General features: G+C 38.5%; 1 protein-coding gene, 1 long non-coding RNA gene and 1 pseudogene across 3 annotated transcripts; 2 read left to right on the top strand and 1 right to left on the bottom strand.

Annotated features, from left to right (window-relative positions):
* Nucleotides 1-1,803: 1,803 nt before the first annotated feature.
* FAR2 (fatty acyl-CoA reductase 2) lies at nt 1,804-194,115 on the bottom strand. 2 transcript variants are annotated; one of them, XM_037990227.2, is made up of 12 exons: nt 193,974-194,115; nt 69,129-69,355; nt 38,328-38,503; nt 34,562-34,741; nt 24,052-24,229; nt 22,695-22,739; nt 20,784-20,902; nt 19,968-20,035; nt 14,221-14,392; nt 9,325-9,454; nt 4,670-4,797; nt 1,804-3,756 (listed from the first exon to the last, which is right to left on the bottom strand). In XM_037990227.2, the coding sequence occupies exons 2-12, from the start codon at nt 69,315-69,317 to the stop codon at nt 3,594-3,596; spliced, it is 1,548 nt and encodes a 515-aa protein (XP_037846155.1). In that variant the 5' UTR covers nt 69,318-69,355; nt 193,974-194,115; the 3' UTR covers nt 1,804-3,593. The 2 variants fall into 2 exon arrangements, with proteins under 2 accessions (XP_037846155.1, XP_037846154.1); XM_037990226.2 differs by lacking the exon at nt 193,974-194,115 and adding an exon at nt 193,783-193,952.
* On the top strand, nt 31,317-35,589 carry LOC140712752 (uncharacterized). The gene is made up of 3 exons (XR_012094476.1): nt 31,317-32,021; nt 32,278-32,386; nt 34,596-35,589. It is a non-coding gene; the product is annotated as an uncharacterized lncRNA (long non-coding RNA).
* LOC140712751 (uncharacterized) lies at nt 164,152-171,369 on the top strand (annotated as a pseudogene).
* Nucleotides 194,116-243,793: the final 49,678 nt, after the last annotated feature.

Genomic DNA, 243,793 nt, shown 5'->3' with positions numbered 1-243,793 from the left:
AATACTTAGTGTTGCAAGCACAAACGTTTGGACTCAATAAATGACAAACTATGAAGCATTTTTTTTGTCTTTTTAATACTAGGAGAAAATGTACCCCCAAATAAGCCTCAGTTCCCATATTTAAACTTCTTTTCTCATAGAAAAGCTATAGGAATTTTAAAATATCACGTTTACATTTGCTTTTCTTCCAGATGGAGCTAAATTTCTATATGATACAGGGTTTATTTTATATTTCTCATATTAAAGATGAAAAAGTGAAAATCGAGTAGTTGACTCGATTTTACATGTATAAATATGTGAACAGTTGAATACAAACAAGATTACAAGCAGTGAAACATTTAAATAGTTTTGGCAACTCCAAATAATATTTTGTGTTTCCCAAAAGGAATTAGGTTAACTTTTCCAAATATAACTCGTTTTATACTATTTTAATAAGGAAAAACTATTAAGGATGAGAAGGCGTGAGATAAAGTATACATTAGTGAAAGCTATATACTAAAGCAGACCTTCAACAATAGCTCATAACTAATAAATACTTTGTATTTTGTTTTCAAACAGTTATGTAAATCAATTTGGTGACTTCTTATACTGTACTGACATTTACTTTCTTTAAGGTGTTTTTCTGGAATTGACTCAAATTGCCATATCACATCTGCTATTCCTTTTGCAGTTCCAGGTTGGAATCCATATTTCAAATAAAGTAGGGACACATCTAAAATATTTGTGTATCAGAAAAGGTGTTTCTGGCTATTTAAACTCAAGTTAAGCATCCTTTGCCACAGTAGTATCTTCACTTTGCAGGGCACTACTGTCTCTCAAACCAGTTCCATTTGAAAACCAGCAATTAGTAGTCTTAGTTAACTAAAAAAATGTTTTAAGTGATCTAGGCAGTGAGCATTTTTCCACACCTTTATGTGGGATTATGAGAATTGTTACTTCTTACTATAGGCGATTGCTTATGTTCCCAGACATTATTAGAACAGCAGTTCTAGAAGAGTAGCCATGTGGAAATTTATAAGTGATTTTTGTAAGCTTTGAAAATTATTGATGTTTTTGGAAACTAGACCGATCTACTTGAATTGTTTATGTTTATTGTAATATAACATGCTATTTGGGCATTATTAGACCAGTCTCTACCTTGAGATACTAAGTTAATTAAATGAGGTGTTAAGTGGAAGTAATGATGTTAGTTGAAAATTGCAAGAAGTGTTTCTGTGAATTGTGTGCCCATTTGCCTCAACCTTTTCTAGTATTAGTTGCCTCAGGCAGTGACTCTTCAACTCTGTAATACTTGATACTGTATCAGGTATCTTGTGGGTAGAGAATATAGGGATTGCCAGAATTTCTTTTGAAACATAGGTACCTTTTCTTTGTACTTTCCATCCTCTTTTTCCCCTACATAGAAGGTTCTTTCCCATTGCTTTGTTTATATTAGGCATTCAAGTAATTGCGAATTGGTCTTGATGTGAAATAGTTATATGCTAGAGATTGCCCTTCATACAGGTACCTGTTTTTACTGCCTAATCATCACAAAAGAACTTTGTGTCATTTATCTGATGCCACAAATAGAAGAATACTCATGTCAAAATAACCCTATTAATGGTGTTAGAAAAAGTGAAGCATTATGTACCTATAGGTTAATTTATATTCATCTGATAGTTATTCCTGTGATGTGATTTGTGGAAAGAGTTCTTTGGAAGTTATTTCCTTTTTCTTGGAGTTAGGGGGTGGGGTACAGGGGGTGTAAAGGAGGGAGAAGTGCTGCGGTAGTCAGCAGTTAAAGACAACACTAGAAGAGGGGAAGAATTTTAATTCAAATTTTTATTTAATCAAAAGTCAAAATGTGAATACTTGATTAGTGGAGTTATTGAATTGGTGAAACATACAATCAAAAGTGAATTCTTAGAACTATTATTATGTCTTAATCCAGTCCCACTGAGCTATATCTTGATTTCGTATTTTTACCATATCTATAGCTTGTATCTTAATTGATACAACGCAAAAGTACCATATAGACATCTCAAACTAAAGATCACCAGGTGCTTAGTGTCAGAGCTGGGTGGTCTGCTATGGAAAGTCTTTCCCAGAATTTCGATGAGATTGGGGAAGATACTGCCCAGAAGAGTTCCTCCCAAATGCTCTTTATACAGAGCTCAGGAGAATCTGGAATAATACTGGGCTAGATACTGCCTGAAGCCTTGTACACTTAAACTACTTCAATGTGCCTTTCTGAATATTACTCAATTATTCCAGGAAGTGAGTGTAAATATCACTGCCATTCTTTGTTAACATTTTATGCCTATGTCATTTTCAGCTAGTTATGTGGTGACTAATTTTAGTTGTTTAGGCCCCAAATAGTGTATTTGAGTAATATTCCATGTTTTTAACATGAAGAAATGCTGCAATCCAACATACTCATCTCAAATATGAGGAAAGTTGGCGTAACAGTTACATTATTACTATAGGAATTGGAGAATATATATAGTTTTCACTAGTTTGCATTATACACAAAATATTTTTAAGAAAACAAAACCTATTTCCTAAACTTGAGTCCCTTAGTGAAGTCTATTCACTTTTCTGCTGTATGTTGTACAGTTAACGTGCAATTGGAATGATCACGATACTAGTAAATCCTCTAGTGATCGCATAAGTGCCATCTTCCCCACTTTATACCAGAAGTTACAGTTTAAAAGTCCATTTGAAGTTTTGTTTAGCTCAGTGGCAAAGATCAAATGGGACCATCCCTCTCCCTGTTAACCACTCTAATTGAGTCCTGAGTGGGAAAAGATTTTAAATATAAAGGGTTTGGCAACTTTTCGAAGGAGACTTTTGAAAAAAGGTTACAAGAAATTGAGGATCAAAAAGATTTAGAAGTAATAGCTGTCAAATTCAAATTTGAGAATATCAATTTTGACTTAAAAGCATAATACATGAGTCCCCAATGCAAATATGCTTAATCCCTCACTTGATACATACTTATTTACACTTCTTTTTCCTTTTAAAGAAGTGAATATAGTTAAGAAAAATGTTAAATGTAAACCTACTTTTCTGATTCCCCCACCTACCAAGACTCCAAAGTATAACATGGAAAGAGACATTTTCAGTGGGGAATTACTTCTCTTACTTCATTTTTGAGGATATTGAGATCATTCTCCTTCTACTCATCTTGATTTAAAATTTTTCTTTTGGGTACCCAGAATGGTTCCAAGGTTAGTACTGCTTGAATTCTTTTCAACTTCTGCCATGCATCTTTCCATATTTACTGAGTTTAAATGAATCCTCTCAGGGAGAAAAGAAAAGCTAAATATAGAAAAGTGGGAGTACTTTCACGTTTAATATGCAAGGGCATAAAATAGAATGTTAGGAAACAATTTGAATTTTTTTCCCTAAAATGTAGGTGACTATGGGCTAGTTTACAACTTTCCTTCTCTCACTGAAATAAAAATATACAGTTAAGGAATAGGGATGAATACATAAAAGGCGACATTGACAGTTTGGGCATATTCCTTGTTACTTTCTAATCTTGAGAATCACAGTTTGCTGTTTTAGAGGTATCTGAGAGGTTCCAGATAAAAAGCTATGGTGAAATGTTCTTAAACTTTGAGCGTGCTGGATGCCCTAAAGTAGGAGAGGAATTTATAACAGAAGCTTACAATGAAGAACCAGACATTCCGAGCCATCTGAGATCTTGCAATGAGAAGACGCCAGACGATTAGGAAGAGGGCAGTATTAAAGAGGTAGTGGATATTTCGGAGCCTAGGGAAGAGACAGACATAACCAAAGTTAAAACTACCAGATACCCAACCACATTATCTGAAGATAAATGTGTGTTTTCTTGGATATGACTGGCAAGTATTAATGTAGTACTCACAGAGTAGTTGGCATAACTTGGCCTTTTGGTTTTTGCATCTTTCATTTCCGCAGCATTCTTGCTGAAGAGTCAGATTTCTACCATATTTCCCTAACTCATTTCTCTTATACCTCTCTCCATTTGAAACTATTTACAAGCATGACTAGCATAATCTTGTAAATATACTTTGGTCATGTTACTGCATCATAAATCTTCACTGGTTCTTGTTCATTAGAAGGTAAATTCTAAAGTTCTTGGCTTGCTATTCAAGGTTCCTCCTTCCTGTTTTGCAAGCTACTTTTCTATCCTTATCATCTCTGCACTGCAGATCCTCTGCTTCTACCAGGATTATACCAGAGTGCTAGAATTTTGTCCCTCAGGGATTATGACTGAAATAAATTTAAGGAAGCTGAAAAAAATTCAGAAGGGACTTTTTTCTAGGTTAAATAGCATAACCAGGTCTCCTGTCTGTTGGGTATTTATATCCCATTATGACAGAGTGTGGTAGAAGAAACAAATTCGGGTTCAAATCTGTCTCTTAGACTTACTGTGCATTACCATGGGCAAGTTATTTGCTGTGTTTAAATCTAAACATCTGTTTCATAAAAATGGAATAACAAAAGTAATACTTGCCTCATAGAGGTGTGGTGAAATCTAAATGAAACTGTTACAGGGTAGAGTATAGAGTGCAGGACCTGTAATGTAGTAAATGCTCAAGAAATGTTCATTCTTCTCCTTCTCTGCACAAATGTTATGTCTGGTATAAAATCGGATGCACAGTAGGTGCTCAATAAATATTAACTGACTGATTATACTTACCTTTTTAAGTGTTGCTTTGCTTCTGGGATCCCAGCCATATCCTCTTTCAATAAGTATTTTTTAACTCCCAAAACATAATTTTCAATGTATTCCAACCAGTTCAACTGGCGCACATCAAAGTTGAATACCTGAGAGGCAAGAGAGATTATAGATTGCCAGAATTGCAGTGCTGGGCAGTCACTTTGTCCAGTTGAGGTTTCTTCTACATAGATGAGTGACCTTCAATTTGGGAGACAGGTTGAACCTCTCCAAAGGAGAGATTATTTGAGTCATTATTTCAAAGGTGCTGACAATATGGATTACTATTTACATAGGAATATTTAAACATGGATCAAACACAAACACTTCACATTTCTTGTGAGGGAGATTTAAAGGAAATAGTATTACATAGTCTGGCGAAAGCTTATGGTTGGTTTGGTATATATTTCAGCTAACCGTGGAGTAATTATTTTTAAAAGTGATGGAATAATATGTTAGTGACCAAAACATAAACGATGCAACTTTCCCTTTCCTCTTAAATTCTGGCGTTACCCGCTATCCTACCATCCTTTCCTAGAACATTACCACTTCATTATGCAGATTACACTTTGGTAAGCAAAGCCTTAAGGAATAAGTTACCATAATTTATATTTAAGAAGAGAGTTGTAGTGAAAGTAAAAAGGAGTGATCACAACATGGGGGAAGAGTAGGGAAGAAGGAGAAGGAAGAGATCTGTTTAGGGAGAGAAATTTTGCCACGTAGAAGATAGATATAGAGAGTGACAATAAAGAAAAAGGATTAAAAATTTTAAGGTATCTTTGAGGAAGAGAAAAGACAGACCCTTGCATGACCAAAAATGTATTCTTTTTTTTTGGTTTGTTATGAAAAAGCTGGAGTAAAGATTTGAATTGCATTCCATAGATTTTATTTTTTGTGTACTTTCTTTGAAAATGACGCTAAGCTGACACAGGATCATGAGGTGGCCCAGATTTATATGGTTTACAAATGGAGATAGGATGAGTTCGGAAGAGAAACCCGATAGGTCATTCTTGAGCCATCCAGGGATCTTTTCAAAATCTCCATATAAAGGGCTTAACTGGAGAAAGAAAGGGAGGAAGTGATCTTCAAGTATGTTAGAAAAAATAGTTTTGATTGAATATAAAGAATTTAGAGCACTAAAACCTGTTAGTAGAAAGACTGTCAAGAAGATTCTGGTATCATCTCTGGAAATATTTCAAGTATTAGGTATTCTTGGAGAGTTTGGTATGACCCTGTTATCAAATAACAGATTGCATCAGTGAGTGGATTTGGTTCAATAGAGTTTTATTTGGTGTATTTGGAGAGAATGGCCTGGAAAATGGACTTGTGCTAGCCATTTAAAAAGTCTAATATTTATAAATCTTAGCAAGTGGAGGGTTTGTTTAAGGTGCCTTTGTCCTTCCAACTGGGTACTCTTCTCTCTCTCTGGACATACAGCACTCTCAGACCACTTTTTGTATTAATCCCTGGAAATTAAAAAAAAAAAAAAAAGCCTATCTTTAGTGGAGAGTTTCTCGTTACTCTTAACTTACTGAACTTCTGGTGAGGCCTCACTAGGAAGGATTTTAATAGCTAAAAAGTCTTAATCCAAATAAATGATGTTCCTAGAACAACAAGAATGATGTTCCTTTGAATGGCACAAAGTAGACATTCAATAAATACTTGCTGAATACATTAATGAATTATAGAATTTTGGTCAAATTAATTTAAATATTAATTTTGAAAGCCAAAATTGTTTCTTTTTTGTTATACTTTCTTCTATTTAGTCTGTATATAAAGTTTACCTGAGGATGACCAAAGTAAACTCTTAGTTTGATTAGGGCTTAGATGGTACCAAATAAAAGGCACACATTATCAAAACCAAAAAGCCAGTCACCACTAAAGATCAAGTTAGTTAACTTTAGAACGGCTTCACCATTTTCTGAGAATCTCTTGGGTTTAATTCATAAATTGCATGTTTCTTCCAGAGTCTATATTTAGCTCTGTTTCTCTTTAGGAAATATTACACTTCTTAAGAATGTAATTGAATGTGACATCTTAAAGATTTAGTAGTTCTCTAGGGCTCCTTGATTCTTTCTCCTTTATGTGCAAATTAAATGTTATATATTAATCACAAAAACCATCTTAGAACTCGGAGGGAAGTAACTAAATATTATTAACCCTATTTAACATTCTGAGCATTCAGTAAACATTTAATAATGAGCCCTTTGCTGATTCATTGTCCATATTGCTTTTGGTTTATCCTGTCAACTTGCATGGAGAAACATGACAAGAAGTAACTTTTTAAAAGTCATAAATGGGCTGGGCATGGTGGCTCATGCCTGTAATCCCAGCACTTTGGGAGGTCGAGGCAGGCAGATCACCTGAGGTCAGGAGTTCAAGACTGGCCTGACCAATATCTTGAAACCCCGTCTGTACTAAAAATACAAAAATCAGCTGGGCGTGGTGGCGGGCCCCTGTAGTCCCAGCTACTTGGGAGGTTGAGACAGGAGATGCGCTTGAACCCGGGCAGCAGAGGTTGCAGTGAGCCGAGATCTCGCCACTGCACTCCAACCTGGGCAACAGAGCAAGACACTGTCTCAAAAAAAAAAAAAAAAGTCATAAATGTACTTACTTTGATAACTTTTTTTTATTTCTCTTCATTCTTCCTTTTGAACAATGAGTCCCATGAAACTATATTTTCCTTTTCACTTTGCTACCAGAAAGCTCAAGAACAAATTCACTGCTTAAATTAACTACAGCAACTTAATAGGATCTTGTAGATTATGTATGGACATCCTCTTTTTAAATTTTTAGCTGTGACTTCATATTCTGATTCATATTTCCTTGGTTTTGTGTTTTTTAATTTCTATTTTGTTCTTTCATTATGTGTATTTTTTGCAAGATACCTCAAACCTTTGTGAGATTTAGAGTATTAACAAAGAGAGCAGATGAGATTAGTGAGTTCCAGAGTGCTTCAAAGACTTATCCAAAAGATGAATTGCTTTTTGAAAGAAATTCCATTATCACTTTGATTGGATATGGTTTTTATAGCATCATTAATATTGCTTAGTCATTCATATAAGCAGAGACTTTTATTTTTATACTGTTTAACATTTCTAAGTTTGATTTCAGAGTGGCCCTGTTCAGAAACTTGATTCCATATGGCAATTCAAACAATTTTGAGCCACACCAGAATTTGGCAATTACATTTAGTACTATTACTTTTGCTAAGATATTTTTGAGAGCATATGTTAAATCCACTGAAGCTTTGATTCTTTTTCACAAAATTTTGAAAGGCTAAAATAGTAAAATGTCAGAAATGAAACTAGGCTCATTACCTTTTGAGTTATTTAGGCAGGAAAATTCCATGGAGAAAATACATAAGGATAAGCCTACACAGAGTTTAAAGCTAAATTTTAAAAGAACTTACAATAGCTTGAATTTATTTGTTTTTGATTTATAAACTGGCTTAATCATCATTCATTTCAAACACTAGTGCTAGAAGAATTTTGTCTATGTGTGGTGTGTAAACATTTCTGAATAATTATTTCACATCACTTTGAGAGGTAGCAATGATTTCAGATAAAATATCCCTCTAAATCTTGCCTTTTTTGGCCTAATATAGTATTTATTTTATTTGACACAGATAATGCTTAGGAAATAATTCCAGGGCTTGGATTTGAATCATGCTCAATAAGTTTGATAGGTAGAAGTGAAACCCTTAGCTGGCAAGCAAGGTCAGTTAGCCATCTGATATTTACTCCCCAGTGTGACTTGGTCTCTTCTACATGCTGTCAGGTACAAAATAAAAGATACATTTTAGAAAATTGTTTCTTAGTGGGAAATGTCAATCAATATGGAGTGAAAGCCTTAAAACTGAGTTAAAAACTTTACCAATTGCATACAGAGATGTTCAGGGGATATATGACTGAGAAAAAGGCTAGGAACATGCATAATGTACAAAAGATTTCTATGTGTGTGAATTTCAGAATATGCAAAGATTTTAGGACTTATCCTTTGTGACTGCCAAGAAATTAAATAAGTGGTGCTAATGCTAACGAATTAAGCTGAAGGCCTGTCTTGAGAAATAAAAGTCTGAACTGTTGTAGAGAAATCCTATAGGGAGGAAGATCAATGATGCAGCACTGCTGGAGGGAGGGCTGAGATGAGGCAGAGTGCATAGGTGTAGGGATTCGCTTTAACAAGGAACGGAAGGAACTGGGAGAGGCAGAACAACTTTGATTGGACAAGAATAGTGGATGATAGAGCTTATCAGCAATCAAATCACTATTTTTCATTGAAGTCATATGCCGTGGCAGATAAGGGAAGAACACAGTCACCCAGAGGTATTGAGGGTTTGTTGAAATGATAACTACCAACGAGTGACAAAACGATTGAAGTGCAGTAGATAAAACATGTCGGCAGATCAGCAGTTAAAGATTTAACCAAAGTCCAAGAACCTACGTTTCTTTCTTACATTAAACTTGTTTCCTATGGTGGTGTTGATAGCATTGACCGATTTTCTTAAACAAAGCAAAACAAAATCTGTGTCTATAACCAAAACGTCTTATTCATTCATCAGCTTTCCAAGTCAAATAATTCTAAATTCCAAGTGAGTAGCATTTTCCTGTTGCTTAAGTCGGTGCTATACTTACTCTCTGGTCTTCAGGACTCAGCTCAGACATCAGCATTTCTGTATTGTATGTGCTCCATTCCCAACTCCGGTTGATGAAATACTCCAACATGGAAGCAGTTCTTAAAATCTGATTCATGACCTTTGTCATCCTGAGATAACCATCAGATAGGAGTAAATATCAGCGCACCACAGATAGCTGCTTCCCTGTCAGTCTACAGGGATGTATGAGAAATTATTTTTAAGAAAATACAAAAATTATCCCTGTCTTTTTCTCCCATTCCTTATTAAAATTCTTATTCTTTTTTCTCCTTCCACATTAACTCGCTGTTCATTCAACAGAAAAAGAAAAGGGCTGAATCTAAAGGAGCTTGTTCTGTTAGGCATTTAATACTACCACACTCCTTTTCTAACGCCTATTTCTCAAGAATAGGAAACTTATTTTTAAAGTGAGCCAACTATTCAGCTTGAATGACATACTGTTTGTTTTTTTGAATTCTGATGTAGACAATTAGAAAACCTTCTCATCTTTCTTTTTGAGGCAGGGTCTTACTCTGTCACCCAGGCTGGAGTGCAGTGGGGCCCAGCTAATTTTTTATGTATTTTGTAGATAGGGTTTTGCCATGTTGCCCAGGTTGGTCTTGAACTCCTGAACTCAAGGGAACCAACTGCCCTGGCCTCCCAAAGTGTTGGGATTACAGGCATGAGCCACGGCGCCTGGCTTTATTTCTCATCTTTATTGTACGTTCTTGTATTTATAAAAATTGATAGAATCTGAGGTCTTAGTATATAAGTTTTGGGCAGAAGTGTTTGACTATATCAGTGTTTGGTGAATCAAAAGCAGTTGTCAATCATAGTGGAGATTTAAAAAGAAAAAAAAAAAACTTCTTGTTGATAACCTATTCTGTGTTAGGCATGGTCCCGATACTTTTACTAAGTATTCTCTCTGCTAATTTTGATACCATCTTTGTTAGGTAAGTCTGCAGTTTTACAAATGAGCTAACATGAGCTTAAGATAAAGTGTCAACGTCAAATTCCAACCCAGTTTTAACTGACCTCAAAAAACCTGAGCTGTGTAATCTCACTACCTCGTGTCCCATTACACAAGATGAACCACACTATCCAATCTTGTGGTCAGGACTTGGACCAGATCTTCTTTGTGCACCTCCCAACTTTATAACAATTTTCAAAAAACTGTCATATACAATCTTACTTGATCCTAACAATATGGCTGTGAGATAGTCAGGATTTATATTATATATCTCCATTTTACAGAGAGATTATGCTCAAGGTCCCATAGCTAATGCCCCACCTAGGTCTTTTAGCTACAAATCACTTTTGGCCTGTAAAGCGCTTGATTTTTAGTTAACCCAGTCTTGCTAGTAGTGATTACTATAGTTGGCTCAGTAATTATGATGCTGTTGTGGGGATTTGCTTTTAATTTTGGTCAAAGTTAATGCCCATGTACTAATGACTCATGAGATATTTCTCTTACTGTATCATAGGAGATTTCTTAGGCATGAGATAGACATCATTGTGCCTGATATAAGCACCATAATAGGGTTCCACTTTACTATCACTATCTAAATCTTTAGCCATTCTCCAACTCTGATGCAATTGATGTGATTTCAATACACTTATTTTAATTTTTAAAAATAATGGTTGGTCATGATATCATTGGATGTACAGAACTATATCAACCTAATGATATATTTTAGAAAAAATACTTGTATTACTCTCAGATAGAGAAGGTCTTTATTGTTTGTATGAGACAGGGTCTCGCTTTGTTGCCCAGGCTGGAGTGCAGTGGCTCAGTCATGACTCACTTTAGCCTCGACCTCCTGGGTTCAAGCAATCTTCTGCCTCAGACTCCTGAGTAGCTGGGACTATAGGCACGCGCCACCATGCCTGGACAACGTTTTTAAATTTTATTCTTGTAGTGATGGGGTCTCGCTATGTTGCCTAGTCTGGTCTTGAAGTCCTGGGCTTAAGTGATCCTCCTTCCTCAACCTCCCAAATTGCTGGGGTTACAGGTGTGAGCCACCACACCCAGCCAAGAAGGTCTCCTTAATACACAAAATGCAAAAGCTATAAAGGAAAACAATGATTCATTTTACCACATAAAAATTTAAAATATCTTTTAGGGATTATTATATTCTAAGCACTCATATTAAACTCTATAAAATAGATTATGATTACTATGCCCATTTTATAGAAGAGGAAGTTAGGATTTAGAGAGATGAAGTAATTTAGACTCTTATGGCTAAGTTGGTGAAGCCAGGATTTAAATCCTATAAATCTGACTCCAAACTCCATGTTCCTAAGCCCTGCATTATGTGTATCTTCACTCATATTACAAAAAGCTTTATAGTCAAAGCTAAAACGAAACAGACCTGGAAAAAATATATGAAATACGTATTCAGACACACATGTTCCCATATATTAATAAGGACAACCTAATAGGAAAATAGGGAGCAGAAGCAGGCAACCCACAGAGGAGAAAACTTAAATGTCCAATAAACAAATGAAAGTCCAGTCCCTCCAGCAATCAGGAATGCAAATCAAAAAAACAAAAAGATGTCATTGCTTATGAGTTTGACAATTCAGAAGTTGATTTTTACAAAGTATTAATGAGGGTAAGAAATACTGTTTTGTACCCCTCGCCCAGGCACGGTGGCTCATGCCTGTAATCCCGGCACTTTGCGAGGCCGAGGCGGGTGGATTGCTTGAGGTCAGGAGTTCGAGACCAGCCTGGCCAAGATGGTGAAACCCCATCTCTGCTAAAAATACAAAAATTAGCCAGGCACGGTGGCGGGCACCTGTAATCCCAGCTACTCGGGAGGCTGAGGCAGGAGAATCGCTTGAACCCAGGAGGCAGAAGTTGCAGTGAGCCGAGACTGCGCCACTGCACTCTAGCCTGGGTGACAGAGCAAGACTCCATCTCAAAAAAAAAAAAAAAAAAAAAAAAAAAAAGCCAGTTTTGTAGCCCTCATACACTGTTGTGGTAGTGCCAACCGACATTCTTCCTTTAGGGAGGGTCATCTGGCACTAGTCACAAAATCCACATTCCCTTTAATCCAGCAATCTCCCTCCTCAGCATCCTCTCCTGGCACAGGCACATTCTAGAAAGAGGCATGCACACTGATATCCATTGCCTTGTTTGCAGTAGGAAAAAAAAAAAAAAGGCAACACTGGGCAGGATGACTTAGATTTTCATGGAAAATTAGTGGAAAAAGTTGTAAAATACATACAATTGATTTATATACACACATACCCCCCTACTGCAAAGCAAACCATATATGTCCATATATGGATGTAAAAGCGTAGAAGAGTATACACAAACACACCTGGAGAAGGAAGGGGTCTAGAAGGATTTCAACTTTTTCTGCCATGAAGATTATTGCTAAAATACATACCACACAACAAACCAACCCATTTCCCACAAATATTCCTGTTTGACTTCTCACAAGATACATACAGATTTGTTTTGTGTCTCTTCCTTCTGTGTTTCTCTTTTTTCCTAACTGAACTTTGTTCTTTATGCAGGCTCTCTTCCAATCCTGACATATTTTAAAACCTTTAGCATTTCTGCTTACAATATTTGGGTTTTCTTCTTTTCCTAGCTTTATTGAATGAGCCCCATACAAATATTTTCCCCATAATCACAATGTTTGCTTTTCACCTTGCTCAAGAACTGAGTTCAGAGCTCCAAATGAGGTCTCTAACAATTTACATTCACTCTACATTGGCTAAGTTTTAGCCATTTGCACTGCTAATAAAGAAGACAAACACGCTGAAGAAGACTTCCTCCCTTAGGGGCTAGCACAGAAGGCAGTACTGTTCGTGCTTCTGATTCTTGATCTCAAGAATTGCCTTAGGCAATTATAATAATGATGACTGACACAATAGTATCTGAGCGAGACAGATAAAGGCTATGTCCTATGTCACACAGCTAGGTGGTGACAGCTGCCTTAGCATCAGCACACTGTGTTCTCTCTAATTTCTTCACTCATCTCTAGGTGGCAGTAAATCTGGTTCCGAATACTGACTTTGAGACTCAGCTTTCTCCACATCCTTCCTGTCACTTTCTTTGACACTAATTCAGATTCTTTCCTTAGCTTCTGTTTCCCCTTTTGTAAAATTGGGATGATGAGGATCTCTTCTTGGGTAACTGTGACAATGAAAATGGGATCATCATACATCAGCCTTAGTCCCACGAGTGCCACAGTAAACTCTAAGTGAGGTTGTCATCATTATTGTAGATTTAAGATTATCTACCTATTCAGAAAACCCTAGTGACAGAGTCTCAGTTGCTTTTCTTTTTGCATGAATGATTACTTGCTGAATTCATCAAGCTCTTTAACATTTACCTTCCTTTATTGTGCTGGAACATTTTTAATGTCTTTTGTGACTTCTCTCTATGACTGCTTTGTTTGTTGAAAACTTATACAGGTCGAGTATCTTTTATCTGAAATGCTTGGGCCAGAAGTGTTTTGGGTTTTGATTGTTTTCAGATTTGGGGATATTTGCATATATGTAATGAGATATCTTGGGGATGGGACCCATGTCTAAACACAAAATTCATTTCTGTTTCATACATACTTAGCCATATACACATAGCCTGAAGGTAATCTTGTGTAATATTTTAAATAATTTATGCATGAAACAGTTTTGAACGTTTTTTTGACTGTGACCCATCACATGAGGTACGGTGTGTGGAATTTTCCACTTGTGGCATCCTGTCAGCACTCAAAACGTTTTGGATTTTGGAGAATTTCAGATTTCAGATGTTCAGATTAGGTGTGTGCAATCTGTGTATATGGGTAAGATTCAGTTGTCTCCTTTAATCTTCTGCTGAAGGAAGCACTGAAGATTTTGGGGCAGTGACACTTTCAAAGCCATTGACTCAGCTTCTCACCTGGGCTTCCTTCCCGTGAGCCGCAGATAGCAGTCATAGATGATGGCAGGGGCCCGGTGGCTGACCGCATTCCAGTACTGGGATGTGAAGTTGTTGCTGGTAAAATTAGCATATGGTCTCCTGAAAGCTCTCTCTAATGGGATTTTTTCAAAGGTTGCCAAGACTTGGACTCCTGGGGAAAAAAGAAAGTAAGTGCTAGAGGAGAAGAGGAGAATATAAGTCCATCATAGTAGAAAGCATTTGTAATGGGGTCAAAACAATAAAGACAAAGGATTTGTTGTGTAGAGTCAAGAATCAATTTCTGAAAACAATATAAAGATTTTTGTGCTGGGCAAGTGGTTATCTGCAAACTGAAACAGTGTGAATAGGTTAATAATTGAACTCTTTATCTGAAACATTTACTGTAAAACAAATTATTGGGGAAACACTTGTCAATACAAGGAGATACTGTTCAGAAAAACGTGAATCTGCATTTAATTCTAAGGTTATCTAGTCTATTCTGAAAGCCCCAAGACAGAGGCTAGAGACCTTATTTCCCTGGCTGGACCATTACTTTCAGAACCATTTAGAAAGTTTCTTAACATTTTATTTCACTCTTTAGTAAAGGTTTAAGTAAAAGATTCTAAAGATTCTCAAGGCAAGATTTCTTTGTGTTAGTTTACTTCGAATACTTCCCTGGGAATATGTTAGACTCAATTGTCCACTCTGGTATCCAGGGTTTTATTCATACTAGTATTTTTCTTTTTATATGATTACTTAGATTAAGCTTAAGAACTTTTTATGTACGTTTGTGAATTCAGTAGTTCTTTCCAAAAGATATTCTTTGAATTCAATTTTATTTAATGTATGTAGGTTTTTTTTCAAAGCATATGCCTACGCTCATTATTCAATTATGATGACATCAGTTATTATGGTAATATGACTATTGCCCTCCTTAAAAAAATACCAGCTGAAATCGATCTGAAAATATAAATCCTATACAAAGAAGAGTCTCCAGAATCAATTGGTTCATAGGCATTTGTTAAAACATGTGTGGCATTATTAAAACATTTGGTTCTGTGCATAACTGAAAATTATGCACAAGTTGATAGCATAAGAGATTCTGATCTCAACACTGACATTCTGATGTATATATCCATATACCTGGTCAACATTTCCATCTGGATGTGTAATAGACATTCACATCTAACAGCTCTAAAATTGGCCTCCTGATACTCCGACTACCAACCACCCCCTTCCCAATACATACACAAACTTGCTTCTTCACTAATCTACTTCTAACCAAATGGTAATTCATTTTTTTTAGCAGTTCAGCCAAAAACTTTGGGGTCATCCTTGATTCTTTTACAACCCACACACAATTTAACAAAATCTATCAGCTCTCTGTTTGAAAAATACCCAGAATCATAATTTCCACTTGCTGTGTCTCTGATCCAAACCACTACTGTAGCCTGGAGTGTTGCAGTACTGTCCTAAGTGGTCTCTGCCACTACCCTTGTACTCCTACAGTCTGACTTCCATGGCGCAGCCAGAGTGATTCTCGTAAAATGTAACTCAGAGTCTATTACAGATAGTTCTCCATTCAGAGCCCTTCAGTGGAATCTCATCTCATTTAGAGTCACAGCCATGGTCTGGAAGGCCTTGCACTCTCTGTATCTTCACTCTCTCTGCCCACCACTCTGACTTTATCTCCTACCATTCTCCCTCTCAGTGCTTCCGCTGCAGCCATACTGGCCTGCTTGCTGTCCTTGAATAGGATTAAAGAGCTGGAGCACTTATTGTTTCTTCAACTTGGGTATTTCCTCCACATGTCCCTCCGATTTGCCCCCTCACTTCTTTCAGGTCTCTGCTAAGATGACACCTTATCAGACAGACTTTCCTTGGCCATCACATATAAAACAGCAGCCTTCACACATCACTATTTACTTCTTTAGTCGGTTTTATTTTTCTGCAATCTCTCAACCATCTCTGATGTATATTTCTCTTTTCTAAGATTTAAGTACCATAACAAAATTTTGTCTATTTTGTTTCAACCTATATAGTACCTTGAAAGTGGTTGGCAGGTAATCGGTGCCCAATAAATATTTTTTGACTAAATGAATGAATAACTATATCAGCAACATACAATTACTTTCCATTTCCTAAATCTATACCAATCCTTCCTTTAGTCATTACAAATACATTTATTTGGCATTTAACACTTGCCAGGCATTGTGGTAAGTGCTGAGGTAAAAAACATTAATAATACATATGATATATTCCCTGTCTTTAAGGAATTGGCAATCTAGTGGGAGATGTAGACAATTTATGATTACAATATGTTGCCTGAGTATTCTGCTAGAGATCAGTACAATATGCTCTGGAGGAAGACAAAAGAAGCCTCTAGCTCTGTCTGTGTGCCAGGAAGGGGAGGGGTGAGGCTGGGTTAGGAATGGCTTTCTGAGAAAGCTGTCCAAATGGTAATAGCAAGCATTTACTGAAATGTTCACCGTTCTAATCACTGTGCTAAGCACTTTTTCTCATTAAATCCTCCCAAGAGCTCCCTGGAATAGAATGATTATTATTCTCATTGACAGATTTAAAAAAAAAAAAAAAAAAAAAGATCTACGAGGAGAAACTGAGTGACGTTTTCAAGTTCACACAACTAGTAAGTAGTGGAGTCTACCAAATGGTAGGAACCATACCAGCATATAACGTCTATGTGGGCATGGATTTCTGTTTAGTGATATATCCTTAGCCCAAGAATAGTGCCTATTTAATGAATACTGGAGTGAATGAATGAGCTATGATTTGAATCCAAGTCTATTAGATCTTAAAGCCCAAGACTTTTAACCATTAAGCTACTGTCTTTCTGATCTGAAGTACAAACAGAAACTCATGCACATGTAGAAAGTCTAATTTGGTAATTGAAAACTGCACTTCTGCATCCTCATAGGTCAAAGAAGAATTTAAATGAAAAATGCTTAATGCTTAGAGAGTAATGATAACATCAACATCATACAACTACATGTGTGGGATACAGCCAAAGTGGCATTTGAGCGAAATATAAAGCCATAAATGTATGTATTAGAAAAGCTGAATATTCATGAGCTGTATTTCTAAATTAAAGAGAAGAAAGAGGCCGGGCGCGGTGGCTCACGCCTGTAATCCCTGCACTTAAGGAGGCAGAGGCGGGCAGATCACGAGGTCAGATCAAGACCATCCTGGTTAACACGGTGAAACCCCGTCTCTATGAAAAATACAAAAAAAAAAAAAAAACTAGCCAGGCTTGGTGGCGGGCGCCTGTAGTCCCAGCTACTCGCGAGGCTGAGGCAGGAGAATGGCGTGAACCCGGGAGGCGGAGCTTGGAGTGAGCTGAGATTACGCCATCGCACTCCAGCCTGGGCGACAGAGCGAGACTCCGTCTCAAAAAAAAAAGAAGAAAGAAATAATCAAAGAAGGCCGGGCGCAGTGACTCACGCCTGTAATCCCAGCACTTTGGGAGGCCGAGATGGGCGGATCACGAGGTCAGGAGATCGAGACCATCCTGGCTAAACCGATGAAACCCCGTCTCTACTAAAAAATACAAAAAAACTACCCGGGCGCGGTGGCGGGCGCCTGTAGTCCCAGCCACTCTACTCGGGAGGCTGAGGCAGGAGAATGGCGTAAACCCGGGAGGCGGAGCTTACAGTGAGCTGAGATCTGGCCACAGCACTCCAGCCTGGGTGACAGAGCGAGACTCCATCTCAAAAAAAAAAAAAAAAAAAGAAATAATCAAAGAAAACAGGAGGAAGGGGAAAACAGAGATAAGGCAATAATATATCAATATGTATCAATGCAGTAGAAAACGAAGCAACATAATAAAGAATCAATAAAGCCAGAAGAAGTTGGTTCTTTGAAAAAAAGAAATAATAAACCCTTTGGAGAAGACATATAAATGTTATGAATTAAAAGAGAAACATAATTACAGATACAGTTTAGGACAAAAAAATGATATAATATGAAAAATTTTATGTGAATACGTTTTAAAACAGACAAATTCTTAGAAAAAGAGACAAATATAATTTACTAAAACTGATTCCAGTAGAAACTGAAAGCTTGCAAAATTCTTTAACTATTGAGGCAATAAAAAATCCTCTCACAACAAAATTACAAATCCAGATAATTTATAGGTAATTTTACCAAGTTTCCAAGGAATAGATTGTTCCAATATTTACACAAACACTTTCAGAGGATAGAAAACAACAAGGGAAATATATTATCAGCAAACTGAATTAAACAATATATAAAAGATAACATGCTGTGACCTACTTGGGTTTATCCTAAAAATGGCAGGATAGTTTAAAATTTGAAGAGTCTCAAGAATCACCGGTTCATAGACATTTATTAAAAGATATGTGGCATTATTAAAACATTTGGTTCTGTGCATAACCAGAAGTTATGCACAGGTTGATAGCATAAGAGATTCTGATATCCCATGTTCACCGACCCAGCTGTCTATCACTCCTTGTAATGTCACCTGAGGCTATGTATGTTGAACCTCCTGTGGCATGGCTACTGCTCCTAGTAGGAAGCATTTTGATCCCTCCTAAGAACCCTGATAGGAAACACAAACGAATTTAATTTGAATGCAACATCCAGTTAATTAGTAATAGCTTTCAGAACTGCTGTATTACATGGGAATCTAGAATAGAGCCTTGGCACAGGGAGAAACAATGTTGTATCAGCCAACAATGTTTGCTATAGGTTTAAGAGGAGTAGAGAAAAATACATGCATGCCAGGTATTTTTCATTCTTGGAAAAGCATTTTTCAATTCAAAGCCTATTATAAAATGAGCCACAGTGTCTAGCTGCCCTACAATAGAACTCTCAGTGCAGCACCATGGCTTACCACCGGAATGTGTAGAGGTAGTGTTACCTACATAACAGGGAAAGAAACTGTGCATTAGTAGGCACTAGGAAATCCTACAGAATAGCCAAACTCCCTACTTTAACTTTCTACCATCATTAGATGTTTAAGTTGTACTCAACTCTATTTCCATAGTTTTATACATTGAACAGATCCAGTCCTTTACATTCAGACAAATCAATCATTTGTATAGTACAGGGTTTATCTGTTTCACCAAGCATGAAGAATCATCTAGATGCTTATTAAAAATATAGTTTCCTCAGCACCACCCAAGACCGTGGTCCCAAGGGTTCAAGGAATCTGGGTGTTGTTTTTATTTCTCCCATAGTGATTCCCATTCTCTTTTACAAATCGCTAGTGGAGTGGTTATTGCACACCTGAGAGGCAAGCTGCATAAATTAATGATGAGTATTACGGCTCAATAACAAAGGAATAACATCACCTGACTTTTCTAAATCTCATTGGTCATTGATCACGTTGCATTCTCAGTGACATATCAAGAAGGGAAGGGGTGTGTGTAGGAGCCACTGCTCCAGCAGGGAGGATTATTTCAGTATTTTATCACTGACATTCTTTGTAACTGCCAACTTTTGCTTTGTTTCATCGTTTTTAAAATCTTTATAGCCAGTGGACCCCTTACTGCTTACAATCATGCACACGTTGCCACTGACTCCTTTCTTTGGTAACCACAGTACATTCTAGTTAACTACCACACATTTACAATATCTCATTATTTTGTGTCTTTACTTACTTTTTGTCTTTCTCCCCATATAGCCTCTAAGCTCCATGACACACTTTGTCAATTTTTTCTCTATGCCAGATGCTAGTCATTATAGACTTACATGGCTAAAGCACTTACCCATTTTGTGCCAATTGCAGGGATTGAGGTTACCAGATGTACTGTGGTAGACTAATGTTGACTTAGGTCTGGAAAATGAAATAAAAATTAGATAAGTACAACAAAATGGAAAGCTAATGAAAGAAAAATAAGGAAAAATAATATTTAGACAGATTGGTTTCAGTAATTCATCTGATTAAGGCAACCTATGAAAGGCTTCCATCGTTCATTCTTTCTCTGGGTTAACAAGCAAAATGGAAGAAGACTAGGAAAAGCGTGTGTGTGTGTGTGTGTGTGTGTGTGAAAGAGATGTTAAATAGGAGTGACATACTATGGAGCACATATGTGTGAGTTCACATAAGAAAAATTTAATTCTGTTTACCATTCACTAACAGACCCAAATATATGAATAACCTATTTTTTTTCCTTTGCACCAGGAAGCTTCCCCCACACACCATGACTGAACTTTTGGCATTTACCAGAGTTTAATTAAAAAATATATTCTCTCATTTCATCAATTTCTATCTCCTTTGCCCTAAAAGAGAAAGCTGAATTTTAGACTACCGAATAGAAAGAAAAGCCTTTTGGTTATCAAGAATTTTACAGTTAAGTGATTTAAAGGTTTTATTACTGTATGAGTAGCCAAGTACTAAACTGTATTTATAAAACAACTCAATGCACATATGATGGCATATTAGGAACTCCATAAAATATTGAAATACACACTTTCACACATCTGGGGTCTTGTACAATGAAATGTCTATATTTGGAAAATGGGCCTAATATATTCACTCTGCCCCTCTTGAAATCTTTGAAAGCCCACTTGAGCATCCACACCTGTGAACTGCAGTATACCATCCTACAGCTAGCATGAGATTGACGACGGTATCAACTGGAATTAAGTCTGCCACTGCCTTTGGAGTAGCTTTTAAGGCCCGAAGAAATCCTTTCCCAGCCTGCATAGGAAAAAGAACATAAAATGTTAATCCAGGTCTTAAATAATAGCTGGGGCTCAAGTATGTATCATCAAACTGATTATACTAGTGCAGTACGTGAAAACAGCTAACACTGATCCACTGCTTACCAGGTTCTTATGCTAAGTCTGACTTCCTCAGTCTATCCTACCTTCCCAGCCAAGCGCATCTCCAGCATTTCCATGAACTACTAGTGTTCCTCACGTTCCTTTAGGGAATAAAATTCCTCGAATTTGTGAGAGGTTAATAAACTCAATTAACAAACACCAAGAATAAACTTTTACATCTTAACAATTCATAAAACATGTTAAGAATTAAGGTTATACAAATTTCCCATTAACTTTCCCATTAATATTTGTTTACCATTTCCTTGATGATTTTGTTTTCTGGCTAGGGTTTATTAGCTTACAAGCAATAGTAGGCACTAAAAGTTTAAGAAACATTTATTTGAAAAACATTAATTGGTGAAATTCCACCATTAATAAAACAAAACTTTTTTTTTTGGCTTGGAAAAATTGTCTTATTATTTACTTTTTATTCAGCATCTTAGTTCACCTCACAGATCACTGATGTTACATAGATGCAAGAATTAGGAATTATTCATGTCAATAATTTGTTGAGTTTATGAAATTGATTCTTTGTGCTTTGCATGTTTCCAACATTGATTTGCAATGATTAGCACTTTCTTATGTTACTCAGTTCTGTTGTCTTATAACTAGCTCCCCTTCTTTCGAACATAAGAAACCAATTTAGAACATTTTAGAAAATGTAAATAAATATGCAGCTTTGCATATAATGAAACCCGCTTTGGGATCATGTTAAAATAATGATGTTCTAAGTCACTAAACGTTCACCCCAACTGAACTTTTGTAGAAGAAAGAGTTGAAGGCAGATGGGGAACAGAAAGAAAAGGGCTGCTTGAAAAATCAGACATCGGAAGGAGGATCTTTGTCACTGTTATAATTCACTGTCTCATATTCATATTGCAATTCATGTTGAACCTAGTTCTGGGAGGAACAGAGACAGAGTCTGAAGCGCAGTCTAAATCCCTAATAAGACTTAAACGCATTTAGATCACTGATTTCCTATTCATTGTATAAAACAGTGAAGTGGGGTTTAGACCCTAAATGCTTCAGTGTGAGCTGTGAAGTCCCACAGCTTGGCTGGATCAATCTGGACTTCGGGGAGATGCGCACTGAGGGCTGCTTACCTAGAGGAGCCACGTTTCTCCTGGTAAGAGATTATTGAAAAGGTGTTGCCTATATTCATGGATTTTTGTATTTGAAAAATTTGCTGCAATTGGTAGTTCTCTTTCTTGTATTCATTAAGAATTATTGATGTATATCTCTTTTCTACACACACACATAAACTCTTACATGTGTTTTATAATCAAGAATTTAATAATCTTTGAAGATTTTTTACCGCATCCTCAATTCACTGCACTAATTCATGTGATTATAAATGGCAAAAAGGAGGAAATACCCCCATCTTGTGGTAACTAAAGAAAAGTCCTGATGCTCAAAGACTTCAAAAATAAAACTCCTAAATAGTAACTGATAGCTCATTACCTGTTTTTCTTATAAAAAATTCTCAAAGAATAAAATAATTTCATCCTGCCTCTATATTACAATTAGAACAATTAAAATAATGTGCCTCAATTGTTAGTAAAGTAGCATTTATATTTTTGGATCAATGAAGCTAAGTCAGCACTAAGAATTTTGTTACTATTCCTCTACTACATTTCAGGGAGTTATTTCTTCATTGTTGTACATACCGCAATAATTAGTCCATTAGGTCCATTTATATTATCAACCCAACCCTAAAAGAAAGAAGATTTCTGTTGGTTACACATTTCAGAAAATTGTTTTATCTTTGGAACATCTGCAGTCTAATCTTAATAAATGTCAAACAAGAGCACTGAGATCCCAGCCAATAGAACTATCTAATTCAGTATTATTTAGATCTCAAAAGATAAAAGCAAATCACTGGCCATTTTCTGTACTTTATTTGACTGTGCAAAAATTAGAATTTTGCCAGGATTGTTTTTCTTAGCAGGAGCCATGAATGGTTTTCTGGTGTTTTATGACCTCTTACGGACCTTGTCCTTATATCATGATCTGCTAAGCAATTCACCAACCATCCTTCTCCACCTTAGTCCTGATTTCAGCCTCCTTAGGAGAACACTGAACACATGATTTGTGTTAATGGCCCATTTCTTGACATTTTTTACCAGCTATAGAGTCCATGACAGATATATATACGTGTGTGTGTGTGTGTGTTTCTGTATGTGTACTGACTTGCTTAAAGATGTTACAGAGAAGATTAAGTTTAAGAGCAGCTAGAGGGAAATGTGTTTTTAAGTTTGTTTCTTAAGACCTAAGCCATTCAGCTGACCTTATTATGTCTCTTTACATTACAGTATAAAAGTCAAATGTGTGTGTATAATGGGAGAGGAGAGAGAAGAGAGGAGAAGATGAAGGGATTAATATTTGTTGAGCCTTTTAGTAGGGACCAGGCTTTTACTTGAGACTGAGCACTCCTCATACATTGTCTCATTGAATCAACTCTCCAAAGTAGTATCTGTCCTGTTTTATGGAAGGGACAACTCAAAAACATTGCATTACCAGTAAGTAGTAGAGCTGGAATTTACCCCAAAGCTTCAGAGATTTGCTTTGAAGAAGATGATGTAATTCAAAGTACTTTCAAAAGGTCATGGCAGTATGTTGAGGTTTAAAAAAATTAGTATTCCTAAACTGAGATCCTTCTGTGAGCTTTGAAACTCTTGTTTACCCTGGCAGTTACAATACTACCAATTTGGCCACCAAGGACATTCTGGTATGCTTAAACTATAGTAAGAAAGCCAAGATATGAAACCATCACCCATGGGAATTTTGAGACTAGAGTAATTAGAAGCTAATTTAAGCTCTCTATCCAACTCTAGGACAGTCAAGGTAACTGCCAGAGGAGCCACATGCTGGAAAACAAAGTGGAATTTTGCCCTAGTTCATATTCGATTGGCTGCACTTAGCTATAAATCCTGAGGAGGAGAAGAAGAAAGACATCAGAAAGTAATTGGGTTAGAAGAACCTTAGTTTGGAAGCAAAACACGGAATCCAGGTGAGTGGGCTTACTGGGAAAGGCTCCTGCCAAGTTGCTCCCACAATGGAGGGCCTTATGATGGCAATGTTCAGGTTCCTGCTCTCTTGCTGCACCACCATTTCTCCCAAGGCCTTGGTGTAGGTGTAAATATTGGGCCAATCTCTGATCAGCTTGGGTGCAATCTCTTCAATAATAGCATCGTCTAACCACCTAAAAGGTAGTCAGAATAAAGAGAATTCTAGTAACGTATGTTAGACAATAAACCAAAAGGAAAATGTGAGACACAATCAAACAAAACTTCCATCTTTTGGCCTCGGTTCTGGAATTCAGAACAGTCACATGATACCAAGGTTGAGTGTGTACCTGTTCAAAGCATGCACGAGCCCTTTGCTCTCCACTGCTAAGCCCAATCTTATCCTATGCCCTCCCATCCAAACAGATAGGTACATAGGTAGGTAGGCAGGCAGGCAGGTAGGTAGATAGACTGATAGAATCAATGGCAATACTACTTTATTATGAATAATAGTATAGGGCTATTAGTACTACTTTATTAGTACCACTTTAGCTCTACTGCTACTTTATCAGTATTGATTACTACTTTATTTTAGTAGTACTAAAATAGAGGTTTAGTAGTACTATATTAGAGGTTATTTTTACTTCCTCTCCAGCAAGCTCATAAGTACATTCATTGAACACATATTTGAGTCCCAGTCATTCTCCCAGTAGTGTGCTGAATGCTGTGTTCAGGGCGTTAGAGGCTCTCATCCAAGGTGCTTCAGTGGCAGCCCTACTCAGTGTTGTCTGATAAAAATCCGATGTAGTAATCCTGAAGCCTTTAGCTTTAAATTTTAAAAATTTCACTGAATGCAAATCAAATCAAAGCGACTACTTTTGGCAGACTTACAATCTGTTTTAGCAAACCTATGTAATGCATTTTTGAAGATCTGTTTAAAGTCTATGCTAATAACTTGATAATTATCTCCAGAGATTTCCAGTAAATTCTGAAGTCTGTCAAGTGGAGTGATTATAGTGCTCTGAAATAGCTTCAAAATCACGATTATTGACTACTCCTATTTACAAGATAATGTGTATCATGAATAACAAAGTTACATAGTATCAGCCTAATCTTTCTTAAAAATATGTCAGAACCACTTGATAACCCCAAAGTCTATCTACACCTCTCTAAGAAAGCAACAAAAGTATTGTCAATTATATATGTAACATTCTTCTAGTTAACAGATCTATGAGGTTAAATTATTGATATAATATAGCTTTTTAAAAATTAAGCTGCCGAAATATGCTAGTGTGATTTTTCTAATCAATGTGGTACATTTATTTCCACAGAACTATACTATTTTGATTGTAGAAAATCTTCAGTTACCACTTGGCTGACATGACAAATTTTTGAGCAACTACGATGTACATGATGTTAAGACTTATTCAGAATCACAACTTTCCATTTTAATGCCTCATTTGATCCTGAGTTAGAACATGGGCATTGACTATAATGTTTCCATTTTTCTTGCTTTGCTTCTATTAGTGCTGAGTGTGTTCTGGATACTCAAATATCTTTTCATTTAAATTGAATAGAGAAAGATTGAGGGGTTCTAGAATTAAAAACAACTTCAACTACATAGAAATATCTAGGGTATTTTAATTATAGGGTCACCTGGGGGCTGGGAAAGAATACAGGATGATGCAGACACCTCTCCATCTTAACAATAATCCTACCACTATCTCATTTCATACAGTGGATTGACTGACCTGGGACCATTTTCTCTCACCTGCAAAAATATGCAGTTTAAGAAAACCAGGTCTTGAGGGAACAGAGCTTAATTTCAATAAGGCTATGAAGAAAAAAATCCTAGAAAACATCAGAGCCCAAAAATGTGCTGGGAATGTATGTCACATGACCAGTACCAGCTGCTGTAATTAATGCTGGGGTACATGGAAAGGATAATACTTGGGGGATAGGGGCCTTATAAAGCTTGGTGAGTTTGCTTGTCTTAGAAAATTTTGGTTTTGTAGATGTCTGACAGCACGCATGCAAGAAATTTTAATATTCTATAGATGACTTGCCTCTGCTACTCTCAGCTACACCTGTACTCCACTGTTTTATCATCTCATTCCAATTGTACTTGTGAAAATGGCAATAATTATGCTCATTCTAAATTCTCATGAGGATAAACAGGAATATAAATTATCTCGTTCCAACTGTACTTGTGAAAATGGCAATAATTATACTCATTCTAAATTATCATGAGGGTAAACAGGAATATTCACAACTGCATTTAAGCTCTTTGCTAAAACAAAATGAGCCAATAAACCTAAGGCATTGTTATTTTTTAATAAAACAACCAGTGAGCATACATCTTTGTCGGTAATAGTTTTAAAATGTCATTTCTGGCCAAGTGCGGTGACTCGAACCTGTAATCCCAGCACTTTGGGAGGCCGAGGAAGAAGGATCATTTGAGTCCAGAAGTTTGAGACCAGCCTGGGCAACATAATAACACCCTGCCTCTACAAAAAAGTTTTAAAAAATTAGTGGGGCATGGTGGCGTGCACCTGTAGTTCCAGCTACTCAGGAGGCTGAGGGAAGAGGATTGCTTGAGCTTGGGAGTTGGAGGCTCCAATGAGCCATAATTGTGCCACCATACTCCAGCCTGGGTGACAGAGACCCTGTCTGAAAATAAATAAATAAATAAAACAAATAAAAATAAAATATCATTTATAATACATCTAGACCATCTGCAGCTCATCCAGCCACTTCCTAGGTTCAGAGGAGATTAGTGTAATAAACATGCACATCCACTGGTTGGGCCAAGCCATTCTTAGGACTTAAACAGTCAGTTCAGGGTTGCTGCTGTTGTTTGTTCTCAATTTGTTTTTAAAACAGTAAATAAGTTAGCATAGATAAAAAACACTACATAAACCAAAATGCATGTCTGAAATTAATCTAAATGTCCTCCAGTATACTCAAGAAGATGTTTTGAACCCATGGGTCTCAAATTCTAACCTTGAATTGCTTCAGAAGAAGCATAAAGTCATTTAAAATTTCAGAAAGCAGTATGTATATGTCTATGTGTGTTCACATATACACACATACACAATTTCTTCTAAAGATTACTATCAATTTTGGATTCAAACTTATTGAAGCAACATGATTATATCATTAATAGTTTAATTATTTATGTATTTACTGAATGAAATACCAAGAGGCATATGTATTTCCCCTCCCCTAATCCCCTCAATTTTCTTATGCAAGAAGTGGGCAAGCCTTGTAGCTTATCAGGAAATCTGTTAGAGAGTAAGAAGTGGACACACTGCCTTATGATAACGTTTGCTCTCTCTTTCTCCAGGCTAGATTACGTCATTCTCTTGATTGTTGTAGTTATCAAGTTGTATTTGCTTATGTGTCTTACTCCCCACTGGACAGTGAGTCCAGAAGAGCAGGGATGATAATTTTTATCGCAGGTCTAATCACCTTTCTGCCCCCAGGAGCCAGCTGCCTTATTCAGTAAATGGATGCTCTTCCACATGATAATCTTGATTGGCCAATTTCTGTACTATATGAAGTTTTGGGAAGCAGAGATAGACAATGATAAGGGAGAGTAGATGAACTCAAAAGAAGACAAGGTTGTAGAGAGAATGTGGGAAAGGAAGGAAGGGGGTATCTTTGTAGAGCAGGAAACAAAATTGGAAGTAAAGTGTCCAGTGGCAGTGGTGAAAAGTGTTGACCAACCTCGGTTTGGTGAAGGTCAACTTAAACTTTCCAGTGGGAAGCAGGGTATTTCTGAGCATAATGCTTATGGAGAATTGGCCTCTGTATTTCCCTCAAGACTTTTACAGAGCACCTAGCCTGGCTCAAACATGAGCCAGATGCTGAATGCCCTGACAACGGCCTGCCATTGTGAAAATTACTCAGTTTGGTTAAGAAACAATTTAATCTTATTCTGGTTTGTAATTTAAAGCCTGCTAATATCAAAGTACACAGAATTTTCATTTTTATTTAGCTACTTAAATATTTTGAAGCTGTGCCGTCCTGAAATTAAAAGCACAAGTGCTAGAATCAGCTTTCACCATTCCCCTAGAAGAGATCAGCTTTTTTAGTGTTAACAACGTGTCTATAGCACGAAGGCAGAAAAGACTGCTTTCCAACATCTGACCACCTTTCATATCTCCCAGAGGGCTGTGATAAGGGCCATTGCTGCTGGCTGTGGGGGCCTCCATTCCCCTGCCTCTCACACCTGCACCCTCAGTGCACATGCCGCCTCTCCTTTCTTACATGGCAGATTAGCTGTGTCTTCTGGTGACCGTGTAGCCTCAGAAGTGTGGTTTTTAGTAGGTACAGATCTACTAGGAACTTTTAATTAAAACTTCTAAGAACTGAAAGACAACAGGAGGCGAGGAGAGCAGGAGAAAGAGGGAACATAGAGATAAAGAAGATAAATGGTCCTTATTTCAAATGAAGACTGCTCAGTGAAAAAGTTCCTTAAGGCCCTCTTTCCCAAACTTGCCTGCTCATAAATATGAATTACACAGGACCCCTGGGAAAAATCCAGATTCCTGGGTGCCATTTTAGAATCACTAAATACATCTGCAGAGTTAAGAGTCTGATAATCTGTATTTTCAACATGCCCTGGAAATTCCAACAGTCAGGCAAATCAGGGAATCACTAATTTAAAAGAAGTCCACTCCATAAACTGAAGTCATTGAGATTTGAATATATCAGGATTAGCTCTCAAAAACGCATTGCTTCTTGGAGTAAAATTTCAACAGAATTGAATTTTAAAAGAATTAAATCCCTGGTACTAGAAATGCAAAACATGACAAGTATGTATGTTCTAATTGGAGTTAATTTGATAGGTGCAACCCCATATGCAAAGCAGTAGCCATGTCCTACTGTTTTTTTATTTCCCAAAACATGGAGGTGTTTTTTGTATCTGTTGCCGTGTGTCTTCCATACCACTCCTCTCTGGTAATGAGTCTCGCTTCCTCTGTCTACTCCCTATGCTAATCCACTGCCTCCCCCGACCTCTGGCCATATTAATATTCCTGAAGCCCACTTTCATTGGCACTTTTCCATGATGAAAACAAATGAACAAACAACCCAGAATTATACACAAAAATGCATGCACACACATGGCCCTCCTTCAATAGATCTCCACTGCCTAGAGAATTAAATACAATTCCTCTGCATAGTATGCAAAATCTCCACAGTATGGCCCAGCCTACCTCTCCAGTTTGATCTCTAACTGCTTCCCTACACGTAACACGTGTGCTGCCAAGATGGACTTCTGGCTGTGTCCCAAACACGCGTGGCTTTCCCAGCTCCAGCTGCCCTGCCAGGCACGTGTGCACATCTCACCTATCCACACTCTTCCACTCCTCCAAGTCATAGGCCTCCCTCCACTCCACCAGTTTCCCCACCACCACACCACACTTGTATAATTCTGCCCTGTTCTGTTTGTCTTGGATATGAGCTCTTTGGAACATAGTCTATATCTTAAGAAAGCACCATTTTTTTTTTTTTTTTTTTTTTTTTTTTTAGACAGAGTCTCGCTCTGTCGCCCAGGCTGGAGTGCAGTGGCCGGATCTCGGCTCACCGCAAGCTACGCCTGCCAGGTTCAAGCCATTCTCCTGCCTCAGCCTCCTGAGTAGCTGGGACTACGCCGGCTAATTTTTTGTATTTTTAGTAGAGACGAGGTTTCACTGCGTTAGCCAGGATGATCTCGATCTCCTGACCTCGTGATCTGCCCGCCTCGGCCTCCCAAAGTGCTGGGATTACAGGTGTGAGCCACCGTGCCCGGCCAGAAAGCACCTTTTAATCTCTACCACTGCCAAGTATGTGAGTAGACTGGAAAGACCGTGGGCTTCAGAATCAAGTGGCCATGGATAAAAACTGTGTCTGAGAGACTTTCAAGGAGTTACTTAGCCTTTCTGAGCTTTTTGCTCCGTGATGAGTATAGCAGTGATAGTAATATCAACCCTACAATATTACATTATGGAATTAAATGTCGGTGAAAGTGTCTTGCTCATTGCTCAGTAATGATTCATGTCCCCCCTTCCCTTCTTAATTCAGATTTATTTACATATGTTCAATAGAGCCATAAATATTTGTGATTCCGTTTTTCTAGTACCTGGTTCTAGTTATTTCAGGTTTTTATACAGGCACAAAAGCCCTTTTCTTCTACACTGGTTTCCCTAAGAGGAGTTACCTTGACCTAAAAAATAAGGAAAGCACCAACCATAAAACCCTGCCTTTCTTGGTCAGTTAGGTGCATTTTAAAAAATAAACATTCTACATAAGCTGTTATTCTGGAAAACTGGAATTTCACTGGCAATCCCTGATCCATTTATGCACACCAACTAGGCAGAAGCTGGTAATATGAAGGTAGAGCTGAGTCAGAATCAGAATTGGTGACTGGGATGAGCGGCGGAAGACAACTACAGATACAAGAACCAGGAAAATGAACTGCTTAACACTGATTAACGGCCATGCTTGTCACACTCATTAAAAGCATTAACTCCTGATTTAAGTTATTTTTAAAATATATTTATGCTAATGTGCTAAAGTTTTTGTACTAACAAAATCAAATTTCATCTTTCTGGAATATTTCAGGGCCAAGGTAATGCTAAAAGTTTTTAGATAGGGGCTAAAGAAAGGGAGCTCAGGCCTGACAGTCTCGGGATACAGGATGAATGGAAAATGGGGGGAGCTGAATGAGCAGAGACTGCAAAGGTTTGGACCAGGGTGTAAGCATGGGGTTCAAGTTCACAGTCCCATTATTAACAACCCTGAGCAGTACCACTGCTGCCCAAGCAATCAGGAAAGCTCCGGGCCAAAAATGCAAATCCTTCTTTATTTCCCAGACCTGGAATTCCCATTCAACTGATTTTCTGGAAAAATAAAGTTTCATTTTACATCGTCACAGTGATTTTCTTGAGAATATAATGCCAAGAGTACAGTTTCAAGATCATCTTGTTGTCTAACTCCTGGTTCCTTATAAATAAATAAGAACTGCTGAACTACTAAGAGCAAAGGTAGCCACTAGACCCCTGGAAGTTACTGTTAACAACAACAACAACAGAAACAAAGAACTGTCCCCCAGGCATTTCTCTGTTGCACTGAAAGAAAGAAAAACTCCCAAGGGAAATAGAAACCTAAAAACCTTGGAAAATAATTCTATTTTAACACAGACCAATTACTAAATAGAGAATTAATCAAAGGAACAAAGTATTTTCCTAAAACAAAGAAACAAAACCTGGATTTAGGTGAATTGATATTTATTCAGAATGATTTTTAATGTTGTTATTCCAAAACTTCCAAAAATTCCCTCTGGTATAGGAGTCGTTGAAATAGTTGTAGATCATGGTATAGTTGGTGAGGGGTTGCTGGGTTTTATTTAAAGTGCTATTCAAAACTTAACATATCGGTTTCATTCAAAGTTTAAGAAGAAAAAAATGAACAACCAGAAACAAGGGTAAGATGTGGGGATATGGATAGATATTTTACACATAAGACTTCTGCATCCCAAAATATCAGCTTGTTATGGAATTCTGTCATCTATTCTTGCTTCAGTCAAAACAAACAAACAAAAACAGTCAAAACAGTATGAACGATAATCACGTAGTGCCACCAAAAGCTTTTCATTCATTCGGCGAGCATTGAGTCCCTAGCTGGAGATGCAAAGAGGAGCAAGAAATATTCTCTTCCACTGAGAAGCTCATTGTCTAATGTAGAATGTAGATAAGCAACCAGACATTCAGAATGACCTGTGTTATGAGCAATAATAAAGCTGGACACTGGGTACTATGGGGAGCACTTGGAAGGGTGCCTAAGCCAGAGAGCTTCACTGGGGAGCCTTGATGTCTGAGCAAGAATTAACCAGGTGAAGCAGAAGGGGAAATAAGCTCTAGGAACAAACAGAGAGTTTCGAGTGCAAAGGCAGGCAGAGTATGAGGAGGGAAGTTCTTACTTCTTTGTGACTGCAGCATGAAAGTAAGGGGAGGGCTGAGAGAGATGAGCCTGGGTAGGTGGTCCTGGATGTCCTAATTAATCTTGAATTAGCAAATAGTAAGTATTACTTTTCTCTATTTTTTAAAAAAACTTAGTTCCTTAATTGCACCCAAAATTTATCTGTTGAGATAAAATAACTTCATTCCTAGTTCTAATTAGTTGCTTAAATAATTGTTATCCTTGGAGAGCAGTAAATGACAAATGGACATTAAAAATTTTGTACAAATGTCAGTTGCAGTTTGTTCATAAATCATGTAGCAATTACCTGCCTTGTCTGGTTGACATATACTTGAGGGAGGATGGAAAGTGCTGAATGTCTGAAGGTAAATCAACTCTTCCTCTGGGAGGTGAGTTTATTCTTTTTTGAAACTTACGGGTATTTAGTGTCTGGACACAGTTTGGGAGGAAGTGGTATGGAGTACCTAGAGAAGCCCTTCTCTATGGGTGAACTCTTACTTCTTTTCTTTTCTTTTTTTTTTTTTTTTGAGACAAAGTTTTGCTCTTGTTGCCCAGGCTGGGGTGCAATGGTGCAATCTCAGTTCACTGCAACCTCCACCTCGTGGATTCAAGTGATTCTACTGCCTCAGCCTCCCAAGTAGCTGAGATTACAGGCATGTGCCACCACACCTAGCTAATTTTTTGTATTTAGTAGAGACGGGGTTTCACCATGTTGGTCAGGCTGGTGTTGAACTCCTGACCTCAGGTGATCCACCCACCTTGGCCTCCCAAAGTGCTGGGATTACAGGCATAAGCCACCACACCTGGCCTCTTACTTCTTTTCTCTGATGTACTCTCAGGTTCTTTTGCTACCTCAAATTGCACTATGACCTGTCAGGTGTTAAGAGATATCAGCAGTGGAGAAGGTCCAGGGAACAGTCTGGAATCAAAAAGGGTCTACCTCTCTCCTGGACATATCAAATATGAAAGCATCACATTTACCAAGAGACAACACCATAAGAGGGTAACTGACAAAAACCAATTCCATCCTGAAAATGCTCTGAGGCTTTAAACATACTTTATTGTCTAGACTTTGGGCCTCAGAGTACACCTGCTTTTTCTTGCACTATCCTGATGAACTCTGCACTCTAAAATTTTTCTCTGTACCAATTTAGCAAACCTCCATTTATTAGCAACTTTAACCTCCAGATCCTTTAGATAACTTTCATTCTTCTTTGTCCTGGATATTTTTACATGACAGACAAAAATATCTATTCTCAGAGCTGGAGGAGATAAAAATGTTTGCCCTGAAGGGAACGAACTCTTGATTTAGCTAAAACTTTTTAAAGAGTATATATTAAATATAAATACAGTATTATATAAAATTATAATGTGACAAATTCATTGTGAAATAGTCCATCTTTCTGCTGTAATACTTTTTATGTAGAGTATTTTTTTTTTAAGGTAAGCTTAGTAAAATGGAGCAGTAGAATAAATAAGCAGAAAACAAACTTAGAATACCTGAGCTGTGTCCTAAGATGAAAGTGGTTTCTGCTGGTTGGCAAGAAGACAAAAATCCTAGACATTATTTCTCTTGCATCATAGGACAATAAGGAAAGTGTGTCTCAATCAAGTCAAGAGACTGTCACCTTCTGCTGGATATTGGAGCAATTCTTATTCTTCATTAGTTCTTTTTTCTTTTTTCCTTTTTTTTTTTTTTTTTTTTTGAGACAGAGTTTCACTCTTGTTGCCCAGGTTGGAGTGCAATGGCACAATCTCGGCTCATTGCAATCTCTGCCTCCCAGCTTCAAGCGATTCTCCCCAGGTTCAAGTGATTCTCCTGCCTCAGCCTCCCAAGTAGCTGGGATTATAGGCACCTGTTACCACACCCAGCTAATCTTTGTATTTTTAGTAGAGATGGGGTTTCACCATGTTGGCCAGGCTGGTCTCGAACTCCTGGCCTCAGGTGATCCACTAGCCTCAGCCTCCCAAAGTCCTGGGATTACAGGCGTGAGCCACTGCACCCGGCTGCTAGTTCTTTTTTACGAATCATATGATTAAGTGATGTTAAACACTCCCTAGTACTGCAATAAGTGTTTTATATAACTTTATTCAACCTCACAACTATAAAATGGGCCCATTTTACAAACGAAGGACCTGGGGCTCAGAGAGGGCAAAGAAGTTGCTCAAAGTCACACAGGTAGTCACTGGTGGAGCTGTGCCAGACTCATGTCAGTCTGAACTGAAAATTTTTCTTCTGAACTTTTATTCTATACATTCTACTTGCTTTATCTAGTGACAATGCTAAGTTCATTAAGATCTGAGAAACCACTTCTATGTATAGTATTCCCAAGTACCTCATATAATCCTACACAATTCCACAAAATGTTTAAAAATTTTCTATCCCCTTTCTCTTTTAGCAATATATTCCCCACCAGAACTAGCAGACAAGGTAGCTAAGGCTAGCACCGTTTCAAAACATTTGCTTCAAAAGTGTTTCACTTCATCATCTCATTAACAGCTACAAAGAATCAAAGAGAACAACATTTTACCCGCCCCTTGATCCCTTTATTAGACCAACTTACTCAAGGGAATCAATGATTTTTTTTGGCTCCACAGGGCACGGATAGATAACTTCATCGATGTGCTTCAGGTTACAATTTGAATAGGCAGTAGAGATATGTATAAAGGCTTCCAGCTTTGGCATCTGACTAGCCATAAGCAAGAGCTGCCGGGTGGCAGTGACGTTAAGTTGCACAGCATGTCTAGAGAAGATTAAGTAGAAGGAAATACAATGAGGTAAGTCATCATCATGCCTTGCTATAACTGTACCTACTCCGATGACTGGCATACCTATCAGATTTTGGTGGCTGCACTAAACACCAGGGAGAGAAGGATGGGTCATGGCTACACAGTTATGTGATACTCGGAATGTTTTATGTAGTGATGATGTGTTTTGTGCACATAAATGCTATTCACTGACACACTGTACATATATCTAGAGGACAGTTGGTTCTAATCAACTGAAAAAAGAATTACAATCCTCTGAATTTGTAAAGGTGCTTCTATAGGCAGCCATTAGAAGAACAAAAACATGTAAATTAAGCATCTAACTGAAGAAGTTGGAAAATATAAATAAACTTGAGGGGAGCAACAGTAGAATTTTTAAATGAGCAATGTAAGTTGGTAAAGGTCCAGGCCAGACATGAAAATTGATGTCAAAATCTAAAATTGCAGCTAGTAGAATACAAAGCTATATAAACAGTATGTAATAGCAGTGAAATAGTTCATTCCAGGAATACATGGTTTATCCAATGCCAGGAAACTTACTAATTTAATTTAACTCAAAAGAGAAAAACTATATAAGAATATATATGTATTTTGAAAAGTTTAAAATGTTTAATTTCCATTTCCAATTTAATTAAACAAATTCACTAGAATACTAATAAAATGATTAAGCAACATATATTTAAATTTGCTAGCCAATATCATTCTTAATGGTGAAAAGCTAGGAGCACTGCTTGTAATGTCTGTGGTGGGAATAATGCCTACAATCACACTACTACTTAACATTGTTCTGAAGTCCTAGTCCTGTAATTAATTAGAAAGAAAAATAAAATTAAAGAACAGATACAGATACTAAAAAGACAGCCACAAAAATTACTGTCGGATTATATAATTGCATACCTGGAAAATAGAAGCAGCTTTTAAAAAAGCTGAAATGTACTATAATTCAGTAAGGTGTCCACTGATAAAAATTATGTAAAAAATCACTAGCTTACCTGTACATAAACAAAAATTAGAGAATAAAAGGGAAGAAATGTTCAAAGTTGAACATTTAAAATATATGAAATTCATCATAAATGAATATATAACAAAAACAAATAACAAAAAATTGAATAAATGGGAAAACATATATTGTTTTTGGATAGGAAGAATCAATATTTTAAATATGCTAAATGTTTTTAAAGTATTCTACATATACAAGGTAATTCTAATCAAACTCCCAAGATTTTTAAAAACCTGGCAAAATTATCTTAAATTTAATCAAGAAGTATATGCAAAGAGAACAGTCACGAAAATTCTATAAAAATGAAAGTGTGGCTGGGTGCGGTGACTCACGCCTATAATCCCAGCACTTTAGGAGGCTGAGGCAGGTGAATCACCTGAGGTCGGGAGTTCGAGACCAGCCTGACCATGATTGTGAAACCCTGTCTCTACCAAAAATACAAAAATTATCTGGGCATGGTGGTGCATGCCTGTAGTCCCAGCTACACGGGAGGCTGAGGCAAGAGAATCACTTGAACCCAGGAGGTGAAGGTTAAAGTGAGCCAAGATTATGGCACTGCACTCCAGCCTGGGCAACAGAGCGAGACTCCATCTCAAAAAAAAAAAAAAAAAAAAAAAAGTGCTGTGAGTATACTTGCTTTAATATAATAAAAATTACAGTAATTAAAATGATACAGTACTGGAAGTGAAAGCCTGATTTAATGTAACAAAATACTTTAAAAACTGAAATTTAGTTTAAGAGCTTTATATCAGATAAAGAGTAAAAATATTTAACAAATATTGTTTAAAAGTAACCATATGGCACACAAAAAAAATAAAGCTGCTTTACTTTCACATCTGCATCACTCTTCTTACAGAATTTTCCTGTACTCCTCTAAGTAAATACTTTATAAATGGATCAAATATCTAAATGTGAAAATGAAACCATAAAAATACTAGGGGAAATTATAAATAAATGCATAAATAATAGACTTGAAAGACATTTGATAAATTGTTAAAATAGTTTGAGCCTTATAAAAGATGAAGAGTTTAATGGCCGGGTGCAGTGGCTCACGCCTGTAATACCAGCACTTGGGAGGCCAAAGCGGGTGGATTACCTGAGGTCAGGAGTTCGAGACCAGCCTGGCCAACATGATGAAACCCCGTCTCTGCTAAAAATACAAAAGTATTAGCCGGGCGTGGTGGCGGGCACCCATAATCCCAACTACTCAGGAGGCTGAGGCAGGAGAATCGCTTGAACCCAGGAGGTGGAGGTTGTAGTGAGCCAAGATCCTGCCATTGCACTCCAACCTGGGCAACAAGAGCGAAACTCTGTCTCAAAAAAAAAAAAAAAAAAAAGAATTACAATGCTGAAACTTTCAAGAAGTCTTAATATTAATAAGAAAAAAATATTTCAATAGAAAAATAGGTGGGCCGGGCGCGGTGGCTCACGCCTGTAATCCCAGCACTTTGGGAGGCCGAGGCTGGCGGATCGCGAGGTCAGGAGATCGAGACCATCCTGGCTACCATGGTGAAACACTGTCTCTACTAAAAATGCAAAAAATTAGCTGGCCGTGGCGGCGGGCACCTGTAGTCCCAGCTACGCAGGAGGCTGAGGTAAGAGAGTGGCGTGAACCCGGGAGGTGGAGCTTGCAGTAAGCTGAGATCGCGCCACTGCACTCCAGCCTGGGCGACAGAGCGAGACTCTGTCTCAAAAAAAAAAAAGAAAAAGAAAAAAAAAGAAAAGAAAAATAGGCAAAGAAAGCAAAGAACATGAATAGGCATTTCACAAAGAACAAAATGCCTATAAGCATTTATATATCATTAGCGTTTGTAATCATCAAATACAAATCAGAACATGTGCTACCGTTTCCATTATCCTATTAGCAACATTAAAAATAATTTTAAAATTATAGTATTATTTTGTGACTGTAAAAATGAGCATTCATGTGCACAGAGACAGTGTAAGCAGACACCACATTTTTGGAGAGCAATTTAGCATTATGTGTGAAAATGCGAACTGTTCATAACCTGGGTACATCTGATATGTATCTGATAATTGTATTTCTAGGAATTTATCTCAAGAAGAGCACACAAAGGGGTGAAAAATATACATGCACACAGATGTTCACTGCAGTGTTGTTTATAATAGTGAAAAATTAAAACAATCCAAATGTCCAGCGACATAGAACTGGTTTAATATATTATACATATGTGCAATGGAATGTCATGTAATCATTACAAATTATAATAGAATACTTATTGACAATGATAGATATCAAAAAATATAACTAAGCAGATTGCAAAATATCATTCTCGCTAGGATGCCATTGTCTTCCAGTAAAATTGAACATACACCTATGTAATCATAGATACATAAAGAAAAATTGGAGTGAATGTTCTCCACAATAGTAAATGGTTGTTTCTAGATGGTGGGATTTTGGAGGAGTTTTGCTTCTTTGTATGTTTTGTTGTTGTTGTTGAGAGTGTATTTCTTTTTTTTTTTTTTTCTTTACAGAAACTATGAAGAAATTTACATGCACACAAATGTATACAAACCATGAGAGGGAAATGGGAATGTACCTGAGAGTGTCATCAAAGCGTACAGTGGCTGCACAGTGAAAGATTATGTTTGTACAGGAGAGAAGCTCCTGCATGTCCTCTTTGCTGATGGCAAAGTCATTCTGACTGAGATCTGCATAAATAGCTCTGATCTTCTCATGCACATTTGGACAAACTTCTTTGACTTTCTCAAATAGCTGAAACATAAATATAGATCAATATACAAAAAATAGCATCATCATTATCACATTGTTCTTGTTTACAACAACCTGTTTAATTATACTCAAAAACTGGGTTTAGTTGTAATAATATTACTTAAAGAAGACATCTGGCTGGGTGTGGTGGCTCATGCCTGTCATCTCAACACTCTGGGAAGCCAAAGTAGGAAGATCACGTGAGCCCAGGAGTTTGACACCAGCCTGGGCAACATGGTAAAAACCTGTCTCTACTAAAAATACAAAAAATTAGCCAGGCATGGTGGTGTGTGCCTGTAGTCCCAGCTACTTGGGAGGCTGAGGTGGGAGGATCCCTTGATCCCAAGTGGTCGAGGCTGGAGTGAGCCTTGATTGCAACACTGCATTCCAGCCTGGGTGACAGAGCAAGACCCTGTCTCAAAAAAAAAAAAAATTTACTCAAGAACCATCTACTTTATTTCATACAATTCAGCCAGTTTAGTGTAATTCCTGCTACATTTCATGTGAGAAACGTTTGAAAAATCAGTTCCAATAATCAGTAAGGTGCGCATTTTGAACTTTTCCTGCAGGGTAAAAAAGTGAGAGTAAGTCATCCACATCCTGCCTTTATAGTCTTTTCCCCTTTAAGCCAGCTTTATATTTACATATGGTAATAGTTTCCATTTTTGACTGAGAATAAGTGTTTCCAGTAAAAAATTACCAGCCTCAACAAAGCCTTTACAAATTACAAGCAAAATTACCAAGAGCTTGGTTAACTGAACCAAATTAACAAAATATCTTAGCAGCACAAACATAATTAGAAAATAACAAATAACAAATGAAGCAAATTTGTAATAGGTGAAACATATAAAAATGTTATGTAATCTCATTCTAATATAAATGGCAATTATTGTCTAGTAAGTACACGAGCTCATGTATTTTTTATGGGATATTAATTGATTTTTAAAATATTCTTATTTATTCATAATGGAGAAAAGAGCAGTGGCCATTTTAGCTCTAGTTACACTTACTCAGATAGAATAGATTCAGTACTTTCCCCTCCACACAGAAATTCTTAGATTAAATTGGCATTTCCCATGTTTTCAAGAAATATGATTTCAATAAAATGATCTTGGTTCCAACCTATTTTGATTAAATGGAATTTTACTTAGTGTTGGTGTGGCATATTAACAGTGAGAAAACAAAAAGTAAAGCTAAATGTTTAGAAAATTTAAGAGCAGAGAAAATTATCCTGTGGTTTTAATCATAATATAGTAAAAGAGACAGTCCTCTTCTCTCCCTTAACCCCCAAACAGTATTTTCACCTATTTGTTGATCCTTAGTCACAGGATTAAGAGAGATCTATCCATTAGAGTTGTACCCCAGGCTTTTTTTATTGGGTAATAAAAAGTTGATCTCAGGTAGTCAGAGAAACCATGTCTCATTTGTATCAGACAAGAGCATGTTCAGAAGCCATTCTGAGGATTTAATGAAGATGTCTAGAAAAGGGATGAAATTCACATATTGATCTGTCACGTTAACATACTTCAATTTTGTCTACCATTTTTCTGCACTGTAGGGGCAGCCTTTTCAGTGGTGTGTTACTGCAATTCTGAAAATAATTTGTAAGTTAGGTCAGTCCTCAGTGCTTTTGACATCTGGGATTGATAAGGTTGATAAAGTGTCCTGGGCACATTCTCAACAAAGAGGTCATTCTGATTCTTCCAGAAAGATCTTTAATAGTTTTTCTAATATTAATCAATCATAAACATGCTAAATGTTTTTTTCTAGAGTCAGATGTTTTCCCTCTTGATAGTTAACATTAATTGTACAACAAACATGTTGAATAGTTTTGGATAAGCTTATCTAAAATTTGTATAATTTTCTCTTTTTTGATAACTGATTTGGAGAAGACTCTTTTTGAGCTACGTGATATATTTTATGTATTCTACATGATATTCACTAGAAATTTACTTAGGGTTCTGTGGATTTTTTCACTTTGGCCTGTGAAGACTTCTACTACCAGAGAGCAAGAAGTAGGAGATGGTTTCAGCATCCACCCTTCTCACAATGGAGTTCCTTACATATGATGTAAATTGTCATATTTAGATTTCCTTTTGCCTTTGGTTTTTATGACTTTAAAAGACAGAATATACTGCTATTCCATATTATACTTTCAGACAACCTGTGCAATGTTGAACAGCACCAAGATCTCACATTTGCATTACTTTTCATGAGATCATTACAATTTTAGGAAATAATGTTCCAATCTGTGTTGTATCTATTGAATTGTATTTTCAATCAAGAATGTATATCTGAAGGAACATAGTGCAGTTTTTTAAAAGTCTGAGTTTTCTGATTTAGATAGTAGTTGATAATGTTCCATTGAAATAAATCAATGAATTGGCTGCATCAATTCAAACCACAGTGCTAAATGAGGATTCCATTTTACTACATTAGCCTTGCTTAATAATAGGACTTGCCCTGTCAGGAATCTCACCATACCGCTATAGCTCCTGAAATAATACTCTTTAATAGTGCCACATCCTGAATAGAGTGACAGAGATGGCAGCCAACTGCAATCCAACAGGTCAGTGGTTTTGGTCTTTTCATAATGCTATCCACAAAGTGAACTGCATTGGAATCACTAGTAGCATAATTAAAATGTATATTCCTGGGTCCTATCCCATACCCACTAAATAAGAAATTACTAGGGCACACCCAGGAATCTCTATTTCACGCCAAGTCCCCCAATTGATTTTAAGACATACAAATGATGAGAATTTCTCCATTTAGAGTGCTAACACGGACAACGGCAGATGAATAACTGCATATGACTCATTTTCCTTTATAACTGCCCAGAGCAATCTTCACATCAGTAGCTTGCAAACTGTAGGCATGAAGAATCAAGGAACCTGGTTAAAAATTATTTCTTTATTCCATCCTCAGAGATCCTGGCTCGGTAGTTTTGTGTGTAACCCAGGAAACTATATTTCTTAACCACCTCTGCAGGTGGATCTGATGGTCCAGGTACCATAATTGGGAAACACTGACTCTGAAAAATTCATGTCTGTTCTTAAATTCAGGGCTTATATTTCCCCCTCTAGTTTGTAAACTCCTTGATTCTTTTTTTTCTTTTGTAGGGAAACTCTTTCTAATTTTTAAAAATTTTTGTGGGTACATAGTAGGTTATATATATATATATGGGGTACATGAGATGTTTTTATACAGGTACACAATATAAAATAAGCACATCATAGAGAAGGGGGTATCTATCCCTTCAAGCATTTATCTTTGAATTACAAGCAATCCAATTATACTGTTTACATTATTTTAAAATGCACCATTATTATTGACTATAGTCACCCGATTGTGCTATCAAATAGTAGGTCTTATTAATTCTTCTATTTTTTGCCACCCTTTACCATTCTCATCTCTCCCCTCCCACTTGCCTTCCCAGCCTCTGGTAATCATCCTTCTACTTTTTATGTCCATGAGTGCAATTGTTATGATTTTTGTATCTGATAAATAAGTGAAAACATGCAATGGTTGTCTTTCTGTGCCTGGTTCATTTCACTTAGCCTAATGACCTCCAGTTCCATCCATGTTGTTGAATCCCATTCTTTTTGATAGCTGAGTAATACTCCATTGTGTATATGTACTACATTTTCTTTATCCATTCATCTGTTGATGGACACTTAGGTGGCTTCCAAGTCTTAGCTATTGTGAGCAGTACTGCAACAAACATGAGAGTGCAGATATCTCTTTGATATACTGATTGCCTTTCTTTGGGGTATATACCTTGCAGTGGGACGGCTGGATCATACAGTATTTCTTTGTTTTTGTTTTTTGTTTTTTTCAGAGTCTGACTCTGTCACCCAGCCTGGTGGGCAGTGGCATGATCTTGGTTCACTCCAACCTTCACCTCCCAAGTTCAAGTGATTCTCTTGCCTGAGCCTCCTGAGTAGCTGGGATTACAAGCATGTACCAACATGCCTGGCTAATTTGTGTATTTTTAGTAGAGACAGGATTTCGCTACATTGGCCAGGCTGATCTTGAACTCCTGACCTCCAGTGATCCACCCACCTCGGCCTCCCAAAGTGCTGGGATTACAGGTGTAAGCCACGGCACCTGGCCCATATGGTATTTCTACTGTTTTTTGAGGAACATGCAAAGTGTTCTCCATAGTGGTTGTTCTAATTTACATTCCCACCAACAGCATATGAGGGTTCCTTTTTCTCCACATTATTGACAGCATTTGTTATTGCCTATCTTTTGGATATAGGCCATTTTAACTGGGGTGAAATAATATTTCATTGTAGTTTTGATTTGCATATCTCTGATGATCAGTGATGTTGAGCACCTTTTTATATGCCTGTTTGTCATTTGTATGTCTTCTTTTGAGATATGGTTATTCAAATATTTTGCTCATTTTTTGATCGGATTTTTATACTTTTTACTATATAGTTGTTTGAGCTCCTTATATATTCTGGTTATTAATCCTTTATCAGATAGGTTGTTTGCAAATATTTCCCCCATTCTGTGGCTTGTCTCTTCACTTTTTTAATTGTATCCTCTGCTGTGTAGCAGCTTTTTAACTTGATGTGATCCCATTTGTCCATTCTTGCTTTGGTAGCCTGTGCTTGTGGGGTATTGCTCAATAAATTTTTGCCCAGACCAATGTCCTGGAGATTTTCCTAAATGTTTTCTTGTAGTAGTTTCATAGTTTGAAGTCTTAGATTTAAGTCTTTAATCCACTTTGATTTGATTTTTGTATATGGCGAGAGATAGGGGTCTAGTTTCATTCTACTGTATATGGATATCCAGTTTTCCCAACACCATTTACTGATGAGGTTGTCTTTACGCCAGTATATGTTCTTGGCACCTTTGTCAAAAGAGTTCACTGCAGGAGTGTGGATTTGTTTCCGAGTTCTCTATTCTGTTCTATTGGTCTCTGTGTCTGTTTTTATGCCAGTAGCACATTATTTTGGTTACCATAGCTTTGTAGTAAAATTTGAAGTCAAGTAATGTGATTCCTCCAGTTTTATTCTTTTTTGCTCAGGTTAGCTTTGGCTATTCTCAGTCTTTTGTGGTTCCATATAAATTTTAGGATTTTTTTTTCTATTTCTATGAATAATGTTATTGATATTTTGATAAGGATTACATTGAATCTGTATATTGCTTTGGGTGGTAGTATGGACATTTTAACAATATCGATTCTTGTAATCCATGAACATGGATTACTTTTCTAGTTTTTGGTGTCCTCTTCAATTTCATTCATCAGTGTTTTCTAGTTTCCATTATAGAGATCTTTCACTTCTCTGGTCAAGTTAATTCCTAAGTATTTAATTTTATGTGTGGCTATTTTAAAGGGTATTACTTTCTAAAAAAATTCCTTTGTAAACTCCTTGATTCTTATTCATCTCTTTATGCTTGACAGTATGCCATTCATTGAAAAGACTCAAATTTTGCTTATTGAATTAAAATTAATTCCTGTAAGATTAGTAACAGAACTATTACTACAATAGAATGGAAGCCTGATTCCTGAAGTTTGTATGGCTGTGATGAGAGATAGCAGATAGCGACTCCTAAACGAGGACACAAAGTGTTTCCTGAGTCCTCTATATTAACTGCCAATGGGAGTTTGAAGTAATATGATTTCTCCAGTTTTTATCGCAGACCCTCTATTTTTATAATAATGATAAGACTGAAGGGACAAGATGAAATGGTGCAAATGGATCCTGGATAAGCACCAGCTCTTCTAAAAAAATTTTTTTTGGTGTGTTTGTTGATAATGTGAGATATTAAAGTAAGAAAAATAGATAAAATCAAAATGAGTAAAGAAAAAACATAGTGTCAGAAATTTCATTGAAAGCCACCAATAAAGAACAATACAATTATTTTAAATTCTAAGAGCTTATCCTGTTTCTTATTGCATAAACTCATATTCTCTACTTGACGGCACAAGACTGAGAGGTAGATAGTTGAAAAGCTGCTCACCATCATCAAAACTCAAGCAGAGGGATTGCTGTTTATCCATTTTAGGAAACCTTGTTCTTTACAAGAGTAGGACACATTTCTGTGGTCACTGAAAGATACAGCTGAAAGGCGATCTAAGCATTTCAAACTGGAAACTTTGGGAGTGTTTCATTGATTTAACATTACACAAGCAAGTATTTCTCTTCTTAATTTGTTTTTAAATATGAGACACTATTCTAATTATATGAATAGTTACTTGTAGCCCAGAGGCAAGAGAGAAACTGCAAACTCTAAGTAAGAAAATTCAGCTGAAAGAAAAAACCAGAAAAAAAAAATTCTCTGGTTTAAACTCCTTGGGTATGACTTCTGTAGTCAAGACACCAAGACTGCATTTTTATTAGAAGTAGGAATTGGGATGGGGGCATTAAATTTATATAATGCTTTTGAAACAATTCAGAGGCCTTTAACATGGTCTCTCACAATCAACTAGTTAGCCACATGACCTCATTTTGGAAGTATCCACAGGAGATTTGACCTCTACTTCCCAGGGCTCATTGAAGGAAATCAAATATTTTCTAATCATGGGAATCTTTGATCTTTATTCATTTTACTGTCTTTTTCTTCAAAAATAACTATATTATTTACTCCCAATAACCCACCAATATTTGCTTAATTTTTTTTGGAAAATAAATAAGTTTGCTCAAACTAAGGGGCAATCTCTATGGAATATTTGGTGTCCCAAGTGAAAGAGACACTAACATTTTTAAGAGAATTTTTACAGTGCTGAGTAAAAACAAGTCAATGAATTCTGCAAATTAGCTCTAAGTTGAAAACAATTAAACACAAATAAGTACCTTAATTTAAGCAAAAACCATTATATCCAAAGTACAGATTAACAAAAATTCACAAAATGTTAAAATTGTTGCTAGTTCACTAGTAACTCTCATAAGATGTGAAGGATTAATCCAGAAGTTTCTAATGCTTTAGCAAGGACATTTCTATAACTCCATAAGGCAGCATGGTGTAGTAGTATGGCTGTTAGGATTGCCCAGGAAGTTGCTCAAACAAACCAACCTATGTCCTGACCCTGATGATTCTCATTCAACAGTTATTACTCCAAGCTTGGGCATCTATCTTGTCTTTGAAATGCTCTCTAGTAATTCTGATATACTCTGAAGTTGAGAACCACTGGTGTATTGGAAAGAGCTCAGGCCCTTAGGAGTCACGAAGGACTGTATTTGAATTCTGATTCTGCCATTGATTCGCTATGTGGCTGGGGCAAATTACTTACCTCTCTGCGTCATCGTGTTTGTGCATATTTATCTAAAATGCCAACCACCTGACTATGGTATTCTGTGATCTTAGAGAACTAAGCATATATTATGCTGTTCTTAAAGACAATTTTGCATTTAACAAAATTTTAGTTCACTTTACATAATATTCTATAATAAATGCTAAAGGCAACACAGTGTTTGATTCATCATCTTGTTATGCTTTTTTTTTTCCCCACACCAAAGGTCAATTTCACAATTCTTTGAGAATTCTTTCTTGCATCTGTACAGGAAAAGAGCTAGGGTGGCTAGGAAGATGGAGACCAAACTTAAGATTATTTCTACTCAGCAACAGAATTGGTGGCATCTCTGCATTATCCATGCTGGAGGATGGAAAAAATGCTGATACTAACTCAGAAGTGGCAAGCAATAGTTTCACTTTCCTTATGATATTGTCATCGAGGAAGAAATTTCCTAGGGGAGGCAATGTAGTATAGGAGGGAAACTACGGACTTAGAGATGAGAGACCTGCATTCCAATTTTGCTGTATCACTTGGCACAAATTACATAACCTTGGATAGATGACAACCATAGTGAATTAATATCTCATCTGTGCTGTAGGAACAGGCATACTGCAGAGATTTCTGAGGATTTGTGTAATGAAAGTCAGATGTTTGTGTTAGTGCCTACCATTTTGTAGGTCCCTAATAATAGGAAAATCCCCTTTCCACTTCCACAGCAATATTCCATTTCCAAAAACTGCTGATCAGAAAGCTGTGTTTTGTTTGTTTCTTTGTTTGTTTTGTGTGTGTGTGTGTTTATGTGTGTTGGGTCATGCCAACGTTTCTGATTCTATCCTGTGATTCAGATGCTTCTAAAAACAGAATGTATGCCAAAATCATGTTGAACCTCATGGCTTGGTAACTTTTTGATCTCGGCTCACTCCAACTTCCGCCTCCCAGGTTCAAGTGATTCTCCTGCCTCAGCCTCCCCAGTAGCTGGGACTACAGGTGCACGCCACCACACCTAGCTAATGTTTGTATTTTTGGTAGATACAGAGTTTCACCATGTTGGCCAGGAGGGTCTCGATCTCCTGACCTTGTGATCCGCCCACCTCAGCATCCCAAAGTGCTGGGATTACAGGTGTGAATCACCAAGCCTGGCTAATTTGAAGCTTTTAAGAAAAAGACTTGATGTGATTGGAGGAGATTTTTTTCCTTCCTTCTTCCCTTCCTCTCTTTCTTGTTGAAAGTAAATGGCCTGCAGGGGAGAGGTTGAATATCCTTTAGCTGATCTGACTTGAGTAACAGGAAAACTGGAAACTACTTACACTAGAGACCTCTTGCATTTTGTGGGATAGTTTCTTAATTCTTAGGGGGAAAACAAATGAACAAACAAACAATAACAGTAATGGAACACAACTGGCTTTGGAAGTGTAAATGCAAGTATTTCCAATTTTGGCAGTTTTAATGCAAATGTTTCCAATTGCCTTTGCTTTATATAGAGATTTAACAGAATCATTAATGTCAATCAGAAATTCATTTTTGGAAGTTGAGAACAAGCAGCTTTTATACAGGGAAGCCTGGGGCAAGCATGAACACATTTTTTTTTCCCCCTACAAAAGAGTCTGAAAATTAACAAGAAACTTATAAAATAAAATCGACACTTCTACTGTGTGCTTCTTTAATTCTTGGGCTTTTCTTTGCAGATGTTTCCTAATTCAAAGTTTGTTGTTATGTTGTTGTTTTCTTAGTTCAAAGTTAATTTGTTTTTTTTTGTTTTTTTTTTTTTTTTTTTTTTTTTTTTGAGACGGAGTCTTGCTCTGTCGCCCAGGCTGGAGTGCAGTGGCCGGATCTCAGCTCACTGCAAGCTCCGCCTCCCGGGTTCACGCCATTCTCCTGCCTCAGCCTCCCGAGTAGCTGGGACTACAGGCGCCCACCACGGCACCCGGCTAATTTTTTGTATTTTTTAGTAGAGACGGGGTTTCACCGTGTTAGCCAGGATGGTCTCGATCTCCTGACCTCATGATCCGCCCGTCTCGGCCTCCCAAAGTGCTGGGATTACAGGCTTGAGCCACCGCGCCCGGCCTAATTTGTTTACCTCTTAAAGATTAATTTATCTAAGCCTTCTAGGAGCTGCCATACAGTGATAGTCTTAAAAGGATTCAATAAACTAGTTCATAAAATGTCCCTATCTTCTATTGTCTTAAATCTAATCATGTTCTGTGAACTGTGGACCCAGTGTGTAACCCTGCATGATTTATCGCCCAGAGTTCTCTACTGTATTTCAAAGTTGATTTACCTCAGTGGCAACTGAGGGTTTATTGAGTAATCGACACTTTTCCAGAGAAACTGGTTTGAAGGATCCAGTGCAACCTGCCAAGCTCTGTCTTTGTTTATAAACCCACTTGCTGGTGATATCATTCAGGATAATCCCTCTCTAAAAACCTTGAATTTTGTCTGGTCTTCACGGATGAGGAATTCTGAACCTGGTACAATCTCATTCTAACATTTCTCTAATATACTAAGTACTCGTAATATACTTTACTATAACTTCACAGGAAAAGGTTGACTATTTTTGGTATTATCTCAATGATACATATTTCAGTGTCTGAGCTTGCACTCATTCTTAAGTAGCTACATCAGTTTTAATAGTTTCTACTACTTCGGGTTTTATTCCCTTGGTATAGATATTGCCCTTTTAATGTTTTCTTAAGGAAATATTCAGAGTAGATTATTAGCAACTTAAGATCCTAAACAGATATACATGGGACATGGTTGTTGTAAAAAGAAACATATTGGTAAGACAGTAGGAAACTCAAAATGCTTTCAATGTTTCTTTGAATTTTACTACTGAATTATTTATTTGCAACTCATTCTCTGGTATAGTGGGGAAAAGTCATCCATGATTTTTTAAGCCAAGATATATTTAAGACAACAATAAAGCTAAAATATCAATTTTACTATCTACATTTGCTTTTTACACAATGAAAAGCTGATTGGTTCATAATTACATCAGCATATTTTCCATAAGTAAGAGATGAAACAGCAGCTTGGAAACCCTTGGTCTGTGGTGAGCATGTTCACATTTCAACACATGAAATTTGGTGTGCAAAATTTCCCTAGCAAGTCCTCAGATTTTATGAAAAACTAGAAGATAATTTTTAAAAAGCAATGTTAAATACTTAAAATCACATTTCTAATAAAAATAAGTCAAACTATTTAATTTTGATAAATAATTTCAAAACTAAAAATGAACTGAACTTATACTTGATGATGTAATTTTGTAAATTCATGATTGATGTCTGCCTCATTCTGATTTATTTACTACTTTACAAGATAGGAGTTTCTTTTCTTCCACTGTGAAAGTATAATGTGTTCATTGTATTTGGAAAACGTGGAAGATAGAAGATTACGGTTCTTATTTTTTCACTATTATAGAGGGTAATTTTTCCTCACTATAGAAGTAGCATAATCACAATTCTCATTCGAAAATTTGAAAATGCAAAAAAAAAGCAATCCAAGATCACATCAACATTTAGGGCTAATAGTTGAGATTATACTGAATATAGTTTTTCATCTGTTTTTGCACCAATATATTACAAGCCTTTTCGTGTCATTTACTGTTCTATAAAACATGATTTTTAATGCCTGAATACTTGTCTAACACTTGTATGTATTGTTGTTTATTAGTCATTCCTCTATTGTGGAACATTGAAATTGGATCCAAGTTTACCATAAGTAATACTATAATAAAAAATATATATTATTTGTGGTGTCTCTGGTTGTTTCCTTAGAGTGACACCTTAATTATCTTTGTGAGAAAGTCATCAAGAATCTTGCCATTAATTCATAGACTTTCCCCCCTATTGATATGTCCCTTTAAGTGCTCTGAAAATAAGAAACTTAGTAATAAGAAAGAAGATTAATCTTCTCTTCCGATTCTTCAGTTCTAGTTCTCTGTGGCCAATGGATTTTTAAAAATCCCTTTGTCCACAGCATCTCCCATTTAATTGTTTCTTTCTGACAGCAGGGAAACTGGTAGTCAGATATGACAGCTATACATACCATAAAAGGAAAAGAATGAAGCAGATGTCTGAATTTTGATACATAGAACAGATGTCCTTTTGATCATATTTCCTGGGGGATATAGCAGTAATCAAAGGCAAACTGGTAACATTTTTGGGTACTATGTTTTAAAGAAAAATTTCCAAGCCTCACATAGCTGACATGGTTTATTTACCTTCAGGAACACTGTAGTACTTGCAGTGAGTTAGAATTCATTCATTATTATGTGTGACTGGAGAGAGGTATTGCTTATAAGCTATATCAGACCCTACTTAGGGATAAGTTACAACTGCATTTAAATCACTCTCTTTATGTCAAACTCGTTAAAGTTAAATGGCAACATCTAGAGGGGGTCTTGATTAACATGAGATAAATATTTGCAGAATCTGATGCCTACTGGAAGAAACTCTGACCCAGACAGGAAAGTTCTTCAGAGTAAAAACCAAGAAGGGTAAGAGTAGCTATACAGTAGAAGTAAGCCTTGGCCTGGACCCAGACAAGACCATTGCATAAGAGGTTGGTTTTAGCAGTAGAGTTGGCTGAAATTAAAAGTTTCGAGTGACATGAAGGCAGTGTTAAAATAAATCCAAACTCTTCCTTATTGCTTGACACTTTTCCAATCGCATTGACTTCATTCCTGGTAAGCTGATGTAACATGCTGAGTTCTGCCTTATTTTATACTTTATTTGGCTAGAATTTGGGGGAGGGGGTAAAGGTGCAGGTTGATTATTTAAAATGCGCAGGCCACCTCCACCAACTTTCTAATATATGGCTATTACTTAAGGGAACACACTCATAAAACTTTGATTTTCTAGTAATTCTGCTTTTGTGCATTCCTAATTTAAGACTCAGTGAGGGTGAAAGAGTTTTAGATTTGGCAAACACTGCACTATTTTCTCGAATTTTTTGGATTTGCTAAAACCAATAACAAATTTATTACCCAATTTTGTTTTTCCTTTAACTTTTTTTCTGTGTGTTGCCACTGTATCCTCCACATCTGGCCCAGTGCTTGACACTTAGTAGGCACTCAGCCAATACGTACTGAATGAACAAGTTTAATGTATTCCGGTGTTTTTTTAGTTGTTAAATGATGTTGTGCCTAATGCATACTTCTTCCTTCTTTCACTTCTTCATTAATCCTTTTGTTCATGTATTTTACTTATGTCAAGCTGTCAACATTGTGTGCATGAACCAAAGGATTTATTTTTTCTTCCACAGCTCCAGAGTCAGCAAATGACTGACCTTAAACCTGAAAGACCCATTGGTTTCCGCCTTTACTCTTGCAGAATGAGTTATGAAGCCAAAGACCGCAAGAAGAGCACACTTCTTAACAGCCACTTCAGAGGTGACAGCCAGGGAGTAAGAAATAAGGAAGAACCTTCCAGAGGATGGAGTCACCACAAATAATGATGGAAAAGAGAGTAGATTTAGAGGCTACTTAAGGAATTTCCCCATTCCCAGTGTAGGAAGCTTCTCAATACTTGCTAATCAGGATTTCCTTATGGTTATACTCTAGGGGCTGCTGCTTGCCAGCCTGTCTTCTCTTTTTTGAATAGAAGGTGTCTTTGTTTGATTTTATTTTTTCTTCAACTTCGCTGTTCTACAATGACAAGAGGTAGAACAGAAATATTTTCTACCTCAACATGGGAGGCAGAAAATTCGCCTTTATATCCAAGAATACCAAACCAGAAGCTGAACTATCTGGATCTGATAGAGAGGATAGTCTATTCCCCCTTGGACTTTGGACTGGATGCAATAATGGTATGAGACCCTGGGGTAGGAATGAGTGTCTTCTATGTGTGGGAAAGACAGGAAAGCAGATATTTGGTGACCTAAAAAGAAGGCCATGGCAGAACCTCATTAGTTGTTCGACAATCCTATTTTCTTTTTCTCTTGGCCACATAGCTATGCATTTTCCAGCCATCCTTGTAGTTAGATGCCCAGTCACAGTTCTGAGAATGGAATATGGACAGACGTGATGGGCACTTCTGGGCCTGGGCCGTAAAAACCTTCCACATGATGTCCAGTGCCTCTTTTTCCCCATTGAGAGTTGGATATTGTCATTCAGAGAGACCTCAGATGGTTTAGAAACCATGTGCAGGAGATGGTAACCTTCCCTCAGCATGGATCCTTATATGACCGTGGAGTGCAATGCCTTCTACCAATTACACCTACTGTGTTTGAGAATCAAATTTCATTTGCATTAAGCTACTGATTTGGGGGGGGGGGTGTTTATTTCCTTCAGCACCCACATTAGTACAACTCATGCAGAATGGAGACTTAATGTGAACACATATGGCACAGACTGGTGAAACCTAGGGCTTTAAGATATGGATGAATTTCTGATTATACTTTCCTTTCCTTCAAAAAGTTTTTTTCAAATTAAATGTTGTAATATAAATGTGAATTCTTAAATATCTTTCTTTTTTTTTTTTTTTTTTTTTTTTTTTTTTGAGACAGAGTCCCGTTCTGTCGCCCAGGCTGGAGTGCAGTGGCCGGGTCTCAGCTCAGGCAAGCTCCACCTCCCGGGTTCACTGAGGCCATTCTCCTGCCTCAGCCTCCCAAGTAGCTGGGACTACAGGCGCCCACCACCACGCCTGGCTAATTTTTTGTATTTTTAGTAGAGACGGGGTTTCACCGTGTTAGCCAGGATGGCCTCTATCTCCTGACCTTGTGATCTGCCCGCCTTGGCCTCCCAAAGTGCTGGGATTACAGGTGTGAGCCACCGCGCCCGGCTGGAATTCTTAAATATCTTTCTAATTAAATTATGACTAACGGGGGGGCGGAGCAAGATGGCCGAATAGGAACAGCTCCAGTCTCCAACTCCCAGCGCGAGCGACACAGAAGACCGGCGATTTCTGCATTTTCAACTGAGGTACTGGGTTCATCTCACTGGGGAGTGCCAGACGATCAGTGCTGGTCAGCTGCTGCAGCCCGACCAGCGAGAGCTGAAGCAGGGTGAGGCATTGCCTCACCTGGAAAGCGCAAGGGGGAAGGAAATCCCTTTTCCTAGCCAGGGGAACTGAGACACACAACACCTGGAAAAGCGGGTAACTCCCACCCCAATACTGCACTTTAAGCAGACAGGCACACCAGGAGATCATATCCCACACCTGGCCGGGAGTGTCCCACACCCACGGAGCCTCCCTCATTGCTAGCACAGCAGTCTGTGATCTACCGGCAAGGCAGCAGCGAGGCTGGGGGAGGGGCGCCCGCCATTGCTGAGGCTTAAGTAGGTAAACAAAGCTGCTGGGAAGCTCGAACTGGGTGGAGCTCACAGCAGCTCAAGGAAACCTGCCTGTCTCTGTAGACTCCACCTCTGGGGACAGGGCACAGTAAATAATAACAAACGCAGCAGCTCTGCAGACGCAAACGACTCTGTCTGACAGCTTTGAAGAGAGCAGTGGATCTCCCAACACGGAGGTTGAGATCTGAGACGGGACAGACTCCCTGCTCAAGTGGGTCCCTGACCCCTGAGTAGCCTAACTGGGAGACATCCCCCACTAGGGGCAGTCTGACACCCCACACCTCACAGGGTGGAGTACACCCCTGAGAGGAAGATTCCAAAGCAAAAATCAGACAGGTACACTCGCTGTTCAGAAATATTCTATCTTCTGCAGCCTCTGCTGCTGATACCCAGGCAAACAGGGTCTGGAGTGGACCTCAAGCAATCTCCTACAGCTACAACCTACAGCTGAGGATCCTGACTGTTAGAAGGAAAGCTATCAAACAGGAAGGACACCTACACCAAAACCCCATCAGTACATCACCATCATCAAAGACCAGAGGCAGATAAAACCACAAAGATGGGGAAAAAGCAGGGCAGAAAAGCTGGAAATTCAAAAAATAAGAGCGCATCTCCCCCGGCAAAGGAGTGCAGCTCATCGCCAGCAACGGATCAAAGCTGGACGGAGAATGACTTCGACGAGATGAGAGAAGAAGGCTTCAGTCCATCAAATTTCTCAGAGCTAAAGGAGGAATTACGTACCCAGCGCAAAGAAACTAAAAATCTTGAAAAAAAAGTGGAAGAATTGATGGCTAGAGTAATTAATGCAGAGAAGCTCACAAACGAAATGAAAGAGACGAAAACCATGGCACGAGAAATACGTGACAAATGCACAAGCTTCAGTAACCGTCTCGATCAACTGGAAGAAAGAATGTCAGCGATGGAGGATCAAATGAATGAAATGAAGCGAGAAGAGAAACCAAAAGAAAAAAGAAGAAAAAGAAATGAACAAAGCCTGCAAGAAGTATGGGATTATGTAAAAAGACCAAATCTACGTCTGATTGGGGTGCCTGAAAGTGACGGGGAAAATGGAACCAAGTTGGAAAACACTCTTCAGGATATCATCCAGGAGAACTTCCCCAACCTAGTAAGGCAGGCCAACATTCAAATCCAGGAAATACAGAGAACGCCACAAAGATACTCCTCGAGAAGAGCAACTCCAAGACACATAATTGCCAGATTCACCAAAGTTGAAATGAAGGAAAAAATCTTAAGGGCAGCCAGAGAGAAAGGTCGGGTTACCCACAAAGGGAAGCCCATCAGACTAACAGCAGATCTCTCGGCAGAAACTCTTCAAGCCAGAAGAGAGTGGGGGCCAATATTCAACATTCTTAAAGAAAAGAATTTTAAACCCAGAATTTTATATCCAGCCAAACTAAGTTTCATAAGTGAAGGAGAAATAAAATCCTTTACAGATAAGCAAATGCTTAGAGATTTTGTCACCACTAGGCCTGCCTTACAAGAGACCCTGAAGGAAGCACTAAACATGGAAAGGAACAACCGGTACCAGCCATTGCAAAAACATGCCAAAATGTAAAGACCATCAAGGCTAGGAAGAAACTGCATCAACTAACGAGCAAAATAACCAGTTAATATCATAATGGCAGGATCAAGTTCACACATAACAATCTTAACCTTAAATGTAAATGGACTAAATGCTCCAATTAAAAGACACAGACTGGCAAACTGGATAAAGAGTCAAGACCCATCAGTCTGCTGTATTCAGGAGACCCATCTCACACACAGAGACATACATAGGCTCAAAATAAAGGGATGGAGGAAGATTTACCAAGCAAATGGAGAACACAAAAAAGCGGGGGTTGCAATACTAGTCTCTGATAAAACAGACTTTAAACCATCAAAGATCAAAAGAGACAAAGAAGGCCATTACATAATGGTAAAGGGATCAATTCAACAGGAAGAGCTAACTATCCTAAATATATATGCACCCAATACAGGAGCACCCAGATTCATAAAGCAAGTCCTTAGAGACTTACAAAGAGACTTAGACTCCCATACAATAATAATGGGAGACTTCAACACTCCACTGTCAACATTAGACAGATCAACGAGACAGAAAGTTAACAAGGATATCCAGGAATTGAACTCACCTCTGCAGCAAGCAGACCTAATAGACATCTATAGAACTCTCCACCCCAAATCAACAGAATATACATTCTTCTCAGCACCACATCGTACTTACTCCAAAATTGACCACGTAATTGGAAGTAAAGCACTCCTCAGCAAATGTACAAGAACAGAAATTATAACAAACTGTCTCTCAGACCACAGTGCAATCAAATTAGAACTCAGGACTAAGAAACTCAATCAAAACCGCTCAACTACATGGAAACTGAACAACCTGCTCCTGAATGACTACTGGGTACATAACGAAATGAAGGCAGAAATAAAGATGTTCTTTGAAACCAATGAGAACAAAGATACAACATACCAGAATCTCTGGGACACATTTAAAGCAGTGTGTAGAGGGAAATTTATAGCACTAAATGCCCACAAGAGAAAGCAGGAAAGATCTAAAATTGACACTCTAACATCACAATTAAAAGAACTAGAGAAGCAAGAGCAAACACATTCGAAAGCTAGCAGAAGGCAAGAAATAACTAAGATCAGAGCAGAACTGAAGGAGATAGAGACACAAAAAACCCTCCAAAAAATCAATGAATCCAGGAGTTGGTTTTTTGAAAAGATCAACAAAATTGACAGACCACTAGCAAGACTAATAAAGAAGAAAAGAGAGAAGAATCAAATCGACGCAATTAAAAATGATAAAGGGGATATCACCACCGACCCCACAGAAATACAAACTACCATCAGAGAATACTATAAACACCTCTACGCAAATAAACTGGAAAATCTAGAAGAAATGGATAATTTCCTGGACACTTACACTCTTCCAAGACTAAACCAGGAAGAAGTTGAATCCCTGAATAGACCAATAGTAGGCTCTGAAATTGAGGCAATAATTAATAGCCTACCAACCAAAAAAAGTCCAGGACCAGATGGATTCACAGCTGAATTCTACCAGAGGTACAAGGAGGAGCTGGTACCATTCCTTCTGAAACTATTCCAATCAATAGAAAAAGAGGGAATCCTCCCTAACTCATTTTATGAGGCCAACATCATCCTGATACCAAAGCCTGGCAGAGACACAACAAAAAAAGAGAATTTTAGACCAATATCCCTGATGAACATCGATGCAAAAATCCTCAATAAAATACTGGCAAACCGGATTCAGCAGCACATCAAAAAGCTTATCCACCATGATCAAGTGGGCTTCATCCCTGGGATGCAAGGCTGGTTCAACATTCGCAAATCAATAAACATAATCCAGCATATAAACAGAACCAAAGACAAGAACCACATCATTATCTCAATAGATGCAGAAAAGGCTTTTGACAAAATTCAACAGCCCTTCATGCTAAAAACGCTCAATAAATTCGGTATTGATGGAACGTACCTCAAAATCATAAGAGCTATTTATGACAAACCCACAGCCAATATCATACTGAATGGGCAAAAACTGGAAAAATTCCCTTTGAAAACTGGCACAAGACAGGGATGCCCTCTCTCACCACTCCTATTCAACATAGTGTTGGAAGTTCTGGCTAGGGCAATCAGGCAAGAGAAAGAAATCAAGGGGATTCAGTTAGGAAAAGAAGAAGTCAAATTGTCCCTGTTTGCAGACGACATGATTGTATATTTAGAAAACCCCATTGTCTCAGCCCAAAATCTCCTTAAGCTGATCAGCAACTTCAGCAAAGTCTCAGGATACAAAATTAATGTGCAAAAATCACAAGCATTCTTATACACCAGTGACAGTCAAACAGAGAGCCAAATCAGGAATGAACTTCCATTCACAATTGCTTCAAAGATAATAAAATACCTAGGAATCCAACTTACAAGGGATGTAAAGGACCTCTTCAAGGAGAACTACAAACCACTGCTCAGTGAAATCAAAGAGGACACAAACAAATGGAAGAACATACCATGCTCATGGATAGGAAGGATCAATATCGTGAAAATGGCCATACTGCCCAAGGTAATTTATAGATTCAATGCCATCCCCATCAAGCTACCAATGAGCTTCTTCACAGAATTGGAAAAAACTGCTTTAAAGTTCATATGGAACCAAAAAAGAGCCCACATCTCCAAGACAATCCTAAGTCAAAAGAACAAAGCTGGAGGCATCACGCTACCTGACTTCAAACTATACTACAAGGCTACAGTAACCAAAACAGCATGGTACTGGTACCAAAACAGAGATATAGACCAATGGAACAGAACAGAGTCCTCAGAAATAATACCACACATCTACAGCCATCTGATCTTTGACAAACCTGAGAGAAACAAGAAATGGGGAAAGGATTCCCTATTTAATAAATGGTGCTGGGAAAACTGGCTAGCCATAAGTAGAAAGCTGAAACTGGATCCTTTCCTTACTCCTTATACGAAAATTAATTCAAGATGGATTAGAGACTTAAATGTTAGACCTAATACCATAAAAATCCTAGAGGAAAACCTAGGTAGTACCATTCAGGACATAGGCATGGGCAAAGACTTCATGTCTAAAACACCAAAAGCAACGGCAGCAAAAGCCAAAATTGACAAATGGGATCTCATCAAACTAAAGAGCTTCTGCACAGCAAAAGAAACTACCATCAGAGTGAGCAGGCAACCTACAGAATGGGAGAAAATTTTTGCAATCTACTCATCTGACAAAGGGCTAATATCCAGAACCTACAAAGAACTCAAACAAATTTACAAGAAAAAAACAAACAACCCCATCCAAAAGTGGGCAAAGGATATGAACAGACATTTCTCAAAAGAAGACATTCATACAGCCAACAGACACATGAAAAAATGCTCATCATCACTGGCCATCAGAGAAATGCAAATCAAAACCACAATGAGATACCATCTCACACCAGTTAGAATGGCGATCATTCAAAAGTCAGGAAACAACAGGTGCTGGAGAGGATGTGGAGAAATAGGAACACTTTTACACTGTTGGTGGGATTGTAAACTAGTTCAACCATTATGGAAAACAGTATGGCGATTCCTCAAGGATCTAGAACTAGATGTACCATATGACCCAGCCATCCCATTACTGGGTATATACCCAAAGGATTATAAATTATGCTGCTATAAGGACACATGCACACGTATGTTTATTGCAGCACTATTCACAATAGCAAAGACTTGGAATCAACCCAAATGTCCATCAGTGACAGATTGGATTAAGAAAATGTGGCACATATACACCATGGAATACTATGCAGCCATAAAAAAGGATGAGTTTGTGTCCTTTGTAGGGACATGGATGCAGCTGGAAACCATCATTCTTAGCAAACTATCACAAGAACAGAAAACCAAACACCGCATGTTCTCACTCGTAGGTGGGAACTGAACAATGAGATCACTTGGACTCGGGAAGGGGAACATCACACACCGGGGCCTATCATGGGGAGGGGGGAGGGGGGAGGGATTGCATTGGGAGTTATACCTGATGTAAATGACGAGTTGATGGGTGCAGCACACCAACATGGCACAAGTATACATATGTAGCAAACCTGCACGTTGTGCACATGTACCCTACAACTTGAAGTTTAATAATAATAAATAAATTAAAAAAAAAATTATGACTAACTATAGAAAAGAGAATGCAGGAACATATACATCCTTGATAAGAGTGTGAAACTGATGCAGGCAATCTAGAGGGTCTTGCCTAGGGATAATGAACAACAGAACATACCCGGGTAAAAGAAATGAGAGGTTACTGATAAAAAACTAACATTTAGCCAGGAGTGGTGGCTCATGCCTATAATCCCAGCACTTTGGGAGGCCACGGCAGGCAGATCGCCTGAGGTCAGGAGTTCGAAACAAGCCTGGCCAACGTACTGAAACCCCATCTCTACTAGAAATACAAAATTAGCTAGGCATGGTGGTAGGCGCCTGTAATCACAGCTACTTGGGAGGTTGAGGCAGGAGAATCGCTTGAACCTGGGAGGTGGAGGTTGCAGTGAGCTGAGATCATGCCACGGCACTCCAGCCTGGGTGCCCGGGTGACAGAACTAGACTTCATCTCAAACAACAACAACAACAACAACTAATATTTATATGGCACAATATAAAACATTATTTTATACTTAGGATCACATTCAATCTTTGCAAATCCCTGTGAAATAACTATTATTATCAGATCCAGTTTATGCATAATAAAAACAAGACTCATATAGGTTAGGTAACTAGGCCGTGGTCTCTCTACCAAGCTCTATCTTTCTGATTGAGGAGAGAGTATCTAGAGCTTCAGTGTTCTTTTTACTGCCCTACGCTACCTCCCAGTACAGATATAACAACTAAACCAACAAATAACCTGTAATTGAGGATTTAGACTTTTAGCAGCTTTAACCATCCAAAACATAGCTGTGAGACCAAAAAGAGAAAAACAGTTTACAAAAGCCCGTATTTATTGCACCAAGAAAAAGCCAGGTCTGTGAAATATTGCTTAGAATTTGTGTACTAAACTCAGCATAATGAATTAACAAATTCAGTGACTTCATTTTCTCCTAGATTACAATAAATGGAAGACTTCAAATGATGAGAAAAATAAACACAGCAAACTTCAGTTAACAGGGTAGAGGATGACCCATTGAAAGACTGGGCATTCATGCGTGGGAGGTAAAGGCAAGTCCTACGAGTGGTAGGCAGTCTGAGGCAAGTGCTCTCTCTTTTTGTTGTTTGATTCTAAATTTAGGACAACTGAAGAAAGGGCCTTGGCCTGGTCTGGATCAAGTTGGTATGGAGCCCATGAGAAATGTAAGATGATTCATAAACATACCTAATTCATCCCAGGCAACAGCAGAGATGACCATGAAAAATGAGGCACCTGAGAATTCTCAACTATTCTTGGGGAATGTAATTACATTTTATTAAAAGGCAGGAATACCCAAGCTGACATATGAGTTACAAAAGCAAAGTAGAATTTCCCTCTATGGATTTTGTTAATGTAAAATATAAATTAATAAGCTTTTACTAATACAAAACATACCCATCAATTCATCCTCTTCAATTCGGAAAGAACTAGAGTTCGATGGTATCTTCAATCCAAAAAATCAAAATAAAAACCCAACCAGCAGCCATTTGCCAAATTCCTGAGTGCTTAGGACTCTCCATTTCTAGTCTAGCAAATGTCTTCCAGTTGCAATTTTAAACATTTTTTCCCAGATCTTTCAAGAAACCTGTAATAGTATCAAGTGCAGCACACAAGGCTAGCTTTCTGTAAGCACTCAGTCTCATCTACCCACCTTTACTTTATACAGGCTCCTAAATTCAACCCTAGAATAAAAAGTACTTTTCTTTTCTTGTTAAAAGTCCTTTCTCTAGTCAGTTGTGGTGGCTCACGCCTGTAATCCCAGCATTTCGGGAAGCTGAGACCAGAAGACTGCTTGAAACCAAAAGTTTGAGACCAGCCAGTACAATGTAGTGAGACCACCATGTCTAAATAAATAAATAAATAAAGCTGGGCATGGTGTTACATATTTGTGGTCCCACCTACTTGGGAGGCTGAGGTGGGTGGATCATGTGAGCCCAGGAGGTTGAGGCTGCAGTGAACAATGATCATGCAATGCCCTCCAGCCTTGGTGATAAGAGTGAGACCATGCCTCAGTAATTTAAAAAGTCTATCCTCTGCCTCAAAGGGACTTTGTTGTTCTAAAACTATTGAAAATGTGTAGAAATATATTTTATGTTTATTAAAACTATTGAAAATATAAACCAGGTGTGGTGGCTCACACTTCTAATCCTAGCACTTTGGGAGGCTGAAGCAGGAGGATTGTTTGAGGCCACAAGTTCAAGACCAGCCTAAGCAACATAGTGAGATCCCGTCTGTACAAAAATTTGAAAATTAGCGAGCTTTGGCAGTGTGTGCCTGTATTCCCAGCTACTCAGGAGGTTGAGGCAAAAGAATCCTTTGAACCCAGGAGTTTGAGGTTACAGTGAGCTGATTGTGAACTGTACTCCAACCTGGGCAACAGGAAAAAAAAAAAAAAAAAAAAAAAAGAGAGAAAAGAAAGAAAGGAAGAAGAAATGAATGTTTTAAATTGAAACAATTACTATAGCATCAAAACACTCATTTGATGAGATGGAAATTTCTTCTTGTCTATCTATTTCTCGTTTTGCAGCAAAGGCATGATTATATTTCTATAAATTTTTGCCTTATGTAGTCAGACAGAAACATGCAAAGTAGGCAGAGCCTAGGCATCTACCTGAAAGAAATACCCTTCTGCATTTTCTTGAACATATTAACTCTTCCTGAGCTCCAGTGGGGCTATCTCTGGAGTCCTTTTCTGGTCGCATAATTTTAAAGCAGGTGTCACTTGTTAGGGTGGCTTGTTCTTTTTCTTCACAGTACTTTTCAAAATACTTAAATATACATTTATTTCTTATGAAACTTGTTTACCTCACTGGACTTTAAGATTCATGAGGTCAATCCCATATGTGTTTTGTTTTCTACCTTATTGCCCCTGTTCCCCAGGCACAAAGCAATCTGTGCCTGACATACATTTGGCTCTCAATAAATACTTGTCATATTTGTGTGCTTGTTCAACTTTTCTCACTCTTTTTGTGTGTAGGTGTGTACTTTCTTGTTATTTCTGGACATTTACAGATTTCTTTATTTTGCCTAAAGTTCAGCTATGCATTAAAACTATTTTATGGCCGGGCGTGGTGGCTCACACCTGTAATCCCAGCACTTTGGGATGCCGAGGCGGGTGGATCACGAGGTCAGGAGTTCAAGACCAGCCTGGCCATGATGGTGAAACCCTGTCTCTATTAAAACTACAAAAATTAGCCAGGTGCGGTGGCAGACGCCTGTAATCCCAGATACTCGGGAGGCTGAGGCAGGAGAATCGCTTGAACCCAGGTGGCAGAGGTTGCAGTGAGCTGAGATAGAGCTACCGCACTCCAGCAGCTGGGTGACAGAGTGAGACTCTGTCTCAAAATGAATAAATAACTGTTTTATAAAAACGTATTTTATCCTTTTTTTTTTTTTTTTTTTTTTGGAGACAGAGTTTCACTGTGTTACCCAGGCTGGAGTGCAGTGGTGCAATCTCAGCTCACTGTAGCCTCTGCCTCCTGAGTTCAAGCCATTCTCCTGCCTCAGCCTCCCAAGTAGCTGGGATTACAGGAGACTGCTACCATGCCCAGCTAATTTTTGTTTTTTGAGTAGAGATGGGGTTTCACCATACTGGCCAGGCTGGTCTCGAACTCCTGACCTCAGATCTGTCCATCTCGGCCTCCCAAAGTGCTAGGATTACAGAAGTGAGCCGCCATGCCCAGCCTTAACATGATTAGGTGTTTTATATTAGAAGACATTTTTCTGGTCCTCTAAGGAGTTGGCAAACTTCTGTAAAGGGCATATAATATTCTCAGCTTTGTGGGTCATGTGATTTCTGTCCCAACTACTCAACTAATTCACATTTATCTTTCCTGTTGTCATCAGCATCAATTGAGTACAATTTTTTATTATTATTTAAGTAGTAGGAAATCATATAGCTGTCAAGATAACAAAGACCTTCACTGGGAGTGTCAGGCTCTAAAAGATAAAGCTCCAACTCCCTCCCATATTTGAGTATGAATTTAAAGCTAATATTTGCTGAGTGTTTACTGTGGTTCAGGCAGTATTCTAAATGCCTTTCCTGTGTTAACTCATTTACATCTCACAACAGTACAAAAGATAATGATCATTATCATCTCCATTTGGACACTGAGGCTTGTTACGTAAAGTCACACCACCCAGTGGTGGAGAGAGGACACCAGCTCAGGTCTGTCTGACTCCAGAAACCATGCTCCACTCAGGATGCTAAGACCCTAATACCCATGAGTATCTGAATTATCAAGCAGGTATTCGCCCTTCTCCAGTAGCCACCTTGCCTCAGGAACAGATTATCTCACCGAAGCTCCAGGGAAAAGCTTATTGATCTCCATGCACTCTTACCCTCTAGACAGTGATTGGCTTAGTTCTGAGGTTTCTGAACAAATCAGTACATGGCATACCTCAAGCAATAGGGGCTGGTCAGAAATGGACATGTAACCTCAACTAGGCTGATAAGATGGGAGGGAAATTTGCTGAGGGTTTTTAGAAAACACGTTTCATCAATCTTGAAATTGGGGAGAAAATCTTGGAGAGGGGCAGCCTCTCTTCATCTGAAGATTGCCATATATGTGTGTGAAACTTGAAGCTACAGCAAACATCTCACTGATCATGAGGATAAAACCAGAACAAAGTGGCAGAGTTGAGAGACTCAAAGACCAAGGCAGCCAGAGCTCTAGTTAAATCACAACTGCTCACCACTCTAGTGCTGGATTTTTTCCATTGTATAATCAATACATCAACTTTGTGTTTTAAACCAGTTTCAATTGGGTTTTCTTTCAATGGAATGTAACTTGACTGATGCAATTATATGAAGTCTTTCAAAATCTGGCCTCAGCATACCTTTCTAGTCCTTTTTTTTTTACTTGTTTAGGGTCTAATAAATTACCCAGTTTCCCAAACACACCACACCATTCATGCATTTGCAAGCATGATTCTTTCTGCTTTCATTACCCTTTGCTCTCCTCTCCCTTGAGAACTCATGTTGGGTTGCAGTCATGTTCCAAATGTCTGTTTCCAGCACTTCATGTGGCTACATCATTTTTGTCTTTACATTCTTTGCCATTCTCATGCACTTAACACACAATAGGCACTCCAATAAGTGTCTTTAGGATTAATAAAAATGATGGGCAACATGGAAATCTGAATCACAATAATCTTTCTCTACAAGATACTTAACCATCTACATCAATGCTGTCTGGTAAAACTTTCTGTGATAATGGAAATGTTCTATACCTGCCCTGTCCAGTAAAAATAAGCCACTAACCACATGTGGCTATTGAGCACTTGAAGTGTAGCTAGTATGACTGAAGAACTGAATTTTAAATTTCATTTAATTATAACGGATTCAAATTTAAATAGCCATATATGGCTAGTGGCTACTATAGTGAATAGCACAGATGTAGACAACAAATTTAAAAAATTTTCCAAACACGGAAATGGGTCACCTAAATGATTTTAGATACCAAGCTAAATAAAAACATCTACAGATGGTACTATTTTGACTCTAACAATTTTTTTAATTGAAAGTAATATATATACACACACACACACATATATATACACAAACACACACATATACACACGTGTGTATATATATACACACATACACGTGTGTCTATATGTGTGTGTCTATATGTATATACACACATAAATATATACACATATATATGCATACACATATATGTATGTGTGTGTATATATATACACATACATATATATATAATCTAGAGGTTTCTTTCACCTTTCAAAAATAGCTCATCCCCATAACTTAAAGAATATAATTATATCTGTCTTGTCTTTATTTTGAATTTTCAATTTCAAGGAATACAAGCGATAATATCTTGAATCTCATAGATAGCCAGTAACTACTTCTTGCGTAATTCCTTATTTGCACAGAGTTTTATCCACAGCCAATCAGCAACAGCATTCTTATATTCTGAAACATATACAATTTGTGTAGCAAAAACTTTTCAGTTTTGGGATACACAGCAATAAAATCAAGCAGATAATTTTTTCCATGGAAAATCTCTTTACAGTTATCAGATTCCATATAGTGATAATAAAGTAGACACTTGCATAGCTAATGGCTTGTGTTTTAAGAATCAAGTGATAGAATCTGTTCTTGTTACCCACAGAATGGCCATGTCAACATGGTTTGTGATCTACTACAGATGCATTTTTCAACTATATTATACACATCAGATTCCCTTCCTCCCACAACTCTTTGAGGGAAAAATTTATGGGGGAAAAAAACACTTTTTTTTTTTTTTTTTTTTTTGGCATAACTTAGTATACAGCCCTACTTAGTAAACTTAGTAAAAAGTGAGGCCCTAGGAAATAGTGGTGAAAGCCATACCTTAAATCCAGAAAGCCTTGAGGGCAAGAGAGAAAGAAAGACGCAGAGACTCTCTGGGTAAGCAAGGTATTATTACAGCATTTTAAACATAAAGAAACCAAGGCTCAGCAAAGTATATATCTAGTCCACTATCACACAACTCATAATTGGTCGTATGGAGATTCACAACCACGTCTGTCTGCCTCTGAAGCCCAGGCCGTTAAGTACCATCTGATCACAACAGATAGTTCTCAGGTGATATTGAATGCAGCTGCTATTGGGACCACACTTTGAGAACCACCGTTCATAAAAGTCAACAGCTGACAATAAATAGCCCAATAGTGAAAACAGGTGCTGAGATTTGCAAGGCAGTTTCACAGATAAGTTACCTAGAGTATAATCACGATTTCCAGAACAAAATCAATGCTGCTGTGTTATAAAAAACACTGCATTGAAAGAAGTGGTAGGTAAAGATTGGCTTGACCACAAGACTCTCTGCCACAATATTTATCTAGAAGCCCATAGTTGGCAACAAAGGTACCAGGCTAACATGAAATGTCTGCTATATGATGAAAACAAAGTCCAGAGGTGGGGCCAAGATGGCCTACTACAAGCAGCGGTGATTGGAGGCTCCCATCGAAAACCAAACATAATAAGAATGTGAATCCTTTGCCAGGAACGGAGGTATCCAGGTTCTCTCATCAAAATTGACTAGAAGGCTAGCGTGACTTACAGAGAGAAGGAAGAGCAGTATGGTGCGGTGGCCTACCTGAGAGCCATGCGAGGAAGGGGGATCCCCTCCCCTTAGCCAAGGGAGGTGGTGAGTGAGCATGCTGCCCAGCCGGGGAAACTGCTTTTTCCATGGAACAGTGCAACCTACGGGTCGGAAGAGCCCACTGGGGAACCCACGCCACCAGGGCCTACCGTCCCAACTCGAGAAAGTGCAGATTCTTACAGCCTCTCAGCTAAAATCTGCTGAAGCCTACTGAACTCCTGGGGGCAGAGGGGCGACCAGCACTGGCTGCCACCTCCTGCTGTCTAAGCCATTTGAGCTCCTTGGGGGAGGGTCAGCAGCCAGCACTGGGACTGGCAACTGCCTAACAGGCTAAGCTCCCTGGGCGGGCGAAGGGCGGCACCCGTTTCTATAGCTCCAGGCTGTGCTTTTCCCCTGCTGGTGCCAGGGAGGCTGGATGGCTTGGTCCCAAGACTTGTCCCCACAGCCCTACACACAGTGGCAGCCACACACACACTGTGGCAGTCTGTGGCCAGAGTGCCTCTTCAGGCCTAACCCCCACCCATCCTTCCTCAGTGGTGGGGGAAGGGCTTCCCTGCAGGATCTCCAATAACTCTAGCTAGAGGTTTAGGAACAGAATTCTGATCTCCCTGGGCCTGAGCCCCTAGGGGGAGGGGTGGCTGCAGTCTCTGTGGACCAGCAGACTTAGTCTCTCCTCCTGGTAGTTCTGAGGAATCAGGGCAACCCAGACAAGTGGGTTCCCCCGCAGTGAAACACACCCTCTCCACCAAGGGACAAAGTGTTTCATTAAAGGGTCCTGCTCCCATTGCCACAACAGGGTGAGACCTTCCAAGAGGGGTTGTCAGACACCCTCTACAGGAGCAATCCTACTGGCATCAGGCTGGTGCCCCTTGAGGTCTGACGTCCCAGGAGAAGGAGCAGGCACCCATCTTTGCTGCTCTCCAGCCTCTTTGAGTGATATCTTCAGGCACAGCAGCAAATCAGATGAATAAGGCCTGAAGCAAACCCCCAGCAAACTGCAGCAGCCCTACAGAAGAGGTACCTGACTATTGAAAGAAAAACAAGCAGAAAGTGACAATAGTGTCAACAACAACAACAAAAAGGCCCCCATAGAAACCCCATCCAAGGGTTAGCAGCCACAAAGACTGAAACTAGACAAACTCACAAAGATGAGAAAGAATCAACGGAAAAAATGCTGAAAACCCAAAAGGCCAGAGTGCCTCTTCTCCTCCACATGATCGCAACATCTCTCCATCAAGGGTGCAAAACTGGACGGAGGATCAGATGGACGAATCGACAGAAGTAGGCTTCAAAAGATGAGTAATAAAAAACTATGATGAGCTAAAGAAACATGTTCTAACTCAATGCAAAGAAGCTAAGAACCTTGATAAAAGGTTAGAGAAATTGCTAACTAGAATAACCAGTTTAGAGAAAAAAGGACCAGATGGTGCTGAAAAACACAACACGACAATGTCGTGAGGCATACACAGCTATCAGCAGCTGAATCAACCGAGTGGAAGAAAGGATATCAGAGTTTGAAGACCACCTTACTGAAATAAGACATGCTGACAAGAATAGAGAAAAAAGAATGAAAAGGAATGAACAAAGTCTCCAAGAAATATGGGACTTCATAAGAAGACCGAACCTACAATTGATTGGAGTACCAGAAGGAGACGGGGAGAATGGAAGCAAGCTGGAAAACACACTTCAGGATATTATCCAGGAGAACCTCCCCAACCTAGCAAGATAGGCCAACATGCAAATTCGGGAAACACAGAGAACACCATTAAGATACTCCACGAGAAGATCAACCCCAAGAAAACAAAGTCCATTAGGGGTAGATAACTGAGAAAAGCTGTCTGAAGAGGGATCTGGGAATTTATTCTAGGTTTTGGTTCTATGTCATATCAGCCTTTTAAGAACCATTAGTTATCCCAAAGGCAGTGTGGGGCAGAAGCAAGTGTGCTGGCCTTAGAGTCAGGCTGTAGGGTTGGAAATCCGATTTTTCCTCTACTAGGTAGAAGACCTTTGGTAAGTTAACACTTCAGGCCTCAGTTTCCCCATCTATAAAATGAGAATAGTAATGGTTCTTACTTCACAGGGTTATCGCAAAGATACATGAAGTAAGGTGTGAAAAGACCTTAGGATAGTAGGTGCCATGTACTAAGTATCCAGTAAATGTTAGCTCTTAGGATTATTTTGTCCCACTGCTGAGTCAAGTCATGAGATCTGAGGCTTTTCCAATTTGCTTGATGATGGTTTGTACCAAAATCGTATTCTCCTGCAAGCAGATAAATTTGATCATCTGTTTCTGGGCAGTCTACAATGTGCTGTGCTATCAGATACATGTGCATTATAGATGTCAGCATTCCTACACACTGGAAAGGAGATTGTAAAAAAAGAAACTTCGAATTTTCTTTTTGCCAGTCTTATGTCACCCCCCTATATTCCAAAGTACCTTATGAACAACATATGTAAATTTTCTCATTTAGTCCCTATGAAGGTAATTGTTGTTTTTATTTAAAACATCGGAAAGTTTGAAAATCTAAAATCTGAAGGTTAAGAGGTAATATGACAACAAATTCATAAGCAAGAATTTGAACTGAGATATGTTTGAGACCCAAGGTTACACTGCCTTGAAATTTATAAATTAAAACGAGAGAATATGCATAATGTCTTTTTTTTTTTTTTGAGAGGAGAGAGGGTTTGATATCCAAATACTCATTCACAGATATAATATTTTATTTCCAATGTTTTTACCTTAGAAGAACTTATGGGATAATAGAAATATCAAAAGTTTCCATAAATAAAATATGTAACAGCTAAACCTTGTAGAGTTTATACAATGGAAAGTATTACTGCATGGGTATTTAGTAGTCACATCTGCTCCCTAAGCAATAGAATAAACATAGAAGAATATCCAAAAAATTGGGGGAGGAAAAACAATCTTAAATTTAAAAGAAAATTAGTGAAGAGTTCAGATGAACTTGCAGCAGATATTAAGCCTGAAGCATCCACTCAGGAAGTCTGAGTATTTTGATACTTAGTAGTTTCCAGAACATAGGCGATCTCATCTGCCCTGGACTGAAACTAAGCACTCTTTTCCCTCTTTTGGGAAAACACCGATTTCCACCAGCAGCTGGTTGCTGTCTTGTTTCGTCTTCCTTCCTCTACCTGTGCAGGTAGCCTGGTCCCCACTTGCAATACGGGCTATGAGAGAACATTGTAGTGAATCATCTTTCCCTAAGGCATTGCCATCACACACGCTTTCCTATAAGGCATACCTTACTGTTTAGGATCTGGAAAACCCTCTGCTGCAGTGTCTGGCCAGCCTTGGGCCTCACAAGGATGTAAATGACTTTCAGGTCCGGGCTGGTGCGAAACAGCTTCTCCATCAGCACTTTGCCCAGGAAGCCTGTGGCCCCTGTGATGAGAATGGACTTGCCGCCATAGAAAGCTGCAATCATGGACATGATTCCTCCTTTTCTTTTATAGATCCTGAAAGAGGTTCCTGAAAAGGAAGAGAAATAACAAAAGATTACATTTTTAGAAGTTCTGATATTCCAAGTCACTTAACATGTTTCTGTTGCTTCCAGGAGTTTTGAATGCAGAAAAAAGTAGATCAGACAGTGAGAGCATTATGGCTTTTAGGCAATACGACTCATTCCAATCAATATTTATTGAGTTCTCTCTACATGCTAGACTTTATGCCAGGAACTGTGAGCAAGAAATGAGAAAGACATGGTTCCTGCTTTCAAGGAATTGCTTGCAGTCTAATGGAGGAGGCAGACAATAAATAGGCTGTTAAATACAATATAGTAAGTGCTAAAATAAAGGGAGACATGAAAGGGGTACATAGCAGCATCTGGAAATTTCAAAGTGTCTGTGGGTGATGACATCTGAGCTGAAACTTGGAAGGCAGAGAAGGGCTGGGGTTAGGGTGTCCCAGGCCAAGGAAAGAGCAAAGGCAAAGGTGCAGCGGTGTGGCACAGTGTGCTTAAGGGAAATAAAAAGATGCAGTGTTACATGACATAAATGAGAAGGTTAGGACTGGCCCTGAAGCTTGTGAAACCAAAGCTTAGAACAGCTATCAGGTTTTTAAAAATTATGATGTGAGACCATTCTGGCTAACACAGTGAAACCCCGTCTCTACTAAAAAATACAAAAAAAAAACTAGCCGGGTGAGGTGGCGGGCGCCTGTAGTCCCAGCTACTCGGGAGGCTGAGGCAGGAGAATGGCGTAAACCCGGGAGGCGGAGCTTGCAGTGAGCTGAGATCCGGCCACAGCACTCCAACCTGGGCGACAGAGTGAGACTCTGTCTCAAAAAAAAAAAAAAAAAAAAAAAAAAATTATGATGTAATTAGGGTTTGAGTTTCAGATTTATTTAGAGAAAATATTGGAACAAATAATACAGTTTTGTTCATCTCTTCCTTGAGTTGAAAATGGGTCTAGATCGAGTGCCACCTTTTTCCCCCTCATATGCTGCTCATGGGGTGGAGACACTGAAAAGCAAAGGTGGAGGAGGCTGAAAAGGCAGACCACAGCCCACTGGCCTTGGTGTGCCCTGAAATAGCATGGGTTGCGATGCAGGGCTTGGTTTGTCCACATAAGTCCTGTGTTTGCAGAAGTGCTGAGAAAAACCGAATCTGGTAGCGGGAAGCCAGATGCAACTCTTGCTGCAGAAATGCAACATGAAGTGTTTTGTCTTTCAGTTCAGGTTGGAGATGATTGGAGACAGCAGCAGAGAGTTTTGAACTAAACAGTGCTGGAGGTGTGGGGAAGATCTTCCTTTCTGTCCACTCACTTTGTCAGCTGTGGGAAGCCCTCAACTGCCTCTTTGGACAGGGTTTGGATGGATCCTGCAGAACAGCTCCAGGGACAGGCCCTGACATCAGGGCTTATAAAGAAGAAAAAAACAACTAAAAGAGTCAATACCCTGCTGTTCAACTCTAGTCCAGAATGCTCTGCTAGTCCTTAAGCAACAATGACTCTTCTTAGTCATAATTTATATTTTGAAGATCTTGAGGCCATGTTCTTAGATAGAATTCTTTGCCTTTGGGGGATTATTTACTAAAAAAAAATTTTGAGTACCTACCATTCCAGACTCTATGCTAAGTTCTAAAGACATGCAGATGAACAAAGCAGACTGGTCCGTACTGTCACTCTAGCCGGGGAGGCCAGCAATGCAAAGTCAAATAAACATATAAACAAGATCATCACAGACTGCTGCACATGCTATGAAGTAACTAAAACAGGGATCAATGACAGAAATTACACTCAATCATCAATGCTATTCATTTTAGGAAATCTGGATTTCAAATCACATTAGCTGTGTTCACTGAGTTACTATTTGAGTTCCCTTTGTTGAGGGTGGATGACAGAAATATTATGAACAACACTTTTGGATCTTGTTTTTGTCATATTACATAATGTTACATGAGTATATTACAATTCACCCAGGGACTTTCTCAAGAATTTAGCACTTGGAAACAGTATTGAATATTCTTGCCTTGCCTGCTTTGAAGCTCAGAATAGTGTCCCCGAGTTAGGAGAGCAGAATAGCACCCAAGATTAGCATTCAATTCTAAGCAAGGCTGTCTGAAGTAAAATCCCAGTTCTACCACTTATTAGCTGTGTGATCTCAGGAAAATACTAACCTCTCTTCAGTCACTCATCAGAAAAATATGGGAAATGAAAGTATCCACTTAATAGTGCTGTGGTAAGGATGGAATGAGTGAATACATGCAAAACCCTTAGCAATATATGTTGCCTATAGCGTAGACTCAAATATTGGCTATTAGCATAGTCACTGATTTTATATTTTTTCTTCTTAATGGTTTCTAGCTTTTCTTTTTGGCATTTATTTTAAATGTCCTGTCTCGTACATTGTGTATACCCATTTTCTTTTGCAAATAAAAGAAGTCAATTTAAAACTTAATCAATCATAACAGCCAAGTGTTTTCACCAAATATAACTATACCTCATGATAAATTTTGCCTATGTCTTTAAAAATGTTGAGGTATCCTACTTCTTTAATAGGATATTAGGCATAAATAAATGTGGTTGGCACAAAAATAGAAGGAAAATTGAGTTTGGAGAGGGTGACTTCCCAACCTCATTTGTTCTGAAGATATCACTTGCTTCTCTTATCATATACTCTAGTAAAGTCATATTTACTAGAAATGGAAATATACTGTTAGGATATTTTGACCCCAGACACAGTTTTGCATTGTATGATCTAAAATTTTAGAGATTTCTATCTAAAGTAAGATATATCTAATGAGCCTATAGTGTTTACCTTTAGGTACATAGTAGGTATATATATTTATAAGGCACATGAGATGTTTTGATGTAGGCATGCAATGTATAATAATCACATCAGAGTAAGGGGGGTACCCATCACCTCAAACATTTATACTTTCTTTTTGTTAAAACAACCCAATTATATTCTTTCAGTTATTTTTAAATTTGCAATAAATTATTGTTGACTTAGTCACCCTGTTTTGATATCGAATACTAGGTCCTATTCATTCTGCTTAACTGTATTTTTGTTCCCATTACCCACTCTCTTCAACACTATCCCTCCCAGCCACTGATAACCATCCTTTTATTCTCTTTGTCCATGAGTTCAATTGTTTTCATTTTTATTTCTCACAAATAAGTGAGAATATGTCAAGTTTGTCTTTCTGTACCTGATTTACTTCACTTAACGTAATGTCCTCCATCCATGTTGTTGCAAATGACAGGATCTCATTATTTTTATGGCTGAATAGTACTCCATTGTGTATATTTACCACATTTTCTTTATCCATTCATCTATGGATGGACACTTGGATTGTTTCCAAATCTTGGCTATTGTGAATAACACTGCAATAAATATGGGAGTGCAGATATCTCTTCGATATACTGATTTCCTTTTGTTGGGGTATATACCTAGCAGTGGGATTGCTGGATCATATGGTACATTTCTTGTTTTTTGAGGAACCTCCAATCTGTTCTCCATAGTGATTATACTAATGTACATTCCTATCAACAGTATATGATGCTTCAATTTTCTCCACATCCTCATCAGCATTTGTTATTGTCTGTCTTTGGATAAAAGCCATTTTAACTGGAGTGAGATGATATCTCACTGTAGTTTTGATTCGCATTTCTCTGATGTTCAGTGATGTTGCACACCTTTTCATATACCTGTTGTCCATTTGTATGTTTTCTTTTGGGAAATGTCTATTTTGATTTTTACCCATTTTTAAGTAGGATTATTAGATTTTGTTCTGTAGACTTGTTTGAGTTCCTTATATATCTGGTTCTTAATCCCCTGTCAGATGGATAGTTTACAAATATTTTCTCTCATTCTGTGGGTTGCTTCTTTACCTTGTTGTTTGTTTCCTTTGCTGTACAGAAGCATTTAAACTTGTATCCCATTTGTCCATTTTTTTGCTTTTGTTGCCTACGTTTGTGGGTATTACTCAAGAAATCTTTGCCCAGACCAATGTACTGGAGACTTTCCCTTATGTTTTCTTGCAGCAGTTTCATAGTTAGAGGTCTTATATTTAAATCTTTAATCCAATTTGTTTTGATTTTTGCAAATGGCAAGAGATAGGGGTCTAGTTTCATTCTTCTGCATATAGGTATCCAGTTTTCCCAGAACTATTTATTGAAGAGACTGTCCTTTCCCCAGTGTATGTTCTCAGCACCTTTGTCAAAAATGAATTTACTCTAGGTGTGTGGATTTGTTTCTAGATTATCTGTTCTGTTCCATTGGTCTATGCGTCTGTTTTTATGCCAGTAGCACGTTGTGTTGCTTACAATAAATCTGTAGTATAATTTGAAGTCAGGCAGTGTGATTCTTCCAGTTTTATTCCTTTTGCCCAGGATAGCTTCGGCTGTTCTGGGTCTTTTGCGGTTCCATATAAATTTTAAGATTACTTTTTCTATTTCTGTGAGAAATGTCATTGGTATTTTGATAAGGATGGCATTGAATCTGTAGATTGCTTTGTGTAGTATAGACATTTTAACACTACTAATTCTTCCAACACATAAACATGGAATATCTTTCCATTTTTGTGTGTATCCTTGTCAATTTCTTCCATCAATGTTTTGTAGGTTTTATTGTAGCTATCTTTTATTTCATCAGTTAATTTGTAGGTATTTAATTTTTTGTTTGTAGGTATTGTAAATGGGATCACCTTCTTTTTCGGAGTGTTCACTGTGGGCATATAGAAATGCTACTGATTTTTGTATGTTGATTTTGTATTCTGCAACTTTACTGAATTTGTTTATCAGTTCTAACAGTTTATTGGTGGAGTGTTTAGCTTTTCAAGATATAAGATCATATAATGTGCAAACAAGGCTGATTTAACTTCTTCTCTCCAATTTAGATGCCTTTTCTCCCTTTCTCCTTCTCCCTCTCCTTTCTCTCCTTTTTTTTTTTTTTTTTTTTTTTTTTTTTTTTTTTTTTTTTTAATTTTTTGAGACAGGATCCCACTATGTTGCCCACACTGCACAGTGGTCTCAAATTGTTGAGCTCAAGCAATGCTCCCACCTTGACCTCCCAAAGTGCTGGGATTACAGGCATGAGCCACTGCACCTAGCCTATTTCTCTTGTCTGATTACTCTAGTTAGGACTTCACTATGTTGAATAACATTGGTGACAGTGGTCATCCTTGTTGTGTTCCAGATCTTAGAGGAAAGGCTTTTAGTTTTCCCCATTCAGTATGATACTAGCTGTGGGTCTGTCATATACAGCCTTTATTGTGTTAAGGTATGTTCCTTCTATACCCGGTTTTTTGAGTGTTTTTATAATAAAGGGATGGGATGTCGAATTTTATCAAATGCTTTTTTCAGCATTAATTGAAATGATCATATGGTTTTTGTCCTTCATTCTGTTGGTATGATGCATCATATTGACTAATTTGCACATGTTGAACCATCCTTGCCTCTCTTGGATAAATTCCATGTGATCATGGTGAATGATCTTTTAATGCATTCTTGAATTCAGTTTGCTAGTATTTTCTTGGGGATTTTTGCCTCAATGTTCATCAGGGATATTGGCCTATAGCTTTCTTTCTTTCCTTTTTTTTCCTTTGATGTGTCTTTATCTGGTTTTGGTATCAGTGTAATACTGGTATTATAAAATGAGTTTGGAAGTGTTCCTCCCTCCTCTGTTTTCTGGAATACTTTGAGTAGGATTAGTATTTGTTCTTCTTTAGATGTCTGGCAAAATTCAGCAGTGAAGCCATCAGGTAATGAGCTGCAAGAGTTTGTATTATGGCTTCAGTCTCATTACTTGTTATCGGTCTATGCAGGTTTTGAATTTGTTAATGGTTCAATCTTGGTAGGTTGTACATTCCTAAACATGTACAACCTACCAAGAATAAACTTATCTCAGTCCAGCTTTCACTGTATCCCATAGGTTTTGGTATGCTGTGTTTCCATTATCATTTTTTTCATGTAAATTTTCAATTTCTTCATTGACTCACTGGTCATTCAGGAGCATATTGTTTAATTTCTATGTGTTTGTATAGTTTCCAAAATTGGTCTTGTTGTTGATTTCTGGTTTTACTCCATTTTGGTCAGAGAAGATGCTTGATATTATTTCCATTTTTTTAAATGTTTTAAGACTTGTTTTGTGACCTGATATATGGTCTATCCTTGAGAATGATCCATGTTCTGAGGAGAAGAATGTGTATTCTGTAGCTGTTGGATGAAGTGTTCTGTAAATATCTATTAGGTCCATTTGATCTATAGTGCAGATTAAGTCCAATGTTTCTTTATTGAGTTTCTGTCTGAGAGGTCTATCCAATGCTGAAAATGGGGTGTTGAAGCCTCTGCTGTTATTGTATTGAGGTCTATATTTCTCTTTAGTTCTAATAATATTTGCTTTATATATCTGGGGGCTCCAGTGTTGGGGGCATATATTATTTATAATCATTATATCCTGTTGCTGGTTTGATATCTTTATCATTATATAATGACATTCTTTGTCCCTTCTTATAGTTTTTGTCTGAAATCTATTTTGTCTGATATAAGTATAGCTATTAGTGTTCTTTTTTGGTTTTCATTAGCATGAAATATCATTTTCCATCCCTTTAGTTTCAGTATATGTGTATCTTTATAGGTGAAGTGTGTTTATTGTAGGCAACAGATCATGAGGTCTTATGTTTTCATCCATTCAGTCACTCTATAACTTTTGATTAGTGAGCATAGTCCATTTACATTCAATGTTATTATTGATAAGTAACGACTTCCTCCTGCCATTTTGTTACTTAGTTTCTGGTTGTTTTGTGGTCTTCTCTTCCTTCTTTCCTTCCTGTCTTCCTTTTAGTGAAGGTGGTTTTCTCTGGTGGTATGATTTAATTTCTTGCTTTATTTATTTATGTATTTACTGGAGATGGAGTTTCGCTCTTGTTGCCCAGGTTGGAGTGCAGTGGTGTGATCTTGGCTCAGCACAACCTCTGCTTCTGGGGTTCAAGTGATTCTCTTGCCTCAGCCTCCTGAGTAGCTGAGATTACAGGCATGCGCCACCACGTCCGACCAATTTTGTATTTTTAGTAGAAATGGAGTTTATCCATGTTGGTCAGGCTGGTCTCAATCTCCTGATCTCAGCTGATCTGCCCACCTGGGTCTCCCAAAGTGCTGGGATTACAGGCATGAGCCACCAAGCCAAGTCTTAATTTCTTGCTTTTTATTTTTAAGGTATACCTGGTATGTTTTTCAATTTGAGGTTAATGTGAGGCTTGCAAATGCTGTCTTATAACCCATTATTTTAAACCCATGACAACTTAACACTGATTGCATAAACAAAAAAAACACACACACACAAATAAAACTAACAAAAACTCTACACTTTAACTTCATCTCCCCACTTTTTTTTTTTTTTTTTTTTTGAGATGGAGTCTCGCTCTGTTGCCCAGGCTGGGGTGCAGTGGCCAGATCTCAGCTCACTGCAAGCTCTGTCTCCCGGGTTTATGCCATTCTCCTGCCTCAGCCTCCTGAGTAGCTGGGACTACAGGTGCCCGCCACCTCACCTGGCTAGTTTTTTGTATTTTTTAGTAGAGATGGGGTCTCACTGTGTTAGCCAGGATGGTCTCAATCTCCTGATCTCGTGATCTGCCCGTCTCGGCCTCCCAAAGTGCTGGGATTACAGGCTTAAGCCACCGTGCCCAGCCCATCTCCCCACTTTTTAACTTTTTCTTTTTGTGTATTATTGTACTGGCTATGTCTTGAAAAATTGTTGGAGTTATTATTTGTGATTGGTTCATCATTTAGTCTTTCTGCTTAAGTGTAGTTTACTCACTACAGTTACAGTGTTATAATATTCTGTGTTTATGTACTTATTATTACCAGTGAGCTTTCAGTACCTTCAGATGATTTTTTCTTGCTCCTTAACATCCTTTTCTCTCAGATTGAAGAACTGCTTTTAGCAGTTTTACAGGACAGGTCTGGCGTTGATGAAATCCCTCAGCTTTTGTTTGTTTGGGAAGGTCTTTAATTCTCCTTCATGCTTGAAGAATATTTTTGCCAGATATTCTATTCTAGGGTAAAAGATGTTTTTCTTCTGCACTTTAAATATGTCATGCCACTCTTTCCTGGTCTGTAAGGTTTTCACTGAAAAGTCTGCTACAAGATGTGTTGGAACTCCATTGCATGTTGTTTGTTTCTTTTCTCTTGCTACTTTTAGGATCCTTTATCTTTGACCTTTTGAAGTTTGATTATTACATGTCTTGAGATAATCATCTTTGGGTTAAATCTACTTGGTGTTCTATAACCTCCTTATACTTGGATATTGGTATCTTTCTTTAGGTTTTGGAATTTCTTTGTTCTTATCCCTTTGAGTAAACTTTCTACCTGATATCTCTCTCGCTACCTCCTCTTTAAGGCCAATGACTCTTAGATTTGATTATTTAATTATTTCAATCTCTTTGTTACATTTATCTGATAGTATTCTAAATTCCTTCTCTGTGTTATCTTGGATTGGTCATTGGTGCCTTATTTAGTTCATTTGGTGAGGTCATGTTTTCCTGGGTGGTCTTGATGCTTGTGGATGTTCTTTGGTATCTGGATGTTTAAGCGTCAGGTATTTATTGTAATCATTGCAATTTGGGCTCATTTGTGTCCATCCTTCTTGGGAAGGCTTTCCAAGTATTCAAAAGGACCTAGGTGTTGTGATCTATGTCTTTTGTCACTGCAGCCTTACTGCATTAGGGAATACCCCAAACCCAGCAACACTGTGGCTGTTGCATAGTCATGAAAGTACTGCCTTGGTGGCCTTGGGTAAGATCCAAGAGAATTCCCTGTATTACCAGGCAGAGACTCTTGTTTTCTTCTCTTAATTTCCCCCAAACTGAGCTTGTCTCCCTTCAGGGTGGTGAGCTTTCCCTGGACCCAGGCAGGTGCAGAGATGCCTTCCTGGAGCCAGGGTCTGGAGTCAGGTACCTTTGGAATTTACTTGATGCTCTTGTCTACATTGGCTGAGCTGGCACCCAAGCCACAAGACAAAGTCCTTCCTACTATTCCCTCCCCTGTCTTCAAGCAGAAGGAGTCTGTCCCCATAGCCAACACAGCCAGAAATGCATTGGGCCACACCTGAAGCCAGCACAGCTCTGAATCTCACCTAATGCCCATGGCAAGTACTGCCTGGCTATCACTGTTGATTATTCAGGGACAAGGGCTCTTTATTTAGCAGGTGACTAATCCTGCTAGGACTGGTTCTTTTCCTTACAGGCAGCAGGTGTCCTTCTGGCTCAGGGCTCAGGGTGTGTCTAGAATTGTCATCTAACAGCTAGGTCCTGGAATGGGAGGCCTCAGGACTCTGCCTGGTGTCTTATCCCACTGTGGCTGAGCTGAGTTCCAAGTTGCAAGACAAAGTCCTCTTCACTCTTTCCACTCCTGTCCTCAAGCAGAAGGAAAGGGTCTCTACCAGATCTGTGAACTGCACTGCCTGTGGTTAGGGGAGGGATGGTGAAGGACTCCTTTGGCTGCCCTTGCTGGTTTCTCACTTGGTCGCATGCACCCCAAGTCCACTGACTCCAAACGTAGCCCAGCACTGCACCAAGACTTGCCCAGGAATTGTACTCCTTCAAGCCTACACTATCGTTCAAGTTTAAGACCCCAGAGCACTTTAGCCCATGGTGGTGTGGCTTGCTCACCTCAGGTTCTGACCACTGGGATGGATAATTTGTCTCTGATTAAGGCTGGTCTAAATGTTCCCTCTGTGGGCACTGGCTAAGTTCTGTCCTGTGTTGCTTTACTCTCTGACAGGGCAGCACTAAGTTCTAATGCAAAGTCCCACAATCACTGACCACTCTTTCCCCCAATTGCACAGATTATCTCTCTGCTCCATGTGGCTGCTGCCTGGGGGGTATAGAGGAGGAGCTGCATAGGGAATTTAAGACTATCTTTCCTAGCCTCTTCAGTGCTTCTTTCCTTATATGATATTAAAACCAGTTACTGTGATTGCTCACCTGATTTTTGATTCTTGTGAAAGTGATTTTTCATGAGGATAGTTGTTCAATTTGGTGTTTCTGCAAGGGGTACAATCACTGGAGGCTCCTATTTAGCCATTTTGCTCTGTTTCCTCTTGTTACTCTGAACCTGTTTCTTGTGGGACAAAGGAAGACTCAACGTGTCCCCAAAGAAGGGAATTTCCTGGCTCTGTCCAGAGTCCAGGTATTTCCCAAACACAATAAATCCTGTGGCAGAGGACACTGAGTGCTTTCACAAAAAAACAAAACATAAGCCAGTATCTTCTGGCCCTCGTTACACAATTGTCACAAGGAGGTGGCACAGGAGTTGTGTCCCGATTTTAATCAATTTAAGTGATTCTGAAAAATGTCAAAAGGAATTCCTCCCCTCAGGACAAAGCTGCATCAGAGATGTTTCTTCTACCTCTTGCTTCCACATTCAAGATATGGCTTGATGCCTCATTGCAGAAATGCCTATAAATCAGGTTGGTGCAAAAATAATTGTGGTTTTTGCCATTACTTTCGATGGCAAAAACCACAATTACTTTTGCAGCAACCTATCAAATTTGGCTCCCTAAAATCCAATTTCATATGTTACAACTTTGTTAAGTTTAGGAATTGTTAACCCATAATATAACTCAATAAAATAATTAATTTAATTATTTTTAAACTAAAATAGTTTTACAGTCAATAATAGCATATCTGCAACTCCAGAAGGTCCTCCTACTTTAGAACAGCTCACTGGGTCATGGCCTCCTTTCACATTTTCTCAGACTACTAATGCAGAGAGCAGAGGATAATTTCCTACCCCTCATGCTCATGATATGGCATGTGAGATGTCTAAGTCACTTTGGCAATCTCCAGAATACTAACCCTCTCAAGCATCCTATATAATGTATGATATTGGATGGCTGAATGAAAAAAAGAAAAAAGAGAGTCAGTCTGTATATTTTTACTGAATGCCTACATGTGTCAGGCACTGTCTAGGCACTGGGGTTAGCAATGAACAGGCTTTATGAAGGTTACATTTTTCATTTCTCTTCTAGAGTAAAGATCACCAATTTTTCATAGTTATGAGTAGAGAGAATTTTCTCTCCTTTTGGTGATAAAATGAGTCTGTTCTAATTCCTAGAGAACTGACGTTAAAATATTAAATCATTATAGGTGTGTTAAGTTATACATTTGTTGCAGGTTTCAGCATATGGGAACTTTATTCTTTAGGTGGTTCTTATGGAATATAAAAAAATTAAGATTCAAACACGTAAGAAAGACAAATTTATCCAAATGTCTTGGTTGTCCACTAGAGAGAAACATTATTGAAAAGAAACAAGATGGTTTTCCTCTCAGGAATGTTACTCTTGACCAAGGATTTTTTATCTTGGCACTATTGACATTCTGGGCCAGATCATTCTCTGTTGTGAAAGTTGTCCAGTGCAATGTAGGATGTTTAGCAGCATCCCTGGCCTCCCTTCATTAGATGGGAAAAGCTACTGCTCCCACCCAACCCTATCTGCCAGGGGTGATGACAAAAATGTCTCCAGACTTTGCTAAAGGTGCTCCAGTGGGAAAAATTCCTTCTGCCAAAGAACCATTTTTCTAGAACCTTCTTTAATTTTCATTTCATACCAGCACATTCTTTAAAAAGTCATAATTCAAGACTTAAATTTCTGCCTATGAAGCTAAGTACAAACATGACCTCCTACCAATCTTTACTTTATTATAAATCATTCGTAACTAATTTCATTGACCCAAGCAAATTACATGTATGGAAAATCTTGATAATATTCAAAGTGGAGATGAAGGAAGATTTTTCAAGAGAAAGATTTCCCACTTCTCATTTTCACCAAGTTTCTTTCAGTGTCTGTGCTACAAATGAGTTCATGATCCCAGCTCGCACAAAACTTGAGCTTCTCAATTTCATTCAACCAAATCTATTACGGGCAAACTCAAAAAAGAGTGACGATTGAGCCAGCACAGGGTCAGCTGAGAAAAAAGCCATTTAGTATTGGTTGCTGTATATAGATAATTCTATAGATAATCAAGTCAATTTCATTTTCAGATAATTCTGTTGGCTTTTTTGAAGGCTCAAAGAAAATACTGTATTTTGAGAGACATCTCATGTAGAAAAATGGAGTTTTGGCTGGCAAAAGGCGTGATAATATGAGCTGATTATATCAAAGAAAGTCATTGCTTTTTCGTAAAAATCAGTAAATGGAAGTTTTTCTGCTTCATCAAAATTAAACATTGAAATTCTTTCAATAATTATGTTAAGAAAAGCATTTACAAAATAATATTCAAAATAATGTCAATGAAAAAAGTTTACACATAAACTTATGTAATGTCTATTACAAATCCTTGTGATTTTTTGTTTTGTTTTTTGAGGCAGAGTCTCGCTCTGTCACCCCGGCTGGAGTACAGTGGTGTGATCTCGGCTCACTGCAACCTCTGTCTTCCGGGTTCAAGCAATTCTCCTGTCTCAGCCTCCCGAGTAGCTGGGACTACAGGCATCTGCCACTATGCCTGGCTAATTTTTGTATTTTTGTATTTTTTTTTTTTTTTTTTTTAGTAGACACAGGGTTTCACCTTGTTGGTCAGGCTGGTCTGGAACTCCTGACCTCAGGTGATCCACCCGCCTCAGCCTCCCAAAGTGCTGGCATTATAGGCATGAGCCACCGCTCCTGACACCCTGTGATTTTTATCAGTGGAAAAGATTGGAGAGGAGTGAAATACATGAGAGTAATTGTATAATAGTGTAGTAGGAATAAGGCCATAGAACTTTGCTTCCTGTCTGTACTATGTTTTCATGACTTTCAAAAGGCAGTTTAGGTAGGGTGTGATGGCTTCTGTCTGTAATACTAGCACTTTGGGAGGCTGAGGCACAAGGATCGCTTGATGCCAGGAGTTTGAGACCAGGCTAGGCATTATAGTGAGACCCCATCTCTACTAAAAATAAAAAACATAGTAGGGCATGGTGGCACATGCCTGTAATCCTAGCTGCTAGGAAGACTGAGGCAGGAGGATCCCTTGGGCCCAGGAGTTCAAGGCTGCAGTGAGCTATGATGGCGCCACTGCACTCTAGCCTGGATGACAAAGCAGGACCCTGTGTTTTAAAAAAACAATAATAACTCCCAGTGCAATCCCTCCCCCCTCCATGACGAGTTGATGGGTGCTGACGAGTTGATGGCTGCAGCACACCAACAGGGCACAAGTATACATATGTAACAAACCTGCACGTTATGCACATGTACCCTAGAACTCAAAGTATAATAATAAAAAATAAAATAAATAAATAAATAAATAAATAAAAATAAATAAATAAAAAATAATAAATAATAAATAAATAAATAAATAAAAACAATAATAATTTAAAAAATAGTAAGGCCGGGCATGGTGGCTCACGCTTGTAGTCCCAGCACTCTGGGAGGCTGAGGTGGGTGGATCACCTGAGATCAGGAGTTCATGACCAGCTTGGCTAACTTGGTGAAACCCTGTCTCTACTAAAAAATACAAAAAATTAGCCAAGCATGGTGGTGGGCACCTGTAATCCCAGCAACTCAGGAGGCTGAGGCAGTAGAATTGCTTGAACCCGGGAGGCAGAGGTTGAAATGAGCTGAGATTGCGCCACTGCACTCAAGCCTGGGTGATAGAGTCAGACTCCATCTCAAGAATAAATAAATAAATAAAATAAAAATAATAAGATAAACTAAAAAGGCAATTTAATAATACCTACTTTAAGAAGAAGTTCTTAGAAAGTAGTAAAATTAGCCAGGCATGGTGGTGCATGCCTGTAATCTGAGCTACTTGGGAGGCTGAGACAGGAGAATCCCTTGTACCTGGGAGGCAGAAGTTGCGGGGAGCCAAGATTGTGCTATTGCACTCCAGCCTGGGCAACAAGAATGAAACTCCATCTCAAAAAAGAAAAAGATAAAAGATAAAAGAAAGTAGTGATAGCCAGTATTTTATCGTCTCTACTTTTGCTGTGGGCACTAGGAGTATAAAAAAATTTGCAAAACGTACTTTCTTAGTTTAAGACATATTTCAGTTATTTTTAAAAGCGTGGCCCAACTGACATTAATAAACATTGTCATGGGCCTAACTGTGTCCCCCTAAAATTCATATGTTGAAGCCCTAGCCTACAATGTGATAGTATTTGGAGACAGGAACTTTAGAAGGTTATTAAGGTTAAACGAGGTCACCAGGGCAGGGCCCTAATCTGACAGGACTGATGTCTTCATAAGCAGAGGGAGGGACACCAGAGAGCTCTCTAGGCAGACACAGAGAAAGGCTATGTGAGGACACAAAGAGAATAATAGGCAATAGTCTGCAAGCCAGGAAGAAAGGCCTTTCCAGAAACTAATTTTATCACTACCTTGATCTTGAACTTCTAGCCTCCAGAACTGTGAGAATATAAGTGTCTGTTGTTTAAGCAACCCATTCTGGTATAGTCTGGTATTCTGTTATGGAAGTCCAAGCAAACTAATACACACACAAACGCATCTGAATAGAGATGTAAATTTTTTTGACTAGTGAGTCAAATAGTGCATAATAATTGATATCAACCTTTTAATTTCTGGAGTAATTTTTTTTTTTTTTTTTTTTTTTTTTTGAGACAGAGTCTCGCTCTGTCACCCAGGCTGGAGTGCAGTGGCACAATCTCTATCCACTACAACCTCTGCCTTCTGGGTTCAAGCGATTCTCATGCCTCAGCCTCCCAAGTAGCTTGGATTACAGGTGCCCACCACTACGCCTGGCTAACATTTTGTATTTTTAGTAGAGATGGGGTTTCACCATGTTGGCCAGGCTGGTCTCGAACTCCTGACCTCAAATAATCCGCCTACCTCGGCCTCCCAAAGTGTTGGGTTTACAAGCATGAGCCGCTGTGCCCGGCCTGGAGTAAACTTTTATAATAAAGCAAATGTAGCTGTTTCATATTCCCATTTTGTAGCAGAATAGTATGATCTTAGTTCTTGGTTTTCACACATTTGTGACAATACAGCCAGGTATTTTTATGATGAATTACAAAGACCTAATTGATCCAAGGCCAAAAAAATGTATATATCAGGCTGGGCACAATGGCACACTCCTGAATTCCAGCTACTCAAGAGACTGAAGCATGAGGATTGCTTGAGCTCAGGAGTTTGGGACCACCCTAAAATAGCAAGATCCCATTGCTTAAAGCAAACAAAAACAATTGTATATCAGTCACATATCTGTTTGTCAAACACTTAATGAAAAAAAGTTTTCATCTAGATTTCTTTCTTTTTATTGCCTTAATTTCCTGAGTATACCCCAAATTGTTCAATTCATCAATGAACTTAGGTACTTTTCACTATGGGCTTGTTATATGTAGTTTTTCCCGGAGAATTTTTAAGTTCTTGGTAGAGGAATATTAACTCCCAGGGGAATTGTGGACAGCTGTTGGGAACAGGCCTCACTAATTGGATTAGCAATACTCCATAGTCAAGAAAAACCAATTTGTAAACGGTCCCAGCTGGGGAGAGATAGTCAAAGCTGGTCTTAAGAACACCAAATTTAGCAATCACCTCAATACATTCTTCTTAGATTGCTCCTGCTTACCACATTAGTAAGTCTTTTTAAAAAATATCAAGTTTAACAGAAACGAAGAAGGAAAGGATATGACCTAAATCCACCATTTCAATACAATAGATTAAACACATGTATTGAATGTCTACTATGTGCTACACACTATGTTAAGTGCCGCCAATGAATGTGTAAACATCCTTGCTAAATGCAAAGCGTTATAAAAATGCGACCTGTTGTTAATATTGTAAGTTATAAGTCAAACAGCATCAGCCTATGAAGATGATGAAATGAAATAGAGAGGCACAATTAAATGTAAATTTTGATGCTTTTTATTTGCTCTTGGTGATTTATAAATTGGATCAGCTTACAAATAAAAGAATGGTTGATCTATTAAAACCCAATGAGAACAGGAGTTCAACTGAATGGATAGTAAGCCAACACATTTTTTTATGCGTTGCTTAGAATTAAAGGCTTTTTAAAATATTGCCGGGCGCGGTGGCTCACGCCTGTAACCCCAGCACTTTGGGAGGCTGAGGCGGGCGGATCACAAGGTCAGGAGATCGAGACCACGGTGAAACCCCGTCTCTACTAAAAATACAAAAAATTAGCCGGGCGCGGTGGCGGGTGCCTGTAGTCCCAGCTACTTGGGAGGCTGAGGCAGGAGAACGGCAGGAACCCGGGAGGCGGAGCTTGCAGTGAGCCGAGATCGCGCCACTGCACTCCAGCCAGTGGGACAGAGGGAGACTCCGTCGCAAAAAAAAAAAAAAAAAAAAGATTATCATTGTATTAGTTTAGAGTTCTCCAGAGAAATGACCAACAGGATATCTATCAATCAATCATCTATCTATCTTCGCTACCCAATCTCTACAGAGAGATATCTATTTATAGATATTTAGATATCTTTCTGTCTCCAGTCTCTGTGCTATAAATTAGCCCATAACCTCAGCTATCAAATAGCTTGTGTCTCTCAATTTCATTCAGTCAAACCTATTATGGGTAAACTCAAGAAAGAATGGCAATTGAGCTAGCATGGAGTAAGCATAGAAAAAAGCTGTTTAGTGTTGGTTGCTATATGCAGATGATTCTATGAATAATCAAGTCAATCTCATCTTTAGGTAATTCCATTGCCTTTTTTGAAGATTCAAAGAATTCTGTGTGTTGAGAGGAATCTCTCTCTCTCCATTTCTCTCTCTATAGAGTTATCTAGATAACATCATTACCTAAATATTAATCATTATCTAGATATATCTTTCTATATATGTATAGATACATACTACATCTGTATATATCTGTGTATATACATATATCTCTCTATATATGTGCATATATGTATCTACACATACATAAATAGATATATATGTGTCTATATAGAGGAATGTGTGTATATACATACATATATACATATATACATATATAGAGAGATACACACACATATACATATATAGAGAGAGATATACAAACGTATCTATATGTGTGTCTGTGTGTATATATATATTTATAGATTATATATATATATATAGAGAGAGAGAGAATCATTTACTTTAAGGAGTTGTCTCACATAATTTGTGGAGGCTTGGAAAATTTAAAATCTGCAGGTTAGGCTAGCAAGGTGGAGACCCAGGGAAGAGTTGCAGTTTGAATCCAAAGGCCATCTGTTGGTATAATTTCTTTTGGTTCTGGGAAGATGAGTCTTTGTTCCATAAGGCTTTCAACAGATTGGATGAGGCCCACCCACATAATGAAGGGTAATCTACTTCACTCAAAGTTCACCAGTGTAAATGTTAATCTCATCCAAAAGCACCTTCACAGAAATATCCAGAATAACTTTGACCAAATACCTGGGCACTGCGGCCCAGCCAAGTTGACACGTACAATTAACCATCACGAGTCCACCCGTGTCAACTTGGTGCCTATATGCATCTCTTTAAACCATACTTAATGTCAATAAGAAGGTGATAATTCCATTTAACATAAATACAACTATCCTGCATACAACCAAAAACACACTAACCCTTTCCCCAGAAGAGGATGCAAAGCTCTTGGTTGATGTTTACTTTTTTTTTGTGATGTCTGTGACTTAAATTTTATGATGGAAAGTTAACAATTCTCAAATACTACAATAAAAAGTCAACACATCTTATGTTACATGATAAAGGGACAAGAGAGGGAAGAAAGAAATATTTGCTACACACACACATTCATAGCAAAGTAAGGAAGAGATATTCATGATTATGACAGTCCTCATTTCTGTAGCTGGTTACATGGTCATAGCTGGTATTTGCTCTATATTAGCTGGTATTTGCTAAGCTGGTCATAGCATGGTCATAGCCTTGCACAATCCATGATGGTGGTATTGGTCTCTGTAATCTTTCCAAGAATGTGGTATTGCTTTTGGTTTACTACTTTTCTAGATAGAGGCAGTTCTAGTTGTTTCTTCTTAGCCTTTCCCACCATAATTCCCTCACTCCACAAGTCAGGGAACTAATGTATGGATTCTGCCAGTTGCTGAGGATATCTCTTCCAGTTATGTATTCTGGAACTAGGGAAATGACCACAGGATGGGTTTGGGGTCTCACTGGGTCTACTGTGAGACAGACCTAAACTAAAACTGACCTCCAATTCTGAGTGGAGAGCCACGGTGATGTTTAGGGTTTCCTGGAATTAGTGTCAGTTCAGACCAGTCTCCAGTTACCCCTCAAAAGTCTGGTTATTTCCTTTTTTCCCAACTCACAGTCTCCTTAGTAAAGGGCCAAGGGTGCCTTTGGGAAAAGCTGGGAGAAAGATTAAGTTTAAATTTTTGGCAGTGTATCAGGGTCCTTCCTCAGGGGACCTGACCCCAAGGTCATTCAAAAGGTTCTGGGTCTGTAAACTGGTCACGTCTGGGAATCGATCAGTGGGGCCATGATTCTCTGTCTTGATGAGTCAAGCTACACCTTTTGTTCAGTTGACCTAAAGCTTTTCTGTTTATACAGATCAAGTAAGATTAATAGACTTCTCCATCCACTTCACTTCTAGGAATATTCTAATCAACTAGCCAATGCCGCAGGTCTCTTCGAGTCAGACTCTTCTGATTGCTGTTTTGACTCTGCTGTTCATTACAGTAACCATGCCCACCTTGTCTTTGAAAATTGAGTGCCACTACTTGGTCCCTGCCACCTTAGGATCCGATTACTCCCATTGCAGTTAGGTTTTCCAATTCAGTGACAGGAGCTTCCACTGTAAATTCTGTTTTTCAGGAAGGGCGATCACAGAGCTCTTCTAGGATGCTGGGGCTCCCCTCACAAATTTATTTCTGTGGCCCAGCCAAGTTTACACAAAATTAATCTATTATATTTTCTCCTAACACATTCACTATATGTAGGACTTCCCTCACATTTTTAATGAACAGAATTCTTGCTTGATGGGTTGGCAGCTAAATGTAAAATACTTATTGACAGAAAGGGAGTTGTATTGATTTGATTTGAAATTATTTCTTTTGTCTATTTTTCAACTAAACTGTTCATTACTGAAATAATGTCATCTTTTAAAAAATCTTCTATTTCTAGACCATCTCAGCTTAAGTAACAAGATAAATAATATGAGGTATAAGATGGGTGAAATGATAAGAATACTGGGCTAGAAACCAGAAACTTGGACAGTAAATCTGATCTATTGCTAACTGTTCATGTAAATCTGAATCTGGAATCTCTACAGATCTGAGATTCAGTTTTCTCTTCTATTAAATAATATTTTACCTATCCCACAGAGCTGCCTTAATAATCAAATAAAGCAATAACCAGGAGAGATTGGCTGGACCAATGGATTCAAGTGATCTGACCAGGACAGAATGATGTCTCTGTTGTTCAGGATGTTACATGTTAAGGCTGTTAATGCTATTTTGCCCCTGGATCTAACTACCTAGTGGTTATGTATTAATAAATAGTGAGGACACATCTTGTTACCCTGACTAACTAAACACTTGAAACAGAGACTGTATTTTGTGTCATATTAGTCCTCACACACTAACTAACACAGAACAATGCAAAGTAATTCAATAAACATTGTTGAATCAATGAATGAATGAATCAAGACTGAAAGTACAAAAAGGGGGTGGTGCACAAATGCTAGTGAGCATTTGAGTCACTTGGAAAGCTTTCTAAAGATCACTCTTTACTAGATCTCATTTTCTGAGATTTTAATTTAGAAAGGCTGAGATAAGGCCCAGGTAGAGGCATTTTAATGAGCATTCCCATTGATTCAGATGTGAGAGGTAAGAGAAATTGGTGTAGGGAATTTGATTGAGGCTGTTCTCATTCCAGATAATGTCTTGCACCTTAGAATATATCCTTCATGTAAGTCTATTTTGCCCCTATGATTTGGGGTTTTTTTACCCTTAAAAGTAATAATAATAAAATAATCTGCTTACTTGATAATTTACATTTCTAATGATAGTAGCAAATGGATAGTATCAGAAGCAGCAGAGCTTGACTCCAGTTCAGCCACATTCTAAGTCTAAGCTTCTAGTTACACTAAAGTAATTGTGATGCAAAGAAATTTCTACCTATTTACTATAAACATCAAAGATCACAGATGTCACACATAAAAATACATGTATTAGAAGAGGTGGAATGTAGAGATATCCTTTCAAATAAATAACTCAAAGTTTTAAAAAGTATTTTTCCTTTGAGTTCTTCCTGATGTTAAAAGTTGAAACAAATGGCTATTTAATGATGTTGAAAAATATAGTGTAAATGCATGCACATATAATAGAACAGCATACCAACGATTAATAAACTTATCGTACTACCATGGCATGAAAAAAATCTTAATTTCTTCTCACAAGATAGTTATTTCCTTTGCCATTCATATGGGTTAAGACACTTATACAGGTTCATTCATGCAGAGTTTAGAAATAAAGTTGAAAATTTCTGTTTCCCAGTTCTTACAACTGTATCTCAATGTGTTATTCAACCAAGGAAATGAAGTGGAAACAAAATAGTTTAAATGTGTAAAGACCTTTAACAAGGCCTTGCTTAAAAGGAGATTGATTCAGCATCATAAACTAAGTCCACGAAGAAGACTATTGATTCATGGAATTACACTGAAAAACTGCTACGACATCATTGTACAACTTACTGTTTGCAACAAAAAGATGATAGACATAAAAACACATTGTTCTTTTGCAGATATGTGGATTAGGAGAATTTGTTAATGTTAATGATTAGACATAGTATTTATTAACTGTATCTGTCAGAAGAAAAGACACAGCATTAGTTGCTTCATACAGTGAGATTCCAGGAGCTTAGTCACTGCCACACATCAAGTAATTATTATTGAACCATGTGGAAAGTTACGTTTCCTAAAAAAGTTAATGTGAGGGTTAATTATGTGCAAATCAATATAATATAGTAAACTGGAAATCCTTATTTCCTAATGGAAGTTACTGATCATAACCTGTGCCAATAAATTGACAGTCCCTTAGGAAATACATGAATAAATGTAAATATATGGTTTGTAAATATGCAGTTAGTTCTTTATGTCAGTTATTAATTAGTATGAAATATTAGTTCTTTATGAAGAACTAATGATAAATTAAAGCTAATAATTTCCCCACCAAAATTGTCTCCATAGGAACTTGTTCCATGTCAGAAGAACAATAAACTTCAAAGATATACTTATTTTTCTCTGGTAATCTACAATTGTATTTAAAAATCAGCAAAGGTTTTAGGCATTTGTCTTTAAGAGAAGATACTCACAGATCTGCAAAAATTACTTGATATCAGTGTTAAACTGTGAGTAGTAGCTATAGCACATAAGAATAAAAATTCAAGAATTTAATTTTTTCATATTATTAAGACTGCTGTTTTATGGACTAAACTCTGCCATATAGTTCTTAATTTGACCCCTTATTTTAGAATTTATATGCCAGTGCAATTTATTATTGACCTGTTTTATATCTAGGGCAAATATCTATGTTTATTTTGTTTATTTATCAATCTAAAGTGAATTTTGATTTCCTTTTGATTTCTGCATATCTCACTCCAAACTATTGTAAAGGTGTGGAGCTAAGGGAAAGACAGAAGAATTCCAAGTCTAAATTCCTGCCTATTTTCTAAGGGCCTGCCTCCAGTCAGAAAGAGGTGGAATTAGAAGAGGTGAAATGTTGAGATATCTTTTCAAATCAATAACTAAAAGTTTTTAAAACTTTATCTTTTTCTCTGAGTTCTTGCTTTCCAATGTTAAAAGTTGAAACAAATGGCTTTTTAAATGATGTTTAAAAATATAGTGCAAATGCATGCACAGATAATAGAATAGCATACCAATGTTTAATAAACTTACTGTATTACCCTGACATGAAAGGGTTAGATCTCAAAGCATCCTAATTTCCGTGTACCATGATGGTAAAAAGGAAAATCTGATGTGTGTATATACATAATATATATAAAACTGTAATTATATATATCTAGCTATACTTATATAATTATATATAGCATATTATGTATAACAATATTATATAATATTAAAATAGTAAGGTGACTACAGGAAGAAGTTTTGGCCCCTTTTGGTGATGAACAGTAAATCATTTGTGTACTGTGAAGCTGGTTTTGAATGAGAAGTATTATTGGAGATGCGGGAATGCAAGAAGGTATTTGAGGTAGTGATGTTAGGAAAGCAAGGGGAGATGAGAAAGTTCGATGTATATTCTAAGTGCAAAGTATGGCTGTAGAAATTAGTTCCTGGGAGGAAAGCAAAGAATCCCAAGCTAGAAGAATAGATGACAACAGAAGATGGAAATCCAGTGCCGACATAAAGAGGTAGATTTTCACAGGGACTGGATATTTCTGAGCACTAAAATTATAATGACCAGAAGAGGCTGAGAATGAGACAAGAAACACACATTTGGGGTCCATTTCAATGGTCCAGGCCAGAGGTATGGAGGAGCTGAACCAGGGCAAGGCAGTAGTGGTTCTCATACTTTAATGCAAATCAGAAAGAACCATCTGGGGAGTTTACCTATTAAACTTGCAGATTTGGAGACCGCCAAGCCCAACCCCATTCTGATTCAGGGGATGACTAATATGATGAGTACTGAAACATAAATAAGGCAGATGTGGGTTTGAATTTTAGCTCTACCAGTTACTAGCCATGATCTTAGGCAAATGGCAGCCCATACCAGTTGCTATTTCCTCATTTGTAAAGTAAGAACAATATTATTGGGAAGATTTACTTTAAAAGGGCAGACAGGGCCAGGCACGGTGGCTCACGCTTCTAATCCAAGCATTTGGAAGGCCAAAGCGGGTGGATCACGAGGTCAAGAGATCGAGACCATCCTGGCCTACGTGGTGAAACCCCATCTCTACTAAAAATACAAAAATTAGCTGGGCATGGTGGCATGCACCTGTAGTCCCAGCTACTCAGGAGGCTGAGGCAGGAGAATTGCTTGAACCCCGGAGGCGGAGGTTGCAGTGAGCCAAGATCGTGCCACTGCACTCCAACCTGGCCATAGAGCGAGATTCCATCTCAAAAACAAACAAACAAACAAACAAAAAGCGTGGACAGAAACTGGCCCATTTTACAGTTGAGTCAATGAGGCTGCAATGGAAGGGATGGGTAGTAGAAACACTGGAAGGACAATTTCCTTTTTCTCTTAAACTCTCATCATATTTGATCTTGTATATTTGTGTCCGTGATTTTCTGCTGTACAGGTTCTTTAAGGGCAGAGACTTTAGTTATCGCTGTATAGCCTAGATAGTGGAATTGAATGAATAAGTTCTGTCAGATCTTATCTCTAGCTGCATTTGTGTTCATCATCGATTTCATATCATATGCTTGGGTTCTTTAGGGCGGGAACAATAGATTCACTTTACATCTCTAGTGCCTGGGAAGCTCTCAGTGTCCAATCAATGCTGTTTAAAAGAATGAATACATGAGGAAATGGATGGATAAATGGATGTTTGGAAGATGAAGTGCACACTAGTAATGGCTGAATGCTAGGCCAGGTCTCTTTTCTCTGAAATCCTGGTCTCCAGGGTCTCTGCCACACAAAATGCAAGAAGCTCTCCCTGTCACTCTGAGATATACAGTCCCTAAGAGGCTGTGTGAACCAACTGGCTTGGAACATATTTCTGTTAAATCATTGGAATAAGTTTAGCATTTAAAGTTCAAAGTTGGCACCACTTCACACTGACACTAATAAGAAGCTACTTTATGTCACTATGTCACCTTTCTTTCCTATTCACTGAACAAGGCTTTAAAATTGTATTTAGTATGTTCATTGGCACATTCTTTCCTGAATTCAGCATTTTTGGAGCATGAAGTGACCAAAATAGTCATTTTTGACTTTGTATAAGTTCTATGATGAATCATTTGATTATTTTTAACTCAACCAGATATTGGGAGCACTGATGAAAAAAGAACATACAGGAATATCCAAATGACAGCAGATAATAGGAAAGGTAACATCTACTATCACCACGATAGCTATTTGATATAAGTTGGGAAATTCATTCATTCCTTCCTTCCTTCCTTCATTCATTCATTCAACTGCTGATTAATGTGCACTGCATTCCAGGGATTGTACTAAATGCTGGGGATACTATGATGAATGAGACACCTGCCTGTTCAGTATGAGGTGCTTTGTCTCTCATCTTTTAGAGGTTCTTATTATTGAGTTTTTAACAACTCAGATGCCTTTAAACTCATTGATATTCCAAGAAGAATACACCCTAAACTCAACATGATGTTAAAGACTTATTAAGGCCCTGGAGTTTCTTTTGGACTTTAACAGTTCCTAGAAGTGAAATGAATAGGACAGCAGTTTCAGACTTTCCTAAGGAGAATTCAGAGGTATTAGGCCTGTAACTGCTACACCATTCCAATGCTGGCATAATTCCACAGAAAATGACCAGGATATATCAGCATAATCTGAGCTTCTTCACATCTGCCCATTTCTAATCCAAAACTCCAACACTGAGATCAAGAAAAACACACCAGATAGCAGTACTTTCAAACACTTGATGACATTATATTGTTTACTGAGCATCTGCTACATGACTGCTCTCTGATGAATGCTTCATTGAAACTGAATTTACAAATGAGGAATAAAAATGAAAATAACAAAATAGAACTTTGACCCACAACCTGTAGCAACTTGCCCAGGAAACCAACCCCTTATCTATAATAAACAATTCAGGAAGCCAGTCTGCTATGAGTCAGACTTACAGGAAACCAGATTGCTATCTCCAGTGACAATCCAGGAAGATAAATGATAATTTCCATAACAACTGGCCCCAAACTGACAAGACTTAATTACTGACAGCTTCCCTAATTTTTGGCCCCACTTCTAATTAACACCAACCACGGAAAGTCAAAAATACATCCTCTAACCAATCACACAGGGTGCCCCACCTCTAGCTGGCCTGCTTATAGTTTCCCCATGCCACAGCCTCCAATCAGGGCACAGCTGAAGCCTTCCTGTTTTCCACTCTAATGCTTTCCCACTCTCCTGTGTGCCTTTGAGTCTCTGCTAAAATATAAGCGATGGTGGCTGACTCCGTTGCTGTAGCAAGCTTGGAACAATTAGCCTTCCTTTTTCTCATTTGATAGGCTTTCATTTAGTTCCACACAACTATTATACCCATTTTTACAGATAAGTGGATTTATAAAGATTAACTTTTAAATGGGCCACACAAGAAGCAGAGCAAGAGTTGGAACCTGATCTCCCTCATTCCAAAGTTATCCTATTAACTAGTACCCAAATATAGAAAAGAGAAGAGATTTTTCCTTTACTGTCCTCTGCTATACCTACTGTGCCATTTTGAGTACTTTCCTCTTTCCTTAAAAGAAAGTGATTCCATGTATAATATTAGCCTACAGTCCTACTGGTTTTGCAGACAAATGCAATTCAGATGCACTGGTAAGCGTTTAAGGTGATACCGAGGATGATAACGGCAACCCTACTTCTGTATTTCTTTACCATAGATTGAATTATGAACAGCTGGGAGCCCATTAGGTGGTGAGACTTGAGGTGCTCCTCGGGAAACAGTTCTCTGTACTGTCGCTGTGTCACAGGACCACAGTGCTGCTCACTTCTGCTGCCTCCCAGTGACTCGATTAGGGAATTGCACTTAATAAGTGTGGGCGTCTACATAACTTGAAAGCATTTAAACGTTAACATGAGAACTGGAGGACACAGGATTTTAGCACAAGCTTATTCACTGAGAGGACTGGGCAAACTCCCTAGTATAATGCTGTTCAGAGGTCAAAAAGATAAGTTGATTAATAATAACGCTTTTTTAAAATAAGCTTTCTGTTTTCATTACTACACCTTATTTGTCATTTTTAGTCACCCAGTTGTAAATGGAGTGAAGCCAAGGGAAAGGACTGAAATACATAAGCTTCCTTTCTAGTTCCTCAGAAGTCCTGAAGTCTTGTGGCCACGCTGGTGTGACTCCTTCGGTGGAAAGTGGCGTGCTGAGTATTAACTTGGATGTTCGCAAACATGTGAGGCAAGACTTGTGCTCGGCGTTCAGACTTAGCACCAGGAGAAGCCCACGTTGCCCCCACATTTGCCATCCTCAGCTGTCACAGAATACATGGACTGAGGCGATTTCTCTGTAGAGACTCTAGTGAGGAAAGGGGGGATTTGCTCACAGCTTCGATGCACGCACCCAGGGTGTGCTACACCCATCAGCAATTCTCTCTGGAATCAACCATTCCCTGGAGCATCCGAGGTGCTCCTGCCTCCTCAGAAATGAAAGGCAGGAAAAACAGCAAGTAACCCAAGTCCTGCTGCTGCAACAGGCAACAGAAAACAGGAGACTCTTTGTTTTGATGGTGTTTGCCCTGCTTTTCATTTCAAATATTGATCTGGGAGAGGAAGGAAGATTTTACATTTCATACGTCTTTTAAAAAGAACTCAGCATCAAAGGAAACATTGAGAACATTGTCAGGTTGTGGTAAAGTCTGCAAAAAACACCTCAGTGTGAGAGAATAAAAAATAAATAAGAGAATTAGCTGGAGAGACAAGAGGAAGGAGAGGGAGAACAAAGTCATTTTTATTTTTTTCTGAAGAGAAGAGAAAAATACTGAGTAGTATATACACACTAAAACAGAAACCACGACGTACAGAAGTAAGATCCATCTAAAATTTACAGAAATTTCTTTTTCACTTTCTTGAGAAAGTATTTCTAGATTTCCATCAGATACAAAATAGAAAGCCACAGCAATATTAGAAGAAGAAGAAAAAAGATGAAGTGGAGACAGGTATACATACGCATTTTAGCATATGTGTACATACAAAAGCATCCATATGTTATATTTGTACACACACATATTATATGTATATGCATAGCATGTACATAGCTTAATCTTTCTTTAGTACACATTCAGAGTGGCACTTTCAGTACTAGCCTTTAAACACACATGAGGCCGGGTGCGGTGGCTCACGCCTGTAATCCCAGCACTTTGGGAGACTGAGGCCAGTGGATCAATTGAGGTCAGAAGTTTGAGACCAGCCTGGTCAACATGGTGAAACCCTGTCTCTACTAAAAATACAAAAACTAGCTGGACGTGGTGGCGCATGTCTGTAATCCCAGCTACTCGGGAGGCTGAGACAGGAGAATCACTTGAACCTGTGAGGTGGAGGCTGCAGTGAGCTGAAATCACACCACTGCACTCCAGCCTGGGTGATGGAGTGAGATTCAGTCTAAAAACAAACAAACAAACAAAAATATATATATACACACACACACAGACACATATATATACACGCGCACACACACACACGACATTCCTAGTGCTTTAGAGAAACGTACATCTATTTTTAAGATGTACATCTTGTGTCTGTGATTAATTATAAAGTTCAGTTACTTTTTTCAATGACATCATCTCTGGATATACTTACTAAACACTGCCTGACTACATTCCAGAGAGGAGCAAGAGAGCTTGAGTGCCTGGTGGGAGAGGGAATGCCTGTGAAGCAACCTGGGCTGTGGATGATGAGCCAAGGCAGTGAATTCACGTTTTCAAATGAAAAAGAAAATCCCATGTTGTGCTATGATCTCTCTGTGACACCCCACCCCTTCTGGAAGTGTTTGCTACACAGTTATATTGGTGGTGTTATTGGAAAGTGGAGCAGCGTCGGCCGTTGGGAGTCATACGGAAGGAGGATCCTGACAGGTAGTGAGCCAATTAACAGGGAGAGAAAGAATTGCATGGAAGCAGGATTTCAGAGTAAGAGTTGATGGTGAAAGGACAAGTTGGCCAGGAATCCCTGGAAATGCAGGTGAAAGCTCTGACTTCCGGAATGTTTGGAATCTGGCATGAGTTATGTTATTTGCTTACTAAAGGGAAGGTTGACTCCAACCTGGCATTAAAATATCTGAAATTATACTATTCTGTATAAACGGTGGTAAGTGAATCTTAAGAGTCACGCTGTCCACAGCTGGAGTCAGGAGAATATAAACATTGGTCTTTTTGATAGCGAAAGAGATTTTGGAAGCTCTTGGAACGATGGAGGAAGTGAAGGCTAGAAAATTGGGGCAGCAGATACCATCTCAAACATGGGATAAAAGTAATATGAGAAGTAAGAGCCAGATGACTGGATAGTGGTTCTCTGAAAAGGACTAATATGGGGGCAAAGAATACCTAAATCATCTTTCTGTTTTAAAACATGGAAAGCTATCTGTCCTTCTTGTGTAGCAACAATAAATAAAATGCAACAATAAGATTTCTGTCATTAATAAAGTCAGAGGATATATATTAACCATCTACTTAGAAGAATTTTCAAAACCTGAGTTCATATGTATAAAGGATTTGCCAGATTTTAAATTACTATTACATTGTTGAAGGATAATATTTCTCTGCCTTTGCACTTTGAAAAAATATAAAATCTTTGGTTATGATGACTTTGGGGGACATTTGTTTTGTGACTTTCCAGCATCTTCCTGGACTGGTCATCACCTCATATCATCTCTTCTCACGTGGTTAGTCTTCTGGGGGCTGTTACTCAAGATGCTCTGCCCCTGTTAGCCAAGGGATAAAATTTTTAATTTTGAGTAAAAGGACACACACAGACACACACACACAGACACACACACACACTGGATTCATGTAGCTGTGGCACATTGGCCAGATAATCTAGTCAGTTAATACTTTTCTAGGTACAAAAATCAAGACTTTGATAGTTCTTAGGAAATGGAAAGGGTTTCCTGCCCTTTCTCATGCTAGTTCTCTAGCCATTCCATTGATTGAGTGGCTATCCCCTTTACGTCCAGTAAATTCCCTATTTGTTGAGTTTGCTAAGGAAGGTAGAATTTTAAGATGACCCCTAGTGACTCACCCGCTGTGTAATTCCCTCTCCTTGTGAACAGGCAGGTCCTGTAACTTGCTTCTAACAACAATACAGCAAAGCTGATGGACCGTACTTTCATGAGTGTTACCTATTATGTCAAAAGTGAAGAGATTTCACAGTTGCAATTAAGGTCCTTAACTGCCTTTAAGTAATTTGAAGGGGAGATTGTCTTTGGCTGACCTGACCTTATCAGGTGACCCCTTCAAAGTAAGTGACTGGCTTTCTGAAGAAAGAGATTATTTTACCGGCTTTGAAGAAGCAAGTTTCCATGACTTCTACAACTCACGGAAGCATGGAAACTGTGAGATCATAATTACATGTTGTTTTAAGCCACTAAACTTTGGGTCATTTGTTATAAAACAATAGAAAACTAATACAGTTTCCTTAGTTGGCTTATTTTGCTTTCAATCAAAGAACTCTGATAAAATGCTGGATCTCTGGAAAATTTCCTTGGTTGAAATATATAAAGCATATTTTGATCAATAAACAATAAAATCAGTTATCTTTCTCTTGGGATTAAATGCCACAAATGTTGGTTTTTACTTACGTACAGTTCAGCATAAGTAAAATAGCCCTTCCCTCACTATGATCAGCTAAACTAGCTGTTTCCAAACATTTTTGTCTCAGGATTTCTCTATACTCTCAAAATGTATTAAGTACCCTCAAAGAGCTTTTATGTAGTTCCAGCCACCGATATTTAGCAAATGCTTTTCAGATATTTGAGATATTTTAAAAATATTTTTTATTATTTAGAACAATGATAAACTTATTGAATGTTAAAAGAAATAACATATTTTCCAAAATAAAATATATATATAGAGAGAAAATGGGCACTGTTTTACGTATTTGTAAATACCGTTAATTGGGTATCTTAGTGTTAAATTAATTTAACATCTTAGTTGAAATAATTAGATTTCCATATCTGTTTCTGTATTCAGTGTGTTGCTCTATATTGTTTGGGTTGAATGCATGAAAAACATTTGGCCTCACGCATATATGTAGTGGGAAAAGGGAGGAGTATTTTAAAAAGCCTTTTTAAGATAACCGTGGATATTCTCCTTTGATATTATACCCAGTACTTGGCAAATTGTGATTTCTTAAAGTGTAGGGCAATGTAGAATCTAAAACCGTATCAGTGAACTTTTCGTATTCTGTTACATTAAAATCCACTGGCCTATCTTGCTCATTAGATGAATATTTTACCCATGCATAATTTTTTAACATCGTGCATTGGTCACTTGGAAAATAATGGTTCCCTGAGTTATGCAGATTTTCCAAATATTGACACATTTCGTTACGTAATATAAAAAAATGATATTTGTTTTGTTTTGTTTTGTTTTGTTTTTTGTTTGTTTGTTTGTTTTGAGGCGGAGTCTCGCTCTGTCACCCAGGCTGGAGTGCAGTGGCCGGATCTCAGCTCACTGCAAGCTCCGCCTCCCGGGTTTACGCCATTCTCCTGCCTCAGCCTCTGGAGTAGCTGGGACTACAGGCGCCTGCCACCACGCCCGGCTAATTTTTTTGTAATTTTAGTAGAGATGGGGTTTCACCGTGTTAGCCAGGATGGTCTCGATCTCCTGACCTCGTGATCCGCCCACCTCGGCCTCCCAAAGTGCTGGGATTACAGGCTTGAGCCACCGCGCCCGGCAAAAATGATATTTTTAAATACCATCACGAATCTCATCTTTTCAATGTCAGAAAGATGTCAGAATCACAGTGACTGACTGAAGTCCTCCCAAACTCTAATTTTCATTTGAAAACTCAAAGTTTATCATTGGAAAAAATGCTGTCAGTTATTTTCCTAAGTGACAGATTCACATACTTTATTTTGAGAAAATGTCTGCCAAATACCCAGATCTGAACAACAATAGTTTGTTTACCAGTCATTCTGTCAGATAAAAAATGATATTCCATGAAAAGATTCACCTAGTTTAGCTGACAGCTCAATCACACAAGTGCTTTTCTTTGAGACAACCATCCTACTTAGGAAGGCAGCAGCAGTTCTTAATATATACTTTCTATTTCATCACACAAAATATTAAAAACATGTGCACAAGGGCTGAAATCTATTTTCAAATACTCCTTCGATGACATCTTATGTAAAACCAGCAATTTTGCTTTTTAAACTCTGAGTGCCTGATACAATTACTGCTGTCCCAGTTGATGGTATTTTGACCCACCATTGCTTTTGCACCAGTAGTGAAAACATCAACACAGTAAAGAAGGCAAATAACATCCTGACATTTTTATGAAAATGGTTTTGATCCCGTAGACCCTTGAAAGTGCCTTAGGTAACTCCAAAAGTCCGCGGACCACACTTCAAGAACTGCTGATCTGAACTATCACTTGAGGGCAGTATTCCAATCACTTTGCATGTAACTCAAGGGGAATCTAATAATGCTTTCAGTTTGGGTGTAGATCTCATTAGATATCTTCAAGCTGAAAAAACTTGCTGCTTCTGTTTATAAGCATGAAAGTCCTTATCTTTACCTGATTACATAAATTTGCAAAAATAAGGCAGGAAAAAATTTCTTTGTATTTTAGGCTGGGCTAGTGATGATCAAGAATTAGAAATACCTTCTATAATAACCAAGCCATCTTGCTTTAACTAGCTAGTTAACGATGATAACACAGCTTCACTTTAATGAGGTTGATACTCTGTTGCTCTGGTTTTCTTATATTTCAAAATTTTAGGCATTTTCAATTTCCTGTTCCACTAACAAGATACTAAGGCCCATAGTTACCAAAGGAACTGATACAATTTGGCTCTGTGTCCCCAGCCAAATCTCATCTGGAATTGTAATTCCCAGCTGTTGAGGGAAGGACCTGTAATCCCCATGCCAAGGGAGGGAAGTGATTGGATTATAGGGTAGTTTCCCTCAGGCTGTTCTCGTGATAGTGTGTGAATTCTCATGAGATCTGATGGTTTTAGAAATAGTAGTTTTTCCTGCACTATCACTGTCTTTCTCTGCTGAAGGTAAGATGTGCCTGCTTCCCCTTCCACCATGATTGTAAGTGCCCTCAGGCCTCCCCAGCCATGCGGAACCATGATTCAATCAAACCTCTTTCCTTTATCAATTACCTAGTCTTGGGTATTTCTTTATAGCAGTGTGGAAATGGACTAATAAGGGAACCAGGATCCTTCCTTTTCTCAGCCATGTCCTGGTTCCCCTTCTTTGGTTTAGGATATAATTTGCTGCTTCAAAAGGTTGAGGGTAATTCTTGCTGAACATTAAAGTTTAGTAACAAAAAAGTTGTAGTAACATCTGTTTCTACAAGCCATGTCTCTTAACTGGCAGATTTATTATACAAAAGAAGATTTCCTATTATTTTGTTTTGTTTTTATTAACACATAATTGTTCATTTTTATAGGGCACAGTGTGATAGTTCTATATACGCATGCAATATATAATGATCAAATCAGGGTTTTTAGCATTTCCATCACCTCTTACATTTATCATTTCTTTGCAGTGAGAACATTCAAAGTACTCTCTTCTAGCTATTTTGGAATATGCAATACAATATTGTTAATCGTACTCACCCTACTGTGCAATAGAACACCAGAACTCATTCCTCGTAAGTGTAACTTTGTACCTGTTGACCAGTCTCTCCCTATTTCTTCCTCCCTCCTTCCCTAGGTTTTGTATTTTTTAATTCAACCTAGAGTTTACTGAAATTTTTGGAAAAGCAATATGGTAGTGACCAGCAGCACCTTATTTTCTGACAAAAGTCTAACTCTTATCTCATTTGCTCGCATCACTCATTACATTGTTTTCCCCAGAGCTCGGCACAGCCTCAAATAAAGCACAATGTCTGTGCACTGTAGGTGATCAATAATATTGGTGGAACTGACTACATGGGCCAGGGCACACTTATAAAAGATAACATGCAGTGAAAAGTTCTTTCATGGCTTACAGGTTTACCACAAGAGAAAAAAGCCCAAACATTGGTACATCTGTATTTGCTATAGATTTATCTTCTTGCCATGGCTTGGAATCCTCAATGTATGCAATGTGTGTCTTTATTGTCCATTCACTTCAGGACTTATTACAGGAAGTGCTCACTAATAGCCAATTTTCAAGTGAATGAAATTGTGGAGAAATACCAAGAGATACATAAGAGAATTTTTCCACAACACACAACGCTGCTAAAATTGCATCCCCAGCATGGACTGCAGTGAAAATATGATGGGATTTTCTAATTGACACTTAACAAATCCCAGTTATTGTTTGGAATGTCATTCTGCCTAGAAACAGGGTCTTTATTTTCATTCTAGTACATTAATCATACCCAGTTTTTCTATGAACATCTTTTCCACTGCTAAACACCATAGAATGACTCATTCAGGCCTTCATTCAACAAGTATTTATTAAGTACCCATTATGTAGCCAGCATGGGGTGATAGTGAATAAGAAGGATGCGATTTCTGCTTTATAAAATGGAAATAACGGTTGCTATGAGGACTATATGAGTCAATACAAGTACAACACTTAGATCAAACTTGGCACATAGTAAACAAACACAAGTGTTGTTTTTACTGTTCCTTTAACATTCAATGAGAGAAAAATACACTCTCCAAGATATTGCAATAAAATGTGATATATGCGTGATGACTAATTACAATTGCTAAGGTGAGTAATTGAAATAAATAATAAAATACATAAGCTATGAGGACACCTTGGATAGGCATTTAACAGATGTTGAAGGCAGAATCATGAAATGGTTTTCTGAGGAGAGAGTATCTGAACTGCATTTGACAGGATAAGTAGGCAATACCATAGTCAGGAGAAGAAGAGTGAAGGGAGGTGTTCTAGGCAGAGATAATAGCTGTAATCATGAGCTACAGCATAAAGGGATGAGTTTTATCCTTAAGGTTAAGAGTACCACTGAAGAACTTTGAGGAGGGAAGTGACATGAACAGATCTGCAATTTAGAAAGTTGATCCAGTTGCAGTGTGGAGAGTGAAATAGGCAAATAGCAACTCGAAGCAGGGGAACTGGATAACAGACTATGTGTAGTAATTTAACAGAGAAATATAGAGAGCCTGAATCAAAATATAGCTGTGAAAAGGGTGAAAGAAGGGACAGAAATTTAATATGAAGAAGGCAAAAACATTCAGGACTTCATGACTACTGGATGTAGAAGGTGAGGCCGAATAGGGATGACGTCCTGGTTTCTGGTTAAGATAACTACACAGGTGCTGATGATATTGACTAGGAAAGGGGAAAAAAGAGAACTATTGGGTCTGCTGAAAAAGATTATGAGAGAAGCTTTATGCAAAATTTCTATTGCTTTTGCGTATCTAATAAAGCAACTAGATATTCCAGCAAGCTTGGGTTAGAAATTCTAGTTTAGAGGGTCAGCACATCAGTGGTAACTCCAACCATGGGACTATATGAGTTCATCCAGTGGTGTCATACCAATATTTAAGGGACAGACCAAACAGGAAGAGCCTACAAGGAGCATGAGAAAGAGTGAATATAGAGGAGAAAACAAGGACACTGAAGACAAATGAGATTTCTCATCAGTGTCAAATGGGGCAGAAGCATTAAGTAAAATAAGAATACGGCAATGTCCATCAGTTTCAACAACTGGAACTAATTAGCAGTCATTGAAGGAGGAGCTTCATTGAACTGGGGATGGCAGAAATTAGGCTGCAGTCAGTAAGAGTGAAAGCAAGTGAAGCTGTGGAAGCTCTATAACAGGATAACTCGTTCCAGAAGCCTAGCTTTGGAGGAAAGAAGGAGCTAGAATGGCCAGAGGAGGTTTGTTTATATTTATTGTTTTGAATTATGGAAAGCCTTAAATGTGTTTTACATTGATCTAAAAACAAAATTAATAATGAAGAATAGGCTCTTATACAGTAAAGAGTGAGAAGCATTGATTAGCAAGAAGAGAAACATGCAAATACAATCCAGATTCAAGTTCAAGCATTAACTTCTGACATGAAGAGGTTATATACAAATAAATGCATACAGGCAAGGGAGAAAAAAAAAGAAGTTGACATATGGTACAATTTATCCCTGGGAGCTCTTGATAGATTTCTTGTATTAAGGCTCCTATTTTCTTTTGAGATAGCAAGGGAAGTCATGTGCTGAAAATGGTATGAAAATTGTGGGTGAGGAGGATAGTGAAGAGTGAAGGAGTGAGGACTGTGAGAAGGAGATGACCAGGGCAGGCAGAAGTATTTCTGAGCAAGATTCAGAGTCTATCTAAAAATTGGAGATCATTTTTGGCATCAATCTGCATGAGCATGTAATTTTCCACAGCTGTGCCTGGTGTGCATAATGAGGTGTAGAGAAGCTGGACATTGGAGTCCTTCCAGAGTTTTGATTCTGGAGGTAAAATAGGGAAGGTAGCAAGATAATTGAGTGTATAGTTTAAGAAAATGGTTTAGGAGAATAATTAAAAATTATGTCACTTGGGTCAGTTAGAAATGGAACTGAAGCCAGGAGGGGACTGATAGATTGAGAGAAAATGAACAGGGGCAAGAGACTGGAGCACTGAATAAGATCAGAGAATAAATATGGTGATCACAACACAGAAAGTTCTTTCCAGAAGCAGATCGTTGTTTGAGAATGAGATATTGAAATTCAGGATTCGAGAGTTGAAGCAACTCTGGGTGACAAGGTCCATAGTGTGGCCAAGAGAATAATTTTCCAATGAAGAGTGGACCTGAAGATCATTGGAACTGAGCAAGCCAAAGGGCAGTGTGTGTGTGTGTGTGTGTGTGTGTGTGTGTTTGTTGGATCACCTAAATAAATGTGACAGGATTTGCAATGAAGAGGAAGACAGGGTCTCAGGTGCCAAAACTATGAAAGACTATACGGAGAAATAACCATGATGTTGATGGATGATAGTGATGCTAAGTAGACTAATAATCAGATGGCCTGACCAAAAAAGATGGCTGGAGGACGATGTTCAGGATGCAAGAAAATGCTGAACACCCTCTCAGCATTGAAAAAGAATGAATAACCTCTATCTGAGATAGCTATAGTGGGAAGTCATGTCCTAACGGCTAGTCAATTTTCAGTTAAGGCAAGGAGATAAAAGATCTAAGGGACTTCCAAAAGCATGATGGAAAGATTAGAAGGAAGGGAGGCAATGGGGGTGAATATAACATGAGGAAGGGAAGAAAACTAAAAAAGGATGTGAAGATGTGAGTGGGGGAAGGACAGATGACTAAAGAGGTTTGTAATTTGGATATTGGCCAAGGGTGCGAAGGATGTGAGACAGGAAAGAACCAGGATAAAGCTGTTTCAGGGTCAGTGCAGACCTCAGGAGGTGTTAGATGTTGACGATATGCACAGGCTGAGGCCTTTGCTCTAGTTTTCAAGGGGAAAGTTGGTGAGAAAATGTCTCTGAAGAAATGTTAGTCTAGGATTGCTACCAAGTAGTTCAATCTTGGGACCATCATCTTATGTTGGAAACTGCATCCCAGGGATCAATTGCACAATCCAAATTCTGTCCTTGAGAGACTCCCAACCCCTTTGAGATATGCTCTTTTTCAATTTCATAGGCCATAATATCATGCTTATCTATTCTCCAAACATTTGAAAATCTACATTGCAAAAGTTTCAGGATGTGCATCTAACTGTGCCTAGCATTCCCACAACTCTCAAGAATACTGTCCTGTCGCAATCTCTCTTATATGACAGTGAGATTCTTGATGGTGAGGAGTGTTTCTTTTTTGTTTCTGTATTTCCAGAACTTCAGGATGTCCATAGTGCATGGTAGGTGTACATTATGTTTGCCAAATGAATGAAGCATACAAATCAATATACTAGTATCTGCATGCATCCTTTTCAACAGAGGTAAAAGCTGTTCCTCTTCGTATAGAAGGCTTATGCCCCCACTTGCATTTGAATTCCATTCTCTCCAGTCTTGTCAGAGAGCTACATGATTGTACTCTCTGAGAAGTACAATCTCTACTATCCTTTCCCTCTTGCATGTATCAATCTTCCCTTCTAAAAACTATCTTTTCTTTAAGTTTCAGAATGTCTCTCACAAATTAATGTCTCCTGCCTTGACTAGCCATTGGGACATGACTTCCCACTATAGCTATCTCAAATAGAGGTTATTCATTCTTTTTCATTGTCAAGAGGGTGATCAGCATTTTCTTGCATCCTGAACATCATACCTCCAGCCATCCTTTTTGGTCAGGCCATCTGATTATTAGTCTACTTGGCATTACTATCAACCATCAACATCATGGTTATTTCTCCGTATAGTCTTTCATAGTTTTGGCACCTGAGACCCTGTCTTCCTCTTCATTGCAAATCCTGCATTTCAGACCATGATGGGTGCACAAATGCTTACTGACATTTCTACTTGTATCTTACATAGGCATCTTAATCTTATGACCTTTCCCCTGGTCCTATTCCAGTTTTTCCTGTCTCTATGAAGAAATCACTGCCCATCTTGTTGTACAAGCCAGAAAGCTGAGTCACCTTTGACACTTCCCTCTCTTTCACCTCCATATTGACCCATTATGGAGTCCTGGCATTTGCCTCCTGAATATCTTCTAATCTTCTGCCTGGCCACATCTACCACCACCACATGACTTAAGCCACCAAAATGTCTTGTCTGGACTGTTGTATTTCCTAACAAGTTTTCCTGCATCCACTCTTACTCCTGCCCCAACTCCAATCTCTTTGCCAGACTGCAGTCAGTCCCAGTTTGGAACTCTTAATCTGATACCCCAAACTCATGGCTTCCTGTTGTTTTTAGGATGAGGACTGAAATCTCCAAAGTGGTCCCCACGGCCAGTGTAGTCTGGCCCCAGCCTGTCTCTCCAGCACATTGGACAGCATGGTCTCCTATACTTGCTTTGGTCAGATACTGACTTCTATAAGTTCATCAAATATGACAAACTCTACCCACCACAGTAGTTGGGATATCCAAAAGGCATCTCTGATTTACCTGACTCAAAACAAACTCCTGAACTACCCCTCACAGTCTCTTCCCTTCATCATTCTCTGTATCTCAGTGAATGAAAGCTCTATTCTATGAGTTGCTTAATCCAAAGATGTTGAGGCCACTCTTGACTCTCTTTTTTTCACACTCAATTTCCATTTCTTTGGCAAATCCCATCAGTTCTACCTTCAAAGTATATCCAACCACATCTCTGATCACATCTTGCCATCTCTGCTTGTACCAAACTGGTCCAAACAATTATTGTAAAAGCCTCTAAGTGCTTCTCGCTGTCCTCACCTTTGCAGCACTGTCTATTTTTCATATGTCAGACCCAGTGGTCCACTGCTTTGCTAGAACTCTCCAAGGGTTGCCTGGCTTACATGCAAGGCACTGGACCATTTGGCCCCATGACCTGTCTGATTGCATTTCCTATCACTGCTCCTTTTGCCCCTCCCATCACAACACATACTCAGACACAGTGCTGTACATTCCCAGAACATGCCCAAGGATGCTCTACTGCAGCTCGCAGCTCTCACTCCTCCCACTACCCAGAGACCTCCCTCACTCACAGTTGCATGACCTACCTGCTGCCTGAGCTGAAAGGTTGATCCCTATAATACCCACCTCACCTCCACACTCTGGACTCCTGTTCAGCTCATCCTTTCCATTTCTTCACAGCACTTAACACCACCTGACATAGTTTACGTCATCTGTCTCTAGTCATCTGTTTATAGTTTATCTGTCATCTGTTTATTCAGATGACATTTGTTTATGTCATCTGTTTATTCAGTCATGTTTATAGTATGTTTTTCCTGCAACTAAAACATAAGCTCTCTGTGGGTAAGGAATTTGTTTTGTTCACTGCTGTATCCTCAGCACCAGCACAGTGCCTGAAGGTGTTGAAAGGCTACAGGAAGAATGAATGCCGTTCCCTTTACCTAGGATGTTCCCCAGCTCTTCTGTGTCTTATCAGCTCCCATTCATCCTTCAGATGTCAGTCTAAGAGTCACTTCCACAGAGAAGCTTTCCCCGACCTTCAATATTCTGTCTAATCTGTCATTTAAACCCTTTCCATATACTCTTTTTTTTGTGACCACTTACCACAGTTGTAATTTTATGCTTATCTATATGATACAATTGATTATGATTATTCTCTTACTGGACTTTAAACTCCATGAGGGCAGGAGTTTTGATTCATCTATCTGCTTTTGCTCACCACGGTTTCCTCTGAAAGTAGTGCAGAGCCCAGCATTTGGTAGACAATAAAGATTCCTTGAGTAAATGAATAAATGGAGTGAATTAATAAATAAATGAGTTAATCAAGTAACAAATAGATTTGATCTTTTTTAAATTTCTTTTTTTAAAAACAGACCTAAAGCTTACAATTCTTTGAGTTTCTGACACATTCATTTCGCCAACCAATTTATTTTTGTTCCTTAACACCACTTAACATTTCATTTTATTGTCTTTAAATTGAGAGATGAAGTTGTCAGCAGGTAGATCATGAATTTAAAGCAGGAGTGCTAGAATAATGATTTCCATCTCAGTCACTTGCAGAGCTTGTTTAACAATCAGATTTCCAAGCCTCATGCCTCAGTTTTTCGTAAGGATTTATTTAAAAAGACCAGATAACTTTCAGGAGTCTCATACCTTATCTTATGTTGTCTCTTTATCCTTAGAAGAATTAAAAGGAGACCATAATTCTGAAATAGATCAATTATCAAACAACAGGTGAACTGCAAATTGAAGCTCAGCTTGCCATACTCAGCGGGAAGACAGGCTTTAGAATACACGCTTTCTTGCATTAAAATGCTTTTAAAAACAACCGTTGTTGACCTAACTGCAAAGAATGTCAAAACTGAGTAACTATGGGAAGAACATTGCTGGGTTTCTGCACATGAAGAAAACGAAAAACAAAAACAACCCCAAACCTTAAGTCTCCATGTTTTCCTTCTGCTCAAGATAAAGACATTTCTGGCTGGGCGCGGTGACTCATGCCTGTAATCCCAGCACTTTGGGAGGGCGAGGTCAGCGGATCACTTGAGGTCAGGAGTTCGAGACCAGCCTGGCTAACATGGCAAAACCTTTTCTCTACTAAAAACACAAAAATTAGTCAGGCATGGTGACAGGCGCCTGTGGTCCCAGCTACTCAGGAGTATGAGATGGGAGAATGGCTTGAACCCAGGAGGCAAGAGACTGCAGTGAGCCGAGACTGTGCCACTGCACTGCAACCTGGCTGATAGAGCCAGACTCGACTGTAAAAACAAACAAACAAAGAAACAAAAAAGACATGCTTTCCTGAGTTTCACCCTAATATACAGAAGGTCAGCAAGGGACATCTGTACTTCAGAGATGATTAAGATCTGCCAGAATATGATGACAACACATTTGAATGAATCATTACAAAAATAATCAATCTTATGACAAGTTTTCTAAATGAAGTTTTAAAAATAATAAAATACCTAAAAATAATAACTTGTTTAAAATTTAAATCTTTAAAGTGGTTTTAATTCTAAGAGAGAGAGTATCATTTTCCAGATGAAAAAACAGAGGTATTACCCCAATATTATAAAATAAAAATTCCTGACTTTTTCGTTATTGTTGTTGTTCATTTGTTTCATTTGTAAACAAAGCAACCAACATCAAAGGCTGCAATGTAGGACTATTAGAACATTTTGCTGAGGAGAAGGAAAATTGATTAATAAAGATAACAAAGCTTGAAGAACCTACTTCTTAATAGGAGAAAAATGGAAGCCAATTTTTTTTTTGGACCTTAGCAAAGTATACTAATGAAATGTGCAGTTTTTGGTAATTATTTTGGTTCTAGTGTTAAGTCTAAAACAAGGAAAGCTTTAATTACCCTAAGAAACTAAATGCAACAAAAAAATTCTTAGGAGAAACAATTTTTCCTGCAGTCAAGAGAATGCTGCTTTTACAGACATTTTCTTGTCTCTTATTTCAGTAAGAAATCTCTTATTTTCAATTTCTTGAAAAATTGATTGATTAATAAGGCAATTCTGTCTAGGTAAAATTACCTGGAAACAATCCGTTGTTATATTCCTGTGTACAGGGCAAAATGACAAAAAGGATAATGCAGGAAACCTTGGGGCAAGTACTGTAAATTACAGAGTATCTGGTCGATGGAGAAGCAATTACGAAAGAAAAGGGACCTACTTCTTCCTCATAACTGAAATCACCCATTCATTGTTATTAATCCTAAGAAAGATGAAAGCGAGGAATGCCTGTTGTTAGGAGTCAAAGAGATAATAACAAGCCATTGAATCAGGAATAGGGGATGAACCATTATTTATTTAGATTGACAATGTTTTGTTTCAGATATGTTGATTGTAATGTTTCTATTTTCTCTCATTTAAATTCCTTCTTACAATGTTCTAATAACTTCTTTTAAAATTGCTAATCGAAATGCCTTAAATAAAATGTTTTACCAGCTCTCAGCACCAAAGGAGTCAAATCTGGTGACAAACACCAGAATCATAAATATAACAATTATAGGAACATAAGGTGCCCTGCAGAAAACGGAGCAACTCCATACTCTAAGAAATCTCTCATTTTTCCCAAAGAAGTAAAGTAAGTCTTCGAAAAGTATGATATTCCACCTTCTTCCTTCTCATTGTGTTTTATATAATGCTCCACCAGGTGATGCTTACCATCTTACAAATGGCTCTACATTTTGCTCTGAAAGACTTCAGTGGTGAATTCTTTTTGTGTAATACTATTACACAAAAAAAGTGTAATACGTTGGTAAACATTGTGTAATACCAATTCTTTTTGCATAATACCATTACACACACAAAAAAATATGCTTAGAGGAATTTAGAGACACATAAGGTCCAAACCAGAATGGGACTAGGACTAAAATGATTTCAAGATGGAATGAAAAAAGTACAAAAATTAAGTATCTAAACTCTCTGATAAGATGGGCAGAAGGTTATAAAATATATGACCACCCCACAAGACTCAATCAAATGGATTAGAATTTCATTTTGGAAGCAATTCACCATCATAAAAAAAGTTGGTGTTTCTTATAGTTTGAAAGAAACTCTTATAATTTACACCTTTTTTTCTCCCCAGAGCAAATCTGCATGTGAATTTTTGTTGTTCAACTGCTTAGAGGTACTTTATCAACAAAGATCTTGTCCCAGCGCTTTGTGAGCCTTCACTATTAAACGAAAAGTATTAGGGTTTAAATCTGAAGACAATTCTCACATCCTATGTTATTAATAAATAAAGCAAGAACACAGGCTGGGCCATAGGTGTGAAGAAGAAAGCCTTCTAATTCTCCTTGCTCACAATTTTTTCACTCTGAGTCAAATACAATCATAAACTAAACTATATAATAAAACTGGAATGATATCTAACTTTTCAGTGCAAATATCATCCAACAAAATACGTAAGAATCACTAGCATTTATTGAGCACTTACTATGTTGCAGACAATGTCCCACACATCATGCAATTATGTTCTCATATAATCTTTACGATAACTCCATGAAGTAACATACGAAAATGCTCAGGGCAGAGAGCTTAAGTAATTTGTGCAAGTCTGATTGCTATCTGATTGCTGGGAGAAACAGCAAGAACTGTCACCCAGGATCTTTATCTCCAGAGACATGTAGTCTCCTTTCCTGTGTGAAACTAGTAAGATATTTCTGGCTGAGTATTATCTAGGGTAAAGAGCGTGCACTTTCACCTTCACACGTATGTTATTTCCAAACCATAGTACTTTGTTTGTAAATAAGGAAAGCTGCAGTCATTTTTGAAATTGAAAAAAGGTGAGGCTTTGTGAAGGTGCATTAATGTGATAAGCAAAACCGTGGCAGCTCCAGTGGAGAGAGAAAATCATTCCCTTCATTAACCTTTGCTGCTTGTTTATTTTGGAATTTCCACGTAATCATTTGCCCCATTGTCTTAGGGCAGGCAGAAAAGCTAGGATTCTGTATGAGTTCTGATCCTTCCTTGAGATGTACTCTGACTAGAAATAGTATTGCAGAGCTTTTTCCAGAGCACCTTCATCCAAGTTTCCCATTGGAAAAAAATATGTGAATTTTTTAGAGCATTATGTAATTGGTACTGTCTTGCAACTGTAAGCTTTGATCAACGACAACAACAACAAAAATATAGTAATAGTAACAACAATAGCTAACACTTTTTGTGCCAGGCCTTCTGCTAGTGGCTTCACATGTATTATCCCATTTAACCTTTACAATAATCTTAAAAGGCAGACCTCATTATTACAGATAAGACAACTGAGGCTCAAAGAAGTTAAACAAATTGTCTCAACATTCTTTATTTACAAAGTTAACTAACTGCTTTTCATATTATTTATTTATTTATTGAGACGGGGTCTCACTCTGCCACCCAGATTGGAATACAGTGGCACCATTACAGCTCACTGGAGCCTCAACCTCCCAGGCTCAAGTGATCCTCCCACCTCAGTCTCCCAAGTAGCTTGGACTATGGGAGTGCACCACCACACCTGGCTAATTCTTTTACTTTTTGCAGAGACCGCATCTTGCTATGTTGCCAAGACTGGTCTCGAACTCGTGGCCTCAAGCGAACTCATGACCTCAAGCAATCCACCCGTCTTGGCCTCCTAAAGTGTTAGGATTACAGGTCTGAGTCACCACACTTGGCTCTAATTACTTGTGAATTCATGTTATTTTTATATCCCTTCGCCTCAAAGAAGGACATAAGGCAATTAATATTCACTTGGGAACTCTTCAGCTGTTCCATATAATCATACATGTTTCATATTATTGCAGTAATTCTGTTTGCAATTTAAATACACTATTATCTTTTTAAAACATTGCATATGTCTAGTAAGTCACTGCTTTGGTATGTATAGAATTTGAACATGTCCCATAGAGAAGCCAGAGCAAGCAAAAGAAACAGGTAAAGTGTTTATGGAATGAAGGCCCTGTTCCAATTCTCCCACACCCAGCAGAATAGAACCAACAGCCTTCTGAGTACTTGGAAGTTGATTAATGAAAAACAAAAGGCAAAAATCTATAGTCAGGCACAAGCTGGAATGTATAATCTTTGCTGTAAGTACGAAAATTAAGTTTTGTGTTTTAATTGATTTTCCTAGGCAAATTCAATAAAATGATCAAATGCAATCAAAGTATCATATTCTTCCCTGGAGCTCTCAAGTTCCCTGCTACTTTAATCTATGTTTGAATCCTATATGGAAACCCTTAGACTATAAATATGCACCAAGTGTGCCAAAGTGACACTTGGTAACACACAAACTTACTGCAGAATTGAATTTCAGAGGTTAGAAACAACTATCTTCCTCTATTCATCCTTCCAACCCCCTCAAACTCAAAAAGTTCAGCATTTCACTTCATGCAGTCATCGTGAACTTTGTCAGTTTTTCTTCACTCAAATGCTTAAATAACTTGCAACAATTATTTGGCTTGAACTTCACAGCACAAGGTGAACCAAGTACTTATTTTTAACCAATGTAGAACATTGCAGATTTCGTTATTCTACTTCACAGAAAATTAGTCATTGATTTCCTAGGATAAATGAGTTCTGCTGAGCTATGGTGCAGACCAAGGAAAAGTGTAAATGAGGTAAAAAGACCAGTCTCTCACCCTAAGATTCATTCAGTTTGTCACTCCTATGAATAACGTTAGCAATAGCTGAGACTGCATTTGTTGCTTGGTTTTCTCTTACCTTTTTTTTGGTCTAATTTCTCTGGCTTCAGGTTTCTCTACGACCAGAAGGTAGGAATACGAGCTGAGCAGACAATGTAGCAGAAAAATTTAAATTACTTCTAAAGAGCAATGACAGGGGCTCTCACAGTATCCCAAGACCTGTAGCTTTTCAGAAGAACCTTCAGAAGGATGATTAATCACACTATTATATCCCCATGCCTGACATCCAGCTCACCCCAAGCTGAATTGAAAGGCTCTGTGGGCTGAGCTTACCATGGACAGCTGCAATCATCTTTGTATTGTGAAATGCAAGTAATGCCTTCTAGTCCTAAAATGTTGTCACTGCAGTCCTCGGTATGCCAGAGTTTGAGAAACATAATTTGGTTATCTCTTTGGTGATCAGAAATGGAGTATCGAGTCCTTTTGTTAATTCATTTGATCAGCCATTTATCCAACAACAAAAATTAGTGATGACCTGCTAAACACTGCACTATGTTTTAGAGATGAAAAGTTCTGAAGATGAAGAATATGACACAGTATATGGACTTCCACAAATGAATGTCATACCACTTCTCCTACCTACCTCCTAGTTTTATATGTTTGCTCAGACAAAGGAAGGAGAAGAGATTTACAGAAGTAGTAATGCACTGTAGTAAACTCATCATCTCAAAAGTTACAGTGCTAGGTTCCAATCACAAACCTGACATATTATAATTGAATAACTTCAGACAAGCTTTGAAAATGGTATGTGCCTCCATTTCTCTGTCTGTAATCCTGGGATGGTGCTAGTAATAGTACTTTCCTATTGACTGTTAGTAGTACCCCTCCCAATAGACTGTTGCAAGGACTAAAAGGACTAAACTATGTAAATGATTCAGGACAGTACCTGGCAAATATTAAGCACAATATAAACAGTACAAATATTTTCATTACCCTCTGAGTTTAACCAGATTTCCTAGAATTCATTTGGACCACATTGTCAGTGTGTGTGCAATTCTGCTAGATAATTTTGTTCTTATGAAGACAGCTGGCGTCAGTTACCTATAATGTCATTATGAGCAATGATGGAGCTTATTCTCCAGTCTAGAAAAACACTTGTGAAGTACATATAGTATTCTAAATTGGTCCTTATTAGAGGGTGAATTCAAATTTGAAAGATTAAGAAAGACAAAGACTTCCTCTCTGACCCAATTTTAGTCAGGCTCCTCTTCTGAACTAAGCCTTGACATTGACCTCCTGAGTCCCGCTTTAGCGAAGTATCCTATTAAGCCAGTTTATTGAGAATTCTCCTCACTCTTGATATCTAGAGTGATATCAAGGTGTCCCATGAAGAATCCAGATGAAGAAAAAGAAACAGGTAAAATATCACTTTAGATATCAAGAGTGAGGAGAATTCCTCTCCTTCCACCCCATTCATTGATACCTTAAGCAAGTTTCTCTTAGTAACTGTCCATCTTCTCTCCTACTCTAAATCCCCACTTGTCCCTATTTGTATTTGGAGTTGAATTCACTCTCTCTCCCCTAGTGCAATAGTTTTGACCCCTATTGCAATAGTCTTGAATAAAATCTTTCCTGACGTTGAAAAAATGTGTTTGAATAATTTCTCTTTAACAATCAAAACAATGAAATATCACTATGATTGAAACATGAGTAAGTCTCTACATAAGGCAATGGGGACAAGTTCAAATAAACTGGAAGAGTATGTAATACTCAGAGACAGATTTTCTTATAACAGCGAGTGATGAATGTGAAGAGTGGTCAATCATAAAAGAAAATTTGAGCCAGGCACAGTGGCGTATGCCTGTAATCCTAGCACTTTGGGAGGCCGAGGCAGGCGGATCACTTGAGGTCAGGAGTTTGAAACCAGCCTGCCCAACATGGTGAAACCCGTCTCTACTAAAAATACAAAAAAATTAGCTGGGCGTGGTAGTGGGCACCTGTAATCCCAGCTACTTGGGAGGCTAAGATGAGACAACTGCTTGAACCCAGGAGGCGGAGGTTGCAGTGAGCCAAGATCATGCCACTGCACTCCGGTCTGGGCGACAGAGTGAGACTCCGTCTCGAAAAAAAAGCAAGTTTGGAAAATTTGAAGCAATTCTCTGAGCAGCATCTGTAATTGCATTTCCCATTAAAAATAAAAGGTTTAAAGTCAACTCAGGATGACCCTAAAGCAAGCTCATTTTCTAAAATTGGTGGTAATAATAATGATATGTCATTATTAGGCATATAACATCATGTCTGGCTGCAGGATTAAATTGGGGGAGCAAACTGGCTTTGAGATAGACCATTTAGCAGGAAATAAAGTGTCTAAAATAATTTGGCAAACTGAAAAGACAAAAAAGAAATCGAATAGATGGGATATTTAAAGTAGTTAAATTTCATTCAGTTTGAATATGTATGTACTAGAAGAAGGAATTAATAGTTATGATATTTGCATTTTCCAATTGAAAACAATCCTTTAGTTTTCCGAATATATCAGTCAGATTCCAGAAACCCTAACTGGGAGACAGGGAAGAGGTTATGTTACAGTAGGTAGCTAGTCAGGTATGAGCAGGGCAGAAGGTTGCCCGCCCCCACCAGGAATGTCAGGCAACCATCAGATGATGGTCAGATGGTTATTACACTTCCTCTAAAATAATAATTGGATGTAGTCGGAGTCAGGGAAAGGCAGTCTCCCAATAGGTAGAAAACCTGAAACTGGTGATTAGCTTCCAGATAAGATCTCTGGAGTTGGGCGAGTGGGCTCGAGCATGCGCAGTAAGAGGCAAAGTAGCAGAGTTCATCGGTATATAACCTCAGAGGAACACGCCACTGGTAAGGGAGTGTTACCAGTTCCTGGAGTTGTACGCATGCTCACTTCATGCCTCAAGTGAGCATGCGCACAACTCCAGTAAACACACTGCGCCTGTGGCCCCTCCCAAGCGCTGGCAGCCCAATGTGGATACGCACAGGCTGCCCCAAGGGAAGAATCAGGGAGAGGGGACACAAGACCCCAGAAGTATGTCAACATGGAAAACCCTAAGTCGAAGGTCAAACCATGCACTTGATCTCTCACGTCGCCTGCTTGGCCCTCTTCCAAGTGTACTTCCTTTGGTTCCTGTTCTAAAGCTTTTTAAACAAAGGTTCACTCTTGCCTCGGTCTCTCACTCTGCCTTTTGTCCCTTGGTCAAATTCTTTCTTCTGAGGAGCCAAGAATTGAGGCTGCTACAGAATCGTATAGATATCCCACTGGTAACATACTTTGGTGCCATGTCACTGGGATGTTACACTGCTAACAATGAGAGAAAATGTTGATGAATGGAGAAAAAAATGGGCATTTACACTAAATATCATAAATAATTTTTTGTCATTTACTTTTTAAATAGGTAAGCACCATATTTTCTTGAAGTATAAATAGTAAAAAGGCCTTGATTTTAAAGCTCAAATTGAAGATTTCTGCATACTCATCCATTAAATTAATAGAGAAATGTAGCAAGTCATTTAAGAGCACAATTTCCACCTCTCTTAAGGATTACTGCAAATTAAAGTCTTTCTTATATGCTCAAAGACATTAACCCATAGGATTCGTATACCTTTTGATTTATGGAAAGAAACTAGTCTAAGTCTTGCACTGTACTCTGAGAAAGAGCTTTGAGTGGGTGATGCTCTAAATCTATATCTGACATTCATCATCAGGGAAAATGTAACCAAGAAAGGGTCTGCATGGAGGAAGTGAAAGAGGTCTTAACGAAAAATTGACAAAGCCGGAATCCATTAAAAATTTACCGTGAACGTCAAAGCAAAGCCCTGGGTTCTAGTGCCAGCTCTGTTTCTAATCAGTACCGTGACTACTGCCTGGACTCGACTGGATCATTTGTAATGTGCAGGGATGATAATATCTAAGTACCCCACTAGCTCTAAAATTGCTGGATTTGTAATGGGCAATCAAATACAAAATAAAATCATTGATTTTAAGAACTATAATAAAAGATTGGCTTCAAAACACTTCAGATTCTGGGTTTCTAAATCTGGCTTGAATGCTTCTCTTTTTCATTTAATTTTTCAACCCCAAAAAGGAAAAGAAAAATTTTCTTTATTTGAGTTATAAAAAACGCTATAACTTTTAGGATAAAGGAAAACGATGATATCACTTTCCTCCTTTGGGGGTCTTCTGGAAATGAAAGAGCTGCTGTCTGTATCACAGATATGGGCACTGGCAGAATGACTTAATATGTATGTCACCAAGCCAGTTTCCCTTTTTAAGGATTTAAACATATCTAAATTTCAATTGTTCCTTCTCTCTTTTTTCTTGTCTACTCAGAGTTAAAACACATTTACTATAAATTATTATCAGAAGGTTTTCTCATATCCATGATGCAGATTCCCCAGGTACTCGTCTAGGTGCTGATGTACAGCAGTGAATGAAACAAAGTCCCTATTCTCATGGAGCGTGTCCTCTGTCAGACCTGTCCTGCTTTAATAATATTGAAAGTTCCTGTTTGTGTAAACGTATGAGGAAAATAAATACCACCTATGTTATGTTATGATATTGTTCCATTTGCTTCAGGTATTCTTTTCCCCAAGAGAGATTATAGCAATTTATGATCCTGGCAGCAGAGTAGTTTTTTTTTTTTTTTTTAATGTATTGAACATTAGTGTTTACTGTGAGCCAGGCTGTTTGATCCTCATATAAATAAACCCTGTGAGGCAGGTAATAATAGTACCCATCTGGGGTATAGATTTCTAACGTGGGCTGGGCACAGTGGCTCATGCTTGTAATCCCAGCACTTTGGGAGGCTAAGGTGGATCACTTAAGCCCAGGAGTTCGAGACCAGCCTGGGCAACATGGTGAAACCCTGTCTCTACCAAAAATGTAAAAATTAGCCAGGCGTGGTGGCATGTGCTTGTAGTCCCAGGTACTCAAGAGGCTGAGGAAAGAGGATTGCTTGACCCCAGGCAGAGGTTGCAGTGAGTTGAGATGGCAACACTGCACTCCAGCCTGGGCGACAGAGCAAGACCTTGTCTCAAAATAAATAAATAAATAAAATTCTCACATGGAAGGTTTCTATTTTCAGCATTTAAAATGTATCATTCCATTACCTTCTAATTTTCATGGTTTCTGAGAAGTTAGCCATTATGCTCACTGTGCTTTTTCTAAATATTACTTTTTCCCCTTCTAGCTGATTTTAAGATTTTTCTCTGTATTTTTGTTTTACAGTCATTTTCTAGGTTTTATTTTCTTTGTATTCATCCCACCTGGCATAACCTAAGATTTTTTACCATGTGAGTTAACATTTTACAAATCAATTTTGTAAAACTCTTAGTGATTCGTTTCAAATATGTCTTCTGCCCTATTCTTTTTCCTCTCTTTCTGGAACTTCGATTACACATATATTTGACTATTTGAGATTGTCCATATGCTTTTTCATTTCCTGTTCAGTTTTAGCTTTCATTCCTTTCTTTTCTCCTTGCTTCAGTTGGGATCACTTCTATTAATATGACTTCGAGTTCACAGATTCTTTTCCTCTTCTGTGAATATTATATCATCAAGTCCACCTTAATTTTGGATATTTATCATTCAGTTCTACAGTATCATTTTCTTTATTATTTATTCTTCCTCCTCCTCTTCTTTATCTGCTTCTTCAGGATTCCATTTCTTTTTTGGAATTCTACATTTCTTAGTTCATTTTATGTTTCTTTTCCATTAATTTCTTTAACATGTTTGCAATAGTTATTTTAAAGAACTTGCCTGTGAATTCCAACATTTGTGTCCTCTATGTGCTATTTCTATTGACTAGTTTTTTTCTCTTGACTGTGGGTCACAGTTTCCTGTCATAATTATTTATTTATGCTGGAATCTTGTAGTTTAAAAAGCCATAAAAAGGGGAGTAAATACAGTTTTCTCCAGAGAGCCATACTGTTTCCTCTGTTAAACAGCTAGGGAGAGTTTAATTACTTCAATCCAATCAGGAACTGAGTTGGGTTGAAGCTGAATTTAAATTTTGGTAAGTTCCAGCTCACATCTGGTTTTGCATATCTTTAGGATGAGATGTGTCCTGTGTGTATTATAGTCTTTTTCTTCTAGCTGGACGTTGGATGTTAAGCACCATGAGTTAATGGAAATCTCTCTCTGCCTTTCTAACCCCACCTCCAGCTTCCTCTACTGCTTCTTCTGGGAACTTAGCAAAAGTCCCATGGGGACAATCAGCAGCTAGGAAGAATCAGCTCTATGTTTTGGGTTCCATTTTTACTGTTGCAATCTGTCATGCCAGCTAAGATTCTTCGTTAATGTAATACTTGTTTCTCTTTTCTTCAGAAAGGTCTCAAGCCAGATTCTCCACCTTCCCATGCCCAGACTGAGCAGATGCCTCCAGGAAAGTGACCTCTAGCATTCACCCATCTAGAAAGGACTTCTCTACATTTTCATTTCTTTAGACCATTTTTATTTGTAGTTTTTTGAAGTTTTTTAAAAAATGTGTGATAATGTACCTATTTTTCCTACATTCTAGTCAGAATCCTACATTTTAACCATGTGCCTGGTAGGGGTAAGTTACACTAAACAGCCAAAATATTTTTTAATTGTGTCATTTTCTTGTAGTCTTTAAATGCCAGCGATTGGAGAGCCTTGCCTTGTGATGGATAGTTCTGGTGTTGTGTTATTGTTATTTGTTTAGTTTCTTTGGCAAAGTACTGTGAATATCTGAGCGCATATCTACCATTGTACACCAAAGTGCTTTGTGGCCCTTTTGATAAAATCTAGTTTCTCCTACATGACATGAAAAGTTTAATAATTTGACATTATGGAAGCAACATGCTGGACTTATATTTTGGTATATTTTTGGAAGTCTAAAATATCGAAATGCCTGAAATTAACTCAAAATGCTGTTATGTTCTGGGCTGTCAGAAGGAAAAATAAAACCCCTGAAAAGGCTAACAGCAGCCTTTTTGTTTCAGCTGTTTCTTATTAGCTGCAGGTTGTTATGATGTGAAGACATAAAGTGCAGGTGATGGGGTTAGGAGATTTGAAATTGATGGGAGCTTACCAATGGGGTTAGGAGATTTATAATTGGTGGGAGCTTACATGTAAAATTTTGTAAAAGTTTCCCTTTCTGATTCAGGCTTAAAATGACATAGATCCTTATCTCATTGCGGCATCTGCTGTGCACATGACAGCAGTAAGAGGTTCCCAGAGTCAAGGAACCCAAGATCCCCGATCTCCATCAACTCCATGAACTGTGTGTGACCAAAGCCCTAAAGGGCAACAACCAAAGGGGAGGAAATTCTTGGTAACATAAAAACATAACAATACTGGGCAGTATCATTGAAGATACCAGTGAAATAGAGCAGTCATTGGGTAGAATGTTGTAAATAAGACTGCTGAAGGACAGGGCTTTCTAAAAAGGCTTTCCTGAAGAAAATGACCATGGAGGAGCCTGGAGGTCGATAGTGTCAGATGAGAACTGTTTCTACATTAATTAATTTAAGGTAGCTCCTAACACTCTGGAAATTGTCACAGTCCCGTGAGGTTTCAGAGACCAGCTGAAGATCTGGGTAATATCTTGCTTAATCAGAAGGGCAAGGGATTCAGTTAGGGATGTAAGTTTACTTCAGCCCGTGGTACAGTTTGGGGCCCCACAATTCAGCCCAGAGAGCTGAGGTAGAGTTATCTTGACCATGAGGATGCAGAAGGGTGAACCCTAGGAGGAAGAGAAGGATTAATAGGGCCATGGCTATGTATTTAAAGCTCTCCTTGGAGCTTAAACTCCAAGAGAGTAAGGGAAATCATTCTTATACTCTTTTTAAAATAATTTGTGCATATCACATATTCATTCCATTTAATGACTATTTTTTGTTTACATATTGATATATTAATTTTATTTATAAACTATAACCACAGTGTGTTTAAGGTAGGCCTTGGTGACAGTGGGAACAAAATAGAATTTGTGGTTTGTATTCTAAAATATTTAATGATAATTACCTCAAAGTTAAAGATTTTGTTAATATGAAGCCATTACAGACATCCTCAAAGTTAAGACACTGAATTTACCTAAAAGTGCACATTGATAACAGATTTGATTTTTTCCTAACGTCTAAATTACTGTTTCCAAGAAAGTGAGACTTTTCTTTCTTTAACAGATACGTTTCTTCATTATTTGATCAGTTTCCATGTCAAAAATAATGTACAAATGAAAGAGGCCTGTGACTATGGGAGCTTAACCAAAACAACAGACCAAACATAACATCAATATACAGCGTAAGCTCATTCACTCATCTTCCTAGAAACATTTCTATGTCTTTTATTTTTCTTTCCCTTTTTTTGTTTCTACCTCTTTGTTGGACACACAAAAGTATGAGGTTTCTTGTTTTCTTAATTTAATAAAGCTATATGTACTGTGGTCTTCATATTTAGCTTGGAAGGATGTATCTATTTTTATTAATGAAATAAAAACTCCTCATTATACATCAAGATCCTACATGAGCTGTCTCTCATTATATATCCATTTCTCTCTCATGACTACACTCGAGGTCCTTTAATAGTTTTTCTGATTCTTGAACATGCCACACTCATTTCTGCCTCAGTGATTTTGCCTTCGCTCTTCTTTGAATGTTATACTCTTGCACTAGATCTTAGCATGACTGCTTCTTTTATTACACTCAGATCTCAGTTTACAATTTCAGTTTCTCAAGAGTGACTTTCTCTAGCCACCCACTAATCTAATTCTGTCTTTCCCTGTCATCGTCAGTCATATCACCTATGTTCACGTTCTTTATTTAATTGTTATTATTATTAGTTTATTTTCAGATGGAGTTGTGCTCTGTCGCCCAGGCTGGAATGCAATGGTGCAATCTTGGCTCACTGCAACTTCCACCTCCCTGGTTCAAGACATTCTCCTGCCTCAGCCTCCTGAGTAGCTGGGATTACAGGCACCCACCCCCACGCCTAGCTAATTTTTGTATTTTTAGTAGAGACTGGTTTTACCATGTTGGTCAGTCTGGTCTCGAACTCCTGACCTCAGGTGATCCACCCACCTGAGCCTCCCAAAGTGCTAGGATTATAGGCATGAGCCACTGTGCCTGGTCCCATGTTCATGTTCTTATTCATGTTCACGTTCTTGTGTTCTAGGTTTATGTTCTCATTTATTTATTTGCTAGACCAGCTTTCCCTAAATAATGTAAGTTCCATGAGGGCAAAAACATCATCTGTCTCATTACTTCTGTTTCACCAGCAATTAGAACACTTTCTGGCACATGATAGGCAACAAACATGAAGAAATGAGTGAAAAATTTTTTTCCTTTCATTTAGAGTGTGTAATGTGCTCCTAGTAAGGCCTACTTTATATGCCTGAAGTCTGGTTAGGAAAAATATTGCATCAACATTTAATCAGCAAGTGGTATTCTCAAATACCATGCATAAAATCACCAAGCAAATCAGAAGAGCAATATTCTCTCAGTATTACTAGAATAAGCCTCTTGAAAGCTAAAAGCTTCTTGAAAGACAGGTTGACAAATTTAATGAAAATTGATGACTTACATGAAGAAATGTGCTTAAATTTGCATGCGTGCTCAAATGTGACGGCATTTCTGAAGGCAAAATAAGAAACTTTGGGGTGTGGATTTGGGGTAACTCTGGAGCGGAACTTCAGATTATATTTATTATTACTCCAAAGCTCTCTGGTGTTTTCTTATACAAATTATTGGTTCTAATCAGGCTCCTTCTATTAACTGCCATAAAGTTTGCCACCTTGGGGTTGAGTGGAGCTGGGTAATTCATTTGAAGGGAAGTTTACTTAAAGGAGGTCAAAGCCTGAAGGATGGAGATGGTTTAGGTTGACTGCAGCACACATTTTGTAGAAGGCAACAAAGGGGATAGGGCAAGAAGAATAAGTTGGAAACCAATTACTGATAGACTTAATCTTTTCTTCTTCTTCTTCTTCTTTTTTTTTTTTTTTTTTTTTGAGACAGAGTCTTCTGTCACCCAGGCTGGAGTGCAGTGGCACGATCTCAGCTCACTGCAACTTCTGCCTCCCGGATTGAAGGATTCTCCTGTCTCAGCGTCCCGAGTAGCTGGGATTACAGGTGTGCACCACTACAGCTGACTAATTTTTGTATTTTTAGTAGAGACACGGTTTCGCCATGTTGACCAGCCTGGTCTCGAATTCCTGGCCTCAGGCGATCTACCTGCCTCGGCCTCCCAAAGTGCTGGAATGACAGGCGTGAGCCACTGCGTCCGACTGATAGACTTAATTTCATTGTACTCGTATATGGCAGGGGCCTTTGTGATTCAGTGCTCATATGTGTCCTCATTTTGTGTTTCTATTAATGTTCTATGGCCTCTGTAGTTTCCGCAGTGAATTGGTGTAGGTTTTACCCATAGTAATTTTATTCCAGTAAGGGCTATTATAATCCTACTCATCTTTTGCTTGTTGCTACAATAAAACACATGCTAAGGAATCTGAACTTTGTCACTTCGAAGGAGGAAACAGTGAGACACCAAATGCTTCTGAGTAGGAGACTTACAAGGCAGAGATATTCTGTAGGGATAAATTTGATGGATTATACACTAGATATGGGAAGGGAGTTTGAAGGAGGAAAGACCAATTATTATGCTATTGTAATTTTTAGATAAGAGACAACAAAACCTATCCTGTGACTGTTAGTGGAATGAAGAAGGGATGAATGACACTACAAAGGAAAAATGATGATAATTATTTATATAGCCCTTATTTTGTGCAAGTTACTCAGCTAAGTATTTTACACGTTGTTTTGTTTGATATAAGCCCATGATGTTAAGAAACATGCCCAAAGGCATTCAACTATTAATAGTGGGACAATTCAAACCCAAGTTTGGCTCCTGCAAAAACAATTCTGCTATCCATGAGACTATAGCAACTGGTTATAATTCTGAAGAAAGAAGAAGTAGTTAAAAAGAAGTTTAGGTGATAAAACTTGGTGATGCCATTTTATGGGGAAAAAGGATGAATACCATTTGGATATCCCAAGTTTGCAGTATTGGCTTGGAATGTAGGAGGGCAATTTCAGGAGATGGTGGAAACTCAGGTCTGGGGACCTGGCAAGAATGCAAGGCTGGACACAAATTTCGGGTTCATCTATATATGGAATAGAATATAAATTATGGGTAATTTTGCCAAGTGACAGGAAAAGAAGACATAAGAAAAGGAGATAAAAGATAGCATTCTGAGTTATCCTAAGTATAGAAGATTTAAAACAGGACAGAAAAGAGCAGTTAGAGCAGTAAAAATTAAACCAAGGATGGAGGTCACAGTCATGGAGTGGAACTACCAGGAGAGTTACTGGTTAGGGGTAAATGGAATAGAATAGTCAGCAAGAATAAAGACCTGAAATGGGTCACTAGATTTAGCAATTATTTTTTTCTAAAAGAAAACACTCATTTTAATTTTAAGGCAGAGGTAGAAGTAGAAGCCAGATTTTTAAGTATTTGCTTTAAGTTCTCTCAGGATTAGATTCATATACTTTTATTGGTAGTAGCTTGATGAATATGTATTTATTCTCAATAAATAGGATAAAATATTTCTGAATATACTTTGAGAATTTCTGTCTTTTATTTATTTATTTGTTTATTTGTTTATTTATTTTTTGAGACAGAGTCTCGCTCTGTTGCCCAGGCTGGACTGCAGTGGTGTAATCTCAGCTCACTGCAACCTCCGCCTCCCGGGTTCAAGAGATTCTCCTGTCTTAGCCTCCCAAGTAGCTGGAACTACAGGCATGCGCATTATGCCCAGTTAATTTTTGTATTTTTAGTAGAGATGGGGTTTCGCCATGTTGGCCATGCTAGTCTTGAACTTCTAACCTCAGGTGATCCATGTGCTTCAGCTTTCCAAAGTGCTTGGATTACAAGTGGGAACCACCATGCCTGTCCTACACTAACTACTATATTTTATTTTAGAGACAGGATCTCTCTCTGTCACCCAGGCTGGAGTGCAGTGGCATGATCATAGCTCACGGCAACCTCGAACTCCTGGGCTCAACTGATCTTCCCACCCCAGTCTCCCGAGCAGCTAAGGCATGTGTCACCACACCTGGCCTCTAACTACTATTTTTTTTTTAAGTGGTTAACCAAAATATCACTAATACAAACAGACAATATGACAACCATAGATTTGTATGTAAAATATATTTTCAACTCAGATCAAGTGAGGTCTTGTTGATAGTTCTCTAGTTTTCTGTTATAGTCAGGGACAACTTCTCAGAGCATGGAAAAAGATAGTTCTGGAAAGGACTGAAATGGCAGGTAAAGTATATCTTTGATACTCTCCTTTCTTGGTACCCACTCTTTTTTTTCAGGATTATACTTCTAAGGTTCCCTTCACTTTTTTCCTTCTTTCTCCACCTCCCAGGATATGTGGAGGCTGGCCCCATGCTCAATAATTTTCCATTTTCCTTAATAAAAGTTTGTCCTTGTTCATCATTGCATTATTTATAACAGGGGAAAAAACTAGAAATGAATTTGTGATAGTAGGAATTAAAGAAATTTTAGTTTACCCATGTGATGAAATACTATGAGGGTAACAAAAATGGCTAAGATATAATCAGTACTAATAAAAAAATATCAAAATATTAAGTAAAAAATATGGGTGAATTCTATTCTGGTTCATAAGATAAAAGGATACTTATGGAAGTAATAGAACAGAATATTTAAAATTAGATTTCCCTGCAAATAAAATAAGGTTACAAGTACCATGTTAAACAGTTTCAGGCAGGGAGTTCCATATTGTGCCAAAATATAGAACCATTTAAGTGATGTGCTGTAGTAAGGGGCTACCAAATGGCTATATGTGGCTCACAGTTCATTTCTGTCTTTTGAGTGATTTATAGAGTATGTTATGTCCCAACACAAACTTTGGTTTTCCATTAGTAGACTTTAAAGAATTATGTTAGCATCATTATGTCACCCAAAAAATTTAGTAGGTCTTCTAGCAAAGACAAAATGGGAACCCCTTGAATCTGTGTTCATTATTATTATATGTACTGTATTCTTGATTGATTAATTTGGTTTGATTATATGCTACCAAAACAAAACCTTCTGGACCATCTGCTTTCGTCTGGTTTCAGAATTTTTGATTGGCATTTAAATGGAAAATTGAAGATTTATTCATGTTTCATTTTTAAAAAAAGAAGCCAACATAAAACATTTCCTCATTAAAATGACTATAATTAAATTAACTTGATAGTAAAACAACTAATAAGAGAGTCAAAGAATGTCAAATTGGGAATCCAAGAGATTAAATATATTTCTTATGAAAAACCACTCATCTACAAAAATGTCAGTAATTTTTTTTTTTTTTGGCATATAGAGTGTTTTTGTCTCCATCAAGATGCTGCCAAAGCACTTGTCCTTTAAGTCATATAGCACTTTATAAATAAACTCTATCAGTCCTCTAATACCCCTGTTACTCAAGGGGAAGAAAGTATTTTCTTTGTTTTATATATAGAAAATCTAGCACAAAAGATCAACTCAATTATTTTGGGAGACTGAATAATTCATTGGGAAAATGGAAATAGAATGCAGCTCACACTCTTTCCTCCTTTACATGAAGTTATAGTTTTAGGTTGCTTTAACACACATACATTTTTATATATTGGTATATATGTGTGTGTATATATATATGGCAGAAAACTGTTCTCATAAATCACTATGTTATTATTACAACTACTAACAAAAGACTAAATATAGCTTTTTCTTATTAGTGCCAAAATCCAACTGATGTAGTCGTCTGTAAATATGTATACACACATGCATACATAATCTACTAAGCTCACACACACAATACATATTATATTAGCCCGATTTTACAAATGGAGAAAGCAAAGGTTTCTTAAACACTTATCTGGAATACAGAGGAAGTTTTAGTTGAAGAATAGGTATAAACCAAGTCTTAAAATGGTGACTTTCCTCAGTACCGTTTGAATGTGGGGTAAAAGTAATCTATAGACACAAGAAAGATCATTGCTTTCTGGAAGTGTGTGATAACCGTAGGATTTTTGAGAAGTAAGATTGTCTCCTTGAGATTAAAAAAAAAGCAACTAACCAATCAAAAACCAAACACACTGAAAATCCAAAAGTGATTAATACTTTAGTCTCTGTGTGTGTGTGTATACATTCACTCACTCATATGATGACTTTTCAGCTCCTATTATGTGTCAGGCATCTTATGCTATTTGATGATCAAGCCAGAGCTTATCCTTATGCAGCTTATCTAGTGAGAGAAACAACTAAGGAATTGTAATTAATTTTAGTGCAATATTACTGAATAATGTGACATCCCCCAAAGATAATATAATCTTAAATTTCACTTGTTGAAGGATAGTATCTCAAATAACAGTATATTTAATTTAATTCTATTCTAAACTACACTATTGTGACTATAACCAAGATTTGGATGTTCCACTCGAAAACAGATGTTGTAAACTGGAACACACTTACCAAAACCGATCATAGTGCTTAACAAACTCAAAACTGTAAGGTGGGTGCACTAAAACTGCAGAATTCACCACTAAAGAACTCATCCCTATAACCCAAAACCACCTGTATCCCCAAAACTACTGAAAAAAAAACCTATGGCATAAGGGTAATAGTTGAAAGAACTCAAAGGCTAGTTTAAGCAACAAATAACTTCGGAAGGATGTGATAGCTGTGCAAATATTGAAAGGAGTGAGACATATGAAAAGGGAATTCAATTTGCTCTTTTTTGCTTTAAGAAATTGAACTATAATAAATAGGTGAAAGCTATAGATAGATACAGTTTAGTTTAATATAAGAAATGTTTTAATAATCAGAGCTACTAAAGATGAGTGGGTTGCCTCAAAAATTAACAATATATCCAAGAAGAGACTAAAAACCCACTTTGCTAATAACACATTGCCGAAAATACTGAAGTATCCAATGGAAGTCTGAGCTAGTGATCTTGTTATTTCTTCCAAATATGAGAGTCTACTAATTTATGATGCAAGTTAAAACAATTCTGGGATTACACTGATTTTTTTTCAATCTTTTCAAAGTGTTTGATTTTATCAGAAGGTTTACTTTCTTGATGATCTTAACATTGATGTTCAGGGAAAGATTTTAAGTTTGCTCTATTCCTGTGATAGTTTACATTATCTTGTATCATTGCTTTATTACTCACTGTATTGGTTTTCAAAGCTGCTATAACAAAGTAGCACAAACTCAGTGGCTTATTGTCTCAGATACTTATTGTCTCACAATTTTGGATGCCAGAAGTCTGAAATCAACATGTTGGCATAGCCATGATCCCTCTGAAGGCACTAGGGAAGGATTTGTACCAGGCCTCTCTCTCCTAGCTTCTGGTATTTTATTGGCTCATGGCAGCAAAACTTCATTATTCACATAGTTTTCTCCCTGTGTGTGTGTATGTGTGTGTGTCTGACCAAATTTTTCATTTTTATATTTTTATACCATTTTTCATTTTTATACCAGTCATACTAGATTAGGAGTCCGCTCTGCTTTAGGATGACCTTGGCTTAAGTAATTATATCTGTGACAACAGTTATTTTCAAACAAAGTTACATTCTGAGCTACTGGGATTAAGACTTCATCATATGAATTTTGGTAGAACATGATGCCACTCACATACCACCATCTTTTTCAATCTATTTTTTCTACAGCTATGATTTTTCTACAGCTATGAAGTTACAGGGTAGTTGATTATCTTGTAATTCACCATTGCAGCTCAGTAACTTGAAGGGTCGGTTGCTCACTTATGATGGCACAACTAGTGCAATAGAAGCAGAAAACCTACATTCTGACCCTGAGCCAACCAGTTACTAGACATGCACTTAATTTTTCTGAATACAGTTTTCTAAACTTGTAGATATACTGAAATTGCTAGGATAGACTTATATGACATTATGATCAGTCAAATATAACAATGTATATGCATTTCATAAATGTAAAGCATTCTGTAAAAGTCTTAGAGGTTAGGAGGAGCTTATTTATCTTTCTGACAGATAATTTAAGGGTTATTTAAGAACACCCACAAGACATTCAAGATATTCTTCTTTTTGTTTTTGAGACGGAGTCTCGCTCAATTGCCCAGGCCAGAGTGCAGTGGCATGATCTCTGGTCACTACAGCCTCTGCCTTCCAGGTTCAAGCAATTCTCCTGCCTCAGCCTCCCAAATAGCTGGGATTACAGGCGTGAACCACCGCACCTGGCCCACAAGATATACTTAAAAAGAAGAATGGAACTCAGCAGAAGCCAGACTAAAAATCAGTCCCATGGAGACCAGTTTCATGAAAACCTACATATGGCGCATATATATATATGTGTGTGTGTGTGTATACACACACACACAATATAGGCATGAAAGTAGTCAATGACTCTCCCACTTACAAGAATGATATAGTTTTTTGTTTTTTTTTTTTCCGATATGGAGTCTTGCTCTGTCGCCCCCAATGCAGCTGCATGATCTTGGCTCATTGCAACCTCCGCCTCCCGGGTTCAAGCAATTGTTCTGCCTCCAGGGTAGCTGGGACTACAGACCCGCACCACCACGCCTGGCTAATTTTTGTATTTTTACTAGAGACGGAGTTTCACCATATTGGCCGAGCTGGTCTCAAACTTCTGACCTCATGATCTGCCCTCTTTGGCCTCTCAAAATGCTGGAATTAAGGCGTGAGCCCAGCCAATACAATTTTACAAGAGTTAAAAAAAAAATCAGATTTACAATGGCCAGCTTAGTCCTCTGCCAACTGGTATCACAATGAATATGTAACAGAAAGCCTAAGTCATGGTGGAAGATTCAGCTATTCTTATTGCCAGAATCTCTACTGTTTTTACTTACATAAATATATTTTTACATACAATAAGACCAAACCACTGGCAACTGAAGATATGGCTGGCCACTTATGGCATAGCTCTACCTAACAACATGCACCTCTGGTGTGTGGTGGCACAAGGAATTTGGGCTTGGAAATCAGTCTTGAAACAGACACTTGCAAGCTCTTGACTTTGGATAATACTTTTGAGTTTCTGTTACCTTGATTAGAGTATCTTACAGAAAACATTGGTAAACTGTCTAGCTTGTGATAATAATTTTTTTTTCCAAAATAGAATTAATTTAACTAATTAACTAAATAATAAATACTTGATTCATTTATTTGTTTTGAGAGAGGGTCTCACTCTGTCACCCAGGCTGGAGTACAGTGGCGTGATCCTAGCTCACTGTAGCATTGACCTCCGGGGCTCAACTTATCTTCCCACCTCAGCCTCCAAGTAGCTGGGACTACAGGTGCATGCCACCACACCCGGTTAATTTTTTTATTTTTATAGAGACAGAGGTCTTCTTATATTGCCCAGGCTGGTCTTGAGTTCCTGGGCTCAAGCAATCTTCCTGCCTCAGCTTCCCAAAGTGCTAGAATTACAGGTGTGGGTCACTGTACCCAGCCTAATAATAATTGTTATGATGCTGATGAGATGAAGTGAGAAAAGCATAAGAAACCATAAGAAATTAAATGAATTGCCAAAGCCACAAAATTAGTGTATGTGAATGAGTATTGTGGGGCAGGGCTGAAATTAAAATCGGCTCATCTGTTTTTTAGTTCACTATTCTTTCTTTTACACATTCTTTTATTCTTTCTTTTACACGCACACACACACACACACAGAGCAGACATCCTTCTTTGTAGCAGAAAAGAGTTGACATATTCTTAAAAACTAGTGGCAAGGAAGCAAGCCCACAATATTCATTTCTACACAGCCAGACTAGCAAACCCATCTTCTAGTTTTCCACCAGCAGAACTGGAATTTCAAGGGCAGCAGTAACTTCTTCCCAGAGTCAGAGGCAGTGAAATCACCACTCTCACTACTGACCTAAGCTGACCTTTGTAAACTATTAAATGCTGTGTGTCCTAAAGGAAGACATCACTTTCTGAGATGAACAGGTTCAGTTCTAGAAGACTTGGAGCCCAAGATAGTCCAACCTCAAAATCAATACGTCCATGATTGACCTGATGCATCTTATCTAAGGGAAGAAAGAAGATAGTGAGAGAAGACTTTAAGCATAGGAATACACTTGTAAAATCAAAAGCATTTCTAAAGGCAATAACTGCTGAAAACACTGACGCCAGGGGACAGCATTTTGTTATTCATTAAAGTATATGATCTCTCACCTTCCTTTTTAGCTGGAAACATTATATGACCCTTGGACTCTTCCAGTGAAATTCCCCATGGGTCTTCTTATTGCTTTTCCTATGTAGTACTTTTTATTTTTTTTAAAGATTAGTTCAGGCCTGAATTACCTCCTACCTGAATTTCTGCAATAGCCTCTGAGCCTGTCTTCTGGCTTGCCTCGTTCACCCTTCTGAGTACTCTGTGTGTCTTCATCAGACTAATCCACCTAAACCAGTTTGCTTTCCTCACATTAGCTTCTATTTTGCCACACCGAGGTTGCATTTTGCCATTGGAACATTCTCCCATGATTTTGCTCATTTTCCCCGCACTACTAAGAAATAAAATCCTACTCATTAGTCCAATCCTAGGTTTCAGATAAACACTCCAGTGCGCACAATGATTTCCTTTTCAGAATGTGTCCTGCAGCTGTTGTAAACATCTCACTTTAGCATTCATTTACTCTCTAATTGGCTCATATTTTATAATTTTGTTTCCAGAGCTAGACTGGCCAACAGGCGGACATTTTTTTTTCTTCTCTCTGGCACTCAGCTCAAGACCAGAGTTTTAATAAACACTTCCTGATACCTGAATAATGCAGAATTACACTTCTTAGGAAGCCAACCACAGTAAACCTTTCAGTAAAATCTGATGATAGAAATATAAATGATGAATAAACAATATAACAATTGTGATCATTACATAGCTGCATGCCACACCCTGTTAAGCAAGGTTACACAGTAAAATTGAGAGGGAACATTTTCTGCCTCTTGGCCTCCTCTTTCAATGGACCAAGTAGTAGGACTGCAGTTCCCACCTCACCAGAGTCTGGGCTGCAGACTGCCCTGTCTAGCCTGTGCCTGTTCAGTGATGCTGAGTGGGAGAGAGGGTAGGAACTGAAACATTCTGTGGAGGTCACCAGGAGTGCCATGGTCTTTAAACTTCAGTACAGAGGAAGAAGGGCAGCAGGAGGATTTCTGTTGCTTTTAGAATGTAGTTTTTCTGCAGAGATGCTGCAATCATGCTCAAAGCTCTTGCCCAGCGAGGATATGCTGAGCGTCTACTCAGTTGTGAAGCAACACACTTCTTTTAATACTAAAACACAAACTGACTTGAAATAGTATTTTATATAGGTATTTAAAACATGTTTCGTAGGAATGGGGATCCCGGTCTATTGACCAGTCTGGTCTTGAGCTTCTGGACCCAAGTGATCCTCCCATCCTGTCCTCCCAAAGTGCTGGGACCACAGGTGTGAGCCACCGTGCCTGACCTAAATAAGTCTTACTATATGAATAAGCAGAGACTTATAGTTAATGTGCTGTGTTCAAGTTCCTGCATTAGGACAGTAGTGTGAAATTTATTTTTTTTAAAGATCTAACAGAATTTTATCTGCAAAGAGTCTTCGAAAGTGCCAGCTGTAAGCCAAACCATTTCCTTTTAATTAGGCAGTCCTCTTTACAAATAATCTATCCCTGGCCATCATCTGTCTGTCTGTCCATCCATCCATCTATGCATCCATCTATCCAGTCTGTTTCAGCCCAATATTAGCCATAATATGATCATAACTTTACCTTGGTCCATCCTTCAAAAATGGGAAAAAGAGAAAAAGAAGAGAAACGAGAACAAACCACAGTAGCAAGTGAATGGAAACTGTAGTGAAAGCATCCATAATTCTGTAGGTGACAGCGCCGAGTACCTTTGTCCCTGTAAATGGGATGAGAACCCAGGGTGATCTGCTTTACCTTGTTGGAGAGACTAAATTTGCTGCCTCAGTGGTGACCCCTCCTGGCTACTACTCCGGGGAATTCTACATAGTACTTGTACTTTCTGAATCACATTCCCATAGTATCAGCCAGGATCCTGTATTTCAGAGAATGAGGAACTGCTGAAGTATTAGCATGTGTCTACACTTATTTCCCGTTAAACCGAAGTTTCTAAGCAGGGGCCCCGAGTGGGAAGTGAGGAAATATGTGATACAGAGGAAAACAAATATTTCTCCAGCTGAAAAAGTCAGGCGTTGTGGCTAAATTTACTCCATTATCCTCAACAGAAGAAAGATTGCCAAATATGTTTCCAAATTCCTTGGCCTGGTATGCAAGACCATTTACGAATCAGATGCAACCTGACTTTTCGGCCATCTCTCTTTTTTTCTCTCACACCAACTTTTTCCTACAACCAAACAAGCTTTGGTCTGCCAACCAAAGCTTGTATGCTGAAACCTCTATTTTCTTCTTCAGACATTCCCACTCCTCTTCTATGCCCGGCCAGTGGCATCCTACTTGGCATTTTTTGAAATCTTTCCAGATGGCCCTTATGTCCACAGTGGGTTGAGAAGCACTGGTCTATCTGACACTCACATCAGACCCGACTTCATCCCTGATGCCTGCCCAGGCTACTCTGGGATGCCAGGTGTGTCTCTCTCCATGAAGCCCATTGTATTTACACTTTATATTAGTCCTTTGGCATGTAATCATGAATTGCTTTGTCATTTCATATTATCATCTTATTTTATTCCTGTTTAACACTTAGCCTATTCTTTCCTTTCCATAAATGTCTGTGTGTCTTAATTCCCCAATTAGAGGCAGAAGTCATGAGAATTGAGTGCCTTCCATTTAGTTAGGGGTCAATAAATATTTTTGATTGCCTGAAAGGGGCCAGAGGCACCAAAGCAAAGCCAAACCATTATTTTACCCATGACAGCCACAGATGAAATTTGTGGGAAAGTTGTGTGCCCTGTGGTACCATGGGGCAGCGCTCTCAGGGTCTGAGGCCTTGTGCCAGGTTGAATACATGCCAGCATCTGGAAAATTTCAGTACATTTTCTCAATCAATCTTAGCACAGGTGAGCCAAGTACTTGCATCAGGTAAACTCTGGTGTTACCTTTGGAATATACTGGCTTAATTGCTCCTGGTATCAAATCTCTCAGGAATGTTGCAACAATCTGAAAAAGTTCAATAGGCAATAGAAGTCACTGTGATCCAACACGCAAAACCTGATGAAAGACAAGCTGCTTGGTTCAATTCTGCACAAGGGTGAGGACTGCTGGATCTTTGGGTGGTCCTCATTCATTTCCTTGGGAAACAAGTTAGATAACTAAGTATTATAGAACCATTCTCATTGGCTGAATATGCTTCCCAGCAACGCCTAGTGAGTATCCGAGAGTAAATGAAAGAGAAACACTACCTAATAAACTGCATTTTTATTATGCTTCTACTACTGGGAGATGGCTATCATTAAGACATAATTCCTAGCCTCTAGTCAAAGTAGAGGGATTGATTTTTTAAAAAATCAGCTTTTTATAATGAGCATCTGATCCCCACAATCCAGAAAAACAAAGTACAGCTGATTAAAAAACAAAAAAGAAGTAGTTCAGGACCTCTTTAATATTAAACATCTGCAGCCTCCTTTAACATTCAGCTGTCTGACATAGTTGCTATTTCCTAGAGATGGAGATTTCTGAATTACTGAGACCCTTTCAGACATCAAGGATGCTTCTTGTTTTCCCTCTATGTGAGAACCTTTGAGTTTGGGTAGTACTATTATTTCATCCAGGTTTAAAGGACCATGAAGCTTTTCCTCCATTTTATTGGCCTCCTTGTCTTCAGAGCCTGTTCTGTAGCCTCTGGTAGCATTTGGCTGCACTATCACCACATACCTACCAAAATAGCAAGAGCTTAAAATGTGGAATAGATTTTAGTATCCACATTTCATTCATTTTTTCTTCCCTTTTAACCATTCAACAAACACTATGATGTGGAGATTTTGTGCTTCAGATCACCAGAACATGTAGGGTAAGAGAACACATTTTGGTATAACACATCAAGAGCATTGGAAATTATCAGACATGTTCTTTGCTGAGACCAGATAAAATAATGTTTTATCCCTATTTGACAGACCTCTGTCCATACTTCTGAAAATCTCTGTAATAATTCAGATCTGGCAAGCGACAAACAAGTAATATTTCCTGGACACAGTAAAATGCATAAACTTCTACTACCATACCCAGTCACAGCAACATTTGCTATGATTTGCATATGGTGGGTTCCACATATATAAGTCAGTGGAGAACCTCAAATTTCTCCATGAAAGCAACAATGTAAAAAAAATTTTAATTATTATAATATCATAAAGGGACCATCACTAAGATTCTGTCAAGAAAAAGGATCTTGTAAGAGCACGTGGCAGCTGAGCAGGTATAAAGCTTGATATGGTTTGGACCTGTGTCTCCACCAAGTTTCATGTTGAATTGTAATCACCATTGTTGGAGGTGGGGCCTGGTGAGAAGTGATAGGATCATGCGGGTGAAGTTCTCATGAATGGGTTAGCACCATCCCCTTGGTGCTATTCCCGTGATAGTGAATGAGTGAGTGAGATCCAGTTATTTAAAAGTGTGTAGCACCTTCCCGCCTCCACACATTTCCCCCGCTCTGGCCATGTAAGATGTGCCTGCTTCCTCTTCCCCTTCCGCCATGATTGTAAGTTTCCCAAGGCCTTTCTAGAAGCAGAAGCCACTATGCTTCCTGCACAGCCTGCAGAACCATGAGCCAATCAAACCTCTTTCCTTTATAAATTACCCAGTCTTGGCGTATTTCTTTATAGCAGTGCAAGATTGGACTAAGACGGAGCCCAATCTCACCCCAGGGCCTTTGGACAGGCCTTATGTGGAAACCACACCTCACAAAGATAGTTTCTGCTTTACACTTCAAGTCTAAACTTTAAATGCCTCATCCCCATAGAGGCCTTCCTAAACACCCTATGTACAGAGTCTTCGTCTTACTGTCTGTCAGATTCATGTTAATTACCTTCATTACAACCTATGGCAATTTGACACTGTTTCATTTTATATGTACCTCTTGATATCACCCCATTAGAATATCATCCCCGTGAAGACAGGGGCCATGTCTTCACTGTCTCTTCAGGGCCAACATCGTCCTGGTTTAGAGGAGGTACTTCGAAAAAACAATGTGAAAAAATCTGCATCTGTCTGGAGAACAAATTTATTTCCATTTTATACACAGACATCTTTCTCATTTGCTGCTATACTCAAAAGCAGAAACAAGTTGCTGCAAGTTGACAAGTTATTGATTACAAAATCATGCTGGGTTTTACCACTTTGGATTCTACTGAAAGGCTACACTTTACCTCTGACATAATTTTCATCTAACTGAGAATCTTCTACTATTTATGAGCTGCTGGTGGTTCCCACACCCTGCCCAATTGTATCCTTCACTCCTCCACCAAAATATATAGTTTTTCATTCAGGTAAAACAATATCATGGGAAGTGAAATGGCTTCAGTGACCTCAGAGGTGGATGACCATACAAGCCTAATACAATTGCAGTGACTTAGAGATTTTCTTGGGCCCAAGTATAAGTATGTAGACCATTCACACTAATTACCATTCACACCAGGAACTCATCTTGGATGATTCTATCATGTGTACCAAAGAACCAAGAATTATTACCTCTCAACTAGGTAGTACTTCTTTGCAAAGGAGGGTAGATGTGCAGCATGAATTGCTTTCTTGCAAAAATGATAAAGGCAATACAGTTACACTGTGGTAGGAGAATTACTTTATTTTAACTTTTGCGTGTGTGGTTTAAGGAAGAGAGTCCTGGCTTGTTAGAATGTCACATAAACCAAAGACCACAGCTTTAAGGTAAAACTTTAACAAAATGAAATTTTATAAAGTGCTCCTCTTCTCTATAAAATACAAAATATAAGTTCTTTCTTTAGAAGTCATCTTTAAGATAAACTGTAAAACCACTTCTAATGTCTTGTTTCCATGATTTCTCAGGGTCTCATGTATAAGTTGACCAAAATAGCATCCATCTTCTAGAAAATATTACTGAGACTAATTTTTTTTATGATTCTCAAATTTTCTATGAAGATATTTCTAGAATGAATTTGGGATCATTGTTTCACTGGAATGTCCTGTGTGTTAGTTTGCATTGCTGTAAAGTAATACCTGAGACTGGATAATTTATAAAGAAAAGAGGTTTATTTGGCTCACAGTTTTGCAGGCTGAACAGGAAGCATAGTGCCAGCATCTGCTTCTGAGGAAGCCTCAGGAAGTTTACAAGCACGGTGGAAGGTGAAGGGGAGCTAGTGTGTCACATGGAGAGAGAGGTAACAAAAGAGAGAGAAGGAGGTTCCAGTCTCCTTTAAACAACCAGTTTTTGTGTGAACTAAAAACGAGCACTCCTCTCATTACTGCAAAGATGGCATCAAGCCATTTATGAGGGATCTGCTCCTATGACCCAAACACCTCTTACCAGGCCCTACCTCCAACACTGGGGATTACATTTTTCCATGAGATTTGGAAGGGACAGATATGCAAACTAGATCTTCCTACTAGTGCCTGTCAGACTTGTTTTTGATAGCAAGGAAATAAATGCTTCTATCAGTATGTTCTTAAAAGAGTATCACTTCTACCAAAAAGTCGGTAGTAACGACTGCCACCATGTTGATCTGTTAAATAAATGTCCATTTGAGAATACAAATAGTTTTTTGAGGAGTCTAGAAGTTTCTGCCATTATTTTCTGGGTATACCCCAATGATCATGTACTATATTTTACTTGCAAAAAAGAAAATGTAACCATGTGGTGATTTTTGGAAGGCAGCTTTGAACAGGTAGACTTTGGACCAGATAGATGTGAGTTTGTGTCACTTGTCCTCTCTTAACCCTATTTTCCTGCTTTGTAAAATGATGATGACAACACAAGATAATTAATAGAAAATAATAATAAATATAAATTAGTAATAAATATAACTAATATAAAGCACAGCACTGAAGATGCTGACTGAAAGTTAATTACCTCTTTTTAAAAATTATATCAAATACACAAAAAAATCCAAAAAAATCCTCTACGTGGTATAACATAAATTGTGCACTATTGTAGAGGAACTCACTTATTTCCTGAAAGTCATCATCAAAAGTCAAGAACTGACAGAAACAGTCAACACTCTTCTGGTGCAGTGCTGTCCAATAAAACTTTCTGTAGTGATGGAAATCTGCACTGTCCAATACAGTAACCACTAGACAAACGACTGAGCACTTAAAAGGTAGCTAGTGTGACTGGAAAATTGAGTTTTAATTTTTATTTAATTTTAATTAATTACATTTTAATTTTATAGAGGGACATGTGGCTAATGGCTATTATTCTAAACAGTGCAGTTCTAGTGAAATAATGGGCTCAGGTTTGACCCAGGTATAGCAAAGTCATCAGTCACAATTAAAAAGATGAATAATGCCATTACACATGTAGCTTATGACTAATTCATCTTATAAATCTCACTGTAACACACAATAGGAAATAAAGTTCTTCCCTTGATGAGTCTATCACTTGACCTCCATTTATGCCCCAGACTCAAGTCTACATATAGAGGAAGAAGGGACTTGAGTTAAGGGGCCAGATGGTTTGGTATAACTGTCTGAAATCAGGCTGGTAACATTTCCTTTGTCCAAAATGATGAGAGTGTATGTGAAGGAGACTTCAGACTCCCTCTCATTTCTTGTTCAGAAGGTGTCTGTATTCAAATACAAATGTATGCTCACATGTATCTAAAGGGCAGAGGTGTCTGTGAGAACTGTGTTTAAAACAAACATGTCTTGTGAAGACCTAAAGAAAAGACTGTAATTCTAAGAGTGCAAGCTCAGGTGCAAATAATGGCAGCACCCGTGAAACAATAAGAGGAATGAGAAACAAACCAAAATGTATCCAGATTCAAAACAGGAGGAGAGGAAACCTTCAAGTAAAAGGAAGACAGAAAGACAGGAAGATGATGTATAGGGCATCCAAATGGTAGACGAGGTGGAAGGGACAGTTGCAGCAGCGCTCCTCTTGAGGGAGCACCAGCCGCAGGGAGTCTGTCCCTTGCAGACCCCTGACCCGGTGACGGATGAATCAAGTACACTGACACACAGATATTGTGCTTTGCCAGTCCAGCTGAGGGTGTCCCAGCTGCTTATAGACTCCCTGCTGAGTCCTGTAAACAGTTGCGACTTGGCCCTGATCAGCTGGTCAGATTCACATTTATTCAGTAAGAATAATTAACAAAAGCCTGAGTCAACACCATTAGAGGGTAATTGACATTGTGGACTTCTCCAGTGAAAAGCACTTAAGCACCCATGGTACATCAAAGGTTAGTCTTAAGATTATATGAGTAAACAAGCTAGCTAGGTAAACTACTCTTTCTTTATTACTATTTTGATTTGTTTAACTAAAGGTCAAGCGATCAGGCCGCCTTCAGTCAGATCTATTACCAAAGGTATGCAAACTTCTCAACCTTCCAAGAAGATTTGTGTCTGTCTCTATAACTATCTCTAATATTTTTCCCACCAACCTGATTGAACCCCAACAGACAGTGGCTGGGGTTAAGCATCTTCAACAGGTAGGAGAGAGAGACCATCCCAAATTTAGAAGACTGATTGTTGAATACTTTCAGATCCCATTTACCTTACTTCTGAGTCACAGTTGACAGCCGTGACCACTCTTTCAGCTTTGAAACTCTATTCTCTTTGTTTCTACCCCACTTGATTTCTTCTTATCTGCCTGGTGGCTCTTTCTTAGTCTCCTTGCCAGCTGATTTTTCACTGCTGGCCTCATGGCATGGTTGGGGAGGCTGTGTACTTCCCAGCACCAGGGAGTGCCATTCACACTGTAGTCTTTATAAATTCATTATAATGACTTTCTGGCCGATAGCAGTAAAGGTGCTTTCTAATTCACACAAAGGACCATATGGCCTAGAAGTCCCCCAGTTTGGTCCTTAAGAAGGCAATGCTTCCCTTAAGTGCCATCCTTAACACTTGTTTGTTTTCATTTTTAATGAAGCTACTGATGATATCACTTATAGAGCTTCAACTACGATGGCTCTTAAATTAATATGTTATCATAGCCCATACTTCTCTCCTGAGCCTTAAACTCACATCTAATTGGGTTTTCTACAGCTCTCCTCAGATGTCTCAGTGGCACCACCAATACAACATATTTTAGAAAATGAATCAATCTCTAATCCTGATCAATGCCACCATCTTTCTCCTGGTCACTCTAGCCAGAAACAGGAAACTTATCTCCATCTCACTTACTCCTCACATAAGATCAATCTATGATCTTATGTCTGGAGAATCTGCCTCAGTCAACTTCTTTCATGTGTGTCCCTTCCACATTCTTACTGCAAGGGCTTGAGACCTCTGCCTGCCATCTTTTATGTGAATATGTGAATCTTGTCCATTCTACCTCCACACTGCTGCCAGTGAGATCTTTTCAAAATGCATATATGTTCATTCCACTCTCTTGTTGACAGTTCTTTAAATTTTATGCCTTGTTAATGTGATTCAGGATAAAATTTGAATTCCTGATTGTGTCATACACTATGGCATATGTGAGCTGGCCCTGCATGCCTTTATATTTTCAGCTTCTATCCTTTCTCCTAACATATGCTCACACTTGAGTCATACCTATTACCTTTCGCTTCCGTAACAGGCCCAGCTCAACTACTAAGACTGAGCTGACGTCCTTTACCTTTACTGTGGTCACTGCAATTGTTTCCAAATCTGTCTTCTCCTTTAGACTTTAAGTATATTGAGAACAGGAATATGATTTTATCTTTGTATCTCTGGCACTTGCCTAGCATCTGGCACAGAAGAAATGTTTGGCAAGAAGATAGATCAATGCCGAAGTCAAACAGGAAAGGAGGAAATTAATGAACTTCAAATGCCTCTGGATGATCATGAGAGGCAGGGAGTGTGATGCAGGGGCATAGGAAAGAAAATAGTGGTTATGATGCAGAAAGTATCTTTAAATCTAAAAATAACTCTGGTTTTTTCCTACCTTTATAGTTAGAAATATAGAGTTGATTGTAGCATTGTTTCACAGAGATCTAAAATTTTTATGCTTCAGTTTTTAAAAAAGTGTTCAAAAGGAAAAACAAAATTTGAAACATGAATACTCTAAAGCCTTTGTCTTCTAACAAAGTTATGAACATTACTGATAAACATAAAAGGAAGGTGGTATGATTTAAATGTAAAAGAATAATGGGAGAGGCTGGGCGCAGTGACTCACACCTGTAATCCCAGCACTTTGGGAGGCTGAGGCAGGCGGATCACGAGGTCAAGAGATTGAGACCATCTTGGCCAACAAGGTGAAACCCCGTCTCTACTAAAAATACAAAAATTAGCCGGGCGTGGTGGCGGGCACCTGTAGTCCCAGCTACTCAGGAGGCTGAGGCAGGAGAATGGCGTGAACCCGGGAGGCGGGGCTTTCAGTGAGCCAAGATCACGCCACTGCACTCCAGCCTGGTGACAGAGCGAGACTCCATCTCAAATAAATAAATAAATAAATAAATAAAATTAAAATTAAAAAAGAATCATGGAGAAAATATAAATACATCCCCTATGCGCAGAACTGTGTCAAAACAGTAAGCATAAAAAGAAACTCTCCAAGCATATTTTTTGCTTTTCTATTCTTTTTTCTCACTAAAAATTTGTTATTTTGAAAGTACACAGCTGTTCGCAGCTATAAATAAAGAGGCAGCAATGTCACATCTACTTGAAATACATTTAATATCACCATTACACTTAATTTCATCATTACATTTAATATCACCATTAAGCTATGTTGATCATTTGCTCTATGTTCAATCCATAGAGATGAGTTTTGGCTCATACAAATGGTCTTATATGAAGTCTGAGATTTTGCTTTTACTTGAGTTCAAATATCTGGGGTATGTCTGCTTGCTTGATTGCCATGATCAACAGAGCCTCTGATACAATACTTCATTTCTTAAATGAATACTCAGAGAGTTTTGAAAGAAGTCAGTGCTCCACATCATTAGTTTAAGGTATAATGAAACCATAGGCTAGAAATTGCCTTTCATAATTTCAATTATAGATATTTTTTAAATGTATTCATTAAACTTTTTGTGAAGTTTAAAAAGTTTACTGAATCTGTATTTTGCATCATTTGTATCCTTCTCTATAGTATCAAATATTCAGGAAGTGCTCAACAAATACTTGGGCAAATTAATCTTTCTGAGCCTCAGTTTACTCATCAACGAAATGGAATTAATGCCCCTATCATAAGTTGTTGGAAGATTAAATGAGATAGTGCTTTGTACTGCTCCTGGAACATGGCAAACCACCTAATGAAAGGCTGCTATTATTATTTGCATATCTGATCCTTGTAAGCCTTGCTAAGGAGCTTTTTAATTCTCAACATATTCCTGTAAGTATAAGACTGTACATTTCTTTAAAAATGTGGTATTACCTGAGTTACAAAATACAAAGACAGATTTTCTTGGAAACTCTAAATGAATATAGCCGGTCAATAATGAGAAACTGCTCTAGTAAGGACTAAGTAACTTATGAAACAAATTTTCCCTTTTGAAATGTTTACCTGCTAAACAGCCTAAAGTCAGTATTGAATAGCATAATACCATTATGCTATTCATGCATTATAGGTCAAATGCAAATGTTGCTTCATGCCTTTTTTCTCTCCACCAAGGATTTTTGTCAATTCTCACACAAATGTATGACTTCAAATAGATTAAGAAGCACTAACCCAGACTGCTGGAGGCACAGATTCTACTTTGTTCTTTTACTTATAAGCATATTTAAAAATAAACAGTTTACTTTTTAATGAGGTTGTTTATCTGGTTATTGTTCTTGAGCTATTTGTGTTCCTTGTAGATTTCAGATATTAGTCCCGTGTTGCATGCATAGTTTACAAATACCTTCTCCCATTCTGCAGGTTGTCTGTTCACTCTGTTATTTCTTTTGCTGTGCAGAAGCTTTTTAGTTTAGTTCAATCCAATTTGTCAATTTTTGTTTTTGTTGATTGTGCTTTTGAGATCTTACTCATGATTTTTTTGCCTAGGCCAAGGTCCAGAAGAGTTTTTCCTAAGTTTTCTTCTAGTATTTTTGTAGTTTCATGTCTTATATGTAAGTCTTTAATCCACCTTGAGTTGCTTTTTTTATATGGTGAGAAAGAGGAGTCCAGTTTCATTCTTCTGCATAAGGAAATTCAATTTTCCTGGGACTAACCCCATCAAAAAGTAGACAGAGGACATGAACAGACATTTTTCAAAAGAAGACATAAACATGGCCAACAAGCATAGGAAAAAATACTCAACATCACCAATTATCAAAGAAATGCAAATTAAAAGCACAATGAGACATCAGCAGGCGCTAGTCAGAATGGCTACTATTTAAAAAGTCAAAAAATAACAGATGTTGGTGAGGATGCAGAGAAAAGAGAATGCTTATATACCGTTGGTGGAAATGTAAATTAGTACAACCTCTATGGAAAACAGTAGGCAGATTTCTCAAATAATTAAACATAGAAATACCATCTGATCCAGCAATCCACCACCGAGTATCTACCCAAAAGAAGTCATTCTATAAAAAAGGCACCTGCACATGTATGTTTATCACAAAACTATTCACAATAGCAAAGATACGCTATCAACCTACGTGATCATCAACTGATAATTGGATATAGAAAATATGGCATGTACACAATGGAATACTATTTCGCCATAAAAAAATGAAATCCTGTCTTTTGCAGCAACATGGATGAAACTGTAGGCCATTATCTTACGTGAAACAGCAGAAACAGAAAGTCAAATACAGTATGTTCTCACTTATAAGTGGGAACTAAATAATGTGTACACATGGACATAGAGAGTGGAATGATAGACAATGGGGACTCAGAAGGATGGGAGGAAGGTAAGGGATGAGAAATTACTTAACGGATACAATGTACATTATTTGAGTGATAGTTACACTAAAAGCCCAGACCTCACCACTATGCAATACGTCCATGTAATAACTGAAAGGAGTGCACTGGCACTCCTTAAATGTATACGAATAAAACACAATAAAAAATAAACAGTTTAAAATAAATCCTTTAAGAAGAGGTTTTTCTCCAAATCTCCAGTATTTTTGCAGATGTTTTTCAAACGTATTCTGAATATTTTCTGTTTCTCTTTGAGTATATTCATCTGTTCTCAGCATAGATAGAGGACCATCGGCCACAGTCCTTCAGAATTGATCTCATCTTTACTACTTTACTTTTTATATATCACATAATTATTAATAGGAATTTCCTGTGCTGTTACCAATATTCCACAATATATACATTATTGTCCTTTTAAGTGGTGACATGGGAGAGTAGGGTCAGTGTTTTGTAATAACACTCAGGATGAGACTTCATAAGCAACAGAAAGAAGACACTGTCCTCCAGTTTGTTAAAATACTGAAAGTGATTGTAGATGGTAGATGGTAGTTTCCTTGGAACACTATGAGTTAAAATAGTCATTCTATCCATAATAGATGAGATTTACTAACCTGAAAAAATTACCATAAAAGATATATTGACACCCAGGTTAAAGTGCAAGACGGACTGAGTCAGAAAATGTATTGAAATCTCTAACATCAAATAATGTTTTGAAAAGAAATCTATAAACAGAAGTAAATAGCAAGAATGTATAGGACTTCTCTTTCCTAACAGTGATCAAAAGGTAGAGACACAAAAGCTTCATATGCTGGAATCCAAAAAGGCTTACATTGTTGTGGGACAGAGACGCCACTTAGACTTAAGCATTCATGGTATGGACCATTTCAAGAGGGGTCATCATACTTTGCTTCAATTCAATATTAACTAAACAATCTTTTTCTTGTTAATCTGAAGACCCCGTGCAAAGAAGAGTCTGACTCCATTTTTTGATGTTTGACTGCAGACATCTTTTCAGCCTAACCCTTCCATCTTCTCTTTCTGTCCAACACTGGGGCAAGCTGACAAAAAAACCTCAGGCACTCTTCTTTTGTAACCAGCAGTAAGTTCGAATCAAACACTGCCACCCTCACCCTGGGCCTGTTCTTTAACCACTGTTAAAACCCAAAGTCACTCTCCTTTCATTTTATCCCAGCTCTCCCAAGACATTTTCAGCTTGAGATGCCTATCCTGCTTTCTCCAGAAAGCATCATTATAGGAGTAATAAACGTCTTCATACCCTCCTGGGGTGTGTGTGTGTATGTGTGTATGTATGTGTGTATGACATCACCAGCCTGGAAACCTAAATCAAATTTTGGATGGAAGTCTGTTACAACTTTACAGACTAGCTACAATACCCAGTCAACATGATCTTAGAAAGTGGGTCTCGTGGAATGCAGGCACAATCATATCAGTACCCAGGAAGAAATCTGCATTTAGCTTAAACGTCAATGTTTTCACGAGTTCACATACTGGGAATCCATTCCATTGAATCTAATCAATGCTAACATGATGCTAAGATTGAATTTCAGAACCTGAGAAGTTGAAGATTAGTTTTGAAATTTGGTAACCTGTCCAATGGACTACTAGAAGACATCTTGGCTTTTTGTTTCTATTAACCATAAAGGAAACACAGTTTTATTCCTCTAGGAAATAACATACTCCATTTGAAGGAACAGTTCTACATCAGGATGAGCAAGCTGAAATGTCTGCAGGGGGCAATGGTTAACCCACGGAGAGAGCAAGAGAAAACTGACATGCCAAGATTTTGTATTATAACCTAGAATAACATGTCTCCAGTACATTGTCTATTGAAATACTATATTGTGCTTTAAAAGGCAATGTAAAAACTCCATACCAATTAGAACCCCAAATCCCAAACACATGCAACACCAAATGATGATGAGAATGTGGAGCGATAGGAACTCTCATTCATTAATGGTGGGAATACAATATGGTACAGCTACTTTGGAATACAGTTTGTCAGTTTCTTACAAAAGTAAATACATTCGTACCATATGATTCAGCAATTATGCTCCTTGGTATTTACCCAAAAGAGCTGAAAACTTATGTCCACACAAAAACCTGCACACAAATGTTGATAGTAGCTTTATTCATAATTGCCAAAATTTGAAAGCAACCAATATGTCCTTCAGTAGGTGAGTGGATAAACAAACTGCAGTACCTTTAGACAATGGAATATAATGCAGGGCTAAATGGAAATGAGCTATCCAGCCATGAAATACATGGAGGAAACTTAATAGCATATTACTGAGTGAAAGAAGCCATTCTGAAAAGACTACATACTGTCTTATTCCACTTACATGATGCTCTGTAAAAGGCAGAACTATCAAGGCAGTAAAAATGATCAGTGGTTGCTAGGGGTTAGGGGGAGGGAGGAATGGATAGGTGCAGTGAAACAGCTCTGTAAGATACTATAATGGTGGAAACATGCCATGAAACGTTTGTCCAAACCTATAGAAGGAACAACACCAAAAGTGAACTATAATGTAAACTATGAACTTTGGGTGATAACGATGTGTCCATACAGGTTCACCAGTATAACAAATATACCACTCTTGTGTAGGATATTGATAAGGGGGAAGCTGTGCATGTGTGGGGGCACAGGGGTTATGGGAACTCGCTGAACTTTCCATTTAATTTTCCTGTGAACCAAAAACTGCTAAATAATATATAAAAGCTTTAAAAAAATGGTATTGAGGTCAGCTTTTGACCCTCTGCTATAAATGCTAGGGTAGAAAAGTTGCTAGCTAAAAATATAAGAATCTTAATCACATTGCTAATAAATGAAAAAGAAATATCTTAATATGTACAGTGTAGATGATAATTACACATTTGTATATAAATACAACAATTGTCACTAAAGAAACTGAAGCATTTGTTTTCAGTATCTTGCTTTCCATTTCCCCTTTCATTTTTATTTATGCCAACCAGACTCCTGTGCTTCATGAACTGTTATAAAAGCTGATGCTCAATTAATGGACCTCACCCCTTACACAGACAAATTAGTTGATGTTGGTATTTCATGCGCAAATGCAGTGTTTTATGGAATGTTGAGCTATTTTATATATAGGATAAGAAATATTATTTGCTGTATAGAAATCAGCAAATATACAGATCCTGTTTAAAGAACTCAGGGGTTTAGAGTTACCCAAAACTAGGTTCAAATACTGATTTCACCAGTTGTTAACCATATAAATTGGGAAAGTTGGTTCATAACATCTGCCATATGGAGAAAGTTGGTTCACAAAGTCTGCCATATGGAGAATCCTAAAGATTAAAAGAAGATTGCATACATAAAGCACACATCATAGTGTCCAGGACACAGGAGGTGCTTAATAATATAACCTCTTTCCTTTCCAAGGTAGTCTTCTCGGCTTCTTTGGGTTTTAGTACTCTGAAACCTTGTAAGGGCTTCATGAGTTCAACTGTTCATATTTACTCAGAATATTCACATTTGCAAAATCGTAAAATGTGCATAAATCAAATTTACATTCATTTAATTTATTTAATTTGTGGAAATGCAATAACAAAACAATGGAGAGAATTATTCACTGTAGTGTGCCATTCACTTATTTTTGAATTTTATGTGATTTGAATTTAGTGAGATAATGATGGTTATTTCTCACAAATGGCTACTCACTAGGCCATAGCTATTTTTCTCCTACTACTTTCTGAAAGTCACTGGAAAGCTACCTGTTTAGAGGCCCTAGCCAAAAGTCCTAATCAACCAATACAAATAGTCAGGCAACTGACTTTCTGATAAGTAAGAGTCCACTATTTATTTTAAAGGAGTAGCAGTCTCTATACAAGAATTCGTTACCTAGCCTTGAAAAGCATTGTTACAAGACAATTTTGAAGAAGTGAGCTCTGATGCTAGGAGTGAATGAGATTTTCAAAGGAATCAAGCTTCCTTTATTCTTCTTCTTAAACAATCTTTAGTTCAAGTCACTCTCCCTGAAAGCCTGAAGCAAAGTCGCTTACAGCAGGTAAATGCAAGAGCCTGTTAATGCAATGTTATGGCTGAACATGTAAGTGTATCAAAGGTCAAGTTTCACTTACAGTTCCCATAGCAATTGTAACTTAGCCACTTAACGCTTCAGTGGTAACCATCCGCAGAGTATACACAAACAGAGAAAGCATTCCTGCAGTAGCTCTAGGTGTTTCTGTCAAGTACAAGTTTTGGTTATTATGTTGCATTTGCTTTTAGTGTCTTTACACACATCAGTGTTTCAAAAGCATCATATTTAACTTCTGTCACTGAAAGCTTGTCTAACTGGCTTCACTGTCTCAATGGTGATGTCTTCAGCCTCATGTAATCTTGTGATTTTCCATTTCAGTTCATATATGGCATTACAAGTTTTCTCCTTACGTTTTTATGGAGAATCACCTGTGAAAAATCCTCCTGAGTATATTGAAAGGCTGTTTTACTCCCTTTTACCTTGCGGGGCTGGTAGGAGCCTGGCTCAGGGTAGAGATGGGGAAAATGCAGACAGGACTAGAGAAATGAGCAAGACTTGGGGATCTGGCCTGTTTATCTGAGACTTGGTTTCCTACTTTGATTAGGAAGGGAAAGAAGTCCCTGATCATAAATGTGTCTGCAGATTTTCTACAGGTCCTTTTCAGCTAGTTATGGAAAGCACTTTAGTGCTCTTCCACTGGCTGCTCCCAAAACTAGCTCACTTCTCTCTGTCTCTTCAGAAAGTATCTCTTCAGAAAGCTGTTCGCAGACCCAGGGAGGGAAATGAGGACAGGGGCAGGAAAGAGTTTTCAATTGGAGCCTCATGAAAACGATACAGAACATTACATTTCAGAAGACGAGAACACCCATTAATCCCAAAGAGTTGATTTAATAAATGTTGAATCATCTCTAGTTGCCTCCCCAAAGCAGTTACAAAACAAAATTAATGTAAAAATGGAAATTCTTTTGATTATCAGTGGAACCTCAAGAGCAGTGAGGAAATGTGTGATGCAGACATCTCAGATAAAAACCACTGTGAATCTTGGCCGGGCGCAATGGCTCACACCTGTAATCCCAGCACTTTGGGAGGCTGAGGCAGGTGGATCACAAGGTCAGGAGATGGAGACCATTCTGGTTAACATGGTGAAAACCCGTCTCTACTAAAAATACAAAAAATTAGCCGGATGTGGTGGTGTGCACATGTAGTCCCAGCTACTCAGGAGGCTGAGACAGGAGAATCCCTCAAATCCAGGAGTTGGAGGTTTCAGTGAACCAAGATTGTGCCACTGCACTCCAGCCTGGGCAACAAGAGCGAAACTCCATCTCAAAAAATAAAAATAAATAAAAATAAAAATAAAACCACTGTGAATCTTGAACTCTAGCAGAGAAGTGAAATCACTTCTGCTGGCTCCTCCTCTGCTCAATCTCTAACTGCTGAACTGTCTTGTCTTGGGACTTAGTGCTGATCTCTTTTTTTTTTTTTTTTTTTTTCCTGTCATCACTGTTGCCTTCTCCCTGGGTTATCCCATCTAGCCCCCTGGCTTCAATTACCATCTGTATACTGATAACACTATAATTTATATCTCTAGTTCAGACTCCTCACAGGAGCTCCACACTCCTAGGTATACCTGCTCATTTGACATGTCATCTTGTCTAAAGAACTTCTCAAACTTAGCAAGATAAAAATAGAACTTTTGACATCTGCATCCTCCCTTCCAAAGCTTCACCTTCTCTGGTCTTTCCCACCTCAGCAAATGACATCACAGTGCACACATTTCCTTCAGACCTTCAATCCATGAGTTGTCCTTGATCCTTCTATTTCCCCTCATTCTCCTACCCCTACTTCATATCCAAACTACCATCAAATCCTACCAGCTCTATCTTCAAGGTGTGTCTGGAATCAGCTCCGTCTCCTCCTTGTTGCTTGTCACCATCCTAATTCAAACCTATATCATCTCTTGCCTAGATGACAACAGCCTAAACTTGTCTCACTGCCTCCACTCTTGGAACAGTTAGTTATCCCTTTTTGTTGCTGTTGTTTTATAAAATATTTTTGGAGTGATCTTTTAAAAATGTGACTCAGTGAGCCCTGTGGCAGTGTATTAGTACAAACTCATGTTTAGTTTAATGTAGATACAGATGGATATATATATATATATATTTATAGATATGTGTGTATATATGGGTTAGTTCACACAAATCATGCATTTCCTAGCTATGTTAGCTGAGAGGACCTAGAGGCAATGACACCTTGCTAGCAAATAGAACACTCAGGGCACAAATCTTGGTTTCTAATATCATTCTCCAACAAAAGGAGCCAGAGTCCTTAGCGAAATGGCTGATTCTAGCACTGGGGAAGGAAAAACACAAGGTGAGCATACAGCATCTTGTAGTAGTAGAGAGCAAGAGTGCTCAAAAAAAGGAGAGGGGTATATCAAAGGAATATAGGAGCCAGCCTAAAAGCTCACACCAGCCAAAGCTGGAATAAATTGAACTATAAAATAAATAATGTAGTATTTGGAATATTACACAAAATGTGATATCAATATCCATGAGTTTGTACTGATATAAATAAATAAATGTTTGAATAAAGAGATAAATGAGGAATAATGGGCAAATCTTCCTTACAGGAGAATTCCAAATAATAGATGTGGCTATTCCCCTTTCCAGGAGATGCAGCTTAGTTCTCTGAAGGTAGGGTAGACTTAGTGCTCTGCTTCTAAAGCATAAAATATGAAGAAGGAGAAATAGTAACTTTATAGTGGAGGAACCACGCAAGCGCTACCTGAACTAAGTGATGAAGGTTAACATCTCCAGTAACAGCATGTGGCTACCTATCAAAAACCACTGATATGACATGATAAGCAGGACACATCACCTCTAGGGCAGTCTTTCAAAACACCCCTAATTTGAGTCTAATCATGAAGGGGAAACATCAGACAAACCCCAGATTGGGAAATATTTTATAGGGCACCTGACCAGACTCTTCAAAACTATCAAGGTCATGAAAAAAAAAAAAAAAAAAAAAAAAAGACTGAGGAACTATCAGAGACCAGAGAAAACTAGGGTCATTTGATGACTAAATGCAACGTGGTAGCTGGGATTTGATCTTGGAATGGAAAAAGAAGATTAATGGAAAAACTGGTGAAATTCAAATAAAGCCTTGAGTTTAGTTAGTATTCATGTACCATGGTATATTAAGATGTTAACAATGGTGGGAACTGGGTGAAAGTGTGCAGAAACCCTCTGTACTATCTTTAAACTTTTCTGTAAATCTAAAATTGTCCCCAAATTATTAAATTATCCCAAAGTTCGTCTTAAAAACTAAAAAAACAAAAAAGGGCAAGTTGGAAAATTTAGCAGAGTGTTCACTATTCAGTAAATGAACATAAAATGAGATGTAAATGAAAATCAAGGGCAGAAAAGCTGGGTGGTGATAGACCTAAAGCTAAAGTTGAGGTTTTATGGACCTCACTAAAATAATGAAAGAAAACAACAGTGGAAAAATTGGGTAAATTGTGTTTTAAAAGCAGAAGTATAAATAGTTTTTAGAATATACTTAGTGAGTGAACTAGAAGAAAAATAGAGTTTCATAGTGAGACAGTAATTAGTAATCCCTAAATCTGTCTTTTTTGAATTCAAAGTCATTACAACTCAACATCATGAAGCCAGCATGAGGATGGGAGAAGGGATGAGCAGTCTATACAGTCATAATGAAGGTAGTGATTTTGAAATAGCTAGAACAAGGGCCAGCAAACTATGGTCCATGTGCCAAGTCCAGTCCACAGCCTGTTTTTGTAAATGCAGTTTTACAAAATGAAACCGGCTGATTTGAATACAGTCAGTCCCAGTAGTTTATGCATTGGCTACAGCTGCTTTCATGCTACAATGGGAAGCAGAGTTGAGTAGTTGTGACAGAGACCGTTAAGTTGGTAAAGCATAAAATATTTATAATCTGGACTTTACAGAAAATTCAGCTGGAAAGTATAGACAAAAGCAGACATATAGATCCACTGTCCAGATTACATAACTCTCTATTTCCATTGAGGAGAAATATATACACAAAAATATATGTAGATTAGAAAAGATCATTTATTTTATTCTCTTTTTAGGGCATAAAGTTACCAAATCCCAGCAAAATCATGAATAAATCATTACCTTAAATTTTTTCAGACAAGATGATATGATTGCCTCTTTCTCATAATCTAAACCATGAATGTACAGCCTCAATATACTTTAAAATATATGGTTTGTTGGGTTTAAAGACTTAAAAATTAAAAGGCTTATATCTGAGATCCAAATAAAAAAATTATATATATGCGCTTTTTACTTCAGGGTCATTTCAATTGAAAGTCAAGCAGAAATAAAAAAACTATGAAAAATAATTATATAATACCCCAAGCAAAAGGTTATTTTATAACTGAACTCTAGAGAAATGAAGAAAAATTACATTCAATACAGCAAGAAAGAATGCCAGAAGGAGCTTAGTAACACATAAAATTGATATTGTAAAAAAAAAAAAAAAAACAAGAGTTAAGACATAAATACTTTATTAGTTGGAGGAAATACAGGAATGTTTATGGAAATTTCAGCAAGAAAAATTAGGTAAATACTACTACCAAGAACAGAGTCATAAGAACTAAGCTGGATAATTCTAACAAGAAGGGCTAGAAACTTGTGCTCAGATACTATCCTGCATAAATAACGAAAGCAATTAGGGCAAATGGTAAAGATATTGCATATTTTTCAGAAAAAGAATATGTCCAGCCTGGAATTATAAAATGGGCCATTTAGCCCCAGACCTAAAAAAAAAAAAAAAAAAGTACTCAAGTGACTCATCCAGAAATCAATTTGCAACTCCTTAAAGATCAGAGGAGACAAAATAATCTCAAGTGATTATTTGCAATTTGCAACTCCTTAAAAGATCAGAGGAGACAAAATAATTATGAACATGTATTTGGTTTTCCGTAAAACAGTCTATCAGACCAACCTCCTGTCTCTATGACACAGTGATAGGAACAGTAGATGGGGTCAGCTGAAGTCTTGCACTCGGGTGCTTATGACACTCATTTGTGAGAAAGACACACAGGATCTCCTAGAGCTGCAATATGGGGGCCACACCTAGGCACATGTGGCTACTGGGCACCTGCACTGTAGCTAGTCTGAACTGAGATGTACTGTTAAGTATAAATGTAAAACAGATTTTGAAAACTTGGCACAAAAACTATGAATATCTCATTAATAATTTTATACTGATTACATATTGAAATGATAAAGGTTTGTGTAGACAGGGTTAAAGAACATATACTATCAAAATTAATTTCACTAGTTTTTAAATATTTTAATGTGACATCACATTTAATATTACAGGTGGCTTGCATTTATGCCTCACATGATGTTTCTGTTTGATAGCGCTGTCTGAAATATAGACTAATGCTAAGTCCAGAAAATCATGGAAAAATCTCATATCATACGTGAGCATCAGTTTCTCCTTCTGTCTACGGGGCAGGGGGAGGTTGAGAGGTTGATGCGTAGGATGGGGGCAGGATAATTATTTGTCGGGTGTGTGTGTCCCCTGCATTGCAGTATGTTCGGTATTTCTAGGTCCCACCCACTCATGCTCTGCCACCTCTAGTCATGACAACCAAAAAACATTCTTTTCGTGTTACCAAATGCTCCTGGGATACAGTGGGACAATATTATCCCACGTCAAAAGCAGATGAGCTAGGCGATAGAGAAGATCCTTTCCACTGCTGAATTTTTATGATTCTACAGTGTGATTTTTATAAAACTCCCTTTTTTGTCTTGATTTTATAAAAATTGCTTTTGTATTAATATATTCACCCAATGTCTAATGATAGGCTTATTGAGGGCTGAACTGCAAAATCATTCTTGGTGTTTACCCTGTATAATGTTCTAAGTTTGTATGAAGTTTATTTTTCTGGTGCTTGTCTCCTCCTGCTTTTTATTTTATTTATTTGTATACATGTTTTGTGCTCTAAGCAGGATCATAAGATCTGATGGAAGAAACAATAAACTTTCTCTCTCATAACAAATGAATAATAGATACCAGTGAAGTAAAGGGATCCAGAGGGCGGGATAGTTTTCCAGATTGACTTAGAATCTGGTGTTATTTAATATTTTCAGCAGGGACTAGGGTAGTGGAATGTATCATTAATTTGAAATTTAACCATACGCTGCCTTATGTAGTAAAAAAAAAAAAAAACTGTCATAGATTTAAAATTACCTATGAATTATCCACATGAAATAAAATTAGAATAGGGCAGAGAATTATGTCTTACTGAGGTAATAAATTACATTTAAAAATAACTACATGATATCATATACATTTTCTAATTTAGGAATTGAAAGAACCCTATGAAACAGACATTATCACTTCCATTTTATTAAGAGGAAACTGAGGTTTAAGGTAAGCAACCTGATGATAGAAATGTCAGAATTTGAACCTAGAACTTGAACTTAGGTCATCTGATGCCTAGGCTGATGGTATTTTTACCTATTGCTACTGAGAATTCAACACAGAAGAAATAGATTTTTTAAAATGGAGAAGAGATTTAACTAAGCCTCGCAAATTTTGAGGGTCAGAGTGAAACACCAGAATATGCTACCAAAGATTTAAAAAAACTTCCTCTTTAGGGACCTTTAAGAATGAAGGGGCCGGGCGCGGTGGCTCACGCCTGTAATCCCAGCACTTTGGGAGTCTAAGGTGAGTAAATCACTTGAGGTCAGGAGTTTGAGACGAGTCTGCTCAACACGGTGAAACCTTGTCTTTACTAAAATACAAAAACATTAGCTGGGCGTGGTGGTGGGCACCTGTAATCCCAGCTACTCGGGAGGTTGAGGCAGGAGAATCATTTGAACCCAGGAGGCGGAGGTTGCAGTGAGCTGAGATCGTGCCATTGCACTCCAGCCTGGGTGACAGAGCGAGACTCCATTTCAAAAAAAAAAAAAAGAGATGCTAGATTGGCCTTTACAATGGTTCTTAGGAACCAGCTCATATAATTTTTTACAGTGAAAGTGGAAGTAATTCACAAGAAGTACAGTCTTGAACTCTGAGTGGTATTTAAGAATTCAGTGACAATTTACCTTGCCTCTTTATTTAAAACTTGACCTAATCTTTCCCAGAACTGCAGATTCAAACTGATTTCTGAAGCTTGGATAGACAATTATCACTGTGGAGTTATGTAAGGTCCTTTATAGAGGAGAAAAATCAGCCTCTCAGAAATTTTCTGCCTTTTTGCTGATAATTGTTTTTATTGAGGTAAAATTCACGTAACACAAAATAAATCATTTTAACGGGGACCACTCTTTAACATAATTTTTTGTTATGTGTTGCCACTTAGTAATTCACAATGGTACACAGCCATAACTCTTATCAAGTTCCAAATCTGTGTTGATATTAGAAGTTAAGAAAATTTTAGCAGTTTTAAAGGTTTCCTAATAAAATAATGAGGTGGTATAGATTCTGAAAATCTGAAGGCATCTAGTAAAAATTCATTTGGAATTAAACTAGCCATTTAATACATGAATGACACATGATTGTGCTTGATAAATGAATTATAATAAAATAAGTTAAAATGCTGTTAACAACCAAGGTAAAATGCTAGCTAGAGACTGTCTTAAGGAAAAGTCCTACTTCTCCATTTTATCTTCAGTACAAACATAAAAGCTGTAGTACACAACACTATAGCCATATTTCAAATGATATTTGATTACTGTTAACTGAAGAAAATTCCATATTTATTGGAAAAAGATGCATTCCAGATGCATTTAGAAAGTATAATTAACAGGATAGACGGTGAGATGAATATGGCAGTGAAGGAGAGAATGTTGTCAAACATGTCCCTTAAGATTCATACTTCGTTCACATAGGCCAGGAACACTTAGAAGAAAGCTAGTTTGGAAGGAAGATCTTGAGTTTGATTTGGGCTAGGATCAATTTCTAGTCTCTTCGAGATAATCATATGAGTTAGGAATAGAAAGGAGTTGTTTGGATTGGAGGTTATGTTTGTGAGTTATTGAAATGTAGATGATAATAACTGAAAGGAGAGGAATGAATGAAACTGCTAAGATAATTGGAAAAGGAAGCCAAGGAAAGAATGTTGAGGAATCTTAAAAGACTGAATTGTCAGGATGGGACAACTAAAGACCTTGAGAATCAGCAACTGCAGAGGTAGGAGGAAAACCGGGAGAGTGTATCGTCATAAAGGCCAAAAAGAAGGGGAATTTCTAAAAGTATGTACTGACAAGAGTTGAATACTACTGAGACTTCCACTTTAATGAGGACTGGAATGCAATTGACCTTAGTGGTGTGATGGTTACTGAGAGTTTGCTGCTGCAAGAGTCATTTAGTGGAGTGATGGAGGAACAGGATTATAGGTCAGATTGGAATGGGCTATGGAGTCAATGGAAAGTTAAAAAATAAAGACAATGCCGGGCACGGTGGCTCAAGCCTGTAATCCCAGCACTTTGGGAGGCCGAGACGGGCGGATCACGAGGTCAGGAGATCAAGACCATCCTGGCTAACATGGTGAAAACCCGGCTCTACTAAAAAATACAAAAAAATAGCTGGGCGAGGTGGCAGGCGCCTGTAGTCCCAGCTACTTGGGAGGCTGAGGCAGGAGAATGGCGTAAACCCGGGAGGTGGAGCTTGCAGTGAGCTGAGATCCGGCCACTGCACTCCAGCCTGGGCGACAGAGCGAGACCCCGTCTCAACCAAAAAAATAAAATAAAATAAAATAAAAATAAATAAAGACAATGAGTAAAGATAATTTCCTCTGAGAATTCCTACTGCAGGGGCAGAGATGAGCAAAAGATCTGGAAGGAATAGGTGAGAATCGGAAAATGAAGAGAAACGTAGATAACCCTTATGCTGCTCAGGGTCTCATCCCCCAAACTGCCCTCTCCCAGTAAAGCTCTCCATCTACATCCTTGATGTTGAGGGAATTCACTCGTGGTCCAACTAAACCAATCTCTTAAGCTAGTTAGAAAGATATGATCCCTTCCAGACACATACTTACATTTTAACCAGAAACTCATTGTCTTCTTATAGTGAGAGGTGAAGCCAACTGGACTTCTAGGTTGGGTGGGGACTTGGAGAACTTTTCTGTCTTACAAAAAGATTGTAAATGCACCAATCAGCACTCTGTGTCTAGCTAAAGGATTGTAAATGTACCAGTCAATACTCTGTAAAAATGCACTAATCAGCGCTCTGTGTCTAGCTAAAGGATTATAAACATACCAATCAGCATGCTGTAAAAATGCACCAATCAGTGCTCTGTGTCTAGCTAAAAGCCTGTAAATGCACCAATGAGCACAGTATAAAATGGACCAAGCAGCATGTTGTAAAATGGACCAATCAGCAGGACATGGGTGAGAAAAATAAGGGAATAAAAGCTGGCCACCCCAGCCAGCAGCAGCAATCTGCTCGGGTCCTCTTCCCCGTTGTGGAAGCTGCTGCTCACTCTTTGAATTCTGCACCACTTTTAAGAGCTATAACACTTGCTGTGAAGGTCTGTGGCTTCATTCTTGAAGTCAGTGAGACCATGAACCCACTGGAAGGAAGAAACTCTGGACACATCTGAAGGAACAAACTTGGGACACACCATCTTTAAGAGCTGTAACACTCATCACGAAGGTCCATGACTTCATTCTTGAAGTCAGCGAGACCAAGAACCCACCAGAAGGAACCAACTCTGGACATATCTTGGTGACCACGAATGGACTATCGCCAAGCAGTGAGTACCATCGGACCCCTCTCACTTGCTATTCTGTCCTATCTTTCCTTAGAATTTGGGGGTTAAATACTGGGCACCTGTTGGCCAGTTAAAAGTGACTAGTTAATCCCAGCACTTTGGGAGGCCGAGACGGGCGGATCACAAGGTCAGGAGATCGAGACCATCCTGGCTAACATGGTAAAACCCCGTCTCTACTAAAAAATACAAAAAACTAGCCGGGCGAGGTGGCGGGCGCCTGTAGTCCCAGCTACTCGGGAGGCTGAGGCAGGAGAATGGCATGAACCCGGGAGGCGGAGCTTGCAGTGAGCTGAGATCCGGCCACTGCACTCCAGCCTGGGCGACAGAGCGAGACTCTGTCTCAAAAAAAAAAAAAAAAGTGACTAGTGCAGCCACTGGACTAAAGACATAGGTGTCAGGTTTTCTGGGAAAGGGCTCTCTAACAACCCCTGACTCTTTGGAGTTGGGAGCATTGGTTTGCCTGGAACAAGCTTCCACTTTTCCTGTACTAGGCTGAGCAGAGGGTAAACAGAGAGGAAAGTCATTCAGCTCCAGGGGCCGGACAACAAGTTGGTTGACCTTGAGGCCATGAGCAGAACTCTCAAAGTCAGGTCACCCAAGTGAGACTCACCCATCTATCCTATCTATCCTGACCCTTGCCTCCTGGGTCCTAAAGCCTGTCAGACAATCTTCCTCTTGCCTCTCTTCTCTGAGGCTAGTCTCACTTCTAAAAACCACTCCCTGTCTCTGGTGCTTTCCTAGTTTCTCCTATAAGAATGATTTCTAATATAAGCTCCAGGACTCTATTCCCTTCTTTAGGCGTCTGGGATCACCAATCAAAAAGACATATTTTTTGCCCAAAGCCCCATCGGGTGGTGGGGGGACAATCTTATCTGGAATTTTAGGCTCCCTACTCAGACTAGCAGGCCTAACAAAAGCTATTCCTGAAGCTAGGATATGGGGAGCTTCAGAAATGATATTCTTCCTATTCAAGTGAGGACAAAAGGCATCACTCTTCCAACCCTGGAGATCCGTTTCTCCCTCCCTCCCTCCTTTCCCTCCCTGCGGTATAGCCCTCCACTTCATTTTTGGGGCATAACATCTTTATAGGACAGTGGAAACATCCCAATACTAACAGGAGAATGCTTAGGACTCTAACAGGTTTTCGAGAATGAGTCAGTAAGGACCACTAAATCTGGTCTTCCTCAATTCTCCTTGTGGTCTAGGAGGGAAACTAGTGTTTCTGCTGCTGCATCAGTGAGCACAACTATTCTGATCAGCAGGGTCCAGGGACTGTTGAGGGTTCTTGGGCAAGAGAGGTTTCTGCTGCTGCATCGGTGAGCACAATTAATCCAATCAGTAGGGTCCAGGAACTGTTGCGGGTTCTTGGACAAGAGGGGTTTTTGCTGCTGTGTCAGTGAGTGCAACTATTCCAAGCAGTAGGGTCCAGGGATCATTGTGGATTCTTGGGCAAGGGGGGAAAAACAAACCAAAACCACGGGCAGTTGTTTCTTTCAGATTGAAAACACGTAGGCATCAATAGGCTCACCCCTGAAATGCATCCTAAGCCTTGGGACCATTTTGACCCACAAACCCTGAAAAAGAAGCACCAATCAGTACTTTGTAAAAATATACCAATCAGTGCTCTCTGTTTAAAGGATTGTAAATGCACCAATCAGCACTCTGTGTCTAGCTAAAGAATTGTAAATGCACCAATCAGCACTCTGTAAAAATGCACCAATCAGTATTCTGTGTCTAGCTAAAGGATTGTAAATGCACCCGTCAGAACTCCGTAAAAATGCTCCAATCAGTGCTCTATGTCTAGCTAAATAATTGTAAACATACCAATCAGCACTCTATAAAAAGGACCAATCAGTGCTCTGTAAAATGGACCAAACAGCAGGATGTGGGAGGGGACAAATAAGGGAGTAAAAGCTGACCACCCCAGCCAGCAGCAGCAACTCACTCGGGTCCCCTTCCATGCTGTGGAAGCTTTGTTCTTTCACTCTTCACAATAAATCTTGCCGCTGCTTGCTCTTTGGGACTGCATCACCTTTAAGAGTTGTAACACTACCTGTGAAGGTCTGCTGCTTCATTCTTGAAGTCAGCGAGACCAAGAACCCACCGGAAGGAACCAACTCTGGACACAATAGTAGTGTTAGTACCCAAGGATGACTTCTATGGGAGAGATACTTGGTCTGGGAATCTTTCCTTTCTTCAAATCACATACATTTTCCTAAGATTACATGTATTGTTCAATGAGCTATCTATCTATAATCTGTCTGTCTATCTATCTGTCTATCTATCTGTCTATCTATCTATCTATCTATCTATCTATCTATCTATCCATCCTCTATCTGTAAAATCATCTTTAACTTCCATTTATACTCAAAAAATACAAACGCTTGAAAATCTCCAGATTGTCTTTTATTTTCTTTTGTGTTTTAAGATGGGATATTCCTGAATATTATTAAATGCCAATAGGTAGAATCAAGTATTGGGGGAAATGTTGAAATTAAAGCACAGAAAAAATAGGGTGTGAATTGCCTGAAAGGCAGAAGGGTATCCAACTTAGAGCCCAGATGGGCGGATTTACCCTAGATTGGAAGAGGAACAGCTCCTCTGTACAGCAGTAGGGAAAGATGAGCTGATGGGTGTCACTGAACTTAGGTATGTCATTCTGGTGACAGGCAGGTTCTTTCTACTCTCTTGCATCTTCTCTGTGAAGTGAGTCATGTGGTGATAGTAGGGTAGAGAGGCACTGAAAGTTTCCAGAAGCAGTGAAAATACAAGCTGACCAGAGAAGCTATTGTTGTCATTGCTGTTGTTCTGATAATTTTATAAGTTAAAAATTTGAGCTAGGATTCTATTTTCCATAGAACATGTTCTCCTAAAAAAAATTAGTTAGTTTTTCATGAAACTCACAAAAATCTTAATTCTTAATGAAGTAGTAATATAATATTAATGATACTGTTTTAGCTTTAATGACTGAAAGGAGGTGTTTAATAAGTGCTTTTATTAAAAAAATTCAACCTTTAGTGTGTGATTTTATGGGTGAACTTCAGGAAAACTAATCTAAAAATTTATCTCTCTTTCTCAATTGTTACAAGATGTATTTGAAAAATTCTAAGCATGATAACAAGATAAACACTGGTTACTGAGTCAAGTAGAAAAACATGCAATTCTATATTTTGTAGATAAGTACATGGGAATTAATGAATATTTAAGGGTAATAAAACTAGATACAACAGATTTTGATTATGCAAAAATATATGTGCTTGGAAAAGATTAAAAAAAGAAGCTGTCTTCCTCCTCCTACACCAAAAATGTAAGAAGATATATCACAAACTGATATTCTTTCTGTACACAGAAGGATTATGAGAAGAAAATGAGAAAACCAAATGATTTTTAAGGAAATCTGGAGGCTTTCAGACTTTTATATTTTGTGAGTGTGAATGGAAGTCAAAGGTTATTTTACAGATAGAGGATAGATATAGATAGATAGATAGATAGATAGATAGATAGATAGATAGATAGATAACTTATTGAATTATACGTGTGATCTTACGAAAATACATACCATTTGAAAAGAGAAAAGATTCCCCAGATCAAGTATCTCTCCCATAAAAGTCATCCTTGGGGCCTAAAAATACTATCAGAAGACAATGAAATTTCTGGTTAAAATGTAAATATGTGTCAGGAAGGGATCATATCTTTCTAACTAGTTTAACAGGTTGGTTTAGTTGAGCCACGAGTGAATAGATAAATTAAGTGAACTCCCTAAACATGAAGGATGTGGATGGAGGGTTTTATTGGGAGAGGGCAGTTTGGGACCCTGAGCATCACAAGGGAACTGGAAACTCATGTTGGAAGAAGCAAAGAGCTCAGAGGCATTTTGTGCACCCTTGAGTACCTTTATGATACTGGGCTTCTCAAGATAATCATTGAGTCATTACTGCTCTGCAGAAACAGGGCATAATGAGAAGTGATATCTTGCTTGTTTTGTTTTTTGATCAAGCAAAGCAATATCTTTTGCTTCATATAAGCATTCTTTTATTATTTTACCCAACGTGAATTTGCTTTTAGATTAGCTCCACCCATCACACCTTCTGCTGGTAAGAGTGAGTGAGCCCTTGAAGGAAGTTTTTGTTGAATTTGGCTCTTCTGGGGATGGTTGATTTTAGCTTTTCTTGACTGATTTTGTGAACTATTGAATTGTCTCAAGGTTGCTCTTAAAGAAAATGTACCATTGCAAATATGAGATAAACACTCAAGTCTCTAATATCCACACTCCACAGCCCAGCTACTTTGAAAGGCAAGGGTTTGTTGTTGTTGTTGTTGTTGTTTGTTTTCCATCAGCCACTTTTCTCCTCTTGGAATTAGTCATAGCAGAGTTTTGAATTTTATAGAGAAAATGGCCCATATTATTCCCATCAACCGTGGTCCCTTCTATAATACCTGACTAGTAGAATCACAGCTTACAACTGATTACCTGATTCAGACACTGGATACTAAAGTAGAGGAGACAGGTGGGGCCAGGCAGAGTTTGATTCTCTCCATGCCTCAGTTTTTCCACTCATCATAGGAAAAATATTCCTGAAATTAGATCATACAAAATGGAATGGCCATGGACTGCCTGACAAGGTCTGAGTAGGTAGGTGTCGCTCTGATGTTGTGGAAAGTGAACAAAGGAGTCTTAGTATGATAGGTCTGGGTGTGAATCCCAGCTTTGAAAAGAATTTTCACCCCTGCATTTCAGTTCTGTATTCTGTTGAATGGGACTCATGCCTGGCTTGTTGCTTTGTTGTGAGGCTTTATGGGGATGTATGTAAAGAACCTGGCATAGGGTAAGTACACAACAGGTAGCTATGAATGGAAATAAAATATCTGAACTACCTAGCCCAATGTTCCAGGCACAGAAGAAGCCTGCTACATGTAAGTGTCCTTGCTCTTTCCTCCTCCCATGATGTATCTCAGCAACTTTCTAAATATTGACATCAGGATTCAGACACAAAGAAATTAAGAGATTGTTATGGGCTGAATTTTGTCCCCCCCAAATTAATATGTTGAAGTTCTAACCTTGATAAGCTCAGAATGTGACCATATTTGGAGATAAACACCTTATAGAGGTAATTCAGTTAAAAATGAGGTCTTTAGAGTGGGTCCTAAACTGACCTGATTAGTGTCCTTATAAGTAGAGGAAACTTGCACACAAACACATACAGAGAGAAAATGTTCTGAAGATACAGGAAAAAAGTGTCCATCTACCAGCCAAAGAGAGAGAGAGGCCTGGACCAGCTCCTTCCCAATGGCCTTGGGAGGGAACCAACCCTGCCAGCATCTTGATCTCAGATATCTAGGCTCCAAAACTGTGAAAAAATGCATGTCTGCTGTTTCAGTCATCCAGTCAGTGATATCCTGCTATAGTAGTCCTAGCAAATTCATCCGGTGAAATTGAGACAAAACATTCAATAAACATATAAATTAAGCCACATATTGTCAGCAAAGGAAGATATTTTTTCTATAAGTTCTCTACCATAGCTTCTCTAATTTTCATATCCTATACTACAAGAAGCAATATCAAAGAACATGGGTCTTACCATATTAGAAAAACAAGGCTGACCCCCTCTCCTGGGCCCCTTTTTCAAAAAAAAAAAAGAGAAAAGATCTTGCTCTTTCACCCAGGTGGAGTTCAGTGGCACTATTGTGGCTCACTGCAGCCTCAACCTCCCGGGCTCAAGCAATACTTCCACTTCAGCCTCCCAGGTAGCTGGGACTACAGATAGGCACGATCATGCCTGAACTAATTTTTGTATTTTCTTGTAGAGATGGGGCTTAGCCATGTTACCCAGGCTAGTCTCCAACTCCTGGGCTCAAGCGATCTGCCCACCTCAGCCTCCCAAAGTGCTGGAATTACAAGCATGAGGCACCACGCCCTCCCTTTTCTTAAAAAATTATTTATGGGCATATGCTTTTAAAAAAATTATCACTTTAATGTAAGTTTTAAGAACATAAAATAGTGGTAGTACTGGGAATCAATTTTACTCCAATTTCGTTGCTATAATTTTTTTTACTGTTATAATGGTTACAACTAAGCTGCATCCATTTAGACAACTATTTCTGAGGACCATTAATTTTACAGTGACCACCAGATGAAAATCTTTAGTTTATTCTTCATGTAGCAGACCATGAGTGTGTGCCTCATAGAAGATGCCAAGAATTGCGTTTGAAATTTTAGAGGCACAGCATAGACTATCCACCATCATGTCATTGAGCTTCTTCACATTAGCAGAACAGATAATGGAAATTTTCGTTACTTCTTTCTGTGTGATTCTTGCCCATAATGGCCATTTTTCTGGACAGAATATACAGTGGCTGAGGGTTTTTATTTGTTGTTGTTGTTGTTGTTTGCTTATACTACAATTGCTATTTAATTATAAAGTTAATAATTACATGCAATCTCAGAAAAATCTTGGAACACATCTGTGAAATGGGGATAATAATACCATCAAGAGCCTAGAGCACACTCTAGGATTTTGTCCGGTTCTGAGATCTATGAATGTGTGAATTCAACTATAGTTCAGGTATTATGTCAGAGTAATGTAATTTCAATGCTTTTTTTCAACCCACTACCCATTTTTATCATTTGCAAATGCCTTATTACTTCTTCATCTTCTGGAGAAAACCCTAGGATAGCCCTTGTTAGTCAGCCACAGGAAAACTGGTTATACCCCAATTTTTAGTTGAAATCTCTGCCACTGGCAGAGTTCTCAGTGACATTATTCTTCTATCCACATTTTTGTTTCACAGAAGTATTTGTATAATAATATGTTCTAGTAAAAACACAAGTAGAAGCAGAAAAGAGCACCTCGTAAAACTCTCCAATCAAACCTGGAGCCAGCTCTATATTTTTTGCCCTGTACATTATTTGAAAACTACAGATCCCCCCTGCCATCGCTATCCTGGATCCATTGCAGCTGGAATAGACTGGAAGAAGATTGATGAGGTTCGGGTAAAGTGTCTGAAAGTCTGGAGGTTTGTTTGAAGGCACTCAAATATCATCTCTAAAAGATTTGGCTCCATTTCCTGTTGCATCATTCATAAACTTCCTCAGGCTCTTAACCAGGGTTATTTATTTAAATTGAATGCACTTCAGAAAGTTCCTTGGCTCAAGACAATATTGACTCTTGCTTCATTTTGTGATATAAGCACTCAGAGTTGTTGGTCAGTCTTGTTTAACCCAGTTGATGAAGGACAGGAGGTCAGCATGGCCAAATGAAATTCATTGGTAGTTTGTTAAAGAATACTGATTTAACCTATAATTTCTGCTTTCTCCACAACCAAGGCATCACTTCTTCTTTGAAAAAGTATTCAGTTAATCTATCTCAAGTTTCCTTTTTTTCCATTTTCTCCATTACATTGACATGTGTCCACATTGCCCATATGAACACACAGTAGCTAAGACAGAATCAAAATGGTCAGGGGCACAGTCTAAATGCTTACACACTGAATTCAAGATCTTAGGCAAGTGTAACACATTCACATTTTCTTTATATTATATTCATAGCATAATTTCCTCAGCCTGTGTTATAAGCCAGTGTAATTTTGACTTTTTGTTCAAATATCATGACAGGTGTTAATATAAGCATGACAGTTTTAGTTATCATTCTTATTTCCTTTCTTCTATATGGTCTTTCAACTAGTTTATACAAACTTAATTTTCTCAAATAAAAATGAGTTTTCTTTTTCTGAAAGAGCTGTCTCTTCTCCCAGTTGAAAAAAAAAATGCAAACTAAATAAAGATGTTCAAAACATTGTCTTTGAGACTGACAGATGACCTGTCTGCTTTCACTGTTCTCATTCAAACTCAGCCGGAATTCTGATGAGCAGACATCACAGGGCCTCATGGCAGGCCAGTGGCCCTGATGACAGCAAAGCACACCACAGGCAGTAAATTGACTCAGAAAAGCAAATGAACAATTTTTGCAATTACTGAAAAACAAATATCTTACATCCATTAGAAATTAAATCTTTTGTTTAAATAAAGTTGCTAAGCATTTCCCCAAAACTTTCATATGAGGAATCTGGGGAGGGTAAAATTAAACTATGATCATGATGATCTTAAAACACTTCCTGCTATGTTTAATGCTTTTGAAAATTTAATTACTATGTATATGTCTTATAATACTACAGATGTGCAAATTTTAAATTTCCAGCCTTCAAGGTTTCATAAACTGAGGTCACCTAGCTTTTACTTTTGATATTAAATTTTGGTATTTTGCTTTATTTTTCAATTTTTACTCTAGAATTTTATCAGATTGAGAGGTGAAGCCAGCTGGACTTCCTGGGTCGAGTGGGGACTTGGAGAACTTTTCTGTCTAGCTAGAGGATTGTAAAAGCACCAATCAGTGCTCTCTGTCTAGCTAAAGTATTGTAAATGCACCAATCAGCACTCTGTAAAAATGCACCAATCAGTGCTCTGTGTCTAGCTATAGGATTGTAAATGCACCAATCAGCACTCTCTAAAAATGCACCAATCAGTGCTCTGTGTCTAGCTGAAGGATTGTAAATGCACCAATCAGCACTCTGTAAAATCACACAAATCAACGCTCTGGGTCTAGCTAAAGGATTGTAAATGCACCAATCAGCACACTCTAAAAACGCACCAAATCAGCACTCTGGGTCTAGCTAAAGGATTGTAAACACATTAATCAGGCTTCTGTAAAATGGACCAATCAGCACTCTATAAAATGGACCAATCAGTGCTCTGTAAAATGGACCAATCAGCAGGACATGGGAGGGGACAAATAAGGGAATAAAAGCTGGTCACCCCAGCCAGCAGCGGCAATCTGCTCGAGTCCCTTTCCACGTTGCAGAAACTTTATTGTTTTGCTCTTCATAATAAATCTTGCTGCTGCTCACTCTTTGGGTCTGCACCACCTTTAAGAGCTGTAACACTGGCTGTGAAGGTCCGCAGCTTCATTCTTGAAGTCAGTAAGACTATGAACCCACCAGAAGGAAGAAACTATGAACACATTTGAAGGAAAAAACTCCAGACACATCATCTTTTAGAGCTGTAACACTCACTGTGAAGGTCTGCGGCTTCATTCTTGAAGTCAGTGAGACCAAGAACTCATCGGAAGGAACCAATTCTGGACACATTTTGGCAACCCAGATGGGACAATCACCTATCACCAAGTGGTGAGTATCATCGGACCCCTTTTGCTTGCTATCCTGTCCGATTTTTTCCTTAGAATTTGGGGGGCTAAATACTGGGCACCTGTTGGCCAGTTAAAAGTGACTAGCATGGCTACTGGACTAAAGACACGGGTGTCAGGCTTTCTGGGAAAGGGCTCTCTAAGAACCCCAAACTCTTTGGAGTTGGGAGCATTGGTTTGCCTGGAACCAGCTTCCACTTCCTCTGTACTTCTGGGCTGAGCTGAGGGTTGACAGAGAGGAAAGCCATTCAGCTCCAAGGTCCCAACAACAAGTTGGTTGACCCCGAGGCCATAAGCAGAACTCTCAAAGTCATGTCACCCAGCGAGACTCACCCATCTATCCTATCTATCCTGACCCTTGCCTCCAGGGTCCTAACGTCTGTCAGACAAACTTCTTCTCGCCTCTTTTCTCTGAGGCTAGTCCCGCTTCTAAAAACCACTCCCGGCTGGGTGCGGTGGCTCATGCCTGTAATCCCAGCACTTTGGGAGGCCAAGGTGGGCAGATCATGAGGTCAGGAGATCAAGCCCATCCTGGCTAACATGGTGAAACCCTGTCTCTACTAAAAATACAAAAAATTAGATGGGCATGGTGGTGGGCGCCTGTAGTCCAAGCTACTTGGGAGGCTGAGGTGAGAGAATGGCATGAACTCAGGAGGCGGAGCTTGCAGTGAACCAAGATTGTGCCACTGCACTCCAGCCTGGGTGACAGAGCAATACTTCATCTAAAAGAATAAAAATCACTCCCTGTCTCTGGTGCTTTTCTAGTTTCTCCTATAAGAATATAGGATAAACTCCAGGACTCTATTCTCTTCTTTAGGCACCCAGGCTCATCAATGAGAAAACGAGAAAGACATATTTTTTGCCTAAAGCCCCATTGCGGTGGTGGGGGTGGGGGGTGGACTATATTATCTGGAATTTTAGGATCCCCCCTCAGACTAGCAGGCCTAATGAAAGCTATTCCTGAAGCTAGGATATAGGGAGCTTCAGAAATGATATCCTTCCTATTCAGGTGAGGACAAAAAGCGTCACTCTTCCAACTCTGGAGATCCCTTCCCTTCCTCAGGTTATGGCCTTCCACTTCATTTTTGGGGCATAACATCTTTAGAGACAGGGGTAAAGTCCCAATACTAACAAGAGAATGCTTAGGACTCTAACAGGTTTTCGAGAATGTGTCAATAAGGATCACTAAATCTGACCTTCCTCAGTCTTGTTTGTGGTCTAGGAGGACAGGCAAGGGTTCGGGTTTTTGAGAATGTGTCAGTAAGGGCCACTAAATCCAGCCTCCCTCGGTCCTCCTTGTTGTCTAGGAGGAAAACTAGTGTTTCTGCTGCTGTGTTCGTGAGCACAGCTATTCTGATCAGCAGGGTCCAGGGACCGTTGTGGGTTCTTAGGTGTGGGGAAACAAACCAAAACTGTGAGCAGTTTTGTCTTTTAGATGGGAAACACTCAGGTATCAACAGGTTTACCCTTGAAATGCATCCTAAGCCATTGGGACGAATTTGACCTGCAAACCCTGAAAAAGAGGCAGTTCATTTTTTTCTGTACTATGGCCTGGCCCCAATATTCTCTCTCTGATGGGGAAAAATGGCCACCTGAGGGAAGTATAAATTACAACACTATCCTGTAGCTTAACCTTTTCTGTGAGAGAGAAGGCAAATGGAGTGAAATATCTTATGTCCAAGCTTTCTTTTCATTGAAGGAGAATACACAACTATATAAAGCTTGCAATTTACATCCCACAAGAGGACCTCTCAGCTTACCCCCATATCCTAGCCTCCCTATAGCTCCCCTTCCTATTAATGATAAGCCTCCTCTAATCTCCCCCACCCGGAAGGAAATAAGCAAACAAATCTCCAAAGGATCACAAAAACTCCCTGGCTATGGGTTATGTCTCCTTCAAGCTGCAGGGGGAGGGGAATTTGGCCCAACCTGGGTACATGTCCCCTTCTCCCTCTCTGATTTAAAGAAGATCAAAGCAGACCTATGGAAGTTTTCAGGTGATCCTGATAGTTACATAGATGTCCTACAGGTTCTAGGGCAAACCTTTGACCTCACTTGGAGAGATGTCATGCTATTGTTAGATGAAACCCTGGCCTTTAATGAAAAGAATGCAGCTTTAGCTGCAGCCTGAGAGTTTTGAGATACCTGGTATCTCAGTCAAGTAAATGATAGAATGACAGCCAAAGAAAGGGACAAATTCCCTACCAGTCAGCAAGCTGTCCCCAGTACGGATCCCCACTGGGACCTCGACTCAGATCATGGGGACTGGAGTCACAAACATCTGTTGACCTGTGTTCTAAAAGGACTAAGAATTAGGAAAAAGCCATGAATTATTCAATGATGCCCCACATAACTCAGGGAAAGGAAGAAAATCCTTCTGCCTCCTTTAGCGGCTATGGGAGGCCTTAAGAAAATATACTCCACTGTCACCTTACTCACTCAAGGGTCAACTGATCCTAAAAGATAAGTTTATTACCCAATCAGCCACGGATATCAGGAAAAAGCTCCAAAAGTGAGCACTAGGTCCTGAACAAAATCTGGAGGCATTATTAAACCTGGCAACCTTGTTATTCTATAACAGCAACGAGGGGAACAGGTCAAAAAGGGAAAGCGAGATTGTAGAAAGGCCACAGCCTTCATCATGGCCCTCAGACAAACAAACCTGGGTGGTTCAGAGAGGACAGAAAATGGAGCAGGCCAATCACCTGGTGGGGCTTGTTATCAGTGTGGTTTGCAAGGACACTTTATTATTTTTTAAACTTTTAATTAAAAAGTAAACTTTAATGTCGAAAATGCAAACTTGGGGGAGACAGAAAAGATCACACATAAGGCTGTCACTTCACACTTGGAAGGTTGCACAGCGGCCAGGCGGAGGGGCTCCTCACTTCCCAGATGGGGTGGCGGCCAGGCAGAGGGGCTCCTCACTTCCCAGATGGGGTGGCGACCAGGCAGAGGGGCTCTTCACTTTCCAGATGGGGTGGCGGCCAGGCGGAGGGGCTCCTCACTTTCCAGGTGGTGGGGCAGCTGTGCAGAGGGGCTCCTCACTTTCCAGATGGTTGGTGGCTGGGCAGAGGCACTCCTCACTTCCCAGATAGGGCGGTGGCCAGGCAGAGGCACTCCTCACTTTCCAGGTGGTGGGGCAGCCGTGCAGAGGGGCTCCTCACTTCCCAGATGGGGTGGCGGCCAGGCAGAGGGGCTTCTCACTTTCCAGATGGGGTGGCGGCCAGGCGGAGGGGCTCCTCACTTCCCAGGTGGTTGGTGGCTGGGCAGAGGCACTCCTCACTTCCCAGATAGGGCGGTGGCCAGGCAGAGGCACTCCTCACTTTCTAGTCAGTTGGGCGGCAGGGCAGAGATGCTCCTCACTTCCCAGATGGTAGGGCAGCAGGGCAGTGGCACGCCTCACTTCCCAGATGGGGCGGCAGCTGGGCAGAGATGCTCTTCACTTGCTAGACGGGGTGGCGGCCGGGCAGAGGTGCTCCTCACTTCCCAGACAGTGGGAACCTGTGCAGAGGCACTCCTCACTTCCTGGACGGCGGACAGCTGGGCTGAGGAGCTCCTCACATTCCAGACAGGGCGGCAGCTGGGCAGAGGCCCTCATCATTTCCCAGATGGTTGGCAGCCAGGCAGAGGTGCTCCTCACTTCCCAGATGGTAGGGAGCCGGCCAGAGGTGCTCCTCACTTCCCAGACGGTGGGGTGGCCAGGCAGTGATGCTCTTCACTTGCCAGACGGGAAGGCAGCTGGGCAGAGGTGCTCCTCACTTCCCAGTCAGGGCGGCGGCCGGGCAGAGGCACTCCTCACATCCCAGACGGAGCGGCGGCCGGGCAGAGGCACTCCTCACATCCCAGACGCAGTGGCGGCCGGGCAGAGGCACTCCTCACATCCCAGACGCAGTGGCGGCCGGGCAGAGGCACTCCTCACATCCCAGACGGAGTGGCGGCCGGGCAGAGGCACTCCTCACATCCCAGACGCAGTGGCGGCCAGGCAGAGGCATTCCTCACTTGCCAGACGGTGGGCAGCTGGACAGAGACTCTCCTCACTTCCCAGACAGGGCAGAAACCAGGCAGAGGTGCTCCTCACTTCCCAGAGAGTGGGCAACTGGGCAGAGGTGCTCCACACTTCCCAGACGGTGGGGCAGTCAGGCAGAGGCGCTCCTCACATCCCAGATGGGGTGGCAGCTGGGCAGAGTTGCTCCTCACTTCCCAGATGAGATGGCAGCCGGACAGAGGCGTTCCTCATGTAAGGACACTTTAAAAAAGATTGTCCTATGAGAAACAAGCTGCCCCCTCGCCCATGTCCACTATGCCAAGGCAATCACTGGAAGGCACACTGCCCCAGAGGACAAAGGTTCTCTGGCCCAGAAGCCCCAACCAGATGATCCAACAACAGGACTGAGGGTGCCTGGGGCAAGCACCAGCTCATGTCATCACCCTCACTGAGCCCCGGGTATGTATAACCATTGAGGGTCAGGAAATTGACTTCCTCCTGGACACTGGCACAACTTTCTCACTGTTAATCTCCTGTCCTGGACAGCTGTCCTCAAGTTCCATTACCATTCGAGGAACCCTGGGACAGCCTGTAACCAGGTATTTCTCCCCCCTCCTCAGTTGTAATTGGGAGACTTTGCTACAGATAGTAAGCATGCTTATCTAATCCTACATGCCCATACTGCAATATGGAAAGAAAGGGAGTTCCTAACCTCTGGGGGAACCCCATTAAATATCACAAGGAAATCATGGAGTTATTGCACGCAGTGCAAAAACCCAAGGATGTGGCAGTCTTACACTGTTGAAACCATCAAAAAGGGGAAGGAGAGGGGAGAACAGCAGCATAAGCGGCTAGCAGAGGCAGGGAAAGACCAGCAGAAAGGAAAGAGAGAAAGAGACAGAAAGTCAGAGAGAGAGAGAGAGAGAAGAAGAGACAGAGACAAAGAGGAAGTAAGAGAGAAAGAGAGAGACAGAAAGTCCAAGTGAGAAGGAAAGAGAGAGAGGAAGAGACAAGAAGTCAAAGAGAGAGACAGAAAGTCAGAGACAGAGAGAGAGAGAGGAAGAGACAGAGACAAAGAGGAAGTCAGAGAAAGAGAGAGACAGAAAGTCAAAGAGAGAGAAAGGAAGAGACAACAAAGAGGGAGTCAGAAAGACAGACAAAGAAGAAGTTAAAGAGAAAGAGAGATGGAAATAGTAAAGATAAAACAGTGTATCCTACTCCTTTAAAAGCCAGGGTAAATTTAAAATCTATAATTGATAATTGAAGGTCTTCTCCACGACCCTATAACACTCCAATACCACCTTGTTGTCAGTGTAAACAAGGGCAGAGCCCAAAAGCACTGAGGCCACTGACAACCGGTAGCCTTCCTATCAAAAATCCTTAACCCAACAGGTTTCCTAACGGGGCATCTAAATCTTAATCAATTACCATACAAAGGTCTGACCAGACCAAGGAGGAACTCCCTTCAGGACAGGAGATGTTTCCTCCCAGGGGATTAAGGAAAAAGACACAATGGGTAGTCAGCAAATGATAAGGAAACTCTTGTAGAAGTAGAGTTAGGAAAATTGCCTAATAATTGGTCTGCTCAATGTGTGAGCTGTTTGCACTCAGTCAAACCTTAAAGCACTTACAGAATCAGGAAGGAGCCATCTATACCAATTCTAAGTTAATATGGGCTGAATGAGGTCTTATTAATAGCAAAGAATAACTGAAATCCCAAACTTACAAGGTTTTTAACAAAAGTAAAGCTTGCTAAAAAAGTTAACAGTATGACTAGTATTATCCTAACTTCTAATCTTATGGAAATCATGCCCTATCTGTGTCCCTCAAAGCTCAAGTCCGTCAGCGCAGAGCCATACAACTAATACAACTACTTATAGGGTTAGGAATGGCCACTGCTACAGAAACCAGAATAGCAGGTATATCTACTTCATTGTCCTACTACCACACACTCTCAAAGGATTTCTCAGGCAGTTTGCAAGGAATAACGAAATCTATCCTTACTCTACAATTCCAAATAGACTCTTTGGTGGCAGTGACTCTCCAAAACCGCCAAGGCCTAGACCTCCTCACTGTTGAGAAAGAAGGACTCTGCACCTTCTTAAGGGAAGAGTGTTGTTTTTACACTAACCAGTCAGGGATAGTACGAGATGCTGCCCAGCATTTACAGGATAAGGCTTCTGAAATCAGATAGTGCCTTTCAAACTCTTACACCAACCTCTGGACTTGGTCAACATGCCTTCTCCCCTTTCTAGGTCCCATGACAGCCATCTTGCTATTACTCGCCTTCGGGCCCTGTATTTTTAACCTCCTTGTCAAATTTGTTTCCTCTAGGCTCAAGGCCATCAAGCTACAGATGGTCTTACAAATGGAATCCCAAATGAGCTCAACTAAAAACTTCTACCAAGGACCCCTGAACCGACCCACTGGCCCTTTCACTGGCCTAAAGAGTTCATCTCTGGAGGACACTACAACTGCAGGGCCCCTTCTTTGCCCCTGTCCAGCAGGAAGTAGCTAGAATAGTCATCGCCCAATTCCCAACAGCAGTTGGGGTGTCCTGTTTAGAGAGGGGATTGAGAGGTGAAGCCAGCTGGACTTCCTGGGTCGAGTGGGAACTTGGAGAACTTTTCTGTCTAGCTAGAGGACTGTAAATGTACCAATCAGCACTCTGTAAAACCACACCAATCAGCACTGTCTAAAGGATTGTAAATGCACCAATCAGCAGTCTCTAAAAATGCACCAATTAGCACTCTGTGTCTAGCTAAAGGATTGTAAATGTACTAATCAGCACTCTGTAAAAATGCACCAATCAGCACTCTGTGTCTAGATGAACTATTGTAAACACATCAATCAGCACTCTGTAAAATGGACCAATCAGCACTCTGTAAAATGGACCGATTAACACTCTGTAAAAGGGACCAATCAGCAGGACATGGGAGGGGACAAATAAGGGAATAAAAGCTGGCCACTCCAGCCAGCAGCTGCAACCTGCTTGGGTACCCTTCCACACTGTGAAAGCTTTGTTCTTTCGCTCTTCACAATAAATCTTGCTGCTGCTCAGTCTTTGGGTTCACATCACCTTTAAGAGCTGTAACACTCATGGCGAAGGTCCACAGCTTCCTTCTTGAAGTCAGTGAGACCACGAACCCACCAAAAGGGAGAAACTCTGGACACATCTGAAGGAATAAACTCCGGACACACCATCTTTAAGAGCTGTAACACTCACCGCAAAGGTCCGCGATTTCATTCTTGAAGTCGGCAAGACCAAGGAACCCACTGGAAGGAACCAGTTCTGGACACAAGATGAATACTAAATTATGATTATTGGTATTTTGAATTACTTTTTGTTCATTTCTTTCTGACCCTGTTCTTCAGAAATGAGCTTTTGAAACATCTGAACATGCACCAAATCAGGATGCCTCACAGGGCCTAGTCTGTCAGTAAGCACACTGCTCTCCATCCCTGGAAATGAGCTGACCAGAAATGTCATCAGGGTAATTTGACACTTGCTAACAATATAAGGTCCCCCACATACCCTCACAGTATCATAAATCTTAGTAATTTCTGTCAGCAGAGGCAAGGGTTCATCTAATTGCAGGCTTCCCTTTTATGGAGCGAGAACCAAAGTTCAGCAACTCCCAGCTGGCCTCTGGTTTCAAGCAGGATAAACTAACTGTGCAGGAAAGACTTCCGTGGCATCTGTGTTTACTCTTGACTGACACATTATCAAGATCCCACCCTCTGCTACTTTCTGGAATTCTGGGTAAAGAAACTATTTGCATTTCATCTATGAGGGTATGCATATTTATTTTCACTACACTGTTTATTTGGGATGCACCATCTCTCCAAGAATGTCACATTAGTAACTGGTAATGAGGAATTTTTTCCCACAATTCCCATCACTATCCTTAAAGTTCTTGTTTCTTACATGAGGTGTAACAGTTAGTGCTTTGATACTCTCTCTAGTCATTGGTCAAAGCTGCAAGTTACAGACATATATTCATCTAAAGTAAACTTCCTTATTGAATAAGGCAAAATGTCAACATAGAAGTGACTAAATAAAGCACCATATTGTCAGGATAATTCATGAACTGTTGTTTGATTGTAGTAGTTATATGACAACTCTGTGGATGCATTACTTAATCAGAAGAGCTAATGTAAAGTACCTCTGGGTGACATTCAACCACAAAAGGAAAAGTGATATAGGATAAAGACTTAACAGTTGAAGAATAGAAGAATGTAAAAATAAGGGTGTGTGTGGGATGCTCATTTATTTGTTAGTGAAATGAAATGTTTGAGCATTTACATGCTCTGAGAGACAGAAAAGAAGAAAACGAAAATAAGTGGAAGTAAGCCTCTGGAGAAGTTCAGAGGGAATAAAATTTGAAGAAAAAAATAGATCAGACTTGAACAGGGAAATGTCATGTCATCCTCTAAAAAGAAGGAAAAGAGATAGGTTGGAGCAGAACCGGAGACAGATGTTTGGTTATTTTTCTTTTCTCTGTGGAGTGTGAGGCAAGACCATATATTGTTATTTAAAAAGTTGCAGGTAAAGGAAAAAGCTCCTGGAAAGGGGTAAATATTTATAACAACTCCTTCAGATAGAATAGCAAACACACCAGAAACCAGCAAAGAAGCTGAAAGCAACAGAGTATCCAATGGGGACAGCCATGGATTTGTACCATCTCCATTTCATACAAATACTTACTTGGTTTTTCTCCAGCAACACCTGACTGCTGGTGGTTGGAGCAGGGAAAATCGATTATTGGCAAGATCCATATTGGGAGTGACAAATGAAAAGGGTAGGAATAGAAGCAGTTGGCAAGTGTACTTTTAAAGTAATTGACCTAGGCTACACAGAGAAGGAAGTAAGATCCGGAGGAAGCTCATGGACTATGAGAAAGCGCGCATGTGTATGTGTATCGGGGCAGGGATGGTGGGGAGTCTAAAGAATAAAAGTCTTGCTGAACTGGAACCATAGCTATAGGGGGAGAAAGAAACTAAGAGAGCTGGAAGTAAAGAAGGTCACTGTCCAAGAGTGAACTGTCAGATTTAGAGATTTCAGATATAGCTGTCTGGAGCAATGTCAAAGCCCAAGGACTTGCCTTGGAAGTAGGTTTCTAAAAATTGGGTGCTTTAGTGCTTAAAATGAAAACTGATGAAAGTGTGAGGTCAAGGCATCAGAGTGCTGAATGTTCACCCACATGGACTTTGAAGTTAAGAATACTCTCAGAAGTAGGAGAGGAGAGGACATATGTGAGCCACATATTTGATAAATATCAGGGAATAATCAGGAGGTGACAAGTAACAGCAATAAGGACTGACAGAAGCTACGGAAATTGCCAAAGAAGAGAGGCTTTCCTTTTAGTTAGAAAGCAGAGATCAGCATTATCAACATGGAAAGATAAGACAACACTTGGTCCACCTCACAAGGTTAATCAGGAACTTACATAAAATAACGAATATAATAAGTCCTCCAAGGAGCGTTAAATGTAATTTAAATGAAAATTACTATTATCATGTGTAAAATTATGTATATAGATATTAAAGTCTGTACACACACACACAAAAGATCTTATCAGTCTTAGATACTGTCAATACTATTTACTATTAACATATCAGCAACTCTTATAATTTACATCTTAGACTTTATATTAACAATTCTCAAAGCATTTCATGCACACATTTCAGTACCTTCTCACAAAAACCTTGGGAGGTAAATAGTGTAGATGTTGCTATTCACAGATGAGGAAACTGAGGATCAGAGACAAGTAGTGATTTGGCTAAGGTCATTGTTAGTGACAGAGCAAAGACTGAAATTTTGATGAAAGAAATTTACGTCTTCTACATGCTATAGGACAGGAGAAAGCTTTTTACCAGGTGTTCATTTGCTTCCTGTTTTTCCTATACAACAACATCTAGGACATTTGTAAACCTGATAACTCTGTTCTACAATTTTTTTCTTAATTATCATGTATTAGAATATTAGAACTCTGTGAACTTAAATGTATTGAATTTGCAAGGAAACTCTAACCTCAACAGCTAATTTCCTCTTCAAGGCTTCAAATGTTTACCTATTTGGTACAACTTTTTCCAAACTGTCCTTGATAATAAAGACACTCTGTTCTTAAAAAATTTGATCATCGAAAAAGAAGGTAAAATCATTTTTCATTGATTTTCAGGCAAATATGTTGCTACTTTTAGTATAAACGTGTCTACTACATTCAAACAAAATGGGAATATTTCAATACCCCAAGCATTCTTTAGGTTAGCTCTCAAAGGAGATTTTCGAGTTGGAACTCTCCCCTAACTGAAATTATGCTTTCAATAATAACTATATTTTTATGTTAATTGCTTACTTAATGATTATATTTTAAACTTTGTGGGCCTAATTTTCCTCATCTGTGATCTCTGGGATTGATGCGACAGAGTTTTTGTCAAGTGTCTTACACTTGTGAAACATTCAGTAATTCGTAAGGGTGATTTTAATCAGCCATAATTTGTTGTTCTGAATTTCATCCTTAGAGTATTTCCTTCCTTTGTGTAAAATGTATCACTAGGGTGACACCAACAAGAGGAAATAAACCATTGCAAACTTGAATGGGTGCAAACTTGAAACCAGAGCCTAACGTAGGAGAGGTTTACAAACTAATTAGTTAAAACATGACGCAGCTAGGGAATAATCTCCTTAAGCAAGATACAAATATCTGAAAACAAAGAGAAAATATTCAGTAATTTTACCTACATTAATAGTAAGAACTTTTGTGCTTCCAAAAAAAAAAAAAAAAACAAAACAAAACAAAAAAAAGGAAGTGAAAAGACAATTCACAAACTGGAACATATATTATAAACCAACAGTATGAGTCATCGTTAATCTGTGTATGACACCAGGCAACAGCAAGTAAACAGTTCTGTAAGGAACTCTACTCATACTGCTTTTACTGCTAGGATGTCCAGATTGCTACTGTGTCCCTGTGATTTAAAAGACACAGGAAAGACACATTTTTAGTTTTGTTGTTTTTCCTGCTTCTTTAACATATCTCTGCATCTTGGTTCATGCAAAATTGGAGACTCATCACACTACCAGACTAAGACTTACCAAAGTCATGCAACTAGAACAGGGTTCCTCAGTAGCCTCTGTGTCTGTCCTACTCCTCAGTTCATGGCTCAAAGCTGGAGCCCCCTTCACTCTCCCCTCCGTTCTTCTCTCTTCTTAGCCTTAGATATGCCCTTCTCCTTTCCCCCGCTTTGCAGGGCCAGACAGGGTGTCCAGAATACCAAGGGCCTTCAGATGTTGGATGACCAGCATGTCACCAATATCACACTGAGGGAGATGGAAACTAGGCCTGCTGGTACCAAGAGTTGGGCTGAGGAGGGAGTGAGGGTGGAGGACAAAAGAACAGGAAGAGGAAGCTAGCTCATCCAAGAACTTTGATGCTAAATTTCCTTTTGGAGCAGAAACCAATGCCTGTCTAAATGGAGGCATGAGAAATGAGCAAAATGGCAGCAGCCGTGTTGGCAAAAAGTAAACCCTGCTGTATTCCTAGGGACTAACTGCTTCATCAAGGCCTCGTGCCTGCCTAAGTGAAGAAAGGAAAAGAGACCTAAATAGGCATACTATGCAATTCCTGATTGTTCTTCCTAAATGAAGCTTGGTGCAATCGATTTTGAAAAAACTAAATGGCCTTAATAATAAGGGAAACACTTCCATAGTACTGTATTATGTGTTGAGCTCTGGCCTAAGCAGGTAACACACATGAACTCACTTACTTCTCAGTACAGCCCCTTAGAGTATATCTATTATTAGGTCGAACCATATGAAATTCCCAACACTCAACCATTTTGACTCACAAAGGGCAATTGTGCACGGTTCAATCTGCATTTCACCTGCATTTTACAGATGAAGAAAGCCAGATGCAGAACATTTAAGTAACTTGCTAGTAAGTGACAAACCCTAATCTAGGCAATAGGGTTCCTGTTTCTGTGGTCGTGACTAACTATGGAAATATCTGCCTCTCTACCACACTGAATTAAAATGATGGAAATAGTTTCTTCCAACCTAAAATTTCTATCCACAAATCTGTGCTATATGATTCCCAGTCTCCATATACCTATCTCTTCTTGACTTGCCTGTTTCTTTTGAAATGATGTCACTGCTCACTCAGTTACTCAGCTGGAAATCTCAGAATGGATTTTTATTTCTTTCTTTCTTTCTCTACCACCAGAATTCAAATCATATTTATTAAGTCTATCTCAGCAGGAGCTGCAGAATCATGGGACATGAGAGTGGAAAGGAACTTTAGAGATAATCTAGCCATTTATCTGATGTAGATATAGAGCACAATCAGGACAACAGTCTGAGCTCCTGGGTTCTGGTCACTGCTCTTCTCTGTCGACTACAGTTGTCACAATGGACAAATGCTGTAGATAATACGTCTTTGCTTCTCCAGAACTTTGGGACCAATTGTAATGCTGTAACTCTCACATATGACAATACCTTGACTCACTAAACACATACTCAGTGCCAATCACTCTTCTAATGGAAGAATGAATTAGCAGAACAATTCGATGGTGATTACTATTATAAACCCTATTTAACAAATAGAAAACTAAGGCACAGAGAAATAAAGTGATTTGCCCAAGGTCACACATCTTGTAGACTAGCTCTAGAGGCTATGTCCTCCATTTATCCCTCATCCTGTCCTACCCTTCAGTGGGCAAACCTCAGACTTTGAGAAGGGGTTCCCAGGCCTCCCCTCACTCTGGGCTGAGTTGAATGTCTTATCTGCCAAACTCTCAGAGCCTCTATCCATTGTCACATTTATGTAAGTGACTACTTGGTTGTCTGTTTTCTCCACTGGATTGCAAATGCCTTGGGGGCAATGACTGTGTTTTAGTCTTCTTAATATTCACAGAATTTCATACAATACTTGGTACAATAATCATTGAATAAATTCTTGTTGAATGAATGCATGAAAGAATGAATGGCCACCTAGCTAATCTTTCTGCCTTCAACCTCTCCTTATTCCACGTCTTCCATCTTGATGAGAGTTGGGGGAACTAGTGAGACATTAAATGTGTAAGTGTAATGAAGACAAGTGGGCCCTTCATTTGCCTTCCTTAATAATAAAAGATAAGCCTTTTGATTATTTCTCCTCAAATGTTTGGTCATGACCTTTTCACACTACTACATTTTTCACCAATAACCCTTACATCGAGGATCCAAATTAATTTTAAATTGAATACTTTGATTTTTTAGAGTGATCTATTTCCAAGAGGATGCATTTATTTGTTTTATTTTACTTAATCTATTAGACCAGAAATTAGGTTCCTGCAAGCAGATTAAATGAGCATTTGACCTTAACACTGAACATCCTAGGCTATTCATAGTCAAAATGGGCTGCAGAAGTCATTATAGTGAGATATGTTTTAAATGACTTTATCCTTAAATGTGTTCGTTCTGAGGTATCCAGACTGCTACTATATGTCCCTGTGATTTAAAATGATATGCAGAATTCTAATGACTAATTTTGAGGCAATTGAATATCCACATGGAAAAATATGTATTTTATTTCTCACATCATACAAAAAGTTAATTTCAGATGGATAGTATATCTTTTAGTGTAAAAGGTAAAACAACACATTTTTTAGAAAAGAACATCTTGATTCATGAGTAGGCAAAAAATACTATGAAAAACAATACTAATAAATTGAACTCTATTAAGATTAAGAATTTGTGTTCATTAAAAGAGAAAAAAGAGTAAAAAGGCCAGGTATAGACTGGGAGAAGACATTGACAAAGTGCATATCCAACAAAGGAATTGTACCTAGAATATATAATGTATACCCACAAATTACTATGAAAAAGATAGATAACCCAACAGACAAATGAGCAAAGACTTGGGGACATCACAAGAGAAGATATCCAAGTGGCCAATAAATATATGGAAAGGTGCTCAATCTTTTCACTTACCAGAGAAATACAAATAAAACCACCATGCCTCACAACTACTTTTCCACTCAAATGGTTAAAATGAAAATGACAGAAAATAAAAAGTGTTGACAAGAATGTGGAACAAGGGAAATTCTTGACTGCCACTGCTGGGAGTATTACTTGATCAATCACTTTGGAAAACGCTTTGGCAGATTTATTAAAGCTCTTTGAATAAAGCAATTTCACACCTAAGTATATCCCAAAGAAATGTGTATGTGTGTTTAACAAAAGACATTCTCAAGAGTGCTCATAGCAGCTCTAGTCATAAGAAACTCCCAATGGAAACTACTAAAGTCTTCATCAACAGAATGGATAAAGTATGGCATATTCACAGTATGGAGTACTATACAGCAATGTGAATGAATAATCTACAAATACACACAATAATTTGGAAGGATCTCATAACCATAATATTGAGTAAAGAAGCCAGACATAAAAAAGTATTACTGTATAATTTCATTTATACAAACTCCAAAAACTGGTAAAGCTAATCTATGTTTGAACTTAGCTAATCTGTGACTTAGATGTCAAGACAGTGGATAATCTGGGAGGCACTAGGTACTGCCCAGGAGTATGACGGGAGCTTATAGGATGCTGATAAATGTTTTTCTGTTTTCCTTTTTTAACTTGGAATATAGAATCTGGGAGGTGTGTGTGTGTGTTATATGCATTTATGATATATTCACTTTTCTACATGGATGTTATACCTAATAAAAAATAATAAAGATAATGTGGAGAAGAAATTCTTGGTGAAGTCAGTAGTCGTTACTTATGTTCACTATTAATCCATACTAAAAATATATGTACTTTTTCTTAGTACACAGAAAGTGGTTTATAGATAGTTTCATCTCATTTTCCATTGTGATAATAAGGAGTCAAGTAATAATTTCCTGGGTGTTATGGATTGAATCGTTTTATATGTTGAAGTCCTAAACCTCAGTGCCTTAGAATGTGACCTTATTTGGAAACATGATCACTGCAAATACAATTAATTAAGATGAGGTCATACTGGAGTGGGGGGAGTCCCTAATCCAATATAAAGGATGTCTTTATAAAAAGACAGATATATGCATAGAAAGAAGATGTGAGACACAAGGAGAAGGCAGCCAACTATTAGCAAAGAAAGAGAGGTCTGGAACAGATCCTTCCCTCACAGCCCTCAGAAACCAACCCTGCTGACACCTTGATCTCAGACATCTAGCCTCCAAAACGGTGACACAATACACTTCTTTTGGTTAAGCCACCCAGTTTGCAGTACTTTGTTACAGCAGCCCTAGCAAATGAATACATTGGGAAGACTGAAAGGTTAAGTAACTTGCCTTTGAATACAGCCATATAGCAGGAAGTTAAGTAACTTGCCTTTGGATACACAGCCATATAGCAGTAAGTGAAGGTGATATCAAGGGTTCTTCTGCACTGGAAACACCCACCTCCCACAGTCTACCTCAATTAGCATCTCACACACTTGGCAAGGCTACTGTAGGGAATGGGGAGCCACGTAAGGTGTTATGCAGGGGAATAACGTAATCTTTTCTCTGTTTTGGAACAATGTAATGCTCACTGAAGATGGAATATAAAATCCTATGTATCTCAAACAGCTGTACAGTCCCTGTGAGGAATCTTCAGAAGGCATCTTTCCTGACCTGACAGCGGCCAGAGTCTAGAGAACTTCAAGGAACTAAAATGGTCCACTTAATGGCTCCTAAAGCAGTGGGTCCCCCACGTTGTTCTGGTCATGAATTCTGTGAGAATCTGATGAAAGCTAGAAATCCTCTCATCAGACAATGCCCATACTCACCTAGTTCAGGAGAATAAGTAAGGACTTATAGGGCAGATGGCTGATTTTTGATCTTGCCTCCAGAAATAAAGACAGATAGCTGAAAATAATGGGGTTTTTCCACTTATCTTAGAGGAAGTAGGCAACTAACTACTGATCCTATGCCGAGACTCAACGGTATCATTCTGGAAACTTCATAACTTCTTCACATCGGTTATTTTTGTTCTTCCCCTCTCACTTTCCCCACAAGGATTAGCACTTAAGTACTTAAAACACCAAGAGTTTGTGTCTATCTTTAGATACAGAAAGGAAAGGAAAGCTAGAGGATGCAAGCTAGAGCTCAGCCAGTTTGAGGAAAGAGAGGACCTGGTGACACAGTAAGTAAACAAGAGGAGAGACACACAAGCTAACTAACTCCCAAGCCTTGCAGTAGTGAATCAAGAACATTGTTTTCTTGGGAAGAATTTTCATGATCTTCCCTATGGAATTTTTAATATTTCATTTCAACTTAATTTCTCATCATACGCTTTTTTTTTTTTTTTTTTGGTGGGGGAAGGGGAGACAGAGTCTCACACTGTCGCCCAGGCTGGAGTGCAGTGGCGCAATCTTGGCTCACTGTAAGCTCTGCCTCCCGGGTTCACACCATTTTCCTACCTCAGCCTCCTGGGTGGCTGGGACTACAGGCGCCTGCCAACACACCCAGCTAATTTTTTGTATTTTTAGTAGAGATGGGATTTCACCATGTTAGCCTGGATGGTCTCGATCTCCTCAGCCTCCCGAAGTGCTGGGATTACAGGCATGAGCCACCGCGCCCAGCCTCCCATCTTACTCTTATTGGTGTTAAGTGCTTGGTGCTATGGGAAGTCAAGTCACTGACTGGGACTGGTTAGGAGACAGAAGAAGGGAAAATAAAGATATATGAGCATTGCATATTTACACACTGGGTATCATTACTGAAAAATTGCACAAACTCCAAGTTGCAACTGGCCAAATATTGCTCAAAGAGTAGGAGGTACTAAAATTTGAGGACTGGTACTATAACTTGTTTTGCATTCTATTTGCAAAGCTAAACATCCTGCCTGGCTCATAGTAGGTACTCAGTAAATCATACGAATGAATAAATGAATGAATGGAATGGAATAGTTATGGGAATTGCACTCATAAGATGTGGATACTAGCCTTGATGCACCCGCTAAATAGATGTGTGACAAGCCACTTAATGTCTTCGGGACTGGCTTTTCTTTTCTGTAAGAGAGTTGAACCAAATATAGATATGGTACTTGAACATTCTACAATTTCCAGTGTGAATATACTTAGTTAAGACAAAGCTATTTACACTCACTGCTATGTACTGTAGACAAGATGGTGTGATATGTGCCAACATATAGTACGTATAGGAGTTCAAGGAAGTCTAATTTGGGAAAAGTTTGTTCTGTCCTAAAAGAAACTGAGACCTAAATTTACCTAAGTGTCATCCTGTGATCAGGAACGCACTCAGCAGCACTTGCATAACCACTGCCTCCGGCAAAACTGCACCAAAATAGTAGAAGGAAAACAAGGAAGAGGCAGTGTCACACTTCTGCTAAGAAGAGAGTTATGGCAAGTACAAGTTGCTGAGAAAGAAGCAAACTGCTCATTTGGACGAGGGAAATCAATTCTTTCAAGCCATCAGAGATTCCTGCAGCTTTGAGAATAGTTTGGTAAGTGGATCTCAATCCCCAGAAAGCTCTTTGGTTAAAGAACAAGTGTCCACCTTTTAGATCATGCGCTTAGCTTCAGGGGAGATATGTCTTGAAGACATTGTGTAAATAAAACACAGGTGAAATAAGATTCAATTCAAACTGAGACAATAGTTACAGTGAAATATAAAGAGAAATACAAAGTTGGCTTTATTAATATTTTTACTTATTACTATTTACTGACATAAAGTTGGTTTTATTAATATTTACTTATTAATTAATATCTATCAGGAACAATATTATTTTAAGTAAACAGTTTCTCTTAAGTTTTAGGCAAATTTCTCTATGATTTCATTAACTGAATACCATCCATCTTTAAGATGCTAAACCTATGTTACTTCTATCCATACAACTTGCAGTATTACATATACTTTATTGAAAATAATAAGCAAAAATCTTTAATACATGCACAAACATTGAATTGTTACAGTTTCTTTTACTCAGTTTATCTTGGCAGATTCTTTTGGTTTCTTGACAATACTGTGCACTGGTGAATCTAATTCTGCTGGAAGTGCTTAAGCGATTTCAAGTATGTTGGGACCAGACACATAACTTAATTGTCATCCTAATTTCCAAGGATCTTGCTTTCAAGGATACCTGGGATATTTGCTCACTTCTGTGGAATGTGCCCTTTCAATGACCTGTAATAAATTGTGAACCAGTTTTTTTTAAATGATCTAAAATGTGGGGTGTTTTCACAGTGACATTTCTTGACAGAGGAAATAATATTCTTACCTCCTGTGGTCATCCTGTTATTCATCAGCAAATTCTACTGATCCAGCAACTTCCCAGCTAAGGTGGAAGGATGAGTAAGTGGGTTGGAGAAGCCATATTTTTGTCTTTTCTACACAAATTCACAGGGAGGAGTGTTTGCTTTCTCTTCCTCCCTTCAGGTGTGGGCTTCAGTGTTTTGGGGCTGTCTCTGGAGAATCCTGGGAAGTTAAAATGCCTTAAAAGCAAGATGTCCAAAAGCCATAGGGGACACATATCATCAACTGCAGCTTGAAAAATGCTTTTGCAAAACTCCAGCGGTTAAGGATGCAAAATGATCTAGGACTTCGAAATAATACAGCTAAATCAACAAGCAAATGTTATTCTTAGTGTCTGGCAATTATAGTAAGACTTTTTTTTCATTGTTTAACCACATTGTTTAATCAGTTTTCATTGTTTAATTGCATTATGTGGTCACATTGTTTTATATACATATATATATATATATAAAATGTCCTTTGCTTTAATACATGTTGATTAAAGTGGGAAAATGTCTATTGAAAGAAGATGTCACCTGTAACCAGTCCTCTTTAAAAAGTTACATATCTTACAGAAATCTCCCAGTCAATATGGCTGGCAATGAGACCCCAAATCCAAACTCTGTGATCCCACAGCACATCCTCATCTAAAAATATTTTATGACAGCAGTAACAGAGTCAAGCACCAGGCCTTGAGGGTCTTATTTTCTGACTCTATGTTCCATGGAAATACCTGGACTAGCTATTCCAAAATCTCCCCCTGTGCTGTGGCAACTACTTATGAAACCCCTGGGGATCCTCACACCAAAGATTCTGATTCAGTAGGTTTAGGGTGGGGACAGAGAAATGTGTATTTCTGTCATCTAGAATTGAGGCTGTCACCCCTAAACTACCACTCTTCATACAGAAGTGTGCATTAATAATAATAATAAAAGATTTAAAAGATTCGCTTTATTATTGAAATAAAAATCAGAGGTGACTACTCATAGGAAATCCAATCTGCTCAGAGGTAACAAAATAAAATAGTTAAGTTATAGTAGATTTAATTTCCTCCTTACCTCTGGAAGCCATAGTTTTATTTATCTGAGTGCCTATCCTGTATATAGGAGTTCAAATGTTTGAATAAAATTTAAAAGTGATCACTTTTGCGACTGTCTTCTGCTCTTTACATGGGCATGCAGCATTAGCAACACTAGCCATCAACAAAAACTGGCATTGTTGGCCAACAATGCCAACAATGGTTTGTTTCATTTTTAAAATTAATATTATTTTAAATTTATAAATTATAATTTCATACATTTAGAGGATACAGTAGCCACCACTTATCATTTTTGTGGTGAGACATTTGAAATTTACTTAGTTATGTTGAAATACACATTATCATTGACTACAGTCATCCTGCTCTGCAGTAGATCTCAAAACTTATGCCTCCTGCCTAACTGAAACTTTGAACCCTTTGACCAGCAACTTTCCCCCACCTCGACTCCCCCATTCCCATCTCACCCCTACCTTGCACCCCTACCACTTTTTGCCTTCAACTTCTGGTAACCACCATTCTTCTCTCTACTTTTTTTTATGAGTTCAACATTTTTTGATTCCATCTAAAAATGAGACCATGCAGTATTTCTCTTTCTGTGCCTGAATGCCAAGAATGTTTGAGGACCTACTAGGAAGTCGATTTAACTATTTTATTTCTACCCTCTCATAAATTAAACAAATGAAAAACAAAACAATTAAGATTACCTATGGCAGATGAGTTTCATAGCCTAGAGCAGGGGTCAACAAACATTTCTGTAAAGGACCACAAGGTAAATATATTAGGCTTTGAAGCTCATAATAATTGACTGGTTAGGGCACTAAAGCAGTCACAGCAAATAGGGATGATTAGATGAATGACACAAGCTGATTTCTGATAAAACTTTATAGACACTGAAGGTTAAATTTCATATAGGTTAAATTTCCTATTATTTTTTCTATGTCACATAATATTATTCTTTTGATTTTTTTCAACCATTTAAAAATATAAGAACCATTCTTAGTTCAAAGAATAAACAAAAAGGCAGGGGCCAGATTTCAGCCTCGGGCCATAGTTGCTGACCCCTGGGCTGGAACAGAGAGCTGATGAAGCCATGGAAGAAGTCTATAGCTGTGTGAACCTGTTTCTTCCATTATGCTCTGCTGCACTGTTCTTTGGCCATAAGTTGCATTTCTGCCTCCAGCCTACCACCATACAAATGCATGGGGATCCAGGAAGTGTATATATGACTCAAAAATCAATGTTCCTACAGATGCCCTATGTAGTCACACTGTATTGCATTGCAGGGGATGGCTTACAAGGATCAGATAAGGCCCAGGCCCACCTTGGGACCTAAGGGGCCCTGGGGAGTCTTCCCCATTGTTTATGCCTCAGGTCACATGTATTAAATATAGACTTGACAAAATGTACCTTGATGAGGTCCTGCAGAGCCTAGCCAAAGAAGTAGAAATGAAAAGCAAACACTTTTGCTTTTAATCAGACTGCAGATCTTGTTTCTGAATATCATCCACAGAGCAGAATTGTTTTCATCAACTTAATGCCTATTAACAGAGTCAATTCCAGTCTCCCGCTTTCCACCAACTAAGTAGGATTAAAGAGATGAGAGAAGCTTATGGCTAATAGAGAACTGTAGATGTTAAAAGGTTTAATCTATTAATATAGGACAGCATTTCCCAAAGCGTGTTATGCTGAATGCTGACTCTCTTAGATGTTCTGCTGGAAAAGCATTTCAAGGTTAAATAAGTTTAGGAAATATAGCATAAAAGATCTCTGCTTTCTTGATGATTATTAACATGCATTAGGACATTAAAAGCTCTGAGGATTCTTGCAATAAAACTGGTTAAGTAGGTTAAATCAAGTGTTTCTCAAAGTTATATCATCAGGGAAGCTTTTCTTCCTTTACTTAACTGTTAATATCCCAATAAAATAATAATTCATACACTACAGTTTGGGAAAAACTGCTGTAGGCAAGGCAGAGGAATGACAGCGTTTTAAGCAGGGGAGTAAATTGTGTTTTGGAATAATTATTTTGGAGAGGATCAGATCTTTCTTCCCTAATTTTTCTCATTTTAGGAAATTACACCATATTCCATCTATGTGCTCAAGTCAGAAAAACAGAAGCTATACCTGTCATGGTGATAATGTTTTTAAAAAATCATAAAATGCAAGCGTGGTTGTAAAAATCATTCAAACAGTAGAGAGGATAGTATGAAAAGCAAAAATCTCCTCCCTCCTTTCTCTCACCCCTATCCCAGCAGCCAGTATACTTTTCCAGAGGTAATAACCAGGGCAATCAGTTTTTGTTCTATTTTTCAGTTCTTCTTATGGCATCTCTAAATCATATGCATCTGAGCCTACTGTTTTGGATTATAAGCATTTAGCAGTATCTATGAAATGAATTCATTCCCACTCTTCTTTCTGCCTCGCCCACCTCCCATATCCAATCTATCACCAAGATGTGTCAATCCAACTCTCAGAACACACCTCAAGTCTGTGCACTTCTCTTCCTCCTCCCTGACAGTACTCTCACCTCTGCTTGTCCTCCCTGGTCTTACTACCTCCAATCCTTTATCCCTCTAGTTCACTCTCTTTACTGTCTACATAAAGAGTTCCTCAAAATAGAAATTAGAACAGTCTCTGGCTTAAAAGCCTTCAATGGCAACCCACTCAAATTAAATTCAAGATCTTTATCAACACCGTGAAGCTGGGCATGATCAGCCACCTGCTCCCCTCTCCAACCGGTGTCCTGCCTCTCAGCAGTGCCCTCACCTAACAGCAGTCACAGGGCCTGCCTCCTCTCTGTCCCTTGAATGCTGCAAGCTTTTTCTCTTAGGACCTTCCCATTTGCAATTTCCTGTGCCCAGATTGCTTTTTCTCTTTGTTGATTTTTTGGGTTTTTTTAGTAACATTAACCCCTATGTTTTTTTCCAATAGCAACTGAAATCTTTCTTTGTCAAAGAGCAAACCTTCTCAGAACACCAAAATGGAGTCAGCGCCCCTGATGTTTTTCTTAAAGCATTCTGTTCTTCTCCATGCTACTTCCCATAATGTATTCCTACATGCTTATTCTGTAAAGGACTGCAGGTTCCAAAAATATAGGGAACACATCTGCTTTGTTCAACACCAAATGTGGAAAAGCCGGCACAGTGTCTGGTCACAGAACGGGCTTAATAATTATTTATTATATGAATGAAGCTAGCCAGAGGGAATTTCTCTTACAGAGTTATCTCCTGCCTTTTCCTTACATAAAACTTCAGCTGCATCCAGATATTCCTTTTGTGCACACCTCCCACCCCAAAGTGCCACTGAGGTCCCTGGGCACCCAAAAGTCTTATTTGTTCATCTCTAGTAGGACCAGAACTTTAAGGGCTATCTCTAAGGGCCTTTCTTTTTATGCTTCCCTCAGCATTTCAGCTTATTTTATTCTCTTCTTGGGAATTCATTGCACTTATTTTCTGTACCACTCATTTGGTGCCAAATCTTCTGTTGCCTTGTAACTACTTATTTGTTATTTTAAATTAATACCTTACATTGACATATTTGTCTTGCTAATGATGTCATAAGTTTACTGAATACAGGACCTGTTACTTTGTATCCTAAAGCACACTGCATGCACCTGCACAGAGTAATTGCACGAAGAACAAATCTCCATTCATCCGTTCTAGTGCCCCCATTAGAAGACCTTAATATAGGAGTTTGATCAATTCCCTTTCACACTATTTTATTCCTCAGTGGTTCTCAGTGTATTGCCATCATGCTAACACAGACAGCTGGAGTAAAGATAAGTTTTGAGGTCACAGAGTAGTTAAGGGAGGAGTCTGGGGACAGAGGACTTGCCTGTTTTCTCAGTTCCTCTTTAAGAGGCACCAGAGTTACAAAAGGTCACTAGGTGTGCTTGGCAAGAGACCAGGTGTATTTTAAATTGATTTGGCATTTCCTAGGCTATTTTAAAGGATGACTTGACCAAACTCTTGAACTTACAGATTTTTTCAATTAAATGAAACAAAAAGGATTAACCCCCTCAAAAATTTTCAGTCATTGGCTCAGTTTCTCACGGTTCGATTTTTGGATGAATTAGACTCACACATTAATTTAATTCAGTAACTACCTTTGGTATCCAAGAAGTTATTCTGCACCTTTAGTTGAAAATTCCAATTTTGTCCAAATAATATTTCAGGAGTATTTAACATACTGAATACTTGGCTACTTTTTGTTTTATTTTCCACCGAACTATAAGGGCCAGAAAAGTTCTACAATCTTTTCAATGTACTTAACCAACCTTCCTCAAGCTACTTCTGAAAAATGGAGGGCAAAGTTTAACCTTTCAACAACAGCATAATTTTTAGAAAAGAACTATTCAAAATCAGTAGACTTTTTTTTACAATTATTATCTATTTTTACTTAGAGATAATACAACCTTGAAAATAAAGAAAGTAGAAAGTATCATCTGTTGTTTTTACTTTGTCAATGAGGAAACGGAAATATAGGAAGGCTGCATGACATGTCCAAGGGCACCTAAGTGAGCAGCAGATACATTTCAGGTTTATACTGGAGAACTTACCGTAAACGTGGGATTGCTGTTAAGACAACACAGTTATTTGGTTAGTTTTAGACCAAGTTTGTCAGCCTGGGGTCAGGATATAATTGGTAGGAGACACTTCAAAATGAACATTCACAGCCTCTTGTTTGAAAATTATTAAGCCAGCAGACGGTGATAGCAGAACCTTACCAAATGCAGGGCCCTTCCAAGCGCAAGGCCCTGTGCAGCTGCAGTTTTGCATTTCCATGAAGCTGGCCCTGCCTGGAGTCTCTAGACATCTAGAATATAGGAGGTTGGGTATCAAGGAGGCCATGAACTCCTGAAATTGTCAGGAGATGGACAATTTTGTGTTAATATGTATGTATTTGTCTTTCATATTTCATAGCTTTCATCAGATTCTCAAATTGGTCTGTTACCCTCTTCAAAGGTAATACATGTTCCAACAGAACCCACAATGTCAGAATATATTGGTACGGACAAGCATGCTGGTGGTCACTATGCATGATCCTTCACAAAGCTGTATTTGTGAATAAGTAAGTTTTCATGAGTGCATGGAAATTAATGCAAAATCAAGGAATTCTTAACGCTGATGAGATGTTGCCAGAAACAAATGCACTCAAGAATGCTTCTTCAGGAGATAGGAAAGCAGATGGTGAGATGGTCAAGATGATCATATGCTTTATAAACCCCAAAGTGATACCCTATTATAAGCCATTTTATTTATTTTCAACCTCTCCATCTTCCTCTGTAATTGGATGTCACATTTTAGCCTCCTTTAAGGAAAGGATATTTTCATTTACTTTAATTTCTCTAATAGCAGTACGATTTACCAACTCATGGTGATTTACATCTATTTTATAGATAATTATAACCCAATGTTAGAAACAGGAGTAAGTGAGGAATTTGTTAATACAGCAGGTGCAAAAGCTGCCCTCAGAATTAGGAAAAGAGCACTGTAAAGACGTGGATCCTGAGAAATACCACTGATGGAATATTGACACACAAGTCAGCCTGGTAAAGACCTCATGCCCATCTCCTAGAAGTCTCACACATAAATATCCCTTCTGTGGAAACGCCTGCTCTTGCAGTTTACGTGGCTGCTTTAAGTTTTTATTTAGTCCCTTGCCCCGCTTTATAAATTTTGGACTAAATACACCTGTCAGTCAAATCTCCAGTTCATATAAATGGGAATATAGAGAGATGAGTAATTGAAACCACGGGGTAATTCTCAAATTTCCATTTGCACAGTGTCAAACTTCTCTCAACCTAGCAAACAGAAAAGCACCATCCACTTGAGTTTCCTGGTCATTTTTCTGACCGTACTCTGTCCTTGCTCGTCACATAATGGGGGCACTCTACATGATTCAACGAGTGGCCAAACTCTTGCAGATCCAGCGATAACCTTGGTTGCTCACACCACATAACTCATCCGTGGAAGAAAAGGTGCCCACCGCTGGCAGGTGTGACGCCTTCCTCTGGTTTCTAGGATAAGGTTGGGCATGAATTGTTTTAATAGACTGAGACTGCCCCGCAGGTAATTCTACTTGCTGGGAGTGTTAAGCAGCCTTCCCGCAAGCCATCTACTCCAGTTGGAGTCTTCTGGCCCCTGCTCCCCTGTACACCCGCAGGATGCCCAGACCGCAGGAAGATGTCTAAAACTTCCTACGGGGGCAAATCCCGCCCTGACCTCACCAGCCGCCCCAGCACATGTCAGCCGCGACCCCGGCAAGGGTCAACTGGGAGGGTAGGGACGCGCGCAGCTTGGGGTGGGGCTGGGGGCTGGCGAGGACCTGCTCCGGGGACCTGGGCTGGGCGCCCTGGCGGTCCCGGGCGCCGGGAGGGGACCTAGGACCGCTGCCGTTTCACACGTGGCCCCGGCATTTGCGCGCTCTCTCCAGGAATAGCCCCAAGGGCCCAGGAGGCCTGGGCGGGACCCGGCCTCGCTCCTCTCTCCCTCCGTCCCCAGTCCCCACGGCGCGGCCCCCCACATTAACCTTCCCGGATCCTTCCCGGCTCGCTGCGCTTTGCAGCCCCCGCACGCCCCACCTTGGCGGGCTCCGCCGACGCCAAACGCGCCTAAACGGCCGGTGACGACGGGGGTGCAGCCGGGGGCAGCTTCGGGAGCAGAGCCTCCGCAAATGCTTCTCCCCTCCCACCCGGCCTCACACCCACCCTCCTCGAGGTCCCGCCGGGAACCGCTCCGCCCTGCGAACCCAGCCAAGCCCTCCCTCCTGGGCCACCCCCAGTCCGGTCTCTGCCTTCGGAGCGCGTGGGCTCTGCGAGCGCCAGGGCTGGGGACCCTGGAATACCTGTTCCTCCAGCACGAGGATGGGGTTCAACTAGTGGTCCTCTAAATCCTGCTCCTTCCCCGAGGCTACGGGAAGCGCTCCCGCCACAAGGAAACAGCTCCGGTCTTTCTGCTCCCAAACGTGACACTCTATATATCCGGCTCCGAGACTGGGTGTGGGGCGGGAGGAAACCACCCTCCCTCCGACCTTACCCGTCGCCTCCGCTGCCTCGGCGTTGGGCGCGGAACCCGCGGCAGCCTCAGCCCGGGGCGGGAGGTGGGCGAGGGGCCAGCGAGGGCCCTACAGGCCGCGGGGAGACAGCATCGTGGGCAGGGCGGCCGCGCGCGCAGGCCCGCCCCGCGCTTCCATTCATTCAGCACCAGCGGATCCACTGGCTATGATTCCCGCATTTGTGTGGTTGCGGAGAGGGCGGGGGGCGGGGGGTGGTTCTGGTTTGACTGGGTTTTGTTTGTTTGTTTGTTTGGGGCTTTTGTTTTGTTTTGGGTTTTGGGGTTAGTTTTTTTCTCAATTTTTTAATCAGTGGGCAAGGGGACAAGGAAGCTAGAAAGGCGCCCCTCTCTGGTGTGGGGAGGGAGAACTCCCACACGGTGAAAGGTGGCGGGGTAGGGGCTGGAGGGAGATACTGAGGAGAGAGAGATTCAAAGGTTCTAGTCTGAACTGAACGCTTGGGGGACACACCTTTCCCCACCCACCCTAGCGGAAAAGGCAGCCAAAAATCCCAGTTTACTCAGCTTGACTACACTGCACATCCCGTGGGAGGGATGCTCTTGTATCTGCTAAAGACACTGCGGAGGCGCCCTGCAGTGACCCACGAACGCAGTGGCTTTTTAAAACTCAAGGGCGTGAGGGTGCAGGGTGATGCGAGGACTTCAGGCGAGGTTTCCTCACACTCGGGGTTTGAAGGGCAGAAATCCGGCTCTGCCTGCCTATAGTGGGGTGGGGGTGGGTAGGAGACTAGAAAGGATCAGAGATGGGGGCTGCAGGAACAGCAGCGAGCCAGCTGTGCTCAGCAGCACTTTTCCGGATTTAAAAGAAAAATAAAGATGTTTCATTTTTTAGCCTGGTAGCTTTTGGGGGGATTTGATCATTGTTAAATTTTAAACGGAAAAACTGCAGCTGCCAGGCAAGCCTTGTAGAGGGATGGACAGGCACGTGAGTGGAGCCCTTGGCCTCAACCAGGAAGTGTTGAAAAACGGCCAACGCCCATCCTAATTCCACGGACAATGTAGGAGGTAAATTTCCAAGTAAATATGGTGTGTTAAGGAAAATAAAAAAGAAATATTGTCCTATAAGCTGTTCTGATTCTCCTCGTTGTAACAATTGACATGCAATTAAAGAAATAAAATTTGACTTATGAAAAGTTAGAATTAAGGAGCGATTTCATGAAATTAATAACACCCATCTTGAATTCTCTACTACTGGGTTGTTTAATTAAATGTGTTAACCAAAGTGTAACCTAAAGACACTGAATAATTTCCTCTGGTGACTGCCTGAATGCAAAAGACAGAAAAAAAGTTACAACCAAATTTATAGTATTTTGCGTTACCCCTCCCTCCTCAAGAATAAATTTGAATGTATCTTCAAAATGTGTGTGACAGCACTTGAAATGATAATGTCAAAAGCTGGTGAAAACATATAGAAATCACTTATCAGATAGCAGATGGAAGGTAAATTGTAACCACGCTTTTGTTGGAAAGCAGTTCAGCAACACATTCCCAAGGTGTTCAGTACCGAAATTTTTTCTTGTTCTGGACCCAGATTCCCATGTCTTAGAATGTATTCAAAGGAGATAATCCATAAAAGAGAAATGTTACATGTACATAGTTGCATATTTATTACTGAGTTGTTTATAAAGTAGGAAATTAAAAACACTTTCAGTGGAATGTTCATAGATAAAATATAACTTTAATTATAGATTACAGCACCACAATTGATCATCACCATTTAAAATGCTATTCATATATGTAGAATGTATTAGTTTGCTAATTCTATCATAAGGATGCACATAAACTGGGTGGATTAAACTATAGAAATATATTATTTCACAATTCTGGAGGCTAGAAGTCGAAGATCAAGATGTCTGCAGGGTTGGTGCCTTATGAGGGCTTTGAGAGAGAATCTTCCACGATTCTTACCTATTTCCAGTGGTTTCTTGTTGGTTTGTAGAAACATCACCCCTGTCTCTACTATAATCTTCATGTGGCATTCTCCCTATGTTCATGTCTGTGTCAAAATTTCTCCTTTTTATAAAGATACCAGTCATATATGATTTAGAGCTCACCTTAATGACCTCATTTTAACTTTACTAATTAAATTTGCAACCACTCTATTTCCCAATAAGCTCACATTCTAGAGTACTGGGGCTTAGGACTTCAATATAAGAAACTGGCAGGGACAGAGGAGAACACAGTTCCACCCATAACAGATAATAACAAAAAGAGGCAATGTAGTGGGTTGAACAGTGGCCCCAAAAGATATGTCCTAAGGCAAATCCCCAGAACGTGTGAATGTGACTTTATTTGAAAAAAAGACTCTATATGTAACTAAGTTAAATATGTTGAGATGAGATCATCCTGGGTTATCCAGGTGAGCCCTAAACTCAACGGCAAATATACTCATATGATAAAAACAGAGGGAGATTTGAGATATACACTGGAGAAGGTGATGTGAATATAAGGCGGAGAGAAACTGGACCCACGTGGAAGCCAGAGAAGCCAAGAAATGCCAACAACCACCAGCAGCTGGAAGGGGCAAAGAAGGATTCTCCCCTGGAACCCTTACAGGGAGCATGGCCTCATCTTAATTTCAGTTTGCTAACCTCCAAAATTACGAGAGAATACATTTCTGGTGTTCAAACCACCCAATTGATGTCAACTTTGAAAGGAGTTAGCCAGCTTGCTTTAGGCAGACAGTAAGGGAAGGGTCCCCAGAGAATCTCCAACCCATGTTTTGTGCAGATAAGGGAACTTGCACAGAGGACTTACCTAAACATGCCTTCAGAGGACTAAGGGCTCACATGCGCACTGGAAGAATGGGGTGGAGGCGCCAGGAGTTTGTGCCTTATATCAATAGGGAATCCAGCCTTATCAGCTTGTATGTAAAACCCTTGTATTCAACTGTGAAGGGGGCAACCAGGAACCCACTTTCAGGACACCCTCTTAGCTTAGACCTTTCCTTTTACTTAATAAATTCTACACCACTCACTCTTCGAGTGCCTGCATGCCTCATTTTTCCTGGTTGTCAGACCAGAACCCAGATCTAGCTGAGCTAAGGACAAAAAAATCCTGCATCAGTTTGGGGGCTCGCCTGGGATACCTGAAGGAACAGTAAATGAAGACCCTCCCAAACCTTTCTCTTTCTCTTCTGTGCCTTCTTGTCCTCAGACTTTTTCTGAAGGCAGATGCAGCACCGAACCTCTGGGGAGCCAATTAAGAATGAATGGCGCAGCTACAGAGGACAGGATGCTGGAGAGGAACCCAACACCACCCCTCCATCACTCTTGGGGCTGGGAACGTCGGCCTCGTTCCAATCCAGTCTTTTCTATGGCATTTTCCTTCTTTTTGGTGGGGGGTTGTCATGGTGCCTATCTCTTCTTTTGTAATGTTAAGGGTATTATTACACACTGCACAGATATCACTAGGTAGAATGAGCCTTTGGCCCAGTCATCAGATATGCAATTCAAAACAATGCGATTTCCGTTTGTTCTTAGAGGCATTCCACACCCCACCTCAATGATTACAGGTGTGTGTGTGGGACACATGGGCAAGCAATGACTCCCTGACCTCCCCACTCCCCCTGCTGGGGCACATGGCCAAGTCCGCCACATGTGCATGCTATGTCCAATGGCCAGGCAAGGCAAGAATGAGCCCTGGCTGCTACTTGGGTCCCAAGGCAGTCTCGGAGGTCAGGGTCCCCCAAGACCCTGGCCGGACAGTTGGCCAGCATTTCCCATTCACTGTCCCCTCCCGCCACATGTCCATGAAGTCTTTCCTCCCCTGGTTGAGCCAAGAAGAGGGTTCAATGATTAAGAGTTTTTCTCCCTGTTAGAGGAACCTATTTGCATACAGCAAGATGTTTCTTTTTTTTTTCCCTTCCCCCCCACCCCGCCTCAAAGCATCTTCCCCACCCTACACTTAAGCTATTTTATTTTCCCCCTTTTATCCACCATGTCAGGAGTTAGGTTTCTTTTCCTTTTGGACAACATCTTACTAGGCCCAGACCTCTACACACAAGACAGCCTTTTATCTACCTTGTTTGAGGGGGACCCAGCTCCACAGCTTTTCCTTAGCATGATGAATTCTTGCCAATTAAGCCCCCTTTCATTTCATGGATGGAGGTCATGCTAGTATCCATGGCATAAATGTGTTCTAGGGAACTCAAAGCTTACCAAAAACAGGGAGGAGGCAGCATGTGGGTAAATGCAGATAATTATCACCACCTAGGCCTCCCTGTTAACACGGGGGAAAAGCCACACTGGCACCCATGGGCGGCACCCTGTTGAGGTTGCTGGGACTTGGAGATATGAGGATGGAAGAAGGAAGGGGGGCCTCTTCTCTCTCTCCCTCACATACCCTGGATATTTCCTAGAAGGAAAAAAGAATGAGAGACGCCTTGTTCCCCGTCTTTCTAGATGGGTAACCAATAGTTTTCAGTCTATCAGGAGTCTTGAATACCTCCTGAATCACTGGGACTCCTTTGGAAAAAAAAAAAAGATAACTCCTTCTTTTTCCTTTTTCCTCCTCTGTCCTCTCTTCGCAGATGGGTAATTGTGTCCCTGTAACACAGGACGCTCCCCTCAGATGCATCCCCCAAACTGGGAAAAATAAATTTCCTCAAACCTTAAACTGCTTGGCTTAAAATGGATCTTGGAGGAGGGGAACCCAGAAGGCTGATATGCTGGCAAAAAAGTAAAAGTTCTTACCAGTCAGACTTTTGGCCTCTCTCTTCCTGTACAAACTGGTAAGATAAATGGTAAACGTCACTATTTACATCCTCTGTAACGTTTTGATTATTTGAAGAAAGGATTTATGAGGCCAGTCTTGGGCTGCACTCAATCTGGTGAGCTTTGCGTGTGTCTTTCTGTATGGTTTTGTCATAAGGAGGAATGCCTTAGGATAGAAAGCAGGCCTAGGACCCCAAAAAGCCTGCTGTTCAAGCCAGCCCAGCAAACTGGTCAGTAACGAGCTTTGCTGCAGGTCTCCATCTTGTTTCACATCCTTGGGAGCTTGACCTTGTAACCACATGGGAGTACTTTCTTTTGGCCTTTGCAATTTTACAATGGCAGCCCAGGTTCAATCCTGGCTTAGAGGATGGATACTTTCTGGTTAATATCTGTGTGACTTTTGCCATTTGCTGATTCTTTTCCTGTCCATGAACAACTTCTGGCTTCCTTTGTTGAATCATTCTTTCTCTAGCTACCTTTAAAGATTCAAGATTTTGTAGAAATTGCTTACCACCTCTTTGAAAATACCTTGCACACTCATGGTTAAGCCATAACCTTAATTGAGGCTTGCTATTTTCACCTGTTTCACTTTTGGTAAAGTTCAAAAGTTAGAAATACTGGCTACTTGGCATGGCTAAAGTTGGGTACTAAGGAATTTAACAGGATTTTCTTAAAGAGTGCTCAGCTTAACTGAAAGTGGATAGCCAAGCTATAGGTATATTTTAAAGGCCTTTATGTTTTTCTCTTTCTGGATCTTGTTTTTCTGAAAAAGCGTTTTTTTGTTTTTTTGTTTTTTCTGTCAACTGAATTATTTTTCTCCATTTTGTCTTGCCACTCTTTATGCATGCAGGAGAGGCCCTAAGATAACTTCTGAGGGCATGGGACTTGGTGGTGAAAACAGAGAAGGTGCCGCAGACCCCATTTTTGCAAGAAACCTCTGTTTTCTTTACAGAACCCCAGGAATTGAAAGTTGATAGATCCCTCTCAAAAATCTGTTTTTGTCTTCTGGCTATGCCTGTTTATTAGGCCCTAGAAACTGTATGCTCTCCTAGCGGTGCTTTTGAAAGGTTACACCCTGAGGCCAATAATCCAACTAGGAGATTGGCAAATGAAAAATCTTACAATTACCGTATCTTCTCCTGTCTGTCTGTGTAATTATATATGTGTTATGTGTGTGATATTTATTTAAAAAGAGCTCTAATTGATTGGCCTAAAGAAAAACAAGTGCTGAGATCAAATATTTTTGAAGGAAAAATAAAAGCTGTAATGCCTTTTAGTTCATGTGACTTTAATGTTTGATAAATAAAAACAATTTTAAAGATAATTGGTAAAATACAAATGTCTTCAGAATGTAAACAAGTGGTCTAAATTATGTGGGTTAGATACTAGGTTTGCTAAATGTTTTAAGGTTATAAACTACTTCTTTGTTATTTGAGAACTTTTTGACCTGCCTGCTTTACAATTTGGTAAGGCTGAGGACATGTGGAATTAACCACGCCCTTAACTATACTGGAAAGAGTCAGACCTTATCTGTGCCTAGTACATAATTTAAATAACCAGGTTTTACACTGAAATTAAAAATTACGAAGAACTGCTGTTATAACATGTAATTGAGATGACTGAAAATAGATTTACATGCAATGTGTATAAAGAAAGTAAAATATGTTTTTAGTAAAAGATAAGAAGACACAGGAATGTAAATTTTTGCCTAGGGTTAAAGGATTGTTTTGAATTAAATAAGATAAAACTGAAGGTTTAAAGAAGTGGAGAAAGGTTTGTAAAAATAATCTTGTAAAAGAAGCTCTATGTGTAACATATTGACTAACTTCAAAAGGGGATTATTTAGTTTTTCTGTAAATTAAGCATTGATATAAAAGCATGATGAGGTTTTCTTGAGGCACTGACCTACTCTTTAACAAAACTTTGTAGAGGGTTATAAAAGGTTTACAAGAATTTCATCTCATGGTCAAATTGGTTAAGACTGAATAGAATTATCTATAAGGTTTCATTTTTAAATGGAGTTGATATTAATAGTACACTAATGCAAGAGTAAAATTCAGCTTTCTCCCTTGAACAAGATTTTCACATAATAGTAAAGGATAATGAAAAGGTTTTGCCTTTTTAAAAATTTTTGAGTCATCATTTTGGCTAAATAAATAACCTATAGTAATCTGGAATTCTATTTCATAATATCAAGTGTTTTGAACCTTGAACACATTTAACAGACTTCCTAAAATCAAACTTCAGCTTCAAAAATTGTCTTTCCTAACCTCTAGCTTTTGGATGCTACAGATGGCCCTTGGAGTATTCAAAAGAAAGGTAAACAGGATTATTTTCATATGTTTAGTTACATGGGATTGCCAAAATAATGTTTAATCTTCTTCAGGTTATATTTCAGTGAATAATATTAATATACGCTCCAAAGTTGTATGGGATTTTAAAAATTATAATGTCTGAGTATATGCTATCAATCATAATTAAGATTATTATATCAAGTTATTGTAAACCACAGAAATAACCACATTTCTTTGTCAATTGTGTTTTTGACTCTAACTACCCTGGATATTTTGTCATTCACAGATAATTGTTGTCTTGCCTTAATCCTTTTCAAAAGATGGTTTGTAATCAGCTATAGGATTTTGACTGATGCTGTTAAATGTAGGTTTCTGATATCTCTGGATATTATAATATTAGAACAAAGGAAAAATGTACAGGACTTCTGAAGAGCTGAAATGTTGATGAGTATCAAATAGAACAAGAGTTAACAGAATGGACTGAACTAACAGAAAATTGAAGTAATCTTTTTAACCTTTGTGCTTAAATCCTTGCTGATCCTTGTTTTGTTTCTCAGAATCAAGGAAACTTATTTTGAGCTATTTACAGTCTTTAATAATTGAGTAAAATATGCACCTGTGAATAAAATTTTGAGCATATTTGTTTCTCTCTGCCTGGCTTCTCCAGAATTTGAAAACTATTTGTGAGTATTCTTAGCTTATGACAATATACTTATGTGCATTAGTGCAATAGGAATCAATTTTCTTTTGCAACAGAACACAATTGGAGAAACTGGTTGTTTTACCAAGGCTCTGGCTGGAAGGATATGCTTCCCTTTAAGGAATCAAGTTTGACTTGTAGCGTCAATAAAAGCCCCTTGGGAAAACTGGCCTTATACTTTGTTTACACAGCCCATGTACAGGGTTCCTAACCTGTGGTGAGTAAAGAATGTCACTTTCTCTTTCTTTTTTTTTTGAGATGGAGTCTTGCTCTGTTGCCCAGGCTGGAGTGCGGTGGGGTGATCTTGGCTCACTGCAAACTCCACCTGCCGGGTTCATGCCATTCTCCTGCCTCAGCCTCCTGAGTAACTGGGACTACAGGCGCCCGCCACTGTGCCCGGCTAATTTTTTGTATTTTGAGTAGAGACAAAGTTTCATCATGTTAGCCAGGATGGTCTTGGTGTCCTGACCTCATGATCTGCCCGTCGTGGCCTTCCAAAGTGCTGAAATTACAGGTGTGAGCCATTGTGCCCAGCCAAAAATGTCACTTTCTACCAGGCCCAGGAGCCCCATGTTTTTGCCACCTTAAGAAGAGAGGAATTTACCTAACTCATAGGTATTTGAGCGTACAAACCCTTTGCTAGGCTCAGCTTTAAAAGATCTTATATGAAATTTCCTGTGAAACAGGGTTTCATCAAAGCCAATTTAAAAGCTTATATGAAAAATAATTATTCTTGCTACACTTTATGCAAATAACCAGGCCAAGCATAAGACTAAAGTTTATTTTGCAAACAACTCAGTCCTATCATGATTTGTTTTAGACAAAAATGAGGACTGGAGAGAGAAAACTGACGTTTCAAAACTTATCATACACTTGTCATTAAATTCTAATCTCATTTTTTTTTTAAGTTTCTGCCTAAATTTTAGACTAACTCTGCTTATTCCTGTGAACCAACCAGTAATCTCTGGCTGCAACTCAGAAAAAACAAAAGAGATGGGTAATGTAAAAATCTGGATCAGTATTCTAGTTCCGGGCAATTACCCTGCAAATCCTGCCAGGTGGTATGAGTAAATACGGTGCCCATAACCAGAAGGTTTCTTTGTTGGGAAAATAAGATCAAGGGAGCTAACCAAAGCCACGCCCCACGTACCAAAATCTTAGCAGGCATAACTATAGTCACTACTTATAGGGTTGTGTTGACAGCCTAGGGATTTTTGAGCTGCTCTTACCCACCTTTGTTTCATTTTCATACATGTCTTCTAATAACCTAAATTGATTCTTCTTACTTAGAGGCCATTAAACTTCAAATGGTGATGCAAATGGAACCACGCACAGATATGCCATTCTTCCAGAGGCCCTTAAACAGACCTCAGGAGGAGTCCTAACTGCCGCTTTTCAAAAGCAACGCCCCCTGTCTGCAGGAAGCATTTAAGAGCAGTCATCATCCACTTACCCCAACAGCAACCTGCGTTTCCACTCCTGACCGGGGGAATGAAAGGAGTTAGCTAGCTTGCTTTAGGCAGACAGTAAGGGAAGGGTCCCCAGAGAACCTCCAACCCATGTTTTGTGCAGATAAGGGAACTTGCATAGGGGGCTTGCCTAAACATGCCCACATGCACACTGGGGGAATAGGGTGGAACCAACAGGAATTTGTGTCTTATACAAATAAGTAATCCAATTCCATCAACTTGCATATAAAAGCCCTTACATTCAACTGTGAAGGAGGCAACTGGGAACCTGTTTTCAAGATCCCTCTTTTTGCTGAGAGCTTTCCTTTCACTTAATAAATTGTACTCCACTCATTCTTCAAGAGTCCACATGCCTAATTTTTCCTGGTCATGAGAAAAGAGCCCAGACCTACCTGAGCTAAGGAGAAAAAAATCCTGCACCAGTTTGTTATAGCAGTCCTACAGCAAATTTGTCGTGGGTGGAATTTCATGTATTTACTTTTTTTTTTTTTTTTCTAGAAGAGTGATGTATGGTTTCATACCATTTCAAGTAGGTATTTTGATAACATTCTCTTAACATGCTTAGCCACTTTTGAAGGGATGAGCAAAGGACATGCTAAAGATTTTATCATCTTCAACACCAAACTCTCCAACAGGCCCAAATGCAGCTAAAACTGCAACAAGTGCTGATCTTTTCCAATGAGATCTATTGTTCTGGACCCTCACACAAGGTGTGCATGCAACTCCCGTTAATATGATTTCAGTTTCACATTGGTTTGATTAAAGTCCAAAGGTTGGTTATCTCAAAAACAATGTTGCTGGCTGAGTGTGGTGGCTCACGCCTGTAATCCCAGCACTTTGGGAGGCTGAGACGGGCTGATTGTCTGAGTTCAGGAGTTTGAACTCAGCCTGGGCAACACAGTGAAACCCTGTCTCTACTAAAATACAAAACATTAGCTGGGCGTGGCAGCCTGCGCATGTAATCCCAGCTACTCAGGAGGCTGAGGCAGGAGAATAGCTTGAACCCAAGAGACAGAGGTTGCAGTGAGCCGAGATCACACCACTGCACTCCATCCTGGGCGACAGAATTAGGCTCTGTCTCAAAACAAACAGGCAGGGTGCAGTGGCTCATGCCTATAATCCCAGCACTTTGGGAGGCCGAGTCAGGTGGATCAGGAGGTCAGGAGATCGAGACCTTCCTGACTAACATGGTGAAACCCCGTTTCTACTAAAAATACACAAAATCAGCTGGGCATGGTGGCACGTGCCTGTAGTACTAGCTACTCGGGAGGCTCAGGCAGGAGAATCACTTGAACCCGGGAAGAGGAGGTTGCAATGAGCTGAGATCCCACCACTGCACCCTAGCCTGGACGACAAAGTGAGACTCTGTCTAAAAACAAAAAACAAAAAAGCACAATACAATGTTGCTTGTGGTCAATGTTGAGAAGTAGACTATGATAATTACTGTCTTTTACTTTCAGTGTTCTCTCTCCCTCACTATTGCTCATTCAACCCCATTAAACAAATGTTTCTTTGTAAATCTGCCTGGAGGTTCTCATTTAAGATGCAAAATGCCTACAAAACATGTCATACCTCAAATAATATGTCAGATCATTCTAATGACACCCTAAAAGAAATTGTGAATCTAGTGATACAAAGGAATGCTATCCCCAGTGTTATTTTTAAAATTTTTTATTTTTTTTAAGATGGAGTCTTGCTCTGTCACTCAGGCTGGAATGCAGTGGTGCGATCTCAGCACACTGTAACCACCACCTCCCAGGTTCAAGTGATTCTCTTGCCTCAATCTCCCAAGTAGCTGGGATTACAGGAGCCCACCATCAAGTCAGGCTAATTTTTGCATTTTTAGCGGAGATGGGGTTTCACCGTGTTGGCCAGGTTGGTCTCGAACTCCTGACCTTGTGATCCTCCCACCTCGGCCTCCCAAAGTGCTGGGATTAGAGGTACGAGCCACTGCACCGCACCCCCAGTGCTATTTTTTTTTTAAATAAGTACTGGTTCTGTTAATTGAAACAGAACTTTGAATTTGATCTAGAGTAGAATTCTAAAAATATGCTATCCTAAACTAGAAAGCTCATGCTTTGGACCTACTATTTTTCTTTATAGTGCTGGACATTATATGTTATATATCTCGTCTAAGGTCATAACATTAGTCTTCTGTTGTTCTCTAATCACCTACCACAAACCTAGTGTTTTATAACAATTTCCTTTAATTATCTCAAAGTTCTGTTGGTCAGCTGTCTGGACATGGCACAACTGGTTTCTTTGCTTACAATGTGGAAATCACAATGTCAGTCCAAGGTTGTGTGATCTCTTTTGTGACTCAGGCTCTTTTTCTAGGCTCTTCATTGGTTGTTGGCAGCATTTAGTTCCTTGCAACTTTAAGGCTGATGTCCTCATTTCCTTGCTGGCTGTTGGCCAGAGGTTTCTTCCAGCTCTCAGAGACCATCCTCAGATGCTAACCATGTGCTATCTCACGATGTGGTTGCTTGCTTCTTTAAAGCCAGCAGAAGAAATTCTCACTTTTTCTCTTTAAATCTTTGACCTTCCCTATTTAAGAGCTGACACCCAATTAAATGAGGCCTACCTAGGATGATCTTCCTTTTAATTAACTCAAAATTAGCTGATTTGGAGCCTTTACTGTCATCATATAACATATGATCACAGTAGTGCAATCCGTCATATTTACAGTGTCACTCCCCTTCAAGAAGGGATTAGACAGGACATACAAATTAGAGTGCGGAAATCTTAGAATTCTGCCTGCCATAGTCACTTAGTTAGATGGGGGGATAGTAGCATTAGGAGTACAGCAGAGTCTTACTTTGTGCTTTATTGAGGAGTTTTTTGCATAAGGAAAATTATTTTTCATTGGCCATTTTGTGAAGCAGGTAGTTATGGATTTTTACAGATTTTTTTTCTTGTATTTTTGTTCCCCTATAGAGATATACAGATCTTTGAAAGTTACACACTTTGTTTTCTGACAATTATAAAAGCATAACAGGTAAAGACTAAACCCAGGTTTCCTGATCCCATGTGTGGTGCACCCTTAAGTTGGAGGTTTTTTAAACCTTGGAGTCATAAACATCAAAGGTCTTTTGTGAATGCTCTTGAGAACATTAGGAGAATCCATACTGAGAATACAACATGGTTACCATTGAATTAACTAAAGGCATATTCTCTCTATTGCCTATTATGCAGACCTTAAAATGAATGAATTATAACTTTGTCAGTTGGATTGCACTAATTTCCATGAGGTTAAGCTTGTGAAGAAAGTAATAATATGAAAGACATTTATAATATGACCTTGTTGCCTTTAAAGCATTGTCAAAAAACTTTCAATATGTTTATGTATACATAGAAATATAGGTCTATCCCAGCATTTTGGGAGGCCAAGACGGGAGGATCACGAGGTCAGGAGATCAAGACCATCCTGGCTAACACGGTGAAACCCTGTCTCTACTAAAAATACAAAAATATTAGCTGGGCGTGGTGGCGGGCACCTGTAATCCCAGCTACTCAGGAGGCTGAGGCAGGAGAATGGCGTGAACCCGGGAGGCGGAGCTTGCAGTGAGTCGAGATTGCGCCACTGCGCTCCAGCCTGGGCAACAGAGCGACACTCCGTATCAAAAACAAACAAACAAAAAACACAAAAGAAATATAGGTCTATGCCGGGCGCGGTGGCTCAAGCCTGTAATCCCAGCATTTTGGGAGGCCGAGACGGGTGGATCACACGGTCAGGAGATCGAGACCATCCTGGCTAACATGGTGAAACCCTGTCTCTACTAAAAAAATACAAAAAACTAGCCGGGCGCCGTGGCGGGCGCCTGTAGTCCCAGCTACTCGGGAGGCTGAGGCAGGAGAATAGCGTAAACCCGGGAGGCGGAGCTTGCAGTGAGCTGAGATCCGGCCACTGCACTCCAACCTGGGCGACAGAGCGAGACTCCGTCTCAAAAAAAAAAAAAAGAAAGAAAGAAATATAGGTCTATAAAAACATAGAGAAAAACAGAAGGATACATACTCGATTATTAACATTATTTTGGTTAGTGGAAAAGAGGCACTAATGCATGGGGGTGGAGGAGTGAGAAAGGACTAGCAGGCAAGGAAGAACAAAGAGAGAAAAAGACTGAAACATAAATCGAGGTATCATATAGTCGTGTTTATGCACATATGCAAAATTATATTAAAAATTTTAATTAAAAAGTATGTTGGGAGGCACCACTTCATCCTAACCAGTATATAGCTGAACAAACTGAAACATCAATCACTTTTCTTAGATACATCAGAGAAGTGAGGTCAGAGGGCAAATTGCTGCCCCTAAAATTGGAGAGACAAATGGGCAGATACACAGAATCACAACTTACCAGAGCAGAAACCTGTGTAGGAACCACTCTCAGGGTAGGAAAACCTAAACCATAACTGTTGAATTGCTGGAGGCTTGATATTGGCAAGTGTAAGAGCTAAAAGTTCCAGGGAGAAGACACCCCCACAAACACAATTTTGTGAGTTTACCTTAAGGACTGCTTTCATATCCTCCTAGTAAATATTAAGGAAAAAATCCTCTCTTACTTAAAGCGCTGAAAGAAAAAACACACCAACTTCAAATCCTGTGCCTTGTGATATAATCCTTCTAAAAAGGAAGGAAAAATAAAGACTTTCTCAGACAAACAAAAAAATGAGAGATTTGTTGCCAGTAGAACTGCCTTGAAGGGAATGTTAAACGAAATTCTTCAGAGAGAAGGAAAATGATATGGATCAGAAACTCACATCTGCATGAAGAAAGGAAGAGCATAGGTGAACGAATAAGTGAAAATAAAACAAAACCTTTCATTTTCCTATTCTTAATTGATCTAACAGATAACAATGTGTTTAAAATAATAGCAATCATGTATTCAATTTATATGCTTATATATGCTTGTGTGTGCTTCTGTATACACAAAACAAATGACAGCAATGATATAAGGGATGGAAGAGAGGAATGGAGAATATTTTGTAACTATAAGGTACTTACACTACCTGTGAAATAGTATAGTGATATTTGAAAGTGGATTTGGATTAGTTGTAAGCATATGTTGTAAACTCTAGGGCAATCACCAAAAAAAGTAAAAAGGGAATATAAAGATAGGAAAAAACCTAGTGCTTTTTCTGTGTTCACACAATGAGCACAATCCTTCTAATACCAGATGTGAGCGGGATATTCCCCATACACCAAGCAACTCTCCAGCAGACACCAACTGGGTGTCCTATAATTCAATTCAATTTTGACACGATCTCCCTGGAGTTAGAGTCATAGCCCATAAAATTTCTGTGCCACATACTGCCCCCACTCCCACATTAGACAGCAGATGCTAATAGCAGGTTGTCACCTATACTGCTCACCGACTGGCTATAAATTGGGAGTTCCCAGGAACTCCTCTCTGGTTCAATTAATTTGTTAGGGAAGCTCATAGAACTAGGGGAAACACTTTCACTTTGTTTATATTTGCTGGTTTTACTAATAGAGGATTTAAGCAAAGATACAGATGAACAGCCAGATGAAGGGATGCATAGCGAGAGATCTGGAAGGGTCCCAATGCAGGAGGGAGCTCCTGTATCCATGCAGTTGGGACGCATCACCCTCCAGCTCACAGATGTGTTTGGCAACCCAGAAGCTCTCTGAACCTTATAGTTCAGAGAACCTCATAGTTCATAGGGATTTTTTAGGAGTTTCATCACATAGGCACGATTGATTTTTAATTCCATGTCTGGTCTCTCTCTCCTCACTGGGGTATGGAGAATGAAGCTGAAAGCTCCAAGCTAATCATGGTTTGGTCTTCCTAGTGACCAGCACCCATCCAGGAGCCCATCAAGAATTATCTCATTAAAACAAAAGATGCTCCTGTCACCCAAGAACTTCAAAAGGATTTAGGAGCTCCGTGTCCTATGCTTCAATTACTCAGGATATTATAGAGGTTTTAGGAGCTTTATGTCAGGAACCAAGGTCAAATACCAAATATTAGAACAAAAAATTCTCCTAGCACTCCACGTACATATTAGAAACTCTATCTCAGGAACTTGGCAGAGACCAAACATTAGAAAAAAGAAATTATCCTAGCATCTCTATTGCTCAGGAAATTATAAGGATTTTTGGAGTTCTGTGCCAGGGACTATAAACAGACCAATATATACATTTATTATTTCGCAGGAGGCATAATTGACATACTAATAAGGGAGAGAAAATAGAATCATAAAATGCTTGATTAAAACCAAAAAAGGCAGAAAAAGTGTAGAAGACAAAAATAGGAACAAAGAACAAAGGTCACAAAACAGTAACCAATATGGTATATCAATATGCAGCTATATTAATAATAATCTTAAACATCAATGGTCTAAATGTATCAATTAAAAGAGATTGCCAGGGCATATTAAACAAAAACCCAAATATATGTTGTCTATAAGAAATCCATTTTAAAATAAAAACATATATAAGTCAAAGGGATGGAGAACTATATACCATGCAAACACTAATAAAAAGAAAGGGTGTTAGCTTTATTACTTTCAGATAAAGCAGACTTCAAGGAAAGTTAATCAGGAATAGAGAGGGATATTAGATAATAATAATAATGTCACTACTACAAAAAGACATGACAATCCTTAACATGCTTGTGCCTAACAACATAGCGTAAAAATACATTAGGCAAAAACTGATAGAACTGCAAGGAGAAATGGAGGACTCTCTGACCATAGTAGAATTAAACTAGAAATGAATGATAGAAAGATAGCTGGAAAATGTCTGCCAAGATACTCGGATATTAAACAACATGCTTCTAAATAACACATGGCTCAAAGACGAAACCTGAAGAGAAATTTAAAATTATTTTGAACTAAATGAATAAAAATACAACTGGGCAAAATTTGTGGCATGCAGCAAAATCAGTGCTTACAGGCAAATTTATGGCATTGAATGCATATTTTAGAAAAGAAGAAAGATCTAAAATCCCAAATATAAGCTTCTAGATTAGGAAACCAGAAAAAGAAGAGAAAATTAAATTCAAAATAAGCAGAAGAAAAAAAGAATTAAAATTAGAGAATTAATAAAATTAAAACAGGAAATTAACAGACAAAATCAACAAAACCAAAAGTTGTCTTTTGAAAACTGATATACCGCTAGCCAGGCTACTTTGGGAGGCCGAGACGGGCGGATCACGAGGTCAGGAGATCGAGACCATCCTGGCTAACACGGTGAAACCCCGTCTCTACTAAAAAATACAAAAAAACTAGCCGGGTGAGATGGCGGGCGCCTGTAGTCCCAGCTACTCGGGAGGCTGAGGCAGGAGAATGGCGTAAACCCGGGAGGCGGAGCTTGCAGTGAGCTGAGATCCGGCCACTGCACTCCAGCCTGGGCGACAGAGCAAGACTCCGTCTCAAAAAAAAAAAAAAAAAAAAAAAAAAAAAAGAAAAGAAGAGCTCAGTTACAAATTATTTATATTGAAAAAGAAAAAGGTGTTATAATTACAGATCTCGTGGACATTAAAAGGATAATAAAGGAATATTATAAACAACTCTATGCCCATAAATTTCATAATCTTGGGTCAATTCCTTGAAAGACAAAATTTGCCAAAATTCAAATAGAAAAATACAATCTGATAAGTCCCATCTATTAATGAAAATGAATTGATAATTAATAACCTTCCCAAACAAGAAGAACCAGGTCCAAATTGGTTCACCAAGGAATTCTACCAAACAGTTAATGAAGAAACTATATTCATTCTCAAAAGTCTCTTTCAGATGATAGAAGCAACAAGAATACTTCCTAACTTATTCTATGAGGCCAGCATTACCCTAATGCCAAAACCAGACAAAGGCATTACAAGAAAGAGAACTACAGACCAATACTTCTCATGAACATGGATGCACAAGTTGTCAACAAAATATTAGCAAGTCAGATTCCACAATATATAAAAATAATTGTACATCGTGACCAAGTAGGATTTACTCCAGGTACACAAGGCTGATTCAACATTTGAAAATCAATTAATGCAATTCATCATATCAAAAGGCTAAAGAAGAAAAATCACATGATTATATCAATAGATGCAGAAAAAGCATCTGATGAAACCCAACACCTGTTTATGATAAAAATTCCTGTAAAACTAAGAATAAAAGAGATCTTCCTCAAATTGATAAAGAATAGCTATCAAAAATCCTACAGCTAACATCATACTTAATGATGAGATACTCGGCACATTCCCTCTAAGATCAGGAACAAGGCAAAGATGTCTCGTCTCACCATTTCTTTTGAACATCATACTGGAAATCCTATCTAATACAATAAGATAAGAAAATAAAAGGTACACAGATAGGGAAGGAAGAAATAAAACTGTTCAATCAGATGGCATGATTGTGTAAAAAATTCAAAAGAATCTATTAAAAGATCTTCTGGAAGTAATAAGCAATTATAATAAGGTTGCAGCATACATAGTTAATAGCCAAAAGTCTGTCACTTTTCTATATACCACCAATGAACAAGTGGAATTTAAAAACACAGTGACATTTACAATAGCAATTCTCCCCCTCACCAAAAAATAAATACTTAGGTAAATGTCTAACAAATTATATACAAGATCTATATGAGGAAAATTACAAAACTCTATAAAAGAAATCAAAGAAGAACTAAATCAACAGAGATATTCTATGTTCATGGATAGGAAACTTAATTTGTCAAGAAGTCATTTTTTTCCAATTCAATGTATAGATTCAATGCAATCCAAATAAAAATTCCAGAAAGTTACCTTGTGGATATTGACACACTGAAGTTTATATGAAGAGGCAAATGACTCAGAATAGCGAACTCAATTCTAAAGAAAAACAAAATTGGAAGAGTGAGACTACTGAACTTCAAGACTTACTATAAAGCTACAGTAATCAAGATGGTGTGGTACTGACAAAAGAAAAGACAACTAAATCAATGGAACGAATAGAAAGCCCAGAAATAGACCATTATAAATATATCAAACTAATCTTTGACAAAGCAGCAAAGGCAATATGATAAAGCAGAGGCAATTTTTTCAACAAATGGTGCTGGAACAGCTGGACATACACATGCAAAAACAAAATAAAACAAAAAACAAATCTAGACACACTCTCTACACTTTCACAAAAATTAACTCAAAATGAATTACAGACCTGCTTGTAAAGTGCAAGACTATAAATCTCCCAAAAGATAATGTAGGAGGAAACCTAGATGATCTTGAGTATGGTGATAACTTTTTAGGTACCACACTGAAAATGTGATTGCTGAAAGAAATAATGATAAGCTGGACTTCATTAAAATTAAAAATTTCTGCTTTGCCAAAGTTAATGTCAAGAGAGTGAGAAAACAAGTTTTAGGCCAAGAGGAAATATTTAGAAAAGACACATGTGATAAAGGACTGTTATCCAAAATATAAAAAGAATTCTTAGAACTTAATTCTAAGAAAATGAACAACCCAATTAAAACATGGTCCAAAGACCTGAACAGACACTTCATCAAAGAATATATACAAATATCAAGTAAGCATATGAAAACATGTTTGACAGTATATGCTATTAAAGAATTTCAAATTAAAATGACAATCAAAAAATTACTATGCACCTATTCGAATGGTCTAAATCCAAAATCAGAAATCCTGACAACACTAAATGCTGGTGAAGATGTGTAGCAACAGGTAATCTTATTCACTGTAGATGGGAATGCAAAATGATACAGCCACTGTGGAAGACTGTTTGGCATTTTCTTATAAGACTAAACACACTCTTACTGTATGACCTAGCAATCACACTCTGTGCTATTTCCCTAAACAAATTTAAAACTTATGTTTACTCAAAAACCTGCAGCCTATTCATAATTGCCCAAACTTGGAAGAAACCAACATGTCCTTCAGTAGGTGAGTATATAAATAAGCTGTGGTACTCAAACTACATCAGACAGTAGAACACTGTTATACAGTAGAACAGTAGAACAGCTGATAAGAAGAAATGAGCTATGAGAAGATATGAAGGAAACTTAAATGCATATTACTAAGTAAAATAAGCCAATCAGAAAAGATTATGAACTGTATGATTCCAGCTATATGACATTCTGGAAAAGGTAAAAAAGTTGGAGATAGTAAAAAGATTAGTGGTTGCCAGGATCTGGGCGGCAGGGGGTTTTGGGGGGCAATGAATAGACAGAGCAAAGAGAATTTTTAGGACTGTAAAATACTACCATGGTGGCTACATGCCATTATACATTCATCAAAACCCACAGAAGTTACAACACCAAGAACGAGCTCTGATGCAAACTATGGACTTTGAGTAATAACAATGAATCAACGTAGGTTCATTGATTATAAGACATGTACCACTTCGGTACAGGATGTTGATAGCTGGAAAGTTTGTGGGTGGGAACAGTGAGTATACGAGAACTCTCTGTACTTTCTGCTCAATTTATCTGGTGCGTTATGGTGATAAATAAACTGAGTGCATTGGGGACAGTGAGTACACATGAACTCTGTATTTTCTGCTCAATTTGCTATGAACCTAAAATTACTCTAAAAATGAAGCTTATTAATTAAAAAAATAGAATGCTGCTGGAGAGGTATCAGATATGAAGAAGATGTAAATGAAATCAAAGATGGTTAAAAAATGCATGAGTTCTAGAAATGAACATCAAGAAAACAGACTATAGAATTCTCTAGAAAGAAGATTGGTGGCTCTTATTTCATTCTACCCAGATAAAAAAATTCTTTTCGTTTCTAGGAGAAGGATCTTGTTATAGTAACTAGAATTAGGTTATGGAGTCACAGGAGAAATCTCCCTTATATATCACTGGATAAAAGACTATGAGAGTGCCGATACTCCAAAGAACAAATAAATATGTACATATTTTGCATCTCTGTGAAGCCTTAAATCAGCAATGTTCCCTGTGTCCACATTGTAAACAAGAATATCATCTACCAGTAGAGAAAGTTTCTCCACGTGTTGGAATCACAACCCAGTACATTTTGACTTTATTCTGAAGGTCTGTCTATATCTGCTAGCAAGGCTTATGCGTAGTCTAGATGTTTTAACAGCCACAACACAAGCTAACAAACTACTATATAAAATATGTTCCACCCTTCTACCTTGACAAATATATATTTAAATGACAAAATTAAAATATATGTGTAAAGCCATGATGTTTATATGGCTAAAGTTGCCAAGGTTTCAAGATGACTGGATTTAATTATTACTGTGTGTATGTGAATGTTAATTTGATGGGCTGGCAGTGTTTGAGTGAATAACAAGATAAAGAGATACATAATTCACAAATTATTTCTTATTTATTCTAAGAAATGGATTTTTCTTGCTTACATTTCAACAAATCACTAATTTTATTATTAAAGCCAAGATAACATCATTATTTGTATTCTATTTAAAGTAAATGGCATAAAGGATTAAAGAATAAAGTGATATTTAAGGAGGGATAAAGTTTGAAATTATTTTCCCAAAAATGTGGACTAAATTCAATACAAAATTTGGAAAAATACAGATTTTTAATGTTTTAAATAATAAATTTAAGTTACATATTTGAATCAAAGGCCAAACTGCAAATTAAATTATTGAATATTAAAGTTTTAAATAAAACTTATTTATGTATGTATTTATTTTTAAAGACAGTGTTTTATTCTGTTGCCCAGGCTGGAGTACAGTGGTGTGATCCCAGCTCACTGGAGCCTTGAAATCCTGGGCTCAAGGGGCCCTCCAACATCAGCCTCCCCAGTAGCTGAGACTGCAGGTGCGCACCACCATTCTGGGGTGAATTATTTTATAAAAAATTTTTTGTAGAGACAAGGTCTTGCTATGTTTCCCAGGCTGGTCTCGAACTACTGCCCTCAAGAGATCCTCCTGCCTTGACCTACCAAAGTGTTGGGATTACAGACATGAGTCTCTGTGCTAGGCCAAAATTATTTAAATAAAGCTAATTATATTTTATTGTTTTGAAATATCTAATAAATCTCATTAAGAAGTTTTATACAAATAAAAGTATTCTCAATTCTAGTGTTGAACTTTCTCCAGTTGCCAAGGCAAGGAAAAAAAAAATCAAACCAGTAACATGCTTCGGTGTTACATTGAGATGTACATATATACAAATTTAAGAGTAATGTGAATTTCATAATGTGAGCAATTTTTCTGAGCCATGAAAAGCAACTGTTGCAAATACTATACTAATATGGAACCAGAAATTAGAGCACAAAGGGAAAGAAGACATTTACCTTTCAGCACTTCAATGAAAAGACACTTCAGGCATAGTTTACTGCATTCATGGCCTGTGAGAGACAAGATTTGATAATTACTTTATCTTTTTTGTTATCTAAGTGCTTCTGTGACTTAAATCCTCCTCACATTTCAAAGCAGTGTCCCTCTCTGATGCTAGAAATGGCACAATCCACAATCTTCACGTCATTCAGATGTAGTCGTATTGTGTTTTGAAGATGAATGGTAGGAGATATGTGGACAGTATTTTCTAGGACCTGAGTGGTATTTACCATGAGAGTGGATGTTTGGGATTATGCGTCAGTAATGTGCCAGCAATGAATGCTGGATTCTCAGTGACCTTGCATTCTTTAATAATTGTTTTGTGTGTGTGCATTTGTGATATGTAGAACCCTTTCGAAGGCACATCTTAAGGAAGAAAACCCTTACTTGGGTTCAAGATCATTCTTAGATTGTATAAGCAAAAGACCAGTGGAGAGAAGTGCTAGGCATCAATACAAGATTTTCAACCACTACCTTGGGAACCCAAGAATTCATGGAAGAGGCGGAGGACCAGGTAAGGAAGTGGGATACTCAGCAGGTGTCTGACCTGGCTCAAGGAGGAGCATGAGTCCAATAGAACTTAGCCATAAGTATTGGGCCCAGATCATTACACAATGACGGAGAGGCACAACAGAATGGACATAAGAATTTTTTTTCTTTTAGAGGCAGGGTCTTGTTCTGTTGCCCAGGCTGCAATGCAGTGGCATGGTCATAGCTTACTGCATCACTGAACTTATGTGCTTGTCATCCTTCCACATCAGCCTGCCAAGTAGCTGGGACTAGTGGCATGTACCACCACACCCATCTAAGTTTTATTAATTTTGTACAGATGGGGTATCACTATGTTGTCCAGGCTGGTCTCGAGCTCCTGGCCTCAAGGGATCCTCCTGTCTTTGTCTCCCAATGCACAGGGATTACAGGTGTGAGCCACTGCAGCCACTGCACCCAGCCAAGAATGGGTATAATATTAACGCAGGTTTTACTCTTCTTTTTGCTGTGGTCACAAGTAATGTGGCTTCCCCCCATGACCCATGATGGTGCAATGTGTCAGACTGGTGCAAAAGTAATTGCGGTTTTTGCCATTTACATTTAATTTACATTGAATGGCAAAAGCCACAATTACTTTTGCACCACGCCCGGTAGGTTTTGGTGAAAGAAGACCATTGGGTCATTCTTGTTAATGAATGATGGCTTGGATGACTGTAGTCATCCCACAGCACAAATTCTACTTAACAAATGACCCACTACACAATCTCATTCCCTGGGAATGGGGTACAGCTGGGATTCAGAAATCTCTCTCCTAATCACCTTCCATAATTATTTGGAATTTGAAAATAGGCGTTAAGGAGAAAGGGTGAAAGGGCTGGTTTCCCAACAACACGTACTTTTCAAGGTATCTACATGTTACAATGAATGTATTCGGGCTTGGGCCTGCATTTTCCAAGTCTAGAATTCCATTAGACAACTGGATGCCAAAACAAATTGTCATTTTTTTGTTCTCCATTACTTAGGTCAGTACCAAATCTGCAATTAAATACATAATCACACAATTTTCTACAGTCTTCCCTTCATACTTTTTCTAAGCAGAAAAACTGAAGTTTTCAGCTTTGTGCTTAATAATTACTATTTCATACTCTTCTGAATTTCACGTCTCAAAGGCATGTTATACCTCAGTAATCTTCTTTATCTCCATATGGCATTATTTAAAAAGCTATCTAACTCTAGTGTTTAGAATGTGTAAGTCAAAAGAAATCCCCTCCCTACCTACATTTCTCCAAATAAATACTACCAAGTTTGACTTTATTTTTTTCAAAGAAAAAAATAGCTGTATTTAGCTGCATTTGTAAAATATTGAATATTAATTATCTTTGGGTAAAAATTCTGCCAATTCCCTCTTCAAACTTTCAATTAGTGAGTTAGATGTCTTCCTGTTCATGCGCTAGATATTATGAAATGTGATGCCCAATTTCCTTCTTTGAGAACTGCCCTGATACATACAGGTGATCCTCTGTCATTACTTATTTATTTATTTATTTATTCATTCATTCATAGCAAATATTCATGGACCATTTGTCACATGCCAGGCAGTGTACCAGTTTTGAAACCAAGACAAAATAATTGAAATCCCTACCCTCTTACAGATTGTAGAAATGACAGACATTAAACAAGTATCCTCCCCTCATCCCCACTGGCAAATAAACATCTGATAACCAATTGTGATAAGTCTTATAAAGGAAAACAACAGGATTCTAAGACAGAGAATAAAAGGGAAACTCAGTTCAGATCTGGGGCTTCAAATAACACCTCTGTGGAATGACATTTTGGTTGGTATTTAAAGGATGAGAAAGAGAGATCGGGTAAGTTCCAGGCAAGGAGAACAAGTGTAAAGGGGTACCTGGGTCTGTGGTTTGAGATGAGTTTAGAGAGCAGACTGGCACCAGATGATCTAAGTCCTCATAGGTTTGGGTAGGATTGTGGACTTGATAAGAAGTAGGGCAGTACATGGAAGGATGTTAAGCAAATGTGAAGACCCTACCCTTGTGATCAGAGCTGGCTAATCCAAGAGTGATCACCTGATTTTAGCTAGACCAATTAGATTTTCCTTTCCAGAAATTTGAATTTCTTAACCAAAAGACACAGGCTCTGAAAGTTTCTGGAAGCTCAGTGTATTAGTCTGTTCTCACACTGCAGTGAAGAAATACCCGAGACTGGATAATTTATAAAGAAAAGAGGTTTAATTGGCTCACAGTTCCGCATGGCTGGGAAACCTCATGAAACTTACAATTGTAGCAGAAGGCACCTCTTCACAGGGTGGCAGGAGAGAAAACGAGTTTAGAGCAAAGGGGAAAGCCCCTTATAAAACCATCAGATCCCGTGAGAACTCACTCACTATCATGAGAACAGCATGGAAGGGAACCACCCCCATGATTGAATTACCTCCCACCAGGTCCCTCTCATGACATGTGAGGATTATGGGATACAATTCAAGATGAAATTTAGGTGGGGGCACAATGCCAAACCATATCACTCAGCAACTCTAGAAAATATTCTAGAAAAACCATGAATTTGTGTTACTAGGTGCCCAGAGCTTCCTAGGTTCTTATTCTTTCCTTAGGTTTTTTATTCTTTCCTGAATTCTAATAAATAAATCAGTATTCTCATAAAATTATTTATTATTATTGTTTTTAGTTTGCATAAGTTGGGTAGATTTCATTTTTTAAATTTCAACAAAAACTTAACTAATATAATTATCAGTTGAAAATTGTCGGTAGTAGCTTTTATATTTTGTTAGTACTTTTAAATGGCTAAAGCAAAGAACAAATATAGAAGAAAGAGGAGCTAAGATATAATAATTTTGATATTTCTGATCACCAGTTTTGCTTTGTTGAACTAAGAAGTTTTGGAGGTTTTTTTTTTTTTTTTTTTTTTTTTTCCCCACTGTGTGCACTGGGTAAAAGAGCAACTCCTCTCAATTCATACACTTAGATCCTTAAAAACAAGGATACAACTCAACTAAATCTAGAAAGTTTAAAAAAGGTCAAAAATGGATAACTTTTCCTTTCCCCCTTTTTGCTTGTTTCAGTAAAATTTTTGGTTGTATCAGAACAGTGGCATTATCAAAAGCCCCAAGTGTTTTTAAACAAGAAGGCACATGTCCTACAAAGACCTTCTGTTAACCCTAAATTGATAGGCTCCAAATTGGTTAGAATTAAGCAATCTTCAAATACAGCACTAAATCTTTGTTCTAAAGCAATTCTGTGTCTTCAATCTTGGAGGAATTTGAGCATAGTGGGAGGAAAAGATGTCAAAAATCAAGCTTTTACCACTGTTAGGCTGAGTGAATTCTCCCTGGGAGATTATAGAAAGACAAGTGTCTAGAATAAAAAAATAAATGTGAAGTGCAAAACAAAACACTGCTTTGTCTCAGTTATTTCACCTTTAATTTGAACTTCGTAATTTATGAAAATGTGTAAATAAAGTTTTCAAATTTAATATGACCTTGATGCAATATTATAAGAGAAGGAAAAAATTCTAATTTATCTTTTTCTCTTTCCTTCTTGCTTGCTTGCTTTTAACCCTTGCTCTCATTATCTCTCTTTTCTCATCTCTGAAAATGGGAATGAAAATGCTAACTTTCTACACTTGCAATGAATATGAAATGACAAAAATGTATATAACAGTGAATAGCACAGTGGATAATGTATAGTCATTTCTCAATGGACATTTCTGTTTCTCTTCTTTCTGATCAAATAAAAATTGTATCAAATAGATTGTGTATATATTGATTAGAAGAAATAATTTAGAATCAGAAACCACATGGTTTATAAAAAGAATCAAAGAAGATGTATTGTCAAACACAAAACTAGTCTATAGTAATAAAAGACAATAAACACACGGCAATTAATTTTGCTAATACAGTCATGCGTCACTCAATGATGGGAATACATTCTGAGAAATGTGTTTTTATGCATTTGTGTGTGTGTGTATGTGAACATCATGGAGTGTACTTACACAAACCTAGATGGAATAGTCTACTATACACCTAGGCTATATGGTATGGCCTATTGCTCTTATGTTATAAACCTATAAAGCAGGTTACTGTACTGAATACTGTAAGCAATTATATCACAATGGTAAGTATTTGAATATCTAAACGCAGAAAAAGTACAGTAAAAATGTGATATTTTAATCTTATGGGACCATCAACATATATGCAGTATGTTGTTGATTGAAATGTCATGTGGTACATAACGGTAATTGTTTCTTCACTTCGAAATACATTCTGTAACTGACGACTGCTGTCCTTATTAGAAACTATACCAGTCCAGAATGATATTTATTTCCCTACAGGTAATCTTACGAAGCAAAGATTCAGTGTAGGCACAACTTGTTTTTTGTCCAGGTTCACCAAATCCAGAATGTATGTGTTGGCAGTCCTGAGTATCACTGTTAAATAAACCAAATTGAGAAAGCTTAACTATAGGGTCAATTGAACAATTTTCTAGTCTAGATGTATAATTGGCAATCACCTAATGTTAGCTGTGATGTGTGTCTGAAACAACACAGTACCTCAGACTCCTCTAAAGGGGGAAATGGGCCAATAGAAGTCAATAAAAAAGCAAACTGCTATTTTATTTTTAATAGATCCTTACGTAATGTTTACTTTGTCCTTGCCTCTAAAGACATTATATATTTTAATTTATTTAATCCTCATAACAATGCTATACAGAAGATACTATTGTGGCAGGCCAGGCCTCACTAACACAGGCCTCCATAACAACTGTTTCAGTACTGACTGAGTGGTGAAATTAAATATTAAAAGCCAGTGCCCTTATACAAAGGCTGAGGCTGAGATGTAACAAAAGCCCACCAAGAATTTTGCCTGAGCCTTTCCTGGGAAGGAATTCTTAATAGGACCCATGTAGGATTAAACAAGTTTTATTGCGCATCTGCAGAAAGTCCCCAGGCCTCTACAGACAAGTTTGTTGGGGGCCTGAAGGAACTCCCCAAAACTCCGTTATTTAGCAGGAGACAAGATGAGGGTAATCACCCCAGTATCTGAACTCATTTTAATTAAGTAAATTTATTGAGGCTCCAGAGGAAGCTCTTCAGAACTGAGACCTTAGTTATAGATTAAAAGAAGTTAATCACTTATGTCTTTTGATGAATGCACACTTACACATAGACTTAGAAGGTATATAAGCTCTGGAAAACTTTGTAATTTTGAGTTGTTCTGATAATAATTTCCAGGTCTTCTCCCTGTAACTGGTTTCAGAAATAAAAACTATCTTCCTCCCCAGTTCATCTGCATCTCATTATTGGGCCACAAGAAATAGCAGCCCGATCCTGCGTTTGGTCTGGGAAAACTATGATTATCCCGATTATGTAGATTTCAAAAATGAGGCACAGAGAAGTGACTTAAGTCATTGTTGGATGAATTTTGTCTGTTCTGGTTTCTGACGCTAACCTGCCCCTCAGACTTTGGCATTCTGACTTCTCTTTTAAATGGTGCTTACATAACCTATAGTCTTTCAGGTTGGAAAGGAAGAGACCTGCCCAAGATGTATGAAACGGTGGGGATTTATGAGAATTACCAAGAAGTGAGAAACCACCAAAATCTATTTTAGCACTATGGAGTTAGGCTGGGTCCTGAGGCTTCTGAGGCCAGTGGGTACGTACAGCAGGCATCAGGGAGAACTGAATCAATAGCTCATTGCTAATCAAAATACAATAGCTCCCTAAGTGCCCGTCATTTCATTGTTTCATAAGAATGGTTAATATCATTAATCCCTGCTGCCTTTTTTGTGTGCAGTTTAATTCCAGGACAACTGACTAGGGGCATTTTGTCACTTTCTCATATTAAAAAGAACTTTCAGGGAGGAGTTTAGTACCAAAGTACCTCTCTGATAATTGACCTCTCTCACTAGTATCCACAGCTGTTTTAGCTTTGGGCACCAAAACCCTGGTACCTTCCTTCATGGAAGTGGCAGTATCACATTATCTAAGGCTTTGCAACTTTACAAAGACTCACCTAGAGCAACTGTTATCCAAAGGGAGCCCTGGGGCTGGTGGACACTTGGAGGTTTACAGTCTCTTGTACCATGCAGGTTCCCAAAGCTTCACATTGATCTCGTTGCCCAGTCTGACTCCTTCAAGATGAAAGACTAGCCTTGGTGCCTGGCCATATTGAAAGGGGAAGGCTGCTGGCCTTCTGGGTCAGGTGGGGAGTTGGAGAGCCTTTCTGTCTAGCTAAAGGTTTGTAAACACGCCAATCAGCACTCTGTAAAAACGCACCAATCAGTGCTCTGTGTCTAGCTAAATGTTTGTAAACACACCAATCAGCACTCTGTAAAAACGGACCAATCAGCAATCTGTAAAATGGACCAATCAGTGCTCTGTAAAATGGACCAATCAGCAGGATGTGGGTAGGGCGAGCCAAATAAGGGAATAAGAGCTGACCACCTGAGCCAACAGCAGCAAGCTGTTGGTGTCCGCTGCCGCGCTGTTATTCTTTTGCTCTTTGCAATAAATGTTTCTGCTGCTCACTCTTTGGGTCCACACCACCTTTAAGAGCTGTAACACTTGCTGAGAAGGTCCACGGCTTCACTCCTGAAGTCAGTGAGACCGCCAACCCACCGGAAGGAAGAAACTCTGGACACACCTGAATATGGGAAGGAAGAAACTCCAGACACACCATCTTTAAGAGCTGTAACACTCACAGCGAAGGTCCATGGCTTCATTCTTGAAGTGAGTGAGACCAAGAACCCACCAGAAGGAACAAATACCAGACATGGTATCATCTCTGTCATTCCAGCAGATTTTTGGGCTTTCTCACCGTGATTATAGTAATCCTTTGATGATATATGTATTTATACCTGTTGTCTGAACTTTACATTTCTCATGTCTACCCTAAGCTCATCATCATCTTTCCCTAGACCTGCTCTTCCTCCTGTGTAATGAGTTGGTGAACACAGTTACTATCTTTCCTTTAGAGAAGGGAAAGAAAACTATAGTTATTATCAATATTCATTCAGCTTTCCTCCATCTTCTAAATGGCTATCAAGCCCTTTTCTTTCTTTTTCTTTTCTTTTTTTTTTTGAGACAGAATCTCACTCTGTCGCCCAGGCTGGAGTGCAGTGTCACAATCTCGGCTCACTGCAAGCTCAGCCGCCCAGGTTCACACCATTCTCCTGCCTTAGCCTCCCGAGTAGCTGGGACTATAGGCGCCTACCACCAAGCCCCGATAATTTTTGTATTTTTAGTAGAGATGGTGTTTCACCGTGGTCTTGGTCTCCTGACCTCATGACCCACCTGCCTCGGCCTCCCAAAGTGCTGGCATTGTAGGTGTGAGCCACCGTGCCTGGCCCAAATAAGCCCTTTTCTTTCTATTCCCACAATCTTCTCTTTAGTTCACATCACCACATAAATAATTTCTAGACTGTGATTGCAATAGTTTCTTAAATACCTCAATCTCAACTCTTTCCAGAGTTATATTTTTTTCTCAACAAAAATGTTATACTATTAACCTTCTAATGAAAAATTTTAATGCATTTCCAGAATTTTAGTGATTTTAGGCTTGCACATGTAGTTCAAGATCTGACTCCAAGCTGCTTCTCTGTGTCTCCTGCCATTTTCCATCCTGTTTCCTTTGATGCCTTGGAGTCATCTTTGCATTTCCTGTGAACAAAGCATTCCATGATATGCAGTGATCTTCAGATATGCTGCTTTCTCTTTCTAGAATGTCTGCCTTAACTTCTGGGTCCTCTTCTCCACCTTGTTAACCAAGGTAAGGCACTCATCTCAGGTGCAGAATTTAAGAGGGTACTAAAATTCAGAAATCAAGATAACTGGCACATTTAATGCATTATTTTAAGAAATTAACTTAAAAATTCATGATGAACAAATACTGTAATAAAGATGGAATCTGATCCCACATTTCCATGATCCTGCCTCACCCTAATTGTGTTCCTTTTTCCAATAAAGCTTTACTAAAACAAGTGGTCAACTTGAAGACTATAGTTTGCCAAGCAATTTTTAAAAATATTGCATTGAAATATCATTTATGTTGATTGCTGAGTATTTTGGCACCCCGTCAGTTTTGTGCCTGAGGCAAGTGCCTCACTCACTCCTACTTTCCCTTCAGATTCAGCTCAGGAGAGGCTTCAAATTAGGTGACTAAATGCATCTGGTATCTGCCTTCTCCACAAAGAAGAACCAAAATAGCAAGTAGATAATCACATATTGAATAGATCACCTAAGACAGAATGCTGGATTTCAACAGAGAAGTGACAGGAAACCCCTAAGGCAAAGCGGGAGAGGGAAGTGAAGCAGCCTGCATGGCCAGGATTGGCTGGGAGCCTGGAGAGACTCTCCAATGTGGGGAAAGAATAAGTGAGTGATCTCTAGCAGTTGACAGTCTCACCATAGACTTCTGCAATCCTGGCCATGGGAGAGCCCCTCAACCCAAATGGACCCTAAGACTAGCGTAGAGAGCTGCCTGGACACTGTGATGGCATTGCTCTAGAGGAAGCTCGTGTCGGATCCTATATACTTTCCAAGTCCTAAGCAACTCCACAAAGACTATTGTAAGAGCTCATCAACTACAAGACTGCATTCTGTCTTAGGAAATCAATGACTCCTTTATCTGTACCTCCCAGGAGCCCCATGTTCATCTCCTGCCTGTAGCTGGGCACTGCTGCTGGCTGCTGCCACCAGGGACGAAATGTGAGCCTTTGGCAGCAAACCCACTGCTCCTAGTCACAGGGCTGCCATATATTTAAAGATGCCCCAGGGAAAAGCTACTCTGCCTGTAGCCACCACCTGGGGCTGAAGCGTGTGCTCTCCAGCCTCCTGTGTATAGCTGCTGCCACCAAAAGCAACCCCATAATTCCCAGGAGCAAGACTGCAGCACAGCTGCTGCTACTCCTGCCCAAGCATTCCATCAGGGCTTGGGGATCACACTGCCCCTGCCTACCACAGCCAGAACCTGCATGCGCTACTGGGGGACTTGAGGACTGGCCTTCTTAGTCTAGCTCCACTCCCTCCTCAAGTACCCAAGCATGATACTAGAAAACTAACAAAGAAACATTAGATGTTCCTAACACTGATGCCCGCAAATACTGCCCTGGGGCGCAAGGACGGGTAGGCTCAGTCTGCTGCTGCCACCACTGGGCTCAAGGACTGGCCTACCTAATGTCCTCATCCCCAGCACAACTTCATCACAGCCTCTGTTAACAACTGCATCCTAAACAACCAAAGAAATCATAAATGCTACTGACACTGCGTATAGCCAAAGAAATCATATGGAGACTATAATACTGCACACACCCAGAATCAAAGTCAAAGTTCCTTGTCCAATCAACACCATAGAAATACCTTCAAGAAAAATTCCTTCTCTATGAAAGCAAATGTTAAAAATTGGAAGAGGTGACTGTTACATCAGATGTGCAGGTGTCAATATAAGGATATAAAAAATTTGAAAAAGCAAGGAAAAATGACACCTCCAAAGGAATACATTCTTTATCAAGCAACAGATGCCAATGAACAAAAATTTTATGAAAATTTAGATAAAGAATTCAAAATAATGTTATTAGAGAAGCTCAGAAGAACAGAAGATACAAGAAAGACAACTCAGAAAAACAGTTTAAATACATAAAAATAAAACAAGATATGAAGGAGAAATTTCCCAAAAAGATAGATGTCATAAAAAAGAACCAAACAGAAATTCTAGAACTGAAAAATTCATTAACTGAAATGCAAAATATATTTTGAAGTTTAAACAATCTAGAGTAGCAGAAGAAAGAATTTTAGAGCTTGAAGACAAGCCTTTTGAAGTAACCCAGTCAAACAAAAATTTAAACAAAGAATTTAAAAAATGAACAAAGCCTTCTTTGACAAATGGAACACTATAAAAAACACTATCTTTTTGCGAAATTTCTCCTTCATATCTTGTTTTATTTTTATGTATTTAAACTGTTTTTCTGAGTTGTCTTTCTTGTATCTTCTGTTCTTCTGAGCTTCCCTAATAATATTATTTATAAAACACAACAAATATTCACATTGTTGGTGTCCCAGAAGCCAAAGGAATAAACAAAAAGGGAGAGAAGACCTATTTAACAAAATAATTGCTGAATTATTGCTCTTAAGTCTAGCAAGAGATTTAGACATCCAGATACAGGAAGTTCATAGATCTCAAGACAGAAAAAATACAAAAAGATCTTATCACTATATTGGACAATATACCCAAACTGCAAAGGCAAAGAGAGAATTCTAAAAATGGCAAGAGAAAAGTATCTAGGCATTTGTAAGAAAACCCATATAAGACTAACAGCACGTTTTTCAGCAGAAACTTTACAGTACAGGAGATCAAGGAATGATATATTCAAAGTGTTGAAAGAAAAAAATAAAACAACTGTCAGTCAAGAATACTACACCCATCAAAGCTATCCTTGTGGGTATAGGGAGAAATAAAGTCTTTTTCAGATAAGCAAAAACTAAGGGAATTCATCACTACTTGAGTGACCTTGCCAGAAATGCTTAAAGGAGTCCTAAACACGGAAGTGAAAGGACACTATCTACCCTCATGAAAACCCATAAAAATGTAAAACACTCTGGTACAGCAAACACAAAAATGAGGAAGAGAAAGGACTTAATGTTACCACTACAGCAAACCACTAAACCACAATGATAAACAAACAGAACAAAAGGAACAAAGAATAAACAATACAACTAGAAATCAATATTCATTCTTCATAAAATGAAGAAATAAGACCTCAGATATAAATAATAACCTTGAATGTTAATGAAGTAAACTTTCCACTCAAAAGATATACACTGACAGAATGGATGAAGAACCATGACCCCAACTATATGCTGCATAAAAAAACTAATCTCACCTGCAAAGAAACATAGAGACTGGAAGTAAAGCGATGAAAAAAAGATACCCATACATACAGAAACCAAAAATAGCCAGGAGTATCTATGTCTATGTAAAATAAAACAGACTTGAAGTAAAAATAGTGAGAGATAAAGAAGGCCATTGTATAATGATAAACAAATCAATTCGGCAAGAGAATACAACAATTTTAAACACGTGTACCCAGCGTTGGAGCACTGATATAAATGAAGCAAATATTATTAAATTGAAAGAGAAGGATAAACTCCAAAACAATCGTAGTTGGAGATTTCAATATTCCACTCTTAACATTAGGCAAATCATCTAGAAAGAGAATTAACCAAGAACCATTGGATTTAAACTGTGTGTTAGACCAAATGGATCTAACAAATATTTACAGAACATTTCATACTACAGCTAGAGAACACACATAGTTCTCCTCAGCACATGGGATATTCTCCAGAATACACTACATATTAGGACACAAAACAAGTCTCAAAATTTTTTTTTTTAAATTCAAACTATATCAAGTATCTTCTCAGACTTTAATGGAATACAACTAGAAATCAATAAAAGAGAAACTTTGCAGCTTTTCAAATACATGGAAATTAACAAGATGCTCCACAGTGACCATCTGGTAAAGAAAGATATTAATAAAGCAATAAAACTATGTATTGAAACGAATAACAACTGAAACTTAACATACCAAAATCTATGGGATACAGCAAAAGAAGTGACAAGAGGAAAGTTTACAGCAATAAACACAGACATCCAAAAAGTAGAAATATTTAAAAAAACTAACAAGTCACCTCAAGGAACTAGAAAAGCAAGAACAAACTAAATCCCAAATCAGTAGAAGCAAAGAACTATTGAAGACCAAAGCAGAACTAAAAAATAATAGAAATAAAAAAAATTCAAAAAATCAATGAAATGAAATGTTGATTTTTGAAAAGATATAAACTGTTAGCTACACTAACAAAGATAAAAAGAGACAAGACTCAAATAAATAACATGATAAATAAAAAGGAGACATTACAACTAATATTACAGACACAAAAACGTTCATCAGAAAGAAGTAGAAACCTGAACAGACCGATAACTAATAATTAAACTGAATCAGTAATAAAAATTATCCAAACAAAGAGAAGTCCAGGACTGGATGGCTTCATTGCATAATTCTACCAAATTTACAAGAAAGAACTAACACTAATTATCCTCGAACTATACAAAAAATTAAAGAAGAGGGAATTTTCCTTAGCTCATTCTATGAGGCCAGAATTACCCTGATACCAAAACCCAATAAGCCAGAAAAAAAGAAAATTACAAGCCAATATCCCTGATGAACATAGATGTCAAAATCTCTAATGAAATACTAGTAAACTCAATCCAACAGCACATCAAAAAGATAATGCATCATGATTAAGTGGAATTTATCCCAGAGGTGCAAGGATGGTTCAGTATACACAAATCAATACACCTGACGCATCACATCAACAGAATGAAGGACAAAAGCCATATGATCATTTCAAAAAACACAGAAAAAGCATTTGACAAAATTCAACATCCATACATGATAAAAATTCTCATCAAACTAGGCATAGAAGGAACAGATCGTAACATAATAAAGTTTATATGCAATAAATACGTAGATAAGAGCATATTGAATGGAAAAGCAAAAGCCTTTCCTCTAAGAACAGGAACAAGACAAGGATGCCCACTTTCCCCATTCCTATTCAACAAAGTACCAAAGCCTTAGTCAGAGCATTCAGGCAAGATCAAGAAAGAAAGGGCATGAAAATTGGAAAGGAAAAATCAAGTTATCCTTGCTGGCATATGAGATGACCTTATATTTAGAAACACCTAAAGAATCTACCAAAACACCCTTAGATCTCATAAATACGTTTCAGGATACAGACTGAACATACAAAACATCATTAGTGTTTCTACGTACCAACAATGAGCTGGCTGAAAGAGAAATCAGGAAGGCAATCCCACTTACAATAGCTACAAAACATGTAAAATACCTAGGAATAAAGCTAATCTAGGTGGTAAAAGACCTCTACAAAGAAAACTGCAAAACTCTGGTGAAGGAATTTGAAGAGGACATAAACAAATGGAGAGACATCCCATGCTCATGGATTGAAAAAAATTAACCTGCCCATACTATCTAAAGCAATCTACATGTTTAATGCAATATCTGTGAAAATATCAACATCACTTTATACAGAAATAGAAAACACAATCCTAAAATTTATATGAAACCAAGCAAAAAAGCCCAAATAGCCAAAGCAATCCTGAGCAACTACTGGAGCAACATGTATGGAACTGGAGGTCGTTATGTTAAGTGAAATAAGCTAGTCAAAGAAAGACAAATTTTGCATGTTCTCATGGATATGTAGGAGCTGAAATAGTTGATCCAATGGAGGTAGAGAATAGATTGAAAGATACTAAAGGCTGGGAAGGATAGGTTGACAGGTGGGTGATGATGAAGAGAGGTTGGTTAATACGTACAAACATACAATTAGATAGAAAGAACGTGTTCTAATGTTCAATAGCAGAGTAGAGTGACTATAGCTAACAACAATGTATATTGCAAAATAACTAGAAAAGAGGATTTGAAATATTGTCAACACATAAAAATGGTAAGTACTCAAGGAATGCATACCCCGAATACCTCAACTTGATCATGTACACAGTCTATGTATGTAGCAAAATATCACGTGTACCCCACAAACATTTACAGATATTATATATCAATAAAAAAGATTCAGCTCATGTATCACTTCACTTAAGAAATCTCTGCCCTCCTCATTTGCTGTGTGTGCCCACCCTCCGTGTGTCTCTAGCATACCTGTCTTATGGCAATTGTCACACTCTATGTAATCATTGGCTAAACTTATGCCTGCCTCCCAACTAAATTACATGTTCTTTAGGCACTTAGACTGCAGTGTTGTATTATTTCCCCAACTTGACAATAATAAAAGCTAAATTTTGAGAATCTAATATGTATCATACACTGTACTAAGCACTTTAAAACTTTACTTTTTTCAAATAAAATATATTTTATTTCAAAAGGATAAAACACAGGTTATAACACCAGGGAGATTAAAATAGTGAAAATACATCAAAGAACTTATGGTCTGTTAAGTTTTGTAATTGTACTGAAATAAATAGAAGCATATGATTATGTAATGACATTTTTCCATCACATTATAACAAATTTTTAAAATAAAGATGACCGAGAATTATACAATAAAGCAATGTGACATAATAAAGTTGCTTGGCATTCAGGCCTATGTAAGAGAATATAGTTTTCAAGTAAACATCCACTTTAAAAGTTACGTGTCTAGGCTGGCCATGGTGGCTCACGCCTGTAATCTTAACACTTTGGGAGGCCGAGGTGGGTGGATCACCTGAGGTCAGGAGTTTGAGACCAGCCTGGCCAACATGGTAAAAACCATCTCTATCAAAAATACAAAAATTAACTGGACGTGGTGGCACATGATTTTAATCCCAGCTACTCGGAAGGCTGAGGCAGGAGAATCACTTGAACCCAGGAGGCGGAGGTTGCAGTGAGACGAGATCGTGCCATTGCACTCCAGCTTGGGTGACAAGAGTGAAACTCTGTCTCAAAAATAAAATAATAAAATAAAACAAAAGCTGTGTGTCTAGAGGAGTTCAATGTGTACTAGAAGATAAAGATATGTGTGGCAAGCATTGACAGGGGATAACCATTATCTTGATTTTTAGCACCACAGTTTAGATTTACCTGTTTAATAACTTTATATAAATAGTAAAACTTTATTTCTAATCCTCACAATTTGCAGGATAAGATTCTTAACCTCATTCTATAAGTTTGGAAATAGAAACACATATTGACTTAATACCTAGTCAGAAACTAATTGATGGAGCCAAATTTCAAACTGAAGTCTACCTGCCTCTAAATCTCATATCTTTCCCATTAAGCAATTTTTCTGTGTGTCTATTCAGAGGGGCAACTGAGCTGCAGACAGTTCAAGGATTCTAGAGATTATGGTGGCACGAAAGCACACCTCCAATACACCCTGACTTGGTCATTACACATTCTATGCATGTAACAAAATATCACATGTACCCTATACATACGTACATAAGCCATGTATCAATAAAAAATATTCCACTCATTTATCAGTGTACTTGAAATTTTATTCCAGAAACTTTTGTACTCTGATGGAGTTACTTGTCTAAGAGTAAGACGGTGTCACTGTGTGGTAGGGGCAGCGCTCCTACCCCTGACCTAGCAAGCCCTTAAAGATAGTGGTCAACATCGATGTTAGGAAGAAACTGCATCAACTATTGGGCAAAATAACCAGCTAAAGTCATAATGACAGGATCAAATTAACACATAACAATATTAACTTTCAATGTAAATGGGCTCAGTGCTCCAATTAAAAAACACAGCCTGGCAAATTGGATAAAGGGTCAAGACCCATCAGTGTGCTGTATTCAGGAGACCCATCTCACATGCAGAGACACACATAGACTCAAAATAAAGGGATGGAGGAAGATCTACCAAGCAAATGGAAAGCAAAAAAAAGCAGGGGTTGCAATCCTAGTCTCTGATAAAACAGACTTTACACCAACAAAGATCAAAAGAGACAAGGCCATTAAATAATGGTAAAGGGATTAATTCAACAAGAAGAGCTAACTATCCTGAATATATATGCACTCAATATAGGAGGACCCAGATTCATAAAGCAAGTCCTTAGAGACTTACAAAGAGACTTAGACTCCCACACAATAATAATGGGAGACTTTAAAACCGCACTGTCAATATTAGACAGATCAATGAGACAGAAGGTTTACAAGGATATCCAGGACTTGAACTCACCTCTGCACCAAGCAGACCTAATAGACATATACAGAACTATCCATCCCAAATCAACAGAATATACATTCTTCTCAGCACCACATCACACTTATTCAAAAACTGACCACATAGTTGGAAGTAAAGCACTCCTCAGCAAATGTAAAAGAACAGAAATCACAATGAACTGTCTCTCAGACCACAGTGCAATCAAGTTAGTACTCAGGATTAAGAAACTCACTCAAAGCTGCACAACTACATGGAAACTGAACAACTTGCTCCTGAATGACTACTGGGTTAATAAGGAAATCTAGGCAGGAATAAAGATATTCTTTGAAATGAATGAAAACAAAGACACCCTGTATCAGAATTTCTGGGACACATTTAAAGCAGTATGTGAGGAAAATTTATAGCACTAAATGCCCACAAGAGAAAGCAAGAAAGATCTAAAATTGACACCCTAACATCAGAAGTAAAAGAACTAGAGAAGCAAGAGCAAATGAATTCAAAAGCTAGCAGAAGGCAAGAAATAACCAAGATCAGAGCAGAACTGAAGGAGATAGAGACACAAAAAAACCCTTCAAAAAATCAGTGATTCCAGGAGCTTTTTTTTTTTTTTTCGAAAAGATCGATAAAACTAATAGACTGCTAGCAAGACTAATAAAGAAGAAAAGAGAGAAGATTTAAATAGATGCAATAAAAAATGATAAAGAGGATATCACCACTAATCCCACAGAAATACAGACTACCATCAGAGAATACTATAAACACCTCTATGGAAATAAACTAGAAAATCTAGAAAAAAATGGAGAAATTACTGGACACATACACCCTCCCAAGACTAAACCAGGAAGAAGTTGAATCTCTGAATAGATCAATAACAGGCTCTGAAATTGAGGCAATATTTAATAGCCTACCAACCAAAAAATGTCCAGGACTAGATAGACTCACAGTCAAATTCTACCAGAGGTATGAAGAGGAGCTGGTACCATTCCTTCTGAAACTCTTCCAATCAATAGAAAAAGAAGGAATCCTCCCTAACTAATTTTATCAGTCCAGCATCATCCTGATACCAAAGCCTGGCAAAGACACAACAAAAAAAAGAGAATTTTAGACCAATATCCCTGATGAACATCGATGCACAAATCCTCAATAAAATACTGGCAAACGGGATCCAGCAGCACATCAAAAATCTTATCCACCATGATTAAGTTGGCTTCATCCCTGGGATGCAAGGCTGGTTCAACTTATGCAAAACAATAAACATAATCCATCACGTAAACAGAACCAACCACAGAAACTATAAGATTATCTCAATAGATGCAGAAAAGGCCTTTGACAACATTCAACATCCTTCATGCTAAAAACTCTCCATAAACTAGATATTGATGGAATGTATCTCAAAATAATAAGAGATATTTTTATGACAAACCACAGCCAATATCATATTGAATGGGCAAAAACTGGAAGCATTCCCTTTGAAAACTGGCACAAGACAGGGATGCCCTCTCTCACCACGCCTGTTAAACATAGTGTGGGAAGTTCTGGCCAGGGCAATCAGGCAAGAGAAAGAACTAAAGGGTATTCAATTAGGAAAAGAGGAAGTCAAACTGTCCCTGTTTGCAGATGACATGATTGTCTATTTAGCAAACCCCATCATCTCAGCCCCAAATCTCCTTAAGCTGATAAGCAACTTCAGCAAAATCTCAGGATACAAAATCAGTGTACAAAAATCACAAGCATACCTATGCACCAATGAGAGACAAATGGAGAGCCAAATCATGAGTAAACTTCCATTCATAATTGCTAAAAAGAGAATAAAATACCTAGGAACCCAACTTTCAAGGGATGTGAATGAACTCTTCAAGGAGAACTACAAACCATTGCTCAATGAAATAAAAGAAGACACAAACAAATGGAAGAACATTCCATGCTCAGAATTAGGAAGAATCGATATCGTGAAAATGGCCACACTGCCCAAGGTAATTTATAGATTCAATGCCATCCCCAGCAAGCTACCAATGACTTTCTTCACAGAATTGGAAAAAACTACTTTAAAGTTCATATGGAACCAAAAAAGAGCCCACATTGCCAAGACAATCCTAAGCAAAAAGAACAAAGCTGGAGGCATCACACTACCTGACTTCAAAGTATACTACAAGGCTACAGTAACCAAAACAACATGATACTGGTACCAAAATTGAGAGATAGACCTATGGAACAGAATACAGGTCTCAGAAGTAACACCACACATCTGATCTTTGACAAACCTGACAAAAACAAGAAATGGGGAAAGGATTTCCTATTTAATAAATGGTGCTGGGAAAACTGGCTAGCCATATGTAGAAAGCTGAAACTGGATCCCTTCCTTACACCTTATACAAAAATTAATTCAAGATGCATTAAAGACTTAAATGTTAGACCAAAAACCATAAAAACCCTAGGAGAAAGCCTAGGCAATACCATTCAGGACATAGGCATGGGCAAGGACTTCATGTCTCAAACACCGAAAGCAATGGCAACAAAAGCCAAAATAGACAAATGGGATCTAATTAAACTAAAGAGCTTCTCCACAGCAAAAGAAATGACCTTCATGGTGAACATGCAACATACAGAATGGGAAAAAATTTTTGCAATCTACCCATCTGACAAAGGGCTAATATCCAGAATCTACAAAGAACTTAAACAAATTTACAAGAAAAAAAAGAAAACAATCCCATCAATAAATGGGCAAAGGATATGAACAGACACTTCTCAAAAGAAGACATTTACGCAGCCAACAGACACATGAAAAAATGCTCCTTATCACTGGTCATCAGAGAAATACAAATCAAAACCACAATGAGATATCATCTCACTCCAGTTAGAATGGTGATCATTAAAAAGTCAGGAATCAACAGATGCTGGAGAGGATGTGGAAAAATAGGAACACTTTTACACTGTTGATAGGAATGTTAAACTAGCTCAACCACTGTGGAAGACAGTGTGGAGATTCCTCAAGGATCTAGAACTAGAAATACCATTTAACCCAGCAATCCCACTACTGGGTATATACCCAAAGGATTATAAATCATGCTGCTATAAAGACACATGCACACGTGTGTGTATTGTGGCACTATTCACAATAGCAAAGACTTGGAACCAACCCAAATGTCCATCAATGAGAGACTGAATTAAGAAAATGCACCACATATACACCATGGAATACTATGCAGCCATAAAAAAGGATGAGTTCATGTCCTTTTCAGGGAAGTGGATGAAGCTGGAAACTATCATTCAAGCAAACTATCTCAAGGACAGAAAACCAAACACCACATGTTCTCACTCATAGGTGGGAACTGAACAATGAGAACACTTGGACACGGGTTGGGGAACATCACACATGGGGGCTTGTCATGGGGTGGGGGCCAGGAGGACAAATAGCATTAAGAGAAATACCTAATGTAAATGACGACTTAATGGGTGCAGCAAACAAACATGGCACCTATATACCTAGGTAACAAACCTGCACGTTGTGCACATGTACCCTAGAACTTAAAGTATATGTTAAAAAAAAGACAGTGGTCAGATGATGGGCAGCACTTTTACAGTGCATGGGGGCAGGAGCTACAGTGTGTGAGCAGAGCAGTACAAGTGTATCCCAGGGAGCAGCATTCTCAGCTGCTTTCAAGTGGCCTCTGAGTTTTGTTATTTTAGTTTATTTGGTTTCATTGTTTTCGGAAAACCTTTTTTTTTATTTTAAATTATAAAAATCAAATATGCTCAACAAAAACCTTAGAAAATACAATGCATTTTAACAAATTAAAAATAAAGATTGATCCCACCACCCTGAGATAAATTCTATGAACACTTGCTATATATCCATCTCAACCTCTGTTTGTTTCTTAGTTTAGCATTGCTTTCAGGGTACAGGCTGTGCCCTCGCTCCTTCACCATAATGGCTTGCTCCTGATTCTTCTCTGCCCTTCTCTGGCTTGAGACATCACTTTGCATTACAGTCCCCTTCTGTCCTAGGTGCACTGCTGGGCTCTGTTTTGGCCAGCTTCCATTAAATAAGGAGCAAAGATGATTTTGATGTACAATTATGTTTTGTGTTATGTGTGAGTGTTATGGCATAAAATAGATACTGTTAGAAAAGTTTTATATGTTCAAGTTTCATATAGTTCAGGCAATTTCATCTTGCTGAAAATCTTCCAGTGACTCCATTGGGGGTGCCAGGACTGCTCAGATATGATTTAAATAATCCCTTCTGTTCTCCTCTTTATTCTGCCTCCAAGGTAAATCCTGTTCTTAGCCTGTGTGAGTTTAGATCCCTCTCTTACACCTTCTGTGTCTCCATCCTTCTTTCTACTTGCCATCCACAGGTTCTGTTCTTCCTCTGTCCTTTAGTTTTTGGTTTATTTCCTTTTTCTCCTTTTTGATAATTTGCTATTCCCCTTCCATGGCACCACCACCACACATCTCTGCTCAGCTAACTATTTTCCATTCTTCTCCCTTTGGCTTGCTTTATGCTTTATCAGCTCTGTGTCCATTCCTTATCCTCCAGTCTCTTCACAGGCCTGTAACTGGCCTAATTGAATCCATGTCACTATGGTTTCAGAATACCATCTTCCTAATACACATCTTCATTTTCAAAGCAACACAAAATAGATTTTTGCTACTACCAAAACTAATCAAGATTACTCCTCACACACATGAAAAATTCAACACAGACAACTCTAAACTTCTTACATAATCATCATTGTATGGAGATGAACTTCTTTTTTATACTACTTGTATTTCTGTTTGTTATCTTTGCTTGTAAGGTTGATTTGGTTTCCTACAGCCAACGCTTCCATGTCATCTGAATTGTGGATGTAAATTGGAGGAACTGTTTCATTTCTAAAAATATCATAGCTTTTGAATACATAATAATTGCTAACTCTCTCTCTTTTTTTTTTTTTTTAAGATGAAGTCTCGCTCTGTTGCCCAGGCTGGAGTGCAGTGGCATGATTTCAGCTCACTGCAACCTCCACCATCAGGGTTCAAGCAATTGTCCTGCCTCAGCACTCAAAGTAGTTGGGATTCCAGGTGTGCACCACTGTGCCCAGCTAATTTTGTGTTTTTAGTAGAGACAGGGTTTCACCATGTTGATCAGGTTGGTCTCGAACTTCTAACCTCAGGTGATCTGCCTACCTCAGCCTCCCAAAATGCTGGGATTACAGGCGTGAGCCACCCCACCAAGACGTAATAGCTAACTCTTAAATGATACTTGCTACGTACTGCATTATTACAAATGCTTTTCATATATTTGCTCATTTAATTCCCATAGCAGTCTTATGAAGGAGGCAATACTACTATCCCCACTTTACAGCTGAAATAATTTTTAAAATTAGCTGGAGAACATTATATTTAGGAAAAAATAATTCAAAATTAATGGCAGTGGAGAATGATTGTAGTATCCTAACTTGAAATTATGTTTGTGTATGTGTGTGCATGTGAATTTGTGCATAAATGTGAGCAGAACTGCATTTACACATTCATGATTTTGAAATACTTGATCTCTTGGAAAATGTAACAATTTTTCTTATTCCACGAATGAGATATATAGAGGTGTATAATCTAAAAGAGTAATTAATTTTAAAATCAATATACTTAAAAATCAGGCTCTTAAATTCCTTTTTCCATGGATGTTTGAATATAACAACATTTCACATTTGGGACTTCCTGTAACAAAATAGAAGTGCTTACTAAACAATCTAGCCTTCTCTTGCTTATACATAAGATCTTTGGCATGAGATCAGGGAAGACCTGGGTGTTAGGCTTCAGACTTCAGATCTCAAGGATGACTGAGATTGTGTGGTCCGATTGCCCTTTCTATTATTTTACACTTTGTGATTTTTTTTCCTCCTCTTGAGGGTTGAGTTTTTTTATTTCTTGACAGATTAAAAAAAGATAAGTAAGCACTTCAGTTCTAAGAATTACTTTTATTTAACATGAATCAGGAGTTACTCATGTCAACAAGCTTAGAAGGTTATTTAGCAGGTTCCTTGGCAACAAGCCTTTCAATACATTTAAAAGTAATATCATAAATTCCACACTTGCTTGTTCAACGAATGAATTGAAATTGAAGTCAGGTAGGCTAATGTCAATAGGCATAATTTGGCCTCAACATCTGCAAAGAACTTAAAACAGCAGGATTTTATTTTAAAATTTGCTTTCCTGTCTTTTAAGTAACCACAGCAGTTCTGTTATGGGCAGTCTTCTACCTCAGAAAACTGACACACTGAAGCAAGTGACTTAGCGGGACCAAAAAATAAATGAACAGTGTGAGGTTTGCAAAAGGGTAGACAGTGGCATTAGATCACACTTCATTGTAAAAATAATTGGAGAGAGAAATAATTCTGTATCTTACAAGACATGACTGTTTTGTTCTTTGCCAGACTGCTTTGAATTGAAACAGGAAGGCTGTTGTATTGAGATTTATGTCTTGGCAACTATGAGCAAAGCCATAGGTGTGAAATAAAACATGGGCATTTTCAATTCAAATTTTTCTAAAAAAGTCATGATGCAATTGAAGGTTTTTAGTAACACTGATTCAGTGCCTGGATCAACATGTTTCCTAACTCCTGGTTCTATTTTGAGGCTAGATGGAACATTAATACACTTAACACTACTCTTTTAGGATCTGTCCCACCTACAGCAAACTTTTGGAGAGCTGAAAACACAAAAGAATTTGATAATCTCTCAGGAATTTCAGGCCTCAAACTAGGCTCAGGTGAGAAGTAGAGCCACTGGGCTTCTCTCTACTCCTTTGCTTTCTTGGTAGCAAACCAAAAGCACCTAAAGTGATACACGGTAATGGTGAACCATCCAAGGGCAGGGCTAAAAACTGGATCATTCTCCTAGCTCTCAGCACTGGAATTCTTTCTTCATCATCCAAGATCTATACATGATTAAAAGTGAGTGAGGTCTATACTGCCTTTGAAGAACTCATAGTCTAGTGGGAGATGCCGACACTAGTATTATTACTATAACATAGTGTCATAAATAAAATTCTAGGGGATATTCTCCGGGTGCAAGGGAATGTTTGGTAAGAGAAGGATTCTTGGAGACAAATAGGAAGTGTTTCCCTGATGGAAAGAGATTTTGGTGTAGTGTGGGGAAGAACCATACATGCAGAAAAAAAATAGCTTGTGTGCTTCAGAAACAAGATAAAAGACTGTGGAGTGTGTGTGAGGAGGCACAAGATGTTCCCTATGGTGGCAATGTAAATGTGGGAAGGGGGAACTGAGGGATATGAAGCAGGAACCTGCACAGAGAGGCTCTTGGATGCTGTGCTAAGGATCTTAGATCTTACTCTGTAGAACATGGAGAAGCCTCGAAATGTGTGAGGCAGGAAATGACATGAGTAGGTTTCATTTTCGATAAACCACAGAGGTAGTTGTGCATGGGATAAACTTGAGAGGAACAACCCCGAAAGCAAGAAACCAGTTAGAAATTTGGAGATATTGGTGATAATCACTGAGTTTCAGTTTCATAACACTCATAAGAAAATATTGCAATGAGACAGCGTAAGGCATGGATTCTGAAGCCGGAGGGCCTGGGTTTGAATTTGCCTGTTTGACTCCAGGCAAATCATTAAAGTCCAAGACTCATTTCCTTCATGTGTAGAATGGGAACAAAAATAAAGCTGTGTTATCAGTTAGTATGAAAATTAACAAGATGATCAATGCAGATTGCAGAGCACAGTGCTTGGTACTATATAGCACTTGATAAATATTAACCATCATCATCACATAATAAAGAGCAAAATAACAAAGAAATGTAGAGAGAAACATCAATAAAATTTCTGAAAACTCTAACCCCTTATTCCAATCTAATACTGTAAAAAAGTGATTGTTTTTATTCCAGCAAGGACTCAGGAAAAAACCCTATTAAAGTGAAAACAGCAAAGGGAATTTAGTTGTTTTCTGCAAAAGAAATCCTGCCCTTATTGGCATGTACCCTAGTTTCCAATATGCAAAGTTGTATAGTTTTCATGACCTTGTGTTAAGTTACACATAGGGAAAATGCAAAATAGGTATCATTATTTCTGCAGTGTGTTAACTGATGATAAAAAATATTTGATGTAGTCATTAGCTACAGATCCTATCAGTACTTGAAAGGCTTCACTGCCCAGAGATGATGAATAAAACCTCAGTTCTTTTCGGCTGGCTTCATAAGATCTCACAATCTATTTTTTATGTATTTAGTAGTTTTATTTTTGTATCATTTTGACGTATTTAAAATTTATGATTTTATTTGTTTTTTTCTGTATGCAAAAATTGATTTATTTACAAATGTTTCAAAATATGGGAGTTTAAAACAACATTTAAAAACCCCCCTCCACATTGGCTACTCTATATTCTTCTACCCAACCTGGTGGTCTGTCCTAACCTTGAAAATGAGACCTAAGCAATTATAGTCTCTTTGATTGAATCAATCCTTTAGTGATTCTAAAGATGACTAAGATTACAGGGCAAATTTTACCAGGAAGCACTTCTATTATTATTATGAAGAGAACAGTTCTCTTTAACTTTAGTTCATCTGCACTCTATTTTTAAACTATGCATTTAGCCAAAAGCACATAAAAATTGTTTCAAGGGAAAATACTCATTTTTATAAGCTAGTAGACTAAAATAATTTAAATCTATAGAAGAAGTAGAAAATAACTAGTCAGAAAAGATTTTTTATTTTTTATTTTTTGTGGGGAATTTTTTGCTGGGAATTTTTGGACATCATGACAAATACAGTAGAAAACACTATTTTTTTTTTTTTAATGAAGTGCTAAACACAAAACTATAAAACTCCCAGAAGATAACAGAAAAACATATAGATTAACTATGGTTTGGCCGTGGATTCTTAGATACTACATGAAAAACAATCCATTAAATAAGAAATTAATATACTGGATTTTTTAAAAATTAAAAACCGCTCTACATATATAGTGTTAAAAGAATAAAACAAGCCATAGACTGGGGGAAAGCCTTTGCAAAATACATATCTAGCAGAACTGGTATCCAAAATATGCAAAGAATTCTTGACACTCAACAGTAAGAAAGCAGACCACCCAATTAAAAATAGGCAAAATATCTCAACAGACACTTAATCAAAGAAGACATCCAAATGGCAAATGAGAAGATGCTCAGTATCATATGTCATTAGGTATTTAAATTAAAACAACAACGAGATGTCACCATATAACTATTAGAATGGCAGGTATCCAAAATACTGACAGCACTAAATTCTGCTAAGGATGTGGAGTAATAGGAACTTTCATTCCTTGCTGGTGGAAGTGCAAAATGGTACAGCCACTTTGGAAGATTATTTAGCAGGTTCTTATAGAACTAAACACACTCTTAATATGATTCAGCAATATGCTCCTTGGTATTTACCCAAAGGAGTTAAAAACTTATGTCCACACAAAAACCTGCATGTGAATGTTTATAGCAGCTTTATTCATAGTTACTAAAACTTGTAAGCAACCAAGATGTCCTTTAACAGGTGAATGAATAAATAAATGGTGGTACATGCAGACTCTCAGATATTATTCAATGATAAAAAGGAATAAGCTTTCAAATCACGAAATACATGGAGAAAACTTAAATGCATTTTACTAAGTGAAAGAAACCAATCTAAAAAAGCTACATGTTGTATGATTTCAACTATATGATGTTCTGAAAAAGGCAAAACTATGGAGACACTAAAAAGATAAGTGGTTGCCAGGGACTCAAGGAAAAGGAAGGAGGGATGAATAGGTGTAGTGCAGGGGATATTTAGGTCAGTGAAACTATTAGTCTGTAGTATTCTGTAATGGTGAATATATATCACTATACATTTGTCAAAATCCATAGAATATACAACACAGAATAAACTCTAATGTTAAATATGTACATTAGTTGATGATACATCATTATTGGCTCATTATTTATAACAGGAACACAGCTAGTTGTAACCACATCTTTAGTGATTTTCAGGCAAAGTGTGACACTTGGTTAGAGAGACAGAGAATTTCATGGTTTAGTTCACTGAACTCCTGGAGTTTTATGGTAAAGAACAGAACCACTAGGTTTTTCTGTTCATTTATTTCTGTCTCTGGGTTCATAAATATACATATATCCCTCTTCCTCCTCAAAAAGGAGGGCAAATTCGGGTGATCCAGGCAGGATAGAAGAAAATTTATGCATTGGACAGAAATAATTTCAGGCAAGAAAAGGATCATGTAAGGCTTAAAATTTGAGAAAATCATTTTTTTGTCATTACCATGTATATTAAGTTTAAAACTAAAATACACATATAAGAAGTTATAATATGGTGTGATATGAACTACAATGAAGATATTTAAAAATTCAGTAATTCTGAACATGAACTTTGGCATTAGACCCTGGTTCTAATCTTCACTCTCCCACTAGCTACTGATGTCAGGCAAATTGTTTAATGTTCTTTAGCTTCAGTTTGTTTGTCTGCAGAAAGCGCATATTAATATTTACCTAATCTAATTATTATAAAGAGTAAATGTGATGCTTACGAAATGTTTAGCACAGTGCCTGTCACACAATAAAACATAATAAATAGTGGTAAATAATGTGTGATCTCTATTCTCAGTGCATCATTACATTTGACCCTGAACAACGTAAGTTTAAACTAAGCGGGTCCACTTAAACATGGATTTTTTCAGTGAACGTTACCCTGAGTGTGCCTGTATCTCCTGCCTCCCCTTCCACCTTCTCCAACTCTTCCACCTGTGCCACCCCTGAGACAGCAAGATGAACCCCTCCTCTTCCTCTTCTTCCTCAGCCACTCAATGTGAAGATGACAAGGATGAAGACCTTTATGATGAACCACTTCCACGTGTTCTTTTCTTTAACTTACTTTATTAGAAGAATACAGTGTATAAAACATACACAAAATATGGGTTAACTGTTTATGTTATCGCTAAGGTTTCTGGTCAACAGTAGGCCATTAGTAGTTAAGTTTTGAAAGAATCAAAAGTTATAAATAAATTTTCAACTACACCTGGGAATGGTACCCCTAGCTTCCACGTTGCTTAAGGGTGAACTGTAATACCTTCAGTGAATCTAAAATTATTTTTGAAAGTCACATTTTACACTTAGAAGCTGTTCAAACACAGAGGGAAAGATGCATCATATTAAATATAAATGTAACTTCAGATGCTCCTGTGTAAACTGGCGTTAACCCGTGTGGAAATCATGGAAACCTAATTTCTTAAAAATTCAAAGACAAAGCAAATTTTCCATACTACTTTACCTGATAATGGTTCAGTGTTTTAGAATCTCAAGGTAAAGGAGTCTGATCAATATATTAAGATGCTTCAACTTTACTGTAATGTTTGAATATAAGTTCATAATTTTTAAAAATATGTCAGAACAAAGGGAAAAGGTCCAGTTTGAGGAAAAGCAGATAACAGGATATTGTCCATAATTTAGTACAGATGTCCCCCTTTTATCTGTGGAAAGTATGTTCCAGTGGATGTCTGAAACCTGGAATAGTACTGAACCTTATATGATCTATGATTTTTCCTATACATGTATACATATGATAATGTTTAATTTATAAATTAGGTACAGTAAGAGACTAACAACATCTGATAATAGAAACATTACAACAATATGCAGGCATAATTTCTCCTGCACTTGGGGTTCTTATTAATTAAAATATGAATTCCTTGAATGCAAGCACCCTGATATCATACCAGTCAATCTGATAACTGAGATAACTACTAAGTGGCTAATGAGTAGGTAGTATATACGGCATGAATTTGCTGGACAAAGGGATGATTCACATCCCAGGCAAAACAGATGGGGCTGTGTGAGACTTCATCATGGTACTCAGAACAGTACACAATTTAAAACTTAGGAATAGTTTATTTTGCAGATTTCCATTTAATATTTTCGGACCATGGTTGTCTTCCCATTTTCTGTATCTAAGACAGAACAATTGAGATTGGATAATTTATAAAGAAAAGTGGTTTGTTTAGCTCATGATTCTGGAGACTGGGAGGTTAATGATCAGGTGACCACAGCTGTGAGGAC

This window comes from Chlorocebus sabaeus, chromosome 11 (genome assembly GCF_047675955.1).
Source record: "Chlorocebus sabaeus isolate Y175 chromosome 11, mChlSab1.0.hap1, whole genome shotgun sequence".
NCBI lineage: Eukaryota > Metazoa > Chordata > Mammalia > Primates > Cercopithecidae > Chlorocebus > Chlorocebus sabaeus.
Note: the sequence above shows the minus strand (reverse complement) of the source record. Positions and strands in the feature narration are given on the sequence as shown.

Coding starts and splice junctions, on each gene's coding strand:
- FAR2 (XM_037990227.2), bottom strand. CDS start 69,317: ATGTCCATGATTGCAGCTTTCTATGGCGGCAAGTCCATTCTCATCACA. Junction 38,504..69,128: donor TCCAGATCCTAAACAGTAAG/GTATGCCTTATA, acceptor TTTATGTTTCAG/CTATTTGAGAAAGTCAAAGA. Junction 3,757..4,669: donor GCAAAGCAACACTTAAAAAG/GTAAGTATAATC, acceptor TCTCTTCCCTAG/GCTCCGAAATATCCACTACC.